The sequence below is a fragment of the Periophthalmus magnuspinnatus genome, chromosome 21 (assembly GCF_009829125.3).
Source record: "Periophthalmus magnuspinnatus isolate fPerMag1 chromosome 21, fPerMag1.2.pri, whole genome shotgun sequence".
Classification (NCBI taxonomy): Eukaryota; Metazoa; Chordata; class Actinopteri; order Gobiiformes; family Gobiidae; genus Periophthalmus; species Periophthalmus magnuspinnatus.
The window spans coordinates 21,293,285-21,576,878 of record NC_047146.1 but is presented as its reverse complement, the minus strand read 5'-3'; the positions used below and the strand labels follow the sequence as shown (position 1 = coordinate 21,576,878).

The window sequence follows — 283,594 nt, the reverse complement described above, 5'->3', positions numbered from 1 at the left end:
AAATACCAAAAAATACCAAACTATAAAATGTATCAATACAAGACCAATACCTCTGCAGTGATATTGGTGTACATACTACAACTTTTTGGAATGATACATTTTGTTAATACAGCACTAAAATAAATGTTCAATAATAATAGGCTTATATAAAAGTTGTTTTCTGTAGTATTTTTTTTTTTACAATATAAGCAACAGCCAAAGCTTTTAACTTCAATGGTGAAAAGCATACAATGTCCACAACTTGCAGCACGGCCCCACCACACTGTTGTTTTTACATAATCAGTGTGGAGAGTGGGAGGTGCTGACAGATAAGTTCCTACCTTTTCCAAAGAGATTTAAAATGTGTTCTGTAAGGCTGCTGTGGGGTCAAAGGTCAGACAGCCAGACATATCAAACACAGCCACACTTTGACGCTTTAATTAATTGTGAATACCTAGGTTAAACTCAAGCTGCTGTCATCGGATAACTTCATGTTTTGTTTTCATTAAATCGGTTTAGTTTTAAGCTCTAATTTGCCTCAGCAGATGCAGCATGGGGTGGTGAAGGAGATGGTTCTTGCTCATTAGGGCAGTAAAAGTTCAAGTTCCTCTCGGTGGCATCACATTTCAGGGGTGGCATGTCAAAACTGTGGTAAAGCAATAAAACAATAAAACCCAAAAATGAACATGTTGTAAGAAGTTGCAGGACCACCCACTTTTTCAGAAAGATAAGACATTTTGTGGTCAGTTTTTTTATTTTGTAAATATTGCACTGATTTAGGGAAAACATTTGTGGGAATTTATGCTAATTGCAAATAGTAAGTGTCTGCCAGTAAACTTTTGGTGCGCTGTGATAAATGTAGCGGGCTGCATCAGGCGTGGAAGCAAAGAGGATAATGATTTTACCAGTGTGTACAAAATGAATTAGAAACAGGGAACAAGTTATTCAGTGGTAAAAGAGGTCAAGTTGTTTAAATAAATGAATAACAGTATCAATAATAAAACACAACTGTGGTATTAGCATTACTCTACCTGCAAACATCTTCTGTTAAAGTTGCCTATAATGAGGTGCTGACTCCTGAATCTTTATATGCTAAAATAATGTTTACTCCTTGACCACATGATCAAATGTGCAGTGCAGAAGTCATCTCCATACACACACATATGGTGAGCACACACTGCGTTCTATACTGCGTAGCACGTTGCTTTAATTACACAGGAAGTCAGCCCTGTGACATTCTTCCTATTATTTATGATGTGTTGTGACCATTTATGTCTAAATGAACCGAGAGGGGGAAGCCCAGAGCAGCAGTTAGTCAGGAATTCAAACCACTTGTGTCGAAGAAAAAGTTCACTTACAGTAAATGAGAACAAAAATAAACAAAGATGAGTGTTAACTAGTAAGAACAGAGATTGTGGTAAAGTAATTTGGAAGAAATGGAACTTGACTTATTTCACTGATATAGGCCTACTATTGTGTAGCTAAAGCCACGCTGAACAGAGACATGAATGACCAAAAACAGATACAGCAGGGCGACGTTGTAAATAAGAATTTGTTGTTAATAATAAAAGAAAAAGTTGTAAGAATGCTTATCCAAGCCACTTCTTCAATTCTGGTCAGATTGCTGGTGGACACTGCCTTATACACTGCCTGGCTGAAAAAAAAACAAAAAAAAACCTCACCACCTGGATGTAACTAAGCAAATAGGTACGCGCCTATAGGTACAAGTCAGGCCTAGGTTCAGCAACAGTCTGTGCTCAAAGAGTGAGGTCAGCTGACACCTGAATATACTGAATGACCAGGTTATTCCATCAATGGATTTTTTCTTCCTTGATGGCACGGGCATATTCCAAGATGACAATGCCAGGATTCATCGGGCTCAAATTGTGAAAGAGTGGTTCAGGAGCATGAGACATCATTTTCAGACCTGGACTGGCCACTACAGAGTCCAGACCTTAACCCCATTGAGAATCTTTGGGATGTGATGGAAAAGGCTTTGTGCAGCGATCAGACTCTACCATCATCAATGCAACATCTTGGTGAAAAATTAATGCAACACTGGATGGAAATAAATCATTGTGACATTGCAGAAGCTTATCGAAACAATGCGTAATCAAAGCTAAAGGCGGTCCAATGAGTGTGTGACATTCTTTTTTGGTGGCGACTTCTTTTTTTTTTTTGGCCAGGCAGTGTATATATTTGAAGGGAGGAGCTACATTGAAACTAAAAATACCTATTGTTTACAGTTTCTGTTTGTTAGGTAGGTCTGTTGAACTACACTAAGTGTGCACTGTGCCTTAGTCATACTTATCATAATCATTCAAGCCCCTAATCAGTGCTTTCACAGCTATTAGCATCCTGGCCAGCCCTGTTGTTTGCTCTGTTTTGATTTGGGTCTGAGGATGGAGTTATAAAGAGGAGATTGATAATGTCTAAGACCCCCATCCCTGTTCAAGGAAGGGGTGTCTTTCATAACATAAAATGCTTCTTTAACTCCCTTCTCAAACTCTTTCTTTTCTTTCTTGCTACATGCATCTAAACATGTAACTTGTAAACTAAAGGTAAAATCGACTTAACAAATGTACATAGAATTATGTAATTGATGTGATATTTGAAATTAATCCATTCTTCCCTGGGACAGATCAGGATCAGTTAGCAACTAAAATCCAGATCTCGTGCCGAACACTGGTCAGTAATATACAAAGCACTAGGCAATTGTCACCTCCATTTGGTTCATACTGCTAAACAGACCAACTAGGACTTCTATTGATTGGGTTTATTAACACTGTCACGTAAAATGCAAATGCATTTCTTTCAGCAAGAAAGACCAAAAAACTAGGATAAAAAAAGATTCCTGACCATTAGCAGAACACAGCCTCCCCGCTGTACCAGGACCAAGGATTAGCCATGTGGTAGCCACAGCTCATATTGACTGTAGTTCGTCCATTGATTCTCTGATGATCAAACATGAAAACAGCTGCATGAGGTTTTAATACAGTAAATAAATTATTTACCAACAGCTGCTCTGTTCAAATCAATGAAGGAGTATGATCTTAGGCTGTACAAAGAGCGAAATAATTCCTAAATGATAGTAAGCACTGTCACTGTTTAGATGCCTATATCATACATGTAGATTAGCATTATCACCTCCCAGTTAAGGATGAAGCCTGGCTAAAGTCTTCTGTGTACTCAGGCCTCATCTCATGAAAGACGTGTCAGTGAACATGGTTATCACTTTGGGTAAGCCCTGCTAAAAGCTGACCATGGCCCACAGCCCATAAGATGCTACCAAACCCCGGATGAGAAAAAAGTGAACGGTTAGATAAATTGAATCACACGTCTCAGATTTTAATTTGCACATTTCCCAGTATCCCTTGTTTTATAGCATGGAGGGTTAATGCAACATTTTAGGATCTAGTCTTGGATACCTGGACATCCCTCTGTAATCGTATATGTCTCTTTTTATCTGCAGTGAGTGAGTTGCCAGCTTTAATAGTCTGGGTTACGGAGACACACTGTGGACTATCCTGTTACCTCTGCTGTGTGAGTGGAGGGGGAGATGAGCCTGGACGTTTGTTGAGTGGAAAATGGCCACTAAAGCCTCTCTACTCACCTTTCGCAGTGACAACATTTAGCAGAGCGCACCCCAGCCCCCTCCTACCCCTTCCCACCTCCTCCCACCTCCTCCCACCTCCTCCCATCTCCTCCCACCGTCACCACTCTCCCTGCACCCACATTTCCTTTTTAAGGCTTCACAACCTGCCTTCAGAGTGATAAAAGGATAAAGTGATTTTGTGAGGGTAAATGCCCTTCAACAGATGGTCAGGCATCACAGGGAATGCTGGGTAACTGTGGCAAGTTGTAATGCCGCTGTGTGCTGCTTTGGGTGGTGGTCCGCCCCCACTGCGGCCCAATGTGACAAAATGCAAAGTGGAATTCGGCTGCCCCTCCGGTCCAGAATAGTCCTGGGGCAGGAGCATGTGAGAGGGGCAGAGGCATGTCCTTCGCGCTCCGCACGGGCTTCTCTGACAGCTGCCATGTTTATAGGCCAGCTTCGATGACAGTCAGGGGGGGACAGCTCGGCTCTTTTCAGAAAGGAATTAGGTTTGTCATCAGATTCTAAAATCCATCTGATTTATGACATTTCCACTGCTGTTTTCTCCTCTACCATGGTGACCCCGCCGACAAACGCACAGCGGGCACTCCGTGACATTCGGCAAAACTGTTTGTTTGTTTACCTCTTACTTTCACTGTAAAGGATCTGTGTCGCTGCCTCACACAGCTGTCAGGAATGTGCCAGTAAATGATAATCAGCCGCTGATTTACTGTACTTTCTGAAGACTTTAACACGTTTTTCAACATTGGTCTACTTTATTTTTCACTTCTTCTTTACACTCAGTCTTTGAATAGGCCCATTCAGATGCAGTCTAAATACTTGTGACATCTTCTCAAGTAGCTTCAACTGCTTCTAGTTGACCATAAAGGACAGATAATCAAAACCAGGGACTGTAAAAGTTTGCAAAATTTAGATGAAAATACATTTTCCATCCAGGTTTGACATGCCTTAAAGGTAAACTGACTTCATGGCAGAATGCAATAATGATCAAAACTGGAAAACCACCAAGTTCTATATTTAATATTTTTATAGTACACAGGATCCTCTGGTCCATCTATACTCTGGCTTTCCTCTGTAGAGATTACACAGAGAACTGTCGTGACATTCAATTAATGAGGAGATTATACATGGAACATCTCTTTTAATAGGCGAGTGTCATCAATACCAGGGCGTTTGTGATAGGCATGCCGAGAGGCACTTTTACAGGAGGCACCCGGGTGTTATTCTGGGACAGAGAGATCAGGAAATAACTGTGACATTTTTGGTTTCACGATACAAAGTCAAGACTGGTAAAAGACGATAGTGCTTCTGCAATAAATTAGCAGTTTGATGATCTTATCTATATGTTTGGACTCAAAGTGTGCCCATGGCAACAGGTCGGGACACAAAGTGCAGCACAGGAAAACCAATACCAATTTGCCCATGCTTGTGCAAAAAAGCACCCAATAGGCAACTCAAAATGGATTAATTAACCTATATAGTAAATCACCTAGAGTATCCAGAGAATAACTTTTGTCCACTTTCTGTGTTTTTCACACAGTGGTTTTATCCATGTGGTGCACAGTGTAGTTGACAGAAATCTGAGTCCTGTCCTTCTGTCATCACAACGTTTTCACTTCAACAGGCAGTCATTACTTCTCCAGCCATGCACTATTTATGGTTTTGACAAGAAAATAAATTTCATTTTCATTTCTTTATTTATACAGGGAGAGCCCAATGAGAGTACCAGACTCTCTTTTTTATGAGCACCCTGTTAAAATACAGTACAACAAAAAAACAAAGAACAAAAATAAATGCATAGTTTCATTTAAAACATTAAAAATAGGTGCAGGTATGATTATAACTGCTGATCACCAGATTATTGAAGTCCATTAGTGGAACCAATGTCACCAGTCCTTGAGCTGTATTCCATTTTTGGGAAGCAGAATAACCGAAAGCCCTTTTTTCCCTCATTTCAGTTCTAGTGCAGCCAATTTTTGTAGACAGTCATAAGATGTAGACAATCATAAGATCTTGTATTATAAGTTCCCATAGTAAAGTTCAACAAACAAGTGAGATATTCAGGCAGTCTATCAAGTAATCCATATAAATACATTTTAGACAGTGTTAGACAGTGTTCTCTTCTGACAGCTAATGGTCAACCTACTTTCATAGAGTGCATAATGATGGGTTTTAAATTCATCACCTGTAATGAAATGAAGGGCTGAGTGAAAGAGTGTATCTAAATGTTCCAAATGATGAAGAAGCTATACTATATATATATATATATATATATATATATATATATATATATATATATATATATAGTATTAGCTATTTATAGGTGTTGATTCAGTCAGTGTACCATTTATTGTATAAAGATTTGCAGCTTGTACATGACTTAAATGCTTTGGGTTTTGTTTTTTGTTTTTTTAGAAAAAAAAATCACATACTTAGTTTTATGTGCATTCAGTAATAGTTTAAGATTTTTGAAGGTATTTTGGATTCCATTAAAATCTTGCTGCAGTTTTAAAATTGCCTGATTAGCAGAGGGAGCACTTGCACACAAAACAGCATCATCTGTATATAAATGTGTGAGGCTTTCTGTTAAATTGCAACCGATGGAATTAATAAATATAGTAAAAAGTAGCGGGCCCCATATTGAGCATTGGGGCACTCCTTTGTCATAAATTTTAAAATTTGATTTAAACCTATCAGCTACTATTGCCTGGGCATTGTCAAAGCCAATATGCTTCAGGTGCTTCAAGAGGATTTTATGAGCCACTGGATCTTTAGTTAAAGTAATAAACAATGGTACACAATCTTGTTTGTCATCAAGGGCTGTGAAAATGTCATTTAAAACTTTTGCTTTGACAAATTAAAAATGTGTAATGGAGGTTGCATTAAATATGGGGCAGCTAATAATTGAAGTTTTGGATCAAGGTCATCAGCTCTCGTGGACATCTTTGGTTTATAGAGCAGAGTGCATTTAAGACCTCCATGTAAGTGAAAGGTCTTAAAGAGAAAATGTGACTGCTATCTGCCAGAGGTTCAGATTCAACATAATCAAGCTCAGAAGGCCATTATTATTCAAAACATGCAGAGATAAAATGCCTATTAAAAGCATCATATATTTCCTCTTTAGAATTTGCAATAGCTGAATCCAATAAAATATCAGCAACATATGAATACAGGTTCTGAGAGGGCTCTTACTGTCCTCCATAACTTTGCTGGATTTCCGTGACTCTCTGTCAGCACAGAGATGAAGTAAGAAGTAAGTCTTGATAACAGTTGATAAACATCTATTTCTTTTTTTATGAAAAAATCTCCAATCCAAATTTGACCTGGTTGTGTGTGCAGTTTTCCAAGCAGCATTTCTCTCTCTAATTAAACTTGCATTTTCTGTGATGAACCAAGTTTTTCATTTAAACTTTAACTTTTGTGTTTCGAATACACCCAGTTGTACAGAAGTTGCTAAAATCCATTGGGAACACACAATATGCCATTCATTATGGAATTTCTTTGTTAAGATTATATCCATGTGTGTGCCATTAGTAAACTAATAATGCAGTGTAAAGTGGGTTGCATATAATCAAACAAGCTATATAAATTCAGTTATTTTATTACAATATTTCAGCAAACTGAAATAAAGCTGAGAAATAACAAAGACTTGATGCATCCCAAAGTGAATAGATGTAATTGATGCATGGGTTTCAGCTTTCTGTTATATGAAAAATGTTGAGTATTTTTTCCGATTAAAAATATATCATATTTTGTTTAAAATGTTTATCACTTTGATAATTGTCCTAAATTCCCAGAATTCTTAAAACCATGGATAAGGTTTCTGGTTTATCTTGTGCTCCGTCACATAAAATGTTTTCTGCCTGACGATGCAGAGCAGTATTTGAAGTATTGCTGTATTTCATGAGGAAATCAAGCGGGCCGGCATTTCCTCACGTCTTAAAAAAATGACACCCAACTATGTGACACTTCCCCTCTCCTTATGATGGGAATTTATATGCTGGCCTCACTGCGCCAGGTGCTCCCAGTGCCCACACACAGACATGAACACGGGTTAGAGCTCATCCTGTTTTATCTGCACTGAACAGACACTGTACAACACAATACAAAACTTTATGTAGAAAATAAATATACAAAACATTTTATATCATTTAATGGATTTTTTTTTTTTTTTTAAACAAATGGCGTGTCACAAATATATATCACTAACAATTAAATCTGTAATGCTGAAATTGCTGCAGCAGTAGAAGGCGTTAGTACTAAAATGTACCCTCAATCAGCTGCCCTGATGCTAATTAACACACATGTGGATGACAGTCTAGGGGTTTTTGAACACCTCCACTCTCTCATACTCCACATTTATACAGTAAGGGTGAGTGAAGTGCCTTGCTTAAGGACCAAACAACAATATCCTGAGTTGGGATCAAACCTCTGGCCATCCTGTTCCAAGACAAATGTGCCAGTGAGTCATTGATACAAAAGTTTTTTCCTCTATATCCTTATGGACACTCCATTCTTCCTATTGCTTTATTCTCCTCATCCCTCTGTTAACAGACAGGATTTGACAAGTTGTAAATTCAGAGTCCATGTATAAATCAAGAGAGCTTTGGAGACACTGCGACCAGTGACAGAACCTGATGCCCTTTGACCCCAGGGCAATGTTGTTATGCCAAACCTATTCAAGCTGTTTAACTACAGACACATGTGGGCCAAGATGGTGAAGCGTTAAGTATGTCCATCGTCCTAGGACAGTTCAAAAAGAATGGACAGTATGCAAGTCTGTTGTAAAATTGGGCTCACTGGGATATACTTCAAAGATGTTTCCCTTTATGCTAAATAGGAAATGCTGCTAACTTGGGCAGCATTAAGTCACTTTGTAGAGCTTTCTTTCACTGATCCAAAAGTTGGTGTCTCAATTTCAGTTATTGCCAGTGCACCTTGGCAATACACAAAACTCACCTCTGCTCCATGTGAATTGATGAATTTTTCCTTGTTTTTTTTGCTTTGAGTACTAAGGTTTCAAAAAAGGAAAATGTGGCTTATCATTTATCAGGTTGAGAAAAGTCTTCTACAGGAACACAGCGAACATTTGAGATTTTTTTTGTTTGTTTGTTTTTTTGTGTACATCAAATGCATATGTAAGTCCGTGTCATGATGACAACAACATTTTAGTTATTTTCTCATATTAGTCATGTAACAAAAAATTGAGCTTGGCCCCAAATAAAAGGTTATTGGGTGAAACAAGCTGCATGACGAAATATGAGGCAGAGGACTTTGATTGTCAGAGCTTTGACACAGCTCAGCACATGGAGGTTTGTTTTCCCCTGCAGGATGCCCCTGCAGACCCCCTCCCCATCCCCCCAGCCCCTGTCCCAGGCCCATCTGATCTGCTCCTCTCGCTGATCCATCATCGGATGACAGCGTGTGTCCGAAGCTGAATTTCTGCTCTGCAAATAGCAGCTCCAGACGGGCCACACTGTTTTGAGCCTGTGCTATCTGGGTCTATCTACAGACCCATGCTTGTGGCTGAACGCTGCAGTCCACTCCAGTGTGGCGACCCCTGCCTGCTGCCCTTGGCGACCCCCCACGCTGGATATTTTAGTCCAACAGCCTGTGTTCTCAGCCCTGTCTATCCACTCCCTCTCCTGTTTCTGTCCGTGCCACCCCTCGGCCTCCTCTCTCATTAATCATCTGAGAGACAAAACAAGCCTCCCACCCACACAACACAAGGGGTACTTTGGACTGGTGGCAACAAGTTTGCGACTTTTCACAAATATTCTTTCCCCAGTGGGAGGTTTGAGGTGCTATGAATCTGCGGCCGACAAAAGTTCACACTCAGTGTCTGTCAGTAACCCCAGCCCCTGTCTGACAGAGAGACATGTACACCAACAATTAGAGCTTAATAAATCAGGCCCTCATTTTAACACCTTGATGCCCAACACCCACGGGTGTCGCCATTGGCTGATATCTTGGTTCGACGTGTCCTGTCTGCTAATTAACTGGTCAAGCTAACGAGATGAGAGTAGTAGATTGTTCTCACAATGCCTGCTACAATAGAGAGTGCCACTGTGGGTTTTGGCTCTTGTGGCTCAATACAAGGTTTACACTGATGGATAAACTGATATTCTCAACAGTTTATAGACAGTTACCAACTTGATGTTTGTAGTGGTGAAAATATTAGCTGTTTGTGTATAAAGAAAAATCTAAACATAATACTAGTGATAGAGTGGCCAATAATCCTGTCCCTGTCCTTGTATCTAAACTTCAGAATATTCTTTACCATGTTAAGACATATTTACATGGTTAAGGATCTACAGTAGTTTGTAGTCACAAGGCACTAAAAGTTTCAGTAGTTTTCAGTTACAATCACTGTGTTACATATTTTGAGTACACCGCCCCAAACACACACACACAAGGACAGCTCCATGTGTGATGCAATGTTTGGGGCTGACATGAGAGGGCCAGGGGCAGACCACCTGTGCATCTTTCAATTTGTCTCTGCCCACAGAGTGACCCACACATGAAGGTGACTGTCTGAGTCAGAGTCTGTCATGTTAGAAAGTATGTGAAGGATGATAAATACAACTGAACATTAGATTTACTGCAGCACAGCGGTCCGTCTGACCTTTAGTGTAAAACCATATGCTACATAAATAGTTTTTTATAGCCTATAGTGTTTTTTAATACAATAGTTGAAAAAATGTGACCCTATATAGCTATCTTCACCTGCACTGCACTCTTTATCTTATTTAATGATCATCTTCCAGTCAAATATGTGTCAAAAGTGCTTTTTCAAACCCATATTTCATAAATCACTCCAAACATTCTGCATATCTAACCTTGTTTTGAGGATTCTGCGACAAGCATCATGTATTGTGTGCTGGAATTCAAAAAACATCTGAATTCAAACATTTATTCATATTTATCCATAATACTTTAAAATGAAGCTGGAGACTTTTAATACTTAAAAGTGTGAGCATATAGATTTCCAGGGGTTAACTCTTTATTAGCTCAGATGTTGGGTTGCCTGCCACATCAGAAGGTCCATGAAACTGGAGGCCCGTTCTCCTTCTCACTTGGTATGCTCTGGATGGTCAAGTGGAACATTCCTGTAGACTGCATTTCACCGGGTTGGCTCAGATCTGCTTTAATCACCTCAGCCATGCTTGAGTTGCACATATAGAGTTACAATACCAGGGAAAGAGAGGCAGCCCGAAGCTCACAGTTCATTTTACTTCAGTGCGCCAAGAGGTTTCACAGGGTCACAGCATGTCCGGAGGACCACAGGTTTAGCACATGCATTTAATATAATACAATAAAAGAGAGGCTGGTTATACATCAAATCAGTGAAGAGTGGATCAGATGTGTTTGTTCGCAAACACAGCCTGAATGACCTTGATGCAAGTACCACAAATATGATGTGTACTTTATAGTGATGAAAATGTTCCTTCTATTTAATCTTGAAGGCAATTAATATTCATTTGCTGTTCCACCCTGAGTTCTTACACATTACTTTATAAATAATCATTTGGGGGTTCTAAAAATATTTCTAGAAACTCATGAGTTGGTGATTATAATTATTATGTTATTGTTTTTTCCTCATTGTTTCCAAAGGGACATGGCTCATTTCTGCAGACATATTTGATCCACTATAATTTTTGTTCTGCAGAAGTATAGAAATCTATAGGTATTGATGTCCAGCATCAGTCACTGCTCTGTGACTTTTTCCCTCTGCCTGATCATTTACACCGCTCATACTGCATGTCACCAGGTCGTTATATTTGTTTTAGATGAGCACCAATTAGCTGCCTTCTAATTAATCAGCACTTTCCCTGATTCTGCATGTCACACAAGCTGCGTCCATCAGCACCATCGCTCTGGGCCAGTGGATTTACACTGGTCATCTGAAGAGGGCAGGGCCGTCTCACCTCCTTTAGACCACAGAGATACTTGGTTTGTCATTACTGGTAAATATGGTACGTTTGAATTGGCTCTACCTTACCATGGGAGTGCCAATTTCATGAGTGGTTTCCATTTTACACTTTTAGTTTGAAACATTCATATGGGACGTAGCCTAGTCCTTGTGTTATGTATTTTAAATTGGAGTGTAATGGAACAGATGTTTACATATCACTGGAATGTTTTCTATGTAACAGTATGACATGCTGTGTACATATGAGCTAGCAGTATCATCATATTTACATTAGTAGAGGTTAGTATTAATGTTTTGTTTTTGTTGTTTTTTTTACATTTCAGATTTTGACAGGAAGCACAGCAAAACATTTTTCATGCAACATTTAATTGTAGACCGTTGTTTATAATTGTTGTAATTTTAATCCATAATAATAATAATAATACTTTGGGTTATATTAGTCTGTACAAGTCCATGTAGTCCTATAATAATTTCAATATGAATGAGTAGGATCACCATACAAGCATAGACAAATGTTTGAACTGAGATGAAAGAGAAGAGGTTTCCAATTTGATCACCCTACCGGTGAAACAGCTTGCTATGCTAATCATTTCTCAAGACATGATATGAGCCCATGCTGACTGACAAATAGTGTTGTCTGTAATTATATCTAAATTGATTTATGGAGAAACATTTTCAAAGTGCTTATGCTGCATGTAAGAGAGCATCTGTTCAGCCAGATGGAGACCAACATAGAATACAAGCATACATACAATACTACAGCCCATGTAAAAATAGATAACCTGCATAGTAATACAGCTTATAATGCTAGACATATTATTGTATTAAAACTAGACCAACAAAATTTGTTATGAAGTTCACAAAGTTCATATTCTTCAAGTTACACCTTTGAATGGCAAGGGCTTGTGTGTTTTCATTAGTAAAAATGACTCTTTATGTCATTAATGAATTCTTTGTAATTATTTTATACAAAATCAACTCACATAATAAATACTTTTGGTATTTTAGCAGCACAATGAGATGTAAGCATGAATTTTGTGAATGCATATTGTGAATGCTCTAGCTTGCAATAAAGATTCCACTTTACTTTGACTGTGCATAGTAAAATGATATTATATCAAAGCTAAACACATATTTTGATCACTTTTCATTCTCAATTCTCCCTGGAGATAGAAATATTTTATGCCATGTTGTGGAAGGTTCTAGCCAAAAGAATGCCTTCAGGCCAAATGAGAGTCAGGTTTGTGGAGATGCAAGCCCACTCACAGTAAAGATGCATGATGCAAGTCTTTCAGTGCGATGAACACAAGCACAAGTTAGTAGTAGTAGAACAAGGTAGCAATTTTAGAATAGAAATATATATTACTAAACATGACCCTGTATGTGCACCTATTCCTATTTGCCTTGGATTTGTTAGCTCATATATTTGATCCCTTACAAACATTTTAATCTCAATGAGGTACAGCATAGGAATGTCAAAGTGAAATAAAATGGAAGAATTGGGCTCTGATTATTTGAGGAGGTAAAAATACCCAACACCAAAGTTCACAGTGTCTTTCCGTCAGATACACAGGGAGATATCCAGCCCTCGAGATTACATCTTTTCAAAGTAAATAACTGGATTATGATGTTTTTCTTGGCTGTGCATATAGTTTATAAAAAGGCGGAGAGAGCAGTCCGTTCACACTTTAGGTGATAACTACAGAGGGTCTTTGTAAAGGCCAAGTGTTGGGCCAGCACTGATAGTTTACATTGGAGGCTGACATTGAGCCCAACTTTGTGTGCAAAGTTGTCAGGATTTGTGGCTGGTTTACTGTGAGCAGTGGACTCATGTGCAGAGTCATTGCTAACTCACTCCAAGGATGGTTTGTATTAAATAAATCATAGGTGGTATTATCTTTCTTCAGGAGGGATTTTATAAAGTTTTTTTTTTTTTTTTACTTTGGCAGTGGTCCCATACCTGAATGATGGATGTCTTTCTTAGGCAGAGCAGAAAGCCCACATTTTTACGATTACAAAATGCTTACGGGGTGTAATTCAGTAGTGATTCCTCTAGTGTCCTGTATTTTACTACATATCAGAGCCAACAGCTAAGACCTATTCTATGTTGGAGGTGTATGGTGCCCTACGTAACTTTTCTGGCAGGAGTACTGCTGCATGCTTATCCACTGGCATGTTATTGCTTTGCCCGGAATGTTCCACAGTATGGCATTTAACTTATCTATCTCCATAGAAACAAGCAAGTGACACCAACAGGCCAAGTTACTGGTCAGACATCTGTAATTGAATAACTGCAAGATAGCTTAGAAGTGTCATGCCTTCTTGTGGAACCTTCCAGACAACACAACATCTCCATGGAGACAAATTGGGAGGACTCCTCGCCGAAAAAGTTGCATAGTGCTACTTTAAGATATGCATATGAAAATGTTATTACTTAATTAATCATAGGATTTATATAGGTACGCAAGTGCATTATTAATTTACTCCACACTCAGTGGTGGTGAGTTACTATTGTAGTCACAGCTGTCCTGGGGCAGACTGACAGCAGCAAGGCTGCCAATCTCTGCCATCATGCTTTGACAAGCCAGTATGGCCAAATAATATATACTGCAGATTATAATTTGATTGTAGGAAGAGGTGACAGGTCAATAACATCCTACATATTATCAGCAGGAGCTGACAAATCCCTCTGTTTCTCAGTGTAACTTTCTTGAAAGGTGTTAATTTAATGACACCATAGCAGCAGATTTGCTTATTCAACACCTTGGCTTGCTTATGGTATATCCCTTGTAAGGCCAATGGGGCACCACAATTAATGCAAATTTGTAAAAGTATAACAGTGAAATTGGCAATAAAACAGTGATACATGCTATTAATTACTATTGGTATTAGATGGTGTACAACTTGGAAAATTACCAGGACCATATGGAAATTATGAATGTATAGATTGTATTTGATTGTTTTACTATCATACCATACTAATTTGGATCTGAACTTTAAATTATATAAAGATTGCATTTGTTTCACTCCACTATGCTAAGAAACAACAAATTAGACATATATGTACATTGCCTGGCCAAAAAAAAGTCACCACCAAAAAAGAAAATGTCACACACTCTAATATATTGTTGGACCACCTTTAGCTTTGATTATTCAGTATATTCAGGTGTCAGCTGACCTCAATCTTTGAGCATATACTGTACCTATTTGCTTAGTTAAATCCAGGTGGTGCCTTTATTTTGGGGCCAGGCAGTGTGTATGTATAAATATTATATATATATATATATATATATATATATATATATATATATATATATATATATATATATATATATATATATAACCAAAGCAGCTAAACTTATGAAAACACCTGCTACATCCCATATATATTTCTGTGTCACAGAATCAGTCTGAGCTGAGGGACGTTTTGTGTCCGAAGTCTTTCATCTTCTATTTGTGATCACACTTGAAAGAGCTCTCTGTCACATTAATCACTGATGCACTGAATACCTAACAGTGTTTTGTGTCAATTCACAGGCCTCTGGCTGCACCAACGACGATTTATTGAGAAAAAAGATGCTATTTTTGTAACTACAACCTTTTCCTGTACCCCACCACCTGATGCCAGTCAATTATTTGTCACTTGGATGTAATGTGTTTCCCTTGTGCCAGGCCTGAAGTCATGGGAATCAACTATAGCCCACAGCTTCACTGGTGTACAAACAGAGAGGTAAGCACATTTTACTTGTACCTCTTGAACAGATAAGACATCCTTTTTTTTTTTTCTTTTTTTTTTGTGCATCTTTCCCAACGACACAATATGCATTAGATCATAAAATAAGAAAAAAGTTGTATACTTCAATACCGCAGGGCCAACCTGTGCAGCACCTGGGGACCTATCTGTATATCTTGATCTGGGTTAGGACTACCCTAGCTGGAGTATTTTTACCTATTGTGTATGATTTGGGTTAAGTATGAGGATTTTCAGTTGTAGCACAAGTAGGCTTTAGCAGTTGTCAAATGGGACTGTTAAGTGATGATGTCACACGCAACAATCCCAGAGCCTCCAGCCTGTTTGCTAGTACCAGCAATATGCTTTTGACAGATTTTTCTTTATTTTTAATTATATTTTTTTGTTTTTGTTTTTTGATATGGCATAGACCTAGTTTGAAGCAGGACTTTAGCCTAACTATATTTAGTGGTAGTACTTCTTACACCTTATACCCTTTTGACGGCGTGGAAGCCCAGACAGTTCATCCATCAGCCCATGTTGTTCATAGCAACCAAACTCTTGTTCCTATGGAGATGCTGAGGACCACATGAACCTGCCAGTCAAAAACATGATGGGTCTTCACTTGTTTGTATTGTTCATATCTTTGTCTTGTTAGCCACTGATAAATTTTATACTTTCTAACTTGAACTTTCTTGTAGTTTTCTCTGCTGTCAGATCAGTGGTGTTTACCTCCCAGTGCTAACTTTAGCCTTTTGGTTGCCTTTGAAATGACTCTACAGCTGTGCCTACAATCGATCAAGTCTTCAGACCAGAAAAAAAAGTGTTCGGTTCATGCATTACTTCGTAGCAGGGTATAAAACAACATCTGTTTAGACAAATGTGTGATTTAGTGTTGTGGCTTAATGGGAAGGAAAGCCGGGCAAACTTGATAAACCTCTCAAATCCTCCGTAACGGGCGAAATCCTCTGTAAACTAGAGAAATGCCGAAATGAAGTGTGAGAAAAAGGAGTGAAAGAATGATTTTGTAATACCTTTAACGCCACGGTTTACTCTAGGATGAGGCTCCGGTTTCTGAGGAAATACTGTCTCGTAGCAAATGTGCGGTGGTATTTGTCTCATTTTGCACGCTGAATTACGCGTCGAGATCACACTGGAAATTGTTACGCTAGGATTTCAAGCTGTTGCGCCGCTGCACTATTGAACTGACCCTCTTTCGCTTCCATTAAAAATACAGTCCTTTGGCATGTGTTTATTGGTGAGGCAGAGTTACAGACCAGCAACAACTATTTATATTCTGAGACATTTCACACCATCGTATTTGGGTTATGGTTGCAAGGGAATGGCTATTTTGTGATGAATCATTTATTAATAACTTAAAATATGGTAGGTAGTAAACAGGGAGAGTTGACTTGAATCCAAAAGTTTGCTTGTATCTTTGACTCCATCCCGCAATTGTTTAAAATCATTCAATAATTCATCTATGGAGAGGTGAGCTTAGCAAGATTCAAGGAACTTTGCAAGCAATTATAGCACATGTCATCAATGCCATACTGTCGAACATTTCGGGCAAAAAACATGACATTTCTATGGTAAACGTAGCAAACCCCCAAAAGTTTCACAGTGCAAATGTTTTAAATTGTATCCCTTGACTTATTACAAACATTTTCATTATTATTCTAGGTATTTTTGCTAAATACTTTTTCTCTGATTTCTAGTTTTGTGTTGAGACAATGAGGCAGTAGCAGGTGTCCCTCCACAATGACACTGACAGAGCTGTGTCCACTTAGGCCTGAATGACACCACCCCGGTGGGTCAATCCCCCTCCCATCACAGCCCGACCTGCCAAACATGACCTTGTCCGACATTATACAAGCGTCCATTATCGTAGAGGCTCAGGTAGACGTAATGGAAAACTCTTGGTCAGTTCCCACAGCCATACCCCCTTTGTAACTTCACAGACCCATGCAGGATCTTTAGCCCAATCTATAAACCTGCTCTTTAAATGCAACGGGAGCAGCAGGTGGGATGTCTGATGCCATGCCTGGAATTCGGAGCAGGGGAAAGACTCCGCGGGGGGCTTACAGATGCCCCTTGGCACTGCCCTGGAGACCTCTGCGGGGTTGGCCTTTAAGATGCACGGTCCACTGCGAAAGACCGTGGGGAGGGGGATTTAAGCCATTAGTTCTGCGTTGACCAGGCACACACTCACATGTGCGCATAGAGTCACTGAGGTCTTTCTGCTAATTATAGGCCGAAATCTGACAGAGAAAAATCAGAGGGAAACAGGACAGCTGCAAGGCCCATTGGACAACCAGGAGACAGCAGAGAAGACGGATTTGATTTCTCACTAAACCCTCCAGGCACTCCGAGAACCAGAAAACTTAATTCAATCACCCATAATATAATATGTCTCCCCTCTGTCCGCAGTCTAACCACCTTTTATGCTCAAAGGGAGTGGTCAAAGGTCACGTTCACTCCGATCACCCAGGTTTCACAGACAGCACCTGAACTAAAGCTGTTTCCTAAAGGGCTCTAGCAACATTAATGGAGGTGACCTGTGGGACCGCCCTGGTGCAGAAATGGGCTTCAGTCTTTTGTATTTGGCAGGATTCAGATGAGAAGCCACTCATTACTAAATCATTTTACCATTTTATATTTTTTATTAAATGTATTTATTTTAATTCCACATAAATTGACTTAAATGAAGAATTTTAATCTGGATTTTAGTAATTATTACCAGGTTTCATTTAATTTCATTCGTTATGTGACAGAATATTTCACTGGTTCCACATATTTGAAATAAGGAAATGAATTAGCAAATTAAAGTTAAATTCTCTCCCACCAATGGCAATTTAGATAATGAGTACCCAATATAAAGATTTTTTTGTTTTATATTTAGGCTTATGATACAAAGAAGTATAGCATTGTCCATTCTAAAAGATGGCCTTTTGGTTCAACAGGAGAGTTTTTTGGCCTAAGCTGCTACTGTAGGAAAGGTTAATATTGATTTTAGTGATGTCCTCCCAGAAAGTAAATCAGATCTAAACTGTTACACTGCTCTGTGGGAAATGAAAAAACAGAAACAGATGTTGATATGGGTGATACACAACTCGGACATAAAGTGCCAGTGTGTGAAAAGTTTATGAATGTGGCTGTAATATTGTAAGATCATTATCTTGTTATAGGGTTTCCGTGAGAATGTCCTGAGCTTGCTGTGTGCTGGCTTAACCGCCTTAGGCCTGGGACACAGTAGCTGAGAGCAGATCCTATAGCTCCCTTCTGTGATTGACAGGTGTCCAGCAATCCCTCCGGCTTTGCTTGGGAGATGCGATGAGGCCCACTCTGACCTCGGCGGGCTCATCAATAGCATTCACTGGTCCCAGGACACGTGTGACAGGTGCTACAACCAGCTCTGTGCCCCTGCCTCGAACCGAAGGCCTGCAGAGTTTTATTGGACCTTTCGCCTTCCCCTCATCCTCATATTCTCTTGGGGCATTAGGCAGTGAGCTCAAATGAAATGCATGTGCTTCATTAGTGAGGTAGGACTTGAGCTAAGACTGGAGCAGAGGCCTGGGAACTTTTAGAGCTGTGGGAGTTTGCTCTCAAAACAGCGCAGTGATAGCAACATCTTACTTTAACACAAAAGAAAGGACACACTTGCACCAATTTCTATTTCCTGAGAAAGAGGCATCACAAGCTGCTACAGGACACACTCACAGCTACCCCCTAGTGGCTGTATATGATATGAACTTTTATAAGACTAATATAATGTATGCGCATACCTCCAACTAAAAACACATTGAACCCAAATACTTAAGCAGTAATGTATAAACAGAAATATTTGACTAAATCATTTCAGGTTGGTGTACTGCACTGGCTACACTTAGACTTTATTCCTTGGTCAACAAAGAACATTTTAGGCAAAAGACACATTTTATTCTTCTGTTCCTGGATTACTCAGTTTATGTGTACCAGACCTGCGTTTTTTGCTGGGAACCAGAAGCTCATGAAAGAAAGTATGATGATTTTGTAGATAAACTGTATAATTGTACTATTCATTTTTTTTTTTTCTCTGCAGCAGGAATGCATTTGTACCCCTCTTAAATCTGGTTCAGGTTAAGCAACGCTTTAAATCGCATTGGAAAATCAACCTTTTCCTTCAGTCTTTCAATAATTAAATCAATAATAAAGAGGTGGCAATTTTTTTTTTGGTGTAAACAAACTACATACATATTTTTAAAAATACTTGGACAGATTTTTCCATCACTATCTTAGTCACAAGGAAATGAACCCTTCCCCTTTATTATCTGAACATAACTAGTGTCCTGATTACATTTATTAGGTGCCACACCACAGAACCAAAACTGTTAATGCCTTGGGCTTATTTCAAACAGAGCAGTGTGTTTTCAGTTCTTTCTCAGTTTCTCTTGTTGTTGTGCGGTGCTGGGGGAGCGTAGGGCACTTCGGTGTGAGAAGTTGTTAACACAGTTATTCCGAACACAGATGAAGGCGTCGGCATCTTGAGACTGGAGCTGAAACCACTGTCACATGAGCAGCGCTTTAAATCGCAGCACCTGTGGAGAACAAAACAGGCCTCACATCACTACAGCCAGATCGGCACTACATTCTTTATGCTGTTTGCTGACCAGTGCTGTTTGTGTGGCATCTTCTTTCCTTGTGCCCTGAAAATAAAAGCTATAGACACTTCTTACAAACCAAAAAATCTCCACATACAATTCAAGTATTTGATGCATTTACATACAGTGTAACTATCCAATAAAATTAAATAAACTCTACAACAGCTCATCTTTTATTGGCCTCGGTTGAAGATAAAATTGTAATACTGTAAAAAAAAACAACAACATTGTAATTGCATTAAATTCAACAATAATACAGTCAGTTCATATACAATGTTATGATAATCCTAAAATTGAAACTGCTTTTAAGAAAATTTACACATTTTGATAGTATTTTTTGCAGGCCATGTTACTTGTAAACAATTCATGAAAGGTTACAAACAAAATAACTTAAAATAATCTTTATGAAGCCAAATATCTACAACATGATAATAAAAAGAAAAACTCAAATATGTCAGCTGCACAAAATGTTGTAGGAGTGACTATGGACTGTGGGCTATGGATCATACCTGGACGACTGAGGGAATTGCACAGACATCTTTACAATATAATTAATATAATAAAAATAATCCAATTAAATAAAATAAATATTAAAATACAACATACAAGAATGATGTCAATTACAGCAAAGTGTATATTAAAGCAGATTTTTATGTTTACTATACATTATATAGTTGCATATAGCTACATTTGTTGATCTTATTGGCTTAAAGTTTCACTAAAGACTTTTCTCAGCTAATACAATGAAAACGTTTTTAAGCCTTGTTGAAGTGCAGGGGTCACAGAGCTGGGCTGTTCTCACTTGGGTCCTCCCTGGAGGCCTGAACTTCCCTCTCTGCCTCACAACTGTGTTACTGTTATAAGAGCCGCCACACACCGGACCCCTCACCACAGATTAGATTATTAGATTAGTCAGAATTACATCAATATATTTCACAAAAAAAAAAAAAAAAAAAAAAAAAAACGGAGTAGGTTTCTTGCCTCCAGCATGTGCCGTCCTGTGAGACAGACATGTGTGTATGTGCAGTCAATTATGAAGTCTCTGCAGGGAAGATAGAGCTAATGAAACCCCATTGTGTTATATTGTGCATGCAAAAATGTCCACTGTCCAAAAACACACTCACTCACCCTGAACTCAATGAGAAGCATATGGCGCTAGTACCCTTTTAGCATGTGAGCACATTTAAAGGTCTTGCCTGCAGCCTGGTTTGTCAAAGTGCAAAACTATGCAACTATTTTTTCACAGAATTTAATGCTAAAATTCTCATCATCAGTGTAAAGTAATGTAAAGAGCAATGGGGATAGTACTATTCCCTGTGGCAATCCAATCTTGTGGTTCATTGCAATATTATTTTATGCTGGTTCAAAGTAAAAGAAAACCTTTACTATTAGATATAAATATGGATACTTTGGTGCCACAAATGCACTTTAATAATCTGGAGACAAATATTTATACTCACACCTGCACATGTTGTTAATGTTTTATTGACTTGTGCACTTATTTGTTTGGTTTGTTTTTCATTTGCATTTTTCTGTATTTGAACAGGGCTCCCATGAAAAGGAGAGTCTGAATGCTCTCATTGGGCTCTCCCTGTATAAATAAAGATACGTGAAATAAAATAAAAATTGCACAAAATTGTCACTTGATGATTATTTTACTTACTTAAAAATAGCATTGCTAATTACAACATGTTGATTAAAAAAAATTAAAGGAAGATGAAGGCATTGTGTATTTTTTGTTGTTGCTTGGTTTAAATAAAATAAAATAAAAATGTAAGTTGAAATGTATGGTATCCCTTTAGTTCAGCACTCTTAGCATAATTCTATCATCTTCTCGTTTACTGAAATACATGTTCACATCCCCTCAGCTGCTGGAGCTGTGAGATGAGATGGATCTTTATCAGCCTGCACAGATTAGTGGGCCCTAGTTACGGCCATAATCACAGCCTCACTCACTCTAACACGTTCTGCAGAGCCACATTTGCTGTACACTTGTTCTGTGCCTTATGGAGGTGACCACATGCTCTCACACACGGGGCAGACTCAGAGCTGGAAGGGCACACAATGTTGGAGGAGATTTGAGAAGGCTTATCAGAGGAGTGATAAAGCAGCAGACTGCAGCTGTGCCGAAATGATTTATATCTGCGTAAACTCTGAAGTGTGTGGGAAAAAGTGTGTTTTCTATGTGCAAATGTAGACTGAGATCTTTTTATCCAATCATCTTCCTTACTTACTAAACATTAAAGGGACAATGTGTACGTTTTTAGGTGGAGGGTTCGAAATCGTCTTTTCTCCATGGTGATGTTGTTGTTTTGCGTGGAATATTGCACAAAACAGCATAAAACTTGGAGATGGACACAAGCTGATCATTCCATCAAATGACTGTAACCGCTCCACCCCTTTTGTGTACCTCTGCGTTGTGTTCTGGGTGTAGTTATGGTACAGATCACAGAAGCTCAGGCCAGGTTTAAGTGATTTACTATGGTAATTCCAGAATTTGGCAAGTAATTTTTGGCAATAAAAATGCTTGGAATTGAATAAAAGAAAGATGGATATGTTTATGTAATACTGTAGAATGTCCAAGCCAAATCAGTGAGACAGGGGATTTACATAGTGCATTTTTAATCCTAAAGTCTGTCACACATCAGCCAATCCTGCCAGCAACGCCAACTGTGACCGTATGGAGATGGTGAAGTTTGGACAAATAAACACAGGGATAAGAAACTACACAAACAACCACTAGAAGGTACTGTGGAGACAAACCCCATGTCGCCACATACTAAGCACATTACAGAAATACAACAGTCTTGATTAAATATTCTAAATGTAGTTAAATACTTAGCTCCTTAGCCACACATATGGTGCTGTGGTGCTGAGCTCCTGGTTTCTCTTGGTGACGTGGGTTTGGCAGCTCGCAGTGATGAACCTGAGTCGATGCTGTCAGCGTGTTGTGATCTGTCTCCTTCACACACTTTAGCAGCACATCCACACGTCCTACAGTCCAGATGTCCCTCTGTCAGCAGCTGCTCAGTGATCTGGAGGCTTTCAGCAAATCAGGGACCACACTCACCAACTTCAGGGGTCTTTAGTGCACTATGATTATTGACAAAATTAACCTATGTATTGATGGAGACAGTCGCTCATTTGGCAGAGTGCTTAGAAGTTGGTGGTTCGAATCCCGCTTGACATGTACATCGTCGGTACAGCGGTCTGATCCACCAACCCACAGGCTGTAGTGCAATTCCAGCTTTGTTAGGTGAATACTGTAGTGTCCTTGAGCAAGACAATTAACCCGCCTCACTCCCAGTGATAGTAAATAAACGTATCCCATATTATACATTGAGAGACTCCTGCTTCTCTTTACAGCTCTATAGGACTACTTTTATTATTTGTACAATACTGAACTGCTTCTAGACTCTTTACTAGTTGACAACTTTGTGTTGGGCACTTTTCTTAGTTTTGATGACCATTTTGGTTCATCAGATAAACCTCTGCAGTAGCATGTATTTAAATTTCACCTTTTCCCTCCTCACTCCTGTGTGCGCTCACATGTCAGGGCAATTGACCAGACTGCTCCTTTTGATCAGAAAATGCACCATATAGTGTTTGATGTCTGAAACTCTACTCCACTTTTTATTTGACCAAAATGGTTCTAATATTTGCAGAAATCCGTTCATAAATCCCAGATGAAAAAGTTTTAGCGCTGCGAACCCAAGTGCATGTAGCACACAGGCTACACAGGAATAGGCTAACCCTCTCGGCAGTATCTTATGCACTGCAACAGAAATCACCGGTTATAAAGCTCAGACATTGGCTTTTTTTTTTTTTTTTGCCCCTGAACCAGGTGTCCTCCTTTTTAATAACCACAGTCTGGTTACCCTAAATATGGGGATTTGCTTCACCTTCATTTGTATGTGAAGGAATGTTCAATTTGATATAACTCCAGATAGCAGCGATTAACTAAGTGATCAAGTTGTAGCAATGGGCAAAGATGGACAATTTCACATCTATTAAAGTCTATGGGCAGAACCAATGCGATATAAATAAGGATAAAATAGAGAGATTGTCGCCATGGAAATCTACAGTAAATAATATCAATTTCCAGCAGATATGTTGTGAGTGTCGAATTGTGAGTTTGAATTATAATTTTCCCTTTAATTCTCTGATAATAACTTTTTTGTATTTATACTTTATTTAATGCTCATGATTTTATAGTAATAAGCATGTAATAAACAGAATCATTATTGTTGCCCATACTGACACCCCAGCCACTTCCTCCAGCTCCACTGGTGTAGCATAGCCCATTATTTTTACTCTGTCACAAATAAGTGTTGAAAAGGTTATTGTTTGCATAAGTTGCTCCATCATGCAGTTTGGGGGTTACACGAGGAGTCGCTTGCGAGACGTTCAGTGTATGATAGCAGTTAAGTGGATCAGAGATGAAGTGTCATTCAAGTTTTTGTCTCTTCGTCTCATAGCGCACTCTCTCTCTCTCTGAGTTTTCAGCCTGATGCCCATAACAGCTGCAGGAGCATTATTGCGGAGAAGGGAATTGGACATTCTCAATATACAGCAGTGTAAATCTCCTGCTGACGTTTACTGTCCTCCGCAGGGTTCAGGTGCTAAAGCGTTTCTCTCCAGCCTTTGTCTTTATTCATTGTTGTTGTCAGTTTGTCACTGTCTCTGAGGTGAACCTGGGCCATGGGAAACAGTGGTGAGACATATAGTAAAGTCACTATGAGTTGAGGTATACATATGTAATACAACCGTGTGGTTAGTTTCTTAGTTTCGCAAAGGTTTTGGGTTCAATCCTGGGGTTCACGTTCACATCAGCATGTCCTTTCACTGTTACTGTTCACATATGTATACGCTGGTGAATACACTGCCAATACATGTGCTGTAGTCTGATGGTTTATATGTTTTATGGCAGAAAAGTGGAAAGTTACGTTGTGATAATAAAATATTTTTAAGAACTGTGAAGATGATGATGACACTATAATGTTAAACTATAATATATTTGAAGTACCAATTTGCACAGTAAGAAAATCAAGGTAATGAACATGCAGCTGTAAATATGACAATGGAATCAATACAACCCAAGAGCAGTTCAAGTAATGTTTAAACTTCCAGTAAGAAGTAGATCTATTTATATGTTGAACGTTTTGTGATTTGTATGTTTGTCATCATGGTATAACTGAAGTAAAAATATGTAATATCTTAATGTTAATATACAGGGTGTCCATAAAGTCCATAAAGTTTACAGTTTTAAAATTTTATTACAAAGGCAATTGATGAGATATTTTTTATTAGATTTGTAGTATTGTACTCAGTGGTTATAAAAGTTCACATCACACTTTTGGCCAATTATTGGTCAATTTTTCTTCCACGAGAGCTCAATTACTGTAAATGTCTACTTTACTTTTCACTGAATATGTGGCACTACAACTGTAGGACCTTCAAACAAACATAATTTTCCAGCAATATAGTGCCCCACCACATTGGGGTTTGCATGTTTGTGAGTTCCTCAATCAAATTTCCAGATCATTGGATTGGAAGGGATTTATCCACTTCCATGGCCACCACGTTCACCAGATATCACACCTCTGGATTTCTTTCTGTTGGGCTATGTTAAAGATATCGTGTATCTAACAAAGATATGGGACATTACTGAACTAAAGCAAAAGAAAACAGATGCGACTGCAAACATTGATGAGGCTTGATGTGCTTTGTCCGACTAATGGTGCCCATATAGAGGTGTATCAAATGAGGTAAAAAAAAAATAATAATAATAAATAAAATAAAAACTTTGGAAACCACTGAGCACAATAGAACAAGTCTGATTAAGACATCTTATCAACTGCCTTTGTAATACATATTTTAAATAATAAAGAGACTTCATGGACACCTTTTAGTTTTATGTAAGAACTCCCACCTCAAAGGTTTTATACTTCTTTCTCATGTGTTGGACGTCTTCTGTCCCAGTATAGCCTCTTGACAAATGTCTTAACCCAGCAGCCGTGTTGTGAGCGTACTCATTTAAAGAAGCTAACCTTACCACTAATCCTCCCTGAAAATGAGATTAGGCCTTCTCCTAACATTTCACTGGGCATGCACATATTCACAATATGCCCTTCTCCAGAAATACCCCCCTTCAGATCAGCACCAATTTAAATGTGACATTTGACTGGCAGTGGACATTTAATACACACTGATCGACACAAGTGAAGGACTCAAAGTGGATTGTGGCTGCTGACAGGGAACTTATTCACTGATGATTTGATCTAATATGACAATATGATGTGATGTTTGTGGTTTTATTCAGCAATGCTGTCTTTGTGTCCTTGTGTAAGTCACTTTTCTACTTTCACAAGCACTCACATGGACCAAACCTCTGCTACAGCATCTCACTTGTGTGGTGGTGATGCCTGAACGTTGAAAATGTCCTTGAACTTTTAAATTTAGGCATAAATGCTTAAGACTTTGATCAAAACATCAACCACATCAACCAATTGTAATATTTCACCAAACCCATCTTGGTACTTTGGTATAAGAAAGGTGAATAGTCTTCCCGGATAAGCAGAAGAAAATGGATGGATGGATGGATGCAATAGTGTGTAGCTGCTTGGATAACGCTCTGGAGAAACCTGTGCGGCAAAACCAAAAACCTGTTTTATGGAGGGCTGTTAAATGGAAGGCCCTTTTCCACCCCTGCCTGTCTGCAGATGGTCCGAATTACCTCACTGTGTCTCAGCAATCCCTCGAGATCCAGGCCCTTGACCAAGACTAGTGTGCAGGTTTTGTGTGGTCCATCCGTTTCTCACTATTACAACTTCTCTCACAGATTTGTCTATATCTTTATTCCATTTGATTTGATCCTCCCATGATCCACATTGGTTATATCTTAGTGGTATTGGATGTGGCATGTTATTCTTAAATTGAATGTTATAGCAGTACTGTCACTATTTAGGGGTTTGCTGTGGTCCAGAAGATGGAAACTCCCTCATAGATGTTATATGTTGAAGAATGTGAGCATCAGGGGCTCTGGGCAGCACATGTGCGCCACCTGTTCACTGTAACAGACCCCACCTCAAATCACCAAGGCCTTTCAGCCCACTGTAACCCTATCACATCCTGCACTGTCCAACACAGACATACCAGCACTCTCCAAACATTTTAAGGTGCTCTATGTAAGTTTTCATGACTGGAATGTTCCACAGTATATCATTAAACATATGAACTATTCAGTTACAGGTGTTTTTATTGCTCAAAAAATAACTTGTCTCTCCACATATCTGACCTGTACCCACCAGAATAGTCACAGTGCCCCAATAACCATTCTATACTATAATGTATCTGATAATATATTTGCTTTGTCAGTGGAATGCTCCCAGTGCTCTTTGAGGTTGAGGCAGACCTATTTTCACATTCAGGCCAGAGAAAAACAGTGTTAACAAGCCACCAGCTGACGTTTTCAGAATGCCCCGTATCCCTGCGCTCTTGTCAAAGGACTTAACAGTCCCACAAAATGGTGTTGGGGTGTGGAGAGTATGCAGTGGTTTAATGGAGGAAGTGCCCCTTACACAGCCCAAGAGGAAATATTCTACATTTCTGAACACAGTTTTGGATTAGAGCATACTGAAAAGGTGATAATAGACACAAGAGATTACAGACACGGCGTTGTCTCTTCACAGATCTGACCTGTAACTTTGCCTCGTGGCACCACATACATGTATAATTCCATAACGTGGAGACAAGCAGGTGGCAGTTCCTCTGCCAGAAAAGTTACACAGAGCAGCTTTAAGTGCGTTTTACAGCTGTGGTGGTCCCGACAGTATGAGGGATGTTTTGCTGGTGAGAAATTGCAGTAGTGTGTGTTGAGCTCAGAGTAAAGCCCGGGTCACTGGGGGGTCGGCTGGTTGTCTCCTCCAGAATGAATCTGCATCTGAAACTTCAAGGTCAAGACTCATGTTTTTCTCTGCGTCCGTGTCCCTGAGGGCAGTACACAGATTAGTTTGTCGTATTTCACCTGTCAGGCTCTAAAAGACGAACAGTGAGAACCAAAACTCACCTGGAAATGCGCAACCCACTGAATACGGTGGAAATAGGCAACACATTAAGGTGAAGAGTGTAACTTTTCTGGTGGAGGGTCGACCACTTGTTTCTATTGAGATGTTAGTGCTTTGGATGGAGTGATCAACACGATGGCAATTTAAACACTTTATCTTCATTTTTATATTTCAACATGGGCTAATGTGTAATCTCAACAATCAGTTGTAGTAATCAGATGAGTAAATATCTTTTTTTTGACAGGGTACTGCATTTTTTATTGGCAATACTGTTGTTAAGTATGGTATCTTTTTGGTATCTTTTGCAAAGCCTTTCAAAGAGTAAATGAAACTTTGTACTGCATATAATAGAGAATTTATCTGCAGGAGCTTGAGTTTCCAATGAGGCGTAGCGGCCTTTGTTCACTGCAGTTTGAAGGAGCTCTGACCAAATAGATGAAATACACATGTCCACAAATGGGAATGACAGATCCAGAGTGAGCTGTGGAGGACACATAAAGAGCGGAAACAAGATGTAACGGGCCGACGGAGCAGGTAATAATTTCAGATGGACCCCAGGGGAACAGCCTCAAACTCTTCCACAGACCAGATTCCTCACATGTCCACGCCCCTCCCTCCTCCCTCATGTACTGTCCTGCTCTGCTCTGACCCCCGGCCCGCTGGTGGTCCCCCGGTGCTCTCTGCAGGGGGCCGGATGATGTCAGATTCACTATTTCACCGACAGGAGTGGGCGATGACATGCACAATTTGGCTTGTGAGTGGTGCACTGCCTTGGACACGGTGTTGCGATTACACACTCCGATGCAGGTCTGACATGCCAGGCTGCGTAGGGGAGCGTTTACATAGCCTTCATATAGACTTTAGCTCTATCCTCCTCTCCTCATAAAACTCCAGAGTGCATCATTGTGAACGTGTACATTTGTGGGGTTCACTTCCTCCCACAGACCTCCCACACGTGAGGAGGAAGACTTCTGCAGGGTTTTAGAGACTGCACTTTATCACTCCGAGCCAGCGTCAAACGGCAGGAAAGGAAAACCAGGCAAAATCATTTTTCTGTCATACTTATCCCACATTTACAGCCAGTTTGGGTTTCATAGTCCCAGCAAAGTGAAAACTCAAGCAGGTTTACAACCACTTAGAAGAATCAGGAATAGGGGAGCAGTAAGGGGTTTACCTTCCGCTTTCCCTCAATGCCAAGGAATCCCCAGGAAACACAGTGTAGATGACTGATACGACATCCGATACAGAAGATGAGAGAGGGAGCGGAAAGGGGTCTTCCTGTATGTGAACAACTCAACACAGGATCTGCTCCATAGAGGGCCTTTAAGGACGCAGTACTATTATGATTATTTTATTCTTTACATAATAAAACATGAGGAGTTGCACTGTTGTGGTCCATATGCAACTTTTTAAACTAAATACAGTAATAATTTATAAATACTGGTTTGTGAAGTGTCTTGCACATGAGCATAACAGCAGGTCAAACTTCGGTGTTACTGGATCTACCATTTGATTGATTTTCATATCAGAAATTGTCTAATGGTCATAAATAACATACTTAAACAGGATGTCGATATAGTAACCCTATATTTAATTTTGTTTGTGGTATTATTTTTGAAACATACTTGAGACCAACTTGATTTGTCTCACGTATATCTCTTGAATTCTAGTAGCCACATGCAATCTAGGTTTATTTTCAGCTCTCGTGCCACCTTACACTCTGCCCAGTGCCCACTACCTCTGATATGAGTGGTATTATTTGTTTGGAGAGTCTGTCCTTGTGTGAATTCTTTTCTCTACTGTGGAGGTGTCACATCCACAGCAAACACAACAGTCCCATATTAGTGAATTATCCAGCCCTCAGGAATTAGGCCCCATAGTTCATTCAGAGGAATCCGGCTCTGACAGGCCTCTCCCCATGGACGAATAAACATGGAGTCCTCACTCAGCACTGCTCTCCACACTCGCGGCTGCATCCACTGCCTCTGCTCTGCCCTGGGTCAGGCTGCACTGAGCTGTCTGTCACAAGCAATACAACTATGACCAAATATAAGTGAACTATATCATTAATAAATATTTACTGTATTTCATTTTCATCCGAGACTGAATTGAATTATGAAAAGTAAGAAAATACATTAAAAATATCATTACTTAAAGGCAAAGCAAGGCAAGTTTATTTGTACGGCACAATTCATACAAAAGTAATTCAATTCATATAAGACAGAATAAAAACCTTTCAGTAATATGCACAGCTAAACAGAATCGTTTGATGTAATTAAATCTCACTTAAAGATATGGACCTGTGCTCATGTGTGTTTTCATGATGCTTTACGTAACATATTCGGTATCTTAACAAATCACCTCTAAAACAGGGAGGACTTGAGACTCAAAACATTTGGACAGAAAACGAGTGTACAGAGACGGCGTGTCCGGTTGTCCATCTTGTGTTTGCGCAGCGGGAGCTCTGTGCTGCTGATGTGAAATATGGCCCTGCCCATGCCTGCTCTATAGGAGGCAGTTTCATCTGTCTCTGCAGGGAACCACAGATTTATGAGGCTGAAACTGAACGCCTGTATATACACTTTCCCCTTCTCACTCTCATCTGCACCCAACCCAAAGATGTTCGAAGATATTTATTTTGTGGAAGTATGTAATTACTCATAATTTTAACAATCTACAAATATCTGTCCCTGAAAATAGAAAAACAAAGACCTAACTATAGGAGCAAGGTCATGAAGTGGTGTAATATGTTTAGAATGAGCCTCATGGCTCAAGTCGGCTCACAGTTAGCACCGCTGTGATATGAAAGTATTGACAGGATACAGGTGCTCCAAAGGCTTCTCATTTCATTACTTTATGATAACCATTTGTTTACTCTTCTTGATATTATTATTTTATATTCCTAATATTGCCTTTAGAAAAGACTGAAAAATAATAATTTCTAAGGATACCACTTATATACAACAAATATTATTTTACTTAAATCTACATTATGTAACTTTCTCTAGGTGGCATGTCACCTGCATGATTCTAAATCTAAAGATTATTAAGCTGTGGAAGATTATTAAAGCTGAAGAAAAATATAAGATAAGATGAGGTAAGATAAGATATGCCTTTATTAGTCCGCTGCACATTTCAAGAACAGCAGGAAAATGGTAACATGCAATAAAACTAGATAATAGATAATAGCTTAAAATAATTTCAAAATAGACTTAGAAAATAAACTAAAAATAGACTCTAATGTAACACACTGTTCGATGGAGCAAAATATAAAATACCAAAAAAAAAACCCTATTATGTACAATAAGAGTAACAATGCAGAATAAATCTCAGTAAAGTGACTTCAGTAGATTTACATGGTATTCCGTATTGCACATAGGTATAATTGAATGACACATGTTCAGTGTTAACAGTGTTCGTTGTACAAAAACAAGCAGCAGTCTTCTTTGTTTTTTTTCTCAGTCCAATTAATATATATATATATATATATATATATATATATATATATATATATATATATATATATATATATATATATATATATATATATATATATATATATATATATATATATATATATATATATATATATATATATATATATATATATATATATATATATATAGTGGTTTGTTAGTTTGTTAGTTTTTTACTATAGCTTTAATTTGTATGTATGTATGTGTTTTTGTGTGGACAACATTTGGGGGGTAGAGATACAGTGTACATACAGCTAAGGTTTTCCATTTGACTCCCTTCCCATGTATATTTATCCCCTTGGACACCTCCCAGATTGGTGGACTCTATAGACAGAATACAGTACATAGGTTATATGAAGATGTAGGGAACAAAAGAGGTTTGTAGCCCTGAGGCCTTAAGGTACTTTTAGTAACTGTGTGCTACTATAATATTACATGGTGCTTTTCACTGATTGAAAACTAATTGAACTGACCCAAATAATGTAATGATGTATCAAATATCTGGGTATAGCTTTCCCTTTTCTCATGGTATATACATCATTAAGCTAAGTATTTATTTTTTGTTCTGTTGCATTTAGTGCCCAGTGCAAAGTGTACATTGTATTATGCATTAAAACTGTGAACAAGAAGATTGAAAGAAGAATTTTATTTTTGGAAGTAGTTCAAACAATAGAAAGAAAAACAAACATATAATGAATGGCAATCCATTCTGTTTGACAAAAACTGTACTTTTTGAGATAACTTTGCTACTTAAAGTCCAGGGAAATTTCTAATGTAATTTTACTGATTTTACTGTGCTTTATGGACAAATTTGTAATTTTTTAAAGCAACAAATTTTGAAAATATACGAATCTTGAGGTCACTTCAATAAGTTATACATAATACTTTAAAAAGTACTTTAACTTCACTTTCACAACACATCCAAGCTTGAACAATCAACGGTGATCATTTCTGAAATCATTGCCATTTTCTTGTTGTCTCCTGCCCCTAAAAGCTTATAAAGTGCAGACATGCAATAACACTTATAGCTTTCTTTATCCATTGATTGAATTTTAGACACTACCACATCTACCTAATCATAAAATGGTGCATACACTATTGCAAGCTTATCACATACAATGCTACATTTAAAAATATAGTAGAACATTCTTTAGCATCTTGGGGTCAATCCACCACCAAAAACTTGAAAAAGCAGTCAGAATTCTCTAGGAAGTGTCCCAAATATAAGAAGCCTTCTCAGTTTCTAAGCTTTTTGTAAAACACAGCACCTACAATAAGACCGATGGCACAAATGCATGCCAGGATGCCAACAGCCACGCCGAGACCCACAGATGATCTTTGACCTTCGTTGGTATCCTCAGTTTGTGCGCTGTAGACAGGGGAGGAGGGCTTGGTGATGATTTCTGGAGAGGTGAGAGTGTAGACACTATTAGGATCTAATTCTTTTATTTCTCTTCTCCTCCTGCCCGAGGTACTGCTGCATTGCTTGAAGCTGTCACAAGTGCTCTGCTCACACAACCGCGTGATACAGTGGAGATAGTAGGTGGACACATTTTGATTTTGTTGTTCAACAAAACGGAATGCCGGGAAGTAGAATCTAGCCGTTTGACTAACACCATTGGCAACTATTGTGGTGGATTTATCTTTGGAGCAGGGCACAAACAGGTTGAAAAAGCTGGAATTTGCTGGCAGCGCTGAGATGGAGGCATAGCAGCGGTCAAGTAGGACAAAGTACTGGGCGGTCAAATTTGTAGCTTTAACTTCAGCAAAGATGTTTTTCCGCAGTTCAATGCCTGAATTTGGGATGTTAAAGAGTGTGGTATAAGAAGAGTCACTGTACAGACTCAAGCTCAAGGTGCTCAAGAAGGTGCCATTTCTGTCTGTGATGGAAACCGAAGACCCTGAAACATCAATCTTAGTGTTGTTGACGAGGTACTCTAAGGGGTAGGCACAGGAGTAGTAATACTTCAGCTCTGCGTTGTAAGTGATGGTGCCTGTGGTGGGGTCCACTCCTCGGATGATGCCACTGATGTTGACATTCTGGATGTTGGAGAAATCGGCAAAGACCCCAGTCCCAGGGGCACTGGTGTACCTGAAGGTACTCCCACAGGCATTGGTGGCGTTGAGGGGGAAGCTGAAGCGGGCCACAGGAGGGAAGACAGTGGTGTCCAGAGTAGCCCTGCAGGCCGAGTTCACAATGTGGTTCATGACCAGCTCGGACTCATTGTAGCCGGTGTAGATGACTGGACACATCTGGATGGCCAGATTTATGGACGCAGTTCCACACTCCACTGCAATGTCATCCAGCTTTGGTCTCCTGGCTTCAGCTCCACACTCGCTTAAGGTTAGAGCGCTGCTCACTAAGGCTGGCCAAAGCAAAAGTAAAAGAAAGAGCTTCATTTTGATTTTGAGCGATGAAAACTCTGCAAAAGGTCTGTGTCTTGACTGCCAGTCCTCAATACACTCAGAGCTGGATTGTGTAAAGGGGTCTTTATAGGTGTGTGGATTCTCTGGGATTGGCCAAAAACAAGGTCAGGGCACCTTGCTTATGTGTGAGCACTATTATTGTATTAAGGAGAAAAGGTAGGACCATCTCCTAAGGGCAATATCTGAAACTAGAAGCCTCTGCTTCTCTGAATACAATGGTATTGTTCTTCTTGGATGTGTTAAAAATATATATTACATATCCTTTATTACTGCTCCTTTATTCCTCACATTCAAGGCAGCGCTCAGCATTAGCCTTTATCTAGTCCACCATCCTCAGTGACCTGTTGGGTCCAACATGTCAAAATGAGTCAGTTCCTTGTATGAGATTTACAGAGATTACTGGACATTTTGACATGAAAGATCCAGTATGTCTCTACAAACATTTGCCTTTTCAAAATAGAGCATGGCTATGTTTTCTTAAAACTATTACATTGTTTAATTTAATACAGGGTGTGGATAATGCAGGATGTGCGTTTCTATGGTGTATTATTAAAGCCACTTGAGCCGAGTAATAAATAAGAAGGCATCACATATTAATAACATAAAACAGTAAATAAGGCTAGAACTGAGTCAAGACTGAGTATAAGACTGAAACTCAACCCAGAACATATATTAAACTTAATCAAATATTGTGTTGTCCTGGATAGGAATATGGTTGTAATGGTCATTTCTTTAAGTTAAAATAGTTCATTGTTTGAGGAAATTATTTATGTTATTGGTATAGTATACAGTGTTTACATTTTGCAAAAAGTAGCGAGAAGTAACTCATCATTTTGAACATGCCATGAGGGGATTCCTTTTTATGGAAGCTGCCAGCCGCCCATAAGAGAATAATGCTAGAGGATATGACCACATACTTCTGAAAACATTGCTATTACACTGGAAATGGACTTGCACATAGACTTTATGATAAATTTTCATTTTTACGTTTACATAAATAATGTGATGTAAATACAATGAGCTGAGTTACCTTTACACAACGAACATGACTCATTCAATCATCAAAGTGCTACCAGATCGTTGTTCAGATAGGTGGGGTCAGGGTGGCAGGAAAACAAAAATATTGATTTTGTTTCACACATTGACAGGGTAAGTATGATGTAAGATGCACTGGTTCACCTGCGTACACCCCTCCGCCCTGAGCAGTTAACTGGCTTGTGTGATTAACGGTCAGCGGCCATGAATGGTCTGGAGGGTCTGGGCTGTTGAGGAGCAGAGGCGGAAACACAACAAAAAAAGAAGAAAAAAAAAAGAAAAATGAGGTGGGAATTTAGTTTGTGGAAAGAAATACAACACTGTGTCAGAGTTTTACAGCCAGGTCAAGACCAACAGGACCTTCACCATTATGAGTTTTTATTTAGTGCACCAATAGCAAGAGAGTGTGGATGTATTTTAAATCAAGAGGAAGAGGTAATATGATGTTCAAACAGCAAACCAATAAAAGTCTCTTTCTACACATAAAGACATACAATTCAGTTTATCAAAGTCAATAATACATACAAAATTCATCTTTCTTTTAATACTATATTCAAAATATAACACACATTTACACATTTTTATAGTGCAATCTTGTTTTATCATCATATTTTTTATTTATGTAGATTTGTTATTATATGTATTTTTTGCTATGTATATGTACTTTTTGTTATTATATGTATTTTTTGCTATTTTGTTAACCTAACCAAAAAATTCTACTGAATTTAAAATCTCCTGTATAGGGACCTGATCAAGTCACTATTCCTCTACTGTATCTATTTACTAATATTTAACATGAATTATCAATCAATTTTTCAATAATATTTTTATTTTAAAAAATGTGTTTGCAGTGCTGTTTTTCCATGAACACTTCTATGACTTTTGGTAATTAAAAGCTTGCCTGTTTCTACCCTTTCCTGACCGTTTCCGTCTCTGCTGGTGGCTGCTGTGGCATTAAGGCAGTTGACCTGGTTCACACCATATACTGTATCATACTGTAAAGAGAGCAGCCTTAAACCTCCTACAGTTTGATTGTTGTGTTAAGGAAATTAAATGTCACGGATGAAATGTGTCAATACTCAGAAGTGCAAACAGGGCTACTTTGTGTACCACAACATGCTGGGAAATACTGGAGGAATAACACTTGTATTAGAGAAGTGTTAAGGTTAAGGTAAAGACGTGACCAGTGCATGGAGTGACTTTATTTAAGTTGTTGAGGGTGTGTCGCTGTGGTCTAGGTCAGCCATTGAGATCACAACCTTCTGAACAGAGAGCAGCCTTAATAGAACAAGGTCAAGGCAGGAGGAACAATATGAACTAAATGTGATATCACAGACCTTATACAAAAACAAGAACATTGTGTATGGAAAAAGAAATCTCTATGTTCTTGATCCATCATGTGGTTTCATCAATTATCGGCTAAGTTTACATCCAAATAAGTGGCACTAAACATGTTCTAAGAGTGGGGCATCTTATCGAGAAGGGCTATAATTGTGACAGTTGACCTTGTAGCAATGCATTGTCCCTTTAATTAAAATTTGATTTAAGTAATTAAACATCTTTAAACACATGTCCATAAGACACAAAAAAACAAAATGGTCACAACTCAAACACAGCTCTGGTGAATGCATTGAATAACAGAGTACATTTTGAAGGCCTGTTTCACACGCGGCTCTGCTAAAGTCATGCGCAGCTCTGATTTACGAGCCTGCGCCTGAAGCAGCCCTACTCTTTCATGTCACACTGCGACTTATGCACTTTCATGTGTGGAGAACGGACAACTGCGACCACCAGCTGTTAGGAAGCCGGGCAGATATGTCCAGTTAGTCGTCATATGACAAAAATGTAGACATACGACTGTATATAAATGTATACTTAGACACACATTTCTGAGACAGTGTCAGCAGATGGGTGGTTGAACCAAATGTTGGAGCCACTACTTGGAACAGTGTCAAAGAACATGTCAGATCATAGCTGTTTTGCTAACACCAAACATTAAAATGTTCTAAACAAGAACAAAGAAAGTTCACAGCGCACATGCTCACTGCACAACTGTCTGCTCTTGATACTGTGCAAAAAAAACTATGTAATGCAATTTAACTTCAAATCAATCATGTAGAATGCCATACCCCATGTTCTTCACTATTGTGTCGTCTCTGATTTCCGTCATTAATGAATATTGTGTCTGTCACCTGCTCTAAAGCCTCTGGTTTTGAGTTTCTCCAGATGTGGATGTCCAACACACAGGCCAGCTGCTGCACCAGCCCTCCTCAGTCAGACTTGCTGTAGCGTATGTAGTTTGAATATATTCACTACTCGTTTTCTAAATATTCAAAACCATTCAGACTGATTCATTGGTTTATGTGTGTTGTTTCTCAATCCTGTGTTATTTTTTATTTTATTTTTTTCTTGTAAGCCACCGTGTTTGTTTTGGCACAAACGGTGTATACCATGCTCATCTCTAATTGGCCTCTCAGTAACTCCCAGTGGAATTCGTGGAGGCAAGCATGTTTCACTCATATTCATGGGTTATATACAGTATTTTAATGACTTTTTCTGATTGAAATTCAATTGTTGCTATGGATAGTAACAGAGTTGTCACACTTGCCTCTGTGCAGAACAGCAGCTGGCTACTTCCGGTCAGAGGAAGGGCTTTGTATTGTAATGTCAAATCTATGAGGTTTTTTCCAAATTGTACAAAAATCTATAAATCCTGATAGATCAGGCAGTGGACAGGGAGCTGCAGCTGGATGTCACTGGCAATGCTTTAAACACTTCAACGGAGGACACTTTTGTGTTTAGAAAGGTACCTCTTTGTGTGTCGGTGCTAATGCTAACTTCTATTCAAACATGAAATCTAACAAAACAACTAAATTTTATTTGCTGTAAAGAGGACCAGATTATTTCTAGGTGTTGATTATTTCAGTCTGCGGCATTATTTAAAAATGTATTAGGCTCCAAAATTTGCATTAGCCCCAACACACAAAGATGTACCATTGTAAACACAGAAGTGTCTTTTTGGTGAAGTTGTCTGCACATTTGTAAAGTGTTTAACATGTCAGTGAAATCCAATCTGCAGCTCACTGTCCACTGCCTTATCTGTCAGGATTTATTGATTTTAGCGCGACTGCAAAAGCTTCAAAGTGGTTACATTACACGGAAATGATCAGGCTGACTGTCCCTCTGACTGGGACTGTTGTGCACAGAGCCATTGTTCAAGAATTGAAGATTGGAAAAGCTTGTCGTGAGTGTCAATCAAAGCACAAGAATTCCAAATTACAGTTTTATTTTACCTTTTTTACCCCTGTTTTGAGCAGCAGCACTAGTTGAGGACAGTGAGGTGACAGAAACACATGGAACATAAGTCTTCATGATGTGGACTGGTCTGGGCCATAACTGTGATCCATGTCTCCCCTGTGTCAGCCTGCGTATACTCTGGGTATTTGAACTTAGGTGTACTGTGTTCTGTACCAAGCTCTCTGTTTATTTGTACTTCACTTCTGAAACACACATGAACTTCTTGTACCCTGCCCCTCACATCGAAGTGTGGTACTGACATAGAACATTGCTCCTAGTGAATAATGTGTGTCTCTATCGCTCAGTAAATCAGGCTCTCTCCACGTCTGTGCAACAACAGAAAAATGTGTTAATGCACATAAGGGAAAGTGCAGGTGTCCCGGACCATTAGCCAGAGTATTTGCACAATGTAAATCTGTCTTCTTTGCTCCAGCAGTTGGACTTAGATTCATCTTCACACTACAATGGATTTCTGCCTCAAATGTATTATTGTTTACACCATTAGGAATAGTTTGGTTAGACTTTTTGAATTGTGTTTTATTGGTTGTTTTACAGAATGTGATGATGCCATACTCCCAGATGGGGGGCAAAAGACAGATTTCACTATAGATTACATTACACTTTGCTATAAAATATCCAAAAGGTAAATGCATAAATGTTGAACCTGTCAATTTCTATTATTGACCAGACTCAAGAACTGTATTCAAAAATCCTCATTTTAACCATATTAATTTTGGCTGCCCCCATCTGTATTAAATATGATTAGGATAGTGTGTTGTGATGTCATCTGAAACCCAGCAATTATTATTAACTTAAAATGATGTATGGTATGGAAAACTTTCCTGTGCGGCAATCATTGGCTTTCACTTTTCATTGGAATACATGGATTTTGTGTCTAAATTTGTGAGTAAATGAGTAACATGATGCTAAAAGATAGTAACGATTAGGCGTAGAAATGAGCAGATTTACTTTGGTGAAGGTATATGGACTATATTTACCACCATGACGATAAGCAGGTGGTGCTACAGAGCCAAGTTACAGATCAGATCTAAGGAGAGGTGACCAGTGTGTTGTGTGCAGTTGTGTTTTGTTATTTGTGATGTGTGTGTGTGTGATGGCCGATTAACCATACACCTGCCACTAGCCCCAAGAACAGCTGTACACGGTGATTTAGCTCCTCGCTCCGTGGACCTCAGGAACCAATCCGGCCACAGCTCATAAATGCAGTCCTTTGAGATGGCTGCTCCATGTGCCCTCCAAAACAACTGACTACATCATGTGTTTTTTTAACAACCAATGGCACACAAAATTAAACCCTGCAAAGGTGTCGATCCTGGACCCTCTGGAGCTACAGCGGCTTAGGGTCTGGCTCTGAAATAATACAGCACATGTAGAGACAGTCAATGCTGAAAGCTGCAATATATTTAGGAACTTATTGAGAAGTAGTCAACATTTTTTATTCAATATGTAATTAATATTAATCACCTTTTTTATAGCTGTGTCGATGACAGATTGAAATATAGCTTCAAATAAGGCCTGATCACACTATGGATAACTTTATATACCACTCATTACCTACATGATCACTATAAATGTGCATACATTCAGAATTGAAATAAATGTCAAAAAAAAATCACTTTCAGTAAGAGAATATATTTTTAAATATCAGTTTTTTTGTTTTGCCCTGCAACCATCTTTTTAAGTATAACTTGTTTGCATCTTACTGGTGTTGCGGGAAATGCTGATCCACCTGTTCCCCCTTCAGTTCAATTAGAAGGAGAAGCTACCACATCTACAGCATGAGAAAGTACATAAACACAATTTAAAAACTTCATATATGCTCATAATACTACTTGGTATGGTACTACTTACCATTTACACCACAGAATGTGTGCTTAAAGATCATTTTAAAAATTAAAAATATCATGACTTTTATTTATCAGATTAACATAAAAGCATTACTTGACCAGACAAGACAAAATAAACTTCTTTCTCCAGTTTTTTGTAGTGATACAATAGACAGGGATCAGGGGGATCAGAACTTTCTGGAAAACTGGAAAACTTTAAGAGCAACCGTGGACTTTACATAGAGCGGTTAGTACTTTAAAACTTGTCTCATGTGGAAATTTGCATTTGGCCTGCAGTTGACAACTGCAGTGCAACATCTCCAGAACATCTTCAGTCATGAGCTGTAGGTTTGATTAAGATTTGTTTGTTGTGCATGTTAAAGACATCCTTCAAAGGAGCATCAGGAGCCTGTTTGCCCAACAATAATGGGTTTGTCCTCACACATCAGATCCAGGATCAGCAGTTACATGTTACATGTCTGTTCAGGTCGGACCCTTATGGTGCTAAACTCTGCAGCTGTGGTTTAGAGGCACAAAGCCTTGTGCAGCTGCCCCATCTACACAGTGACTATTGTACAACACCTGCTTAAGTAATAACCACAGCCCAGTATCCAGTCTCAAGCATGACATTTCATACTTATTCTCAAACTAAACAGCTGCTGTTGCCCTGAATCATATGTACATTTTTAGACCAGCAAAGGCAGCTTTAAATTAATTTGAACATATAGGTGATTGGTTTGATCTAATTCCGGTTCAAAAATTGATAGCGGGTTTCTCAAAAGGCAAAGCACAATTATGATACTGACATATTAGAGGGGCCAGTATAGTCAATTAAAGATAAACATTTGTTTTGTTAGGCTGTTTTAGAGATTTAAGGGCAGCAATGAATCCAGAGACTTTCTTTCTGTTTTAAGTGACTTTTTTAAAGTGAAAATCCTAATCTGCCTGTTGCATTTGCTACATTTTGATTCTGGAGCAGGTTGCAGCAGCTGAAACATAAGGTGTCATACCAGAGACATGGGGACAATGTGAAGCACTGGCAGAGGTGGCACAGTGTGAGGATGACAGTTGTGTTAAACAGCTGAGCGCGATGCTGTGGACGCCGCTGTGGATGTCGCTGTCACATTGTTAAGTGTCCGAAGCTTTACTCAGTGACACTTTATAGTCGGAAAGGAAAACACAACTGAGCTGGTTGTTGATGTAAGGGTATTCTCCACCTGCTATAAATAAATATAAACATACATGCACAGGTTTATGGTTTGTGAGATCACATTGGACAAAACTAACTTAGATAGTGTCCTTTGATAGTGTGGCCTAACTAAATAATAGTTTATAAGATAGTAAAACTTTGTTAGATGCTCCAGAACATGCATATGAAGGGTAAAGGGCTTTTTTACTTTCAAGGCACTCAAAGTGCTTTATATCAAGGAACCACTTAGCCATTCATACACAATGAATGTAATTAAAGTAAATTAAGTTCTGTATCAGTGTAGATCATAGTCCCAGACTGTCCACTGCAGTTGCGATTGTAAAATGCTAACTTATTATCTCAAATTTTTGTGAACTTTTATCCATGTTATAACAGAGTTTCCTCATCATTAGTTTACTAATTTGTTATATTTAGATTGATTCATGCCTGTTTAATCCTGCATTGTTTTGCATTCAAAGCTCAAAAGTGTTCAAAAATGTCAGTTTTCATGTACCCCCTGTCCCCTCCCACATCTCTGTACTGAAATATTTTTTTTTAAATTTCAGACTCTGTGTCATGCATTGGGGCTTCAAAATGTAATGTATTAATTTTACAACAATAAAAAAAAATAAATGAAAATCTGCCACTTGCTACAGTGAAATAACCTTGCACGGCAAGATGGATTCTCGTGATATTTAAGGGGTCCATCTTGAGAGACTTCCACTGTAAGGTTAAGTGGGCAGACCAGTCACAGAGCAACATTGAGGCTTGTGCAGAAGCTAAAGGCAAAGCTCCTGAACAAATCAAAACAAACATCGCAACGCCAACAGACCTACATCAGCATATTTTAGTGAAAATCCTGACTTTTTATTTGTGAAAAAGGTGCAGAAGGTAAGTACTTTTGTGGACAGGGACGATGTCTGAGCTTTTCTCTCAACTGGATGTAAGAAAACTTAGATTTTTCCTTTTGTTCCGCTGTTGTGACGCTTCAACCAGACAGATTCAAATAATCGTCATAAAATTCAGCATTTTCGAGTCGCTTTCAGCAAAAGCCATCCTAGATTAATAATGTGTAGAACTCAATTCAGAGTGATAAATCTGACGTGAGCCAGGTTAACAGTGAAATGCCATTGTGAAGAGTGGTGGTTTCTATTATTTAACTGTTTTAGATTAATATTACTGTTATTACTGTACAATTACCTCAGTACCCTATTTTCAGATCTTGCTAACTACAAAAGAAACTCATTCAATATGTAGATTAAAAATAAGCTTAATGACTGCCTTTGACCTTGTAGTCTAGCCAACGTCTGTGTTCTGTGATATCTATTTCAGGAATCCGTTCGCTCAAGCCAACACTGTAAAACTCAAAGCCAGATTTCACATGTTAAAGTGATCAGCCTTTTACCATGGCGACTGTGTTCCAGCATTATCAGAGCCTCCTCCCTGTCCACAGACCATCATGTCCACTGAGCCGTGTGATTCAGTCCCTCGTGCGGCACAGAGGAGTACGAGATGGAAAAGACCAACCTGTCTGTGTTTGTTGTGGTTTCTCTGTAAAACACTTCATAAAGAGCTGGGCTTCAGAATGATGAAAAATTAGGACCATTGCCACAGCAATGAACTATTAAAAATATTTATATTTGTATAATTCGTTTTTTATTTTAGCTATTTGTTTGATGAGTCATATTTATATGTTTTAAAGGGGAAAGACATCCTCAAAGTGTTGCTTATAACAAAAAGCTGAAACCCATTTATTTGTAAAAACGAATTAGTAAATGTTTCTATGAGGTAATTATAATGTTTTGTTTATAGCACTACCCTTTTTTAGCATGTAGTGATACAGTTCTATTATGATGTAAACTTGCTAACATTTTGCAGTAATTAGAATTCACACTTAAAATTAGCATAAAAAGTAAATGGTAGTGATATAGAAAGTGATTTATGTGTAGAATTTTCATTTAAATTTGCTATATTATTACTAGTAGAATGTCCAATGAAAAAAACATACTTCAAATTCCTCACCACAAGTGCTTTAAAATAAACACTGCAATTCAGCGTATTTCAAATTATTTCAAGAGGTTCAAATGTGTTGTTTAGATAGCTGTGTGAAGAATGCTTGTAAATGCATAACTAATGTCTCTGTAAGCTACAGTTGTACCATGATAAAAGTGTCCAGGTCAGGCTGTTCTTCAAAATAAAGCCCAGGGTCAGCCTCATACATGGCATCTCTGATGTCACAGGTTTTACAGCACAGCCCTTGACCTCAGGGTTCAAAGGTCACATAGACCACACACTTTCTGCAGCAGGTGAATAAGTACACCGGAATCTTATAAAGTTTACAGTCTGAGTGGCAGGTGGCGCTACAGAGGATTTGTACCTGCCCGGAAAGATCTGAGACGTGATCAAAACGCCACCTTTTTCTTATTATTAAGTGATCAAATTTTAAGTGGATGGTTCTCTATTCAATCCCAGTGCATGCTGTAATGGAGCCCTTGAGCAAGATGATTCACCATCTGTGGGAGTGATGTATGAGTGCTTATGGTGGTTTAATTGGTCATGGTTAATGGTAAATGGTCACATTTTTATATAGTGCTTTTCCACCTTCAAGGCACTCAAAGCGCTTTACAACAAGGAACCACTCACCCATTCACACACACATTCATACACCAGACACTGAGAGCGAGGTGAGTTAAATGTCTTGCCCAAGGACACAACGACAGCATCGCACCGCCAACCTGTGGATCTGACCGCCAGTCATTGGCGATGAGTGGCACTGGCAGCCACTAAATGGGGGTACTAAATAAATAGGATTTATAATTACAGTGCTGTATTATTTCAAGCTCAGCCTCTGTGTATAATTGTACATTTACTTTAATGGCAGATTTGCTTTTCATGTAGCCCAATGAAGTAAAAGTGCAGACATGTTGTCAGTACACTGTGCCCTGTCTACATCTAATTATAAAGCCTAAAGTAAGTTACAGTTGGACAGTTAACATTGGTGCACTGTTAGCATGGTACTTGTTGTAAGCAGTGATATAGTGCCCATTCTGCCTTGGCCCCTGAAAGTTGTGAAACACACTTATAAACCCTTAGAAATTGAAGAATGAGAATGCTATGAGGAATGAGTTTGGATCACTTTTAACAGTTCTGTTTTTGATGTTGTTAAGACAGTTATCAGGTCACTTTTATAGGCAGTTCATATTTAGTACAGCATACATTTTGGTTGGATTGGATCTTTTATTGTATAGCTTAAGTTATTTTTGTAGAAGAAATGCACATATAGGTTATGAATTAGCACATCCAATACATTTGACATATATTTTAATAGCATTCAGGTGTGAACTGTGTAAGTGTTGAAGGATCAGTATACTCATTCAGAAGTTTTTTACTTACATATATATTTTCCATTCTTTCTGAGCCAGGTGGAAATGGCTTTTATTGAGCTTCCCGTTAACAGTGTTTCCTTGAGGACTAGCCACTTCTGGAGGTGATATTCACACACAGTGAGAGGTCTGATTCACTCACAGTACCCTCTGCCCCTGAGGAACACGCTCTAAATTATGTGAGGGGGAAAGGGCTGCCAGACTGGAAATAAAGCAGGAAAAAACTTTTCAATGTGAATTATACACTGGACATGAGTAAGGGGCCTTAGACGTCCCTTTATGGCCGACTCTCTCAGTGTCGTCTGGGTCAAACGTTGAAAAATCCTCTTGCAACTTTTATTAGCAACGCACAGAACTACTATTATGCTTTTACTTCATATTTTTAAATGTTCCCAAAAGTTACGCAATTCTTAAAGATCCTATATTACACAAAAAGGACTCTTGTGAGCTTTAAGGTTAGAATGTTGTTACCTCCTCAGAAACACACAGTTGTGTTTTATTTCATTCACTTTGAGTAACCCATTATTATTAGTCCGTCTACATCTCCAAAGCTCAAAATGCTGTGTTCCACCTTGTGATGTCACGAAGCGGTAGTTTTCAAGTTAACAGGTAGTAGAGATAAGCAATTCCAGGGTTGAAATTATGCAAATGATTCTAGTGAAGGTGCATTTAAAAACACAGTGGAACACTTCCTGTATCACCACATGACATCACAAAATGAAAGTGTGAGTGTGAGAGTGTTTTCTGGTTGAGAAAAGAACTCAGCCTAAACATACAGGATTTGTGTGTTAAAAATGTGTGAATGAAACACAACTCCAGGTGCCACAGTCTCCGTTGCCCCCCTCCAAAACTATCTTGTTCTGACTTTCTCATAATAACCAAAAAGACCCCATTTGGCAAAGACATCAAGTTTAGCCTGGCCTTGTCGTGTCCGTGTGCACTAAATAAAGGCCGGTTTGAGGATGGGACAGTTCCACAGGGAGCAGGCATCAGAGCCAGCCTCCTCATGACTTACACAGCGGGCAGCGGCAGAGACCATCGGCAGTGAACATACAGGAGTTTTTCCCACATTAAATAACACCGAGTCAAATATTTATTGTTACAACATGGGAAAAGCACTGTTTGCCTGTGCTAAATAATCATACATGTAATAAATTTGATCTCAGTATGTTTTGGTTGTGCAATAAAAACAGACAAAATATAGAATGTTTTATTGTTGTTTAGGATAGGCATGTAGAGTGCATTGTAGAGTATAAGTGCTTCTCTGGTCTAGTCAACGTATTTTTATTTTTATTATTATTAGACCTACAAAAATACTGATTATGCCATGAGTCAACATGTTAAAAAACTTCTCTCTAGCTTAACATCTGTAGCAAAGTGTTTAGGCCAATGAGAGTAAATATATAGTTTTAGTTTTCATTCCAATGGGGCTCTGATTGTTCTATTTAACATCATTTTTGTCAAGATCAACGTATCAATAATCTGATATTTTGTGTTTAGTCCAGAGTTGACACTTTTTGTTGTAACTCGTGTAACTGTTTATGTGTTGTTGTTGTTGTTGTTGTTGTTGTTGTTGTTGTTGTTGTTGTTGTTGTTGTTGTTGTTGTTGTTGTAACACCTTTTGTATGTGACACGTGGTTGCTATGCCGACAAGTTAATATGAAGTTTCTATTCATCAGGTTGCATTACTGGTGTGTTTTGGAGACTGGCTCTAGTGAGTTGTGACTACTGTTGTTTTGCTCCTGTTTGGCATTGGTTACAGCCTGCAGTTGCCTTTGTGTTCAGAAAATAAATAACCAGAAGAAATTGAGTTTCCTTACACCAGAACGATGCAATAGTTTTATTTTTGTTGTTCATCTACAAATATACAATATGAGAAACAGATGGTGTATTACCTTGATGTATTTCAGCGGTTCCGTCTGTGGTAAATGGTCATATTTTTATACAGCACTCTTCCACCACCTTCAAGGCACCCAAAGCACTTTACATCAAAGAACTCACCCATTCACACTTTGCCCAAGGACACAATGACAGTATTCATCTGTGGGAGCTGGAATCGCACCACCAACCTGTGGGTCAGTGGATCTGATTTATGTCAAAAATCGGCATTTGAAAGGCCAACATACGGATAAATGGATGAACACTTTATCGACTGAGCTACTGCGACCGATTAACATTTTTTTTATTGCTATTATCTCCATATTATATTATGTCTTAAGAAACTTTTATGATGAGAATGAATAGTTTAAGATGGTGTGAAGTATGACTATAACAACCATTTGATCAGTTGCATAAACACTGTAATCCTGTAATAATAATCAGATAAAAAGTTGCAACATAATCTTGCATGTTTCTGAGAGCTCCTTTCGTCTGTGTCTGCGTCATCTTTCACGTCTCTGTTACTTTAGCTCTTAAACAGCGGGCGATCACCATTGCCCTCAATGGGACCTTACATTATATTCCAGCTTTGGTAACCTTAACTTTTTGTAGCCTTTGTTGTGGTGTGTTTAGGTCATTCAGTGAGGAGCTTCAGTTTCATATGAAAAAATATAAGGCAAGGTGTCCCAAGAGTGCTATAAAGTCATACTGGGAAATGTACAAGGTTCTAGGTTAAAGGTAAGATCATTTTCCATCTAGACTTGGATATTATATTCTGTTTTGTTTTTGTTTATTCTACTCAGCGGTGGAACATTTTGTTTCTCAGGTAAAAGTGCAGATACAGAGGTAAAAAGGTTACTCAAGTAAAAGTAAAAGTATCACATGAAAAAATGTACTTAAGTAAAAGTATTTAAGTGCTAATTAAAAAAGTACTTTAAGAGTAAAGAGTAAAAGTACTTCACACAAGTGTTGTTAATTAACAAATTAACAAGTTAATTAAGTGTTAAATGTAGTGACTGATTAAATTATTATACAGATTTTGTGCAACAGCAATACAAATTGATTTCTTTCTTAAAGATTTTGTGTATTTATTTTTGTTCTTCTCAAGGCCAAATTCAAAAACTTTCTGCCATGTTACCACCAACATGGTAAAAAAAACAAATCATATGAAAACTACTTTTAACTTTTCAGTCCAGTAAAAACATGTAGTGGAGTAGAAAGTAGATACCTGCTCTCAAATGTAGTTAAGTAAAAGTAAAAATGATCCTGTAAACAGTACAGATACCTAAGTGTACATACACCTAAAAATTCTACTAACGTACATTACTTTACTACTTGTACTTCGTTACTTTCCACCACTGATTCTACATCATTACTGCTGTTGTGATGTATTCTAATAGCAGGACATTTCACGAAAATAGTATTTTAATTGGCTAACATTTTTTGAACAACAAGTACTTGTAATGACTAGCATGGTCTGTCCTGATGTGCTTGTTCTTCATGTGTCTGTATAATACAAAGATGTCAAATCAAAACAGAGTAATTGCAGTACTAAGACAGTGGAGCTAATCTCACCCAACTTTCGGTAAACCTGTAGCCTGTGTTGTAGTGGGTCTACCTGCATAGTTGAGAAATGTGTTCATTAATACTGTGTGTGTTTGTCTGGTTCAGTGTATGGATGTCATTGTTGTGAGGAAAATTGCCTTTGGCGCCTCCTAGTGGTCAAACGCAAAATGTTAACACATAAGCCTATTATAAGTTTAACGCTACTAGTCTTTTTCTAAACCTGTTGCCCTGAAACAGTACATAATTATACTTCACATTAGGGCATAATCTGTATCACGCTAAACTTAGAAGCATATTTGATTTAAAACTGTATTAACTGCAAATGTATTAAAGATTTTTTTTTTTTCCAAGAACATAGTCTCTTGTTATCCTAAGTGAGCCTTTTGAGCCTCTGAAGCGGAAAACCTTTTGGCTTTGGCTGTGATCCGAATAAGATTTTAACTTTGTTCCTTCTGCCAGCCGAGATTGAACCTTGTGAATTAAAGCTTAGTGCTTTCACACACAAACCCCCTCTGACCCCTCCACCACAGCCTTTGTCCCCTGCACAAGGTGTCCCCCTAAAAATAGTCGGGTATTTGGGACAGGCCCTGCCCATCCCTCCACATCCATGGTATTTAACTCCATCAGTCTCTGTCAGGATGTCCAGGCGCAGACATCTCATGGTGAGAACTAAATGTTCTGATAAGCTGTGAACAATGTTGTTACACGTTAATGATCCAGGCCTCAAACACACAGCACAAACCAGCAAATGTGGCCAACACTCATTTTCCTCCAAACAAACGCTCACACCACCCACACACCCCACACATGTAAAAATAGAAACAATTTGGTTTGAGCTGCGCCTAGGGAAATTCACCAGAGTCAACTGTCATTCACAAATATATACACATTTAGGAAGAGCAAACACTAGACTCTTAATGTCTATACTTGCAACAATATTGAGTTGAAGTTAGGACTTTATCAGACCTATTTAGAGAAGCTTCTTTTTAGAGATTCTGGCAGAAAAGCAGTTGCCATTAGAAGCCAAGTTGCTCTTATAGTACGAATGCATGTTTATTAGTAGTAAAAGTTGAAGCAGAAGCAGAAGTAAACAAAATTATATACCTATGAGGGTGTATCCCACCACAGACCCTACAGCGGCAGGAGATGTCATCAGTAGAAATTACATACAAAATACATGTTGTTGCTTTTTTGTTTGGGCGAGAAGGGGTTGGAGAAGAACCCATTTATGATCTCTCCGCTCAGCCCCATACACCCTTCAAGTCCAGTGTCTGGCCCAGTGTGTTTGTCCAGCTGTTTCCCATGTGACCTGGTGTTTCTGCAGCTGCCATTGGATCAGAACACAGACCCACAGGACGCTCCCGGCCTGTTTATCTGAGATGCTCCCCTTATGGATTGGGTAACAGTAGAAGCAGGACAGGGGCGAAGAATTAACCCCTTTGTACAAAACATCTGGGCACAAGCACTCATGAGGTGTTGACAAACTGCGGTGAAAGGCGCATCATGTAACAATAGCGACTTTTCTGGTAGAGGGTTCGCCATACCTGGAATGTTACACGGTGAGGCATTAAAACAACTGGGTTGCGTTAGATTTGGTCTATGTGTGCAGGGAGACAAGCAAGTGATACAACCACACTAAGTTACAGGTTAGATGTGTAGAGAAGACAAAAAAGGGGAAAGTGAATGGAATGGAAATCATTTTATTTATATTTGTTTTAACAGTTACTCTAAATCAATTGATTAGATTGTAAACACACCAAAAATCTGATTATTCTACTTGAGTCTGATTTGTTGCTGTCCATATAGTACCAGTGTTTCTACCAAAAGAGCTTTATATTTGCCACTTCAAAACCATTAGGCCTGGAATCATACTTGTGAACATTTATAGCTGAATAAGTTAATACTGTGCTAAACTTCTTAAACGATTATTTACCGTAATCTTCAAGCCGACACGGTTACGGGAACCAGAGAAGAAGAGTGGAGCGTTTGGTCTGGAGAGGAGGAGGCGCTGAAACCTGACGGATTCACACTCGCACCACTATCACACAAATACATCAGCACTAGGAGGATGGCACTGTGTCCTCATCTGCTCCAGGATAACGCAAACATGTGGTCAGATCAGGCCAAGCTCACAAACCCTGTTATAATAAGGATATTATCAAAGTGGCCTTCATAGTTCAAGACACTGGAGCACTTAAAATGGCATTAGGCGTCTCACTGACCACATGCGGGATATGAGTGCTGCAGATTTAATGCAGATTTATTGGAAACAGTTTACTAGTAGCCATGCAGTTTTCATTTTTTACATCAATATCCAAAATTATACTGCAAAAACATACTCCAGAATGTAACTGTTTTACATAGTACATGTATATTCAAATGCTATTCAATATTTTTTTCTTTCTAAATTGCATTAATTAGTACCTGAACATTGCCCTGTATAAGTGATGTTAATATAATAATGGCAAAGCTGTTAAATTAGATGCAGATTTGATAAAAATAGATTCATAACAGTGAAAGTCCTGGCCTTACATAACTGAACCACTGAATGAGACAATATCAGGTTCACACTGATCCAAACTTTTATTACTTGTCTACATGTCTTACTGGGCATAAAATTAGCACTCATAAACAAGCTATAGACATCACCATTATGTTTACACGAAAGCTAAATGAGTAAACCATGCTAACCTTGTGCTCAGACAATAGAAGTATTAAACTGAAATCTGTCCCAAAGCTAATCACAGCTCAGGCCTTATTGTCCCTGCTGACCAGCTCATTTATCAGACACATGCACATTTGCTATAATCCTCTGTCTGTTCTGGATCTTGTTTACAGATGTCTTTCTTTGTGCAGCTTTGACTTCACTGATGTTTAAAAGTGTCTGGACCTTTCGGGCGTTCGGCCTGCTCCATGCGGGCGCTCAGCTGGTGGCTCATGTCTGTCAGTGGAGCTATTACCATCCGCTGTGCGTGTGTGCGTGTGTGCGTCTCCGTAGCTCTGACCTTCAGACTAATGCTGAACACTACACTCAACACCTCCCCAGGCACCGCACACACAACGGCCTCTATTCTGAGACACTGCCAGCATGGTGGCTTATGTGGCGCACAATCACTACAATATGATTATAAGGTATCTATGGCTTTCAAAATGATGAGATAAGATTAGGACCGTTGCCATAACAGCTTAAAACTAAATATTAAGTCTTTTTAAATGGGAAAAAGCCGTCAAAATGTCACATACAGGAAGCTTGTGTTTCTTGAAGCATTATTTAAGACATGTTAGTGCCATATGAACCATATCACACTTTGAAGACTTCAGGGACTGGCCTCCTGCTGGTGTCCCGAGTCAGGACTAAACATGGAAATCAACGTTTCAGTTTTTAGATGTGTATATGACTGAAAGGTTTTTATTCTGCACTCTTCTCTTTTAATGTTAATTTTATGATGATTATTTGTGATTATTTATGTTTTGATTCATTGTGTTGTGATTTTAATGTATTTCTTATTCTGTAAATCACTCAGAATTACGTTCTGTTTGAATTGTGCTATACAAATAAACTTGCCTTGCCTTGCCAATTTTCAGAAGAAGTAAAACAACCAATACAACCGAGTCTGCTCTACATCATACTTTATGATCTAAGCTGAACAAGTCAATGACATTTAGGACATAAGAACTTTAACCTGCCCCCACAATGGAAAAGTGAATGAACGTACAAAACCAGTAGAGGAAGAGATTAAAATACTATATAAAATTAAGAGAAGATAAACCAGGAAATAATCTCCCACCAATCGAAACATGCATAATATCAGAAAGGTAAGGTCTGGATGAAGAATGCAGCTGAGCTCTCCAGATCTGAACTGGCTCTGTGCTCCATGACAATGTGATAATGCCACAATGGGCCTGAAACAAATGAGAGCCAGAGCTAATGTGCCTGCTCCACAAAAGGCTCTGATCCAAGGCCTTAGCGCTTCACTGTGGGCTATTCTAACAGGTGTGCGGGGGAGAGGGGCCTGTTTATCATGTGTTCAACTTCACTGCTCACTATCAATCTGACCTATCTGCTCTGGCTGTTTCAGTATTGCACAGTGTTTGAAGTTTGTTAGGTCAATACATTTCTTATAAAGTATTGCACAAGCACTGTCATACCACTCACAAACTTCTGAAAAGCCCTAATTGCGCAATACATATCGATTCATTTAGCATACAAGTTACTTCTTCTTCTTTTTTCTTTTTTTTTTTTTTTTTTTTTTTACAAAAATCCAATAAACATGCTGCTTTAAAACCACAAGAAGATTGTGCCTTCCATTGCAATATAAAGCAATAATGAAAACTTCATAAAACATTTCTTTTCATTACTTGTGAAAGATGAGTAACTTTGAGCCCTCTGGTCTGTTCCTACTGAAAGCTAAAAATGCAGGAGCAGTGGTTTGGCAGAGCTTTTGGGATAAAGGTACACTCCACATACCGTTGGTCCGGACACAGAGCTAGCAGAGAAGACGTGAGGAGATGGGGTGATGAATGAGCGCAGCAGTGGAAGCAGAGACACAGAAAGGCCAGAGGGATGGTGACAAGTTGGACAGCGCCAGGCTTCATCTGCTCCTTCAGCCTGTTTGGTAAATTTAAATCTGAGGAGTGGTCAGTACTACAGCTTACATTCCTCTGTGTGTTTGTGCAGACATGAGAAGATGAGAGCTCATTGCATCCTGACCTTTTCAGAAAATCTGTCAAGCATGACTGCAGTTATGGGATCAAGTCTCTGTTTTATCAAATGAAAAAGAACTATTGAGATGCAATCCAATTATCTTCAAATTATGTTAAAAGCACATTTAATTTCAAATATTAGACCACCTTGCCATAGAAAATATACAATTCAAAACAATGTGTAAAATTATCAATCTGTAAACAGATGGTGGTGGTGTTTTTTTCACTATTCTCTACACTACTTAATGCACATTACTCCTATTATTTTGTAAATAAATAGAGAATTCATAATTAATTAACCTTTTAAACACATATCTAAGCATACATGTGGTACATGCTGCTTGGATTAATGGTAAATGGTCACATTTTTATATAGCACTATTCCACCTTCAAGGCACTCAAAGAGCTTTATATCAAGGAACCACTCACGCATTCACACACATTCATATATCAGTGTATGCAGAAACTGGGGGCGAGGTGGGTTAAGTGTCTTGCCCAGGGACACAACAACAGCATTCATCTGTGGGAGCTAGAATCACATTGCCAACCTGTGGGTCTGTGGATCTGATGGCTCAACCAATGATGTTAATATCAAACTGCCAAACTTCAGATCAGTGGACAAACACTCCAACTGATTAAATGTTTCCAGCTTCAGTAATCAAGGCAGTGTTCACTCTATTGTAATTTGCATCGATGGAAAGTTTCAACATTTTTGACAAGTTTATAGTAAACTAATACAAACTGGTGTATTTTTGTTAAAAATAAATGTTATTAAGTCAACCATAACTTTAAGTCAAGTGCCTGACACATTTTCCATCAATTAGTCTCTTGCATTCTCTCAATATTCCAGAAGTGTTACTTTACAGGCTGTATCCTTTGTGCATTCATAACAAGGTGTGCGTTCTCTCATTAGATGTGTTAAGTATTAAATTTGTAGCCTAGATCAGAGTTGATATTTGGTGTCCAGTTAACGTCCCTCTGTTATTACACTGCATAACACAAACTCACCTCCACCTTCCTGTTCTCTCTTAGCTCAAGTGGCACATTCTGCACATTACTGGACACAGACAAAATGCCCTGGTGCAGGGCAGGGGTCACAGTTTGTCGAACCTGCCTCTATAGCGTCATCTGTCTTATATTTAGTTGCGTGAATAGGGCTGTTTTGAGCAATGCACAAACTATGCACTGGGCACCTTCAGTCACCAGAGGACCTCAGACACCCCCCTGGCCCCCCTAAGTGAGTGTCTGAGTGTCTTGTGAATCTGCATGAGTGCTGGTTATCTCATGATGATTTGTCAGACCAAAATAATAACTTTCATAACAAAGGCATTAGAACATTTGGTTCTCCACATTTTTTAACATGTGCCCAGCCATTTGTTCCTGTACATTACTCTGATACTACATTTGCTCCAGGCGTAAAGAAGCCATAACATATGAGATGATAGGGGCTAGGTTCAAATCCCTCTGAGCTTACAGTATCATAAATACGCTGGATTTACTTTTGCTTCCTCTTCTTTCTCAAATTAGTATGGCCATTTGCTGTGGAAGTCATATCTTTAAATACACAGTACATCTCACCCAAGCCAGAACATCTCACCCAAGCCAGTGTTAGGACCATGTGGTCAGTTTGCAGTTTGGAAAACTGTTTTTAGAAAAGACAGAGCTTAAGATACTGAGTTTAAGTTGTTCTGATATAAAATCTACTACATTCTTGCACAATACTTTTTATGTAGTTGGCTGCGTTATCACGCTTATCAATCATGAAGCATAAGTATAGCATGAGTGTACAGAAATATGGTGCCGGAGGCAACAGCCATCTTGGAATCACTGTTTTCTATTGAATACGAGTAATTTTATTTCTGGTTTTCAGATGATACACAACATATAGGCCAAAAATATTTAACACAGACTGGGGGCAACTACCAAAGTGAATTTTGTTAAAATGTAAATTTTTGTCAGGTCCAACGTTTGTGAATTTAGCATTTGAATATTTCATAAAATATAATGTAATACAATGTAACCAATAGTTGTCTCTTTCCCCCATCTGGGACTATGTCATCATTGCATTTTCCAATTGTGATTATGACCACCAATAACAACAACCACCAACTGTTATTCAAACTCCATCCTGTCCCAAATAAACTTGCGCCGTATTCAAAGTACTATATTGACCAAAGCATCACAGAGAATCTTGCTAAAGGCAAACAACATCTACTCCATGAAATGCCCTTTCACAGATTTGGTTTTACGTAAAATCACACATTAAAGTTGTAATGGTGCACCACAACATCCAGCAAAATCAATTTGTATGTTTCTTAATAGTCTTATTTTCACACCACTATCAGATGGCGGGCTGTGATCTGACCACTACAACTGCTGCAGACCAGAGATTAGTCCCCAGCTGTCCCGCAGAAACTCAGCGTGCCTGGGTGTTTCTTGCTCAACAGCTAACCTTTCTCTGGCGTGGCTGGCAGGTTTTAGAAATCCCCAAATGTCTGACAGCGTATCATCCTCCCACTCCCTCTTCTTCTGTCACTGTGCCCTCAAAGTGGACATGTCATCTCCAAATTGTGTTTATTTGTTGGCACTCTGTAGTTAAAACCTTCCCATCAACTGCAAGTTAATCTTGTCAGTACTAGACTGTAATAAACCACTCCTCTGGATTTCACCCCTAAACATAGTGTATTTTTCTTGCAGTTTTAAATGTCTAGCTCTTTTTATTTCTTGCTGTTTCTATGTTAACCTTACACCGTACCCCCTGGTGGGCTCAAATACACATACATAAACACGTAGCAGTGCTTGGGTTTGGTGACATGAGCTGGTGGCACTAAAAAGGCTCAAGTGATAAAAAAAAAAGATCTGCCGTCCGTCCAGAGAAGACATCTTCGGTTTCACACAAGACCAAATTTACGAGCAGGACTCTCAGCGTGAGACCAACGGCAGAGGCATGAGGAGACGGCTAAACGGTGAGTGAAAAACCAAAGTGTAAGAGGAGTGAGCAGGTGATTCTGTGTAATGAAAACTGAAAACAGTTTTATGAAGAGATGAAAAGAAATTCTGTGACCTATAGAGACATTTGTTTCAGAGAGCAATATATACTCAAGCATACAGATCTCTTCCATTTCAACATGTTATAATTTCTTTAAATGACGAATATTCAACAAAATTGACATTTTGGATGTTTTAATCATGTTCCCTCATCAAAAACACACCTGGAGTTGTATTTTGCTTTCACACCTGCTTTATTAATCTTGTTTACAAGGTTGTCTTTCTCTGAGCCTTGAAAATCACTCTATTTAAAATTTCCCCAGATTGTTATATCACAGGTAAATATCCAGAGCTTCCCTGCACAGTTTTTTTTTTTTATTATAAACACACATCACAAAACTCACTGTTGTTAACTCAAATTGTCATCATTGCATAACACCAAATGTGTGTTTTGTTTTCTAAACAAACCTATTATTAGTAAGTTCTAAAATGTAAAATGTCTAAGCAAAGGTACTCAAGCACATTTTGAAGGCTAGTATAAATCATTCATTAGCATATATTTCATTTCGTATTGGAAAAATATACCCTCACCAAAATTGGCCCAATAGTAAAGATAATGGGTCTGGTGCTGCTAGACCGACCTAGCTTCTTCACAGTTACTTGAATATCACATTATTATTTTGAAGAAGAGCATGTGTAATATTTGAACCTTTGGTTACTACACTGAGCCATGTGGCTAACAGCTCACGGAAAAGTGTCCATGCAGCCCATGGGCTATATACAGTCTATGGTGCAGCCTGAATCTCCACTGCAGATGGATGGGTTCTGGGAGAAAAGTGCTGCATAGGCAACACATGAGCTCGTAATTAGTCAAAATGAACATCTCCTTCCAAGGAAACCCACTTGTCAGCATAAGGGGTCAGAAGTCCAAGTGTCACGCTTATGCTAATTCACATCCCAAATGGCAGCTACAACATAGCCTCTCTGGCTGGAGAGTAAGAAGAAATATATAGTTTGTAACCAAGCAGAGATAGTGTTATCAGTGTAGCTATACAGTCTCTATACAGACTCCAAATAAACTGCAAAGTACCTCACATTAGTAAACAATCACAACTATGGCCATGGTGTCTTTTGTCATGGTGTTTTGGTTTTTTTTTTGTTTTTTTTTTTGTTTTTTTGTTTTTTGTTTTATAACTATCTTACTTTTTATCTTCATTATCTTTGTTTTTAATTTTATACAAATTACCAGTTTGATAATCAACATCGCTGTTGTTTTATATATCTACATCTATGCTCACTGGTTAGCTCAACTGGTAAACCATCTGACTTTCACATGAGGGAATGGTTTGAATCCCCCCGAGGGTGCAATGAGCAATTGCCAACAGCCAGTGTGGGTCCTTAGGCAAGACCCTTCACGCTACTCTGCCTACCTCATACAATGATGACTGTAAATGAAACTTATAAGATACCGGTTCAGATGCTATCTGGCTAAATATATATATATATATGTGTGTATATATATATATATATATATATATATATATATATATATATATATATATATATATATATATATATATATATATATATATATATATATATATATATATATATATATATATATATATATATATATATATATATATATATATATATATATATACATATATATATATATACATATATATATATACATATATATATATATATATATATATATATATATATATATATATATATATATATACACATATATATACACACACACAATGAGAAAGAAGAAATCACATTGTCTGATTTTTAAAGAATTTATTAGCAAATTATGGTGGAAGATAAGTATTTGGTCAATAACAAAGTTACAAAAGTTCATCTCCATACTTTGTTATATACCCTTTGTTGGCAATGACAAAGGTCATACATTTTCTGTAAATCTCCAAAAGGTTTTCACACACTGTTGCTGGTAGTTTGGCCCATTCCTCCATGCAGATCTCCTCTAGAGCAGTGATATTTTGGGACTGTCGCTGGGCAACACAGACTTTAAACTCCCTCCAAAGATTCAGATCCTTGAAATGCTTCTTGTCTCCAGTAGGTTAGACTACTGTAACGGCCTGCTCACTGGCCTCTCCAAACGAGCCTTAACACAGCTGCAGTACATCCAGAACGCTGCTGCTCCTGACTAGAACCAGGAAGTATGAGCACATAAGTCCTGTGCTCAGGTCTCTGCACTGGCTTCCTGTAGCTCAAAGAATAGACTTTAAAGCGGCTCTGCTTGTGTATAAGTCTCTCCATGGCCTAAGTCCAAAGTATATCTCCGACATGTTAGTGCCATATGAACCATCTCGCAATTTGAGGACTTCAGGGATCGGCCTCCTGCTGGTGCCCAGAGTCAGGACTAAACATGGGGAATCAACGTTTAAATTTTATGCAGCTAAAACTTGGAACAGTCTTCCTGAAGATGTGAGACAGGCCTCTACTTTGACAATGTTTAAATCCAGACTCAAAACAGTTCTGTTTAGCTGTGCATATGACTGACAGGTTTTTATTCTGCACTCTTCTCTTTTAATGTTGATTTTATGATGATTATTTGTGATTATTTATGTTTGATTTGTGTGATTTTAATGTCTTTCTTATTCTGTAAAGCACTTTGAATTATCTTGTGTACGAATTGTGCTATACAAATAAACTTGCCTTGCCTTGCCTTGCCTTCTTATGAAGGCACTCATTCGTTGCCTGGACGGTGTGTTTGGGCTCATTGTCATGCTGAAAGACCCAGCCACGTTTCATCTTTTGCCCTTGTTGATGGAAGAATGAATGGGGCCACGATACATTGCCTCATTCATTCTTTCCTTTACATGGATCAGTTGCCCTTCTCTCTTTGCAGAAAAACAGCCCCAAAGCATGATGTTTCCACCCCCATGCTTCACAGAAGGTATAGTGTAATGCAACTCAGCATTGTTTCTCCTCCAAACACAACAAGTTGAGTTTTTACCAAAAAGTTCTATTTTGGTTTCATCTGACCATATAACATTCTCCCAATCCTCTTCTGGATCATCCAAATGCTCTCTACTAAACTTCAGACGGACCATGTACTGGCTTAAGCAGGGGGACACATCTGGCACTGCAGGATTTGAGTCCCTGGCGGTGTAGTGTGTTACTGATGGTAGCCTTTGTTACTTTGGTCCCAGTTCCCTGCAGGTCATTCACTATGTCCCCCCGTGTGGTTCTGGGATTTTTGCTCACTGTTCTTGTGATCATTTTGACCCCACGGGGAAATATCTTGCGTAGAGCCCCAGATCGAGGGAATTTATCAGTGGTCTTGTGTGTCTTCCATTTTCTAATAATTGCTCCCACAGTTGATTTCTCCACACCAAGCTGCTTACCTATTGCAGATTCAGTCTTCACAACCTGGTGCAGGTCTACAATTTTGTTTCTGGTGTCCTTTGACAGCTCTTTAGTCTTTGCCATAGTGGAGTTTTGAGTGACTGTTTCAGGTTGTGGACAGGTGTCTTTTATATAAGGAGTTCAAACAGGTGTGTGTGTGTGTTTATATAGTAACTTTACTCAAAAAGTACAGTCGGGAGTTGTAACCAGAGGGAAGAACCAACATGGACAATGATCTCGGCTGTAAATTATGCTGTGTCTTCATACTTCATGTCTTCGTTCTCCTCAGGTCAAAGGTCGTCCGGTTTGGGAATGAAAACACTTAACACCAAAAAGACTTCCAAGTTGTAATTTACAACTTTTTAAGCGTGACATGAGTTACTGCCTCTCAGTGGGACTCAGCATCTTGTTTCTCGCCTTTCACCATTTTTGTCCAGTCTAGGCTATAAAGATCCATTGACACTAGCCTGCCCTTTGTGGATAGAGCTGGTATGATTGCGTCAACTGGGATTTAAACCCAAGATCATCAGGAAAGGAGATGTTTAAGGTCACTAAATATTAAATTAGAAGGTATAGAATGTTTCGGACAAATTACATTAAAAAGCAATATTACAGAATATACAGAATTATATTTAAATCATTCAAAAAACTGTAGATGTTGTTTTCTGACCATTTTAACGATGAAAAAAAGTTCTTGGCTTTTCCTTCTTCAAATAATCTTGAATATAAAAAATAGAATAGATGATGTATGAAAGAATATTTTATGATTTAAACACATGTTGTTCATATGAGCCTTTTGCGTAATCTGTGTAAGTGTAGCTTTACACTGAATCTAAACAGTGCCTGGTCGGTCTTGACTTTGAAACTGGGACCGCCTACAGTCTAAGGCTGCTACTACCACCAGATCACTGCTCCAGTGATTTATCTCTACACAAGGCTACCTCAAACATTTGCCTGGTGAGCCAAGAGTACATGCTGCTCCTGTAATTTACGAAGATGTGCCTGTATCCATTAGTTATAATATAGGTGTGATTGATAGGCAGATTAACCTATAAACTATGGAGACAAAAAAATACACAAAAAATGCAAAGACGATTAACTGAAAATCTATTAAATAAAATGTATTGTTCAATAAGTATCCTACCGTCTATGTCTGTAACTGTCTCTTCACAGTTCTTTCTGTCTCATATTTGAACCCCAGGACGGCCCTCTGGAGATGTTGGATAGGTTTTTTACTCTGCAGTAAATGGAATATCAGTGAGTACAGAGCTGCCAGTGTGTCTTTAAGAACAACAAAAGCTCACCCATATGTCCAATGTTTGAATCATCAAATTTCACAAATCTCAATTCAAAATATTAGATTAAATGCTGGGTGGTCTCACAGTTGTTAAGATATATACAGAGCAGTCAATGCCAATATATTGACGGGTCTAAGGGTAAAACAGTGGTGGAAGTACTCGGTTGTAATTGAAGTACAGATACTGGAGCAAAAAAGTACTCAAGTAAAAGTAAAAGTATCACTTGAAAAATCTACTTAAATTTAAATCTAATAAAGCATCAAATGTAGTGATTTTGATAAAGATTTGTGCTGAATTTTGCTCAACAAACATTTTTTTTCCCTACCTGTTTTTATTTGCATATTTTGGTCTGCTTGAACTATGACCTTGATAAAAAATAAACGCTCAGCCTTTTCAGTAGGTCTCAAACAATAATGAAAAATACTTTTACTTTTCAGACCTGCTCAAAAAATATAGTGGAGTAGAAAGTACAGATACCTGCCCTCAAATGTAGTGAAGTAAAAAGCATACTTTCGAAATGTACTTACAATACTTTACTACTTTTATTTACACCACTGGGCTGAAACCTATGCCACACGGGAACAATGAGTCCAACTGTCAGAGGAAAGCAAAACAAAAACACAAGCCGTCTCTCTGTGTGAATAGTATCTCTGCAATAGTTTTATTAAGTTAATCAGTGGTCTCTCACATCGGTCATGGCCAGGGGCAGTGCAGAGCTGTTAAACTTGTGAACTATGAACCATACACTTCAGGAAAGACAAGACGACTTCAATGGCCACATTAGACCGTGGCGTAAGGAGAGTTAAACTTAATTAAACCCTAATAGGAAGCAGTGATTTGGGGCTAACACAGAGGTTGTTGTTGAGGAGCAGCAGACCCCCCTGAAGTCCTGGGGAGGGGTGATGAGATGAGAGCACGAATTACTAAAGGTGTATGAGCGGCATGTGTCGTGGTGCTGTTGTTTTTACTCAGCTCTGATTGGATTAGTTGAGGTGACAGGGCAGCGCTGTTTATGTCTGATTCTTCCTGTCTGTGTACTGAGGATTTCAAAGGTGAATATAATAACAAGACGTATTTTATTGGATTTTTCAAAAGGAAGGAAGGAGCAGCATGTAAAAATGGTTTCAAACATTAAATTTGTATTTTCGCTGATATTAATATAATTGAAATCATCTCACTGTTTATCCAGGCATAGCACTACCACAAAAACTACGCTACCATGTATGAGCTGTTCCTCACATCATACTTATGGTAGTGCTTTGCCAACACACAATTAACACAAGATCCAGAGTATGGCATTAAACTAAAAGCCTGTTTCCATGGGCTTATGCAAGTTTTTCAATAGCGTACCATACTTTTCCATACTGCAAATAACTTGAGACAGGCAGGTAATGGGTCTACCAGAAAAGATACATAGTGGACCTCTGTTTTGTGTTTTGTTCTATGTTAACACATTTCTCATCATTTTGTTCGTTATTACATGCCAAAGCAGTAACAGATCCACCAGACACAGTATCCATGTGCTGAGATATGTACTTCTATGTAATGTGTTGGATTGATTCACCATTGTGAGAGTGTTTGGATATCACAGACAGGAGATATACTCATTGACGGAGGGATTATGTCGGAGCCCACAGTTCAGGCCTCAGTGCTGACAGACGTCCCGCCCCAGAGAGCAAAGACCAACTCGGGGACACACTTTGCCGTTGACCTTATGTGACCCCAGCACCTCTCTGTTTATCACCATGGTGATGACTGGGACGCACCCCTGGGAGTCTCCCAAAGATTAACCAACTTCCTGTTCAACGGAAATGTATTGAACACTAAGGATTGTCTATAAATGGGGCATGCAAAAAAGAGAAAAAGTGGATAGTGACTGTTGACTTATAAATATGTTGTTAATTATCTTTAGCACCACAATTGAATGCATCACACACAAAAACACCATGGAAGAGGAAGAAAGAAAGTCACACAAAACAGCTCTACACACTGCATACAGTCATGTAGAGTTTACAGGTGTATTTTAACCAGTGGTGGAAGGTAACAAAATAAAAGTAGTATTTTTAGGCATCTGTACTTCACAAATTTTAAAGTAGATACGTTGTACCTTTGCTTCACTACATTTGAGAGTAGGTATCTGTACTTTCTACTCCATTACATTTTTTTTTACAAGACTGAAAAGTAAAAAGTACATTTCATATAATTTGAGGGATTATTTTTACCATGGTAACTAAAGTTCAAACTTCGGCTTTGAGCAAACAAAAATAAATACACAAAATTCATATGAAAAATTAAGAAATTGATTCATATTGCTTCTGTTAACCAAAATATGTATCATTTTTTGTCAAAATCTCTACATTTAATACTTTAACAAATTAATAACTGTTGTGTGAAATACTGTTACTTTTTACTCTTGAAATATATTTTAAGGGGGTACTTAAATACTTTTACTTAAGTAGATTTTTTTCAAGTGATACTCTTTGAACCATTTATCTCTTTGAATGCACATGATTAAGTCTGCAACTTTCACCACAAAAATTCAAAATGAAAATGAAATGGTAATGTTAAATAAAAGAATACCAAGCTATTGATATCTGGATTGCATGAGGTGGGTAGGATGCTGCTTAAGTGAGTGAAAAATGATATAAATATTGTACCAAACCACACTAAAAACTCCATCTCTCTATGTTTATACCCAGACTGAGATGATTGACACGTGGGGGTTCTTGGGTGGTCCGGGGCTGGAGGTAAGGCTAACGTGCTCCAGAGACTATCGCGGCTACTTTTCATCCATCCATATAGTTTTCACCAGTAAAATCTTTATTGGAGTTAGCATAGCCTAGCATTACCCCAGTAAAAGAGCATTTGCTAATTCCCAAAGGTTAAGTTATAAAAGTGTAATGAGACTTTGGTTTTCACTTGGGAGATTCACATTTTGACATGTTTATTATTATTAATATTAGTACTAATAGTAGTAGTAGTAGTGTGATTATTATAAATACAGACCGTTATAGGCTTTGCTCTGTATTTTAATGGCAAGTATGCGCAAATGTTCAATGGTGTGGTGGTGAAGTACTCAATTTTGTTACTTACATAAAAGTACAGATACTGGAGCAAAAAAATATCACATGAAAAAAATAAAAATATTAAAATACCGGTTTAAATATGTACTTAACGAGTAAAAAGTTTAAGTACTTCTTGCAGATTTTGAGATCTAATAAAGCTTCAAATGTAGTGATTTTAACATAGATTTGTGCTGAATTTTGATCAACAAAAACAATTGAATTGATTGTTTTTTTTCCTAGCTGTTTTTATTTGTTTATTTTTGTTTACTCAATTCATGAACATTAAATTTAATTAAAAATAAACCGTTAGTCTTTTGAGCATGTCTCAAAAAATAATAAAAAATACATTTACTTTTCAGTCCAGTTAAAAAAAAAAATGTAGTGGAGTAGAAAGTACAGATACCTGCTCTCAAAAGTAGTGAAGTAAAAGTAAAAAATTCCACTGTAAAATGTACTTAAGCAAAGCACAGATACTTCACTATTTTTACTTTGTCACGTTCCACCACTGCAAAAGTTACATAATATAATCCCATCCCAGTACTAACTAAGACCAACCCTTCCTAGTGTTTTTAATTAACTTTGAGGTCCTTATACTTTTTTTAGCAGAGAGGACAGAGTTAATGTTTTCTGCTTGCATATTTAACCACACTTTTTCCGTACCGCAGGCTAAATCAGCACAGCCACGTTCATCGACCTTTGACCTTCATGTGTTGTACCTTCTGCAGATCCAGCTCTTTAGCACTAGCCACACTTCACACACATGTCTCACATCAGCCTCATTCTGGTAATTTACTCCTTGTTTCCTCACTGGGCTTTGGACACATTGATCCAATGAGAGACCAAACACAACATGGACGTTTCTTAAAGATGAATCGCTCACTTTATGAACAGCCTGTGCAGATTATAGTCAACAGAAGATGGATAGGATCAGGAGTGAGAGGGGGAATAGTGTTGCCTCAGATCCAGAATACACATTTCTTCAATACTTTACGGAAATGTGAGTCTGGTTACTGGTGAATCTCCCCATTTTCAAGTGGGCGTGATTGACAGGTGGATTAGCCAATTGTAGACGGGCATGGTCTGTATGTATCGGAAAAAATAAAGGAAAAAAAGTCACAGGGAGCTCGTGCAGATCGTGGATTTCTGCAGATTCAGTCGGCGAAGCACTAAACTCTAAACTAATCGGAGGTGAGATAAATTTGATTTTATTTGTAAATCATAGGTGATCCATAAACTCCTTCTTTTCACATGTCACTTTAAATAAACAAATCTGATTGACTGGGCTTGAGACGCAACAGAGGGTGTGGGGACCAGACTGATATCAATGTGTATAAAAAATACAGAGAGATATTATTCTGGATTTGCCAGGTAAAGAATATTGTGGTGGAGAGAACAGAGTGAGTTTTGGATGTAAGGGCTAAAGATCAAAGAGAATTATGTAAATGTAAATGTAAATTTATCTTACAAACTGCTACATCATAGGGTTGTTCAAAAAATAAATAAAAAATCAGTACACAGAATTTGATAACTGATTCTACAAATAGTATTGATACAGATTTCAACTGGACAAAAAAACATAAAATATGACAAAATCACACCTTTCCAATAGATTAATAATAATAATATTAAAAAACCTGCTGTTATTCTGTGTTCATACTTTATTTTCTTCTATAATCATTGTGGTACTGACTGAGCCACTCAAGGCTTTTTGTTTGTATCGTCACTCCTACACATACAGAATACACTAATACATGCAACACACACTTCAACAGTAACTGCTCCTACATTAACCTTTTGTTCCATGAATGCTACTGGGTCTACACAGTCAAGCACAGCTCATAAATATTATTTCATACAAGACCTTTATTATCATTTCTGATTTATGAAAACTGCTGATGTAATGATTTCATATTGACAACGTGCCTGACCATTTGTGGGATTACATAAACGAGTGAACACAGCCGTTAGTGTTTATGGAGAGCCACAGAAAAGGTGTAAAAGTCAATAGGAGCAGCTTTTCATTGGAAAATCTGAAGCCGGCCTCACGGTTCACCGGTCGTCACAAATACAGTTTAGTTCTGTGCTCGGAGTATGGATGAAGTTAGCCTGTTCTCACACAGGAAATTGCATGTCTGTCAGGAGGATTGTGGGTCGCTGTTCAGCTCATAAATCATGGAGCTAACTGTGACCAACTTATTACTGAATGAAACTGCTTTTTAAATTTTATTTTCGCTGTGCAATATTTAACTTTACTCTTACACTTTCACCTAATCTACTGAGTCTGAAAAAGTCTTGTTTTTCACAATAGGATGTAAGTAATTAAACCTTTACATACATTGTTCCTTTAGTTTCACTTACACTATAGTAATATTTCGCAATTGTACATACTTGAATGGATTAGCAGTTAGCAGCAAAGTTCAGACTCATTTTAAAGCTTTTCTGAACAAAAATGAAGTTCTAGGAAAAGTCTCCATTTAGTTTTTTTTGCTGTGTGTGTGTGTTTAATTGGAAAAATTAGCAGTAACATTCCTGCTCGGGAGCATAGTAGTATGATTGTCCCGTGAGTATAAACACAGAAAGACTCTAAGTGGACTGTAAAACTGCAGTACAGAGCTCTGAATTACTTTCTTGTCCATTTAATGCAAAGTACATAACTCTATAATCACAAGTACATCATCAGTAGGGATCTAGAGGATATAGATCTAGAGTATTTAAAAATATGCGTGATTATACTAATATGGCTAAACATTGTTATCACTTATCATCACTTTATTGGGTGTGTGTGTATGTGTGTGTGTGGGTGTGTGTGTGTGTGTGTGTGTGGCTTCCTAGCAGCCTACGGAGACCTGACCTTGGTGCAGGGAAAGCAGGAAAAATGGTATCCTCAGCGTTGTCATGTGAGCAGCTCTGGTTATTAAAACGTGCTTTTCTTTTGGCTCGATGAGAGGCGGCTGTTGACTCCCCAACATGTGCAGCCACAACTTCAACAGAATTTAACCCTGAAACAACAAAACATACAAAGACATTTTAATTTTAGTAGGAAACAAAGAATTCGGTATTAAAACTACTAACTGATACACACAAAATAATAATTCATAATCACTTCAGTTTGTGGGAAAGTCTTATAAATCTTTGAGCAGGACTCCATCTTTTCTGTACGTGTAAAATTGGCTACAAGCAATTACCCCATGCTATCCAGCAACACATTGGCAAAATAAAGCTATATCTTTTATATTTATCCAAGACTTACAAAGGGGGTGCTTGTTTGAAAAATATTGCTCTTTAAAAATACAAAAATAATTGCATTAAATCTTTCATTACTTTCAATAAATACATGTTTGTAATCTTTTGTAACTAAATTAAATAGATTTACGAGGTGAGCGAGGGTAGCAAACTCACAGGTGTAATTTAGCTGCTGTTGCTCAGGTTAGCAGTCAGTGTGGTGTTTTGGCCTCCTCCACCTGCTCCTTCACCTCATCAGTCACAGGTTTGACTGGACGTCCCGCTACAGGCTGCTGCTGCTGGGACTATGGGACAAAACTGTTCCCATTCAGACCAATCTGTCAGGTCATATTTCAGCTCCTGGTACAGTCATGTCAGGAGAATGGGGCACAGTTTGGAATAGACGACTTGTCACCTGCATGTTTTTACTGTAATAATGATGGGAAAACATGTAAGATGAGTGTAGTGATATAGGCATATATTAGTTAATATTTAAAGGTTTTACTCATTTCTTTGACTTGTGCTGCTTTAATAAATAAATCGACACCTCTTTATTTGCTACACTTGTCAAACTGCTTGTTTTTCCTTTCACACTTGTCTCATTTCGGATCTAAATAACATTAGAACAAGTTTAGAACCACCCTCTTCTCAGCTAGAGGGATATTTGACTTCAAATTTCAGTAGAATTTGTCAAACTGGTCATTGTCAACATTGTCCTAAACCCAGTTGTTACTCCAGTAAGCTTTAGCCATTCAACTTCTAATGGCCAAATCATCTGTAAAGTAAATACTTATAGACTTGAAAAGAAACATGCAGCTCAAACATAATTAATCTTCGACTCTATAATGATTACAGAGACCTTGTAGTGATTTATGGATATATTTAATGTAAACTATTGGCTTGTATATTACCTCACTCACGGAGCAGTGAGGCTGCAGCTGTAACAGAAGCCTGTCACTGCGGCGATGTCTATCTCAAGCATGGGTCATACTCATTTATAGCCCGGATCACATTCAGGGGCCATAGACACCTCCAACTCAAGTCAACAGCTCCGAGCGGAACTACCCGCCGTATTTAATGTCATGCAGCCCATATGATGACAAACTATAGCAGTGCTGACCACATACAGCAACACTATCTGCTGTCCATCAAAACCTAATGCAAATACTGGCTGTGAAATAACACACTGTGAGAGGCACAGCATCTGTTCAGGGAAAGATCCCTGCAGCCCGACCTCATGAGGGACGAGGAGGTGCTGGGTCAAAAATGACCAGAGTACTGTAAGTCAATACACTGTGACTGTACAAGCATAGAACAATGCAGAAAGTGTTTGGTGCTTTATTTTTCAAATATTTAAATCTAAACATGATGTTGACTCATGCAAAGTTCAGTCACTATGAGCACACGTTTATAATAAAATGAGCATTAAGTAATTTGTACACAGTGGGCCCCCGTTTGTGTGTTTGAGTATTAGAGATTTCTTGAGCAGGACTAGAGCAACTCTACTGCAGCTGTAGGAAAATGTGTCCTCTGGCTCTGAGCCCATCAGCGCTGAAAGTGCCGCTGATGCCGTGTGTGGATATTAGTGTGAGATTACTGTTCGCTCTCAGTATGCCAGTCCTCTGGAGCAGAGCCACCACTGCACCAGTCTCTGCCATTATCAGTAGAACTGCAGCAGGTGGCAGCAGCACACTTTAATACTGAGAATATTACAACACTGCTCTATGGGGACAGAGCTGAAGGGCAGTGTGAAAACACAACGCTGCCATCTACAGGCATTATTATTCACTAGAAAAATCCACAAGTCAGTTGTTTATAAGAGTTATTAGCTATGCTTCAACACAGAATGTTGTATTAAAGAAATGATTAAACTACAAAAATATCTTCTCTAAGATTGACTAAACGAATACATACATTACAAAATAATAAATGACTAAATATTTTAATAAGGGGCTGTCTAAAAATTATTTTACACTCGTTCTTTTCCAGCAGTCCAACTGCAGCGTGTTGAAAACACTCACAGCCTGTACTCGGAGTGCGGGCTGGGTCTGCCCATAAGAATTTTTAATTTCGGTAGGTGTGACATTTACAGCCCTGCGAAGGAATCTGGTCTTGTAAAGTGCTGCTGGCTGTTATTTTTTACAGCCTTGTAAATATACAGTTAATTTGTTTTTTGCTCACGAGATTAAAACAGGAACAGAGGGCTTGAGGTGTTTTAAAGGGTTCACTTCATTCTTGCACAGTGCCCCACAGTCAGGAAATAAACAGCATGGAAAGTACAGGGTCTGAGTGTGAATGTATGTCACAGGTCCTAAGATTAAACCAACGGTCACATACATACTATAATACAGGAGTGAATACTACGATTGTGGTATTGTAAAATACTTCTGCTCATGTTTTACTTTGTCCACATCTAGAACTGTATATAATGACCAAGTTACAGGCAAAGCTATAAAGTCAAATCACATCACCTTCACATGAGCAGTGGTTTTGTCAGGTGGCTTGAAGCTCAGGTGGTCCCTATTTAACTTTTGCTGGCTTCAGGTTGGATCGGCTCCCTTTAGGCCTATAGCAGAAAAGCCATTTTAAATCACACTTGTCCTCCCTGTGAAATGATCATAGTGGGGGAACGTGCAGTGACTTTTACGGGATATGTAACTATATTTAACAAATGTGTGGATGCATTTTATGAGAGATTTAGTTTTAGGCTGGGGGCTGCTTTGGAGAGCAAGGCAGTGGAGATTTATTTGTTTTTAGAGGTTCAAATAAAAGCTGAGGTACTGTGTGAAAAGTCTGACGCAGTTTATTTGAGAAATGAAGCATGAATTACAGTGATGTCAAAGCTTATAAAAACCACCAAGACTTGGCCTCCTGGAATTAAGTTGAAAAGTCCAGTTTTTATTCAAGCGATTGTGAGTATGGCTCTTTCCCTCTTTCGCCTCCTCTTCTTCTTCCCCTCAAGTCGACCGGTGGCATCAGCAAAAAACATCACGTCCTCTTTACTCTCAATTTCTCTCTGAAGAAACAGAAGCGCTGCATGGTTGAAGCCCATCACGTCCTGTGACAGATTTAACCAAGAAAGTATAAGAAAAAAAACAGAAACCTTAAATCAAAGTCAGCGTTTGAAATTAAAAATAAAGGGGGAAAAAAATAGAAAGTAAAACAAAACCATTCACGGGTTTCAGCTTTTTGTTGCAATGTTTTGAAAACTTTTTTCCAATCAAAGGATTTTTTTTTTTGTTAATGACCATAGCAACAGTCCTATTTTCCTCATCATTCTGCAACACAAGCCTCATAAAGTCTTTAAAAAATAGTTTTGAGCTAATCACAATGTATCGGACAATCCATATTCAATTCAACAGAGATATAACGTGCTTACTCTTATTTCCTGAACTTTAGAAAGCGTATTGGTCCGTAACTCGTCAATGACAGACAACAACATCTGGTTACTGGAGATCCGTCCAAAATGTATTCTAGAGAAGTACAAAAACATTAATCAATTGTTTTAATCAACCACAATTCAAATTCATAAGTGTATTTTTAGCAAACACACTAACTTTAGGAGGAAGAAAAGGCAGCGGCAGACAAGCTCCACCTCCAGGCCCTGCTGGATGTAACCGTTAAACAGCTTCAGCAGATCTGGGACATACGGGAATGGAAGTACGAGCAGAGAGATCTCCAGTTCACTGAAACAAATGCAAAAAATAAAATATAAAACCAGTGCAATAAATTAGCACACAGGAAAATTTATATTCTATTACCTTGATCTAACTTTCTTAATGACTTCCAACACATACTGAGCAGGCTGCAAGTGAGCGCAAAATACACATTACAGATTTTGTAAATGGCTTTGTCTATAGTTATCACATTAATGGGCAATTAAACTTACTGAAATGTTTCCAAATGCCACAAGAATCATGTTGGGATTAGGTGGAGGGAGCTGAAATAACACCACATTAAATAATAAACATTAAAACTCATTGCTGCATGTATTTTAGTCTCTTAAGTCTCACTTTATACCTCTTTGCCAGCATGTTCACAGGCAAACTTATGGTCTTCCATCTTCCTCATTTCTTCTCTGTAAAGCTCTAAAGCCTCCATAATTCTTTCGGCCTGCGCACAAAAAACACATTGTTGAGATCTCCACAGTTGTATATTTTGATTACATAATGTTTTTTAATTAATTAATACTTACAGCTTTCACAGTCTCTACAGTCTTCTTTCCAGCTGGTGCTGCTTCTCCTGGTGTCTCTCCTGGTACCTATTTACCAATATATTATGATTTATTTATTACATGCATAACACCTTAATAACAACATGCTACATTGATACTTTGCAGTGAGAACACGCTGGGGGTGTTCTACATGTATCTCTATGGTGGACTGTTCAGCAGTTACCGTGGAGACACAATACACACATTAGCAAACACCATCACCGTCTTGTTTAGGTGGTTTTCAACAAAAAAGGTGAGAAAAACTGTTGGCTAATGCTTGTGACTGTGTGAGCGACTTGTTTAACAGTAAACGTTTCAGCTAAATCACTTGTTTATGGTCACATTAAAGTGAAACAGTGCTTCAGACAGAGCAGTGTCTACAGTTTGCTTCACACCCCCAAGGAATGTTGTAAAGTATAAGATAAATATTTGTGGGACAAATTTAAATTATAAGAAGTAGAACTTACCACAGGAGCATCTTCTTTGCCCATGCTCTCCTCTATCTCTGCCTCTCGTTCCTTCACAAGAAACAGCAATGACATTAGATACCGACATTCTTATTATGTTAACAAAAGTGTTGCTCAAATTAGTTCACCATTTCTCTCTCCTCCTCCAGAATGATCGGCTCCCTCGTCCTCTCCCAGAGTCGCAGGGATTTGTCATGAGAGGACGATACAATATGGTCACCGTTTGGGCTGATGGCTAGACACCACGCCTCTCTATGGTGCCCCTATAACAAGTAAAAGCATACAATTACAGGCACATTTGCGATAACGGGATCAAAAAATATAGTATCTAAAATATGGATTACTGTCATCACCTCTAATGTCTGAATGTGCTCAAACTTGTCTGCATCCCATTGTTTGATTTTCTTATCTTTTCCTGCTGTGAAGAAAAGATGAGTCTTTGGGACAAACTGGAGGAACATGACACTGTAAAAACAAAAATATTACATTAAGAAATTTTTTTAAATAGTGAAAATAATGACAATCTTCAAATTGTATTATTTTGTTATTCAGTACCTGTCGTCATGAGCAAACATGGAGCGATGACAGTCTCCAAAATCTAAACCCCAAATCTTGACATTTCTATCAGCAGAACCTGTGGCGATGAGTGTACTGTCCTGCAAAAAAAAAAAAAACACAAGAAAATAGTTTAAAACACATGTACATAACAAATATGTTAGTTTTTCATCTTTCTGTATTGATTTATATTGGTCATTACTCACATGGGAAATGTCCAGACACAAAACAGGAAGCTTGTGACCATAAAGAGAGAGGAAGAACTAAACAGACAAAACAGACAACGGGTCAGCTTCAAGGTCGGCATGGTAGAGGTAGGATATATATATCAAAAACTGGATCATATTGGAATTGTTGTTGTAGATATATGCAAATAACTGTCTTTAATTAAAACTATTAAACATTACCTCCAAAAGAGACATAATATTGTAATCACCAAAACAAGAGTATAAAGTAGTATTTCCCTTCTCATTCTGTGCTAGACTTGAACCTCATCCAATACATTTACAAGCACATTTTAGCAGTCTTGATGGATTAAAAAATCACCTGAATATTGAAATCGAGATAATACCAAAAAATATTGCGATCTTCGTTTTTGCCAGTATGACCCACCCCTAAGGCATGGTTTAATAAAATACTTCCCACATTCATTAAATATTTTTGGGCACCTTGAGAGTGTCTGTGTAGAAGACCTTGACGGTACAGTCCAACAGAGAAACAGCCAAAAGTCTGTGATCTGGAGAAAACTTAACACACAGGACGTCCTCCTCCAGCTGCAGAGTGCGAGAGTGTTTCAATGTCAGCCTTCTGCAAAAACAGTTACGATATTTTAATGCTACAAATCACATACAAGCAGAAATACCAATAATACTTTCCAACATTGTTACTAATTGTTTGAAATTAGCATTTAAACAGGCAAACTTACTTCTGCATTGTCCCCTCGTCCTTGATCAGTTCAAAATCCCAAAACTTTACCGTCTTGTCAGCGCCTCCTGTTACAATACCTCTCTAAAAATGACAAAACCATTGATGTTTTGTTTTGTTTTTTTTAAATATTACTTCACAATTTCAAACATGTTGCAAATAGATTTACCTGATCAGGGGCTAAACAAATAGACCACAAGGCTCCTTCATGAGCATCTACAGTTTCTAGAAGACTTCCCGAAGCTAACTCAAAGATCTGTAATTTTCCACTCTGGCAACACAAACAACAGTCAATACCTTATTATTTAGATATCTAATTATACAGTGTAGTAAATAAATCTTGTATAAGAATACCTTTGTTCCCAATATAATCTGTCTGTCTCCAGGTACAAACAGCGAGCACAGTGCGTATTCACAGGCCATAGTCCGTATGACCTGTAGAGTCGACCTGACAAAAGCATAGTTCATAGCAGAGTCACACAGATATCGTTAAATATATTGTTAATTTAGTCTTTTAGCTAGAATTATTTTTAGTCAAGATTTAGTCCACTAATCCTAATAACCAGATACAAAATACATTTTTATATTAACAACTGCTTCATGAGACATCATTTTAGTTGACACAAATCTATGTAATTTTATTTATAGTTTTAGTCATTCAGATGATTTTTTTTAAAATTTCATTTTAGTCAGCAAAAATATAACACTGCAGAAAACTAAATAATTGAGTGTACAAAATTAACCCTGATTGAGAGATAAACTATGCAGCTTTCACCCGGGAGTTTTACCTGTTCCACACTTTCACAGTGTCCCCGGATGCAGAAAGGAAGGCCAGGTTGTCAGAGCTGAAGGCCAGTGTGCGGACATCAGTGCGGTGGCCCCCCAGAGTGAGCCGGGCCGTCTTATTGGCTGTGGGGATTTTGTCTGTCGTCTTCAGGCTGTATGTCTCAATGGTGTTGTTTTGTAGCAGCAGCGCCACCTTCAGCTCACCACCAGCACAAGACAGGCAATCCACCCACCTACAACCATTAATTATGAACAAATTATTTTAACTTTCGTATTGTCGGTTTCATTATTAATCATATATTTACCCAATTATATACTAAACACTGAAAAACATGTTGTAACCTGATCTTGGATGAGGCCTTGAGGTTGGTGAGTCTTATAATTTCATCCTTCAGTAACTGCTCCACCACTGGCTCTGCGACCTCCTCAGCTACATCTTCCTGAGCCCTACAGCAGAGGGCGCCACAAAACAACATTAGGTCAAAATATGGGACTGGTGAAGGAGAGTTCTTATTTTACATACTTGGCTGCTTTCTTTTTGGCCTTTTTGAACTTCTTTGACATTTTTTTTTGTATTTCCTCTTGTGAGAGCACAGTGAAGAGCTCCAGGACCGCATCATTGCCCTTGAAATAAAAGGAAAAAAGTATAAAATTAAAAATAAAAAGTTTGGAGTTTAAAATTCAAAGCAATAAATTAAATATAGAAGAACTGTATAAAACAATAAGATGGAGGACCGCCCCCCCTTTGTCCGTACAATGCACTCATAGTCTGGTAGATCACTGTCTGCACCAACTTGTTACTATAATAAACACTCAAACACAAACTGGAGCCCTTACAAATACTAATGTGGAAGATTTTAAACAGATTCTCATTTGGTTTCCACAGATTGTTCATATCCTTCATTTGTCTTTTACACTGTAACTCAACATCACTCTGGGCTCTAAATACAATAAACTTCTAGTTTTCATCAAGTTTAGGTTTTACACAAGTGCAGTGAAATCTTAATTTGATCCAGAGGTGCACTACTTATTTGGTTCCTCATTGTTTGCCTTTAAACAGATTTCATAGTACTACTGTAAAACATGTTTACTGAAAGCAGAGTGCGTTATTTCTGTGTAGCCTCTTTCACACTCACATGGCAGGCGATGACTCTGGCCCTGTTGTCTGTTGTCATGGACACAACACGGTCTCTGGCTTCTCTCAGGATGGAGCCCGCCTTCTTGCAACTCAAAATGCGCTGTATAAGAAAGTTTAGAACTAGTTTAAAGTAGTAGACAATGTATTAAAAACATACAATATAGATTTTATGTATAAAGAAATCAAATCTCATAGTAATATCAATCTCTACTTGACCTCTATCGCGTAAAGTATTATTATGTTACCTCTTCAGGATTCTCATCCAGTTCTTCATCTCTCTCTTCATGCTCCTCCACCTTTACCAGAGTTTTTCCCCTCTTCAATTCAGGCTCCCCCTCTGCTCTTTCCTAAAATACACAATAGATCAAATATAACCATTGTGTATGTTTGATAACGTTAGATTTATCTAAATGAAAAATTAAAGTTTCAACATTTCTGAATAATAATAATGATAACTGATTTTTCAAAATGAGTCTGGATATGACTAAAAAAAAAAAGGAAATTTAAAATATCTATTACTAGTAGCTATTTTCCTGATAATTTTACAGGGCATGTTATTAAATTAAAATTATTTGATGATTTGGGGTTATTCAATGCTTGATGTACAGAAATGATTACATTTTAGACATTGTACTTTAGCCCTTAGTCTCTCACCTCCTGCAGGTAGCTGATGTCCCAGGCTCGCAGTTCACTGTCAGCTGAACCCGTCAGCAGTCGGCTCTGGTGATTGAGCAGCACCATGCTCCACACCTAAGAAGAAACTCACGTTAGATTTATTCTTTGGAGGCGACAAATATTTTGATGTCTAATTTAAACCACAAATTGTGTTGTATTTATAAGTCAGTTCTTCAAATACATTGACAATAACTAGCTGCTGTAATTTCCTGCATTGGTCTAACAGTCTTAATTGTGCTGATGAATGTATTGTGTGGAACTACACAAAAATGATGTAAATGTAGCTGTAGAAACGAGGGAATGATTCTATCTAGGACATGCAATAGCCACATCGCAGACACATTAGTTTGACTGACAAATTAAATTACATAACACATTAAAAATATATCAAATGATTTTATTTATTATGTCCAATCCCTAGCAGTCCCAGCTAGGGAGTTACTTTGAAGCTTAAGTGATTTAATCAAACCTAATGAAGTTAGATCAATGCAGTCTTGATGGAAAATGGGACAGGGGGCAATCCAATTACTTAACCTACACAAATCATATTATTGTTGCTTATAAAGAAAGAATACAGTTGGAACGGGTCAAGAGGGAAAATGCAAGCTTTATAGGTCAAGAGGGAAAATGCAAGTTTTATACCTTCACATTCTGACTTAAATAATTTAGCTGTCTACCTCACTGCGATGTCCAACCATGGTTTTGAAGCAATGTTGCGTATCCAAGTCCCACCATTTAACAAAGCTGTCCTTAGAGCTGTAAATGGATTTAAAAAAACAGATATTCTTTAGTAGTTATATATTGTCTTATATCAATTTATATTTTTCTTATAAAACACACTGAATAATGTTCATCATAATATTACCTGGTGACAAGGAGATTCTTCTTAAGTAACAAAGCCTGAGTGATGACATCTTTGTGTCCTTTCAGTCTGTATAAGCCACACTCATTAATGATGTCCCAAACAATCACATCTGTGTCCTGTACAAAGAACCAAAACACTACTAAACATAATAATGTTGACAGACAAATAATATGTCAAATCTCCGTATTTTTTCTATTGTTAGAATAAACTACTTAGAGCATATCAATTGTGTGCAGATCTAATGTTACATACTGACCTTGGAGCCAGTGACTAGCCGTGCTCCCAGTGTGTCATAATGTATGACTGTGACAGCCGACTTGTGTCCATTGAAAGAGACATTACTCTCTCCATTCAACAAACTGAAAATCCTCACAGCCCCGTCTTCGTACCCCACGGCGATATGGACACCATCAGGAGACGGGCAAAGGAAAGTTACCTCATGCTTTTGTCCTTGTAAAATCAGAACCTATGCAAACAGACAAAAAACAACTTACTGTAGATCAAGCTAGGTGTTTAGACAAAAACACTTCAAAATCAGTCTCACTTTTTCTCCTTTTCGGACATCCCAAATGAAAACATGTTCACATGCGCCTACAGCAACATACCGCCCCTTCTCTCCTCCACGTTGAGTCACATAGGCTATGTTGGCCTTCTGACTACCAATCACTCCAAACACAGCACTGGGTACATAACGCAGGTACTGCTTGGTCAAACCCATGATCAGCAGCCTCAAGATCACAGTTCCTGTTCAAAGCAAAATGAGTGAAGTACAAATACATCATGCCATTATACAAACAAACAAAACAAAACAAAAAGACAAACAAATTGAAAACAATATGTAGCTTACATGAAAATGCTACATGATCATAATTTTGACTCCACCACCAATTCACTTTCAAAAAGTGTAATTCACCAGTCAGTAGTAGTTTGTATTATAACGTTTTAGAATAGTGGAAATAGTTATAACAATAGCATGGCACCAATCTGAGAAATAACATTACAGGTAGCACCACAAATGATAATTGCGACACAGAGTGGTGATAGTGGTGGTGGTAGTAGTGGTGGTAGTAGTGGTGGTAGTAGTGGTAGTAGTAGTGGTAGCAGTAGTGGTAGCAGTAGTGGTAGTAGTAGTAGTAGTAGTAGTAGTAGTAGTATCAACCAAATCAATCAACTACTGCGGGATGTGGATCTATGTGTTTCTATGATTCAGAGCAACCATGTTTGGTAACGTTCTCCAACTTAATATTTAGTAAAAAACTATGAGCATGTTCACGATTAGCAGAAAGCCATCAGCATTTGCCTGTTTTTACACAATGGGCAGTCCGTAGTTACGGAGTTAAGTAACTACTCGGGGACTTTAGTTATAAGGCGCTAACACCGCCCCTCTAGCTTACGCCTGTACGTATTGAGCAAACACAGCGGCTACTTCTGAATCCACGTGTTGAGAATCTGAGACGATTTTACAGTCTAAAAATGAATCTGTCACAAGGCAAAGTATGAAATGGTTTTATCAATAACTTAAAGCTCCGATCACGTGGTCAATAATACATTCTATACATGTTTCTATAATGTTTTACCCCTTTGATGGAGCAGCTAGCCTCTCGTGTTGTGATTCCAGATGAAGCTCCCAGACATGCCCAATCGATTACCGATCAGCTGATTAATGTCAACCAACACATAGGTCATCATCGAAACACATATAGTAGCTCCTTTGTTCACCTATACATTATTTGATAAAACTTATGCTTTTTATTAAGATGACCACAGTGCCCTGTTTTGGCCCTGGAATTTTAAAAACAACAAGACACCTTTTCAATTGCTTTGGCCTTGCAGGCTCAAAAACGTGACCAGATGCGAGACTGACCCGGACATCCCCTGTCAAAAAGTTATAAAATCAACAGCTTATTTCAACTATTTATTGATGCCAGTCAACGACAATAGTGTGCAACAGTGCATGTGACTTGTTTAAAATTGAATTGCATGATTTATAGCGGAAGTGTCCAGTGGTCAGCTGACTGGATGTCTGAGAGGTGTGTCAAAGTCATGTCAATGCAAACGTAGCGGAAATTAAGAAAGGTGTCAAAGCAAAATAAAAAAAAAAAAAAAAAAATCTATCTATCTATATATCTATATATCTATCTATATATCTATCTATCTATCTATCTATCTATCTATCTATATATATATATATATATATATATATATATATATATATATATATATATATATATATATATATATATATATATATATATATATATATATATATATATATATATATAGATATATAATCTAAAAAAGAATAGGGAATAAACAAACCGGCGATATATAAGCAATATTGCAATCGGCACTTGTATTGCATTTATATTTTAGTTTTCATAAAATAACTTGACTGATTCTGATTCTGATAAAATAACTTCAGTCTTTGGTGCTTTGATTAGAGCAATTAGCTAAAAATGTGTATTATGCATTTATTTTAAGCCATAATGGCTGCCTAATTATACTAATTATAGTGTATATTTTGATATAGAACCACGAAAACAGTCGCGTTACAGAGGTTTTATTTTGAAAATTCTTATTCTTTAATCACAGGTTGTTGTTGTAACTTGACCGCCACAGCAGCACTCAGCTAGCATGACGGCTAATTTGTCTCCCTTGTTAATGTAGCAGCTTTAGACTTATGTTTAGATTTTTTGGTGATGGATTGACAATTTATAATTAGAGCAAAGTGACCTAGCACACACTCCCTGATCTGAAAACTGTCGTGACAAAAATTTCTTTTTTATTTCCTATTTTTTACTAGAGCATCACCTCTGGCTGGTAGGTACTGTAACTGCAGATCCTGTGCTTATGTACCTGATTTGCTAAGTTATGTTTTACTTGGCATCTAACTAACTCAGGCTTATAAACTATTGTCATGATCTTATCTCATAATATTTCTATTTTTGGCTGGATTGAGTATTAAATAATCGTCCTGAATTTCCACTTCACAAACACAAGGCTTCATTTATTGACTTTGACTTATTACTTTTACAATACTCTTACGTAAAAAGGTTTACACGTACAAAGCCGTGTTTCAGAACTATTCTGTGGGAGTTTATGAACCCCCTGGAGTTGCACTGGGCTAAAAAAACAAACAATTAATAAAAAACTTTTTCATTTTCTTTCTATTTTATTAAGTAAATGCACTTGAAATTTCTTGTTTCAGAAGTATTAGTTGGTTAATGTTTTGTCTTATTTGCCAAATCATTATCAGTCAATATCCTCTGCATTTATAACTTTATTTGATATTTGATCACTGCTGTAACAGTAATCTTCTCTTGTTACATTTCAGGGCATTTTTATTGATTGCTATATAATATGATTTGTGCATCATACATCATACTCAGACTGTTTCAAATTGACTAATTTCTTACTTTGCATGCCTGTACATTATATAATTAGAGCAATAGAGATGAATTATGATCTTACATTTGTTTCTAGTTGTATAGAGTTGGTGTGAGAGTCAGAGATGGACCCCTTAGGAGCTCGGTCCCAGTTTGTGGATGTTCAGACCCTCCCCACGTGGCAGCAGCAGATCGATGAGAACGACCCGCAGTTTGTACAAGATCACAGCGACAGCCTGGACAATCAACAAGCCTTCCCCTCACCATTCCCCTTCTCATCCGAAATCAACCACAAGATTATCCTCCAGTAAGTCAAATTAAATTAGATTCACTGCTGATAATACATACTGTTGTATTGATTGTCCCATCTTAATGCACAGCTGTACAGAACAAATTACATAGGGTCATAGCAAGGCAAGTAACTAAAATAGTCTTTTTTAAATTTACTGGATAAAGATTTGTTTTGTTTTTGTTTTGTTTTTTTCTCCAGTTGTAATTCATTCCTATTATCACGACTTTGGACTGGCACAAAATCCATTGGCTTTTTATTCCTTTTAGATTTTAATGTTGATATAAGTATCTATAAGTTATAAAGTTAAATTTCAGCAATTTCCTTACTTTTTTTATTATCTCAAAACCATATTTATTTATTTTTGATATAGTAGAGTGGGTAACAAATAGACTCATAGCATATTGCACAGTGATGCTAGTTGCAGCCCTAAGATTCACATGTGTATGTAAGCAGCACTGGCCTGCGCTGTGTTTGACTTCAAGTTGAGATGGAGCAGAGTCCAGATCTCTTCTTAAATCCTCTTTGTGGCTGAGCACATGACCAACTGCTGCAGTTCTTTGCAAAAGTCCTGTTGTTTCTGCAGCTCGTTCATAGTGAGAGCTCACATTCTATTGCTCCAGGGCCCTCAAACTCTCGAACAGTGACAGATACTGTATTCAGCTCTGACGATTAAACTGTTCTTGACTTCACGATGGACAATCAAACAGAAATCATTGTATAATATGTAGCATTTACTCATGATTTTTATAATTAAAATTAAAATAATTAAAAGTGTAGACTGAAGTATACCGAAATACCAATGTTGCATAATAGTTTTTGTTTTGCTGTATGACTGCACATAGAATAGAAGCTAATTAAATGGATTTCTCACTATCATCTTTGAAGTTAGCGGCCCTCCTGTGAGCTGTGAGGAATGCTTTTATTACTGTTGTATCAAAGTATTTATTTGTTTATGTACTTCGCCCAATACATTGAATTCAATTAAACCTCTCCCAAATTAATCAACTATGCCAGGCAAACCTTGTGGTCAAAAAATCAAACACTATATTACTGAAGAAATTATTTGGTTTATTGTTCACTGGTGTAAAATTTACAGCAGATTTTTCCAAATTACAGCAAGTATTAGGGTATCTCTCCATCGCACTCAATGCCAAACCATGCTTCACAGAATGTTATTTTGTGTTAGCTCTGTTAGCTTTGGCCTGTGTTCTTTTTAAGGGTGAAGCAAAACATGTTCAGATTCTGAAGGCAGGATCAGTCTTGTGACCAAATGCTTTCAACACATGCTCAAGCAGTTCCTCATTGTTCTTTCCAAATATGCAGAAAAGGCTGGGAGCGATAAAACAACTTCACTCAATCAATAAAGTACGGCTACGGTATTTGGGCTAATGCTAGCCCTCCAGGCACGCTTTGATTTACTGTAAATATGTGTGTGGTCCACTAATGCAACTGCTAAGGTCCAAGAGGGCACGTAAGGTCACACATGTAAGGCCTGGTTTCAGTATGAGAAAATATTAGGACCGTTACCATAACATTTGCTGGATCGGATATCTGTTAGGCATATAAATTGAAGTAATAAAGATGATTTACTGGCTGAAGTTGGCCCAGAAAAATGCATAGTGTTTGAATTTTTAATCCCTAACCCTATAAAATTGTAGTTCCTTGAGGAATAAATAACATCTACATAACACACTTGAATCAGTTTTGTCTTATTTTATTTTTGTTGTAAGGAAATAAATATCAGCAGATAATTAAATCCATAGTATCAGAACTGATAAAGCTGGATTGTTGCAACTCTATTAACAATGAAAAACAAAATATTCTTTCTTTTGAATGGTCAAAAGTCCTCAAAATGGTGCAAGTAACAGGAAGCTGCATATTGAGGAAGTGCAGTTAGAATTTCCACTGTATGGTCCTATAGTAACACAGAGTAAATGCCAACATGAGACAATAGAGCAAATTTGTGATTACGGTAATACTTTCCCTGGGGCCAATTAAGTCTTCTGCTGTTCTCTTGCAGTGATTCACGGAACATTTTGGCTTTTTGACAATGATTTTCTGTTTAGACAAGATAGATACTTTACAAGGCTGACTCATTGAACCTCCAGTCCAGCTACTTTGGCTGCAATGTTTTACTCTAAAATAAATCACAAATTACATGAGATATTTATTCAGTGGTAAAAATAAAACTGTAGTTCACTATCCATGTGTCATAATTCCAATCATCTTCAGTGGCCTTGTACTGGCATTTAGTGGAAATGTCATCTGTCTGACTCAGTTATGTTCAGCTAGTGTATTTTCTAAAAAGCTTAAAGGATTTTTTTTTTTAATTGTTTTGGTAACCTTGTATTTTTCCTCATCAGTGTTGGAGATGTGGCCTTGTTAAACTGCACAGCCATCGTGAACACGAGCAATGAATCTCTAAGTGAAAAGAACCCAGTGTCCGACATGATCCACCACTTGGCAGGACCAGAGCTTAGAGAGGAACTGTTCAAACTCAAAGGTAAAGAAAGATAGAATAACGTTTTTTTTCTTCAAAACATATGTCCATAGATGTGTCTTTATAGTGAATTAAAATACAACTATATTTTAGTAAACGGTAAAACCATTTTGGTAATTTTTAGTATCCCCTCTCATGACACAGTCGGCCTCCTCCTACTGTAATTTTTCTAAAGCGATTTCTTACTGCTTTGCAGGGTGAGGTAAAACACCTCACTCAGTTATCAAAGAAGTGGAGTTACGTTAAATATCCTTGGGTTCTTTTTATAACATCATTTGGTGTTTTACTATGGGAGATATGGCCGACTCCTGCAAATAAAGCTCCTGAAGCAGTGGGACACTGTGGTGCCAGACACCCTTGGTTCTAGGACCACCGGTGCCAAAGAAGGGCCAGAGACATCCAGTCTGTAGAACCGTACAAAGGTATGCGGCGATGCCCAACTGGCCGCATATATCCTAGAGGGATACACCTCTGAACAGGGCCTATAAAGTAGCTACACCCCTGATGGAGTGTACCCGTATTCCCTGTGGAGATTCCATACTCCTGCAGGTGTCAGCTAAGGAGACTGCTTCAACAATCCATTGAGAAAGCCTCTGACTGGACATTGGCTTGCCCAAATGGGAAGAAACCAATGACACGAACTGCTGGCCTTTTTCAAGTTTTAAAGTAGAACAGCTATAGGCTGTATCCACCTTTGGCACAAAGGCTAGGGGTTCAACTAACCCCAGCTATTTCATCCCATGTATCTCCAGTGTAACATAGTCCTGAACTGGGAGGTGGTCTTGAGTGAGATAGCCCAGAAGCGCCTCATTTCCTTCATGCATGGAACATTTAAGGCAAAGCTGTAACCTCTCCATGTGGTAAACTGTCCACCAGAAAAGTTAGATAGTTTAGAATTTTAAATCCATCCACAAAATATTGATGCTATATACATTTCTGAGCTTTGGAAAATGTTATATTTAGATATAGTATTTTATGTGTTTGCAGGATGCCGGACAGGAGAAGCCAAACTGACCAAAGGCTTTAACCTGGCAGCACGGTTCATCATTCACACAGTGGGGCCCAAGTACAAGGCCAAATACAGGACAGCAGCTGAGAGTTCTCTCTACAGCTGCTATAGGAACGTCATGCAACTGGCTGCGTAAGAGCACGTCTTCGTTGGTCCCTTTCTTCACCAAACAGCATATTTTAGGATATAAATTATCAGAACATGTTGTATCTTTCTGCATGTGTTTCTCACATAAAATTTACTTTGATCAACAGTGTTCCCCTGACAGGTAAAAAATAACCAAATCACAGTAGGCTTTCTCAGTGGAATTATATTTCTGGGTCACACATGAGTTTTGTTAACATTAAAACCAGCTTCAGTGTAACAAAGATATTAAAAAAATATTAAACATGTCTTTGATAGGCAAAATAATCTGATTGAAGGTAAACTAAACTCTAATCTACTGATCACAATGTGTTTTATGTGCAAGAAGCCCATATTTTTAAATATAAAACTAGTTAAAATGTATGTATTTTGAGTGAGTGCATTGTTCTGTGCAGCGAGCATTCTATGGCATCTGTCGGCTTTTGTGTGGTCAGTACAACCAAAAGAGGTTACCCACTGGAGGATGCAACACACATAGCTCTGAGTAAGTGCTCCATTTAAACACACATTTATGCCTAATCTCCGCTTCATATAAAATGATTGAACTGTAATGCATGCTATATACCAACAGATATTTGGATTTTATTTCACCCATAGTGTATCAGCAGAATAGTAACAGGCTAGTAAGTTCAGTTAAATATAAGATAACAGCTGACGCCTCGCTCAGACTGCACAGCTTTTGTTGTGGTGTGACACTCACACTTGGAGCGGTGCTCTACTGTGCTGTTGCGGTCACCACCTTTGAAGCTGCTTGAACGGGACAACGTGTTCTCCCGACAACAATTTAAAGGCTGCGATGGGCTCTAGCGTCTGGCAAAAATGAACTCCCCAACAGCGCCTCCGCCAGCAGCACTGGACTGCATGGTGTGCGGTCTGAGCTCCACTCACTACTTTTAATTATACAAAATATTTGCGCCCATTGGACTCAAGCTGCACTGTGTGCAGCCTAAGCTCAGGGTGAGGACAAACTGGGGTTGACATATAGGCACACAGTCATGGGGGCAGCTTTGAACAAATATCAGCCAAGTAACATATCCCATTAATGTAGACTGTCCATCCCAAAATCTTGATTAGTTTTGTATTTATTTGACTGGGACAAGTTTCATGAGCTCATTCTCCACATTGAATCCTTCATAGTGAAGCTCCAGTGTCTGTCCCTACTTTGGTACTTGATTACTAAATCATATGACAATTGACAAATGTCTTTGTCATCTAATTAAATAAACTTATTATTTGACAGAGACACTGTGTTCCTGATTTCTAGTTCAAGTCAAAATAAATTGCCTGTTTATATTATGTTAACGTAAGATAATCATATTTTAGTACATCTGGGTTTTTTGTTAACATCCTCTTATGTCATGTTTGAACTTGAAATCACCTTTTGTAACTAGAACAATATTTTCATTACATTCATTTGAAAAGCATTTTTGATCAAATCGGTTGCCTCAAGCCCAGGGAAAAGAGTAAATTGTTACAAAAATAAGCAATACTGCTTTCAAAACTAAATGCCACAATAATACTGTATTATGCAATGTGTGTTACTTGTATATTGCTGTGCTGTTTATCATTGCGTTTTATTATGTTGTAGGGACAGTACGGAGGTTTCTGGAGAATCACGGGAACAATATTGAGACTGTGGTATTGGCAGTTTCAGAGTCTGAGGAGGTTAGCACAACTTTAGTTTGTTATTCTTCAAGTCTCTGCAATTTTACTGCCAGATGAGATTCATATAGTCTCTCTATAAACATTACAGTTGAACATTCCCAATTCAAACTGACATTGTTTTAATCACAACTTAGCACTGGTTGAATAAATACTCAAGAATACATTTTGGAAGAACAGATGTAATTCATTGTTTTTCTTGTGTTGGACGTGAAGCAAAACTTGCATATTTTGAGCACATTGTGGTCTCTGTTATTAAGGTGGTGTATAGAAAGCTGCTGCCCTTGTACTACCCTCGCTCTGAAGACGAGGAGAGGGTCTTTCTGCCCCTGATTCCCGCTGACATCGGCAACTCAGAGGGTGAACCTGTCGTACCCGAGAGGCAGATCCGAATCACAGAGAAACCAGGCACTTTAGAAGGTACACACTCTAGTCATTCCAGTGGAGAACAAGCTTGAATATTATATAAAGTAGGGTTATTTGTGTAAAATGTTCAATATTCATGTTCTCCCACAAGTTAACAATGCACACTTTCTCTGGGTGGCTTGAAAACAGCTTTGGAGTCTATATAGAACATTTACACTGTTGAGATTGACAGCCCTATGCAAAATCATACTGGAAGTGGAATTAGAATAGTGGCACCAATGGAAACTTCTGGAATGAAAATGGGGACAGTCAACTAGTTCCACCTTGTTTCTTTCATAATTTTTCATGTCGGTAACACTCAAATTTATCCAAGTTGTATATTTAGAGATAAATATTGACAGAACTGCTGTTTTTTTCTCTTACCATTTCACAATTCACTCTAACTGTTGAATCCATTAAGGGCATAACATTCTTCTAAGAAATAAGTACTTTTCTATTCCATGTTTAACCTAGTTGTGTAACTTGACGTAAAATTGTCCGTCATCTCTGCAAACTACATAAGACATGTAGGAATGAAATATGCACATTTGGATCTTTTGTGTAACAGTGAACAGACTGGTCAAACTGCTTTTCCTAACCTTTCTTTATCTTTGTCACATTTCAACCAACCATAACATTACCCCAAAGCTGGCAAACGAGGCAGGCTGGCTTTGTCATGAGAAAAATGTTGTTAAAAAAACTTTATTCTTTCTAATCAAAGATGTACTATAATTTCAAGGTATTTCTTAGCAACACAAACACCTGTAAATGCAAGCTAGACAGTTTAATATCATACAGTGGAACTTTCCAGGCAACATAATAACATCTTTTTGGAGACGAGCAAGTCGCAAATCCCTACCAGAAAAGTTTCAAAGTGCGCCTTTAATTAATCAAGTATATTTGTTGCATTTATTATATTGTAAAAATAGTTGGTTTTGAAGTCACACCAAGCAGAGCCTGAGTATTTTATTTGCAGTTTATGCGTGGAGTGTGTTGCCCTTGGGGACCTCTGGCTGGCTGTTTTCTGGCCTGAGGCTTCAAAGGCGTGAAATGTGGCTTCACAGACTGGTCCAAACCAAACAAACTTTAAGAAAAAAGAATGTATTGGTCCACACACATGCTGTTTGAATGCAGATTAAAACAATGCACACGCCTCACTGATGCATGTGGAGATAGACAAACACACTGGCGTAACATCCACATTTGTTGCCACATTTTTGAGTAAACATTCTTTAACACTAAAATATTGTTGCCTCAAGATTGTGTTGTTTCTTTAAATTAAATACACATTTTATGTTGTGTTATTCATGTGTCATAATGGATGTCTTAGTTCTGCATTATAGTCCTGTCATGTCTGATTCAGTGTGACTGTTTTCTTTCTTGCCTGGGCACTGTGCAGAGGACTCAGAGGATGACGAGGAGAGCCTGGAGGTGGACTTGGGGCAGGTGGGGACTCATGCGTTCGCTCGAATGGAGGGGGATGTTGACAAACAGAGAAAACTCATCCTTCAGGGCCAGATGTCTGAAGCAGCTGCACAGAAACAACACCAGAGGAAGTAGGGGGCATATCATTACACTATATTCATTCAATTTTTTTATTAAACATTTAAACATTTTATATTTTTCTTTCAGCTACAATCGTTGGTTGTGTCGAGCACGAGCAGAAGATCTGTCAGACATTGCTGCCCTAAAAGCCTTATATCAGACAGGTATGAAGTTTATATAGTAGGAGTTTGCAAACACTTAAGTTTAGTTTTAATATATTTTTGAAGTAAAAAAAAGAGTTTATTTTTCATTTATGTAGTTCACTCTTTTAGCCGCTAAGTGGCAGCGTTGCCAAGTGAATTCTGCCTGTGTGAGTCACAGAAGAGTTGAGAGCATGTTTGTGTTGCCATGACCTTAGAAAACCTTTCACATCTCAAATGCTGTAGTTTTCAATTGTACATTTATGTAACACTTTTGCAAAGCTGTCTTTTAAGTGATGGTTAAAGTTGATATTTTAGCACCTTATACAAATTTAGCATTTACTTTATGACTTCACTAAGCTTTTCACGACTTGTAAAACAATGCTCACATACAAAACACTATTGTATAAAGAGTGATGTAAGTGATGGTCTGTTATCTCAGCCTGTTTCTGTTCATAGTTCTGCTACAGAACTGACAGACTTGACTTTTTGAGCAAGGACAAAAGTAGAATCCAAAACCACGACTTGGACTCAGAGGATAGCATTAAAACAAAGCACAGGCCTCAGAAGAGTCTCACATGTCCCACAGAAAACAAACAGAAAATACAGATCAGCACACACACTGGAGATGTGGCTCCAAGTCTCATCATGGGACATTATTCTTACAACTGCAGCATTATGTTCAAAAGAGGGTGCATACTCTTAAGGCTGTGCAGTTAATCCTCCGAAATCTGCCTGACAGTCTCTGGAGAAATTATGAGCACTGTTTTAAATATTTGATTATGTTTATGAAATATATATTGAGTTTTTAATAAGAATAATAAAAGTGAATATTGTGATCAGTCAATACAAGAAAAAAAGTTGTGTATCTTTGACACTCAGCTGGTCATACATTAATTAACCTATTGAGCAGAAGAAGACACTACAGTACCTCAGCTTACTATCAATATAATCCAACAGATCAGTGTATGGATGTAAAACAACTTTCTCCAGCTAAACACAGACAAGTGAGGTCATTGTCTTTGGCCCACAGAAACAAAGAGAAAGTGTCAGCACTAACCTCAAGTCTTTCTCTCTCTCTTAAACCTTGAAATCTATGGGTAATAATGGACTCAGACTGAACTTTAACAGTCACATTAAATCAATAGCGTCTGCAGCTTGTTACCATCTAAAAACATTGCAAAAATCAAAGTTACTACTGTCAAAATCAGGCTTGGAGAGACTTATCCATGCAGTCTCCAGTAGGTTAGACTACTGTAACGGCCTGCTCACTGGCCTCTCCAAACGAGCGTTAAGACAGCTGCAGTACATTCAGAACGCTGCTGCTCGGGTCCTGATTAGAACCATTAAGTGCAAGCACATAAGTCTTGTGGTCAGATCTCTGCACTGGCCTCCTGTGGCTCAGAGAATAGACTTTAAAGCAGTTCTGCTCGTGTACAAGTTTCTCCATGGCCTAGAACCAAAGTACATCTCCCACATGTTAGTGCCATATGAACCATCTTGCGCTCTGAGGACCTCAGGGACCGGCCTCCTGCTGGTGCCCAGAGTCTAGGACTAAACAAGCAGCTTTTTATGCAGCTAAACCTGAAACAGTCTTCCTGAAGATGTGACACAGGCCTCTGCTCTGACAATGTTAAAATCCAGGCTCAAAACAGTTTAACTGTGCATATGACTGAAAGGTTTTTACTCTGCACTTCTCTCTTTTAAAGTACATTTTATGATAATTAGATATGTTTTGTACTGTGTTTTGTACTGTGATTTTAATGTCTTTCTTATTCTGTAAAGCATTTTAATTTCTTTATGTACAAATTGTGCTATACAAATAAACTTGCCTTGCCAATTCATGTTCAGAAACCATTTACATTTTAAAATATGATGATAAATATCTTCTTTTCACCATTCCACATTTACTGTACAAGTGTTTTTTGCCTTAGAAGAACTTCTTCTAGACTGTTATTTTTTCTTACTAATATTGTTTGATTGTCACATTTCTGTTTCTTTGTGACTTGAGTCTTCTGTGTGTCCCAGGTGTGGATATAAACGGTAGGACAGTCATGGTCTTGGTTGGACGAAACATCCCTGTGAATCTCATAGACATTGAAAAGGTAAATCAAATCTCTATTAAAACAAGCAGGCGAATGACCTCCCACCAAAAAAGGTACAGTGTATGTATTGATATCTAGACTGTTTATATATTGTATGTTTGTGTGTACATAGGCCTTATTGTACTTCATTCATGTCATGGACCACATCACAGCCAAGGAGTATGTGATGGTATACTTCCACACACTGACCGCCGAGCACAACCACCTGGACTCTGACTTTCTTAAGAACCTCTACGACATAGTAGACGCCAAGTGAGTCACATTTTAACTCAACTTTAACTATGGAAAATCCCTGCTATCTGATGTGATTTCATTTATTGAAATGATATACAGCCAAAACTAATTTATCTTTTAACCATCTTATAGTTATCTCCCCTTCTCATTTACCGTCTCTGGGTTGTTTTTGGAGTGATTCGTGCATGTTTGAGCAGTCTTTAATTGCTTATTTTTAAGACTATGTTGACGATCAATCCCCGTTTTCATTCCCACCAGCATACAGCCACTTTGTTCTTCAATTTTATTTTCTCAATTAATGATACACGGAGGATTCGGCAGCGCCACATAGTCATTTTGGTACAAATGAGGAAAAAAAATATACACTACTCGCTAATGTGATCTGCAGCTATCCATAGGAGGAACCGACAGCTCCATGACTCTTTGTTGTGTTGACAGTTACGGTGAAGTGAGCTCCAGTTGGACACTACAGTTTTCTAATGCAGGACTCGGCAGACTTATTTTTTTTATTTTAGATGAATATTATGATTTAAAATGCAAATGATAACATAATGATCCACGAGTGTAATAGATTATAGCTATATAGCAGACACAAGCACAAACTGTCTTGTTTAAAAAGCGATGCACTAGAGCACTTAAGGGAATTTCTGTACACTTTTTAGTTATGCTCTTGGTTTTACACTACTGTTTATGGTTGCATATTTGTTTTAAAATGTATTTGGTTTGCATGTTTTGTATGTTGTTGTATGTAAGTTTTTCAGTTTGGTATAGTGGGATCGTGAACCTGCCTATTATGAAAAACTATGTAGTCAATTGTCAAATGACATCAAATCAGTCTATAGTATTATAACACTGTAGTCTAGTCAATGGAGCTTGTGGGGAGCATGTAAATTACTATAATGAACATGCAGAATTTTGCTGTAACGTAGCAAGTTCAAAAGCCTTGTCGCCAATAGAAAGAATTCGGTTGAACAGTTGCGGATTTTCCTTCCGTAGCTTTCAAAATACCACACAATCAATAGCAAAAACATCCCCCCCATCTGAGGCTGACATCACCACACAATAGAATCACATCAGTTTTACTCAAATAAACAAGTACAAAGGTTGGACTTGTTCGTGACCTGTTTGAACAAGAGATCGACAGAACTCTGCTTCCCACCTGCCATTTGGTACAATCACTCAGTTGCCAAAAGTTAGTGCTGTGAACGTCTTGAGACACAAACCAGAAAACCAGCAAAGCTCTTTATCATGTTACATCAAAGCCTTTTAAATGAGATTCAAACAGGACCATATGAGTTTTGGCTTTTTCCTATTGGCCTCAGTTTGGCAAACAGACTATGACTATGACAGTTGTATTTCACTGTAGGGCATCGTCTGTAACCCTCTACGTGACCAAAGTTTGCTAAAGTATTAATGTGATTTGGCTAACTCGGTTGGCTTGGATGCATGTCCGGTTTGTAGCATCCAGATCTGCAAATCAAATGTACAAGATGGTGGTGGGTCTGTTTTGTTTTAACAGAAAAATACTCGCATACACAGAAATACCAGATGTGTTATAGTCCTTGGCAGTTTCCTGGCCTTCTCCTGTGAGAACTTATTGATACCCAATTCCTCATACTTGATTAGCTTTGAACCCACGTCAGCTGAATTCCCTTGACGTGGCCCATAGTTGACCTTTGTATGACCTTTGTATGACCAGTGTTGCGAAGTAACTGAATATGTACCAAGAATACATTCTGAATACTAAATTTGAGTAAGTGTATTCTGGTACTTTTTCATTTGGTGGTATTCAGAATGCAGTTATTTTTAAAAAACGAAGGAATACATGACGGGACTTGATCACACGATTTAGGCTTCAAACTGCACACATGTAATGAGAAAAATATAAAACACTGCTCTTTTTGTCTATGCAAGTGTGATTTTTCCTTCTCTGATCAGCGATAAACAAACAGGAAAACAAATCCTATGTTGCGTGTTAACAATATAATTTAACTGCAACCATAAGTGAAAGTATTCAGAATCCAGTACTCTAATTGGACCATGACTTGGATTATGCTTTAATGCAACTAAATACATTTTCAAAGTATTATTCCTATCACCTTTGTTGCACTTCTAATTTTGACTTAAGCAAAAGTAAAAAAGTCCCAAAGCTGTGACTGGGCTCCTTCAGTGAAACTTTTATGAATACCACATTTAGTGTTTTAAAAGCCAAATTTTGACTCCAAAGTTACACAGCATTCTTTATTCTTATGCGGATATAGACTCATGGATTTGTCAAAAAGATGTCAACAACACAAACATGAAACGCCTCTTGAACAAAGACAGAACAATAAATACTGTGGATTTTTCACAGACCTGTTTAAAATAGATTTCAGCTAAAGATTCTCACAGAACAAAGGGCATTTATTTTAAGTTGAGTAGCAAAATGTGTAATTTATTTAGGACGTCACTGGAGCTTCCTGTGTGAATTGGAAACCCCTGAGTCATTACCCCACTTTCCTAACGTGGGTTAGTTTAATCTTTTTGAATAACGTATGCACAAAAACTGTATGTGGCATATCTTTTTATCGGATCTATATACCAAAAAAATCTATAACTTTTTGATGGGCCAAAAAAATAGAATAATCTTGTGATTGTACGGACAAAAACTGCACAGTGAAGTTACAAATGCTGAGTGTAAAATCATCATTATGTCAAGATAGTTTGGTTAATTGATACAGGTCACAATTAGAGGGGCTCCGATCGATCAGTTATTCGCAAAATGGGCCGATCAGACATACTAATCAGCCATATAGGTAACTGATGGGCAGCTAAAACTCATATTATTGGCAAATCAAGGCAAGTTTATTTGTATAGTACAATTCATACACAAAGTGCTTTACAGAATAAGAAAAACATTAAAATCACAATACAACAAATCAAAACATAAATAATCACAAATAATTATCATAAAATGAACATTACAAGAGGAGTTCAGAATAAAAACCTTTCAGTCATGCACAGTTAAACAGAACCGTTTTGAGCCTGGATTTAAACATTGTCAAAGTAGAGCGCCATGTTTAGTCCTGACCCCTGAAATCCTCAGAGTTCATATGGTTGATATGGCACTAACATGTGAGAGATGTACTTTGGTGCTAGGTCATAGAGACTTGTTCACAAGCAGAGCTGCTTTAAAGTCTATTCTCTGAGCCACAGGAGCCAGTGCAGAGACCTGAGCACAGGACGCATGTACTTGTACTTCCTGGTTCTAGTCAGGACCTGAGCAGCAGCGTTCTGGATGTACACTTTTTTGGTAAGGCCATTGAGCAGGCCGTTACAGTAGTCTAACCTACTGGAGACAACTGCATGGACAAGCCGCTCCAAGGTTTAGACCAGAGGTGCCCAAACTTTTTTTATTTTTTTATCGAGGGCCACATCTCAAAACATATTCGAAGCGGATTGCCACAGACCGGTGATCAATGCAGGTCTGTATCACAATGCAATGTGACATTTTGAGGTTATAGTGGTAGAAATAGTTTAATGTGCTGTTAAAGGTACTACTTATGATCAACTGGGCCGGTTCAGCAGGAGGCCTGAGGGCCACATTTGGTCCCCGGGCCATAGTTTGGACATCACTCATTTAGACAGTATATCATCAGTTTGATGATAAAATGCTGCAGATGTATATTCCAGTTTCTATGGGGGGCCTTTTTTACTTTGGAGGGGCACCATTATCACTTCTATTAATGGGAAACACTGGTACATAGTGGTTGTCAAATAATACCAAACCCAAAAAGTTGTCGATACTAAAACTACTATCAAAACTAGATCATCATTTGTGGTATCAAAAGTGGTTTAGCGTTTTTTCCTTACTATTCTAATTGACGTGTCGTGGCAACACTACTTCAAAAACTTTAACTAGACGTGAAATATTTAGTAATAAATGTTATCTAACGATTCATAAAATGTTTAATTTTAGTTCCTCATGGTCACAGTGGCTTTGTACTGGTTGAGGTCATTGCTTGGATATGTGAGATGGTGCCACAGCTTGAAAGACTTGTTCAGCATGTTTGCCAGATCAACATCTTGTTTTACCACAGATGAAGTTTGGCTCCAAGTGTCTTACCAGAGCAACCAATACCAGAAATCACACACAGAGTTTCCGAAGCGCTCCGGTTTAAGAGCAGAGTTTGTCATGACTTGAGACAGAGCCTACAACCAAGACTGAAAGAAACATGAATGAAAATCTATTTGTAATCAGTGGTAAAAAGTTACTCAAGTAAAAGTATCACATGATCTATTTAAGTACTCAGTTAAAAATGTACTTTAACAAATTAACAACACTTGTGTGAAATACTTTTACTTTATACTCTTAAAGTGTTACATGTCACGATATTGATTAAAATTATACATATTTTGGTCAACAGTAGCAATATGAATAAATTTCTTAAGTTTTCTTATGAATTTTGTGTATTTGCTGTTTGTTCGCTCAAAGCTGAAGCTTGAGCTCAAACTTTAGTCTGGATGTAAAAATAACCGCTTAGATCATATGAAAAGTACTTTTTAATTTTGAGTAAAAAGTAAAAGTTTCCACTGTAAAATGTACTTAAGTAAAGAAAGGAAGTCAGTAAGAGGCAGGTACTTCGATACCTGCCACCACTGATTGCAATTATTTATAAATAAACACTGTCCATTTGCAAATCCCTTGAGCATTATATTACACTACATATTAAAAATAAATCTGACTATAAAAAGTAAAGTAAATGAATGTCTGTGTTGTGTAGACCAAATACACCATACAGAAATGAATGCTTTGAACTTATATGAATGCAGTATATTTAACACTTTAAATGCCAACATTATCGTCAAACAGAATTCAGGTCTAAATTATTTATCTGTATCACTCATTCAGTATCTAGAATATTTATATTAAAGCCCCACCGTGTAACTTTTTTAGTGCAATAAAAACACTCAAAAGGATAAAGACGGTACATACATTCTTACTGTGAGCGGGCTTCTCCACAAACCTGACTCTTATTTAGCCTGGAGGATGGAGTCTTGCTTCTTTCCATGGAAATGTTGTTCCTTTGGTTATAATATTCTATAGTAAAGTGTAAAACTTTGTAATGTTCTATTACGGAATCATGCAGGTGACATGGCACCAACAAAAATGCAGTGTTGCTTTTAACAGAACATGACAGTAGAAAAAAGTTGATGTTTGTTGCTGGTTTCTAAAGGATTTTCTTGATAATTAAATTTCAAATGATGTAATTTGTCGGCTAAGTCATCCTTTAGTCACATTCTGTGAGCCGTCTCGTCTGTCGTCTCGTCACAGTCTCTGTACGCTCTGATGGACACAGGAGGTGTGTTGTGTACTCGGCAAAGCCAAGGTTCTCAGATAAACTGGTCTTGTCTCTTTGACCCGTGTGAAATGAACTGTCAAATGAATTTAGCTTGTCGTACAAACGCAATACAATATTTACTCTGCAGCTCAGCTCACATCCCGCAAGACAAAGTAACTCTCTGTGGTAGGAACTGACAGTTCTGCTCCTCTACCTCATTTATTGTCACAGACTATTTAATAAAGTTTTCAATATACAGTATGAGCAAAAATCTAAGGTCCTGACCAGAAAGTCTGTGTTTGTGTAACTTTTTGTAAATAAACGAGGGATACACTGTTCTACATGTGCAGTCATTTTATTCCTGGTGAAAATATCACTCATCAAATGTAACTGACCATAGCATTTTATTCTAATCTTAAATCAGTTTTGTAACATCTTGTGTTGATTTAGAATCACTCCAAAACCAACCAACTTATTTCAAGTCAATCCAAATAAAACAGTTTTTGTAAATGTATGTTTTGAATGAACCCGAAAACCTTCTGATGTTGAGCTTTTTTTACTAGTGGAATAAGAATATCACACATTAGGAATCTTCCACTATAAACAATTAATAGATTTTACCCACAATGCACATTTTGACCTAGTTTCCAGGTCGGGATACCCCTCGTATCTTTTTACTCTAGGCTCAACCTAAATGACCTCTGCTCTTTGTCAGTTGTTTTTGGCTTTGGTTTTGTTGGCATGCATTGCACAAACTGAGTTGTTCTGAATATCTTGTGCGTTCACACTTCTCTTTTTGTTTTACAGGTATAAAAAAAATCTAAAGGCCTTTTATTTTGTGCATCCATCGTTTCGCTCCAAGGTGAGGTCCTGTGTATTTTGACTGACTAAAGCAGTCATAATGGAACCTGCAGCCGTATGTTCAGGCCTAGAACACTCGATCAATATTTACTCTAAGAAGAGAATCAATATTAGACTAACCAAAGCAACATAGTACAAATGTCTAGAAGCATCAGTGTCTGGAAGGTTCAGTATCTACGATTTAAAAGAAGCTTGAAAAAAGTATTGGAAACAAATCAGCTCAACAGAGTCAAGCACACAAAAAAGATTATTCACCATAGAGTCATTTATTTTCTTCTGACAGTCCAAAAAGTAAACTCAAAACAGTTACGTTCAAACATTTGTATTTTTCTTGTGTAATCCTATAAGGTTTTTGCAGTTCCAATCCTTTTACTTGAGTACATTTTTGGCTACTCTACCACATTTTTTTATAGTTGTCATTAATATTAGATGATACCTAAATGAGAGTTACGTTACATGTGTTTGTGTACGCAGGTTTCCACTTGGTTTTTCACCACATTCAGTGTTTCGGGGATCAAAGAGAAGGTGCGTTACCTTGACAACCTGCAGCAGCTCTTCCACTGCATCAGACCTGAGCAGATCGACATCCCTCCTTTTGTCTTGGAGTACGATGAGCGGGTAAGCACTTACAAAAACGTGTTAAACTATGATACGTGAAATAGTAGTTGCTGACTGACAGCTGTGGTTGTAACTGTAACACAACCTTTAGCGAGTGTCTGGTGACTGTTGATTCAAACACAATTCAGACCAAAATTATTTATTCAGTATCTAGAAAGATTATATATTATATAGACGACGTGGCATCTCCAAAAATGACAGTGTTGCTTTAAACAGAACATGACAGTAGAGAAAAATTGTTGTTTGTTGCTGAAAGGCTTCTGGAAATGTCTTGTGGACTTTTCCGATTAGCTGTTATATAAAGTATTTGTTTTAGTCAAAATGTGTTTTTGTGAAGAAAGTCTATCATCTGTAAGGCTTGTTTAAACCCCTGACAAATTCAAAACTTAGATCACATCAATTACAAATACGGGGCAATAACCGAAAATAACTGATAATAACTGAAAATTATACTGTATTGTAAATAATAGGCAGACTGATGATTTTGACAAGAATGCATAACTGTTTTGTTCTGGAGTTTTTTTGTATCTAAGTAACAATAATGAGATTAGATTTTTGCGGTATATTGCAAATTTTTAACTGTAAATGTATAAAATATTGAGATTCAGAAGTGCTTTGAACCGCAATAGCCACTAGGTAACTTTTCTGCTTTTTCCTGTTTGTCTGCATGGAGATTATATTCCTCTGCCTGGAATGTTGCACTGTATGGAATGAATTGTGTCTACCTACATGGAGACAAGCAGGTGATACTATCAGTACTATCAGGTCACGTTACAGTCAAGAACTGCTTACTGTAAGAATGCATGCCTTTCCAAGTTACTTTAGATAAATTTACTGAAATACTGTTGAGAATTCCAGGAAGATGAGTAACATCTCCACTGAGATGAAGACGTGGTCGACAACTAAAAAGTTACATAGTTCAGTTTAAGATTCTACACATGTCATTGGTGGAAGATGAGTTACATGGACAAGATTTCCCTAGATGCTACTACAAAGCCTTTGTGCTGCTGTTGGGAGTAGAGTAAATCCGATACGCAGCTATCACAGAGTTTACTGGAAGCACACACATTCACAGCCAACAAAACCCATTGTGTCTTAATGAAAACCTTACTCTCCTCTACTTCCAGTAAACACAAACAAGAAGTAACAAGTAGTGTGCACACATTTGATTGCTGTAGACATGTCAACGCTCCGGGTCATTCTTGCCTCCATTGCATATCTAAGGAGATGGTCCAGTTGAATCTACCTGTTAAAGGGCATTGAGTTCACTCTTGCTGTCTGTGGACCTGCTGTGCTTTAATTGGCTGGCCTTGGACCTCTTTGGCTGGTGTTCTGGTGATTTGTAGCTGAGTAAGTGTGCGGCCGATTGTTTAAAAATGTGTTTTTGGATCTGCATCTGGTTCCTCTCACCTTTGGTTACTTTACTTTTGTGTCCTGAGGTTTTACTGGATTTTATATAGGTTTGATTTCATGGGGAGATGCATTTGGGTGCACTTTGGTTAGGTTTCAGAACATGGTTGATTTAATGCATCTGAGTCCATTGCTTTTTATAAATGAAACAGAAAGATCACTGTCACTTGATACTATTAGACTTTTACAATTAAAACAAGATTTTACACAGAACAAAAATAGCATTGTTTTTAAACTCATAAACTCATCTAGATTCATTTTACTGCATGGTTTCAGATGACATCACAACATACTATTTAATGCAGATAAATACATTAAATATTGTTCAAATGTATTTTTGGTTGTAATACAAGAGGTTAATGGATCTATTCACTGACAGAAATCATCAGGTCAAACATTTGTGAATTCATCTTTTGGATACTTCCATCTGGCAGAATGACATCATTACAGAATAGAATCTGACCAACACTAACTAACAACACTTAAAGGATTTGCCATTGCCTTGTGAACCTGAATCTCTTGTTCTTTCCCTTTATGAGATGTCTCTGTTCCTCAGGTGAATGGGCGTTACAGCAGACCACAGTCCTCTGGCCTGTGACACAGTGGGACGTCCCACTGCAGTGGACCTGGGGACTCTGTGAGGGATTCTCTTTGTGCTGATGGGACAGAGGTAACACACAGCCTGTATTTAGCAGTGTGTGGCTTCTCCACTGCAGAAGATTTAAGGACCACATGGTTTCTGCCTTACACCGAAAGCTCTTATTCTCAGACATGCCTAAACATGAAAATACAATGTAGTGTTGCTCAATACACTTTCTATGGGACTCTCAGAGAGGATTAATATGCTGGACATAGATGTGGGAACATTACAGCTGTCTGAAACAATCTGCATCATCCAAACAGGAAGAAGAGGACACACGGTGTTTTGAAAACTAAAGCGATTCCTCTCTCTTGGTCACATACAGCAGATGATAAACTTGTGCTGCTGTGGAGGGCCCATGTTCTTCACCTGTAACTCTGAAACAGGACCTTGCAAAGAACAAACTGTGTACCAGACACAATAGTACCACATATCAGAGGTTTTTGTATTTGATAACTGCAGTTTAAAAACACCAAAGTTACACTGTCAGCAATACAACTCCAAAAAACACCGTGGAAACCAACCATGTTTGAAGCAAGTGTGCAAAATGTCCATAGAGATGCATTTGAAAAGAATAATGGATTAACCCAATAAGATGCTGTGTGTCACTACTGATAAATACAATGATGAGTTTATATTGTCAGAACACTTTTGAATAAAGTTTAAATTTAGTATTTAGGGGGTCTACATGTATGTGTATGGCAGAATGTTCATCACTTACCATGGTGGCACAATGCATATATTAGTAAACTCAACCAAAAAGAAAACATACAAAATAGATTCAAACAACACATTTTCTGTAGCCTGTGATCAATACGAGCATCCATGGTCCTGTTCAGGTGTTTGATTTTCAGCCAGAAGTTGAGAGTGACTAACTGAAAAACTATTAGCTAAAACTGTGCTAGCTAGCTTGTGACTGTAATGCTATTTGATAGGGACTTCAAATAGCATTATAGCAAATCAGCTCACCTGTTGTAGTTCCAACAAAGTCAGTTCTTTTTGGTCAGATTATGTTAAAATAAAGATCAGATTAAAATCTAACCTTTAGTTAGCATTACAGGGAATCATCAGGGAATATTGATTACAACAGCTGCAAAATATCAATAGTTAAAAGGGGGCATGTAGTGTCCCTTCCATGTTTCTATGGTCCATCCTCACTGAAAAATTCTGGAAAAGGTTTTGCTCAGAAGTGGAGGTTTCTGGATGTTTCACACCTGAGTCTGGTTGAGATCAAGCAAGGACGTCAGAGAGAGCAGAGCTCCGACAGGGTGTGGACTAAAACCTTTCACATGGGAAATCCTAAATGAGATGTGTCATTTATTTATAACCTGTTTCATTTGGTTCATGTGGACAACATTTAATTTGACTCAGATGCAGATTTGGAAAAAGTAAAACATTCCACCACAGGGACACTAATCCAAGAGGTCTTCTTTCTTTGAAGTCAACTAAATATAAATATATAAATATATGTATGTGAAAATTGGCTCCACACTTTACAGCCTCTGTGTCATAGGCAAAACGTGAGTCCTTGATGTCAAAATTGAAATTTACATGCTCCAAATTGTGTCACCAGTATTGTATCTATGAGTTAGTTTTGAAATATAATGTGAAATGTTCAAGGATTGTTGTTCTTTTAAAGAAGAAAATCACAGAATATATTTATAAGAAATGCAGTTTTTTCAGTCCTTTCAATACTGATCTCTATATGCAATCACTTTAAGTTTGTGCATGAATTTGGTCATTCCAGTATATAGCTGTGGTTGGAATAATTACTGAACTGTGTTACTGTAGTTTCTCTTTGCTGGGGAGTAACATGGAGGACTATCAAAGCAATCATTGTTCAAAAGTGAAATACATTCCGATTCACCACTGAAGGCATCTCTGAAGATCTGTTATTTGACTTAAAACTATCTCAACTCACTACCAAAAAAGGATTTCTACTCATTTATTCCACAGATTAAATGAATCCTCTTAGTTCATTTTACACCGGTACTCACCTTGGTACTCACTAAAAACCATTGAATCCTAGTTGTGTTGTCTGATTGTGAATATTTCTGAATGTAAATATGAACTATAATGAGCCAAATCTTGTTTATTTGTAATATTATTATATTGTTTATATTAAGTGCTGGAGAAAAGGATAGACACAATAAATTGTTTTTAACACGACTGCTCTTAAATGGAGTTTTTTATATATATTTTATACATCTGTACTGTGTAAACAGCATTACCAGTCTGTGACACTGAAAGAAACATCTTCAAATGAGTTGATAAAAAACTATTTCACATTTTTAAATAAAGGTTTTTAATGTTTACATTTCATATTTTGGTTCTCTGGCCAATTATCCAATCAGAAAACCAAATAAGCCCCTCACTTTTGGTAAACTCGCTATAAGTACATCTGTACTGCCTATGGAAAGTATAAATCATGGTGAAACTATGCAAAATGACAAATTATATAGGTCATTGATAACAAGATGAGTCCACATGTCAATACAACAAGTCAGCATGTGATGGCATTTTAATCATAACACTGAAACAGAACTGAAACAATTGAAACAGAACTGAGGACTGGCACCAGGTCAAGTCAGGTGACCATCATAAAGACAACTAACCAATCACACACATAGAGAGGGAGAAAGAGACATAGCAGCCGGACATCTGCACCACAGAACAGGCTTGTGTAATTAATAGAGAAAATGACCTAATATTCAAATCGCACATGTGTTATCTCTTGAAAGCACATATTTATAGTGTTAACTGCAAACCTCTCAGCTACGATCTTTGTGATGGTTCATATCTCTATTACTTTTCCTGTGTTTGTAATTGAGAGATGGAGCCACCAAGAACATGAATACTGTGTGAAATTAAGAAAACAAATAAAGACTACTGTAACAGTATTGTTACTTCAAAATAATATTACAAATAAAAGTTCAAAATAAGAAGCCCAAGAGTTAAAAGTATTTGGGAAAACTAGTTCTGAAGTAAGAGTAACTCTCAGGATGTAAAATTGGATGTCATTGGAAGAACAGAATATTAATACACAAAGTCAGATATTTTCAAAAGGAAAGATTTTCAAAAGGCGTTCAACTTAAACTTAAAAATAACATTAATTGGTTCAAATGAAAAGTGAATTGCTTGCTTGAGTCCAATTAAATGAGAAGATAACCCCTAACTTATTTTTTCCATGGAGATAGATTTATGCCATACTGTGGAAAATCATGGCCAAAGGAACAGCATTGCCATGGAAACTGGTCAGTTGTTTACCTTTAGATAAGACACTTACATGCAGCTCACTACTGTGTTTTAACCCCACTTGTACCTATTTATTCTGCTCCAAACACAGACTACAGCAGCAGGTGTTAGTGTGTGCATTTTCTCATCATTCTCCCTGCTCCTACCCAGAAAACCAACACCTGTTCCAGGAAGTGAAGTGTCCCGGCGATGATTAAAAAGTGCCGTCCTTTCTTTCCCCTGTCGCATCCGGATACTGACCACCATGACCCCAGTGCTAATCCCTGTGCCCCGTCCTGGTGGATTATAAGGGAGGAGGAGGGGGAGGGGGGTTGGAGGATGCTAAGTGTCTAGGGCAAATGAAAAGGAGAGGACAGTGGAGAAACAAATCCATCTTCTCCAGACCGTGTGCTGTGACATTTAGAGATCAGCTGCTCAAACACAGAGCGCAGTGGTTACTCTTGGGTGGTACTGTCTAGTGCGTTGTTTTTCAAAATGGGTTGGATGTTTTTCATTGCACTGAAAATTATAGAAAAACTTGTGTTCGATTCCTGAGTGAACGGGGCTGTATCTCCACAAAGAACATGGTTATTGGCCAGGAGGTGGGCCCCTTTCTGCTTGTTTCTGTCTTTGGCTTTTAACTCATCTGAAGTATGGTTTTCAATCATGCAGGTAATGTACCACCTCCAGAAAGTTCCACTGTGTTGCTTTAAGGTGATGTCACGAGACCATTTAATCCCATATACCTGTAGATCTGAGTAGGCGTCTGTTGCTTTAGAGGTTGCACTCCAACCCAAACTTACAGAAAAACTAGTCAGCGTTAATTAATTAATTTATTTGTTTATTTGATTGGGACAGTGCATGTTAATGAACATACATGACAAAAGCACGAATGTAAACACGCCGGATTGTAGCCATACGGCTAATTTCCATCCGTAGTCCCACGGGTCAGGGTCACAGGGAACAATATTGGTCTTATATTACAATTTACTGTCATATATATTGTTAACTTACAGGTGGCAGGCATGAGCACCTGGAAATGAACAACAACAACCAACTGGAGGAAAAACATTTATTCAAATCCTACTTTCAGTTGTGTAACAGAAATACATGATTTCCCGTTACAGAGTCAGAGCTTTTTTGGAACACAGACACTGAACATGGTGAAGACTTCACATGACGCTATTTGACACTGTCCCGTTTTGTGAGAACCCGACCTTGAGGGGGCCTCTTTCTAAGGATGGACTCTGGAGCAAGACACTTGAGCTGTCTATGAGTCAGTACTACAACCACCTTTACTATTATTACTACAAAATGATGTTATTCTTCTGTACACAATGAACTACGACAAGTGGAAGAAATATAAGCCACATAGATATAAATAAATGTTATAAATGTTACTTTTTTTTAGATTTAGACCAAGGCCTGACCACTCACACAATTAGCATCAACATTAGCAATCACAGATAAGTTCAATTTATTTATTTTAACAGACATTTCCAATGGATTTGATTGATCTTTATTAAAGTATCAAAGCTATCATGTGTAATTAGTCTGACCCATCCCTGTGTTGCTGCAGTTAGAGCTGTTTGATTCAGCATGGCTTCTGTACGGGGGGACTTTCATCCTGTATTGATCCTGACTTGGGATTGCTACAAGAGATGACACCTTTGACAAACTGCTTAGATAAACATGACTTTAAACATAAATGGTCAAATGAGGTGATACCATGGTCTTCTTTGATCGACACACCAAAGCTTCAGCAGGTATAAAAGATCGTTTACGTTTAACAATTTCATATTCTTTTAGGTAAGAAACCAACAAAATTCTCACTTTATGTGCTCCATATTTAGTCATCATATCAGCACAGGTTCAAGGCCGTTTCCACTAGTTTCCGGAGGCTAACACTAATGTTATCAAAGGTCAAAGGTTGTCTATTTGCTATACGTAACTACAGCACTACCTCCTCCTCTTCCTGTAACACAGTGAACCCGGAGCAGCCTGCATAATTACACTGTCCTTTGAATTATGAAATAGAAGAGGAGCAAATATTGATTTTCACTCGTGTCAACAACTTAGGTAGGCCTATAAAAACTGCCTCACCTTATATATGTTTGTAGAAGATAGTGGTAGTCGTACTAGGAAGTAAATATGTGGTTATGGTAAATAAACATATATTTGTATTTGTATAGCACAATTTGTACAAAGTAATTCAAAGTACTCTACATAAAATAAATAAATAATAATAATCACCATCATCATCATAATCATAAAATAAACATTAAAAGAGAAGAGTGCAGAATAAAAACCTTTCAGTCGTATGCACAGCTAAACAGAACTGTTTTGAGCCTGGATTTAAACATTGTTAAAGTAGAGGCCTGTCTCACATCTTCTGAAACGCTGATTCTCCATGTTCAGTCCTGACTCTGGGCACCAGCAGGAGACCGGTCCCCGACGTCCTCAGAGTGTGAAATGGTTCATACTGTGTGACACTATAAAAATGTTTAAATATCTCATTAGATATCATGGGGTGGACTATTTTCTAATGAATCTGATCGTCTTAGCAATTATTTTAACACCAAATATTTGTACAATATGTTTAAAAATAATGTCTATGGGAAAACCAGAGACTTCACATCTGTTCCAAACTGCTATAATTAACAGGAAGAAAATGAGCCATTTGACTTCAAAATCCATTTTATTTTTTCCCCCACAACGTTTCATCATCAACGTAAACCATCATACAATCAATATACAACAAACAAAACATGCAGTTCTTTGATTTTTTTTGTTTGCTATGAATCATACCTGGATGACTGAGGCATTACACAGACATCAATCAATATACTATGCCCACTGTGTTTTTACAGGACAAATACACATATTGAACACAGAACAGTACATTTTGTCATTTCTGGTAAGTGTCCCATGGCTGTATGTAAATTAATGTCCTCTCAGTTGAGTTTCTCTGTTTCAGCCACAGTCCACACACCTGTTTGAGCTCCATCGATGTGTTTGGACAAGCTGCTCCACTTCACACTGTGTTACTGAAGGTTTTCTGTCAGCCAAAGTCCAGTATAGAGACACGTAAAACTGCAAACGTGAGCCAACAACTGAACTATAGATACGGTCAAGTTGAAGCACTGAGAAGCAGAGGCAGAAGATGGACAGTTGATCACATTTTAAACAATCCAACTACAAACGACTGACTCTCAATGATCATTTTGGGTCTTTTCAAAAATACAATATGGAACTTTCCGGAGCTGGCACGTCACCTGCGTGATTCCAGGGAAACAAAGATAAAACCCACAGAGATAGACAAGTTGCATACTGTGGAATATTACAGCCAAAGGAACTGATCCAATGGAAATAAGCAGGAGGTAACCCCCCTACAAGGCAAATCAGGTTTGTGGAGATGCAAGCTCGCTCACAGGAGAATGCATGTTTTTCTGTTTTTTAGAGCAATTAAAAACAAAAAACAGAAAAAAAACCCCACATGCCTTTATTTTAGCTTACTTTTTGGCTAAATAGGCTAAAAACTGTGGCTTTAATCAAGAGGTCTACAGCCAAGCATGTGGTTTGGAGCAAAGTTTAGACTATAGAGGAAGAAAAATTTGACTTTTTGTGTTGAGGATAAAAAAAAAAAACACAACACTAAAAATGTACAAAATGTTTTTTTTAAATATCGCCCAGCCCTACAGCGGACTATGGGTGTGACCAGTAACTGCTATCAAGTAACTCAAATATGCTTCGCAAGGCATAGTCTGACTCGAGGTAATAAGGTTCGGAAATTTTGGAAAGTCAAATTTAGGAATTTCTTGTGACACAACAAGGTCAGGTCGATTTAACTTTAAAGGTGCACTACAGTATGTAATTTTCCTGTTGGAGGGTGTGGTGTTACCTACAAGTCTCACCAAAAAAGTTCCATAGTATTAAAATGTATGCATCTCCATGGAAACAAGCTGGTGGTATCACAAAGCCAATTTATGGATCAGGCCAACCCACTATAAAAATGCATTTTAAGCAATAAAAACATGTATGCGAGCAAATACATGCATATTCAATTCCAGGTAAAGCAATAATATTAAAGCAGACGGCAGCTTCACCCAAACAAAACAATACACTAATCCCTTGTACTACTTTACGTGTCACAGATGACTTGAACTTTGGGTCGCACAATTTCCACGAAAAAGAAAAAGGAAATAAATGTACTTCCCTAATATCATTTTGTCCATTCAAAAACTGAAAATAAAATGGAGCTCTCCAATAGAAGCCACAAATTTTTTACAAAACAAAGTTAGATTTTATGAGAACAGATTTCCAGTCAAACATTTTTGACTTAGATGAACTACATTTAACAACAACTTTATGAGGCGACACATCAGCTGAACCGCAAACTTTGGATTTCCAGCACACATAACACAGCAGGATTTATCAGAAAACGAAAAGATTTCAGTGGGTATTATTTCATATAGTAGGTCACTTCGACTGTATTATCCTGAAAAAAGCATTCTTTTATTTATTTTTGGCGAGGGATCAGTCCACTTCATATGTCTTTTAAGAACACGGGTGTCTAATGAAAGCAGTGTGTTAAAATAAAAATGTCCAAAATCACATTTCAGAGCTGTATAAATCCAGCACATGCAGCTCTGTGTCCTCACGCTTAGGTCACTCACAAGATATATGGACTCAAACATACACTGCATCTGGACCTATGGATTTTTTATAGTTTTATTTTTTTATATTGATTGACATTTTGAAGTGTTATTCCATGAGAAGCAGTAAAACAGTCCATAAGAATGTACTTAAGGGAATACAAGGCCATCCATTTTGAACTCACAGATTTAAGTTTTGTGTGCATATACTGTAGTTTTCTATTGTAGTTGCATTTAGCTTCATTTTGAAATACTGTGGAAATAAGAGAAGTAGACTTTACCAACTATACTACCATTGCATTTTTTATCTGGTTAATAATTGTTCCGTCTAAATGATATGTACGACATCACTGGAGACTATCACCTACTCCTTGCCCCAAGTGGAGGAGTTCAAGTGTCTCAGGGTCTTGTTCATGAGCGAAGGAAGGATGGAGCGTGAGAATGACAGGTGGATCGGTGAGACGTCTGCTTTGATGCTGTCACTGTATCTGACTGTTGTGGTGAAGAAAGAGCTGAGTCCATGTCGAGAGGAGCCAGCATCTGTTCCGGATACTTCTGAAAACCTCAAGATGAAATGAAAGACACAGTAGAACAAATTTGCACTCTAACCTCAAAATGTGGTTTTGTTTTGTGTACTTATTAATAATCCATGTTCTGGGGTTAGAAATCACAAATGTTTTCTAATAATCTTTACTAACACTACAGGAAAAATACAACAAAGGATAGTAAGAGTCAAATAATCAACAATCAGTAATGTTGGCCTGTATAAAATGGTAAAGAGAAGAAACTAGTCCTTCTGTTATGTTCACATTTTAACCAATAAGACACTGGTCAGATTCTTGATTGATTTATCTTCATTGTGGATTTATTCATTTGAACTTCCCAGAGGCCAATTACCTTTATGATCCAATTATTTGTATAGGGCGTCCCATGTTGATCTGTTTATGGGTGGAGCAGACAAAACTAATGCAACTTAACCAAATAATTACTCAAACACAAAAAACAATACAGACTGTTGCAAATCGTTAAAGGTGCACTGTGCAACTTTTCTGGCGAGGTTCCGACACCTGTATCTATGCGTATGGCTTATTTAAATAATTAATCATCATCAATTAATAAATTTTTATTTTCCTAAAATTGCCTGTTAATTTGCCTGGGCACGTCACCTGCTTCTCACCATAGACATACATGTGTTTAATGCCATACTGGGGAACTTTCCAGGTAAAGCAATACAATCTCCATGGAGACAGCCAGGTGGACTCTACACCAGAAAAATTACATACATTTAAGTACGTACAATTGTTTTTTTCTTCCTCCCTATACAAAGGTCACCTCAGAAAGGTATAAATATTCCCAACTAACTCCAGCCCTGCATTCAAGAACCTGGACAGCTTTGCCTCCTCTGCAACACTGCACGCCTCCTCACAATGTTACACACTGAAACTTAGACACATTTCCCAGGGGACCTTGCAGCATGTGGACACTTACAGCTGGTTTGTTTGGACAGAAAACATATCCGGTTCCAATTTGCAAGCTGTATATGATAAACAAAAAAGTCTGCTCTCTGGGCAGTTTCAAACTATATGTGAGACGATGTTGTGTGTCCATGAGCTACAAGACCCCACAAAACTGGAGCAGAAATATACCAGCATAAGGAGTTTATGTCTGTATCTGTAATTTAAACAGTTTTATTTAATGATGCATTATACATTTCCAAAATCTGCAGCTTGTTTGCCCTGGTAAATTGAACAGAAGACAGTTTTTCTCCTTGGGACGGCTGTGTGGAATTTGAAAATGCATTTCTTCAATTGACACTAAAAATGACCTACTTAAGCTGAAAATGGATTATGAATTTAGCACAATATTATAGGAAGTGAGAGAGAGAGAGAGAGAGAGAGAGAGAGAGAGAGAGAGAACGAGAACAGGGTGTCACAAAAAGCTCCAGGTGACCACAGGCAAAAAAAAAGGCCCCCAACATTGTATTTGCATGGTCTTCAGAGTGATGAAAACTATGACAGCAATAACTAGATATTAGGCTCCATCTTTTGAATGGTCAAAACTACTCAAAATGGTACAAAAAGGAAATTGGAATGGCATAAATAGGGCCCCCAAAAGCTAGAAGCAAGGTACCATTTTAACCTGAAAACATGGACAAATAAGAACACGTTTAATGCCATGGACTTACCCAGGAGCAGAGTTTAGCTTAGAGTAATGTGGATGAACATGGTCACTGATGGGGCATGGTTCTGTCGCCACAGCCACAGTGACTCAGGCCTAAAGATAAGACTGTGTGCTGCTGTTAGTGCTGTAAATGGCAGGAGCGTGACAGGAGCAGACACCTGCCAGATAAAGAGGAGAAGGAGAGGGTTATGTACAAGACGACATTACACACACAGGGATTTACGCACGTAGCTTAATCAAGTCTTCCACAGTGCAAAACAAATAGTGCTGCCACCATATTGTTTGTTCAGTGTCTCAGGAGTGACGTTTAGCAAGTGCACTCAAGCTCAAAGTTAGCAAATACCAAGGAACTATGTAGCAGATTCAAGTAATAAAACTTGTTTGAAAATTTCCTATGTAATCAGGGTTAAAAGATCGGACGCCAAAAATGACTAAACTGTCAATTTCATGTTATAAAGAGACTGACCTAAAGCCACAGTAAGTAACTTTTTAGCCAAAAAATTGACCAAAATAATAGACCAAAAATATAAGCATGTTTTTCTTTTCTTCATTATAGTTGTTTTTATTGCAATGAAAACACTTGTGTCCTTATGTGAGAGGGCTTGCATCTCCACAAACATGACTCTTTATTTGACCTGAAGGAGACCTCTTCCTTCTTGATTACATGGAAATATTGCTCCTTTGGCAAAAATATTCCAAAGTAAGCCATAAAACTTGTCTCACTGGAGAATGTTCCATGGAGTCACGAAGTTAATGTACCTTTAAAGACAAAAAAAATACAGTTGGATGTCATTAAACGATTAGAAAGAAAACATTGCATAATACATTCACGGAAAGTAATATCTAGGCCTGTAGTCGACTAAAGACATGCTCTGCTGATGGGTTAGTTGACTAAAAAGGGGGCGTGGCAAAAGATCTCAAAACTATTATGCATCTCTGTATCTATAGTACTATATCAAAGTAGCAGTACTCTTACTTTTTAGCTTCTCTCCCGCCTCTGTCATTTCATTACACGGATATTAAAAGGTACCGTGTAACTTATTATAACACATCTCTGGAGACAAGCCAGTGCCCGACCCTGGACAGAAAAAGTTACAGTGCATCTTTAAAAACAGTTACATATTTAAAGCTTTCAAATGTGTTACATAACAGAACTCAAACATACTTTTTAATAACTTGAATCCTGTCGCGTGCCTGGAGGTCAGATGAGTTGAATAGTTTGAAGTCCTGCAGCTCCGTGTTCACAGCAACAGCCCTGTCAGACGTTATGACCCAATAAAAGAACACTGGAACGGAAGACATTTTTCCACTCACAGCTAGCTTAACATCACTAACCACAGCCTCAGACAAGGAAAACTCCTCTGTAGGAATAATGCACGGCTTTGGGTATGTTGAAAAGGCGCTATATAAATCCAATTCAAAACTAAATGTTCTTACTATTGCACTGGTCACTCGGAAACCTTGTAAAGCATGATTAAAACTCTCCATTGCCATTTTGGTACAAAGGAAAAGGCAAATAGTGTTTGAAATGTTAATGCGTCAGTTTTTGGCACGACAAAGGTACAGGAGTTCAATACTCTAAGGTTGTGCTCTCGTCTATCAGTGAGAAGTGTTCTATTCTTTGCCATTGTAGAAGAATTTACCAAGTACAATGCACCACAGTATCACAGTACAAGTAGGGATGGGACAATAAACAATATTGTTTATTGTGAGAAAAAGGGTCAACAATAACCATTCCTGGGACATTTTATATAACGCTGATAATCACCATGAAGGATAATGGTTATTGTATCACCAGAATGTGCAAAACAAACAGCTTTCTGCCCGATGATCTTTTCTAGTTCATTCTCATTTTCACAGCTGATTAAATATGGAACTTACTCAAAATATTCAAATTATAATTAATAATGTTTAATGTAATGACAGTTTTAAAATGTTAAAGATATTAATAATTTTCATGATATAATTGTTAATCGCAATTATTTTGGTCGGGATAATCGTCGAATTTCAATATTGTCCCATGCCTAAGTACAAGTTTGAAGTGGCGTCTGAGCTTAAGTATCAATATGCAGTACCAAATGTACCTTGCTTTACAACGCTAAAGTAAAACCTAATAAGTGTTAACATGGCAATTTTCAGCCCTGTGAAGAGTGGAAACTGTTCATTAAAGACAAAACCATGTTCTACTTTGCATTAAACATCTTTTTATTTATTATTCTTGTCTTCAAACACATTTTCCTGATGTACATGTACATTTCCATCCAAAAGGAAAAACTCAAGTGAGGTAAAAGTGCTGAAAATGAAATGGTATAAATGGCTGTACCATCAATCACAATCACAAAGCTGACAAAATAAGCTCTTCTTGCATTTCAAAAAATATATATAGTGCGACAAAGTTCATATTAATCCCCACTTTCTTAATAAACTTATCCACAGGCATGCCCCTCATACACACATGCAAATGAAGCACACACATTTCCACGCATCAACGTAAACACCATCTGCTGCACAAGGAGGAAAACTTAACATTTTATACAAAACCACCTCCAATACATCCTCTTGGCTTAAGACTTGTACTCCGGACAAGCATAGACCACTAAAAATGTCCCCAATGCTTCCCCCATCGCTCCAAAAAAACCAAAACACCAGAACAGGCATCCCAAAATGAGACACGCTGCACTGAAGACCCCTAAAGCGGGACGTCCAAAAAACTGGGAGGTGGGAAAAGCTACTGGGTCCAAATAACACTGACAAATGAACAGCAGAACAAACAAGTGGGGGCAGAAAATGAAAACAAAATTCCAAAAACACACTTTATCCTCATGGTTTTCCACATTGTTCTTCTCTATACATACACATATATAGTCCTGACTGAATACGCCCCCCGGGTTCAAAAGGTAGGGGGCGATAATGCTCAGGTTAAGCCAGGAGATAAACCGTAAACAACTTTTTGAGGAGGGGTAACCTTACACTGTGCCAGAGCATCTAGAAAACACAAGAATGCATTTCCTTTGACGTGGTAGACTTCTAAAAATGTACCACGCCAACTAGAGGTGAGACAGAGGAACTTCAACTGGCAGTGTCCGAGCTTATTTGTAACAATTTGGCACAATCGCTTTGATAATCTAGACTTTTATACATTTTTTTTTAAACAAATTGGGGAAAAGTCTTGGCAGCAAAGACACAAACCAGAATGAAGTGACCCCAGTCTAAACCATAACCAGGTCCGGTCAATCAGACAAGAATCAACTCCTCAAATTAAAAGAAAAGGGACAACAGCTCTCCCTTCATGATGTCCCTGAGACGCAACGCCTCTCCTCCTCCTCCTCCTCCACCGCCTCCTCTCCTTTCCCTCTCTGTCCCCAGGTTTATAGCTTATATGTCCCTTCCTCCTGGTGCACAAAGTCGTCCCGGGACCTGTCAGTGCACTTCAGATATTGCTTTGTTTTACATTAGGCCGAGGCAGGGGAGAGTTTTATGAAGTGTACATACAAGATCACAACAGGGATGAGAAAGGTGGGAATGACTAGACACAGAAACTAAAAGACAAAAATAAAACAAACACCCCCCATAACTATTTCATCTTGTTTTTTTTTTCAGTTTACACTTGTTTAAATCCCTTTTATTTAAAACAATCCCATAAAAACTAAGTCACTTTTGAAAGGCACTTGAGTTGCTGGATGGGAGCACAGCAGCCTGCCCTGACCCTCGGGTGTGACCTGCAGGCGAGCTGACCGCCCCAGGACAGTGCATAGAGGCCTGATAACCCAGGCCCGAGGGCGCCCTTATCAGCTGTAAACACAACACCAGCTAATACATGTGGAGCGTGTCTGAGGGACAGTGTGGAAATGTGGGGCCAGCGCCACTTTAGATCTCTTTAGATCTACAAACACTTCAGGTGAAATGGAGCCAAGTACATGCTTTGTAAACACAGTGGATTATTTGAGCAGGACTGTAAACATTAAGGCATTTCTCCACTGACCACTCACATGACCACACAGTCCTAAGGCACTCTATAGGCAGAGCCCAGAGCATGTGTGACCAGGGCCATGCTGAAGTGTTCAAATGTGACATCTAATAATAGAAGCAGTTGAAATAGAAGTGCATCCTCGTCACAAACTCTGCTGTTGGGGTCTGCAGCTCCAGAATGCTTTGGCATCCACAATAAATCAGATACAAGTCCCTAAGAGGGCCTCGAGGTACACAGCCCCGCTCCCTGCAGCTCTGTCCAGTCATGACCACAAAAGGGGAGAGGATCTTCAGGAAGGGAACCCCCCCCCCCCCCCAGTGCCAGGAGCCTCCCCCGAGGCAGAGCCGGGATAATTATAGACTCTGTCAGAGGCTCTGGAGTGGGCCAGAGGCAGAGGGCAGCCCTACGCCTCACCATGTGCTGCTCCTTTTAAGGGAAGACAGTCGGCCGCCACAGGCAGACGCTGTCCAGCAGAGCTCCTCGCTAAAGGCCATTCACGCAGCGCTACATTCACAGCAGTAAAGGAGCACTGCTGAATATTTACATCTCATATTTTTCTCATTGTTTTAGAAACGTCTCCCAGTGAACTCAACACAACTTCAGATCAGCTTTTACACCAGTGCACAGATATTTTTGCTTCCACTTCTCCAACGCCACTTTTTCACACTTTTCAAATTTTTTTGTATTTGCCACAGGAGAAACCAAATTTAAGGCATTTCATTCACTTTTCTTCCTCACAAAACAATTCCCAAAACAAAATATATTGGGGGTAAACTTGGAAGTTAAGGCACAACACAGGTCTTTTAAGAGTAGGGAAAACACAAACAAATGAGTTGAAAAATGGGAGGGGAAAAAGGGTAAATAACACTTAAAAATATTAAATTTGTCCAAAGGCCGAGACCGCTCTGTGTAAAGGAATGAGAAAGGAGCCCAAAAACAAAGCAAACACGTGTCCACTTAAATAGATTTGAGCCTTGAGAAACAAAGCATTTATTGCCTACATTTTTGGGAGATTTTTTTCTTAAACTTCTTCCCTTGAATGTGAAGTGGGAGTAGCGTCCGTTCTCGTCTGGCGTGCTCAGTTACATGGCAGCCACGTGGGAATGTTCTGGTTGGCCACGTAGTAGTTGCTGAAGTTGTGGTCTCGCACATATGGAGCAGGCTGGTAGTAGCAGGTGACACAGGAGGCGTCAGGGATGGCGTTCTGCTCAGCCAGCACCCTGAAGGCCATGAGGGAGATGAGGTGCAGAGTCTGCCTCCTCTCATGGCCCATCAGACACACTGTGCTCTCGTTCACCACATGCCGCAGCAGCATCAGGTACTCATACTTGCTTTTCTCCTCACCCACAAAGTGGCTCTGCAAGTATGCCTCCACTTTGCGCTGCTGCTCGCTGATGTCCGGGAAGTCGATGAAGAAGCGGGAGCACATGTAGCGCTCCAGGGCTTTGAACTCCTCCTCATCGGCCGGCCGAAAGTCCCGAACCAGCAGGTTGCAGTATTTGAGGAGGCCCCCACCCCGGATCTCCTCAGGGCGCTTGGTGGCGATCAGTTTGTTTTTGAGGTGGCTCAGAGCAACGTCAAAGTCCCCATACACACTCTCGCCCTGGACACATGGGTGGACCTCCGGGGACATGGGCTCTGTCGACAGGTCATAAAAGGACAACATTGAGTCCAGGATGATCTGAAATGAGTCAACGCTAAACTCAAACTGCCGGCGAATGGAGTCCACAAACTTGAGCTCCACGTTGCGTCCGTTGTTGTTGGAAAGCGAAATGAGGCTCCAGCGGTCCTGCTCTGTGTGGACCTTGACCAGCTTTTGCACATAGGCCTCCTTCAGTGTCATGGGCGTGATTTTGTCCTTGTTCACACCTTCAGGCAGGAAGTTCAGCAGTGTGCCCAGCACCACCTCCTTTATGAGCTGGAACTCAGCCTCGTGGGGCAGGTCCACTCTGAAGATCACGTCGAGGTCTTTGTAGCTCCAGCCCATGTCCTGAACCAGTACGTGGCTGGCGGTGGAGCCGTTGAGGCGCATGTCTTTGACCCTGATTCCGCTGCGCTCCAGACGGGTGCGCACACGCGACACGATGTCCTTCAGACGCACCTCTAACGTGGGAAAGTTCCCCCGACCGTGTACTGGTACCACTTCCGACAGCACATGGTCCAGGCGGCTCACCTGTTCCCAGGACAGAACACTGACACTGCAGGACTTGGCCTCCACACTGTTCTCCATCATAGCACTGATCACAGGGATACCTGCAGCACAGACAGACAGGTCATGGTTAACACACAGCAACTACCCACAGCTCTCATCACTCCACTGAATTTGGAGAGCTTTAAACAAGTGCATAAAATGTAATAAAATGTAATGTAGGCTACATAAAATAAACACGGCCTCCCTGTTTAACAGTAAGGTAACGTTAGGCAACATCAGAAAGAGTGCTTTGATGTCACCAGGTGCAATAGGCCTACTCAGAGGGACAGTTTAGCTGCTCTCATCTCTATACATGGACATATCATACACGAGCAGAACAGTCATTTCCAAAAGCCCAAATTAAGTAATAGTAACGAACTCAACCGGTAGAGCTTTGGTGAACCATCCCCAGGGCTATGCTAGGTTTTATGGTACTTTGGACCAGAACTTCGACGTACTTATTTTAGTTCCGTTTTATTGTTTTTGACCGTTATCTTAAAGGGCAAGAGCACGCTAGCCAGTGTATCAGAATTTCAGCACTGATCAGAATTTTCTACAGCGACTCACGATCTGCTTCTGCACCACTGTAGATAGCGGAATGGCGTTCACTTCACGCTAGATACCGCAGGTTGAAACACACACAGCCGTGAGCGAGTGGGCACTGTGTGAAACTGTGACCCCATTGAAACGGTGCACGAGGGAAGCTGCTCGCGCTGCGTTTCAAAGAAAAGCACAGAGCGCGTGAGGCTTCTAGAAAAGTCAGCTCGAGCCTGCCTTTTATTCCAGCCAACCCAGAGACAAACGCTGGGTCTGTTTACTTCAATCGGTGAACATATCTCTCAAACTTTTAGTGTCACGAAAGAGACCTACAAAAATTTGCGACCAATACATATCGGTTACGACTAAATTCAGTATTTAATTTTACAGAGATGGTTTCAAAGGAAAGATAGTCCCGATGTTTCAGGATAACACTTCTGAGTACGTTAACTTAAAAAAAAAAAAAAAACTGAAAAAAAAACAATCGCACGAATTTTAAGTGCGTACAACAAACGTACAACAAATAATAAGATCGATATCAAAGTTATACATACGTTTCCAAAAATCGTCTCTGAAAGCATGCAGCGTTATAGTCCGAAAAAGAGAGGTTAACTTGGCAGACGCCTCCACATAATCCACCGCTGTTTAACACACATGGGACGCCGAATAAAACAAGTACCACTAGCCCAGCAGCCGACACGCCTGTTTTATAAAGCCGAAGTACAGCCCACTGACAGCTAGGCACACAGCCGGGGGAGAAATACCACCCCTGTAGCAACCGCCTTTCAGCTGACAGTCAAAACTGAATTGACAATTGACACATTAAGTAAATGATAAAACGTAGGCACACACTTGACGTATTTACCAGACTGTCGTACAGGGATCGTAAAAAAAAACAAATAATCTCCAATGAGTTACAGTCGTGTGTATCAATGCGCCAACTCAGCCCTCTGATTGGTCGAGCAAGTTTTTGGCGTTGCTAGGTAACCAGGAGCGTATCAATCAGCTGGTTTAAAAAAACGTGTTTAAAATTTAAATAATTATAACATTAATGTTAGTGCAACACGCAAATAATATATTCATTACTCTAAATGATTGAAAATAAAATATATAGATATATTTTAATGTATTTCAATGTATTTCAATGTAATATTATACTGAAGATGGACATAGCCAGTCTTAAGATAAAATGATGATAAATAATAATTAAAAAAAAGAAAATCACAATTTTTTTCTTTCATGATTTAGCCAAACAAATTTGACAATCACCCCTTTTTTCAATTTCTCAAGAACATCATTTAAAAAAAAAAAAAAAAAAAAACCAAACGTTAGGTACTCACTTGGATAGAATAAATGTTTAGCCTAGATTTTAAATTAGTTTTCAAGGTGTCCTGCCCTCATAAAACAAAGTCTTACATATTTTCTAACCTAGTGAGGGTCTGATGTTTGTGTTTCTCTAGGCTAAATGATTTCTTTGCTTTTGTGCACAAAAGGAAATATACATTTATAGACTTAAAGAAAGATATTATTAGTCTAAATCAGCCTATTTGAACTTGAATGCCTGGAAGCACAGATGATAAAATAAAGGCTTAGGCAATTTCTGCTGATAGATTACATTTGACAGTCAAATGTTTGTATATTTGTAACTGTAATTCCATACATTACAGAGAACTGTCTGTCTGTCTGTCTATCTGTACGCAGGATGTAGTAGTAGTAGTGGTACACACATCAGGACATCCCCACGCACAGAGATCTAAACCTGACTCACACAGTGAAAGGAAACTGCTGAGTTGAGGGGATCCCCTTTTCACACATTTATCACAGCCAACTTTACATGAAAAGGAATTATCAGCCCAAAAAACTGAACTTCAAGCCTGAAATCAACTTTACATAGCCTAAATACAAGCAATAAAAATATATGGTATGCAGTAGTTTCTTACACGCTGTACTTCAGGTGATGAGGATCCTATTGTCAGTTGGCCTCTGCTCTGCTTTAAGGAACGTTTTTTGAGTGACTCAAGTTTCAGTTTTATTCAGTAAAGATGCTAAGTGACAAAAAATATTTAAAAGGGCCCAGATTACATTATTTTCAGATTTTTTCTAATGTTGTTTCCTCATCAGAAACAAACCTGGAGTTGTATTTTGTTTCATTTGCACATGTTTAACACAAAAAACCCTGCATATTTAGATTGAGTTCCACCCTGTTATATCATGTGGTAATACAGGAAATTCTACATTGTGTTTTCAAACTCCATATAACTTCATTAAAATCATTCGGATCATTTCAGCTTGGGAATTGTCAATCTCTACTGAACAACATGTAAAAGTTGGCTGTTAACTTGAAAACTACCGCTTCATGACATCACAAGGTGGAACAGAGCATTTTGAGTTTAGGAGATGTAGATAGATCACATATAGAAGTAACAAGTTCGGTAAAGCAACTATAGTATTATCAAAGCCAAAACAACTCCCAGGTCAGAATACAATGAAGCTGACTATTTATGAGTTTCCTGTTTTCCTGTTTTGCTTTTCACCATTCAAAAGATAATTGCTATGGTAACAGTGCAACTATTTAAACCTCCCTGAAACACATGGTACATTAAAAATCCTGAGGTGGGGTGAAAGTAGTGAAGTATTCAACAGCTGTAGTTGCAGAATAGAACAAAGCTGTGTGTCTATAGCAACAAAAATACTTAAAAGTGCAGTTTTCTGGTTGACGGTCTGCCAGCTGTCTCAACTGCATTGTTAGTGTTTTGCATGGAATATTCCACAGTACAGCATTCAATTAATCAATCTTTGTGGAGACAAGCAGGTAATGCAGATTGTTTTTTACTGTGGTGTTGATAAATAAAACACCACAGGCTAATAACATAAGTGCAAGAGATCAGTTTGATGCTATATCAGTTTGACTATACAATACGATACGATACGATACGATACGATACGATACTACACTCTACTCTACTCTATTCTACTCTACTATACTATACTATACTATACTATACTATATGATACGATACTATACTATACTATACTCTACTCTACTATACTATACTATACGATACGATACTCTACTCTACTCTACTATACTATACTATACTTTACTTTACTATACTATACTATACTATACTATACTATACTATACTATACTATACTATACTATACTATACTATACTATACTACTGCTACTACTACTACTACTACTATAATAATAATAATAATAATAATAATAATAATAATAATAATAATAATAATAATAATAATTGAGTTGGGAGATCAAAGCTCTAACCACTGAGCCACTGTCGCCAACTATACTATACTATACTATACTATACTATACTATACTATACTATACTATACTATACTATACTATACTATACTATACTACTGCTACTACTACTACTACTACTATAATAATAATAATAATAATAATAATAATAATAATAATTGAGTTGGGAGATCAAAGCTCTAACCACTGAGCCACTGTCGCCAACTATACTATACTATACTATACTATACTATACTATACTATACTATACTATATGGTAAATGGTCACATTTTTCTATAGCGCTTTTCTACCTTCAAGGCACTCAAAGCACTTTACAACAAGGAACCACTCACCCATTCACACACACATTCACACCCCAGTGTACGCAGACACTGAGGGCAAGGTGGGTTAAGTGCCTTGCCCAAGGACACAACGACAGCATTCATCTGTGTGAGTTAGAATTGCACCGCCAACCGATGGATCAGTGGATCTGACCGCTCAACCAATGATGTTTATGTCGAGAGTGGGATTTGAACCGCCAACCTTCTGATCAGTGGACAAACACTCAACTGAGCTACTGTCGCCTATACTATACTATACTACACTATACTGTACTGTACTGTACTGTACTGTACTATACTGTACTTTACTATACTATACTATACTATACTATACTATACTATACTATACTATACTATACTATACTATACTGTACTGTACTGTACTGTACTGTACTGCACTATACTGTACTTTACTATACTATACTATACTATACTATACTAGTCAGAAAACACAAAAAAGTGTAGGTCTACTCAATTTGATATTATTGCTATTCATGGGGACTTGCAGATTCCATCAGAAAATGTTACATACTGTTCTTTTTAAACCTGGGGCAGGTAGGAGGTATTTAAATGTAACTGGTACTTAGCCCTCACAAAGCCTCACTATTATTAACAGAAAGTACATATTTGCAATACACTTTAGAACAGCTTCATCACATGGAGAAGTGAAGCAGGGTGAACTACTTTCACAAGCATCATATTCTGACTCTCATGGCTGTTACTTAGAGATTTGTCACACAATTCTACTTTTACATTACAGGAAGTAAAAACAAAATTCACTCATTTAGTAGAAAAAAGTTGGGTAGTGTAGAGAGTCTAATTTGTGTGGAAGTGATTCTCTCCAGTTGGTGCCTGCTCACTGAAGTCTGTAAGTGCATGTGCACGTGTGGCCATGTATAGTGTGTGTATAGTGTGTGTATAGTGTGTGTGTGTGTGTGTGTGTGTGTAGTGTGTGTGTATGGGGTGTGTGTGTGTAATGTGTGAGTATAGTGTGTGTGTGTGTATGTATAGTGTGTGTGTATAGTGTGTGAGTATAGTGTGTGTGTATAGTGTGTGTGTATAGTGTGTGTGTGTATAGTGTGTGAGTATAGTGTGTGAGTATAGTGTGTGTGTATAGTGTGTGTGTGTAGTGTGTGAGTATAGTGTGTGTGTATAGTGTGTGAGTATAGTGTGTGTGTATAGTGTGTGTGTATAGTGTGTGAGAGTGCCAACACCTGTCCTTTCCACCAGCGCCTACCGAAAGGTGACTCAGACTGACTGAGCGCCGCTGTCCATTTACACACTGAAACACTAGTGACTTTATAATAAGGGCCCTACTCTACAAAAACCACAACCAGGAGCATTAAGGCAGCAGTATGTTCTCTGATGAGACACTGAACTAATCTCCTCCACATAACTCACGGGGACACTGCGTTCCCTTTGACGTGTTGTTATCAAAGGAAACAGGCGTATGCACTTGTCACAGCCCAGCAAAACAAAAACAAAACCACAAAACTTAATCCAGTGGTTAACTTTGCATTTTCCTCCTCTTCGTGGTGATTTAAATGGAATATTAATTAAATGCCAAGGTTGCGTCATTGGCTATAAAAATGTAAAAGTAATGTTACACAGTGTTCTTCTGGAGTTGTGTTTTGTTTCATTCACACATGTTTAATGCACAAACCCTGTATATTTACGCTGAGTTCTGCTCTCAAACAGAAAACACTCTGTTCCACCTTGTGATGTCATCATGTGGTAATACAGGAAGTGCTCCATTGTGTTTTTAAACTCCATACACCTTCACTAGAATCATTTGGATGATTTCTCTACTCTCTCTCTACTAAATAAAATAAAACTATTAACTTGAAAACTACCACTTCATGACATCACAAGGTGGAACAGCGCATTTGGAGCTTTGGGAGATGTAGACAGACTAATAATAAACAACAACAGTCTATTAGCAAGGCGTACTGTTTTGACATTTGGAGATTTTGAAATAACACTGAAAAACATTTTCAATTTTGCAAACATATAAACGTAACCTTTGACCTCTGGAGCATTGATCATCATTCTGAGTACAGGGTTCCTTCCACAGCTTCAATATTAGCTGGGTGTATCTCAATTGCTCAATTAATTTTCATTACAGCAACAGGGACGCACAGCGGGGGTGCGCTCGTCTCCGTGGATGTTACCGCTTTGTCTGAAATATCCCACAGTATGGCATTAAATGTATCTTTTCAGTTACAGGTGTCTTTATTGCTCGAAAATACATTGAAAAACATCCATTCTTGCTGTGAACGGAGCCTCCTCTCCACAGATCACGCTTATACCTTGGACTATTAGTGTGTCACCTGCTCGTATCCATGGTGACGGACAGAAAATAACACCTCCAAGTTACTGAGTGAGCCTTAAAAATGCCAGTTGATTGATTTGAAGTAGGAGTAGAGAGCGTAGTGACACAGGGACGTCAGACTACTATAGAATGGATGTATTGAATGTATGTATGTAGTCAGCCTGAGAATGTAATCCACTCTGTCCACTGGGGCCTATAACACGGGGATCAGCAGAGACCTTTGAAGGGCTCATGACTCATCTCTACATCACTGGCACTTTATGTTGCTGCTTTTTCTGTTGTCTGACTCTTGTCTAAACACATATCTAATCCTGGACTATAGTCTCCCTTCCTTTGAGTCTGTATTTGGACAGAAACTTACACCAATGACTGCGGCTCCATTTGAAACTATTTTAATAATGAAACGTATAGGGATTACTGCAGTGATGTATGAAAACAGATGAAAACACTGCTTTTGAGGAAGAAGGTGCAACGAGAGAAACCAAAACTTCCTGTAACTTTGGTCTGTGGTTATCAAGCCCATGCAAAGTGTATTCAAACGGGGCAAATGCGTTGGAGTTTTTTTTTTTTGCTGTCAATGGAATTAACCACGAAACCAGTGCGGTTACTTTTCATTTATGACCAAATTTTACCTGAGTAACGGGGGTTTTCGTGTAGGTTTTGGCTGAAATGAAATCATAGGTGAATCTAATAAGTCACTCACATAATACATGATTGTTTCCTCATACAATTGAAATTCTTGAAAGTTCAAATTAAAGTTACTATTTACTTAACATTTGTTGTTACCTCATCAAAGAGTTGTGTTTTGTTTTGTGTTTCATTCTAGCGGTGAACTGAAGTAACATTTTGTTGTTACCTCATCAAAGAGTTGTGTTTTGTTTTGTGTTTCATTCTAGCGGTGAACTGATCCATATGATTCTAGTGAAGATGTGTGGAGATTAAAAAGAGTGGAGCTTCCTGTATTTCAAGGTGGTGTAGTGTGTTTTCTGTTTCAGATAAGAACTCAGCCTAAATCTGCAGGTTTGTGTGTTAAATATGTGTGAATGAAACAAAACACAACTCCAGGTCTGTTTGTGATGAGGAAACAACATTATGACACAGATCAAAATGAGAGCAGCATAGACCCTTTAAGCGATGAGAATGAGTCAGTTGACCTCTGCTTTCTTTTAAGGAAAGATTTTAGGACATGACTCAAGTTTCAGTTTTATTCAGTAAAGATGCCCATAGTGGCAAAAAATATCTAAAGCCAGGAAGAGGCTAATATACATTTTTTTCCCCACACAATTGAAATACTTTTAATTAATTTTGAACACCTCAAACCTTTTCTGGTGAAGCGTCATCCACCTGTCTGTCATTCTTTCATTGCATAGCCTAAAATGTTCCACAGTATTACATTAAACATATATATCTCCATGGAGACAATTAAGTGATGACACCAATCACATCTGTGGAGAGGAATATGTGTTTTTCAAGGTATTTTTGAGCAGTAAAAACACTTGTTATTGAATAAATGCAATATAGATGAATTAATGGCATACTTTGGAACATTTTGAGCAAAGTAATAACATCTCCATGGGAACAAGCAGATGGAGGACACCTGTAACAAAAGTTGCAGAGTGCACCTTTAACCAAATTGTAACTGTATTTCTTTGAATGGTGGGAGAAAACCATACAGAAACATAAGTAACAGGGAGGAGTCGCTGAATTAAACCTAGATCCTTGTGGCTGAGAGGTAGGAACACTCTAATAAAGTAACTGCACATAATTTCATGTTGCAAATGACTAAACATGTGACTAAACTGCTTGGATATGTAACAAACACAGCGTACTGCAAATGATTCAGATGGAAAGTCAGTCTCATTATGGGCAATTTTGTCCCTGGCTGGTATCCTCATGTCTGAAACACTCACCTCTGGACTGTTTCCTTGATGAACCTGTGTAACAGTTTTTGAGTCTAAAGAGAACACTTTTTCCTTGTAATGTGAGAAAATGATGACATATGATCCTTATTTGGCACGCTGACAGAGCTGTGACAATGTGTGACTTTAAATGTCTTTTCCGAGAATGGGGTGGATGCATCTGCGCCGATAAGACCAAAAGTCATTGTAAAAGCGGAAAGTGTGGAAATTAACATTTTAACAACATTTTAATCTAAATCAAAATTCAAATTGAATATTGTTGTAAGAGTGATGTTAATATAAATATTGTAATGTTACGTAATCATTTTAACACCTATTCAAAATACACGAGAAGTTACAAGATTTTTCTTCTTAATATGGTCCACTATGAATTTTTTATAGTGTAAGCAGGGAGCGCAAGTCACAGTATATTGTAAATAATATGTTCTTTTTGAAACAAGAAAAAGAAAAAAAGGGGATACTCTTGGCATTCAAGAAGGCCTTCATACATGAACATTGTAATACATCCAGTATGGAGTCGTGTACATAATGAACCTAAACCTGTGATGGCTACTGGGGGAAATACTAAGCAAAAGCAGACACCACATATACATAGACTCTAACAGTTAAACATTTTACAGGTCCTACATTGCAACATTTTATGCATTACAAATTCAGACCGAGTGCACTGTAGCCTAGGGACTTTTCTGTAGTACAAGTGTGTGTAACTTATATGTAACACATCCTTCATGTTGACATGAATATGAGGGCACACCAAACATGTAAAACCAGCCTGGAAGAGGACAGTCTTAAACCTGTGTTTACTGCCATATAAATGTAAGCTTAACTGTTGTATTACTGCTCAATCCAATTCTTACAATTGTGTCCTTGGGCAAGACACTGATGTGCTCAGACATACAGTATATGCCGTATCTCTCTGAATGTCACAGAATGAAGGCAACACATTGTGAAGCAAAAGAATATTATTTAATTTAAGCATTCATCTTATGTTCTAATGGAAGATAAAAGTGGGATTTAATAAGTTTTCTTCTTCTTCCCACTCCTTTTCAAGCTTAAATAAGAAAAAATATGTGAAATGTGCATTAAGTGTACTGGATACATGTGCACACTAATCCACTCAACATAAATAAATAAATGAAATTAATAAAATTTGAATTTTTTTTTAGGTCAGACCTAAAACATGTGCAATACTTAATTAGCGGTTCTTACATACTGTACATTTTATTTCTTTTCTGAGGGCACACGCCCAAAAGCAACATACTATGAAACCACAGGTGACCTAATTTCCAACAGTCACAGCAGGGATAATGGTTGAAGTTTGAACAAAAAATATGCTGTACTGGTTAAAATGAATAGCTAATATGTCTTTATTCGATGTTAAGGTGAAAGCAGTGTAAAAACTATTGACAAACTGAACTAAAGGAGATGACAACAGTATTAAACATTAAATTGAGCAAAAACTACAAGAAGCTGATCAGATTTGACTTGTGTGGACAGGTTTGGGAGATGTCACATTGCTGCAAGCATTCAAGTCCATGAATCCGACTTTACTATATGGAGCAAATAAAACAGGTTCAGATTATTAGACGAACTGTGATCATTAGAAAACGGGGCCAGCAGCTGTTTTCCCAAGTCTCCACTGAGTCTATACTAAAAGTCAACTAATAAGGAAACAAATTAAACTTGTTATAAAAAAAGGAATAGAAAAAAAGACACAGAATGAGTCATTGGTCTTTCATGAGGTGTGATGCATTGTTACAGAAAACATCACAACATACAATTATGCTTGAACTTTGCTTTGTCACGAACAATATTTATAAAAATTAAGACAATACTGTAGGAAACAAGATCTGCAATAAATGAATAGCCGGTTTTACAGTACAATATTAAAAGTAGACATCATGGAGACGAGCTGATGACAGGTGTGGAGAGTCAACCTGCTCTCGGCATGTTTCTCAAGACTTTTTTTCCCAGCAATAAAAAAGCAGCTGTAATTGAATAAATGCAAGATAGACAAGTTTGAAGCCATCAGGCGTATCAGTAAATCGTCACGGAGATAAGCAGGTGACTACAGATCCCACCATCAAAAAAAGGTACACGGTGCATGTAGTTATCTTCAGTAGGCGTAATCCCCGGTGGTGTGTTTTTGTCTCCGTTAAAGGACTTTGAATGACGGGGCAAAATGAATCAAATCATAGTCACTTTTCATAACATCTTTAATGTGTTTAAGTTTTAAACATATTTACAGATACTTTCATTTATTTTTTTCACTTCAGTAAAAATACAAATACAGAACATTTTTCATTTTTCAAAATCCTCCGCGCTCAGAGACTCGGTGAAGCCCAGGGTCGACCGGGGATGATGTCATTGTGATGTCAGAGAAAAGGGGCGGGGAGTCACGGTGCCTGTGAGGGACACTGGTGCATGATGGGATGCCGGGAGTGCGAGAGTTTAAATATGTTTAGTTTACTTAAATTGGCTCTATAATTGATGTTATAAAAGGGTAAATGTTGATCAAAATCATGTAAGTTGTAACATTAAAAAGCCGAATTTATTTAAAATATGTATTGCTTTTAGTGTGATCATTTTAAAAAACAAAGCAAATTTATGAATAAAGTGTATTTGTTGTCTTAGACCTAACCCTTAATAAAATGTTGCAATATTTTGATTTGATTGTGTATAAATTAATCTTAATATTTTGCAATACACAAAGTTTGGCCACAAAGATATGTCTGGAGTTTTAATAATCAAAAATTATAAGGCATTTGTGAAGATATTTGAGTTATTAAATAACCAAAAAAAAAAAAAAAAAAAAAAAAAAATGAAATGAAATGAACATAAAAACAACAAAACACATGAAACACAATCAATAATGCAGTTGTAAAGAACATAAATGAACACAGTATTGGCTTCACATTAAACAATAAGGCTTGAAATAAACAAAACTCCTTCAGCTTTAGTGCAATTCCTGCTCTTCAACTTTAGTAGTCAAACGGCAGAACCAGAGACACATCACAGATTCTAACGTGCTGTCAGTTCGCACTCATGCACGCACGCGCACACACACGCACATTCACACACAGGTTCTTACTACAGAGATCTTCTTGGAGAAAAGTAAGGGTGCATTTATGTGGTCCTTGGGTGCTCGCGTTTTCAACAGATTCATGTGTTTTTATCTCATCTTCAAATATATAATCACTGACCGGCTATTGACAGCTAACTCGCTAACTAGCTAACTTATGATATGGATGACTTAAAGTAATGCCATAAAAACATAATGTCAAAGTCCTCATATAATAAAATCAGCTGATATTTGCCGTCTTCACACAGCAGGTGATTGTGCGAGTGTTCATGTGCAGTTTTCAACCTAAAAAAAAAAATAATCCAGTTCCCAAGGACCCCATGAATGCCCCAAAACTGCTGCTGAATTTTAGGTTTTATTTAAATGGAAATAAAAGAAAGAGCAGTATAATAATAATAATAATTAAAAAAAAAAGATTCACAAAAATATTTTACCTCTGTGTGACCACATCGATCGTAAGGTTTGGTTGACTGTTTAACTTTTTGCCACAATAAGATGTTTTACACTTCTTCGCTATTCCAGATATTTTACTTGAATGTGTATGAGGTATGGTTTAGAGTTTGAAAGTACAGTATCAGGAGGCAGTATAAAACATGACAGTTATAATTTAACACAACACTGGGGTTGCATCTGGTAAACTGTAATTGCAGGGACAATCCTCTCAATTTGTCTGAGAAACAAAAGTTGGGTAACTATTTTAAGTGCTTCCCCTAAACTCTGACACACAGTAAAAAGTGCACCTTTGCAGCTGAGTCAATAACTCTCACTCTCACATTCGCTCACACAGATAAAGATGATAGGTCTAAATGTACAAAATGGACGGGAGATAAGAAAAGGTGTGCACAAAGAAAGCTGTGGTCAGAGAGCTTTGAAGAGCAGAGTCCAGCAGCAGCAGAAGGTCAAAGGTCATGGAGATGTTTGCTCCTCTGATGATTTGCTCAGTTCAGGTGGAGTTTAACAGGAGGTGGAGTGGGACAGGGCCGAGGGGGAGGAGGACGTCGAGTCTCACCCTGTGTCCTGGTAATGATTTGTCCTTCAGTGAAATGAAAAACCCACACCTAAAACAGACCCTGTCAAGTCCGCACCTGTCGGTCCATCTGTCTGCGAGACAGTGTCAAAGTGTCATGATCCTTCATAGAAGTGCCTCCAGGCAGCACCCATCAAAGTTTGGTCAAATCAACTCAAAATAAGAAAAAAATCTAATTCAAGCCTGCGCGATTGGAGCCCGGTCCTTCAGATGAAAGTTTGATTCCAGTCGGTTATGGCCACCGTCCGTGTAATTAAAACAGAGTCACAGAAAGTTCCAGTCTGTCCTGGGACAGTCTGAGGGGGCGTGTCCAGTGTGGGCTCTACCGCTGGGACGGCTCACTGCCCGGGAGAGTGATGTTGCCCAAGTGCAGCACGGGCAGCGGGTGGGCTTCAGTGTTGAACACCCAGGTCTCCAATGGCAACAGGTCGTCATTGGAGAACAACAGGTACAGGTACCTGCGACAGGGAGAGGGGGAGAAGGCAACGCTTTTGTTACTTATTTTTAGACATTAAAAACAAAATAGCACAACACAACTGCTAAGTTATAAAACAAGTGAAACGAGAGGGAGAGATGGTAAAATAAACTTAAATCAAGCTGTCAGACTTTTTAAAACATTTAGAATAATAATTTTCTCATAGTAAAAACAGCAAAAACATATTTCTAATGGTTCTGTTCGATTTGGCTGGTTCAGTTTGGTGTATATGGAAAATCTCAAGAACAACTTAAATTAATATTGGCAAACGGCATCGTACATTATACATGTGCTTGTTCAGAGCAGCTGCTGTTGTGGTCCTTTATGACGTGCCTGAGAGCAGAGATACCAGAGTCTGCGTAACAACCGACATTCAAATGTCACGTCTCACAAAGTCTGTGGTAGCTGACCTTTACCGGCTCACACCAAAGACAAATTTCACTGGCTATTGGAGCTTTGGGGTGCCAATTTCACTGAATTTCAAGTTATGCTGGGCAGTGTGCTTTAAAACGTGTCCTTATATCAATAGATTAGGTAGTTGGTAGTTTGGCATAAAGCAAATTACAAGCATGTTAATTCATTGGCCAGCAGGGGGAGGCAGAGAGCTGCATACTTCATTTCTCCCTCCAGGCAAAACCAAGAGGCTCAAAGTGACTTCACACTGATGCTGAATGCAAATGTCTTAATGCATTCATCTATATTTAACACCCCCAGACAACAGCTCAACATAGAATCCAAGACGCAGAAGGCATTTGGAGCAAAGCACACATTTGAATTTGTAATTGCAAAGACTAAACTTTTGGATTTTTTTTTTTTTTTTTTTTTTTGGGGGGGGGGGGGGGGGGGGGGGGGGATCCACTGTCTGTCACTACTAATTTATTTTATTTATGTTATTTGTGGTGCTTGAGGGGATGCTATTGTGCGATAGAGGATGCAAAGCACAAAGAGTAAACAAAGACTGCAGCTCCACTCGAACCCTCTTGAAGTGAGGGGTGATGGTTACTGTTAAATAAAGGCTAAATTGGTTGTTGGTGTATTAGTATCATTAAACATCAACTTCAGTCAGTCAAAAAGGGTTTTAGGGTTTAATATCTGCCATATTACTGAAACTCATGCTTGTATGAAACCCCAAAAGTTCACTGGAGTGACATTCCTGCTCATTTGAACATCATCCAAATAATTACTACAATTACTTTTAAGTGACACCAACCCAGCAATTTATCAAATTAATCGAAAGAGAGGCCAGAATTAATCAATTGACAAATGAAGTGATGGCTTCTGCATGGTGTGCATTAATCATGATTAGGAGCGAGTCTTACTTGAGAGTCTCGGCGAAGAAGAAGCTCTGCTGCACATCGTCATACGTGGGATTGGAGGAGTAGACGTCCTTCACACCAGAGAAGCCTCCACTCACACGACAGTATTTATCTATGGCCTGAAACACACAGAGATTAAACCTAAGACAAAGGACAAAAAATACACTGGAAAAATGCAAAGCAACACAAATATTAAACTGATCAAGATACAGTTATTTGACGAACAGTTTTACCCTGTCTAAAATCAGATCAGAATCAGAGTTACTTTTATTCTTATTTATTCATTTTAGAAAATATGAATTTACACTGAGAGTAAAGTGCTCTGGAACACCCAGACCCTCTGAGTCAAATAATAATTAGATTTTTGCAATTTTTGATTAGAATTTTTTTTACATTGCATAAATTACATAAGATTCCCAACTGAGTCTAACTAGGAACACATATCCAACTAGTATAAAGCACTATTGGGTTTATAGCACAGAAATGTCTTGAGGGGGAGGGGAGGTCCTTTTTAATACGCTTACAAAAGCGTGCTATAATTAATTTCTTTGCTAGTGACAGATTAGAGCAGGTCCTGGGGAGACGCAAACCACAAACACAGGCTGTAGAAAAAGCAGATTAGCGCTAGTGCCTTCACTGTTTCACCAACATTTACATTTATTTTGTCCTTTCTCAACACAAAACATCTTCATAACAAACACTACAGACTCATTTGTGTTATGCTGGCTGATACTGCAGGGGCCGCCTCTGTAACGGTTTAATTAAGATGCTTACAATGGCTTCAAGTTAATGGAGGTAAACAGAACTGAGCTGAGCTGTGTTAGAATAGGTGTTCATGGTTAACTGGTTAACCTATTAACTGACACTAAACACATTTATTTTAGAATAAATGAGTCAAGAAAAAATATTTTCAGTTGCTCCATGAAACTGTTAAATGTGTTGGGAATCGCATACTACGGAAACACACATCGAAGTAGTAAAGCAGAAACACAAGTCTCCTAACAATATCCCACCTGGTTCCTTTGCCTGAATGTTTTGTAAGGCTGGTACAAAGCAAGCAACAAAAATGAAATAAATGTTATTAATTAGCAACTGTGTCACTCGATAGTGTATTTAAAACAGATTTGTATTCGAGTTAAGGTTGGGCCCTTAACAATGTTCTAGTCTCTACAGTGGATCTAGTTCATTCATAAAACAAGAATTTAACATGGTGCCATTTGTTCTTTCCGCTGTTTTTCAATTGTACGGGTTTGTTAAAACATACAAGAATCGTGTTTATTTGAAGATACAAGTCAAAATGTCAGAACACCACATTTGTTGGATCACTGTTTTCTGTACAAATCTCAACCTCATCCCAAATGGAGTCGGTTTAAACCTCACATCTTTTCATTTCAGTTGTTTTTTGAGAGCTTTGATCGTCCCAAAGTCACAGATGTGTTGTGGATTAAGGCATTTTTCAAAACGAAGTGATCTGATGAAAACAAAAAGGAGAAGTCTGAAATGTACCTATTGTAGAAACTCAGCACTAAACGCTGAAAACATGTGGAGGTGTGTTACTATGACAACAGATGACATAACCTTTTTTCTAGGTATAACTCCTGACAAAGAAAAATCTAATTAGCCTACTAGAAATATATTTCCACGTACACTTGAAATAAATACATAGATGGAGGTACAGAAACAGTTTAGACGTTTTTGATGACACCTGATTTGGTGCAGGTAGCTCTGTACTTCACTGAAAAATTGAATAGTTTAATTATCTGAGCATCCTGATTATTCCATGATGAGTTTATAATGGCTTTTTACAACTTTCAGAGACCACAGCAATGAAAACAACCACTAGCATGTTAACAGATGCAAACAATACACAGCAGTCTCATTTTGACCCTAAATGCAGCTTGGGCAAAACAAATTTCACTTAATTATATGAAACTAATTGGGTAATGCCCCTTTAAGTACTTTTTATGTAAGCTCTCATAAGAACTACTTCAGTCATGATATAGTCCCATATAAGATCTGGGTTAGTTGTGCTATTGTCTGCTGTCAGGAATTGCAGGGTGTTGGCTCTAGAGCAGTTGTAATGAGGGCAAATAGCCATAACAGAACCCCGGAGGCTAAAGTTTCCCCACACATCTGATGGAAGCGGGAGCTCATTAAATATGCAGGTGTGATACTGCTGCAGCCTTGTACAGTAGCCGTGTGCACTATTGATTCACACTGAGGCCTATGACAAGGAATCAGAATTTGTATAAAAAACTTTGCTTATTGACTTTCACTATAAATGCATGCACCGGTAACTAAAAGCATTACATGGATCCTACATACTGTAACGCTATAACGGAGAAAATATATGAGACTCTGTGGAATGTTTGGCCACAATCTATGCTTTGTAAAGTCAAGAATTCAACTGCTGTTTCACATGTTTTGATTCTTCCAGATGTGAAAATTATTTGCCAAGTTCACAAACAAGAACCACTCTGAAAAAAAAAACATGGGTGGGCGATATTGATATAAATGTATACCTCGATATTCTGACAATCCAATAGATCGTCAAAAATTCATTAATTAAGATTTAAATCAGACAAATGTGAAACAGGTCATTTTACAGTTTATACAATTTTTTGGACACGACCATTTTTTTTCCACTTTAATTTTTGATCAGCTCTTTTTGCAGCTTTTAAATTTTTTTTATAAACAATCAAGTCGAGTGGTCACATGATGGCTCGAATGGGTGTTAGACATAATGACCTTTACCATTTGTATGTAGACCTATTACACTGACAGCTTGTTCACATACTAACATCTGTGCCCATCCATGCTCTGTTAAGTATCTAAGAAAAACAAACTCCACTTGTATTATGGAGCAGAGATGGGCAGCCACACCTCACACAGGAGCAGCTGGCGTCACCTTCACACTTTACACAATGATAAGGCGTCCATGACATGCATAATACATAACACAGGCGGTGACAGTGGCCTTGATACGAACTGACAGTGAATGCATGCTGAAGGAGCGGACCACAAGTGTGACCTGAAACTGCCTGATTGACACATGTGATGGGATTTTTATAGTGTCAATACTTTCCTGACCTGCTCTGATATACGTTTGATCTCAGCGACTGTAAAGAAGAGTGCAGCTGGCACAGACGCTGCTTTAGATCTAAACAGGCTAGTTGGCATCTACGCAGCGGCAAGAGAGTAACTAGAATGTATTGGGTTCAGTGAAAATGTAGCGATTATAAAAGTACTTTAAGTATAATTAAGTAGCTATTTCAAAAAAGGTTGTTAATACAGCAAGGTCAGAATATCAAAGCTGGTTCCTGGGGGTAGATGCACATTAACACAGGGAAAAAACAAACAAACAAATAAACCAAAAAAAGGCAGACAAACAGTGCAGAGTGGAGGGAATTGGATAGATTGTGCTCACGTTTTACAATTTGCCATTGCCAATATAGTTACAACCCCAGAAGAGGCCAACTTCAGCCACCTCCACAAGGCACTACACAGACACTCAGACTCACCAATGATTCCAAAGCTGCTCAGTTTTAATATTTAGATTCACCCCTTATCACTATCAATCTGTTCTATCACCAAAACCTCACAAAATTTATGCATCCAATTTTCTATCAAATCACAGTTTGATTTGTGACGTTAATCATCATAATTTTCTTTGCAACTATAAAGGCAAGATCGGCAATTTTGCACTGACTTTTGGTTGGAAATTGAGATCTGCAACCTAATAAGCAGGTAACTGGACTTAACTAAAGTAAAGTTATTCTTACATACGCCAAAAACAATTAGAGTTTCCAAGTGCTACTTCCTCTGCAGTGAAAACATGAGGCATGACTTTAGTGATCCACAAAAAGAAAATAAGTTGTACCTTACAAACCAGAGCTGAAGGCAGGTGTTTGAAAGTGTGAGCAAGGGGATAATTATAGACAGGCTCAGGTGCTACACACAGCAGTTGAATTAGGAAATGAGAAAAACAACATTAAAACGGAGGCAAGGTAATGGTCCATGTCTAGCTCTACAAGACAGAAAAGTGCACTAAAGGGTGCTATAAGGGAGAGGTGAGTCTGTCAGGGGGAGAGTCAAAAATAGATTTACATTTAACAAAGAGATAAGTGTAGAGCGCGGAAGAAACAGAAATGGATGAGTTTTGAGTACCTGCCTAAATGAAACATTAAACTTGGTACTGAGGAATAGACACGATGCTTTATGCAGATTTCGATACCACAATGATCATACAGAGTTTCAAATGGCATTTCTGATAAAGCTCAAGATCATTCTAAAACTGTTCAGGAAAGGTCAAATTTTGTCCTAAGATTCTTTTCATATCGATATTGGTTTATGAAACTTAGTCACTAGTAAGGAGGATTTAGTTAAAACAAAGTGAACATAAACTGATCCACATATGCAATTAAGTAGGTTTTCATAAGTAACTGCATCAGTGTTGTATAAACTAGAGCACTTTAATTTTTAGATGTATACGTAATCCCTCAGTCGTCCAGATCTGATCCATCGCAAAAGACGAAATTTAAATCTGTCAACTGGGCAAATCGTTGTAGGAGTGAAGACGTTTCGCTGCTCATCCGCTTCTTCAGTTCTGGTCAGACTGCTGGTGGACACTGTCTTATATATATCTGAAAGGAGGGACTAACTACACTGAAACTGTAAACAGCTATTGTCGCCTTAACGACCCTATTCAACCTTTAATGGTCCCCTATTGTTCTCTTTTGTTTGTTTGTTTGTTTTGAGTCTGTGGATGGAATCATAGATCTGTGAGAGATTATGTCTCAGGCCCCCATTCCCGTTTAAGGAAGGATTCTCTTTCCTAACAAAAATAGCTTCTTGTAACTCCCGTCTCAAACCATTTCTTTTCTCTGGCTGTACGGCAGACTGGGGTCCTGAGGAGCTCTCAGGCCGGTGTTGGTATATTCTCTTATGGAGTGGCTGTTTAGTTTCTCCAATGCACTCCACTCCACTCCAATCTGACCAATGAAGAAGCGGCTTGGATGAGCAGCGAAGCATCTTCACTTCTACAACGATTGGTTCAGTTGACAGATTTAAATGTCATCTTTTGCTATGGATTTTGAGATATAATATGCTAATTGATTGTCTACTCCTTAATTACTACCCGCAATACCAATATCAATATTGGTGAATTCTTTAGAAAGAGCCTAGAAGCATATATTCAGTCAATCAAAGGGATTCTGTTAACTTGCAAAAAGATACCTCCCACCAGCCAAGAAGACCGACACGAGATATGAATAGAGAAATTAGGTTTTAGTGAATAGAGCATTGATCCTGGAGCTGATGCACTGATGCCTCCATTATAGTATAGTAATCATTTCATAGAAGTGTGCAGAGAGATGGCTTCAGCATACTGTATTTATCACTCCATTCAGAAGAGTAACAATAGTGTGCTTATGTAGTGGTGATAATCTCTGAAATACAAGTCACTAGTTTTAATTTATCAGATGGAACTTTTACGTAGTCTCAGCATAGACTTAACAAGCCGTGACAGTACTAATAAGAATATCCATTTATGAAAACACACTTCAGAAATTATATTGTATTTAATCATTGACTTGGCTTCAAAACATCCACTTGACATTTGGCCTCTATCGTAATTACACAGTTAGCAGGTTCACTGGGTATAGGAGTTAGGGAACTTGCACTGCAATATAAAAATTAACGTCAGCTATAGATCAAAACACAATCTTGTTCATATTCAAATAGGTGCATATCTGACTTCAGTCCTACATAATGCATGAAGCAGAGATGAGCTCCTCCTCAGAACATCTCTATAGTGCCACTCATGTTGTGTACAATCACACCATATAAACAGACTTGTCAAATGCATTCATCGCTTTTAGCCTGTGAGCACAGACGCGAACACTCCCACTCGTAAGCACAAAACCATGAGAGCGTCAGCATGGAGACGCACACAGAAAGGTGACATGAAGATTGGCAGCACAAAGAAAAAATAAAAATGAGAAGAAGGGGAGAGGGTGAAGATACAAGACGAAAAAACTGATTGAGGTTTAATCCACTGTCAGATGAAAGGGATGGTCCTGTGGATTGGACTTCCTGAACAAATCGCTTATACACAGGGCACTGTAGCATTTACTGCTGGCATCCTGAATACATTTTACTTTAAACCAAAACTAAACAGAGCTTGTGATTGTGTCGTCACACATCAGAGAATATTCAGCTGGCCTGATGTTAAACCAATGGACATTTTAAGATCCTAAATATGAATTATAGCAGTCAATCAAAAGTACTCTGACACTATAGTCAAAAATGTACATATTTACCATAGACTGTATATATAAATGGAAATAGCTAGCCGCCGTGTTCCAAATTGGAAGTGATCATGGGCGGGCGTCCAGCTCAATCGACTATGACTCCGATTGACAGAGTTGCTCAGTACCTGCTAAAACAACGGTCGGGGCAGAAAGGGGCATTACCTTAATCAGCCTCACTCTGGAATGGCTCTGATACTCGTGGTCGGAATTCCAAATATGGAACTCTGCTCCAAATTCGCCCCTATAACTACTAGCCAAGATGAGCTTCCTTTGGCTTCGGCCATAGCGTTCACACTCCCTTAGTCCACTTTGTTATACAGTCTATTGCATTTACCAGGAGTAACTCAGCAGCTTACAAGGTTTTGTTAACTTTTTACATTGTTTTTGCTAATGTACATCTATAGACTCTTAGCACGTCTGTGTAGTAATGTCAAGTTTTGATAATCAATCCCAAGCTCTGAAGTTGTATTGTTTTACACTAATAAATAATTATCACGTCACCAATGTCATGTGAGTGCCAGGTGAAACATTTAGGCTTGAAAGAGATGATGTGGGAGCAACTACAGGAAAATATATTGATATAAGAAACATTTATAGCACTCTTCGAATGAAAAAAATAGACAAAGAAAGAATATGTTTAGTTTATAAAGCCTCATACAGATTATTCATTCAGCCCTTACTTTTTTTAGTTATTACTGCTAATACACAGACTACTGCTTTGATAAATGCACCCTTGGTTCTTTTCATCTCTCACAGAAAAAGATTCAAGAACAGTTCAAGATAAACACACTGAAAAAAGGTTAAGTTACATTGTTACAAGGAGAACACGGTACCTTAATCTTAAAATGAATTGATTGTATTCTCCAAGAAGCATGAAACCAGATCTGAACTTTAACTAAACTCTTCACTGACTCTATATTAAATCAGGTCCATTCACATAAATACAATACTCGGCTTGCGTACAATAATATAATAGATTTTTAAAGTGCTTTTAATGTGTCATCTAATGCCATGCTGAATTTTCTGCTGTCCAAATCTCGCTCTCCAAAATGTGCTTCCACTCACACTGTATGAAAAGGTAATGGTCCTTCAAACAAGGTCTACATTGTTGCAGAAGCATTCACTCAATTGAATAAAACAAATGTTCCCAAAGTAGTAAGTATAACGGTCCACAGCAAATTCAAAACTTTTCAGAAATACTTTTTAAGAGCCTTTTGTGAGATTATAGACAATGTAGCTAACAGAAAAAAAGCAAAAGCATCATCTCATACTAATTAAAATGAAAATGAACAGGTTCAACTCCATCATACGCAACCTTGACTACAACTATGAATATTCTGAAATGTCCTAAATGCAGATAATATCTAGTGTGGCCAATAAATAATCCTCGAGTCAAAAACATTAATTTCAAGATAAAATGAACCATATTTAGGACAATGAACGGATCAAAGGGCATCTCTTCTGATCCCCAAATCCGCATGTCTCACCTGAGCAGCCTCCCAGCCCCACTGCCGGTACTTGGGGTCATGGGTGAACCTCCACATGTACCAGTAGGTCTCGATCACCTCAGGGCGCAGGATGTAGTATTTCTCATTCTGACGCACCGCCACCGCCTCCAGACCGCTGTCAAATTTAAAGGCCTCTGGACCCAGCTTCAATACTGTGTGAGGATAGAAATGTCATTGGGACATATAAAGAAAAGATGGTAACATGTTTCATTGGTAGTCAAACATAATGTAATTTTACCTGTGAAGAACTAGAGTTGTCATAAAAAAAAATCATTAAAAACAATAAGTACTGCAGAAATTGTTAGTTAGCCACATCCATTGAATGTCTTTACCCTCTCTCTACCCATTTTATATAACATGTAATAAGACTTTGGGTCAGAAAATCTTAAAAAAGAAAAATTAAAAATCTAATTAAAAATAGAGCCACAACACCAAACTGTTAATAAATGTATATAGGAAATGATACAAAAGCTGACATGGTTTTATTCTGAAAGATGTTTTTCCATGCAATTAAAAGTGACTGACATTAACTGTGAAACAATGGCAAAGTGAAGACAGTTTAATGCATTGTTGAATATTAGCTCATTAATGCTCAAACCGGTCAGCTTTAGACTGGTATCCAGCGGTGATCAGACTCCCTGTTGCTATAACGAGAAACTCTATTCATCTTCATTTGTTGCCATAGCAGCCGGTTGTCTTTATCCTGAGAAAGCCCGTATTTTGAAACCTGCACAATCATGATGCAGGGCCACAACCAGCCAGTCTTAGTATTGATCCCCAAGAAGAAAATTTCCAGGTAAATGTTTTTCAAAGGTCTTCTTCAATACTGATGATTGCTTTGCCTTTCAACCACAGGCAGGGTGCCAATTTATAAGTGAGACAACAATGATTAGTCTGAAAAATATTGTAGGCTTAGTAGTTTGGTGCTTTTATAGAAGTATACTATCAGTTTCTGTTGACACTGATGGCAACAAACTTTAAAATAAGCCAATTCCTGAGTCAATACTTCACTTTGCCAAGAGTTTATTTTACTTTTACATTTCCCTTATGTCTATTTACTTGGATTATGTTAATTAAAAGTAATGAGAGGGTGAAACCTCTCCCAGGTGAGGTACACCGTAACTCTGCAGTTCTAGGAGGAGGAAAGTTATATATTAATACAAGACAACCACTCCCTATCACTTACCGGTATTCAATATGGGAAATTTACAGGTACCAGGTCACTGAAAACATGATAGTCAACTATTAAAATAATCATACTCCTATTTCAATAATGGTTAATGCTATCAGGACCGTTCAGAAAGGACATGCCAATAGACCTTTTATAACCAAGAGTGCAGCATCATTAAATCAAAGAGTCAAAAAAGAAAATTTCTGGTTTTCATCAATAATACACTTTAATTCTGTTCTATTTCTGGAAGCCTTCAGTCACAATATTTCAACCTTCATTTGGCTAAAAATGTATTTTATAAATGTCAATGTACAATGGAAATAACTGTCAAATAAAAAATTGTTGCAACTCTATCCTCAATTGTATTAAAGTCACTGATAATTCTCACCAAATTATAATTTGTAATGTTGACTTCTTTAACTTTCATGACTCATCTTTCTCTAAAACATGTGCCAGGAAGATAAATGATAATATCGAAACACAATAATGTTAAACCAGTATTATCCCACCTAAAACTATTTTAAATATACAAAACATGAGCTGTAATAAATAAACAGCAGAATGAAATAATTTAGAGGTTAGTTTGTATCTATAATGAGTCATAGAAGTTATTTATTCAATCCTCTAGAGCTCAGATCTTATCACTGCATGTAAAAGTTGCCCACTAGAACAAAGAAAACGTACCCACGATAAATATTGCACCTGAATGATTATTGTTCCATCTATTAAACATACACTGATCTCAAATGGCTCTGTGCCCGTGTTGCTGCTTACCCGTCCTGTCGTAAGACTCGTGACAGGTGTGTGCGATCTCGGCCCCCAGCTGCAGGTAGTGTCCGGCCTTGTCATCAGGAGAGCCGTCAGCACCCAGAGCGAGCATCCCACCAGCGAAGCACGCCAGGTGGCCCATCTTCCGCTCCAGATGCCCGTTCTTCCACTCCCCGATGAACGTCAGGCCTCCGTTGGATTTGCGTATGAGGTGCCGCTCAATGGCCTGAGGAAAACATTTAGTTGATCTGTCTACAAATGGTAATGGAAGATTTACACGAGGTTGCTGGCAGGTAATTAAGTTGTTCATGGAGTTAATATTGAGCTTAGTACGTGTCAAATGCATTAAGGTAGTTTTGGGGAATGAGAAATAATGACTTGGCTGAACTGCTACATCTATCACAGTTTTGCCCGGTAACATCTGGTCATACTTCTATCCAAACAAACCAACAGCTTTAGACCATAAACATCTGCTCTCCTCTGGGGCTCACAGACAAAAGGCCACTGGAGTGTGACAACGTATAAGTGAATATGAATCCATAATACAGAATTCAAATGATAGAGAACATCAAGACTGAGGAGACATTTTATTATAACATGCTAAATGTTCTAATTTCGGACTTATGTGCTCTAAATGACATGGCAGCAACTGTCACAGATGACATGCAGTTTTCACACTTGTAGTCGTGTATCTGATTATTATCCTGTATAAAAATGCTGTGAGCATGCATCTTTTATGTCATGTTTGGCATGAAAATGATAGAAGAACTGCCAAACTCGTCAAAATGACATGTTGAACTAGTAGTGTCAAACCCCTACTGCCATGTGCTGTATTTTTACATGTCAAGGTGATATAAATGACATGGTGAGGTGTCCATAAGGAAAGCATGTGTCATACCTCTATAGCATCATCGTACGTCTTGCGAGCTTCTGTATCAGTCTTGTCTGACATGAGCCATGCCTTTAGCAGGTACTCATAAAAACTGTCTCCCAGTCCTCCAACTGAGGTGTGATCTGAAAGAAGAAAGTGCTGTTAAACTAGGATGTACATCACAAAGAGGAGGAACAGAAGACAAAATGACAGGTTTGAGCCCACAGCTGGTACTACTTTTATTTTCTTGTTCACCTATGCTGCAGTGGCACTAATGTGCATGTTTATACTTCTCCAGAGCACGCATTTTAATGTCCCCAATTCATCCTCATAGAAGTTTACACAGCTTTCAAAGCTGTCCTCTTTTGCCGAACATCACACAGAGAGGATGGAGCACTGCCAACTCTCTCTGATCCTGATAAGAAAATATTCATTTTATCCTCCAGAGGACACTTTCAGCCCACTTTGAAAGCCACTTCAGTCTATTTTAGGAACAAGTTGAAATGATATTATGAATCCTTGAGGCTAAACCTTTTAATCAATATACAGACATAAGTTATAGGCAACATCTGTGCACTGTGTATATTTTGATACACATTTTGAGCTGCTGCCCTCTAAGGGCTGATACGGCTGTCCCTCTGCAGCCTGCATAACCACATCCTCTGCTCCATTTAATCACATTGAGAGTCTGGGCATACGCTTTGTGTCTGATCTGAGGAGATCCCTTTCTGGATCTGATTAACATGCCTGTAGGTAAATGAAGGGACACGGGCAGAGGAAGGAGGGACGAGGAAGTCATGCATTATTCATCTTTTGTCGCAGGGAACAGAAACCTTGCAAACAACCTTGGAGATATTATTAAGGGCAAAGTGTGGGCCTGAAATATACATTTACTAAAATAAGATGTGACCAGAGACTTAAATGTGCACATGAGGTAAACAACATCAAGTCTAGGAAAAATATCCATCTACTTTTTGAGCAATTTTTAAATTTAAATAGGTACATGTTTGATACATTGCTAATTTGAAAAAATTTATAAAAATATAAAAAACTATGAAAAACTGAACCTTTTCAGATGGTGACAATATAAAGTGTCCATGTAAAAAGCTAATACCTGTGTTGTTCAGGATTTTTCATATTTCTTTCACATTCCCATGGTCAATTTGTATTATCCCCTCTTTGAACCACCAACTTTACGTGTTGAAGGGTTTTTGACCGCCTGAATAATCCTAGGAACTATGTTGTTGGGGGAACTATGTTATCAGGGGGCTTTAAGCTCGTGTGGGAGGTTGAGCGTTACAGACTCGATATAGTCGGCTTCCCCTCCAGGGCTGCCCTTTGTCGCTGCGTTCCAAATTATTATGCAAATTGTGTTTAAGTGTCGTAAAGGTAAAATGTTTTGTTTTCCCGTGAAACTCATGGATGGTATTGTGTATCAGGGCTCTTGCGGTCAGTGAAATCAATCTCAAACACCTGTGCCAGTTAGTTTGGCAGGTAAGTCAAATTAAAGGAAAAACTACTTAAGAAGGACATTCCACATTATTAAGCAGAACACCATTTTCACGCAATATGGGAAAGAAAAAGGATCTCTCTAATGCTGAAAAGTGTGAAATAGTTGAATACCTTGGACAAGGTATGAAAACCTTAGATATTTCACAAAAACTTAAGTGTGATAATTGTACTATTAAGAGATTTGTAGCTGATTCAGAGCACACACGGATTCATGCAGATAAAGGTAAAATGACGAAGGTTTCTGCCAGATAAATACATTGGATTAAAAGAGCAGCTGCTAAAATGCCATTACAAAGCAGCAAACAGGAAACTTGAAGCTGCTGGTGCCTCTGGAGTCCAGCGAACATCAAGGTGAAGGATCCTCCAGAGGCTTTCAGTTATGCATAAACCTTCGATTCGGTCACCCTTAACCAATGCTCACAAGCAGAAACGGCGCCATCCAACCCTGTATAGTCCAGATAGATGGAATCGTGGATGGTTGGTGGACGGCCACCATGTCCCAACAAGGCTCCAACGTCAGCAAGGAGGTGGCGGAGTCATGTTTTGGGCCAGAATCATCGGGAGGGAGCTGGTTGGCCCCTTTAGGGTCAAAGAAGGTGTGAAAATGACCTCTGACTGACCATGCATGACAATGCACCATCTCATGCTGTACGGAATACCTCTGCATCACTGGCTGCTATGGGTATAAAAGAAGAGAAACTCATGGTGTGGCCCCCATCCTCCCCTGACCCAACCCTATTGAGAACCTTTAGAGCATCCTCAAGTGAAAGATTTATGAGGGCGGGAGGCAGTTCACATCCAAACAGTAGCTCTGGGAGGCTATTCTGACATCGTGCAAAGAAATTCAAGCAGAAACTCTCCACAAACTCACAAGTTCAATGGATGCAAGAATTGTTAAGCTCCTATCAGATAAGGGGTCCTATGTTAAAATGTAACTTCAAAACATCTTAACTTTAACGTTAAGATGTTTTGATTAAAATAGCTTTTGATTTCAGGAATATGCTTATGCTTCTAATTGAAAAAATAAACAAATGACCATTTTTAGTTCGTTACAACAATAACATGGTTCGAAACTCTGTTGTGCATAATAATTTGGAACCGTGCATTTAAAGTTTTTATATTTGAAAAAATACTGTTATCATTGGGAAGTTTGTTCAATAACATTCAAATTGTACTCTAAAGGTTGAGGTCTGGAAAATTATGAGGACTGATTTTGCCAAATATAAATGACTGTGAAATATATCAGTTGCATATTAATTTGGAACGCAGTGTATGCATTTCATATGTATTTTAAGGTGCAGTGAGGGGCCAGAGGGGGTGATGATGAGCTTTGAGTAATGACCGAAAGGACAAGATTGGGATACAAGTGGCCGAAATGAGTCTGGGAAGCTTCCTTAGAGATAGCGTGAGTAGCTCGGAGTAGAGCCGCTGCTCTGGCATCTGAGGTGTCTCGGGCATCTGAGCAAGATGCGTCCCGGACGCCTCCCTGGGGAGGTGTTCCGGACATGTTCCCGCAGAAGACCCAGGACATGCTGGAGGGACCCTGTCTCTTGGCTAGCCTGGGAAGGCCTTGGGGCCCCACCAGAGGAGCTGGAAGTGGGGGAAATCTGAGAGTCCCTGCTTAGACTGCTGCCCCTGCGACACGGCTCCAAATAGACAGAAGAAAATGGATAGATAGACTTATTAGCAGCATTAGTGCTTTGAACCTTATCTCAGAGGATCTCTATTTTTATTATCAGTCTCCAATGCAAATGGAAAATGTCTTTACTATGTTTTTAACCGGGGGAAATAACCTTCTAGTGCATTTTGCTCAAAGCCACTTTCTCTACACTCTTAAACCTCAACAAGCTGCTATTTACGTTTCAGGTGTCATTAAAGTGACATCTGAAAATCACATAGACCAATTACATGTACTGCATTAATATTACAGCACACATGAAATGGTTGGCAGGAAGTTATGTAATAGTAAAGCTTAGTGCAGCACTCAATTTACGCTGCTTTTGCACCTTTGCCAAGTTAAACAAGGCATGAAAGAACTGTGGTATTCTATTTCCATTTTAGGTGATCTTCAACAAGAACAAAACATACAATTTGCAGCATAGGTTTAGGGGGTTAGAAACATTAAGAATGAACAAAGCAAAAGTGACATTGCAAGTAGTCCTAGAGCTACAGAGCTAAAATCTAACACAATAAAAAACATTTTTGATGAACAGCCATTTCCAAAATTTTAAGCCGTGCTGTATATTTCAATCTGCCACTTGATTCTCATCACCCTCTTATAATTGTGAAAATCACACAAAAAAAGCATCCATGATTTCTGTACATTGGCTTGTTTCTGAGTATTACAAATTCTTCCATTACACCTCTCTCATACACAATTTTTTTTATTCCCACCCACCTGCATCCCTCATCTGTCTGCCAATCAAAGCACAGGGTCGAACCAGGAACGCCTGTCAATCAAAAGCAGGGTTGGACTTCAAACAATCTCTGCAATAAAACGGGCTCAGAAACATGGGCGTACACAGGAAGGCATCCTCACCAAACTTCAAACGCCTCAGAATCAAACGGAGGTCAAGGTCACACGCAGCCCAGATCACAACAAACAATCTCTGTCTGTGTTGGTTATTGGGTTTCATGGCGCAACTTACTTAGACAGCAGACAAAAGAGTTCTGGTTTGTAACTAGCCATTTGGATTTTAGGTCTCACAATAGTTTGATTTTAGGGCAGTAACACTGATTTGTACTGAAATGCCGGCTAAGATGAAAGCATGCCAATCTTTTCACTTAGGCTACTTTATATGTTTTAACATTGTCATATAGACTTAACATATCCTGTCATAGACAGAACGTTTCAATGACTGTCACACGAAAAGCAAACAGGAAGAAACAACAAAAGAAAAGCACTTTCAACAGAGCTAAAAACACATGTATAATTAATATGAGTAGTACAAGATACAGTTTAATACCATACTGTGGAAACTTCCTGGCAAAGCGATCATATCTCTATGGAGACAGGCAGGTGACAGAGGCCCACCAAAGAGTAGTGCAACTTTAACAATACATTTATACCAATGAGTCTCCATGGACACCAAAATGGTAATTTGGCAGTAGTTTGAGTATTTTCCATTGTATCTAGCACAAAAACTATGAAATAACCATTTTTTAAAACTCAACTGCTTAGCTCCAAATGTTGGTCTCAGCAAATATAGTATGCAGGTTTGTGAGGAGGCCGTGTGCAGGTTAAATCAGGAGTGGGTGGTGCTTTCTGGGAGCGGTTGTAGTGAAAGAGGTTTTGCAGTAACAAGGCTGTCACTCACAGGAGGATGCCATTAGGACTGAGGAGCAGAGCCGCACTGCTCATTAGTTTGGCTTAACTACTGTCTGCACTCCTACACACATTTATTCACTGTTTAGTTTATTCTATTTGTACAGTACTGCTTTTTATGGTAGCACAACTTCAGTAAGCTTACAGATCATCATTAATGTCTAACACTATTAATGTAATTATTCAGGAAAAGGCTTTAAAGCATTACTTTGATTTTGGCTTGTGGCTTGATGTTAATTTTGTGCTCAAACAGTTGTCTGTGGAGCGCATTAAGTGCTTGTCTTTGGTCCAAATAAATGGAAGTGACTGTGGCATGTCCCCGTTTGACTCTGGAGGAGTTACAGATGTTCACTAATGTGCAAACTAAAAGCCAGCACAACCTAATTTGTCACAGAAGCTTAAACTCTAAATGTTGAGCTACAGCTAAGAGATTGTGGAGTGAAACACCTATCAAAGTGTTTCAGAATGATGACAAAGGAGAAATTTGGATTGTGATTAACAATTTTAAACAAATATATCTTTTGAAAGGGAAAAGTCCACAAAATGTTACAAATAGCCGCTACGACAATAAGTTACAATAACTGACAGAAAAATTCCAACAAAAGCAGTAAATGCCATTTTTGCTTTATACTGTAGGCTTCTTTTATTTTTCCATCAAAACTGGTCTAAACTGAAGAGCTATTTGCCTGGTTGATTTCTTCATTCCTCATTTCCTCTCCTTCCTAGACTCCTGTGGCCTGTTGTCTACTCTTCCCCTCCGATTAAGAAGCCTAAGTTTATTTGAGATTATCTTGGTGCCAATTAATCGTGCACCGGTTTAATGCATTCAATAGTGTGGTTAAGAGGGAATGACGGTTAATTATTGTGTTCGTCTTTGGGTGCACACATGGACAGCAGACAGGGATCAATACGAGTTTATGTACGCAGTCTCCACGCCTGGGAAGTTTAATTACTTTCTAATTATAGAATATATGAAAACACAATTATTTTGAGTAATTAAAACACAATTAATTTGAGTAAACAGTTTCAGTATTGTGACAACTAATCTAAACCTATGTTTTCTCAGTCATGTTATATTTGCAATATTTGTATTAAAGACTATATTGTGAAAAGAAAGCAATAGCCATAAAAGCACAGGCTAATCATAATTTGTGTCAACTAACAAGAGTTCATGAGCAACTACTTTGATCAAGGACGTGGGGCTTAAAATTGCAAAAAAACAGATGAAGTTTGGCATTGTAGTTTTTTAAGAGCTGTTGGGTAATGACAAAGGAGCTTCTTTAAATATGTTAAGGCAGACATGAAAAATCAACGTCTGATTTTAACCAAATGAGATTTTAAAAAGTGTTCCCTTATCATTAGTTTACTCATAATTGTATTAAGATTTGTTCATGTATGTGTGAGTAATCCTGTATTGTCATGCATCTGGGACTTGAGTGCTCAGAAAATGTCTGTTTTCACTTAACCCCCTATAAACCCTCACTTCCCGATACTAACTTGTATTTCCTTCAAAATATAATCGTTGGGCTTGGGCCTAAACTGTCGCTTAGCCATTTTTCTCAAATAATAACATGTCAATGAAAACCACTGCTCTCTAGGTTGAAATGCCACTATGAATTCTATATTTTAACAAGAAATCATGATCCCGTTTATATTACTAAGTCATTTGGGATCAATATTGGGGTTTATAGTGAAAAACAAGTAAAATGTATCATCTACATATGTTATAGTCTGTTATGAAAAAAGCACAATATGTCTTCTTTAATTGCAGCATGAAACAAGACAGGTGCTGCTGACCAGGGAAGAGGACAATGAAAAAGCCATTGTAAACAGTAAGGACAGGTCCAGTGTGGCTCCTGTTTAGTCAAAGTCCTGGTGTTTGGAGAAAAATGGCCTCTAGCTATCCTCTCACTCCGCTGGTTTGAGAGAAATGAGGACTTAACTGCGCTCAGAGGAGAGTATTTTGTCTCTTAATTGAAGGTGGAGTGCTGAGTTTGGTCCACAGGGCTTGGCTGTTTGTTCAGAGGTGTAAGCCTCTGCAACCAAAGTTTAGTTTTTGTGCACTTCCCGGAACCCTGCTGTGCCAAAATACAAGAACACTTTAGAAACACTTTGCTTTGTATATTTTCAAGTTTTTTCTTTTTTCTTTCTGTCATTTTAGTGTGAAACCAAGTTGATAGTTACTTGGACAATGTGATAAAATCACAAATGCAATGATCCAGGTCTTTTGGTCAATCACAAAACCACAAATTAAAGGGCAAATGCACTGTTGACAGGTTGCCATAGAGAGAAAACAAATCATCTCACTGAAACAACTCAAAGAGAATTTAGTCTGACTACTAAACAAAAAAAACAACCCAAAAAACGTAGCTTTAGTTCAATTTTACCTGAAACTCTTGCATAAAATTCATTACTTTCTAGTCTTCAACAGAATGACACAAAACAAATTGGACAAAACACTCTTTTTAGCAGAGGTGAAAAAAATTGACAATAGATTGCTTAGTTCCCTTTGCATATTAAACAGAGCATCAGTCATCACCCTGTCAGCCAAGCACTCACTGTTAAAACCATCTATCAATCACTCTCCTTCAGTCCATCTTCCTCATTTGTTACTCCTTGTCATGCTGTCCACAAACGTGTGGACCTACAACAGCCCCCCCTGCCTGCAGCCCTGAGTCATCCTTTAATGAGACTGTCCATTAATCCCGTCTCCACCCACCAACGCGCGCCATTTGTTTTAGTGACAGCTAAAACAAACAACTCTTTATTCATTTGTTTGTACAATGGATTTAATTTAAACTTTGCCTATCCTGATGCACTATAGAGAAATAAAAACAGCATTTTTCACAGCTTTGCAATAGGCAGCTTTTCAGATCCAATCTTTTCATTTCCTTTGTCTGAGCTGCTCGACTCCAGAGATTTTTGAATTTGACAAATGAAAGCTTAAAAAATTCTCCAAGGCTGTCACTAGTAAAGAGTGAATATTTTATTATTGTAATGTTTTAAAAAATCTCTTGAATTCTAAAATAACAAACCTAACAAGTCTTCACTCTGTCTGTATTTAACTAATCTAATACATGCCTTTGCAGGTTCACATCTCTCCCAACTGAAACAACCAAAAAAGAATATTTTAACACTCAAGTGAATTATGGAGTAACAGTCAGATTGCACTTCAGGGGGAAATATTAAATATTCTAAATGTTTGAACATGAGTTGGTGATAGACTCGAAGCTCTGTAGCTACTTTAAAAGTGTGAGTGGAAAAAAATGCAGAAAATACTAAAATGTAATTTGAAGACAATCTACCAAGATACAGGTAAATATAAAAGTGAACTGGCATTAAAAATTAAGCTGAAGCTCTGCTGAATTAGAACAATAGTAGACTGATTATTGGAAGCTGTAGAAAGATGTCTAATGTCTTATGTATGTGTAATCTGGGAATCTATGGCCATCTCACAATTCAATTCAATTCAATTATGATTCTGAGCAGGAACAATTGTTGATGTATCTTTATGTTTTACTCTGCCTTTCAACATTCATATCAAATTAGTGGGCACTTTTTATGTGCAGAGCTGCAGGATGAAGTAATGACTTTTATTTAACACAATTGCTTCATTTAAATGGATAATTGCATATTTTTTTCTGTGACAGGGATTAGTTTAGCAGGTGGGACATATAGTCGTTAAAACAGAACGTCTACTACAAAGTAGCTGTTAGCAGAGCTTTATGCTATCTCATTAGCTTCTCTGCAGACTTCTATTAGAGAAACTACTACATTAAAGCTGCTTTTCAAGTTTGTAACAAGAAGCCGTCTCCATCTCGGACAGGGAAAAGTTCATTCTAAAGCCTCAGCCAAATCCTGAGCAGAGAACTATTCCTATAGGTCACTGTGTGACAGTGGAGAGGTTGGAGCAGAGCAGCACCAACAGCAGTGGTCGTCTGTGCAGCTGCTGCTCTGAGTGACAGGAGGCGGGACAGAGAGAGAGAGACACAGGGAAAATAAATGAGCAGAGCAGTGGCTTCAATTAAACTTAAAATTCCGATTACTGGTGTGTCTGCATCGATTCAGAATTGTTTTATTAGAACTGACGATGCATCTAAAAATTACTTTTTTCCCACCCCCGGTAATTTGTGGCTTAATTTTAATGTTACTCGACTGCTGTGATCCCTTCTGCAAACATTTACCTACAGGTACTAATAAAGAAACCTTGAAATTTGTGAGTTTTATTTTATGGAAATACTTAATGTTATACAATATGGATCTGAGGTTGTAAAGAGCCTTATATCTTGTAAAAAATAATTAAGATATACTTTGAATGAAAGTATTTATTTCAGCATATGCCTCCATTAAGTATTCTATTATACGATTACTATTATAGTAATATTCATTATAATTAAGATATTTTAATACATGGATGATAATCAAATGTGCAAATAATACCACCTATTACATAAATGTACTGTTTGGCTCATTAAGACAATGGGGGATGTGACTCTGGGAACAGCCATCATCTTTTATGTCTAGGCATTATAATTTTACCATTGTGACATAAAGCCAGTGCTGTAGAGGAGATACATTTCACCAGTGCTACTTTTATTCTATTAGGAGACATTTTCTCTACAGCTCTGGTCACATTTCTATGTCCTCAGTGGAACGAGCTGCCATCCATCTTCATGTGACACACTAAGAAACTAAGACCTCAATTAATGAAGTCACCGTTCGGCTGCCCCTTTGTCTCCGCAGCTTTAATGACACATTTTTCTACATTTCCTTTGTGCAGAAATGACAAGTTTCAGAGTCAGAACAGTGTGTCACTCCAAGTCATACTTCACTTGAGGAACTGTTAATTTTCTTGGGCTTGTCGCCAAAATTAAATCAATACAATGGAAATTCTTTGATCCCCTTTTCCTGTCTTGCACTCAAGCCAATTTGCTCTCATTAAACAAAATTGTTCTAGTTTTTCCCTCCAATTAGTTTGCATCAATTGTCCTCACTTTGTAAACAGATTGTAACAACTGCCACAATTCTCAAAGATACATTTGTATAGCTGTAATTCTTTAAAGATAAAGCCTTTTGTATTTTATTATTCAATGTAGACCTGTTGGGAACTGACTGGACTCCATCCAAGCAATTAAGGACCTCTATGGGGAACACACTGGACATTGGCCAACCAAAGACCGAAAAACAGTGCCTTTTTTGTATCATAAAGAACACTGTAAAACAACAGCACGACTTTAAAGCAGTCACAACAGTTTGACATCAGCCCAAAAGGGTTCGCACTGAGCATATCATGTTTACTTACGTTGCCCCCAGCGACCAGTCCGAGGGTTCAAGTAGTTTGGGTAAAGACCATTGGGGCGGTCCATTTTGGCGAGCAGCTTACGAATGTGCATCACCTGTAATTGAAAAATACAAAGATGGATTGGTCATTTGATCTGGAAACATTAACATTAGGAGACATATGAAAACATGTTAAGGGTTTTTTGTTAGCGTTGCATGTAACCTGTATTTGAGGTCCACGGCTGCAATTTTATGAAAACAATAAACCTCCAAGTCATACACAAGGGTTTGAAGAAAATATGCTGCTTGTCATTAAGTCAACAAACATTTTTCTATTATTAAGTAGTAGCTGTAGAGTAGTAGATTAATATTGCGGTTTACTGTGCGTAGAACGTAAACTATTATGTAAGTATGTGAGAGTTTAAAAAAATCATATCTTATCTAATCACAGATGAGTACCTTCTGGTAGTACACAGGGTTGCCCGTCAGGTAGGTGAGATGGACAAACTCCATGTGCAAAGTTCCAAACTCCGCCAGGATACTGCTGCCAGCCGAGGCCCAGCCCCAGTTACGGCCAACACCACTGGACACAGACACCAGTCGACCCACAGCAAAGAGCAGAGAAAAACACAGGAAATTATGAACACAAGTCACAGGCAGACATTACATGACACGAGTGACGCAATTACTCAAAAACCTTTTATTAATACTAAAAACATCAAAACGTTGGTCAGAATGACACACAGTTCAATGGCTCTTTGAAGTTTCAAGTAGGTCACACTGATTAGATAATGATGTGCAAATGTTAAATCATAAAATTATAAGAAAATGGGACCAAGCACAAAAGTGAAGGGCAAATATTGAAATCAAGTGGGAGTTAAGAGCAAAGTTGAAGCATTTGTGAACTTAAAAGTCTTGCAATTCTGTATCAATAAATGTATGTAAATCATTAGTGTTGTATAATAGTCTGAACATACCTAAATCTAAATGTGTTTTAATACATTATTGTAGATACTAAAGTCACAGTAGCTTGATGTCATTAAGTGATATTAGGTGCTTGCCCTATTGAGTTTTTGCCATAACATGAGGTATGTGTTTCTGTGGAAATGTGGTACTGACGTCTTGAGGTTGACCATAGCCCAGGGGATTCCAGTGGGAGTGTTAAAGGCAGGGATGAGCTTCTCTGCCAGCTGCACTGCTTTCATCTTGAAAACCTGAAATACAAAAACAAAGAAAACAGATTCAATTTAGCCGCTAGTGTTGTCCACAAGTTCACACTACAAAAATGTAGTTTGGATTTATTTGTAGGTCGATTTGTGGACACGTTTCAAAGTATTTCAAATTGGTTTCAGAATTATGTGTTTATAAAAAAATATCAGACATAACATATAAGAGTATGTGCCCAAACTACTCAAAGCAAAACGTAAAGGTTAGGGTTCAGACTTCAAGTTATTTGAAGTTGATATTGTGCTTTTGCAGTGAAAGTTACAGATATAAACGTAACAAGAACACGAAGTAGCAAGAGAGAAAAGCTAGCAACAAGCAGGGCCTGACACCGCTGAAGTGATTTATGAAGACAGCTGGCAATTTCACTTTGAACAGAATGCTTGAGAATAAAAGTAAAACACTCGGAGGAGAGGGAGACAGAGATTACACGAGTAGATACAAACATGCAGAGTGATGGTGGAAAAATAGATGCGTGTCCGATCTCAGATTACATGCCAGCGGAAAGATGAAGAATGCAGCAGACAGTGATGTTTTGCCTTGAGATGCCAATCAAAAACATGAAAGAACACCAGCTATGGTGGTTTTTGCTGCTGACTAACAAGCAAACAATACAAGCCAAATATGTAAATGAAGATCTGCTTTGAAAACAAACATCTGAAGACAGACGCATTCAAAATAGATATGCAACAAAGGAAAGACAAATTTTGGAAATGCAAATAGTAGAATATGAATAGATTTAAAATGAAAGAGAGAGCACAAAATATCCTCTAAGACTTGTCCCAGGCCAGTTTCTGAACATTCTGTTACAAAGCAAAGATCAACAAACTGAATTTCACAGTTTGCAGCAAAAGTTTAAAAATCTTTTTAATAATAATAAACTGCATAAGGAATGAGTTGTGGGGTGAATTCAGATGAGCAACAGTGGCTTTAACAGAGAGCCAGATGGAGGCTGATTCATCAACAGTCTGTCAGAGAGGTCACTTTTATAGAGACACTGGATCTATGGAAAATTCTGAGTAAAAGGAGTAGGAGCTAGAACACATGCTGCTGTTTGCTGAATGCTTAAGCAGCCGTCAGGCCACTTGCAGAGACCTCCGGGGTCAAACTGAGCTGAAACTGGCCAAGTCTAAAACAAACAATGGGATGGAAATATTCAAAATAGGGCTGGGCTGCGTGAGAATTGTTTTCGTTTTGTCTTTTTATCATTTTATTCCTCCTATTGATCAATCACAATTTCTAAGTCAATTTGTATTTATTTCCAATATGAGTTCCTTAAATATACAGATGTTCATGAAAATTACGAGGTCCTAATAATGGGCAATATAAATATTAACTGGCTGGGGAAAGAGCCCAAAACTTTGAAAGACTTATGCAATGGCCTGAATCTCACACAAGTAATTTCTATTCCAAGCTGACCTAGAAATATAAATAAAGGCACACTCATGGTTATAATCTTAATTAAAAAAAACATAATTATAAGGCAAATGGTGTTTTCCCACTGGATTTTAGCGACCTTTGTCCAATTGGGTGCATTCAAAATACAAAAGTTAAAGACACATTGGTGTGTCAAGGTGAGAAGATCATATAAACATTTCAATGAGCAAGTCTTAATCTGACCTGTATTACAGTGATATCGAGCTAACATCAGCATTCCCTGAACCTGATATGGCCTTTTTTAAAATTAATACATTTAATGAAACTGCAGACTGACATGCACCTAAAAGAAAAAAAAAATAATGAAAAAGTGTAACAAAGCTTGGTTCAACAAAGAAATTGGCAGTTTAATTAGAGAAGGAAATGCTGCATGGAAAACTGCACACACAACTAGGTCAGATTTGAATTGGGCATTTATTTGAAATGTAAAAAAAAAAGAGAAAGAAATAGAAGTTTATCAACTGTTAGAAAGCCAAAAATTTCTTATTTCATGCCTGCACTGATAGAGAGTCATGGACATGTTCTGGAGGACAGTAAGATCCCTATCAGAACCTAGTATTGTATGAACTTTACTAACCGATATTTTAATGGATTCAGCTATTGTAAATTCTAAAGAGGAAATATGTGATGCTTTTAATAGGAACTTATAAAGGATAGGATCATATAATGGTCACCCCTCCTGATCTTTATTATGTTGAATCTGAAACTCTGGCGGATAGCAGTTTTTTTAGTAGCACATTTCTCTTTAAGACCTTTCACTTACATGGAGGCCTTAAATGCACTCTGCTCTATACACCCAAAGAAGTCCACGGGAGCTGATGACCTTGATCCAGAATTTCGATGACTAGCTTCCCCATATTTTATTCAACATCTATTACATATTTTTAATTTGTCAAAACACATGGCAGTTATACCAGAAAAATAAAACTAAGTATATGATCGTTTCTAAAAATATTTAAGTGATGTGCAAGCTACAAGTCTTTATACACTAAATGGTACACTGATTGAAAGAGTCACCACCTATAAAGAGCTTGGGTTTTGGCTTGGAGAAAACTTATCCTTTAAAATCAAAATCCTCATTTTATTATAGAAAGAAATTTGATATCCCATTGAATTACAGAAAAATTGTTCATGCAACTTTTCTTTCTGTATTATATTATGGTGATATAATATACACAAGCAGACTTCAGCCTCTACTTTGAAGCCTTTAGATGCACTCTTTCACTCAGGCCTTCGTTTCATAACAGGCGATGAATTTAAAACCCATCACTGTACATTATGAAAAAGTGGGTTGGCCATTGCTATCTGTCAGAAGAGAACAACACTGTATAAAATAAGGGACTACTTGATAAACTGCAGAATATCTCGCGCACTAGAACTGAAATGGGGAAAAAAGCTTTTGGCCATTTTGCTTCCCAAAAATGGAATACAATTCAAAGACATGCAAAACTGGATATATTGGTGCCACTTTAATAATCTGGTGTTAAGCATTATTCACACGTGTTTTTAATGTTTTAAAGGGACTCGTTTTGTTTTTGTTTGTTGTTGTTTCATAGAGTGCTCTCCCTGTATAAAGATAAATGGAAAAAAAGATAAATTTGACCCAGGAAAGGGTTTTTCCTCCAAAGACAGCAAAAATTCTGCCCATGTGTTTATAGACAAAGGATTGACTCTCCTGACTAAAAAGAAACTGCTCATTGACAATTAGAAATGACATTTGCTTAATTGCACAATTTGAATTCACTGCATTGGAAACAAGAATGAGAAAAGGTTAAATAATTATTACAATGTTGTGTAATAGTTAATATTTAAGAATCCAAGACAAAACACATATCAAAAAACCTATTGCTTATTGGAAATTAAACTGAACGTCCTATTGGAAGAATGAGAAGCAAGGATTAAGTTTGAGTCGAATATATCTACAAACAAGAGCTTGCCTTCAACACAACTTTATGCTAATTGATATGCTAATTATAGTTTAGGGCAGAAACACTAAAATGTTTTGATGGAATAATATCATTGTTTGGACAGGAAATGATAAATAAAAGTGGATCCATCTACAATTTGCACATCTCTGTAGCTACACCTGGAACCTACTCCAGTGACATTTGCAAAGCAAATATCCTGTTCCTTGAAATAACAGTTTCCTTGTATCCTCGTATGCCCTGTTTGACTGTGTGGATCCCCTCGAGTTTGGCTGTCTCGTCAACATAAACCTCTCCGCTGGTTCGTAGCCGGTCTGCTGGCAGCACACAGCAGCCCTTTACAAACTCCATTGCGTTTTATTATCAGAGGTGCTGCTGCTGAAGTCACGGAGAAGAGACGCGATCCAAGCGGCTCATCAGGGCAGCCGAAGATAAAACTTTGGCTTTATGATAATCATCAGTCTCCCTGCTCCCATCTGCACGCGGGCATGTGCTACAAAGACCCTCAAGAGATAGGGGCCAGCCTTCTAAAGCATCAAGGGCAGAGTTAGTGGTTGTGAAGCGATGTAAGCTGCTGAGACAGGTAAAGAGGAGAGATAATTAGCGCCTTTGCATTTCCCTTATCTCATTCAGTCATGGACCTTTAGTATGGGGCCAAAGGGCAGCCTGTTTCCCTTTATGAGATGGAGGAATGTAAAACTTCTCCATAAATGTAAACTTTAAACTAACAATTTCTGAAATGTCGAGGTCATTACAGAGAAAGCATCCACACTATTCAGCACTCTACTAAGGCAATAATGTAATCTGGCTATTTCATATATTGTATTTTACCAAAATGTGTTTCAAGTGAGTGCAAGTTTTGTACTTGTTTTGTTAGCTGCATATAGGGACTGCGCATGCAACATTACTTTGTAGCTATAATTAGACACATTTACATTTGTTCAATGCAGATGTTCATTAAAGTGCAAGTGTTGCTCCATTAAAACGCACATTGTACCCTATGGATTACTTCTTATGTTTTGCAGGGGCTTCAAATAATAAAGATCAAAGTCTAGCTACATTTTGAGTGGGCAACACGATGTACCACAGAATGACTGCAGGAATAAAACTAAACTACCGCCAACTTATATTGCGTTTTGTTCTTTCAGTGCTCATATTTTGCATATTATTGAAAAGGAAACGGCACAGAGCAGCAACCCACACAGCAAGTTGAGAAATACTGCATAATCCCTACAGTGAACTTGCTTGACTTTGTAAAGTTCAATATTAACCAAAATGTCAACCTTTGCTTGTCTTATACACTCTCTGTTCCATCTGTGTCCTTGACAGATTCTCAACTCACTGCAGCATAACACCCCCCGGGCCATGTGCATCTATCCTGTGGACATCATATTCACTGTAGCAGCACAACCAGATTAGGATATTGAGAGCTTCGAGGGAAAATCCTTGGAGAGGACAGACCAAGACAGTTTGTCGTCTGGTTGGGCCGGGCTCCTAACTTCTCCCTGCTGCCCTGACAGCTTTAGCGTTGAGCAGCCTTTTAAAATGCATTACAGCACTTTTCAGAATCGATCATTGAAGGATATACTCTCTCAGTGAACACAAATAGCGCACACACAAGCATAATGATACAATACACACACAGAACAGCTGCATCTGGTGTAACCTGACAAAAGGGCAAGGTCATATGGTTGGTTAGGCTTAGACTGGGACTAGGTGATGCGCAAAAACACACCTTAGTCTGAAACATAAACACATATATAAGGCACTATAAGGATTCAGAGAGTGCAACTCATAATCCCCATCTCAAAATAACAAGATTTAGAACTGAATTTTATGTATTAGTCAAAAGTAGCAATATTTTTTTTCTTTGCAATTTAAAAGAATGAAAAATAACACTTCAACTTTGTTCATTTAGCAGTCTTTTTATTGTTATTTTTTACAATAGGCAATATAGTTGATGTTCTAATTTAGTATATCTCCAAAACAATTGCAACATTATTGGTTTAATCCAATTTATCCCTCAAAACAATGTTTTTTGTTTCCTGCTATCCAAGTCTCGTTTCTCAGATGGCTAATCGTAGCAATTATGAGTTAGAAACTTTTTAGTAGAACATTTCAAAAGTACTGACATAACAGAGTAACACATAGTTACTTGAGGAATCAGTTTGTACTTTGTCTACTTCTCCATCTTGGCTGATCAGTTTACTTTGCCTTTCGTCTGTCTGTTTCAGGCTATACAGTGACCCACAGATGTGAGGAGTTTTGTTTGTGTGGAACAAATTCAAAGCTGTGGACAGCAGATTTAGAATGGCTGTGAACTTGAAAATGCAGCAACACATTGTGACCCTGTGAAGCAAATGACACCTCTGCTGCTTGAGTTGAGGGTTTGATTTCTACAGAGACCAGTCCTTGAGCAGACTATGGGCAGCATCCAGTAAGGAGCTTTGGATGTAAGCCTCTGCCAAATGGTGCATCACTGTTGGGTACCGCGGACAGAGAGAGGGAGAGATGTAATCCTGCATTCAAACATGTCCTAAACTCAGCCAATCATCCTCTTATTACATGAGGACAATGTCTGGATCACTACACACACAGTCTGATACACGGGGACGGTATTACGAAGGACAAGTAACACAAATACTGCAATACTGAGTTTAAATCAGGGGTAATCTCTTTAGTGATGATATGCTCGGCAGGAACCCACGGCACAGCTGGCTACTGTCCAGAATCAGGAAGATCCAAATTCTACAGTTTAATCAAAGTATAAGCTCATATTTTGGCTCATTTGACTAGACTGAATGGGGTCCTCTTGATCATGTCCATCAGAAATCTGTCGCTTCTATATCAGTTTCTATATTACATTTCTATATTAAATCAAATCAAAAAGACTTTATGTAAGACTTAAATGTATTCTCCTTTTGCATCTCTAAAATGATTACTATATCATCTTTTTTTTATATGTGTTCTACCTCTACAGTTAAAGTCTAAATTTTTGCATGTTATTGGCAAAACACAGGTAGGTATAATGGTAAGATTTAGATTGAAATTTATGATCAGTAATATAACTTATTATATTACTGATCATAAACTGATTATTAGGTGGAAATTCTGCAAGCTATTGGGACAAAATTACTAATTACTAATTTAATTTTACTGTAAGCTACACAGTTCAAATTAGTATTTTTCCTATTCTTACCACACAACATCTTTGCTCTTTCACAATCTCGGCCTAGGCGTGCTAAGTACACCCCACCATCTTGATCCCCCTCACTTTCAATTTAGGCCTCCCAAGAGTCCAAGATCCTCCACAAATGTCCTGCTTAAGACCATAGACAGTGCAGGTAATGCTGGCAATAAGTACTGACCCAACCAGCTTAATAAGATCAGCAGTTTTCACAAGGCAATAAATGAAAGCACCAACGTAGTCCCTGATGGAAGCAGCGGGCCACTGTTGACATGTAATAGAACCTCCTAACGAGATTAAGGAGTCAACTGTGAAATGTGCTGAATGAGGCGCCGCGGTAAGGCCCCCCGAGGACCACCAGTAAAGACAGGATTAAGTCAACTGTTGTCTTCCTGCTTTTACTGTATGCCATTCTCTTCACTGTCAAATTACCTATATGTTGTGTTTTCACTCCACAAACTTGCCATATTAATCTTGAGTCTTACTATCAACTATCAACTTTTTGGCTTGAATAAAGGCATCACTTTCTGAGGCTTTTTGTGGGGAAAACAACAAAACCCAAAAAACAAAACACTTAGTTTGTACTGGCGGAGAAGATGTTAAACCTTGTGCCCATGTTGGTCTCACTTGAATAGGCCTAGTAATTCCAGTGATATTAACCAAGACAAATCTGCAAGGTGAAAGTTGAAAAGTAAATTCTACCACAGAATTCTGACCTACCCCCCAGTTCAATTTTAAGCTATACGAATGTAAGAACGTTGCGATAGCACATGAACACAACCTATTGGAGAAGTGTGATTCGCAGGGACGTCCATCAAACACACCTCTAATAAACGTACACAGAAATACATCATGGAATGGCTTCAATCATTGTGCCAGAAAAGCACCTTTAAAATATATCGTCTATTGAGTGTTGCCAAAGAGGTTCACACTTCATTGAGCCTAAGAGCTGGGCGGTGCTGGCTGTTGCTAAGCCATGGTCCAACAGGAGAGCTCAAAATAGAACAAAGCTTCCTTTTTATACTCCAAAACAAAAAGTGGGACATCTTTAAAGAGAAAAGCAGTTATAGTGGTCACATACAAGGTAAAAGATGTTATAATTAGCACCAGCGGGGCAAGACATAGAAGAATATGTTTGGTGGTTCAAGGACTCAAGTGACTTAACTAGTCTCCTTTTACTAAGCCACTTTTCATTAATTAAACCACAAAAATAATCTACAAAGCAATAGCAATATCAGTAATAATCCTACTAAAATTACAAAGGGAATGCAGAGATTAACCTTTAAAGGTGCACTGTGGAACTTTTCTGGTGGAGACTCCGGCATATCCATAAAGCTGTTATAGCTTTACCAAGAATGTTTGTCAGTGTGTTCTTTATAGACAAAAATAAAATAAACATTAGATATAAATGTAGATATAGATAGATATAGATAGATAAATAGCAGCTCAAAATATAGCTTGAAGATGCATTCAGGCTCATCTCTCCAGACATCTAATAGTGATGGGACTTTTGGCCTTACGGGATCCAAATCTTTTGGATCTGTTCATTTCAAAGAGCATTTCAAAAGACTGGCTCTTTTACCATTTTTTGTTTATAAGATAGAAACCGATGTGAGAATGCATTTTAATAAAAATTTAATCAGTGAGAATTATCAAGTCTTAAATATGTTTAAAATGGTTCAACCTGAGAGTGGGACCATGTTTACCCTTTGGAATTATGCATAATCTAAATAAAATTTTGCATTACAATAATAATCATTTTACTGTTATTAAGATACCAAATGTTTTTTTCTAAACAAATCTCTCACTCATGTTGCCTGCTCTGCTTCTGTGCTGATTTGAGTGTTGGTTCAATTTTAAGTATAAAAATGCATACAAATTATCTTTTAAAAAATGAGATGCTGATCCAACCCTTCATGTTAAGGAACTGTTCAAAAAAGCCGAATCGCTCACGAATGTCACATCATGAACATATAGCTAGATAGATACTTTGTTCATCTGGAAGGAAATTCAAGTTTAGCTGCAGTGGCGTACTGCGCTTCTAAGTCGCCTTTATGTCTCAGTCAAAGGTCTCAGTGCAGGACAGTTTGAGGGGAAGAACAGCCAAAAGTGTCCTTCCTGTGTGTCCTGCAACCCAGGCATGACAGTTAAGTCCAGGGGGAGTTTGAACTTTGGAAAAGCCTCTTCTAAGCCTCACTCACACTCCACTTTGGTGGTGTCACCTGCTTGTCTCCATGGAGAAAGATACATGTTTAACAGTGCACCTTTAAGCTCATAGTAGTAGTATTTTAAACCCAAGGTCCAAGACTTATAGAAGCATAGACCAGTTTTACACTATTGATTGAATACGGAAAGTAGGATAGCCTATGGGAAAATATATAATTCTTTGCTAGAAACTTTTCCAAACAAGTGCAATATTGAATTAAGTTTCATGACAAAGAGCCAGATTTTTAATGCAGCTGCAGTGGTTCTCAACTCTGAACTGAATATTTCACTGCACTGCTCCACACCTGTGAGTGGTCACTACTAATTCATGACATCTTTCTCTGGGTTTCTCCTGCTGCCCACTTCCTTCTCTGGCCTCATTATATTAACTCTTAGCTACAGTTCATTATTTTTGCTCCCTATTAGGTGCACGCTCTGCTTCCTCACATCTCACGCCTTGTCATATTCGTTACTAAAACCACTCATTCTTCCTCTGGACCCACTTCCCACTCGATTTCAATTCATCAATACTCGTACAACTTTAATTACAGCTCTGGAGCAGTTTCTCACACTTTGAAAATTCTATCTGAATTTGGCAGACAGACTGACAACGAAAGCCTTGATTCAATTTTTTTTTGAAGTTTGTTTGCGAGTCTTTTATATGAGTGAAAATCAGATGCTGTTGAAGTTTTGAAAGCTTTCTGAGGCTGAGCAGCATTTGGTAATCGAGCATGTCACCAGAGGAAGGCTGCAAAGAAAACGTCATAGATTCTGCCACTGTCGCTAAAGGATAACCAGGATTTTCACTGCAGAGTAACATTTAATTCTAGACTGGAGGATACAGGCTTGATGATCTCTCATCAAGGCTTTCATATTGTTTTTTGTGTGGAACAGCACCAAAACACCCAAAACTGACAATATATACTCATCTCTCCCACCTACATACAGTTACACTCAAGATATTTCAACAATATATTCACCACACACAACCTTTCACACTTCTCTCCCATGGCACAGCAGGAGGTCGAGAATATCATCCGCAAATCTAAACCATCCACGTGCTCCCTGACCCCCTCCATACTCCTATGCTCAAAGCACACAACCATTCCCTCACCCCTCTCATACCAAAAATTATTAATCTCTGCCTTCAATACAACCCATGTTCCCCCCTCCCTCAAAACAGCTCAAAACAAACCAAATGCACATCCCTCCTCATTCTTCTTGACTTCCTCCTCCACCGTCTCCAGCAACACATTGGCCTCTCTGACACTGCCCTTCACTAGTTCCACTCCTAATTCACTAAAAGGACTGAGTACGTCCTGAGGTCCTGGGGGGTGCTAAATCCCAACCCCACACAGTCTCCCGTGGTGTCTCCCATGGCTCTGTACTACTCCGTCCAACACTCTCCTCCCTCTACATGCTTCCCCTTGGGCGTGTTGTCAGCAGGCATGGAATAAATTTCCACTGCTATGCTGACGACACACAACTCTACCTCAAAGTCACCCCCTCTGGATCCCCTTCTGCCACTGTCACTCGCCTCAGCTCCTGCCTGGATGAGATAGGGGTGTGGATGAGGCAGAATGTCCTACAGCTAAATGGCTCAAAAAAAAAGAAGTAATTCAAACCGGAACCTCTAAACAACTTCACTCTTCCCTCATTACCTCCATTTCATTTTTTGGCCACAACATTCCTCTCTGTCCTCCTGTTACCAACCTTGGGGGTCAAGCTTGACCCCTACCTCTCCTTTGACAATCATGTCACCCATAGCTGCAAATCCTCCTTTCACAACCGTAATATTTCAACGCTCCGGCCCTCTTTCCCTCTTGGCTGCAGAGAAGCTCGTCCATGCCTGTGTCTGCTCCAGGTTGGACTACTGTAATGCTTCATCGGGATCCCTGACAGGAGCATCCAAAAGCTCCAGTATGTTCAGAACAGCACTGCCAGGGTCCTGATGATGGTGGGGAAACACAAACACATCATCCCCATCCTCCACACCCTGCACTGGCTTCCTGTTCACCTCCGCATCGAATACAAGGTCCTCCTACACACACATCACTGTCTCCACGGTGACGCCCCCACCTATCTCAAAGACCTGCTCACACCACACAGCATAACCAGGATCTGGTCAGGCCAACAGCACCATCTGCTCCTGCCCAGGCCCCGGCTCAAAACCGTGGCAAACATGGCCTTCGAGAGTCCTGCTTCCCATCTATGAAATGCCATACCAAACCACCTCAGGGCTCCACAGATGATGGATATGTTTAAGAAAATTCTGCAAACCTTCCTTTTTCAAAAAAAGTCATATCCCTGCCAGTTTGAATTTGTCTATTGATGTTTTTATTGCTGTTGTTTTTTTTTTTTTTACTGTAGCACTATATATTATAAACAATATTCATTATTATAATTATTATTTATACATTTTTCCATTACAGATTTGGTAAACCAACTACAAGGGATAGTATCATATAATACAAAAATACTAGGTTATAATATGTGTGGGAGCATGGATGATGTAGGCTTTGACAAATTTTACAGTTAATCTAAGGAGAGTTCAAATAGTGCCCAGGAGAGATTGCTAAATTACTCAAACATGGATGGATGACATCTAAAACCACTCCAAGTATATTTCTGATGAGGGAAAACAGCAACTCAGCTATTTTGCATAATACCTCCCCTTAACATTATTTGTGATATGATAGACTTGTATATGATGATCGCCCATCCAAGCAGTATTGATACTGTGACATTTCTAGTTTGTATTTAGTTTTCCTCACACACTATAACCTCGTTTCACGTGGCTTGCTGTCGGCCTGTGCTTTGATTTGAAGCTGCCCAGAAGTGGAGTGTTTCTCTGGGCTGTTTGTTTGATCTCAGTAGGGAACGTTTGACTTGATCGTCAAATGTATCAAGGGTAACAAGTGCAGAGCGGACATCATTAAACCCACTGACACGTGTACCTAGTCCCTAAAAGCACTTAGAGCTCATTAAATCAGAGAAAGAGGAGAGTTTGACAGTTTGAAAGTACTGATATAAGAAATCAATCCTCAAGAGTGTTAAAAGTGCACTAAGTAACTTTTTTGGTGGAGGGCAAACAGCACTTGCCTGGCCTCATGGCACACATCTCTGCCTTTGACATGAGACTTGAGGCCAGCATTTCTACATGTCTCAGTTGATAGGACCTGATGCATCTGGTCTCTTTCAAACTGTCTGCAATTACGACCGAATCCTACTTTTAAATCCTACTCTGTGTTCCAGGCGCTGGGTTGGGTCGTTTCATTTCCGCCATCTCCATTAGCCTCATTATCTCAGTCTCACTGTGGTACACCGCTCTGTCATTGGCCGTCTTTCTCTCTGTACCGTGTGGTTAGAGCGTAGCGTGATATGGGCACAGTAGGCAGCAGGGGCTTGTCTTTCGGAAGCCCTCCTCTCATTATGCCACATCACAGGCCGGTGCTCGTGCAGTGACCTTCTACCACCACGGCCATCTGCTGTTCTTCTTCCCAAACTGCCCCATCATTTCCAGTGGATTTCAATCGAACAAGGGGTGAGATGGCTATCTTTAGATTAAGATGTCCAGCTTTTTAGTAGTTTGCATTATAATCATGATTTTTCCATAATAAAACAGCTCTATTATAAATTGTGTTTAAATTTTTGGGTCAAGTTGTCGGCTTACATGAGAATAATGTGCAAAATATGACAACTGAAATTTAGAGTGTGGGCACAAATGGCTGTATTGGAAACCATGCATTATTCTATTCTAGTCTATTCTATACAATTCTATTCAGACAAGTGTTAGTGTTGGGCTCCAAAAAAATTTACATTTAGTGCAAATCACTAAATGTTATTTCAGAGACAGACCTGCAAATCCATATAAAAATCACAAACCATTGAACAACATGTTCACTTTAACACTTGTACAGTTAAGCTGCCGAGCGGGGAGATCGACTGCAGGATTTAGGAACAAGAGCCAATAAATGCTGGGAAGAAATGAGGCGTGAAGTTAGAAAGGAAAAAGAGAGAAATAAGCCAGGAGAATAATCAAACTAAAGCCACTGGAAACATCGGAAAACATTTAAATTCACAGACAGAAAATACACAGTCAAAGTGTATGTGGCAACGTTTACGCCCTGGTGTAATCGATCTTTGACATTATATAAACACATACGTTATAGATTATTATTGTTGTAGAGATTATGAATAAAATAAAATAGCAAGTGAACTCATTTTATGGTTAAACTTTATTTTGGTAAAATACAGGTAAAGCCATTGCGTAAGTTAAACAAACACGATGTCTAGTTAATGATTTGTTGTTTTAGTGTTAGGTTGCTTTAAGGAATGAAAAGGCTCCAGTATCCAAGCCAGGCAAGCATTAGTTAATTAGGCAAGTGTAAGTAAGTGGTTTGCTGGCTGTGGAAAACTTAAGTGGTAAAATTATACTTGACTGCCAAGAAAAAGGCATTATAACTAAATTTGCCCATTAAGTAGAGTTAGGGTATTAATGGTTTTGAATGAGGATAGAATTTGCCAATGAAAACTTTCATGTAGTTAGTACTCAAGGCAACTGCAGATGAAAATACTAGTTTAACAGGACTTTTACTATAGTTATATAGCTTTGTCGTCCGCAGTGTTAAGGTCAGTTAAATTGGTCTTTATTATTGACCATAAAATTAATTCCTTGGGCCAGAGATAAAATGGTAGCAGTAAAACAGGGTAAATCTGATGAAAAAGCAGAGGATGCCAAAAGAGCAGATGATCCAATTAGATCCAAAAGACAGGTGGCATGAGGCATACAAAAGACTCGCAATACAACAGAACAGAAAACAGCAGTGAGGGCATTAAAAAGACAGAGGAGGGAATCTGAGTATACATTTGGGGACAGACATGCGATAAACTATAATCCATCTTCAGGAAGTAGGAAATGTTTTGGGTCATTAAAATGTCCTAAATTTCAAAACATTTTGCAGTAACAAGAGCTTGTCACATTCACTTTATTTTATAACTCTTATTTTGCAGTAATTTACTCCATAAGCAGCTTCCAATCTTTCAGAGCGCACACTCATCATGGGGATGTTATGCTCTGATCTGACTGCTGAAGCTGACTAATAATAAATTGCCTCTACTGCCTAAACTCAAGGGAGAGCTCAGTGCATTTCTGGCTCTGGGATGGAAAGTTAAGTGATTCAAAAAGACATCGGTTTCAGGTACAACAAGGAAAATAAGAGGAATTTAGACCCTGTATTTTAAAAAGAAGAATGAGACAAGGACAATAATCACAATTATATGTTTTAAGAGTCAGACACAGTTCAGCATAAGGTCAAAAGTGTATGTTTGGGTGACTTCCAAATCAACAATTTTGTGTTTTCATTTGATGCATGGGATGTTTTCTGTAGTTCATGCTTCAGTTATCAAGTTATAATTTTATGTTGTAGGGGTTTACATTCAGATATTATAAAAAGTACTGAACAGCAATGCTTCACAGGTTGACAGCTTTGACTTGTTTTACCCTTTTTCGTCATTTTATGTGGGGACATATTAGAATAATCACAAAACCAAAACCAAATTGTTTTATGAAGCTTCTCAAAGGGCTCTCCAAAGCAATCAATACCCAGATACTAATCAATACTAAAACTAGTATTGGAATTAAATATGAGTTTTTAAAATAGAACCTTTCCTGGATAGTATTCGAATGATATCAGAGCAAATATAAGACCATTTAATATTAACTGTTGTATTATTTGTGTTGAAAATCAAATTATGCTGTAGCCTTTTCCCTAGTATCTAAATTTACTTTGAAATGTTAATATTGTGACAGCATTGATGCAACAAGCCCGAGTCATAAACCTTAGAGAGTCCTTCTAGGCCCCTGCTTGTCCATATTCAGAAGCTTCAGCTCGGTCCATCATGCCACCTTCATCTGTTCCTGCCCTGCTTCTCATTTCCTCCCCACTCCAGGCGTCATCCTTGGCACTTTTTAAACCACTCGGCTTGCTGCTTTATATTCATTCAGTTGCGAACAGTTTCCCCCAGGGATCTGCCCAGAATCAACCATTTATTCTGCTTTGGGTTGACTGGAGCGGTTGGAGGGTTAAGTGCCTTGCTCAAGGACATGTCCACAGTGAGGATGAAGAATGGGTCTTTCTGGCTGACTTTCTCTCATTTATCAGGCTGATTTTCCATGTCCTTCTGCTTTTCAACAACATCAAGACTCACATTCACTTGGCTACACTGTCCCTCCACTGCCCACTCAGGACACTTCACTTAAAGGTGCCTAAGAAATGTTATTCTTTGCCAAGAATGTACAACAGTATGGCATTAAACATATCCATCCTGCATTTATTCAATTACAGATGTTTTTTTGTTTTTTTTATTGATTGAAAAGCATGTACTTTTACTCTGTGATGGTCAACTCTCCATATATCTGACGTGTGACTTCTCCATGAAGATAGGTTTAATGCTATACTGTAAAAAAAAAAAATCCAGAAAAAGGTAATAACATCTCCATGGAGACGAGCTGGATGAGGACCCTCTACCCGAAAACTTACAAAGTGCACCTTTACCACTTTATCTTGGCTCCATCGCCGATTTTTCTCCTGCAGTATTATAACAAGGGCTGGGGGTTATGGCAGAATGAAATACAACAGTGATTTTAGATTATATCATGATTAAGTGGTTTTCTGTTTACAGCAACTCTATGTAATATCCACTTTTCCTCACCTCTGATCTCCTGCCCTGAGTGATTGACAGGTGGACTTAACCAATCTTTAAGTGTCAACACATTTCTATTTCCATTTCTATTACAGCCTGTAAACATATAAGAATTTTGATACAAGAAAACAGACTAAGAAATTACTGTTGCTATGTCACCCAACCCTAATAACCTGATAAATGGTATATTTCAACTTATACTTCAACAAAAATATCAATTTTCAAAAGACAACATTTTCAAACACTACAGCTACGTGTAAATTCACTTTTGAACTGACAAGGCCAACAGCAATCAATCACAATTCAAAATGTGCATGTTTGTCGACAGAAAGTGTGTTGATCTTATTTTATCTTCCCAATGGATATATACAAGGCTGCCAGGAATTGAGATTTCAAGACCTGCCCCAAGTCAAAACTATCCTTCTTAGAGAACTCAAATCAACAAACAATTGAATTGGGTGCTCACCTCCTGTCCTGAGAGGTAGTATGCAGCCAGTAGACCTCCGATGAAGCGGATGTTGACCTCAAACACTGATACCTCGGCATTCTGGAAAAACAAAACAGTAGAATACATTAAAAATAAATAAAGTTACAAAAATCTGCACATTGGTTCTGATTACTGAAATAACTTGCTTTTCCATCGTAATTAAACAAAAACAGAACAAACTGCATTCTCCTAAATTTGTGGTTAAGCTTATTTTGGTAGGAAACTATAGACCAATTTGCAAAGACAACCCATTCAAATACTTCCGAACACAATTTAACTTTTGTTTGGAATAGTAATGCAAATGCGGTTTATATCCCAGAAAAGAAATCTGCACAACACGGCTGTTCAATTTAGCACGGAGATTACATTGCCCTGGAGTGCTAAAAAGTCCACAGAAGAAAAATAAGAATAACCCCAGATCTGTTTTGTGCATGTGCCATTTGAAAATGTGCTTCAGTAGGCCAGTCCCAGAAGAGGTTGTCCCATAAACAAGACCTGGTTAAAAGAGCGCCCGCAGTGGAAACAGATAGGACGCAAAGGAACCATGCTGACGCATAAGAGCACCACACAAGCAGTTGGTATTAATTCATGTTTCCCATGACACATCAACACAGGAGGCCCACCGGTCTCTAGTGAAACACAATAATGTAATGGTGGAAAATTCAACATCTGTTCAAGGAGTGTTTTCAGAGAGTTTATTGGCAGCGTACCGAGAGGGTCACTAGTGTCAGGCTAATGCATAAACCATCTGTAATTAAAATCTGTAACTGTAAGATTTAGCACAAAAATTACAAAAAAGAAAAAACTAGCATGTTTCCTAGAGTGCACTCAAGGACATGAAAACATGTCAAATGCATCACAGAAATATTAGACTGCTCACAGTGCAATTTCAATGAAATGATTGTCAACAGCACTTTTCATATGCATAATCCTTATCACATATCCTGAAGTAACAGTCTGATTGTATAAAAAAAATAACAGAGAGAGTCAAAAAGTAAACATATCTTAATTGGTGATTCAGCATTGGTTGTTATATATTGACTCGTGAGGTTTAAACCATGTTATAATGTGATGTCAGGAAGTGGTAGTTTTCAAGTTAACAGATCCTTTTACCTTAAGTTCAGTAGAGACTGGCAATTCCAGGGCTGAAATTATCCAAATGATTCTAGTGTAGTCTATGTGTATAGAGTTTAAAAAACACAGTGGATTTTTAAATCCACTGTATTACCACATGACACCACAAGGTGGAACAGAGTGTTTTCCATTTGAGAGAAAACCTCAGCCTAAATATGTGTGTGTTAAACATGTGTGAATGAAACAAAACACAACTCCAGGGATGTTTTTGATGAGGAAACAACACCATAAAACAGATCAGAAAATAGCATAATATGGACCTTTAATGTGATTTTTTTTATATAGAGGTAGAGCTTTGCGTTCCACAGTATGGCATTAAACTTACCTATCTTGCCTGTATTCACTTTCAGTTATTAATGCTCAAAAAGACCTTGAAAAACATTGCATTTTTAGTGTAGGCGGGATCACCTCTCCATAGATCTGACCTGTAACTTGGCTTGGTGATGTTATTTGCTTGTCTTACTGGAAATAAGAAGTTACATAGTGAGCCTTAAATAATAAAGAGGCAGAGAGGTTATCAGAGTTCATGGGCTGACAGTAAAAAAACTTCTTGGCACTTTGCAGGATGTATAATATAATTAACTGCTTTTAATTCATCTACTGTGAAGTCTGCCTCAAGATTTAATTCTCAGAAACAATGTCATTTAGCAGCAGCAGGCTTTTAATCAATGTGTGTCTCTAACTCTGAGTATCTTTCCAAACCGCTGTTTCAATTAAAGTTGGGCCGTTTTAAACTTCACTTTAAAGACTAGGACAGAAGTGTGATTGTGTGCATGCATTACCGCTTCTGGGCTCCTCACGACACAGTGTGAGACATAATAAGGATATTCAGTCCAATATTAAAAAACAACGCCGATGCGAAATGAGAAGGCGCTCTCAGCACAAACAGCATATTATTATTCTTGTATGTGAAGTGAGAGGAGCTTTTGGGCAACAGCCACACAAGCAATGCATTATTTTATCTTTGATTGGACTGAACAGTTTAATTGCAATTTGTCTATTGTATTTGGCTTATATTCTAAGATTTGTTGTTTCACAATAAGGAGAGGGGACCATATGGATTAAAACAAGTCCTTACCTTTTATTTTTAATTATTGGAAGAATGATTAAAAATAACACAAGAATTTCCCAACCCATATACAGTTAGAGGTTGGATATGTATGGAAAAAAAAAAGATTATTTTGTTTTAGAGATATGAAAAATTTGAATATTGAGTATATCATTTAAATTTAAATTATAAAAAAAATACCTCATGTAGAGCCAAAATTGTTGAGTGTAATTTCCCAAACAAGTGTATAAAGTCAGATTTCTGCCTTTTTTGACTTGTGTACAAGTCTCTCCATGGCCTAGCACCAAAGTACATCTCTGACATGTTAGTGCCACATGAACCATCTCACACTCTGAGGACTTCAGGGACCGGCCTCCTCCTGGTGCCCAGAGTCAGGACTAAACATGGAGAATCAGCGTTTCAGTTTTCTGCAGCTAAAACCTGGAACAGTCTTCCTGAAGATGTGAGACATACCTCTACTTTGACAATGTTTAAATCCAGGCTCAAAACAGTTCTGTTTAGCTGTGCATATGACTGAAAGGTTTTTAATCTGCACTCTTCTCTTTTAATGTTAAGATTACAATGATTATTTATATTTTAATTTGCTTTCTTTCTTATTCTGTAAAGTACTTTTAATTACTTTGTGTACAAATTGTGCTATACAAATAAACTTGCCTGAGGTTGATTTTATGGTCCGTTCACGTTTAAGCAACACCTGTGACTCATTTAATACATCCTGACGCACTGTTAAAAGATAACTTTTGTCCACAATCATCCATCCCTGTACAGTATACATTTTCAAACTGTTTACAATATAAATAAAAAAAAAAAAACTTGAATTACTATTTTTATACTTGCATGTACAAAGCTGCTTATGGATTCAGAATGCTAAACCTCAACCCTAGCATTTTCCCAAAGACGACCTTGGTCTGTGTTAGCTCCTAAAGCTTGTTAAATAAATAAAGCAGTGCACATACATATAACATGATTTCTTTATACTCAGTGTGTGGCTTGTTCCAACAGTGCAGCCTCATGCACAGACCTCCTCCCATCTTGGACCAGAGCAGGAGAAAATGTGGTGATAGCCCTTCACGTTTGATGAAAATGGTTGAAAAACATGTCATGCGGGAGGCTACACTAAAATATTAAATTGTGCAACAACTTGTCATTCAAGCTGACAAGAGGGAAACAGGCGAAGCTGAGGGAGTCACTGTCACGCATCTTTCACTCTGTGCAAAAGAGCTACAGGCGCTGACAGCTGGGCACAAATGTGTAAACAGTATTTTAATGGGATCTTGGGATTTCTTCTAAACAACAGAACATATAAATGGAGGGAATTGTGGCTTTTCAGTCAATAGAAAGTGATATCTATAGTTTTATATCACACTGCTGATTAGTCTATTGTGACTAAAGACACTCCCAAGCCCGGATAAATGAATTGTGTAGTTAATCGATTTTTTAAAAGTCTATTTATAACCAACTGGAGAGAGAGGATTCAATGTGATCACGCTAAGAAAAAACATTAGATTTTTGTTGTCAGGTAATAAACATATTAATTAGATGTGGTTCAGATTACTCTATAAAATGTCGGCATAGTGTATGTAAGCTATGGCACTGTTATAAAGGGCAAAATGAAATGTTTTGTGTGTATCATGACTTATCTCTCAGGGTTTGATTTGAATGATGAATGTGACTAATAGAAGTCCATTAATTTGGTGGATCTTTGAGGCCAGCCGCATGCACAGACTGTATTCTGACCCATCCATCATGTAAGAGCAGGCAGCAGAGCGGGGGCTAGTCCAGGACACGAGAGTCCAATAGTGACTCACCACTGCCTCGACCCAGTACAACTGCTTTTTAATCATTCATTAGTGCCACGGCAGTGCAGGTGCTTGTGCGTGGCAGGTGGGTGGCACAACACCTCGCTTGTGTGGTAAACAATAAGAGTATGAAAGCGGATGGGAGGCAGAAACAGAATGAACAGTTATGTAGGTGCTTTTGTTCTGTTTTTCTTTTTAGTTTATCAAGTAGATTCATTCAGCAAGGGAAACATTTACATAACCTGTAATCTCAACATGAATCTACCAAATACATTCCCATACACCAAAAGTATATTTACCAGTTGTAATTACTGTGTCAAAAAAAAACTAAAACAAAACACACACTTCAGATGGTTTGCTTAAATTACTGTTTTAACAATAAAAAAACAGCTTTCATCCCACAGCTCAGGCACATAGGTTCACTGCCACCTGTACATACTGCTGTTGTGTTCTTGGGCAAGACACGCAACTTAAATTTAGTTAAGATGTAAGAAGATTTGAGGTGCCCAAATGCCTTATATAACTTTGATAACCTTCTATGCTCAACACCTGATTCCAAGTAATGTACATTCTTATAATGTGAGAGTTTAGTCAGTCACATGGACTGGTAAGACACAAAAGGCTACTCTTTGCAACAGGCAATTATTACAAATTATTATAAACTGAGGTTGGCAGAAGTTCAAGCCAATTATAAAAATCACTTTAAACCTTAAAGTACATTTGACAAAGCTGAGGACAGACATAGAGCAAAGGCCAAAATGCTGATCTTAAATGGACATACAGAAACGGCCAGGGTTGTTCACCCAGGAAATGTCAGGCATAATTACCCTTCCGTGTAAGTTTAAGTGACAACTCCTCACCGATGCTGCTGATGTCTTTAATCTGCTCTAAAGTCTCCTTTTCCCACCACAGAGGCCCAGCACAACATCAGACACAGAACTTGTTTAAAACCTCATGAAAGCACAAATGAACCCATATACTTAATATACCACCACCTCTACTATTCCAGTGACAAGGCCAGGTAAATAATTCATCCTGCACAAATAACAGACAGAAAAAATGCACAGGACTTTAAATGGCCAACCTTACATTAAAAATTTAAAGCTAGCACTATAATTGTCTCCCTATACAGCCAGCAAGTAGTCAGTACCAACTGTGGTGCAAGTGGCAGCTACTGGAGGGTGGTCAAAGTATATGCATTTGTATATATGTTTTTGGTAAGAGGGACAATAGATTTGTTTAGCTTGTGACTAAGGTGTTTTGACTAAGGTAATTTTAAATACAGCAAATCAATGACTATCTTAATTAATGTGAATCTGAGTGACCGAGTAAGTTTGTGTTAGCGTTATTTATGACAGGGAATAAGAAAATGTTACATGAAAAATATAGGTTAAAACCTCTACAGATTACTGGTACAAAAAGTGATAACTCACTTAATCTGATGGGAAATGGAGAACTATTAAATGGCCTATATTATACAATTTTTTGATCTATGTGGTAATGTTGTTTACTCATCACAAACATACCCGGAGAAACACTCTGTTACACCTTGTGATGTCATGTGGTAATACAGCAAGTGTCTATACTATCATCATCATTTGGATAATTTCAGCCCTGCAATTGCCATTATCTACTAAACAAAAGGTAAAAGGTAGCTGTTAACTTGAAAACTACCATTTCCTGACATCACAAGGTGGAGCAAAGCATTTTGAGCTTTAGAGATGTAGACAAGACTAATAACGCAGTATTACTCAAATGTGTGAGTGCAACAAAACACAACTCCAGGTATGTTTTTGGCAGGTAACAACATTCTAACATGGCTTAAAGCTCACAGGAATCAATTCTGCACAATAAAGAAACACTAATAAAAGAGTAATAATCATTTGATTGAGAAAAAGAAAAATTATATAAAGCCTCCTTTAAACATTCTAGGAAATGAATAACTCTGTTTGAAGTAAATATGCCTTTTGAAAAGCTATAATGCATTTATAATCAATAATGTGTCCTTGAGGTAGAGTTTTTGCTTGGTTTGTGCAAACCCTTGAGTGTGAAACTTACTATACTGAAGTCCAGATTCTGCTCGATCCACTCCTGTCCGTCCTTGAACTCTTCTTGAAGCCCCATGATGAAAAGAGTGTCCAAGGCATCCACTATGGAGGCTCCTAACTGGGAATTACCTGCAAAACACAGAGATAGACAAGAATCAGATTAGGATGAGAAGGCTGTGTGCTGTCCATTGGAAATCTCTGTATAATCATGTAGGAAAGATCAATTAAACTGGCGCTACTATTTCCATGGGTATTGTCTGGTAAATCTTCCCTCATTCGGTATCAGCTCCACAGCGCGGCACCCTGCTGTTGTTATCTGCAAGTCCATTCAAAAAGAGAACGGCACTCGGCTCCAAGCAGCAGCCGCAGTCTTATTATCATTATAGACAGGAACCCCTAAATCACTCTAAAAATACACTGCAGGCAGAAAGGCAGGCAGGAGATGGTGCGATGCCCTGGCCCCCTGCCTGATCCTGACAGATTGGTCCGAGTGTTGGAGTACAGTGGCCCTTCTCCTTCTGTCATTTTCAGCACCTAAAGGCTCGCTCCAGGTCGTCATGGCAGCGTGTCACAACTGAGGAGGCGAAATGGGTCTGCTGCTACCAAAAATACTCCACTGACTTTTAATCTCTTCAGAATAAGATGCTTCCTCTGTTTGTAATACGGTACACATCAGTTGGATTATCTGGGATTTCACTTTATCATATTTTAGTGTTTTTAAAACTGTTTTTATTCAGTGGTTTATGTTGCATCTTATCACCAAAGCAAATTCGAGGTTTGTGATTTTTTTTGTTCGCCAAAAAACGGTATATGGCTTATCTAATTCTGAGTAATTATAGCACTTCTTGTTGTTGAAGTCTCAAATTAAGAAAGAATAACTCCGGAAGAACAAATTAAATATTTAGTTTGTATTCTCAGAAAATACAAGTGTGATTAATCTAAAACAAGATTAAGAACACAGTGCACATTTTAAACAGCTCCAGAGCATCAATATTTGAAAGAAACCTGATATAAGAGCTGCTAAACAGTCAAGAGTCTCATGGATTCATGATAGATAACAGTTTGCAGGTAATAATAATCATAATAGTCATAATAGTCCTCATAATCCCCATAATCCTCATAATCCTAACCATTATTATAATCGTCATCATAATCATTAAGTGACTTTGAAAACACCCAAGGACACTGTACAGAACAAGTTAAAAATACAAAAATAGGTGAAAAAAACAAACAAACCAAAAACACACACACACACACACACACACACACACACAATACAAAACTGGATGACAGTGAAATTGGTTATGTAGTGCAGGATTGTCTCAAGAGGTGAGTTTTGAGCCAATAGCTTTTAATCCTCGCCTGGCCAAGTTTCTGTAATAAAATAATGTATGTGGGTTTGGAAATACCTCAAAGTTGGAATGAAACTTGTCCATGCAAACCACTAGCAGAGAGCACTAGGGCTGTATCTGCTGGAGGATTGAAACATTCAGTACGGTAGTTTGTTGTGATTTGAAGAAAGGAAGGGATTCGTGAATGTTGGGTGGGAGTGACTTGCCCCCCATTGGAGACGAGATGGGCCGAGGGGACAGAGAGCTAAAGATGAGGAGGAGGAATGGTGAGACCCAGATGGAGAGGTAATGGGGAGGAGATTGGAGAGGTATTGTGGAGCGAGGTTATGAGTAGCTTTGAATGGGGTGAGGAGAATTTTGGAGAGGAGATTATACTACCCCAAAAAAACTGTAGCTTTGGCGATTTGGTGAAAGGAGCCATTCAAATTGTGAATAATCTTGCAACGCTATTGTAGGTGTAGTCAAGACAATAGAGCTTCTCTTGATAAAAAATATTGGGTTTGCTGTTTTTACCATTTCTCAATTTTGCATGAGTGAAAGGATGAGTGAAAGTTGCATTTTTAGGATGACTTCTTCAATAAAAACGACATATAATCTTCCTAAATCTCTATAGCACAGAGAAATGGAGTGATATTATATTTGTTGTGGTGACTGGTCCTCTTCCAAATCCTGTCTATAATGTCAAGTCTTGTCAAAAGTGAACTGTATTGATGATGCAAGTCTAAGATGGAAACAAAATCACTTCACAGTGCCACAGTAAAACAAAACAAATTAGATCTCTCGCCATTGTAATTTCTTTATGTACTGCACAATGGAGTACTGAGCCAGACAGATGCTGAAATTGTGCATTTTGGCCAAGACCATTAAGTTTCTATTGAAAGCACCACCAAATAGCACCAAATCGAAATTGCATTTTGAATGGTTAATTAGCAAATCGCAATTTTTGAAGTGCCATAATTTCCACCACAAACAAAATTTAATCTCTTAGTTTCAGTCTTTTGTCAATATTAAAATGTTTACAATGTGACGAACAAATTGTACTTTTAAAATATAAATTGCAAATCTAATTGTAATCACAAAGCTTGCCAGAAAAAAATTAATCAAAATTCCCGAATCACTCAGCCCTTTTAAATCCTCAACTACATTTAGCATTTGGGGATTGGATATTGCACGTTTGCTTTCTATATTGAGTTGTAAATGAGTCTAAAGCCTCTCATTTTGTGTGTAAACTTGGGCTCTCCACACACTCCAGTCAAGTCCTCTCCTGTTTGCATCACCGCCTCCTCTCTCCTGCACCTAACCATCTGTTTTCCCTCATTTATCACTGTCTCCCTGTGTTTTTCCTCATCTTTTCTTGATCACTCCATTTGTTGCTGATGTGCCGATCCTCCCGCTCCCCGTCCCACACCCCCTTCCTCCTGAAAAAAACACTCACAGCGATGCCAAATCAAGCCTACTTTTGCTTGTCCTCTGTCATATCTGTGTTTTACTGTGTTTGGCTTTCGTTTCGTGTCCGTCATAACTCTTTTCATTTGAGCCCCTCAAACCTCTTTAAATCAAGCCAAGTGCCTCAAATGGAGCTGAATTGGCACTTTCACTCTGTAGCTTCACGGGAGCCAGATACTGCTTATCAGAAACACACCGGGCATGACGGGTTTGTTTTTACATGGAAAAATTGCATGGGTCCAACATAGAAAGATATGGGTGGTCAGGCTCTGTCTTCCTATTTCTATTCATTTGAACATAAATCAGATAAAGGATGGACATTTTGGCATGACCACAAATTAATTAAGGTTTGTACCAGCTGCACCATTCCTGTTTGAATTGCTAATTGAACATTTGTTTTCTTTGGCTTGACACCATTGGGGATCACAGGTTGTTGGGACCAATCCTGCCAATCCCAGTTAATTACAAAACTGAAATGGGTAAAACTTGGAAGATGGCCTGTCACTTTGACCCTGTCCTGCATTTGAAAACATAGTGTTTGATATGTAGCATCTAGGTAAGAGATGAATGATTTATTGAATTAACCACATTTCCATACAAATTGTGTTTAAATAAAACGTTACACCATACAGACACAATATAACAAAAAATAAATCAATGTTTGTTCTTATCTGGTTAAACTGTGATTTTTGACTCAATTGTTTATCTTAAAAATAAATAAATAAATAAATAAAAATGGCTTTTATTATTGATTTCCTGAACATAAACAAGACAGAGTTTGAATCAGTGCCATTTACACAAAAAGTTGTCATATTTCTTCATGGTTGAAGTTAATATCCTTGTACCACAATGGTAAATGCTACTATTCGGGCTGTGCCAAAAATCGAAAGATCAATAGCTCACGATCTAAACTTATCAGTCTCGATAAGGCAAGCACATTTTAAATCGACACATCTAGCCAGTCATGTGGCAGTAAGAGTGCAAGTGTCCACTCTCTTATTTAGCTGAAAGCTCTGAGTCAGGCCCATAGCACGTCTCTTTATGTCTCCTCAGGTCTCCTCGCGTTTCACAAGTTTTGACTCAAATCTGCACAATTTGACTAAAAATCCAGTGTCTCTTTCCCTCTGCCTGTGTGTGTGTGTGGTGCCATCTTCCCCTGCTCCCCCTCGTGTTTTGATCCAGCCACAGCTCCTCGCCTTTTCTCCTGCTTCTTATCATTATAATCCAAATCATGGAAAGTAAATGACTATTTTCTCACGGTATAATTTACGACACTGCTATCACATGTGTTTCTGCTGAGAGCGATGGTGTGCATGTGCATGTGTTTCTGTTGATTGGTACCAACTGTGTACATTTAGGCTTAATATATTTTATAAACTCATTCCAGATTAGAAATGTGAATCTCTCTGGAATTATTGGTCCTATCAGCACAAAATAAAAATTTTAATGACCCTGACACCCTGGTTTATGTTTTCAATAAGATGGAAGAAGATCGAATCAAAACTCAAGATCGATCAATATGGGGTTCTTTTTTTTCCCATATCACCCAGCCATAACTACTAGTCATCCAAACCTGTCCATTTCTTTTTGATCTCTTGACAAGGACAAAAATACAGTTATATTTTTAGAAATGCCACCAAAACACCGCCTTGTACTCACCTTCTTGTCACTACCTCAACTGAACTCTGACTACGTGTTCATTTATCATAATCTCCCAGATGCCTCTCCTATGCACCTCCATTATCAGGCTCTCTCAAACACTCACGGACCCTTTCTCCGTCTGCTCGCCAGTTTCATTAGACGTCAGGTCTTCAGAGGTTGTCGCCCTGAATTCACATGAGGAAGGCGAACGTGATGTCATTATGCAGTGTGCCTTGTAGAGCAAAAGCTTATTCCACTTCAGATAAAGCAAAGGATGGATGGTGTTTAGTGGCGGTGATCAGGATATCGAAATATCAATACTGTGAATGCTGTTTTGAATTCATGCAAAAAAAAAAAAAAGGATCGAGTGCATTGTTTAGAGTAAAAAAAAGAAAGAAAAGAAAGTGGCAAAAAGAGTTGATTAAAAGGGAAATGAAAAAAGGGTCAAATTTCCGCAATAGTAGTAGTTTTTTTAAAAATGTAACATGTTTCTGATACTTAAACATGAACAAATACATACATACACAAATACACAAAGTGTGCTAAAACATGTCCTGTTTTAGCACACTTCTGTTGGATTGACATATTGTTCTTAGGGATGTGCAAAAATATCGAAATGTCATATCATTTCATTTAATGGTACAGTATCAATATCGTAGGCTGCTGTATCGATATATTGTCAAGAGGATTTTTTTTGTATATTTTACCAAATTATTCTGTCACAGTACTACAATTGTGTGGCTTAGAGGAAAGAAAGTCGTTAATGCAGAACATTAGATTCTCTGTTTTGATGATTAAAATGGGTTTATTCCATATTAACTGTGCTTAAACAGAGACTTTCAGTATCACAGTTGTTTTAGTTGATATGTTATATCCTTTAGAGCCGTTAAACTGCAAGTCTCTGTAAATGTGGAGATCATATAGGCTGTGGATGAGTAATACTGGCCAATGTAACAATGTAACAGTGTTTTTCTAGTTGGTAAAATGCACAAAACAAAATGCACTTTATGTTCATTCCTCTTCAACACATGGAAGATAAATAAAAATATATATATTTTTGTGAAAATCAGATTGATCATCAAGTGTCCTAAAAGCCTTTATTTTTCGCTGAATAGTATTGATTGAAATATATCATATCATATTGTCTTGAATGGACAGTGCACTGTATTGAGAAACGTGTTGTATCGTGGCCTACGTGTTGAGGTATGCATCGTATCGGCAACTTCTTAATGATACCCAGCCCGAATTGTTATGAGGAATAAACATTGAGATATTCATTTCCTGTAATATAAGTGATAAGGTTATACAGTAATTTTGTCATTTGTTTTTGCAGTAGTATCTTACTTCGTGTACTCTGCTTTGTGCTGGAGAGTTGTGGCTGTGTTTTGTTTTATGCTGGTACCTTGTTTTCCCCATAGACCGCACTGAGAAGCCTGACTAATAAGATACTCCACAAAAACAGATCCAGGCTGGGCTCTGGTGTTCCATTTTCTAGGACTCTTTCCTTCAACCTCTCCCAGTCTCTACCTCTCTTCCAGTCTTTTCTTTGTCTTTCTCACTTTCCTTCTCTTTCCCTCCCTCTCTGTCTCTCTTTCCCCCTCTTCTCTCCCTCTGTCCTTCTTTCCATCCCTCCCCTTCCCCCTATCTTTCTCTCTCTTTATCACTCTCCCTGTCCACTCGATCCCCGTCTCTGTCTTACCTCCCTCCTTCTCTGTCCCTGTCGAAGCAGCTCTCAGTGTGTTGTGCTGTTTAGCGTCTACTGTTCCCTGTTCATCTGATTTCACCAGCCGTAAGCCCGAGCCGAAGTCCCAGTACAATTCGTTATACTTAGTTCTTATGAGAAAATCTACAGCCGGTCGAACCAATTATTCATTTGTCTGTCAGACTTTTGGAAATTCGAGACTTTTGGAAAGTGTTGAAAGTGAAGCAGTCTGTTATGTGCACAGAATAGTGAAATGCTATGTAATTAGAGCCAATACGGTTAAAATAAATCATAATCCCAGCAGTAAGTAGAGTAGACTGATTAAGGAAAGAGAGGAGCAAATAATTGGAACATTTTCGCATGTCTTGTTCCTCAATAAGAGTGGTTTAAAGGAAGAAAATGATCAGCTGGTTACATATTCAAGGATTTCAGGCAAAATTATTCCTTACTGATTTCTAGAACTCTGAGGACTTTTTCCCCACGCAAAGGATATGATATTTTGATTTGAATTGGATAATTGCTATAACAACAGAGGACTGCTGCCATAGCGTTAAACCCATGAATAAAACCAGGTCCACAAAAATGCTTCAAAGCCACTTAAAGGAAATCTTTATTTGGTACTTAAAACAAAGAGGAAAAGACCAAGATATTAACACCTTAAATATTATGTGTTAGCATTCTGGAAGGCGCTAAGCTGTTCATCTTTTGAGCAATGCAGATGACGCTCAATTATGATTGTGCCTGGAAGCAGCCAGAGGTAAATGAGGGAAAATGATGCTTTGTAAATCAATTAAATGAATTACACAGAAACAGGGAACAAACTTCTGAGTTATAATGTTCTATCTTTACACAGCCTCTTCTACACACTGTGGTGACGGCTATTCTCAGACAGGCACTGTACTTGCTTTAGCAAATCTCTCCATAGCTGCCTCCTTTTAACACCTCTGCTGTCAGCCATGACATTTTCACAGCCCTTCTTCCTCAAGAAAGCTTTCACAATTTATTTTCTCTCTTCATAACTGTAGAGGTCCTGTTCTTAACTAATGATTTTAAGAAGAACCATTTTATGGTCTAACACTAAAACAAAGTTGAGAAATTGAGAATATTCAACAAAATGTGATTTCAAATCTTATAAACAGCCCTGGTCGCAAAACTCTGAGAAAAGGAAAATTCACTGTCATTTAGACTGTTTTTTGTTTGTTTGTTTTTTTTTGCAATGCATTAACTTGTTAACTCGTTGTCAAGTGCTAAATATGTACCGGTATAACAATTCCATGTGTGTAATTCTGTGCTTTACTGACAGTCACTGCCAGCTCAGAACAGCACAGAAATTTAATAATGAGCAATGATCAGCAATTTTATGTACAATACCCAGCTTTTTTTAATTCTTTAATGGGCACAAAAAAATGAAAAAATAAATAAATAAATAAATAAATCAGATATTAAGGTATATTTAGCTTTGAGGCATGTTGCCTTTACTAACACTATAGGCAAATACATGAAATAAAAAATAACAATAGCTTAACATGTGGCATTGTTGTAGAAATATGTTTTGAAATTGACACCATTTTGTCTTTTACATTTTCCACAATGACTAGTGCTTGTGATGTTTTCCAAGTCCCCATTTCAACTCCTCAGATTCAAAGCCACTTACACAAGTTCTGACTGTAGCCCTGCTGTTGATCTGCTGCTTCTGGTCCAGTGAGTATTTTGAGTCTGTTCAAAAAGGGCCCAGCAGCCACAAAACAAAGGCCAGCTCCGGCCAGTGCCGTCTGCAGCCTGATGCCATTGGGACCACTGGTTACCAACTTCTCTGGCACCAGACCCAGACATCTGCTATGTTATGTTCACTGCCTCAGAGAGTTAGAGAAGACTGTCCTGCGCTAACACCAAACCACTGTCTGGCTGAACGGCTCCAGGATAAATGCCAGCAGACTCCAGGGGGGTAGTTTCTGTAAAGTTATCTGATATGATAACATACAAATATGGAGAACAAAGCTCATAATGATCGTATTTATTATTACAAAAAATGTATTATTAATTCATTAGTTGTGTAGTTCAAGGCTTGAATTCATGATTTCATTTATTTCGACTGGGTTTGAACTCTTATTTTTAGGGCTAGATGTTTTTACTTAATGAACTTATATTACTACTTGAACTGTGTGAAAATGGCAATATCACAAATCTGCAGTGTTCAGTATATCACCAACATGACTGGACGTGTATTTTTTATTTTTTTTTCAATAGACGGTCATATTTAATAACGTTAATAAAACAGTAGTAGAAAAAGTTAATTACTCCATTAACAAATCTCAATTCCGTTCAACAGATTTTTTGTATATTTTGATGGTGGTAGGCTTGAACAAAGTTAGACTGGCAAATTCATGTGTGAATTGATGTGTCTCTGTATTTTTTATAAAGATGGCTATCATCTAGTCTTCGTAAGCAGCTATATTTGTTTTGAAAGGGAGATGCATGGTCAGTCTGTGATTGGCTAATGCATCTGCCAATCACAACCATCTGAAAACAGGGGATTCACCGGTGACCAGACACACTCTTCCTATTGAAGTATTGAAAAAGTGTGTATTCTGGATTCCAGTCAAGTACAAAGTACGTAAACATTTAAACAAAGGTGTTCGCCCTTTGTATCAGGGTGGGACATCAAGGCCATCATCAAAAGCTAATAATTGTTAAGACGACGTTAAAGCCATTTCAGATTCAACAGAAAGCAATTACACAAATGCCACACAGATTATTCAGATGCTGCGTGTGCGGAAAAAGCGGGCGCCATTTCATGAAATTACCATGGACTTAATTTCATGTGTTACTGATAATCTAAAGGGCAACTCTAATTTGTTTCAATATCTCCATGCAATGTTACAACTCTGACAAGCATGCAGGCCACTTTTATCTCCAGGTGTGGTCCAAATAAATTACAAAGGTTAAAGTTATTCAGAGACATCAACTTTCAACTTTCAACCAGCATCTTGTGTCAAGGGAGAATACAGAGGTCTGTTTCAAGTTTAACCCGAGACAAATTGTGTCCCTAAAATTCTACAGCTATTGTGTAGTCTCTCAAAGTTGTTAAGATAGACAGTGCCCAGACTGTTTCAAATTGAACAATTCATCAAGATCATTACATCTTAATGTGGCCATCAACAGTTGACATCCTCTTGAATGGATATGCTTTACCCAAACTGCTTGTCATCAGGCCTTATTAAGTCCGGTGCTGCTGTTTGTTTCTTTATTATACATCAATCATATCCTTCCGTTTCTGTCTCACCCACAGAAAAGTTAAGACTGCCACAACCCTGCAGGGCTCATAAAGGGACCACCAGCCTCCCCCGTCCTGTCCAAACTTACATCACAGTCATCAGTGCATCTGAGTCAACACTCAAAAATGCATAGTTCAAACAGCAGGGAACGCTGTCGCTCACCCACTGGGAGTAATAATACATTTATTAGCTCAAATGTTGAAATTAGTTATGAAAACATTTATTAATCTGTCATTTTAATCCAAGCCATGGGGAGCAGAAGTGATTTGCTTTTAGAAACATTAAGATGATGCCAGAAAGATAAGCTGTCAAGTGGGTTTGAAAGTGAACAATAACGGAACAAGAACTGCTATGAAACAAAGGACATACTAATGGTATTGTATAAGTCCTAAATCCATATTAAAGGCATATATCTATTTTTATTTGATTTTTAATAGTACAGATCATTGAAACATTAAACCATTAGTTGTTCTTTACCGTGACGACACTTTGGAAAGCGTTTGGAAAAATATTGCGAAATTACAGCTTCACAGAACATATTAGTACAGGTTTGCAAAACAGAGTTAGCAGGTTTTTACATGATAAGACAGAATATATTAAACAACTGCAGTCCCATAAATCCACCAATTGCAACCATTCAATTTGCAATTCCAATTCAATCCCAGTGTATTCTGCAAGTTACAGCTCTACTTCATAGGCTTCATTTTATGCAGACAAACTTTGCCTCAACCAGGACCATGGGATCTTTGGCAAAGAAAAACATATTTTTGCTGGTTTGAATCCATATGTAATGTTGTTCCATCCTGTAATTAGCATCTTGTGTCATCTAGCCCATACATGCCGCATAGTTATTAGTGAAATATCCTGTAGTGAAGCTTTAGCCGCTGTCAAACAAAAACTTTGTCAGGAAGCAATTATGATCCAAAGACCATAAAACAGCAGAGGTCTGATGAGGCAGAAGTTGTGTACATCACATTAAGATGCTGACAGCTTAAAGCAGATCAGTGCAGGCTTACACAGATCCCCTGTTGAATAAACCAACAACACTGCAGCATACGCTTAACTGCCAAACATTACAGGCATATTAAATTTACCTATGTTTAGCTGGCATATAGAAAGGAAAACAAAACAGTGTATATACACATTTAAGGTTGAATTTATAACAACCTACACATTAGACAAAACTGTGTAGTCATTTTCATAAACAGTGGCTTTGACTCAGTCCTTACACATGACTGCATTTAAAGTTGTCTCAATACAATGCTTTCCCAGAACGCACCATTCTGCCCTTGGCGCTGGAAGCAAATCACATGAAGACATGACCTCAATGCTGTATCAAGTCATAGCTGTGAGCAAGAGGAGACCCCAGAGTTTATGGATCTGATAAGATGTAAAGATGTATAGATATATGTGCTGTGTTCAAACGTATTATAAATGCAGAATCACTACTACAAACACCAAAAAAAAAAAAAAAAAAAACCAAAAGTAAAACATGCAACTAAACATGTGTGAATTAGACCCAGCGTATAAGGAAATTCTGTAATGGTCTGTTTGTTTTGATATTTAATATCAAATTTTGACACAATAAGTTCAAACAAACATAAAAAATGGTAATTTACTTGTAGGAAAAAAAAAAAAGATACTTAACCAAGATCAAGGTGAATGTAGTAGTAAAAGTCTAAATATACAATACTGTTAAAAAACCATGAGCTGCAATACATAAATGGCAGAATGAAACACTTAAGTACTTAGTTTGCATCTGTAATAAGTCATAGAGGTTATTCATTTAACCTTCTAAGACGCAAATCTTCCCATCTAGCCAAAAAATAACCAAAAATTTCCCAGTAGTGCAAAGAAAAAGTGCACCATAAATATTGACCCCCCCCAAAAAAATATTGTTCAATATAGTAATTATGGTGACAGGCCTAGACAAGAAAGAAACTTCTTCATTTTATTTATTGCAACTAAAAATCTCAACTCAACAAGAACTGAAATTCTTCAAATCCAAACAAGACAAATTCAGGAGCGTTTTAAGACGATCAGAATCTTTGAGGCTGCTTTCACATCTGGTCTAACTGCTGTCTGATGGCACTTACAGCGCTGTTGTTGTGAATACTAAATGACTTGACACCTTTGTGCTTTGTTTGAGGGTTAACTGCACTATTCCAAAAAGGTTAGAAAAGAAAGACCAATTTGCTTGTATTAAAGGTGCACTATGTAACCTTACTGATAGAGGGTCTGTTACCTCCTTGTCTCATAAAAATGTTTAGAATGTTCCACAGTATGGTATGGTATAAACAAATTACAGGTGGTTTTATTGGCAAAAAATGTCTTCACTTTCTTATTGTCATGAGATTGCTGAATTTTCTATCATTTTGTGGAGCATTCCAGGCAAAACAACCATATCAAAACAACCATATCCCGCTCTCGACGTAAACATCAGTGACACAGCGGTCAGATCCACTGACCCACAAGTTGGCAGTGCGATTCCAGCCCCCACATAAATGCTGTCGTTGTGCACTTGGGCAAGACACTTAACCCACCTCGCCCCCAGTGTCTGCGTGTGACCATTGACCACCATCTCCATGTGAAATAGAAGGTTTTGGACCCTCCGCCTGAAAGCTTAAAATGAAATTATTCCTAAAAATATATAATCTTTAGCCCAATTTAAAAACTGTTGGCTAAACAAGTCAGCCTTCACCTTCCATCAAAAGGTGTGTGTGTTACATCGAGGCCATCTTCTATCTGATACTCATGTAAGTAATCTCATAATGGACAAAGCGGGTGTCATTAATAATGCAGCCAGATGTCCACACTTTTACATGATCTCTTCTAAACCAGCTCTGGCCTTCAGCTGCTCGTCTCCGACAGTTACTGCCAATATGTCGAGGTGCTGGTGGGAAAAGGCAACGCAGTAACACAAGTGACAGATCCTACAGCTTAGATTAAACTGATCATAGAATGAGCCTGCAGAGGAGTGATGAAGTACAAGTGTGACCGGCTGAGGGCATTCCCATTATGCCACTGAAATTATAGCGCTGGGCAATATGACAAAAACTGTATCAAGACTTTATATCTTCAAGGATGGATTGGATTGGATTTGATCTGATCTTATTAAAACAAATAAAAATGGCCTTGAATATTTATTTTCCTGAACACAAACAATACAATGTTTAATCAGAGCAATTTAATGCAAACCAGTTAAAAATGACTGAAGCATGTTTCATGAATTCTACTACTAGGCCCGTCACAATAACAAATTTTGAAGTTCAATATATTGCTGAAGTACTTATAGACAATAAACGATAATACTGTAACAAATTTATGCCACTGACACAATAACCCAAGAGCAGATTTATACTAAAAAATGTTCTAAATCTAAATACCAGAATGAAACACTTTAGTTAATTTGCATCTGTAATGAGTCATAGAAGTTATTAATTCAGTTATTAATTAAGTTCTATGACTCAAATCTTATAATATAGCCACAAAATAACCAAAAACTTCCCAGTAGAGCAAAGAAAAAGTACACACGATAATTACTGACCCAAAGATAGTGACTAACAGTACAATACATTGCCACGTCAATAAAAATGTGATTAATTACACAGCCATAAATGGGATCCACACTGGACTACCGGTATATTAAATCCAATGAAACCACTGCAGTAAAACATCACCCCTGCTCCTGCACAACCAGTTTTCATAAATGTAGAAGAGCAGGATAGAAAACAAAAACACGATCATGTTAGTACTTGCGTCGTGAGTGACTTAGCACAGGGAGTGGGGACATAAAGCGTGAAAAAGGAAACTGAGAATAATTTTCACTTCTATATTCATTTTCGAAAACACAAAAATAGCATTTTCAAAACAATAAAAGGTAAGCTAAATGCAAGCATGGCAAGCTAAATATGTTATGTGTTAACGATTAATACCACATAGAAGTGTAATATCCCCTTTAATGTACCTGAGGAAGGTCAGAGGGAAAACAATCGAAACACCAAGAGTGAGACAGTCTGCGGGTGTGTTCTTAAAACCTTTCAGTCAAGTGCCTCTCCTCCAATGCACCTGTCGCCCAGTCAGGTGTGCAGAGTCTACACAGAAACCCCCTTTAAAGTAAAATAATTAAATCTAAAAAGAACATGACTGATGAGACTTATTTTACATTTATTTTTTTGAGTACACTTAAGTTTACATCTGCAATAGAACACCATTCCTCTAATACATCACCAGTATAATTACAACAATTGGCCTAATCCTCCTGTCACTACAAAAACAGAAAAAAAAACAAAAAACACATCAACTAGGAGATTCGGATTTAGATTAGAGTCTTCCTGCAGTTTTTGTAGACATCTAGACCACAACAAAAATGGCGGGTAGCGGTATGGCTTTACAAACACAAGTCCAGATCAATGTAAAACGAGCCCTTTCTCCTGGGTGCAGTTTTGAACAAGCCCAGAGCCAACTGTTTAAAGATGAGACGGTGCTGTCCATTTTTCCACAAAGCAGGCCCCAACAGCAGCTACAGCCCCTCGTTTTAACTGACCCCTGCCCAAAGAGGTCAAATCCTTTCAGCCCTGGTCAATAGTATGATGTCCTGTAATTACCCGTGGGTGACTGTGATAAATAGTATTGAACATGATGGTGTATTCATAGCACAGTTGCACAAAGCCAAAACAATAGTGATTTGAGACTTTAATCACAGGATCTGCACTGAAACTCATTAAAGCAGACTGTGCTGGTCACAACGTCACGGCCCCACCATCCACTTGAACTTTGACCCAGGAAAACAGAAACAAATGTCCAGAGGCGGAGAGGGGCTAAAGCACCAAGGTGTCTGGATAATAAACAATGAAGACTGACCTACATGTTTCGTTCTGTAGCTGATGAATAATTGCTCGAGCTGTTGTTTTCAAAAGGCTGTGAGGACCAAAACTTCTATCTGAATCTTTTATTTAATTGCATAGAATGGTCAAACCGCGTAGCCATACAAGAAAAAAATGGGACCATTAAAAGATGAAAAGCACCGACTTGGCAATCTTTAATTGCAGTTGTAACTTTTCTCATCTCCATAGACATGTTCTGTCAGGCATGTTCTGAAATACAGTGACCGTACAGGTTGACACTGCTCAATCTCGTCAGATCTCAAAAGCTAAGGACAGGCCTGGTTAGTAACTGCATCAGAGTCCACTGGCAATACTAGGTGATGCAGAGGGGCAGCCTTGAGCCACTCTCAAGTTAAAACTGTTGTTGTGTCCTTAGGCAAAACACTTCACTCATGAATGTGGTATGAATGTGGTGTGTGCGTGACTGTCAGAGGGGCTTATGGGGCAGATCAACAGCCAGCTTATTATTTCTACTAATCTTCATATAATCTGGCTGAAAAAATTTTAATAATTAAAATGTTTAACTAGTGGGATGACAAGACAGGGATAAATTTGAGTAAGAAAACCAGACTGAACCATGAGAGATAAACGTTCTGTTGTGTGACACTTATATTGCGTGCATAAAGATCCAGAACAGCTTTTATGCTCTGCTGAACGCCTCCTTCCACTCTGTGCTCTCAGTGTGAAGCCTCAGCCATTACTGCCATGTACAATGAGCCTGTATCTAAGTGAGCGTGAATGTACCAGGGCTGCTGTGTCAGACATCTACCATGCTTTCTTTACAAGACCCTATCCTTGGCTGAACCACATCAACACAAGACAATGACTGCATCCATTTCTAGGCTTAGAATCAGCTCTGTTCATTTCTGCAGGCGACAAACCAGGACCAACAGTGAACTCAAGGTTATCAGAGTGAGGAGTGCAGAGAGAGGCAGAGAGCTCCTATTACCACGGCAGCCTCTGTGTCAGCCACAGACTGTATAAAGAAGAGGACAATGTGAGTGTGACGGCACCCATAGCGTTCGGCTCTAGCCAAATAAAACTCATCGAGGCTGGGCGTTATAAGGGTGAATTTGGAGCCAAGTTCCATATTTGGAATTCCGACCGTAAGTACCATAGCGACCAAACCTGTTGCGAACGCTAGCGGGAGCAACCTTGGGGAAAGAAGGCACCTGATTTGTCTGTTATTAATGTTCATGTCTTAATGTATGGACAAAATAGTAAAATGAAAAGAATAATGTACAGTGGGTTTCCGAACATTTTAAGACCAAAATGACGAGTCTGACAGCTGCAGTTACAGAGAGAGGGCCAACAGTTTTACAAAAGAAAGTAAATTGGATCCAGAGTCAGTTGAGCCGAAAGCGTGCCCATGCTCACTTCCTATTTGGAAAGTGGCGGCTAGCAGGTTAGCTATTTCCATTTATATATACAGTCTATGGTGTCAGCTGGAAGACCTGCTTTTACTTTGTATTTGTATAAGTTTTTATTAAGTGAAGTGTAGCTTATACCATGCCTTGTATTTTCACACTGTATGTGTTAGGTCTGGATCTTGGTACATTTTGTACAAACCAACCTATATTCTCAATTCTTGTGCCAATAAAACCCACTTGTTCTCGCCATAGTCCCCGTCTCCCACACACAGCTCCCGCATGCCGGTTGTGCAAGGCGACAGGAAGTGCCTCATCAATAATGGACGTGTGGTTGTGTGTGTGGCTCTAGACACCTTGTAACTAATAACCTGCAGATAAAAACTCAGGTAGTACACCTAGACAGGAGAATACAACGGCCAGCAGCAGAAATAAACATCTATCTACCGTTTAGCAGCAACACAGAAAATAAAATTGTCAGCTCGAGAATTTGCCAATGGAAAATTTCAATTTACCATAAAACCTTCATAAGATGACATAAAATCAAATCACCACTAATACATTGTTTACCAGTGTACCATGTCTATGTAATCCTATCAAGTGTATACAGTGTCAAATACCCATGTCATTTATTCTTAGTAAAATAAGGTCCTTTGAGACTGAGGACAGAGGTGGGAAACAATGTTTTAGAGATGCTACATTACTAGAAGTATGAAGTTTTCAATAATAATAGATAGAAACTAGTTCACCTTCACTTCAAATATTAAGAGTCTAACTTATTGCCAGAGATAAAGTAACGGATCATATAATAAAACTGGAAGGGATACATGCAAAAAAGGATGGATGGATCTTGTATAAACTGAATTAGGTACAAAATCTCTCACAAATTACCTAGATTGCAATTTATAAAGTAAGCCGAAATGAGGTAAATCAAACTTACCAAATATATTTGTGGAATGTCCTTTCTTGGCAATAGGTTTGAGCTCGTTGTGACCCCAGCCGTACTGTCTGTAACTGTCCCAAGCATGTTTCATCATCTGCAAAACAAAACAAGGCAATCCTCAGATTCTGCATAGGTCAATGCTAAATCTATTCAGTGCATTTAAAGGTAGAACAATATTTTTCCCTCAGGAGTTTTACTAGCACACTTGTCTAAATAATACAGCTAAGAGTGCCCCTAATTTGACCTTTAGAGAAAAGATGTGAGAAAGACTTAGCTACGAGGCAGAGGAGCAGGAGATAGGTCCTGACACAGAGACTGAAGGGAGCAGCTGTGCTACAGGGCAAACTCTACAGATGACACCGTACAGCACAGGCAGAGGAGTCTTCACACAGGCCCAGCTGACATTTTGATCTCAAATATGTATTCTTTTTCTCAGCTCCAAATCAAGTACCATCGTCGGATTCACAGATGGTATGTGTGCGAACTTTAGTGGACATCAAATGTGTTTTCTGTTCCGATTGTAAACATAATAGAACTCTTTAAACAAATACCAAACTAGAACCACAACTATTTTACTGTTGTTAAATAAATACCTGATAAAAGCTTGTCAGAAACTACTTAGAAACATCTCTTAAAAACATGCAACCTTGTGATGCTGTGTTAAATTGTAGAATTTTAAAATGTGATAGCAAATGCATCTAGATGTATCTGTAAATAATTAGATGCAGTTGTACAAAAAACTACGTAAGGGTGATAGTGTTTATCTACTGTATAATAAAAACAACGAGTCCGGAGCAGCCGCAGCCTTGGTGACAACGTTTCAACACTATCCTCAGAGGACGTTTCCTCAGCTTCTGTGGGAATCCTTGAAGCCAGCAGGGACCCCGGTTAATAAAAACAAGGTGTGTTCTTGGCGTTGCTTGTTTCCATGATGCTGCACAGGCACGTGGAGGGGATTATAAATCAGATTAATATACACTGACGGACACTTAGAAGCTGGCACACTCCCTCTGATCTGTGTTGATTGGATGCTTCATCAAGCTTTGATTGGTCCATATGGCAAGGACAAGCGAGGCAACGCAAGCTTGTTGACAATGTTGACACATGACTTGTTCCAGAAGGACCTTGGGAAAGTAATTGGTTATTAAGCGGCCAAATTCTGGATTGATTTTGACAGCAGTTACACCTCACCAACAGGGCACCTTGAAAACAGGAGTGGGAAATTAGATTTTACAAGCCATAATACCAGATAATGTCCTAATTTGTCCATCAAAGTCCTATGGGTCCTATGGGTCCTTATATTCTGTTGAAAAGTATCACAACTGCAAAGACTGCTTGTGTTCACAATTTATGTCTTACTAACCTCTACTGAACCTCCTTTAGATTGCAAAATATTATATTAAAACCCCAAAGTAATGGATGTCAGCTGAATGAGACAATAAACAATGATTTGCCTCTGTGCTGAGCCTGGGGAGATATTTAAGGCTGTGGCTGTATACGTCTATTATCGTCTTGGGGAGTGATCTGCTTATTTCTATGTGGGCCAGTCACCAAAGTGCCACAGTGAATATATTAATCACAGCACATTATACTCTGGAGCACAGTTTGGAACGGCCCAGCGCTCCAGGACTGGCCCTGTGTTATTAAGGTCAGAGTCGGAGGGAGATTAAAACCACTCCCCCTCCTCCACTCCACCCTCAACTGATGAGTGAGAGGAACAGTGAAGCGTCAACTCCACTGGTGGCTTTGATAAAGATGGGATTTGAATATGTACTTCGCTATGTCATTTTAAGGTTGAATTATCTGAGCAATATGTTTGAAGAATGTATTCTTTGCCAATTGCCTTGACAGTTTTGTCAGTAAAAAAGGACTAATGATGAAATGTTACATTAAACTTTATGTGCTATAATCTTTACATTTGCAAAGGTATGTTACTGGTATGTACTTTTAAGATCAGCATATCCAGGGACAGTAGATTTAAACTGGAGATTTTGTTATAACCAGGCACTTAAGGGGTAATGTGTTTTACAGACATTATAAAAAAAACACACACACACATTTCACAAGAAGCTAAAAATTTATGCAAGAGCAGATTTAAAAATATATTTTGTTCTCCATTTTATTGTTTGTGAATATTAGCCACTTTTTAACTTTCAGCTGTTGCAGTCAGGTTTGGCTGTGATGTTAATGACCAGGAGACTGTAGACTGAATGAGGTGCTTTGACCTTCACAGTGGAAGCCAAACACCAGCCCACTAGTCGGGGTCTGGTGGTCTGGACTAAAAAGCAGCATAATCAGACCCCAGCCATCTCTTTCCCAGAGGACAGACTAGTGTGACTCATGTAACCATAGCCCTAATACACTCAAGTCCCACACGCGCTCACACAGGCCGACCCAGGAGCAGTAAAATATTCATAAATCCCTTACAGCCGGAGGTACAGGGCACAGCCATTACCGGTGCATTGTTCAGTTTTTTAATCTGCACAGCCTGGGAGCACAGTGACAGAGTCTGAGGTTTGGGAGTTGAGGGGGTGACCTCTCGAGTCATTCTGACTGATTTAAGGCACACGTCCCACATGCCCTCGTCTTTCACATCTCCCTCCAACTCACCCCACAGAGGCTTCCTATCTGCCCTCAACCCACTCAAAAGATACATGAGGATGGGGACATCAGTATGGCTTCTTACAGTGGAAGGTAACTCGAACTAAGACAGAGAGAAGCAATAAATCAAGTGCTATCTGTGTGGTTAAAGAGTCTTTGCACAACTCGTTTTAGAGCCTGTAACTATTTTATGTACATAGAGAGGAGTATATCATGTCATGTCACCTCAATCTTTTAACTGAGCTCTAGGTATGTAACGATTCAGATATCTCATGATTTGGTTCAATCCATGAAGTAGGATCTACGATTTGATTCATTACAATTCACCATGATACATAAAAGAAAAATAGTTTATGTAATTATTTCAACTTTGGTTACAAAAACTGGAAAAAAAGAGCTAGGAGATATAGGAAAAACAATCATGATTTTTTTCCCCCTCCCACTGATCTATTTCGATTTTCCGTTCTATCTTCAATTTTACTGAAAACCAGGACATGTGGACTTCAGATATAGAGAGCAGAGTATCAGGACAAGTACAGTTTTTATTTTGTGTTGTCCACTAATGCATGCGTGCTCTACCTTTATCGGCAGAAACACGTGCCATGTCCATGTGATAATTAGGTCTTAAGTTTCACTCATAAATGATGAGAATGTAGACGCTTACTTTCCATAACTTGGATTACAATAAGAAGTACCAGAGGAGAGGAGAGAAGGCAAGGAACTGCAGCTGGATCAGAGAGAGAGGAAGGGAGAGCAGGGGCAGACGGCACCACACACGCAACGGAGAAACTGGTTTGACAATAAAGTTGCCTTTTCTAGTAGTTATTTCTTTGTATTTGATGACAACAGCGATGGCAAAAGGAAAGTGTAACTCGTACGAGATGCATATCGTCACAGCCCTACTGAGCACTCTATCCTAGATTAAATTTCAGATTTGTGTAAGGTAGGACTTCAAAGTCAAGAAGTGAGCTGAAATGTGACTATATCTTGTGATGTGAATAAACAACCCAACATCAATCATACAAACGTTTTTCATTTATTAAGAAAAAAGTCTACATTGATTTCAGGTTATACTGAACCAGCAATTAAACAAATTATATGTATATGTATATGTATATAATACCATAGTATAGGTCAAAATAACAGTGAGGCCTGTAGGAAGACTCATGCAGCACATGGCTTATTATGTGTAGTGAACAAAGCCTGTGTTGGCACAGATGTCAGGCAGCTTGACAAAAGTTCAGCTTTCAATCCAAAGGCTAAATGAGGGCATCAAAGAGGTAACGCACAATTGTTTTCTGTCAATGTTAGTGTTTTTGTGCGTGCAGGGACTCTACAATCTGTATTTCCGTGGCTCTGGGTGTTAGTGGTATTAGCCACAAGCACGAAATGGATGCAGCTCTCGTCTACACAAAAACACAGTGCAGTATTAGATTGGTGAAATGGTTGCAGATACTGATACCTGAAAAAAGTGAGGTATCTGAGCTTTTGCCGAAAGCAGTATCTTACCGGGAAAAACCCTAAAAAATATTAATCAAAATGTATCAGGAACAGTCTGCTTAACACATTGTGATGCGCAGATAGGAAATGTAACAAATGACCAGTTGAGATGAACAAAAATGCACCCATTATGAAACTGGATGCCGATGTCAGTCTTATCACAACAGCACTTATTCTCAAACATGCAATCTCTATAAACTCACGGTATGAGCAAATATGAACATTTTTTGTAAAAAATTATGTTTTTGGTCTGAAGATAAAGCTAAAAAGGCTCAGGGCTGCTGGATACATTCAGCTAAACTAAATAAAGAAAACGCAGTGATTGTGCTTTAAACGACATGGGGGACATTTTATCTGGCATTCACTTTACATCACCTCAGCTCTAATTAGAAAGGCTCATTAAAACTGTCACACACCAAAATTATGTCTCAGGATGCTTTCTGTGTAACTCACAAACAAACAGACAGTGCACAAAACATAACCAGACAGACAAAGCAAAAGCTGTAAAATCAAAATAGAAATGTTATCTTCTAACAGTAACAGAAAACTTACATATTTCTTGGCTAAATTTCCTTCCTTTACAATGGGTCTTCAAATATTTGGAACCATTTGCAATGCTCCTCAGGGCTCTGACATTTGTTTCCTGGTGCACAATAGCTCCTGACTGAAATCATTTAAGAGCACAACCAGAAAACTTGGGGGAGCATTATTCTCCTAGAACCCGAACTCTTGCATGGCATGCTTTATTAACAGCTTTATTCATTTCTGTTTGTTATTGGGGCTGATTGGGACCTGATAAGAGTAAAAACAAAGAATTATCTTTTTACATTATGAGAAAAATGATCTCCACATATAAGGACATTCGTTCTACATTTTAATCATTTTTGAAAGAACACAATAAAGTCACATTTGAATAATAATTTGCAAAAACAAAATGAGAAACAACAATGGTGCCTTTTGGAACAATGTGGCTCATTTGAAGTGCTGCTGAGAGGTGCAGGAAGACATATGCCTTTAACAAAGTCCATCTTGAATCTAAACTATGATGGTTTTATCTTCTGTCACCCCTAAGTGGCAGTATAATGACCTCACATGTGGACAGCAGGACCTGGTAGAGAAAAAAAATTGTATTGCAGCCTAGACAACCCAAAATGTATTGTCCACATATGTGAATGCCAGGTCCTAGAGGGCTACATAAATTGATGATTTTTTTGTTTTTCTCGTTAATACTATAGACCTAATTTATTGCTTTATTGAGCTTAATGCTAATAGATGTTTAATGCAGATAGATTTATATATGAGGAAGCAAAACACAGGTCATCTGTAAAACAGATATGGCTTGAAAATAAATCACATACTGAGTAAATGTAAGTCTACAATAGAACTGAATAACAATGGTCTAAATTTCTCTCAATGCCCCCCTCCTCATTATTCATACCTAGTTTCACTTATATATAGTCTGAGTAACATATCTCTACTGCTCTTCATTATGTGAATCATCTTAAAGCACAGAGGCTGTAGTGAATAGCAGTACAGATGTCTACATGAAGTCAGTACCTAATGCTAAACACACTTAGCTCCTTAGCTTCACTTTTATCACTGAAACTAGAGTCCCTGCCCCTGTCCTCTGCAGGGACACAGCATGGAGTGAGTTTACAGAGGTTACTGTGCATGTTTGTTTTACTAAAGATACTCTTTGGGTCCGCTATAAAACTTCAGGGATTAAGAAGCGAGCAGAATGGCGCAATGTCGAGGTGTCACATGTGAGCCAAGAATAGGGGAGAGGGGACCGACTTATTTAAATTACTCAAATTAATACATTTATTATAAATACTACGCAGTTCTGAGTGAGAAAATTATTTAACTTCTGTCAATTTATATGAACTTCACGTGGAAAAAAATACTTGCAGAGGTGCCAAAAATAGGGGCAAAATGTGAGCATTTGGTCACAGTGTGGAGCGCAGTATGGAGAAATGAGACTTTGAACATCAAAAAATGCTTTTCCATTCTGTGAAAACTGTACACCAACACACATTGTACTGACGTTTTAGCACTTAGCACATGAAAAAAACACTCCTGAGAACAGAGAATTGTGTGGAGTGCTATATGGAAAAGGTCACGCCATTATTCAGGAAAAGCAAAACAGTTGGAGCCCTGTTGACATATATAATCATACATAATAAATGCAACATAATGTGCTCTGCTGGTTAAAGGCTGTCAAAAGAGCGTTTCTACTTGCATGCTACCACTTGGGCAGTACCAGATGCAAGACAATTCAATGCATAAGATAAGAGCAGTTAATGCACACTAAAGCAGATTTATTGTACTGCCGAACATGCTTTTCTTTTTCTTTTATTTTTGACTTCAATTGATATAAAAATTCACGATTCCAGACATTTCAGATTCCAAAGCCATGTAGAAGAGAGGTACAGTTACAGACTGAATTGAGAGCTGGGTATAAACCTGTCTTTATAAAATGAGGTTATTTTACTGGCCAAGTGAAAAATGCAGCAGAGTGGTCGAAATTGACATAAGACAAAAGGGTAGAGGGAGTTTGCAAGGCAGATAAAAGCCAGTAAAAAGTTTCCAGCTTTTTATCACTCAACATATAAAACCCTGTGTCGTCGTTTGTTCATGAACATAAATTGCTGTACATTAAAGTAATATGTTGAAATGAATGAGAGTGGGGAAAAATCTATTTACATCCTGAGCAATATAAATCAACACTAAAAGCATATAAAACAAGGCAATACAAACAGATGGTAAAAGCAAACAAAACATGGCAATATATTGTGCATTATTATAGAATTCCACACAGACAATAATAATAGATTTGTGTGTCCTTCCCCAGAGCCACTGAGCCAAACACAGATGTCCACACACCACCATCTGTCCACATTACCAAGGTGTCACTGCTCAATAAGACTCAAGGGTAAGAATGCACACTTTTGTATTGTGTGCTGCCAATCCAATTTGACACAATATCTGTTAGTAGTAATAGTAAGCCATTTTAAAAGATTGGTTTAATGTGTGAATATTAAAAATGAATTATAGGCAAATAACCATCACATTATGCAACAAACCTTGAGATGAGAGCCCCATTTACAGGACATTTTATATTTCATTTGGATAGCTTTTGGTGTATGAACTGTTACAGCTTGTTTAATTGAGGCAGTGGTACGGCCCCGGGCCTTGAGTTTTTCCCTTTGTGTTATCAGTGTGCGGCTGAATCGGTCCATTTTCTCCATGTATTCCTGGCTATGTGAAGCCGAGCTTGTTTTTCCGCCTGACCCTGGTTGACTGCTGCTTATTGGTCCCGGTCAGTCACTTTGTTTTAAATGTGTCTGTTTTGAGACACTAGTTTGTCAGTTTAATTGTGCTTTATGTGTCTCTCGTTTTGTTGCCTATGTAATTGAAACACTCGTAGTTTTTGTGGTTTTGTAGTTTAGTTGGTTTGTCGCATTGGTGGTCACATTTTTATATAGCGCTTTTCTACCTTCAAGGCACTCGAACATCAAGGAACCACTCACTCATTCACACACACATTCATACAACATTGTACGCAGACACTGGGACAACGTGGGTAAAGTGTCTTGTCCAAGGACATAATGACAGTATTCATCTGTTAGAGCTGGATTCACAGTGGATCTGACTGCTTAATCAATGATATTTATGTTGAGATGTTCACATGTTAGCTCATTTTTTTTAACTTTTACATCCCTGTTATTCCCTGTAACGTTTACATCCCTGTTATTTAAATTACAATTTTATTTTACCATTTTACATCTTGTTCTTAGTTACTTCCCCTATCCCTGGCAGAGCTGGGTTGTAATATTCAGCCGGTCATGAAATCAGGGTCATACAAGCTATTCTGCTAGTACTTACCTAGAGTGCAGTGATACCTTGGTCTGCTGTCAGCATCAGCAAAACGTCTTATCTTCTGACTAAAGGATTCATACCGACTAACTATAACACCTATGATTGCTGCCCTACTTATCATTTATCTGGCATAGGCTGGCCACTATCACCAGTAGTCAGACTCAGAAGCAATCTTTTTTTTTCTACTGCATGTCTACTACAAAACCAAGCTACCAACTCCAGCTAAAGTTTTAATATTCATCGTCATATCGTACGATTACCAACGTACCATATGACGGTTTTGTTCATTAAATATAACTTGGCTTTTAGTTGAAGTATGTGGTCTTGAAAATGTATAATTTATTCAAGTCTCAGTGATACAGTGGTTATTGGCAGATCCAAAGGTGTGGGTGGAGTGTGACAGAGGACCATTCTGACTCTGGGTCTGTAAGGAGGTTAGCGTGCTGCTGGAGCCCAGGCAGCTGCTTCTGGCTCATTTGGAAGAGTGTAGCCTTCTGTATGAATGGTGATTATGAAGCAAACAAAAGGGATATTTAGAGACAAAGGAAGGTTTGGAGTGAATGGGTCTGCCCCGTTTACAGCTTGACTCTGCCTGAATCTAAGAAGCACTTCGAGACCCGATATGAGGTTATTATTCAGGAAAACTAGGGCACAGGAAGGAGAGGAGCACAGAGAGGCAGATAGGATTGGTTTGGCTGTGAGTGTATAGAGAGAGCAGCAGCCGATAGCACCATCTGAATTCTGAACAGGCGCTGCACGTCTGGCTTACTGTTGCCTTCAATAAGAGCTGGTGCACAGAGAAAAGCGGAGAAGAGAAGAGATTCAGCTGTACAGGACAGAGAACAGTGGACCTATACATGCACTGCAAGGTTCACTGTTTAGTGTTACTACAGGCTGCAGCAATAAAAGGATCACATGGTGGCAGAGGTTACTTTATATAAGCTAGACATCTAGGAATCTGGCACCAAAAACTGTACTTTCCATAACATAAAGTGGGGGTGACATTGGTTAAGTTTGCTTTCGAAGTGGTCCTTTAAGAAGAAATGTTTTAAGAGCATTAAAAGAGCCAAACACATGAACGCAATACCCTTCAACATCAGTCAGTGCCATTTTACAACACATGGTACGTTTTAATATATGTTAATATATGTAATATATGTATAGGATCTAAAAAATGTTATATTAAACATTACCGTCTTACCTCTCGGATCTTGTCTCGTTTCTCCTTGACATCGGGCTCTGGTGGCTCTCCATCGTTCACTCCTACCACTTGGGGCATGGGCACTGGAGGTAAAGGTCTTGGCCCTGGGTCCTTTTTCTTCAAGTCCTCCACCACCTTAGTCTTCTCAGTTTGTATCTCGGCCCGGAGCTCCTCACGTGATTTTCGCAGCTTCTCCTTAGCCTCCTGCAGCGCTCGCTCATGGTCCGCTCGGATCTTATCCCGCAGGCTCTCCTCCTCCGCCCTGCAGGGGGCAACCACACATATCAAATGGGTTTCTTAGTATTCAGCATGTTGGCTTCCACAAGTCAGCTAATAGGAATAAAAGCGCTATAATAAAGATAAAAACTGAAAAATCATACAATTGGACCAATTTCGTGCAGCAACATCAACCCAAACAACTTTATTAATTCATTGGCAATTTTCACTTTACCAAACAAGCCTCAAGCATTAAGTAGTGAATACAAAACATTGTTAAAAATACATAAAAAAATGTAATTATCTGTTTTTATGCTAGGCAGTGAGTAGTGATCCTGATTCCTGATCATGTAAACAATATCTTACTCCATTCATTTGTTAATTATTGTTTTTGTAATGCAACCAACAGCTATACCACACTAGCAAGCAACCAAAATGCGATTAAAACAAAAAATATATATATGTATATCATAAAAAAAATTACAGTGCTACAATTATTTAAAGTTATTTACACATCTAAAACCTGAATGGATACTTAACTAGATGTCAAACACAATATTGCATCAACAATGGCTAAAAAATATCATCTATTTTAGCAGGAAAACGAGAAGCCTGACCCATATGTAAATCAGACACACTCCCATCACTCTGCTCTGTTACATCAGCACCAGGAAGTAGGACAGGTGTGCGGCGAAACAATGAAAAGACGAAAAGAACATCATCCGCCCTGTCCTGTCCTCAGGGGGTGACAGCACATGTTCGCCTCGTCACGCTGTGGGACGGGGGGCAATAAAAACAAACACAGCCAGGGGGCGGCGGAGGCGACGGAACAAGTACCAACAATCAATGGGGACGCCGGACACAAGGATGGGGGAAGTTACAAAACAAAGGTAAAAATATGTGCGACTAAATCACAAGCTGTACATTACAATTCTGTGTGCGTGGCTTGCTCAAGGGTGGAAGGCTGCTACATTTGAATAAAATGGTCCTTGACTGAAAGACAATAGCAATTTCATTTGTAATCATTTGGTTTCAGGGAAGCGGTGCAATACGAAATGAATTCTAATGACAAGCGTAGGACAGACTAAGCATTTTGAATTCAGGTGCCAGGCCGAGTGTGTGGGATGGCTCATTGTAATAACTTTTAAAAGATCAATCAAAGTGGCTTTGATTGTTCTAGCGAGAATGAAAAGGTAGCACATGAATAACCACTGTTATTCTGACTGCTCTGGTGCATTACTGAAGCTGTCAATTTCAACAACATCCTCAGCCAAAACGCCAGGTCCATTTTAGTTAGTGTGAACAGGTTGATGATAACACAGTGTATTGAAATTGGCTTGTTTGATGCGAATGTGATATTATTTTGTTGTTTTTCTGCTGGTGAATGTCATTGTGTGGGATGAGCCTGACATGCCAGAGACCTGCTGTTCCCATGTGGACACAGCTGTACGCCTCTGCAAAAGTAACACTGAGAATATTACATTATTTTTCTTTAAACACAACTAGGATAAATATGAGGAGGGGTGGCTGTAAAATGCAGCATATGTACATTATGCCAAGGCTTCTGTTGGCAAGCACAGTCACAGGGTCACAAAGAGCACACAGTAATTGTCACTAGTCAACTTTTAAAATAATCAATAATTTTGTGATTTGTGGTTCTGGACAAAATAGACTCAAAAATGCATGCTGAAAGACAATGACAACCATGTGTTTTTCATTAGAGATTGCCCAATATGAGGTTTTGCACGGCTGAGGACGATATGATAGAGTCCAGTGCAACCGATGGCCGATAAGTTCTGCCGATATTTTTTGGGCCAATATGTAGGGCCGATTTTGATCATTTTCCTTGTAAATATACTATCTGAAATGAATACTAACATAAATATTGTCTATCCTTAGTACTGGCTCTGCATAATTTAACTATAATAAGGAAAAACAATCTCAATAGGCATCATTATTTTTAAACATCCATTTTTACTACTAGCCCATAATGGAGCTGCATAATCAAATTTTGTGAATGCCATCATTGCACTTAAGTGTTAAAATAAAGCTTTATGCAGCAACTGGTGAGCCCAAACCAAATAACCGGCCTAGGCAGGAGATTTAAGGCTGATAACCAATACGCAAAAAGGTGCAAATATCGGCCGGTCTGTTTTTTATCAGTAATACACTTGCAATACACACTGTCAAGTCAACTACAAAAATAATACTTGGTTGTAGGCTTTTTCAAGAAATATAATTACCTACAATATAAAAGTAAAACACACTGTGGCAAATCTATAGTGTCATTATTGGGCAGCTCAAATAATTTTCAGAAAAATGTCGCTTGGGTTTCAATCAAAATGCATTGGATTAATATTCCTCCAAATGTATATAGACTCAGCTAATAAAAGGAAATTACTTAAGAGCATTAGAAACTCTTTCCGTGGGAATACACTGTTAGTTTGGCAACCCTCTCTGGCATGTTTAGAGGAAAATACTGAACTCTCTCCATTCTCTCCCATCTTTGGCAATGACGACTTCATTCCTGGTAGAGCCGACTCTCGGTTTAAAATCTGGGCAACTCAGGGCATAGGTGAAATAACAGCCTTGTCTTAAAAAAAAAAAAAAAAAAAAAGGCCGTGTCCACCAGTAATCTGACCAGAACTAAAGATGTGGCTTGGATGAGCAGCGAAATGTCTTTTTCTTTTACTATTATTATCAGTATTTAAATTACTTGTACTACTATTGTTTTGTTTTGTTTAATACTAACTCTTTTTTACTTTTATTATAATTATTATGTTAATGTACCTCGTTTGTACTGTTCATGTTGTTAAATGAAAAATCTCAAACAAAAAAAACATTGTGGCATGTTTAGGGGGAACAAATCCACTAAACACAGTGAATGTAGGAATATTGATAAAAGAAAAGGGGCCACCACAACAGTTCAAATCAATACCATCATCTCCACTAGACCCTGTTAAAAGTAATGCTCCACTCCATTAAGAGCATTGACGTCTCGCTCCCTCTATCTTTAGGGGAAAATTATGTTACAGTAAAAAAAAAGTCATTGCCTCTGTCTTTATGTGAGCCCAAACAGTCTCATAATAGTAAGCAGTTATACAAAACAAATGAAAAAGCCAGATTTTCATTTTTACATGTTTGAATATTTATGGTGTGACTTTGAATGTGGGGCCAATGGAGCTTCTGAGTTATGCAACATTGCCCTGAAAACACCATATAAATATTCATATCTTGCAACGCGGCATGTCTGACTTAACTGAATTGATAGAAAACATATTTTTGCTACACCAGGGCTGCAATTACTGCATGTACACCTCCTCGAAATGTCAAAGACTGAGTTTGTAAAATTGTCTTGTTGACAGTGAGTGAACACCGGGGTTTCCTTTCTGTAGTGCCTTCAGCAATACGCACCTGCATAATTTATTTATTTGTATTTATTTACTTTTATTCATACAGGGAGAGCCCAGTACTAGTATGCGGACTCTCTTTTTCATGAGTGCCCTGTTCAAAAACAGAATACAAAAAAAAAAAAAACTCTAACAAGACATAAGTAAGTCCATTTAAAACATTACAAACAGGTGCAGGGGTGATTATAAATGTTTATCACCAGATTATTAAAGTGTATTTGTGGCACCAAAGTATCCAGTTTTGCATGTCTTTGAAATGTCTTCCATTTTCAGGAAGCAAAATAAACCAAAAGCTTTTTCACATTTCAGTTTTGGTGCAGCCCGTTTTAGATTCAGACAATCATGACATTTTGTATTAAAAGTTCCGGTACCAAGCTCAACAAGCAAATGAGATATTCATTAGATACAATACTTGCCCCATCTGGACAGAATATGCCAACAAAAATAATAATTGATGCCAAGTTAGCAACATTCAAACTGTGAACAATCAGTCTTTTCCAGTCTCATGACAAAAACATCCAAAATATGCCAAACCCCAACGAGAAAAAACATTACTATGTCACTATGACAACTTCCCCGATCATTACTGTCAACTGTGGTTTTGGACTTTCTACCACAACAAATTATATGTCACTGCATTTGTGGCTACTAATGACTAATTAGGGCCGTGCAATTAACCACATTTTAATTTATTCTGAATACAGCCAATTGTGAGCAGTATAAGTATATGGTTTGGAGCAGAGTTTAGACTGGAGGATTTCTTTTGTGTGTGTTAAATGGCACAGATTAAAAGCCTGCATCAAATTCAGGAAATCAATACTGTTATTTGTTTTGTTCTAAGAGAAAAAAAAACAACTTGAATGAATATGAAGAAAAAAATGTATTAATCTTCTTTGTCAAATTGTCCACCTTTAGCCAAGTACCACTTCTTTGTCATCAAAACCATTACACTCACTTCCTCTCACTGTCCCTTTTCATTCTGGTCTTTTTTTGGAGCCATTATCAAAATAAAGCCATTCCTGCATCACTGGTATCACATCCCATATAATACCAGACACACGATCAGGAGCAGATCCCTGCAGCCTGCCTCCATTACCTCCACAAAGGCAGGCGTGGGCTGAGGCTAAAGTGTACCCAGACGCCTTCTGTGTGCGCTGTCTACCCTTTTTAACGTCTGAACAAATCTGGCGGAGACAATCTCTGGAAAAAAAAGCCTGGCAAATCTTTTAGCTTTATTTTACCAAGTTCTCCAATCCAACTAATGACTACAGCCTGGAACACACTGAAAAAAAAGATTTATGCCAAGTTCAAGGAGTGTGTGTAGAGATGTGCTATCCTTTCATCAGTATTCAACAATACTTTCTCCAGGGGATAGTACTAATAAAACATTTCATTTGTCAATAACTTTCATTTGTCAATAACTTTAATAGTGACAAAAGCTCTACTATGGAATATTTACTATGCAATTATGACAGAAGAGAGTTGGTACACCCACTACTCTGAAGGTTGGTTGTTCAATGTTTACCTTGAAAAGTACAAATTGAATGTGTGACCTTTGGCAAGACACTTCACTCAACATCTCACACTGATGTATAAAAAGGTGAGTGGAAACTATGAATGATTCCTTGATGTAAAGCATTTCAATTGTCCAAATAAAGGGAGAAAAGAGAATTAAAGTGGTTTCTTGTTATTCGTTTTTGAAATCATATGTAAGTTTATCTAGCCTTGCAATCTAAGGCCAAAATACTCACTGTTACCATTACGTTACCATTAGGATGGCCTCCATCCTGCTGTCATGGTGATGGAAAAACTTGTGTCTCGGCAGGTGGAGTGGAGCAACAGTGCTCTGCTTGCCTGGGAGGATATCGAATACACTTTTTGGGGGACTGTGGGCTTAGGAAACCCTGGGCCTTGGATTAAACCAGTGGAGGAAGACTGCCAGGTAACCATAGCAACAAACTGAGACACACTCACACAGGCAGAGGTCACCGCGAGCAAGTTGAGGCTTAATTACTTAATTTACCCATTTATGCAAAGGAGTGGGACTGCTGGGCTATTTGGCACAACAGATAAGCTTCAAGTTGGCAGACAATAAGGAAGAACATTTTATTTTACACCTCTACACTGGTATTCAAACAAGCCATACCTTGCACCATTGCTTTCTTGTTGTCAATTCTAATTATTCCATTCCTCACCTACAGTTAATTTCCAGGATTGCACCTTGGGGACATCGCCATAAATGTCATCACAACAGAGCGTTGATCGATAACATGAAGTCTTGAAAATAAGATGATGTAAACAGGCATGAATCACTCCAAATACAACTGTGGGTGAACAAATGGTGAGGGGAAACAACTATAATGTGGTTAAAATCTCTAAAAAGTTGATTTTGCATAATAGCTCTGCTTTAAAAGGTAATTACTGTCTACCGTTCATATTGGGATATTAGTGTTTACTGTCCCATCAATACTGACTATATACCTTCTCTAAATGCACTTCAAAAACCTGAACTATCTCTTTAAGAAGCCCTTCTTTTTGGTTTAAACTCAAGAGCTCTCAGGGGAGCAGGGCCCTTGAGTTCTGAGTGCGTGAGATGAGCTGCCTCCAGCCAGACCAGACGTCCAAAGATAAGTGTTGTGAAGCAGGGATGAGGTGCTCGAGCGGTACAACCTTTGCTTCTTGTCAACCGAGGCTTCAATAGATACTCAAAGTTTCAAGTGTGAGGAAACATTTGGTTGGATTTTTCTCCTAAACTTGAGCTCATGACACATGACAGTCAGTAGAAAGCCAGAAGCATACCCTTTGGCAAAAATATAGCATTTCCCACTTGCTGACACAACAGGTTTAGGCAAAACAAAAGGAATCCCAAAGCGAATTCATCTCAGTATCATCTTTACTTATTTATTTGTAAACTAATGTCACAATACTTGATTTTGATACTAATCAAAAACTTCAAGGCCAAATCATGCAAAGCAACTTTAAACCCACAATATTTATAGCTTTGTTCAAATTTGTCACATGGTCATAAAGCATTCAAGAAAAAGTCAATTTTTTACAGTATTGTTATTAGTCATCTACTTTTAATACTATGGATTAGAATCCGAGTATCCATTCTTTTGACAGCTGCATTGCAGACACATACAGTACATTCAGGACACAATTGCCACACATTTTCTAAGAGCACCTGAGTCCCACTGCTTCAACATGCATGTTTGCGTCATTCTGGCCTACTTATGCTTCCATCCCGCTCATGGTATATCCAACATGTATGCCTTGTAAAAAAGCACTACACATTATTACTTATACTTGTTTCTATAGCAACACTAACATAAAAGGTCTGGATCTTGGGATACGGTTTTATATGAAAGCAACAAAAGACGTATTGCTTAAAAGCACCCTTTTTTCTATAGTTCTTTGACAAAATGTATTAAAGGTCAACAATGGACAACATATTCAGACTTTGGGATTTCAGTCCCAAGCAAAAATATTGGCAGATTTAATGAAGCTTTCAGAATATATTGCAGAGAGAAATAAATATGCTTTGGGGCTTAAATAATCTACAATGTATTGAAAGAGGTCTAATATAGGGGACACGATGACTCTGGCTGAGTGCACTATCGAGGCTGCTAAAAGCGTGGGCAGTTGTGAATGTGGGGTTATGGGCTCGGGACAGAGTGATTCAGACACTCGGCTCACTACTTTCTCCTCGCTGCGTTCACCTGATGATGGTGCCAGGGTGAAAAAATGTCTTGTATTTCTGTAATAATTCTATATCAAATCCGACTGACAGTCAAGTATTTATGGGCCAATATTAAGCATACAAGTTTTAATTAAGATAGGTCTCACTTTAAATGTCAAATGAAGTGGACTATTCCATCATTTGTCAGAGATGGTCATTTAAGAGCATAAGCAAAGATGGAAACTTTACAACGCTTATTTAAGAGCAGTTTATTCATATTCATGGTTTAATGGTGCGTTAAAGCAGCTTTTATGTTGTATGCCTATCTCGGTCCACTATTGTTTTTCAGACTGTCACAATGCATTGTGGTCTATATTGACCAGTCTCGTGAACATCACTCTATGCTACTTTTCAAGGTGCATTGTGGGAAATTTTGAGCGAACTACTTTTGCACCCACTGGTCAATGGTACACCACTAAAAATGACCACCATTTAGTGTCCTATGTAGGGATTATGTGGACATTCAGGTGCAGCCTCTGCTTTTGCATAGTGGAACCTTTTTTCCATGCCCTATAACCTAGCAACAACTCAATCACAGCACAGAGTCTGCAAGCAGTACAACTATTAGCATAAAAACATTCACCAAAGTTCATCCTGGCATGTTTCCTGTGGTTCCCACTGTTCCCAGTTTGATACTGGCCCTGTCCAACACACGCCACTAACAGAGGGAGTGACGTTTGAGCGAGCTCCCTGTGAAGTCTCAGATCCATTTTCAGATTCTTGGGCCAACTCTTACTGCTTTCATTAGGAACACCTATGGCTTTGACACAGCTGGGGTGTGGTGCAGGGACACAAACAGGATTATTTGAAATTCAAAACTCAAACTGCAGGAGTAATTGCTCATTTGGCTCTGAATGAACAGACTTTGATCATGTTTCTCTACCTGACAAGAGGACACTGCTTCAAAACATGAGCAGAGGTGATATTTTGTTAGGTGGTGCTTGAACCAATTATTTATTTTCATTCTTTCGTTCTCTTATCACAAAAAAACTGTCGCACTCATGTAGACCAATTCAAATACAAGTGTCTATTTTCTGTGCCTCTGCTGGTGAAGCTGTCTTGATAAAGCTGATACTGAGACACAGGAAAGAAAACTTTGAATGATCACTTACCTGAAATGGCACTATCAGTACCCGCTTTCACATCATCCTTCAAAAACTGTTCTCTGAAGGAGAGCCATAAGCAGCACGAGGCCTTCTCAGTCTGAACTTGGTCATTCCTAAATTATCTTGTGATTAATATATTTTCTGAAGAATATATGAGCTGTCTTTTTTAAAGGGTTCTGTACCAGGTAAGTATTAAAAGATGTTATAGCCAGCTGCATATGCTATGTATTTTAGCAAGTTGTTGCAATCAAGCCAAAAGTCCAAGCAACTTTTCCCACTGTGTTTGGTGAATATAGCACTAAAATGTGACCACTGAAGCTGAGAAACAATGACAATACTCTTCAAGTCCAATATTCACAATATTAATATGACCTGTACTTATTTCTGATGTGCAATTTTACTAATGCCAATTAGAGAGGAGTGCAATATTAACTGTACTTTTACTCCATGTGGGAGAGTCCAATATTAACTGTATTTAAAGCCATCGAGGGAATGTGTAATAGTTTGTGTACAATATGGATGTGATGTGTAGTGCCTTTTCTGTGGTTTGTGTAGCTCTCAGTCACTGGAATGTTTTGAGTACTGTACCGTATGAAATTTGTTGTCCATTTTCATTGCGCCCTTAATGTTCAAGACAAATTTCTCCATTTGGAAACAATAAAGGCTTATCTCATATTATCAGAGACCAGCCTTACACAAAATATTGTACAGTCAAGAGGGAGGCACTAATTGTGTAATTGTGGCACTGGGAAAAAAAAACAAAACACAAAGCTCCTAAACGAATCAATTTATTGGCTGCAATGCTTTATAAGAACCATGACCATCCCATGAAAATTGAAAAGCTAAATGTCATAAAGAGGAAAAGGAAATGAGACGTGTGAGAGGCAGGACTGATAATGGCTGCTGTGTTTGAGCAGATTATGTTTGATGAAGGTCCACCGCTGCCCCTGTCTCTAAACACCAACTGTGCGTGATAAAATCTAACAACACAGTAATTAAATAGAAATGACAGCAATAAGGAAGAGGCTTGATGTGGTCTTTCACTCATGTTTCTTATGAATCTGTTACATTTGTGGATAAGGGGAGTGACTAATTAGATAAAGCATTTGGCTGAATGTTTTCTATTCTAGGATATTGTCTGGGAACGATAAAAAAGTTAATCTGTCATAATGAGGAAAGTAGTAAACAAGTGATGTTGTCAATTTCAATATGCAAATATATAATCTGTTTCTCTGTTCTCAGCAAACAAAATTGTATGCTGTATTACAAAGAACTGCTCTGTATTTTCAAAAACAAACTTAACATACCAAAAACATTCAAACATCCAACATGTCAACAACACACTTTTCAATATAGATCATTTTAAAGAGAAGGATGAAACCACTAGACTTGTCACGATAACCATTTTGAAGTGCGATATACTAACGAGTTAAACAATAAACGATAATACTGAAACTAATGTATGTCATAAATAACCTTGAAGTGGAACATTATGAAAAAAAAGTATTCTAAAAAAAACATGACCTGCAATAAATAAATACTAGAATGAAACAATTTAGTAGGAAGTATGCATCTATAAATATTCTACTTTCTAAAGCTCAAATCTTGACGTAGAACAGAAAATAACAAAATGTTCTACACTAGTAAAAAGAAAAAAATTATTGTTCCATCGTCATATATTGAACGATAAGTCCATATAGTAATTATCATGACAGGCCTAGAAACAAATGCTCTGCTTACACTCCTACCCGAGTGCCTGACAGCTAATATTATATCAGTTAATAAAAGACAACGACAGACAACAGACAATGACAAATAGTAAAGGATGTAGAATATTTACCAAATGAGAGCCAGAAGAATCACATCAGTCCTAATACACCCAATTATGAATTCTGTCTGAACCCTATTCCAGCAAATAAACGCTATAGGTACACAGTTACCAGTAGGGGTTGGTGATAAGAGAAAAAAGTTCATTATCAAAATATTTTTCCTCATGATTGATTGGTCAGAATCTTCAAAGTCCATTTTTTCTTTTGTCGTCTTATTCACCTTATTCCAAACGTTGCCGTGGGGGCCGCCATCGTTATTTGGGTTGTTTCATTTTGCATGTGGCTGGCGATTTTGACAGCAAATAAGTTCTATTGGGACTACAGAGCCTTTTAAAGCCTCCCATAGAATTGGTGAGGTGTTGACTTGTTGGCACACATGAACATTGAACATTTTACACAAATCAACACTACTTTGGATCATATTTTTGAGGCAAAACTTTTCCCAAATTCACCATTGAAAATTATGGGATTCCCTCTTAACTGGAAGAGCCACCAAAGAAAGCAGTTTGGAGCGTTTAGAGGTAAGAGTGGGCGAGGCCAAATAAAGTCAATAGAAAAAAATTATAATTTCTTCTTCCAAAGTCTGAACTCTGCTCCAAATCATGTTATAACTGACAGTGGATTGGCTGTACTAGACCTAGACCTAGAATTTAAAAGCCCAAAGCGTATCACTGACGATTAGAGATGACTGAATCTCCAGCAATTAAAATTTAATTAACTGCAACTACATTACAAGGATACATTTTACTACCTTTGCTATGACAGAAATATTTACATAATTCTCTGTTAATCTATTCTGAATATTGAAAGGAAAAACAATTAAAAAAGAATTATGACAAAAGAGCATTATGAAGTGCAAAACCAACCACTTAATTAACTGGATTTACTTGCTGACAGCTGGACAAAGACAGAAATGGTATCCAATATCCAGTAACCATGATAAATAACTTTACTTTGAAGCTGGCCATGGCCTTTAATATGATCTGCGGGGCATAGATTTATGGCCACGTCCGAGCACCAAAGCACAGTTATCAGCCTGCACCACTAACAATAACTGGCAGTGCAATAAGAGGCAAAAGCAGGTTAGTGCCGGTCAAGGTACTAACTCCTTTGTGTGACAGATGTGATGTGAAAACAGGCACGTGCTTTCATGAGCCTTCAGTGGTGTATCAATGCTGCAGTCCAGTACAAAATGGCCTTGAAAGGTGAGTAAAAAGGATACATTTATTTATTTTGGGAAACTGAAATGTGCCATAACAGCTTAAAGAAAGAAAACCTATACATTTCTCTGAATTCCCTAATTATCAATGTCAAGAAAAGCTGTTACTTAACTAACTCCAATGTCATAACTGCAGTGGTCAAACCTGCCACTGAAATGTGTACAAACACCAGCCGCTATGGCTGACATGCTTCAAATGGCTATCGTGTCTAATTACCATGCTTTACACTGGGCCGTGGGTCCATGAGTTGTACATAACTTTATTTACATAAGAAACATTGGCCCCCAGTGGGTCACACACCTCATTACGTCATCTGACGACGCACCTTTACACCTGGCCTGACACACACAGGTATAATTCAAGGGCACCGCTCACAGGCCGACCAGACGTCATACAATTGCATCCAAGTTGTATAGGTTTTTTGGGCACTCAAATACTCTTCACGTTGTATTATTAATTTAATCCATTTGCGGCGTCACAGGCCCATCCCATCACCAATCCACACATCACATTTGTACAGTGGGTGAAGTGTCTTGCCCAAAAACACAATGGCAGTATGCACTGGTCTAGTCCTGGCCACTGTGCCACGGCCGCTCCATGTTAAAAGATGATGGTGTTCAATACCTCAAAAAATACTTTTAAAATGAAAAAAGATAATAGTATGAGGGTATATTCTCATTGGCACAGAATGCACTGGGCTTGGTCAGATTCAAGTAATATGATCTCGGTGTAGGTCACACATGATGCTGTAGCCTTCAGTGCAAAGCAGATAACCACAACAACATATTACAAAAACTGATATTATGTGAATGACTTACCTCACTCTAAAACTCAACTCTTGTGTTTGCAATGTGGTGGTGACCTAAGATTCCTTACAGTGCACTCTAACGCAGATAAATTAAAGGTATTGGTTCGGGTCTGGTTGTGCTTAAAAATCACAGTGAGAGTGTGTTTACAGCACTGACTCACCGCTTGCACAGTGGATGACAACAGCATACTGCTCACCTTACATCAGCTGGGCTCACAACCAGCTCTAGACTGTTGCATACTGATCTGATTCAAAGTTTCCTACATAGTGGATACACAGTAGCAGTATTACGTTACACTTTCAATAACTCACAAAAATTGACAAAATGTGGCTGTAGGTTTTTAGTAATTTATTTGATCAATTAGTCAGCTATTTTGTTGAGATACTTTGGATTTAGATACACAGCTGAAAGAAGGAGGCATGGAATGTGTTTAATCTGACTATTTACATATGAAGTCACTGTTTACCGGTACTTTTCTAGACAACTGTTGGGGGCAAAGTGTAGTTAGGGTCAGATCAAAGCGATAATACATTTTTGGAAACTAATGTCCCACTACTTCAGTGAACTAATCAATGCACAGGTATTTAGTCAACCAAAAATTCAGTAGACGAACAACAGCCTTATAAAATCATTTGGGAGTGTCAACATTGGACCTCACACTAATATGAATCTGTCCAACTGATGTAGCAATAAACAACATATTTATCTTGAACCAACACTGCACAACATTGTGTCTAAATCTGGCAAATATAGTCTAAACATGCAACCACTGAATCACTTGTATAATAATTTTGTATAATTATGAATAATTTAAAAGCTATCTCACTAGACTCCTGTGTAATCCTGGGCTTGATTAAAAACAGCCAAGTTAATATGTGAATCCAACCTACCAAATCCAGACCATGGAAACAGTATAGAACTAAAGCTGCAACACAGAAGCTGTGTCTTTGTGAAAAGTTGGATAGTACTTTTCAAATGTTGCCGTGTTACAAATCCCTGAAAAAGGCTAAAAGGCCAGAATGACCTTTGTTCACTCAAAAGCTTTTATAAGACTATTAACGGTGTGAACTTGTGAGCGCAGGCTTGGCTCACTGTGGGGCAGTGGTAAAGGTGAAATTATTACCAGTCGCGCTGCTTTTCCTCGGGACAATTTCGGTGCCATTTTGCTTCATTTTCCAGAGGCAGTTTGAACTCTGGTCCTTAGCAGTACAAAGTGATAATTTTAAGAACACCTGCAGTTACACAAAGTAGGATATAGGAGATTTAAATAAGCTGCAATGCAAGGAAAATACCTCACCTCGACAAACAAGAGACATGTACCTTATATCGGCAATGGTCACATTTTTAATATTGCACTTTTCCACCTTGTAGGCCCTTTTACATCAAGGAATCATTTACCCATTCACAAACACATTCACACACATAACAAACTTTGAAGTACAATATATTGCTCAAGTAAATATAGGTGAAAGCTGATAATATTGAAACCAAAGCATAAAGCAGAACTATCCCCCAAAAAGTATTCTAAATGTACAATATTGTGAAGAAATATGAGCTGCAATAAAGAAATAACAGAATGCAACACTTAAAGTAGTTATTTTGTTTATATAATGAGTCATAAAAGTTCATAATTCAACTCTCAAAAGCTCTAATCTCATTATAGTACAGAAAAATTATATATATATATATATATATATATATATATATATATATATATATATATATATATATATTCCTATGGGTACATAGAAAAAGTACCCATGATAAATACTGACACTTATATAACTTTTCTAATGGGTTTTCTCTTTTTGTTTACCTGGAATGTTTCAGAGTATTGCATGAATCTTCTGTGTGTTTATTCATTTGCATGTATTTTAGGGCTCAAAAATACCTTGAAAACTACATTCTTACCAATAGGGGGTGTGGGCCTGGAAAAGTCTCTGTGACGGAGCAAAGAGCTGCAAAACGTTTGCGAGCGTTCTGTTGATTTTCCCAAAAAAGCTTATTGCCACAGGAGTGAGGTCACAATTTGATTTTTATCACCACATCTAGACCTGTCACGATAAATACTATAATGAATTATGGTTGAATATATGAAAGTTGGAACAATATTTTTGGGGTCAGTATTTATGGCGTGTACATTTTATTTGCATTACTGTAAAATTTTGGTTATTTTTTGGTTATATGAAAAGATTTAAGCCATAGAAGGTTGAATTAATAACTTTCAGTAGTAGTTTGTATGTTTAATGAGTCATACATGTTTCATTCTATTGTTTATTTATTGCAACTCATGATTTTTTAACAATATTGTAGATTTAGAATATTTTTGTGGTTTAAATCTGCTCTTGGGTTATTGTGTCAGTGGCATGAATTAGTTTAAATATCATCATTTACAGTCTATATTTACATCAGCGATATATCGTACTTCAAAATATTTATCCTAACAGGTCTGACCACATCGCGTAGGCCTAATGTAGAACGTACCAGGAAAAGCAAACCATCTCCATGAAGACAAGTTGCTGGCCTAAAAGTTTAATAGTGCAATTTAAAAACAAATAAAGGATCTAGACTAGACTCAAGTGAAAAATCTTCCCTGCCTCGAAGTGGGAATAAATGGACAGAGAGAATACATGCCACAACAGTGAACCTCCAAAAAACAGTTGAAAATTGTATTGCTCAATTCCAAAGCCCTTAGGAAAACAAACCTTCTTCAAACATCCGAGTCTCACTTCATCCTTGCATCTGCTGGACAACAGTAATTACATTATTCCAAGCAGGACGCAGCTCTGGACAGCTTTCAGAGCAGACAAATGATAAGGCTCCATGGGGAACGGGGAGGTAACACTGAGGAGAGCGCCTGAGAAATTGCTTTTACACCTTCTTGCTGGAAGAGCTCAAAACTCACACATCCTTCCACACCAGCAATGAGACCGTTTATATTAGATTATTCTTAGCACCAACTATTCGGCTTTGGGAGCATTTTATTTTCCTATATGTCACTGGAACCATATGCCGGAGATTAAGGGACACGAAAAACACGAATTACGAGATTCCTGATCGGCATAATAGATCTGCATGAATCTGTGTGACCCAGTTTGGCCTCAAAAACAGGAACTGGAAAAAACAGCTGGACTAAAGAGGCAGGACATAAAAAAAATAAATAAATTATTAATTAATTAAAAAAAATCTAAAAATCTGTAGTTCACCCATAAATTAATCTGAGGCAAGGTAATCAAATGTAAGAGTTGGATAATACGGAGCTTTGTACTGGTTTATTAAAAAGCCACATATTCTTTCTTCCATTAATGAGGGTGTATTTTACTTCTATGGGGAATTAACTGCTAACACGTAACACATTTATATGTAACACCATGTAACAACACATTAACATGTTTTATAAATTTCACATGCATTCGGAGTCCCCCCTCCTTTTGCTCCTGGGGTTAAGTCAGTCCCCTTTCAGAGCACTATCACAGCATAATCAGTGCACATCCCACTAATAAAACAGCTGCACCTTCTATCAGGTTTGTCAAGTTGCTGCGTACAGTTTTGTATCATGTTTTTGTATATTTATGGAGAACTGTCATGTGAGAGAAAGGGTGACATAGGCTTATGGACAGAGCATTGCACAGAATCTTACAGCTAACCATAAGGAGGGTTTGAACAGAGCCCATGATGCCATCTAAAATTTCTTCAGGCATGTTTTTGATTAGGAAACAACACAACATTGTAGAAAGCTCAAAATATATTTGCAAAATAAATAAATAGACGTGTATTTTTAAGCAACTTTTGAAGCTTTTCCCAATAAAAGACAGTTGAGATAGCGCCACACAAAACTAACTCAAAAAGTGGTTGAGGTTAAAATTGTTGATTGCCCATATCGATTTCAGAGATTTAGCTTTGCAAATATATATAGTTTTCTGAGGTTAACTATGACAGCAAGTCCAGAAAGAAAGTCTACAAATTGTGACAGCACTAAACAGCAGAATAGTACTTTAAACATTACGCAGAAATAGAACAATAGAGTTTGACAAGAAAAACACTTAAACACATTACCTCTGCACAGTTGCAAGTGCAGCTGCTGACCAAGATTGTGACAAGGCATAACCAGACTTTTAAGACCAAGAACAGTCTGAACGCTTTCATAACTTGTGGAAGTTTGGTTTGGACTTCTGAAAAGCTAAACTCCTTGAAGTGGAAGGTTATAATACTCATTATTTGAAGCTAACTTTGCAGATCTAATTGTACTCGGGTAATAAACGTAAGATAAGATGAGATCGTTCTCTAAAATAGTACAGTTGGATTATCTAAAATCTAAAAATGACACATAATTCTTGTTTAATCTTGACTTTGCATGCTGGCAATTTCTAAAATTTAAATAACTACAAATAAGCTGTATTATTTATAACTCAGGTGTGTCAAAAATATAAAAAATTGTGTCATTCTACTCTAAACTGTCCTATTCTACCAGACTATTAAAATCTAGAGCATTCTTCCCACAGCTAACACAGCAGGTTGTCTTACCTGTGTCGGTGCTCATCATGTCCTCCCTGTCCATGTATGACCACCTGTCCCGAGGCGTGCTTGCCCTCTTTGGGAGAGTCGAAGTGTGGGATGAGCACATCCTCCAGGCCCAGGTCAAAGCGCTTGTGCTTAGAGTTGTCCGGGAGGAAGAAAAAGGCCCCGAAACATAACGTGATGAAGGCACTGAGAATAAGCAGCAGGATGAACTTCTCCGAGAGCCTGAGTGTAGCCCTGTGGTGGGGGAACGAGGAGGTGCCCGTCGAGAGGGTGGGTATCCTGCGGCCAGACAGCGGCAGGAGGGCGGGAGTGGTCATGTTTTACACTCTGGATGTGAACTTGGCTCAGGGAGGGGTTAGGGGTCACAGGGGGTGGGTCTAACACTGCCACAGGTGTTGTAGTAGCAGCATTCACGGTCTGAGCCACGTTATTATCTCATGCCAGCAATGATAAATCCAGAAACCAGGAAGAAGAAGGGCTGTAGTCCCTCAGTGATGGAGGTCAGCAGGACAACTGTCATGGTGAATCTGAAAACAACAGGAAAATATTCTTAGATTATTTTCCAAGTCGAATGAGAATTTTGTTCTTCTAGTATCAACTGCTCAGTTTTAATCAGCAGAATAAAGCCATATGCAAATATGAAGGATACCTGTTACATTTCGAGAAAAACAAGAACAAGAAAGCATAAGAAAGGGCACAAAAGCTGACGAGCCATAACACGACGAAAGGTAAACATCTCTCTAAACAAGCGCCACGAGTAATTAATTACATAATCGAGTCATTATTTCTAACACGGGCTCAATAATATTGTGCTGAAATGAGGGAGGCTTCGTCCAAACGCAGCATGCCTGGTAGTCACAGCCAAAACGATGCATTTTCAGCTTTAACATATTGACAAATCTACTGTATCGTGTTTAATTTCCATTACAGGGTAAAAGGCTTACTGGAAAATCGGCGCTGATTCGCCTTGTTACCTTAGGACACGAAATAAAAGATGTGCTTCTGCTCAGCATCTGCTCAGACGGAGATGGCTTTAAAGAGCTCCCTTTAACATAACGGGACGTGTAAATTACCTTTGGCTCAATTTATCAGTGGCAATTCTGCAGAAAACCGTATTTCAGCCCGGGATTGTTTTGCAGTAGTTTTCCGCCGAGGCTGTGTTGCTATGATGTGTCCACACTGAATACCAAGTTCATTCCCTGACAGTGGCAGTCTGTGAGATGATGATTAGCCCATACATAATGCTAGCTAACAGCGAGTGGCTAACTTAACAAGCCCGTGTGTAAATGTAACAAACCACAGAGCTGCGAAAATATAAAAACACAAAAAGGCACACAACAAAGCCGGGCTAATAAGTCAGCTTAGACACATTTAGCATCCAGCATCGGAGCTCCTGGTGTTAGCTATTAGCATATGTGGCTACGGCTAGCTAGCTGGTTATCAATTGACAGAGGCGGTCTCTTGCGCTGCATCACCTCCTTTCTCATTTGCTCGGTGAAATGGGAGAAATGCGGTGCTTGTCAGGGATCTGGATCCGCCGTCTGGAAGAAGAGGCTGTAGCAGGTGTCCTCATATCCGTAAATGTTATAATGTCCGCGGGGAGAGCCTTCAGATCATAGCCACACAACCGTGGAGCTCCGCGGACGTCGAGAGCACGAGTGGCCGCACTGTCGGACTGCTGCGGCGGACTGACTGACTGGATCTGCCGCTATTCCGAGATCTGGATCAACTACTCTGCCTGCGTCTGCGAGGGAGCGTCTCACAATTACCATGCGACAACTTCATGTTTTCACTGGTTGCTTTGAGTCCAAAATGCCATACCTACAACATAATGATAAATTATGTGTAAATTTATGCTAAGATGACATATAGGCCTAGTACGGTTGATGCTTAGTTTAGTAACTGACTCATTTAAATGAGCCAAATGTGAGGCTAGACATGACTCGAGTTTCTATAAAATTTAACTATTAAGTAAGACTTAATAAAAAGAGACAGACAAGCTCATTTGGTTGGTTACTGACTTGACCTTGTCATGGACACCAATTTAAAGCTGCATAAAACCTACGCCCTTCTCGGTCTTTTGATCTAAAATATGGGGCATTTGTGAGCCTCATAAATAAACGAAGTGCACACAAATGGATCTAAATGTACATTTTCCAACACCAGATATCAGCCTGCTGGTAAAATTAAATTAAAATCTTCACCATCAAGAATTGGATAGGGACCATCTGACAATGTTTATTCTTATGTGGCATGGACAAACTGTATCTGTGTGCAAAATATTATGATATATAATTTATATTATGCACATATCATATTGTGATTTATATTTTCAGATGCTGTAATTTAGACTACATGTAATATAAGATAAAACATTATCTGGGCTACCCAAATTACCTGATAAACCAAGCATTATTGTGCATTTATTTAGCCCAAACCCAGGTAAGACAGTAAGAAGTAGTGGCATGATGCAGCTGTGCATCATAAACAGGCACTCAGTGAGATAACAGGTGTACTCTACTTTATTGAAAAGCAGGTTTCAGGGGAAACACACTTCACCACAGTGCTCCTCTTTGGCCTTGACAATGTTCCATCTTTTCTCACAGCACAAAAACACTGTCCCCACCATTAGACAGGTGTCACTTCTGCAGTTCCTTTTGGCCACACTCCCAGCCCCAGCCCTGCCGCGGCCTTTCTCAAACTGAAAGGTGTAATTTATTAGAAACCTCAACGATGACACTTCCCCAGCTGCTTGGTTTTTCAGTGGTTGGGTCCACAGTAGCAGGTTACCATGATTTGTTGCACAGAGTAAAACCTAACACAACTTTGAAGGCTATACCAGTTCAAGTTATATGACTGAGAGAAGCCAAACACTCTCTGAAGAACCATGGTGTTGAATGACACATATTACAATGTAAAACCCAGAAAAAATGTAATGTACAAGTAAGTAGAGTACGGGAGAGATGTCCATGATCAGCAGTCATGACAACAGTTAAAAGGCAATTATTTATGTGTCCATAATAAACATGGGAAGTCCCCAAACACTGTGCTGAAAAGATGAGCACCTGGATTCATTGGGTGACTATATGATTAAATATAAAATCAGATCTGTAATCGTAAATTATAGCCAGTCACTGGTAATATTGAAGTGTTAAATCTATCATTCGTAAGTTTATTTGATTTCTCTTTTTTTAATAGTAGATGGCATATGTGAAAACGGAAATTTGCTTTGTTTGTCTTATATTCATTGAGACAAACGAAGAGACTTATTTACACTTTATTATTATGTTATTATAATTATTTCAGATTATGAGGACAAACAAGTGAAGTGAACAAAAAGTTTACAGTCTCATTTTATGTTTTGTTGCTGCCGTGGAAACACTTCATAAACCAAAGCTCTGGAGGCTGTTTGTCTGCACTCCACACACCTCAGTGAGCTTTTTCCCGACAGGTGATCTATCACGGGATAACATCCAGCCATAAACACATCCATGGCATTTTGCTGAGTACAGACACAGACTGCAGTGTCCATCATGAGCCAGTCCTTGAGTCGCCCCCAGGCCCGGCCTTCACCACAGTGGCAACAACAGGGCCAGAGGGGCACTTTGATTTACAGTGTGCCCCCTCAGTCTGTGAATTAGTGCTGAAGTCCTATGGGCCTCACCGTGCAGCTCCGCGAGAGGGACCGCACAAGAACCAAAAAGAGCTGAGCAGACACAAAAACACTGACAGTTCCAGAAAATAGGAGGGAGGCTGTCGGCTGCTTCAGTGCTTTTCTGATGATCATTGTCACGGGGATGGTTGAAAAATTTATCATACATTTGGCACAAAGAAGGAACACTCAAGTTTATGGGGTGGAAAATCAAAACGGTACAAAAAAACAACGTGGCAGTTACGGAAATGGCTTTTTCTTGGCCTTGTTCCTCTTATATTTACGCATGTTCCAAATTACATTACAGGTGGTGACCATTTTATGAAAGTGAAAAGTTGGTGTATAATTCAAAATTTCATATATAATTCAGTTTTTGGTTCATTTGTGAGACTTTAATTTCATCGTATTGTATTTTAGTTGAAAATGTATTTTAAATATTCATGATTTTTAATGAATTGTTTATGACTTTGCTCTTCAAATCAAACTGAATGCGTGTACACTACATTTTTGTGTTATCCAGAGTTGTCCTATTTCCCTTTTGCTGCGTCAATGCACTTAATTACAAAAACAATAACCATAGCAGCCATGTTTGGTCCTGGTCCTGCTGTCAAAATCACAAAACGTATACAAAAAGTGAGTAAAAGTGTAAATTAAAGTCATAAAAGTCCAGTCTGTCGGGGCAGCATAAGGACAGCCCTCACCTCTGGCTCTCTGTAGTGAGGGTGCTTAAAGAAACCTGTGTCTCAAGTGTCAATCCCACGGTCTGCTGCCCCTAACTGCATATAGTCCCCACAAGTGTGCTACTATTGGCTCAGTGATGTGACATTGTGCTTAATGGTGCAGCAGAGCGTATCTCCTTTACTTCACCACCACCATCATCATCATCAGTGAGCATTCTGAGAAGAGTGAGGCATCATGGGAAAATAAACTGCGAACTGTCCACATGGATGCATCTTGTTCCAACATTAAGCAGTTTGAATGTTTTCCAAAAGTTAATCAAAGGGCATAGCAGGTTTGTGTGATTTTCTAATTATTACTGGTGGAATAGCGCCTGAGATAAAGATAATATTATGGTTGAGGTAAGTCATATCTATCGCTGCGTCCAGCCAGGAAGTAAAATTAGAAAGTTGACCAAAACTACAAAATTTGAGGAAAAAATATATACGAATTTTTGTTGAATAGCACAATTTTGGTATTACAAATTGCTTTATGTGGCATTTACAGACATCTGGATTGATTTGTTTGCTATCATTATTGAAGAAAGATAACTCCAAAAGGGCAGCTGAGGTTGTTTTTAAATGTGCTGTATAAATAAAACTGAATTGAACTGAAAAGTATCAATCTGACATATCACATATATAATGTTTGTTGTTTATTTTCTGTGCAGAGATATACACAGTCTCGAGTGTTGGCACAGCAGTAGCCGTTACAGAAAATGAATTGTACTGTTGTTGACAGTGATATGCGAATATGATCTCCCAAACACCACCAGTCTGTCTCCGTCTCCAGGTCTGGGTGACACAGCTTCTCATTTTTATAAAGCTACGGACACTCTGCTGCTGCTACCACTTTATTAAGATACCATGGCATGAAAACAAGTGCACTTTTCACTCTGTGGAGTGGACTGGCTCTCCTGGCACCAATGAAACTGGCTTTAAAGCATTTTCCCAAGTGCACTAATTTGAGTTGTGAGCTAGTTAGGCCCCACTCAGACCTGGGTAAATGTATTACAGTGGTGACATTGGCTTTACCTCTTTGTCTCTAATGGAGTTACACAGTGTTCAGTCTGAGTGACCTGCCCTCTCTAAACGGAGGGTCACAGCTGCTCATGAATACCAAGGCAAGTGCTGACTCCTGGCAGGTAAGTGAATGTAGAATTAAGTGAATTGAACAAGTTTCTCAATACAAAAGCTATCGGTTGGTAAAGGAATAGGAACATTTCTGTTATTGTTATTGATCTGTCAGATCTCCATCTTCTCTATGTTACATTTATTCAATTTATTGCCAAAAACCTTGAACAGCATGCATTTTTACTGTGACTGCTTATACACAGATTTAATCAGATTGTTTCCACGGAGATAGACAAGTTTAATAGCATACTGTGTGGACACAAACAAATAGCGAGACCTCAACCAGTAAAGTTACACAATGAATCTTTAATACGGTTATGATTGCACTGATTATTGGTTGTTTAACTGTTCTGCAGTCGCAGTAACAAAAAGGTTTAGTAGTTTTTTTATTTTGTTTTAGTAAAGTGCATATTAAATCTTTCATTGCCTTTTGAAATAAAAATTACAAATGTAAACAAAAGGTAAAAAGACCTTATTGCCAATGTGTGTAGTGAAGATAACCCTGTGTGTTTAGGTATTGGCACAGTGCATTGGAGAGGTTGGTATTTTTGGGTGAGGGATGTCAGAAGCTGTCAGAACACTGTATACCTCCATCTCATCATCTGCAGATGCTGTTCTGTTTTGTGTCCTTGCTCTAACTATAGATTCATTAAAAGAGGTGCACGAAAAACAGTAAATATTGCTGGGTTTCAGATGATATCACAACAATAAATAGGCTTATTATTTGATACAGATGGGGCCAGCTTAACTGAATATTGTTAAAATGCAGATTTTTGTTATATTAATGAGTTCTAGGGTCTAGTCACAAACAAGAAATGTTTTGAGTCTGCCTAAGATTTTTATGAGCTGAAAATAAAAAGCCTATCACAAAATGAAAAAGATTTGCAGAGCCAGCACATGTTTGGTATTGGTTTGCACTTGCTGCTTTGTGCCCACTATCTGTGGTAAACTTAATTGTATTTAATGTGTTCAGTGTGTAATATGTATTCAGTGCTTTTTTGTTTTTCTTCTGGAGGGCTGTATTTTTGCACTTCTCAGCACTTTGTAACTGTTGTTTGGAAAAGTGTTCCACAAATAGAGATCTAAGGGCTTGATATAAAAAACAAAGTTCAAACCAAAGTAAAAATGTACAAAGACCTCTGTTGACTGAGGGACAGTGTTGGACCATTATGGCGAGTGTTCTCAATTACAAGGTACATTACTTGAGAGCTCAATGCCACATGAAGGAGGTTTATGAGATTTGGCAGAAGTCCTTCTCCCCTGGGTTCATGGGGATGGCAGCAGCTCTCTCGTTAACTACATACTGTCATTGTTCAATTTGGCGTGTGCAGGGGATGGCTCAGGTCCCAAACACTGGCTTATGTCTACTTGAGGTAAAGAGGAAGTGATGTAATGACAAATCCATATCAATTGCAGGATATGGAAGTCATTTTTGGTTAGGTGTATGCAGATGTCTACATGAGAAAAAATACACACGTAGCTGAGTTATTCAATTAATCTTACTTGTGGTACTGCTTCTGTGACACTGTTACAACTGGTATGTTAACTGTACACTACAACCACTGTGACAACTTTGGGGTTTATAGGTATAAATATATAATATCTATTTGTTTCATTTATGAGTACAGTATGCTCTACTGGCTGTTACTTCCTAAAGCCAGCCAGTTTGACCCAGGGGACCCATCTCCAGATCTTGAGCTAGCCTTGGTCTGGACTACCTTAGCTACAGGGTTTTTACCTGCTGTGCTTGTTTTTGGGTTAACTCCAATAAATTGTTACTGCACATTGCTCAAACCTATTTAGTAAATGCATCACTTTGCATTCTTCAAATAATCTGTCTACAATGATTAACACACATTTAACCTGTTATGTTTAAGTTGCTCAAGTAATTTAAGATTTAGACTAATGTAATACTCTCAATGCTATTAAACCATCTAACCATCTGTTTAATCTTGCCGCTGTTAGCAGGGTCCCTCTATCACTAATGCAAATGACTTTCAGAAGAGCAGAGTCATCAAACATTCATGTTAACAGTCAATCTAAAAGCACTTACAATATGATTCCTGATTATGCAGTATTTATCAGCTGTCTCTCAGCTCAGTAAAGCCACCAATTGTAGTGATAGAGAAAAGCCTAATAACAGATAGGGTATGTTATTAGGCTGAAGGAGGAAAGTAGTTATGCATTGCCACCTGCTGGTTTGAAAAGGAATTATGTGAGCCAGATGTCTTGAAATTGCAGTACTGTATATAGTCAGTGATTTTAACGTTTGCTAAAATATGCTGTTTTGTGCATTGTAGATATCAACTTAGAAACTAGATGTTATGTTATTGATTCTGAAAGCTGAAATCAATAAAGTCCAAACTATGTTACCTCTGGATTCTATTATATTTACAATTCAAAATATTACAGAATATAGTAGTATGCAAAGGAATTTTAATGTGCTATGTTTCATAATTTGGGTGTGGAATACAGTCAGAAGTGGACAGTAAGACATTTTTTATCACAGTGTTGTGGAGTAGCACAATATAACATGTTCTATATAACAGGTATAAGAACACAGAAAAGAAAAATTAGAACAGTTTCAAGTTTGATGTAAACTTAGTACTACATATTGCTTATGCTAGTTTAAAATAAGTTACATCATTCAAAGGATGCCAAATATAAAATGATTTGGTCTTATAGTTTATATTTAAGTTGTAATTAGCAGAATTTTGTACAATGTACTATATGAAGCTGACAATATAAGTCAACTTTATATAGTATATTTTGATGGTAAAACATTGTAGTAGTTTTTAACATATTGTACATTCACTTTTCAGGTGGAGGATCTGCCACCTGCTTGACCTGAAATATTCCACAGTATGATATTACAGGTGTTTTTATTATTAAGAAATACAGAGGAAAAGCATACACAGATCTGACCTGTACCTTGGCCAGGTGTCTTCATACACTTGTCTTAATGAAGGTAAATAAGTTTAATACCATACTGCGGAACATTCTAACGGAAAGCAATCTCTATGGAAATTAGGGTAAACTGTGAAACTTTACATGTTTCCTTAATATATGTGTTGAGCACCATAAGAATTTTAATATATTACTGTACTTAGCTTCATCTAGTTGATAAAAAAAACTTCAGGCACTTAATTTGAAACAGTTAACAATATAGTAGGTCATGGTTGTTTTGCTCCTTTAGTGGTTTTGTTTCATCACCTTGACATTTACTGCCTGTTTTTCACTCAGAGCTCCACAGTTTTCAGGTGCCCACGGGCACAAACAGCAGTTAACACGCTCTCAGGTAAACACTCGGACTTCTGCACTGTACTGCCACAACATGACCAGTGTGGCTTCCCTGGGTGGCCCTTATGTCCATGTCCGCAACCTTTAAATCCCCCTGAAACACAAAAGACAATAGACATAATATTAAGTCATGACCATGTTATTAATTGCTAATAGTGTAAATGGCTGAATGATTAAAACCTACTGCATGGAATTGTCAAGATAACTGAAAATGTGTCTGCAGTATTAAATTACCATACCATTTTCCAGGCTATAAATTGCACTTTTTTGTCATAGTTTCTCCATAATTTCACATCTTCGTTATTGTCACACTGACAACCGCGCAAGGGCACTCTAGGCTTGTGTACCATTATGACAGCCATGTAGAAGACCGGTGCTGCATCTGCTTCCAGAGTTGGTGGAGTTGTTCAGAAGCGACACCGAGGAAGAAAAATTCTATAGATTTACTGATTTGGAGTGAGATCGAGTTTGGTAAACTTCTTACCTGTTTTTTTATGCTTTAGTTATATGATTAACTGTTAATATCTTATGTTAACATACCAGACACGTATTCAGTTTGTTGTCTTTGCTTCATGTAGCTGAATAAATACAAATGTGTTACGTTAGTGTGCTGTTCTGCTATTTAGCCTGTTGTTCTCTACTTTATTGTTGTTATTATGACTTGCCTTTAAAGATAAAATGTCTGTTCTTGGTCTTGGATTTTGTAAAATAAATTTCCCCAAAAAATGTGACTTATAGTCCAGTGTGACTTATATATGTTTTTTCTTCATTATTATGCATTTTGTCACCGGTGCGACTTAGTGTCCGGAAAATACAGTAATACAGTAAAATAAAGTAAATACAGTACAGTAATAAGTATTAAATACACACCATCCACTGTACATTCACACTTGCACATCCACCACATCAGAAATGCTAATAAACTAGGTCTAAACCTGAAACAAAATGTGAACTAAACTGGGACTAATGAAGAACCAGAACGGGACCAAACCAAGTTCATATCAGGACTAAAAAGGGCTCAGTGTAGTACCAAATAGCAACCACAGTAAACGCACCTTTAGTCTCATCGTTTCATTTCGAATGAAGCTGTTTGTTCTTCTGTTGTAATGCATCTTGCCTTCACAGTCTAACAGTGTGTTGTTGCTGATATTGCCTCACAGAGACTAGCAGCAGGTTCAGGTGTTGCGTGACAAACCTGGCATAGTTCCCGGGCAGCCACAGTGAGCCTCTTTGGACCCTCCGCTGGAGCAGAACGAACAGCAATGAAACGTCCCGCTGTGTCGCCGCAGCTTCCTCTTTATGTTCAGTGTGAATGGGGAGCCCTGTAAACATAGACAAGGGCCTGAATAGTGTTTAAATCAGCACATAAACAAGGATTTGAAGTTGGTCAAAAACTTGTAATTTGAAAATGTGCCAAAAAAGCTGTTAAAGCATATTAATTAAAGGGCGGATATGGAATCTGTAGCATTATTATAATTTTAAATTGTATTTGCAAAATCATAGTAACTACTAAAGATATAACAATAATAGTAAAATGTACACAGTTCATTCTGGGCCCAAGAACCCCATGACAGAGATATTTCTAATCTTAGTGAAATGTTCCTGATTAAAATAAATGTAAACATTTCATTATGAAAAGGTGTCTTGTTTTTTCTCAGACAATAAAATAATTGCATCTCATCTGCCCACTGAAATCCTGTGGTTAAAGTGATGCCTTTAGGTTGTACATCGCTGCAGGAAAGGTTAACATCATTTTGTTTGACATTACATGATGAAATGTCAAGCTATACAAATATTGGTACATGGAACATAATACAGTACCTTGACATGTTGTGTTTTTACACAGACCCACACAGAGTAAGGCCCAAACTCTTCAGGGGTGTACGAGATGCTGTAGGTCCCATCACTGTTGTCCACTACTGATGTCACAATTGTACTGGAAAAACAACCCCAATACACAATAGTAAGGGCACATTTTTACAAAACATTTAATTTAGTGTTTAATGCAGCAATGATACAGTGAAATAAATTCACAAACTAGGAATGTGCTTTGGTGAAATGGTGAGAAAAACAATCAATAATAACAGTAAAATATTTATTTATTTTACAACCCCAATTCAAATGAAATTAGGACACTGTGTAAAGTGAAAATACAGAATACAATGATTTTCAAATCCTTTTCAACTTATATTTAACTGAATAAACTACAAAAACATAATATTTCATGTTCAAACTGATAAACTTCTTTGTTTTAATGCAAATATTCACTCATTTTCAATTTGATGTCTGCAACACATAAAGCTGGGGCAGGGGCATGTCTACCACATGTTACATCACCTTTCCTTTTAACAACAATCAATAAGCGTTTGGGAATTGAGGACACAAAATGTTGAAGCTTTGCAGGAGGAGTCCTTTCCCATTCTTGCTGAATGTACAACTTCAGTTGCTCAGCAGTCCGGGGTCTACATTGTCGTATTTTGCTCTTCTTAATGCTCCACACATTTTCAATGGGAGACAGGTCTGGACTGCCCGGCAGGTCAGACTAGTACCCGCACTCTTTTACTAGGAAGCCACGCTGTTATAACACGTGTAGAATGTGGCTTGGCATTGTCTTGCTGAAATAAGCAGGAGTGTCCCTGCTTGGATGGCAGAATATGTTGCTCCAAAACCTGTATGTACCTTTCAGCATTAATGCTGCCTTCACAGATGTGCAAGTTACTCATGCCGTGGGCACTAACACACCCCCAGACCATCACAGATGCTTTTGAACTTTACGCTGATAACAATCCAAATGGAACTTTTCCTCTTTGGCCCGCACGACATCCATGATTTTCAAAAACTATTTGAAATGTGGACTCGTCCACAGCACACTTTTCAACTTTGCGTCAGTCCATCTCAGGTGAGCTCGGGCCCAGAAAATCCGTCAGCCTTTCTGGATGTTGTTGATATATGGCTTTGGCTTTGCAAGGTACAGTTTTAACTTGCATTTGGAGATGTAGCGATGAACTGTGTTAACTGACAAGTGTTTCCTGAAGTAATATTCTTTACACATTCATGTCTGTTTTTAATACAGTACCGCCTGAGGGATTGAAGGTCAAGGGCATTCAATGTTGCTTTTCGGCTTTGCCGCTTACGTGCAGACATTTCTCTAGATTCTCTGAATCTTTTGATGATATTATGGACCATAGATGATGAAATCCCTAAATTCCTTGCAATTGTACATTGAGAAACGTTGTTTTTAGATTGTTGGACTATTTGCTCACACAGTTCTTCACAAAGTGGATCTCGCCCCATTCTTGCTTGTGAATGACAGAGCCCTTTGGGGATGCTCCTTTTGTATCGAATCATGACACTCACCTGTTTCCAATTAACCTGTTCACCTGTGGAATGTTACAAACAGGTGTATTTTAAGCATTCCTCAACTTTCCCATTCTTTTGTTGCCCCTGTCCCAGCTTTACTGGAATGTGTTGCAGATGTGATTATACATTTTTTTTTACTAGATTATTAAATTGCACTTGTGGCACCAAAGTATCCAAACTATTATAAAGTTAAAAAACAAAAAAAAACTTTGAATATAAACACAAACCACACAGGGCTTTTCATAAATACTGTAATGCAATGCCAATGCAGTGAATATGTCGAAAAGACCCAGTATAGCTCAGAAATATAGATGCATTCCTCTCCGTCTCTCCTCCTTCTCTCTCACTCACACTTAAACACAAGGATGGAATTCTAATATTAAATATTTGACTCACCAGTTTCTCTTTTCTTTATGAGCAATGCTGACCACAACATGCTCTCCTCCTCGGGTCAGCTGGTCCCCTCCCGGGTCCCTGCAGACAAGTGTGAAGTGTCCAGACTGTCCCACACTACACTGCTGCAGTCCTGTCATAACATATTGAATAGATGTGCATGAGACAAGGAGGGATATGACCGTTTCTATACGATATTTTGGCTTAAAAGCAAATGGTAAAGGTGAATGGTCACAATTTTCCACTTTCTAGGCACTCATCAAGGAACCACTCATCCATTCACACACACATTCATACACCCATGTACGCAGACACTGGAGGAGAGGCTGAATCAGAGAACAAACACTCCAGAAACTGAGCTACTGTCGCCCAAAAGCAGCAGACTTTATTCGCAGTGTTATTCCTCTCAAACTCCCCACCTAGCATCTATAATAGACCAGGGGTTGTTAACCTTCTTGACCTTGGGGCTCAACATTTTTCTGTAAAAGTAACCTGGGGCCCAATCTCATGTTAAATGTATTATAGTCCTCTGATTTTGCAGCCCTCAAGAGGGTGCTGGCAGCCATCCTTTGGGCCTTGGCTGTACAGTTAAGAATCACTGAGTTAGAGCATTACATACATGCTGTACTTTTGATCTTTCTCTAGGCATATACACATTTCAACTCTAGATATTAATCAGCTTCAAGTATGTTCTAAAGCTAACACATCATTTCTGTTTTCATCCATGATTGATACTGTTTTGTATTTGTTTTTCGGCGTCTAATAGGTTTGAAAATAAATGATGCTGTTATGTTCAGCCTGTACCTCCCAGCAGCTGCGGGGTGGCCTGATTAGACACAGCAAGACTAATTACTTCCACTTGTTCAGAGGATTGTTTTTACTATTTCGATTAGCCTTGAGAAAATAAATCTGCTAATACTGAAACATTAATACAACTTCTTTGCTCCCAGACATCAGATTTCCGTCACTATTATGCAGTAATTATATGTGAATTTACAGTGTATTTTCTCAGCCTAGAAAGCAGCAGCTGCCTCCATTACTGACACAGCTGTTCCTCTTGTCACCTGTGCAATGGGCGAATAGTCTCCTTAACCCTTTCATAGCTCGCATACAGCGAAAAATAACAAAATATATGAAATATGAAAATGCTCAACTAAAAAATATGTGTGAAATTATGTTAAAAGGTAGAAATTAATTACAAATACGTTGTAAAGGAAAATATTTGGATGTCAGTGCCTCTTGTAAACATCTAATTTCTCAAATATATTCATAGAGTTTATTTGTAAAAACAGATAGGTGTCATTTGAAAAAAGTCACCAGAGGCTTGCAGTTTACTCTTTGTTTGTATGTGTGTGTGTGTAATGTATGTATATGTGTGTAGTCAAAATATTGTTCCATCCCTCCTTGATAAAATCCATTTGACATCCATGGATGGATAATACCTGTAGAAGATGATAACAAGTAATTTTTTTGGAAAATGGAGATTTTTTTTTTGCTGCTAAACTCTTTCCTTTGTCTTTACATAAGACAATACAAATATATGTATTCGAAGACACGGTTAAGTTCTGAAATAAATAAGGTCTGTGTATATGTGGTTTCAAAATATTCATTTGCACATTCTCACATTGTCTATCAGATCATAAATGCAAAGTCCAAACAGCTCAGTACTTGTATTAACACTTACTCCTGAATGTTGTTTTCTTAGGCAAACACTGTCTTTGTTCTTGAGAAAAGAATAAGAGCAAATACAGTATCTGTGAAAGCTTTTACAATATAAGACTTGTAAATAATCACCAGAACCATTGCCAACTAAAACACCAACATTATACATAAGAAACACCTTCAGATTTACTTTGTTCATATTAATTAAACATGCTTCTAGAAGAACTGAAGCTGATGTCTTTTCTGCCACATTCAAATTGAATATGTTCTTAATAACATTCTTAATCTACTGAGAAAACCGGATGAATATTCCTAACCTGACTATAGTCTTGTCCCTCTGTTGTGACTCTGGGATTTAAAATGTCCTGCTGCGACTTGTCACAGCCTCTTTGTGTGTGTTTAGGTGTAAACCGACAGGCCCCTGGGGCATTCCTTTTGCTCTAAAGGAATTTCTACATAACAATAGTCTTTAGCTCTTCATCTTTCAGCACTGTTCCTCCCCCTTCACAGTCTCACCAGCTGCACTGACTGAGTTCAGGCAGTGTGAGTACATGTACACAAGAGTCAACCCAGGATAACAGAGAAATTACAGTAAGGCCATTAACCAGGCCATTTCAGTGCTTCAATGTTTTGTCTCCTCTTTTATAGTCAGTCATCCAAACAGAGGGAGAGACTAAAGTGCTTCCACAGAAGACAAACATATGCTAAAGACACAGTTAAGACAAACACCATTCGAAGTAACTATCCTAAGCCTCAGTAACAAATAAGAAGAAAGAAAAAATGTTTGAAGAGGACTATAAAGATGCATTTTTGACATCTGGAACCTGCAAATTCTTTTATTGATTCCTAACCCCTTGTATCTTATGTGAGTAAGTGTGGTGCCATCGAGTAGAATCTCTTACTTACTTTGCTCCTCTTGTAATAGAAACAAACCAATACCTGCAATTCACATTAAAGGTCTTATATTATGCAAAATGAACTGTGAGCTTTTAGCCATGTTATAGTGTTGTTGGCTCATCAAAAACATATCTGGCATCCAGGGCTGAAATCATCCAAATGGTTCTAGTGAATGTGTATAAAGTTTAAAAACACAGTGGAGCACTTCCTGTATTACCACATGACATCACAAAGTGGAACTCAGCCTAAAGTTGCAGGATTTGTGACATGTGTGTGTGATTGAAACATAACAAAATTGTGGGTAAGTTTTTATTGAAAACATACCCACAGAAACATGAAATAATATGGGCCCTTTAATGTTTCCACTGTAAACTGTTGCCTTCCTGATAGAGTCATGACATAACCATAACTAACAATCTACAGAAAATTACTTTATTTACCTTCGCCCTCCACAATACACTTGCTGGGGTCGGCTGTCTTCCCATGGATTATTCCAACAACTGGATAACCGTTCACATCCCCTGCTGACTCGGAGGGCGAAAAGCAGATGTTGGCACCATCGTCCAGTCCTGGCGCAGACTGTGGATCGTAGCTGCTCTTAGACAGGCTGCTCAGTCTCTGCAGGGTCACTCCTTTAGCGCTGAGGATCTCTGCGTCTGAACCACAACTTAAAAGTCTCTCAGCAAACTCCACTCCACCTCGGACGTCCAGCAGAGCCTGGCGCAGCTGAGCCTTCTGTAACTGGAGCTGGTTTCTGGAAGAAGAGACAATGGGTGTTTTAGGAGCCCTTACCATGACTTATACGTGACTACTTATGATAAATTAACAGTTGTAATTCATCAAAAGGTTTTTAAGGAATTCAACAGGTGTTTTTCAGATTCTAAAACATGATTATGTCCTAATGCCAGAAGGGCAGCAAGTGTTTTCCCTATTAATTACATGATACTTTCATAAGTTCAGAACTCAAGAAGCCTTTTGCCCAGTTGACAGAATATTATTTTCTTTTGAAATTTCCATAAGCAATTAGTAATATAGTCATAAGATCACCTGTTATTCCATGCTATTGTATATGTAGGTTTTCTCTCACTGCTGTGTACCTGCGTTGTTTGTGTAGCTCCTCTAGGCGGCGCAGCAGAGACAGACAGTGAGCTTCTACAGCACTGGCATATCCCCGAGCAAACCCCCTCACCTCCTTTGCCACCTCCTCCACATGGGAAGTCAGGAGCTCCTGGGACTCATCCACCTTTACCAGGACACCATGAGAGAGAATATAGTAATGCTGAAGGTCAGGAGGATACCTATTTAGAATTTACAGCCAATTTCTTAATAGAAGGTGAGGGACATTGAAATACAGAAAGACGTAATGTTATATTTATCTAACATATAGCAAGAAAATTCAATATCAAACAGAGGATTAGCCACTGCAGCTATCCACAAAAACAGATAATGTGCAAAAGATTAACAACAAAATGTTTCAAAAAGTAAACCTAGTCAGTTAGTACCACACCTTGACTTGTTATATTTGTCAAAATTGGCTCAATTCTCACAAAACATCACCACTTACTAATACTGCAAGCTTCAAACCATCTTCATATTCTGAACTACCTTTTGAAGTGACTCCTCCAGGCGCTCCAGACGAGGACGCAGGTGCACCGAGACCAGTTCCCGGATGTGGTCTCCATGACGATCGATGACGTCACGTGTGGGACAGCAATGGTGGTCTCGGTGCAGAGTGGCAGCACACTCCAGACACACAGGCAGATCACAGGGCTCACAGAACAGGCGCAGCTCCTGTCCCGGGTGGAGGGAGCAGAGGACGGGACGACAGAGGCGACCACGGGACTTCAATTCATGGAGAGCCTGGACTGAGTGAGAGGCGGTCCGCTTCTGACGCCTGTGCAACGGAGAGGAGATTGGTTTAGATCAGTCTGGACCATGCTGTACCATGTATGTTCAAGTAAAATTTGCCCTAAAACCAAAAACATGGCATGGTATGGTCTGCTTTTATTTGGACAGGGACAGTGCACGACATTACACTGACCTTAAAAAACAGGAAAGATGTATGGTGCCACGTTAATGCAAAAATACAAATTTCCACCTGTAGTCCCTGGACAGGCTGATGTTAAGTAAGAGTAACAGTTTGGTGTAGGTGGGTGAAAGGCTTGTAAACATACATCTAATACAACACATCTCGCCCCTCAAGTATGCCATTTCTAAAAACATCCATTCACACACGCACATACACAACCATACCAGTTTATTCACACACACACAATCACTCAATTTCAGATATACAAATCCTCTTTCTTTCATACACATTCACTAATGGGTCCAAACTTGGTTTGATATTAGCCATTTCTCTGTCACATGTGCTAACTTTTGAAAACTTGTGCATATTATATTGGCTTCATCTAATCCACTGACTCATAGCAACATTTCATAATAATGTACTGAATTAGTACTTCCTGACTGAAATATGTTTATTCTGCACTCTTCTTCTCTTTTAATGTAAATGTTTTGATGACTATTTGTGATTATTTATGTTTTGACATGTTGTATTGTAAGGGAGGAGCTCAGAGTAGAGCCGCTGCTCCTACACGTCAAGAGGAGCAAGCTGAGGTTACTCGGGCATCTGCTCAGGATGCCTCCTGGACGACTGCCTAGGGAGGTGTTCCGTGCATGTCCCACCAGGACGAGCGCGTTGGAGGGACTATGTCTCTAGCTGGCCTGGGAATGCCTTGGGGTCCCACCGGAGGAGCTGGAGGACGTGTCTGCGGTGAGGGAAGTCTGGGAATCCCTGCTTAGGCTGCTGCCAACGCGACCCAGCTCCGGATAAGCGGGAGAAAATGGATGGATGGATGTTGTATTGTGATTGTAATGTCTTTGTTATTCTGTAAAGTACTTTGAATTACCTTGTGTGGATTCTGCTATGCAAATAAACTTGCCTTGCCCACCAATTGAGTTGTTTCATAGAGATCTAAACTATATGCTATATAGAAAAAACAGAAACCAAATTTGGCTATGAGTTATGGCAAGTTAAGTTTATAAAAAGGCCACAAACCTTTATTACACTTTTATTAGAAAGCAAACAGACATAACTTTGTCCAGAACAGATATTCACTCAAGTAAATGTCTGTGCGTGAATGTTACCTGTGCATTAATAGTGAAAACCGTGCATTTACCTATGAGCCTGGCAGCAGAACTCGCACAGGTTGATGGCGCAAATCTCGCAGCGGCTCTCGGCTGCGCCCTCCCCGCAGAGGTCACAGGGCAGCGGGCCGTCTGTCACCAGCATCTCCAAAAACACCTCATCCAGAGCCAGGTGGTCTGTGCTCAGCCCGCTCGGTCCCGCAGTCGGCAGATCCACTTCGGAGTCACAGTCCGGACAGAGAACAGTGACAGAGGAGGAGGGGGAGCGCGAGAACGGCTCCAGCTGAGAGATACAGTCCGAGCAGAAGGTATGGAGACATGGTAAGAGTTTGGGCTCTCGAAACAGGCGCTTGCACACATTACACACCGCCCTCGCGTTTACACTTGCCCCGTTTTGTGCGTTTTCTGAGTTTATAGCGATTTGACCCACGTTTTCTTCTTCTTCTTTAGACATTGCACTGCTCTTTTCAAGTAAGTTCCACGCGACCAAAAATCCAGGCGAAACCAAGAATGCTCCACTTCACAAAACTCCACGAAATAAAGACAGGATTAAAAGTTTATTATCGTTGCACTGTTTTTTTTACTTGTGCGTAAAAACTAACTCAATGTTTAAATTCCTGTGGTCACTCACGAGCTCTTTCACGCAGAAGTAGGTAGAGTTGATGGGACATTTGACACCCCTCTCAGTGTGTAACCAATGGGAGCTTCTGGAGGCCCGCGTGGGGTGGTCTTACTATCACTACGCCCTCTAGTGGCAGCGTTATAGACTGCAGCAATATCACAGAATTAAAAACAAAGGCTTTTTCACAACATCAAATTTATAATCAAATACAAACTGAGAATTAGAGAACACATGTTTTTATTACATTGAACAAAAGTGTTTATGGTGGCAACACTTATTTTATTTTTCCTTCACAACCGAAAAGAAATAACTAAGGTCGCAAGATAACTTAATTGGTAATTGTCATAAAATAAATATATAAATAACTTAAATACAATTATAAAAATATCATCATTGGCATAACTAAATGTTCTCAAATTCATTGAACAAAGATGTTATTGGGTTATCTATATTAAAAAATAAAATAAAATAACTGTTATCTGTCACTCCTTAGTAGCATTGATCAGATGGATCAAACAGAACTTTCTTAAAGGAGACAAAGTCATTAAAGCTCTTATGAGAGGCAGGCCAGGCCAATGTATAAAACAGTGATGATGGAGGTGAATTGTGTAGATGAGATCAGTGATGAGGACGCCTTGTTGGTGTTGTACAGGTAAGTTTGCTGCGTAACCCCAGAGCCTGAAAATATAAAAATGCAATTAAAACAATGAGCGGAGAAAATCAACAACAACATCTACGAGGCCGTATTAAGTACCTGTTACAGTTGCTTGTGAAACTGAGATCTTCAAGTCATTCTCAATCCTCAAAATGTAAGTATTGCTCATGTTTATGGGTGATAGTACTGTATCCACAGTGTATACACCAGCACTGTTTGAGTTCAGGCTGGTGTTCCCATGTAGAACAGTTCCATTCAGGTTGGTCCAGGTCACACTGGGTTTAGGAAACCAGCGCTCTGCCACAGCTGTCAAAGTGCTGTTCGATAATGTGAAAGATGGTGCTGAAAAGGCTGGAAGAAACACAAATCCATATCTGTTTGGATTAGAACAGGAAAAGGGGAAAAAAGTTTATGGAAGGACAAAATTGATCATTGGAACTTTGGAATTGATCATGTTTTAGGGTAAATATGGCAAAATATCCATGTGTATTTATCTCTAACCAACCAGAAGGTTAAAATGTCCCGAAGTAAGTAATACAATAAGATACGAACCAATGTCCCTTCTCTTTTTTGCCACCTACTGTTTTCAAATCACTATTCTATTTGCTTTACAATTGGTGAATTATTCATTCAACCCTCATTCTTAGTATCAATATTGGAATGTATAATATATAAATAAAGGATTGGTGTTTTTAACATTAAAGGCGCAGTATGCAATTTTTCTGGAGGAGAGTACATCATCTGCTTGTCTCCATGGAGATGATATTGCTTTGCTTAGAATGTTCCACAGCATGGCCCCAAACAGATTTATTGTATTTATTAAAAACATGCATTCTGACTATGAACAGAAGAGGGTCAGCTATATTTATCATACATTTATATATCAGAAAAGTTACACAGTGCACCTTTAAAGACTAATCCTTCATACCTCCAGCTCGTAGGTCTACAGTGACTGCCCCTCCTCCGGCGCTGCTGCTAACTGTGCAGGTGTACTTCCCCTGGTCCTGGCTCCTCACCGTGGACAGTAGCAGCGAGGTGTTCCCTGTCAGCAGGTCGACTGAGGAAACCGTGGCCCTGCCTTTGAACTGTGGGCTCTGGTTCTCGAGATCCACAGCTCCATTCTTAAACTGATAGACCACCCCAGGCACCTCACTCTTCGTCCAGGTCACAGACATCTGGGACAGTGGCATGGTTTTGATTATCTGTTGGTAGCAGCTAAGGAGTTGGTTTTTGCCCAAATTGGCAACAGGAGCTTTGTCGAGGCTGAGCACAGATGAATGTTTCCCTATAGAGCAGTGGAATAAATATTATAATACTTTTATACTGAAAGGAATATGATACAAAAGATTCAGTACCTACTTAAGAAGTTCAAGAGATTAACCCCAGCTACAAGGTTCAGTTCAGATTTTTAAGTGATTGTGACTATACAGTGTATTGTCGGCGACCTTGAGAGCCTTGAAAGGCGCCTAACAAATAAAATGTATTATTATTATTATTATTATTATTATTATTATTATTATTATTATTATTATTGTGTATTAATTTTTGTCTACTCCTGAGCTAAATATCTCAGTCTTGAGACTTTACCATTGCAAGATATGGCAAACTATTTACATAGTTCAATCACCAGGGCTTATAGAAAACCAAATTTTAAGTTGGGCCCTGCATGGATGAGACACTGGGACAAAGCCTAATAGATGTTTCTGCTCTACTAACATAGGTTGAGAGAGTACTGTTATACTGAGCTTATTCTGTCCCACCCACTTTTGTCTTTAAATGCAACTAAACTGCGCTTTCTTGTCGTGGCACCTCCGGTTAAGCAGGAATTGCATTAATTTCAATGGAGAATTTGAGAAAAAAAAAATTCAGCTAAAATCTGATATAAAGTTTGTTGATTTGTGTAAAACATTCCATGTTCATGTGCACTTACAAGTCAACACTGCACCGATTCTCTGGGAGGTTTTAAAACGGCTCTGTAGTCCCTATAGAACTTATTTTATGTTGCACTTTATCACCAAAATAAGTTCCTAGTTTGTGAACTGTGTTCACAAACAATGGCAATAAAAGGATTCTAATTCCGATTCTGATTTCCTGCCAAGATCGGCAGCCACATGCAAAATGATACAACCTGAATGCCCATGGCAAGTGCTGGAATAAGGTGAATACCATAAAGACAAGGGGAATATTTTGATGTTCTGAATTTATATATAATGCAAAACAAATAACAAGAACAACTTACAAAACAACACAGCTGTTTACAATGTGTCATTTTCATAATCCATTGGAAAATTAATTCATAAAAAGTATAAAAACTTTGTGACTAAATGTTTATGGAATTCATTTTCAGCTCTTTAAAAACATTAGATAATGAGATTGGACAACAAATATTAGACATCAAAGTTCAAACTGTAAAACCAAAACATGCAAAACAGGAGAGATAACACCCTGTCTGACTAAACAACACTTAAAACAATGATGACATTAGACAACTTAATAATATGTAATAAATCCTGCTTGAATGAAAAGGTTTAACAAAGTACAAGTTCAATATTAGGATAGGATGATAATTACATTTTACTTTCATAAAGTCAGGTGATAAATTTGTTCGTATATGCCTGACGTTTAAGCCAGTAAGTATCGTCTTTGAGTAAATGGTCTCAATGTCAAAACAGACAAATCAGAAAGTCTTTTTTATTATCCTGCAAAAAATTGTAACTTTAAACCTTAAAAGGACCTTACCAGCGAAAGCAGAAGCCAAAATAATGATGATAATCGCAGATAATACGATGATCAGGATCACCATGCTGCACAGAGGACAAGACAAACACCTGAACATGTGACTGTCATGGGTGGAAATAGAACAGAATTATCTTCAGCAGTGCAAACCTGACCATTTTAAATGTAATGGAATTTGGTCTAATACTAAGTAAAAGGCTCGTGAACTACCCTGGTATAATACGACATGTATTATGTCAAGAACCAAACATAATAACAATAATTTAAACTTACCTATTTTAGAACAAATATCATCTTATTAACATGTGCAAACTATCAGATCGTATGTGTTCCCTCAAAATATTAAGAAACCCAAAGTTGTTTTTTTTACTTATGCAAGCTGAACCATTTAATTCAACAAAAAACCTTGGAAATATGTTTCAAAAGTCAGAACTTATAGATGATGTCTTCTCAGTGCACCTACCTGTAGCCGATGATCGTCTTTAAAGACGCCATCTCTCCAGCCCAAAAGATGAGGATGCACCAAGTATCTGTTTGGCTATAACAACATTGTATTCCCTTGAATGATTACACTAATGCTATGATATTTCCCCCACACGCGCTCTGTCTCAGCCATGTTCAAACTAACTTCACTAACTATGCCTCCTTTTCAACACAACCCCAAGAGTAAACATTGCCATAAGGTGTGTGTGTTTCACTGTTCTTTGAAAGGTGTGTCTTTTGAGCTTTTAAATGATTCTCTGACATTTAAAAGGGCAAGGTGCTGAAAGTCATTATGTGGAACTTGATGCTGATAAGATCACATACTGGTTACGTACGTTTGTCATCCTTTGAAGTGTAGTTACACAGCAAATACACGCTATTATATTACTATTTTGTTATATGGCAGTGGTCCTGAAAATGTAGCACCATTGGAGTTACAATTGCAAGGTCTTCTGTAAGTCTAACTTTGTTTAAATGTATTCAAAATGGATTTTAATGTTTAAATGTTTCTGAATGTTCCTGACCTCATCTCTCTCCTGGGCCCTATGTCCTGGTGGGTGGAGGTTTGATGTCCTCTCCTCTGGGCCATGTTGTGGTGGAGGTTTTATGTCTCTGCCTCTTGTCTGTGTAATTCCTCAGTTGTTCAGGTCTGATCCATAATAAAAACCAATAGTAAAATCTGTTGAGCTACACCGAAAGTGGGACTCAGAGGACTGGGCCCTTCAGATCTGCACAGCCCTGACAACTAGTGTAATTTGGAAGATCTGGCTCTACCCCCCTTAGAGTGAAATGTGGAGACATTCAACTCCTGGCAGATAGTGATGGAAATTTAGATATGAGAATTAAGTTGAATGATTGTTTCCAAGTTCAAAGGTAGTATAATGCCGCAATAATTCACAGTGGGACCCAGTTTGGTCCTGGTTTGTCCTAAATTTGAATGATTGGGCTCGGTCCCATTCTAATCTTGGTTTAGTCCTGGTCTAGTCCAGGTTTAGCTCTGGACTATATACTCTGAATTTTGATCTGGTGATTGTGCAAGTGTGAACACGCGTAATGACCTGGACTTGGACAACATGATTGTGACTCTGACTCAAAAGATCTTGACCCTTATCCTTTGTTCTTATTTGGTCTGTTTATTCAGCACCAGTCAGAACTGTGTAAAATTAGCATGAGAGAAATGTGCAAAAAACACAATATGAACAAACCAGTTTATTTCAACTCCAATGTTACAGGTCTATAATAATAAAATGAAATCTGTCCATACATACATTGTTTTAGGTTATAAAATGAACTCCAAATTTAGATTTTTTTATGAATAGGGTTGGCTATAAAGTTATGGTATTTTTAGATTACTATCCATATGTCCATTGCAATAAACCAATTCAAAGTAAAAAATTTGAATTGGTGAACCCAATATGGGCAAATTTACAGCTATATTTCTGTGTCCACACTCATTCATTTTAGTACAATGCAATTCTGATAATGTATTTTTGTGTACAGCCAAACATACTAAAGAAGGGTACATCAGTGCAAAGGAAAATACTATTACTGTTTTTTTAATAAACTTTTTTGAAATAGATTGGACCCACACACATGTAAATATTAAACGGAAAATGAAAAAAAATAATTATAAGTAACATAATAAAAATATTGTTCCCCCATAAAACAAAAAACAAGTTGTCAAATAAAAAGTACTTTTGAAATAGAAGTGACACATTAATTCTGGTTTATCAACAAACAAAAAAAATATAAAAAAAAAATAAAAATTAAAAAAAGAGGGAAAAAAAACTTAAAGTAAGTCTGCATGGAGTAGAAATCATAATTTTAAATACAGTAGATATTTGTCAGCACAATCCCACTTTGGAAAAGTAGACAGAAGGTAGGATAGTCCTGTACTGCTTCTTTAGTTCTGTTAAATGATGTTTTTTGACCTGGTTTAAACCTGATTTAATCTTCAGTCATATATTTGCTATCAAAGGATAACTGAGAAGAGTTGCCGTGGTCCTGGTCCTGGCTTAGTCCTGCTTTGGATCTGATCAAGTCTTGGTTTATAACTGGTTTTGGAGGTTTATTGTTAGGTTGTTTGAGAGGAAAGAAGTTGATTCTTGTTCCTTTTTTTTGTCTACAACTCCATGCAGACAATTTTGCACATTATATTTTGGCACTGGGAGTGTTGGTAGAAATAAATCTGTTAATATACAGTTTTGAGATTCGCAGAAACTAGCTTGGCACTGCTAATAATATTTGCTCTAATAAACATTTTGTATATTGCTATATGTCATGATTAACAAAAATATTTTCTACATTTAAATTGGCTCTAGATAACATTACAAACTTAAGAATAAAATAATAAAAAAGATCAGTACACCTCAAGCCCACCCCCTAATCTCATGTAGTTATAACTATTATTAACAGCAGTTTAGGACTTTCAGAGCAACAATTTGTAGTTTGCGAATTGTGCAAAAATTACCTTAAATCTTGTATTTACAATAAATATTAATTGGCAAAACACTCTTGGCTGTACAAAATCTACTTTTCTCATGATCTAAAATTTTCTAAAAGTTAAATGTGCTTTAGTGAATGTAATTTCAAATAAACCTGTATTTTAAGAGCTGCAACAAATGCCAATTTAGCAATCAACTAAAACGTTACGGAACATTTTCTTTTTAGAATAAAATGTAAACCAGAGGCAAAAAATAAAAAGGCGTCATGGAAGAAAATATTTCAAAATCTCAAACATTCAAATTTGTATATTTTTTCCTGATTTAATTACATTACAGACTGTGGGTTTTCTCGCTCATGGCATGCATGTTTTTTATGTAAGCTATTTACCAATAACTATTAAGTTGTTGCAGCCTTGATTGAAGACATAATTTAAAAATTCTCTCTTTTTCATAAGGCAACAGAACAGTATATGGTATGTAGAATGGGTATGGCATTGGCAAGTAAAATACTGAGGTGCGGATATCAGGTTATTTCACTATTCAGTTACCAAATGGTTTAAGTGGTTAATACTTAGCAGGGAAAATTTGAAAAAATAAAAAGTTGTGCAGACACGTCAGTGGCATTGAAAACCTTTTAAGAATCTGTCCATACCATACCCATGCCATACCGTGCCATATAGGGCTGAAACATGCCAAAACCGTACCACTCCGCTCAGTGCAAACCTAAAGTCCATTAACCATCCATGTTCCCATTCTCCTCTGGCTGCAGCTGCTCCTTCTCTGCACAGTCGTCCTGAGGGGGGCGCACTCGCTTAAAGAATCCCAACTACAAGAGGAAAAACAATAGTTATAACTAATTTTGTTATTGAATAGAGTTTTATGTCATAATCTCAGAAGGAGGGCAGAGGCCTATGTAATTCTATGAAAGATTTACTGTTTTTGAAAGAAAGATTTCAAACTTATGATCCACAAATGTTGAGCCCTGTCATTATTTGGGATTGGCTCCACAAAATTAAACATATTAATCTTAAGTCCTTCTACAATCTTGCCTGATTAAATATTGTTACCGCTTATTTTACTTTATTTCATCTATGCTGACAGAAAAGACATTGAGCTTTGTGCCAGTTTTTTGTTTCATAGTAAACTCCATCATAGAGTTCGGACCTGTCCTCCTGCTCAGTTTTAAACCATGTGCTGTTTACTATAGCACCAAAATACAAACAATTAAGATAACTCTGTTTTAATTATATTCTAATAATGAACTTATTCTAGCCTATGTATTCTGTAATTTAATTTAATTTTTCAGTTTGCTGAAAAAAAAATGTCCTAAACGACATATGTTGTTTTATGTACAAATAAAACATTAAAAGCCCTGTATCAGATTTTTTTCCATGTATTTGAGCATAATTTGTCTTTCCCCTGTACAGACAGGATATAACCACGTCCTGAGGTCAAAATAAGTCAGCGGTGTACTGCCTGGATCTAATTATAAAGCATTTTATTGTCTCAGTAACATGAAGTATATGGTAAGCATGCTACTTGTTAGCATTACTGTCACTGCAAAACTCTGCACTCACATCTGAAAGTTGAAAGCGCTTAGAAATGAATTGTGGTGAATCATTAAGATGTTCTAAATACATAAGGTAAGTGAAGAATAACCTCAGACTACTGCAAATGTTTAAAATGGACAAGTTCTGTGTTTCATGTTTTAAGACAGTAAAAATCTGGTACGGCGCCTTTAAATTCTTCAAATCCTTTTTAAATTTTAAAGCCCTAAAGTGTGTGAGTCTATTTTGATTCTCAATCTATGTATTCTTTAATGATTTTGTTTTTCAGTTTGCTGTAAAAATATCTTCATATTACGTGTTTTGTTGTTTTATGTCGGGTTAAATTAATTCAAATTCACCTTGTACATGATGAAGATGAGCAGAGCCAGGAGCAGGAGCCCGGCAAGCACAGCCAGGGCCACCACCCACCCAGGCACAGGCTGAGGTGAGTCTGCCACCCACAGCACCGAGACACTCACCTGGAGACACAGGGACAGGGTTAGGGGGCACGTGAGAAGGCTTCAGAACCACAACAGTACATCAAGTTCCTATCAGTTTCCATAGCGATTCAAAATATAAGACATATGATCTTAAAAGGACTACAGTTAAGAACAGAGATAATGCTCATAGGACTCTTTGCTTTTTAAAATAAAGCAAAAAATCCTTAAAGAAACCAGTTCTCAAAGCTTCAGTACAGATTTAAAGGGTATTCCCTCAGTCAGGCTGCACTCGGGGGACAGAAACAGAAAATATCACATGAGCGCAGGGCATAGAGGCCTTCAGCTCTCTGCAACAGGGACCACAGATGGGTAGGTGCACAACCACATAGTCTTCTAAATTAGAGACAACCAATGAGTAAACCTCCGAGCAATAAAAGAGGGAAACTACAGTTAACCATGTTGACCACTGCCTGTCACTAAGTTTGAAGGTATTTAGTTGTTGCATTAACATAAAGAACATCTCCATAATCAAACAAAGCAAAAAGGAAGCAGATACCAATGGGAATATAACATGCCAGGAAGCTGAAAACCATGACTACACTACACTAAATTTGTCTGATTAAAGATGAACTATGCAACTTCTGGTTGAGGTTCTGCCATGGAGATCTTTCAGATTTGCTTATAATGTTCCACAGTACAGCATTAGACACATCCATCTTGCATTTATTCAGTTACTGGTGTTTTCTTTGCCTGGTGCCATCACCTACTTGTCTTCATAGAGATGGATAAGTTTAATGGCATACTGTAGAACATTCTAGGCAAACCTCTCCAAGGGGACAAGCAGATAACAGACCCTCCATCAGTCTTTAATTGTTCCATAAATGAGGCTGCTCTTGGTCTATCACAGAAGAGCTAAAACAAAAGTTGAGCCTGGTCAGGAAAAGCCCTGAATAAGTTTTAAAGGGAGGGTATTTAAAATGTGTATTTCACATTTCATAAACATAACCTACTGCTCTACATACAAGCTCCTCTTGTGGCTACATGGCTGACACACTGCAGTTTTTGAAAAATCTACAATCAACAAAAAACATGTATGTGCCCTTTATCTGCAGGTTAACGTACTAGCAACACAGGTTCAGTCCAGGTGCACAGGCTACATACCCTACATAATATATTCACCTTGTCTTGCTTGTAAAATAATTCATAATAATAAAGGGTTATATTGTCTGCTTTAAAAGAGTAAACTGAAATTGTCAACAGCAAAACAAATATTTTCTATATTAAACTAATACAGCTTAAACTGCCTTGTGCACACACATGTTGAGGACTTACTGTGGTGCTGTTTGAAGGCAGGTCAAACTCCAGCTTCTTGTATGGGATCTCTATGACACTGAAGGATGCTTTGGACTGGATCACATAAGACCGGTTCTGATTTTCAACCTAGAAATTCACCCAAAAATTATGCATAAATCATAAATAAATAATACGATAGAATCTTCAGTCTTTATTCATAGTATTTGGACACTTACCTGGAGGAAGTTGTTTACATCCAGTCTTGAGTAAACAAACAAAATAGCGTTCTTTCCCCTCTCTAGACGCCCAACTTGACACTTGAGCCACAAGCAATCAGCTGTAGTGCAGTCCTGGAGGAAAATCAAATATATAACAACAATGTCTACAGTGAATCCTGCATCTGCATCCACTCCTCTGCATCCTCTGCTCTGTCTGACCCTCTCCACTGTTAAACTCTAGTTCAGCTCTACTCCCATTAGATCCCTTTTTCAACATTCATTATCACAAATGTTTTTATAATATTGTTTAATTACCAGAGTTTGTATGTCTCCTGGTGCATCTCTGGACTCTAGATCTCGTTTCCGGACGTGGTTTTGGTTTCGTCCCTCCTCTCTGGGAGGAATTCCACTGGTCACATTTTTCTCTGTTGACAATGGATTCTAAAAAGGACACATCAGTATTTGATTTAAGTATTTGTTACCAAAAACACCAAAGAACTACAAGATTTTCAATAAACTACTACACCTTGATGATAACCATGATTTTAGCAGAACAGATGAATTCATAATAATTTTAATAATGTTTATTCAAATCTGCTTTCAGAACTTGAGAAGTCATCTGACAATGCTACATTAAAACAAAATTGCACAGCCCTACATGAGATAATCTATGGATGAAATAGTCCTCACCGATACATTGAGTGGGTTGATCTCTGTATCCGTGGTGCAGTGGATGGGTCCCTCTGTGTCAAAGCTGGTGACATAAAGCACAGAGCCATTTCTGAAGCGATACGGAACCTCCACCTCCAGAGACGCTTTGGAGAAGGTGCTGGGACCACTGTTTAGTAACTGCACACAACAGGGGGGTAAGAATCAGATAAGGCTGAGTGATCTACCAAAAATATGTAATAACCAATATTGAAGTCCAGGTATGATCTATAGCAAACAGAATATTCAACTTTCGCCGCTCAACCAACGGGCTTCTTCGGTTCTGGTCAGATCACTATTGTTTTTCTTGTTTTGATTTAGGTCTGAGGATGACCTAAATCAACAAGTACAGGACAAGTCCTCTTTATAAATAACTGTATCTGCTGTCAATTGCATCTATTCCCTGTTTCTTGCGTGTGGTGTTTTTATGTGGGTGTTTTTAAACTGCTGGCTGCAAATTTATCCATCTATCCAACAATCTATCCATGCATTTATAAATAAATAATTGAACAGTCTAAAGATAACATCATTATTACCTCATAGACCAGGACTATCTGAGGCCCGATGTCATCCCCAAAAAAAGGACGTTCTTTGGGTTTCCAGTTTGCAATTGGCAGCAAAACCTGGCCTGGGTTTGAAGACCTGGAAATAACATACAGTTGATACAACTGTTAATACAATATGAATTATTGCAGTAAGGAGTCCTTAATCAAGGTTTTGTCATTCTTTAGGTCATAATACAACCGTATTATGGGCTCGACACACGGGGAGCGACGTTTATTTTCTCCATTTATTTTCAATGGTACCTGTGCGACACTGCGAAAATCGCTCGTCTCTCTCACCTCCGTGACAAGCGAAAGTCGTGCAGGTGAAAACCTCGCGCTCGTGCATGTCGACGTGCACACGCGGGCCTGCGACGCGACTAATGAAAGTTGAAAAATGTTCTACTTTTATGGCTGTCGCCTGCACAACAGCCAATCAGCGAGAGTTTGATTGACGAGCCAATGCACTGTCCACTTCAGAAACATCATGGAGGAGAAAATTATACTCACGGTGTCGGATTTCCCAATTCTTTTTGACATCTCAAAGAGACTACCCAAATATATCAAAAAAAGCAGCTGCCTGGGAACTCGTTGGTGCCAGGGTGAATATGAGGGGTAAGTTAACATGAGCAAATTTGTTAATTCAGATAAATTTATGGAGGCTAATAACCAAATGTATTAAAGACTGATTCAACATTAAAAACATATATTTATTTAAGGATTTTACATTAAACAGAATTAGCTGCAGAATAGGGTGGACCAAGGATCGCTTTTTTTTAGTTTTGTAGAGTGCAACCAATTGTAATATTTTAGTCAAATGAAGCAAAACTTTACGAGATTTCATTTTAGCGTCTTTTTCCCATCTACTGCTATTAACCTCAAAATTCCCTCCAAATAAACAGCCAATCAGACGTGTAAGAGGCTCGATCTGCTCTGGAACAGAGCGCGACGTGACAAGCTGCCGCTAGTCGCTGCAGTTAGTCACTCCCCGTGTGTCGAGCCCATTAGTCTTGGATTAGTTCTGATATGGTCATAATTAATTTATAGTTTAGACCCGACTTTCCACTGCTTTGGTAAGAGAGTTATCCATGATTTGTCTCCAGTAAGTTAGACTACTGTAACAGCCTGCTCACTGGCCTCTCCAAACGAGCGTTAAGACAGCTGCAGTACATCCAGAACGCTGCGGATTGGATCCTGACTAGAACCAGGAAGTACAAGCACATAAGTCCTGTGCTCAGGTCTCTGCACTGGCTTCCTGTGGCTCAGAGAATAGAATAGAATGGATTTTAAAGCAGCTGTGCTTGTGTACTAAAGTCTCTATATGGCGTAGCATCAAAGTACATCTCTGACATGTTAGTGCCATATGAACCATCTCACACTCTGGGCACCAGCACAAGGCCAGTCTTTGAAGTCCTCAGAGTCAAGACTAAACATGGGGAATCAGCATTTCAGTTTTATGCAGCTAAAACCTGTAAGTCTTCCTGAAGATGTCAAACAGCAATCTACTTTGACAATGTTTAAATCCAGGTTCAAAACGGTTGTTTAACTGTGCGTATGACTGAAAGGTTCGTATAAGGGTTTTTATTCTGCACTTTTCTCCTTTAATTTAATATTTATGTTTCGTTATATTGTGATTTTAATGTTTTTCTTGCACTTTAAAACACTTTGAATTACTTTGTGTACAAATTGTGCTATACAAATAAACTTATCTTGCCTTGGTTAAGTACTGGTTTAGTCCTAGTCCAGTCCGAGGTTAGTCCTGGTCTAGTCCTCAACATTTCCTGGTTCAGACCTTTTATGACTGTTCTGTCCTTTTAAATAATCCTGTTGGTTTTATCCATTTGTTTGTCACTTACCCTCTGATGGCCACTTTAGCGAGCACAGCCAGTTTGGTGGAAGTGGACACTCGAGGGCTGGTGTTGTTAAACTGGTTTGAGCTATAAATAAATAAATAAATAAAAATTAAATGTAAATGATTAACAACATTAGCATATACATATTTCATTTATTATTTCATTCAATCAATATGTATTTAAAAAGGAAAATCCCATTAAGCTCAAGAATTGATTTTGTAGAGTCCCAGAGTCCTGATCTCAGAAAGAACTCAACTGTACATCTGTGATCAGAGAAACTCAAAATGACTGGAAGAACATGCAAAATTACTTAATACTATGTCACTGTAACTTGAAGGCATAGTGTTTGTTTTACTCAAAACCACACGAGGGAACCTCTAGTTGTAGACAAACTGTATAAAGAAGTGGACTATGTGAGTATGATGTCACCCCACCTAAGAAATTATTGAACTTTACAAGTAACAACTGAAGAATATGTGGTGGTTTGCGACCAATCACAGGGCAGCAATGAGGTTTGTGTGGAAGACAAAGGTGAATCGCGCAAGCAAACCAAAACAAATACGTCGACGCCAACAGACGTACTTCTGCACATTTTCACAAACTCAAATTGACATTAAAGTAGGCTGAAGGTAAGCACTTTTGTGGACAGGGAAGAAGTCTGTGCGTTTCTATTAACTGGATGTTACAAAGGTCAGATTTTTGTTTTGTTACGCTGTTGTGATGCTTCGACCAATCAGATTCAAATAATCATTATGGCGTTTTGTCGTTTTCTAAATGCTTTCAGTGAGAGCCATCCCAGATTGATAATGTGTAGAACTCGATTCAGAGTGATGCACATATTATTTTGGCATGAGCCAGGTTACAAGGCAATATTTTAAAACAAATCTAAAAATACATTAGTAAAGGTTTTAAATTATATTGTCGGCCCCTTCAATCATCGCCAATCACTCACCAGATTCATACATTGGCAAAGTGGTCAAGAACACAACAGTAGACCTAAGATGATGGATGATGGATTTAGGGCAAAAACGCAAACCACAGAACCACTGCTGAACAACTATTTCAATTAAAAAGGTTCTGTTCTAGTTCTGTTAGATTATTGTGGTGTTAAACTCTGCTCTGGTCTCTGAAAGTTGTGACAAGTGCTTATAAACCCATTGCTGTGAATAATTAAGATGCCATTGCAAACAGTTTAAAATGAACTGATCGGTTTCCCACGTTTTTAAGAGAGTACAAATCTGTTACTGTGCCTTTAAGATAACTATTGGTCAATAAGTATCAGTTTTATACTCTACTTGTATTTGAAACACATTTTAGTGGTGTAACATTGTGGTTAGGGAAAGGCTGAGTTGTCAGATTTTAACCAAAGGCAATTCAAATCTGTAATTTACATACCTCACTCTCTCTCCTCTGTCTCTGTGTCTCTCGCCCACAAAAACACACCTTATATAAAGCTCTAGAGCAGAAGTCTCAAACTCGCGGCCCGGGGGCCAATTGCAGCCCATGAGAGGATATTTTGTGGCCCGCAGGACAATATGAAAGTTTAATCTTAGTGTGGCATTACCATGGTGCGTGTAGAAGATCGGTGAACCCCAAACACACGTGTGACTTGTGCTGTGTACCCTCAAAAGCTAACGATGTATATCCATGAAATCCACAAGAATTGGCAAATTTCCTCAAGTATGTTGAAAACAGCGATGACGTTTGAGAAGATTTTAGTAAAGCTTTTTTGTGGAATACCTGATAAGCCCAGCCTCACTCAGACTCACCCAGACTTGAATCTTACACTTACATTTTTAGGTGTGTGTAAACATACCTGACAACCTGTAATTCAAATTTGACCGATGTGTCCTCCTCTGAGAGCTGGTGAACACTGAAGCGCAACTCGGCCAAAACCTAGAGCAGAAAAAAAAAATCATGATAAATACAGAAAGTGAAGATGTATAACTGAAAAAACATAAAATGATTTGAAATGCAGGCTTCTTAGAGAACAGGGATGGGTGATACTGGCAAAAAATAATATCTTGATTTATTTTGGAGTGTCCTGATAACAGTGTGCTAAAATGTGCCAAGAAATGTCTATGTTGAGTTTCAACTATGACAAAAAGTGCATGAACTGTAGAATTATGTGCAAACATGAAACATCACCTTATTCCTTGTTTGAAAAATTTAACCATTTAGTTACTATTTAGGCATTAGTCATTTTTATCAACTATTTTTTAACAGTTATTATAATACTTCACGCCTTCAAAAACTTTGTAGATATTTTCTTGTAGGCTCTACATCATCCACCTCTACGTGACAGTGTTTCGTGGCCACACAATCCCACCAAAGACACATTAGTCATAAACATACAACCTTGGTTCCTCCTTTCATGGGGTTTCCCAGGTCACACACCACCATCTTGGTGTTGTTCTCTTTCTTATAGGCGCAGGACAGTCTGGTCAGGGCCTGGCAGAGCAAAGTACCAGTGTTAAAGTTATCATCTACTTATAAGTAGGCTTTTTGGGAGGATATGCTGTGTGTGTTCACAGTTAAACGCTATGAATAAAAGAAAACACAAACCAAAAAAACAAAACAAAAAAAACAAAAAACAGAATGTGAGGTCTACCCCTTGGCTACTGCCACCCTGAGGAAGTACCACCCTCTCCCATAACATAAACTGAGAGAGGCATCAGTGCATTGTACTGTCTGTAATGTAGAGAGGTGCACCTGGCTGCGGACGACCCCAGTGAAGTCTGCCTGCTGTGGGGGAAACACGTGCAGCTCAGCCTCGTATGCTCCCTCTCCCTGGTTCTCTGCGCTCACTTCTAATGTCAGGGCATTGTCATCACCAATGTAGATCTGCTGAGGTTCACTGAAGGAAGATATAGAAAACAATTACCATAAAATTCGGACTATAAGGAGTTACTTTTTTACCCACACTTTGAACGCTGTGGTCTATACAACAGTGCGCCTAATTTATAGATATTTACCGGCTAATGGCCACCGGGGGGCACTCTCTACCAGTAAACACGGATGCTGGATGCTGTTCCTGATCGGGAAGCGTGGTTTATTCTGCTATTGACTTAATTGTGGGTCAAATGTGTATTTGTACACCACTTGGGCGAATTGTCTTGCCTAAGGACACAATGACAGACCCAAGGACACAATGACAGACCTAAGGACACAATGACAGAAGTTGGTCCGAGTGGGACTCGATCCACCAACCTCTGTCACGGAATGACTGTCACATGTACAGTGTATTTTTAGTTTACAGTGTGTGTTTGTTTACATTTTGAAGTGTGTGTTTGTTCACTGTTTGCAGTGTGTGGTTTGTAAATATATTTATTTGGACCCATACCACTTGTTTTGAATATATTTTATATACAAATATACATTTTAGATTGTGTTTTGATATGATATATAAATGTACAGTAATAGAGCAGCTGGGTGTGCAGATACAGATTCCTCTCAGTGTGTATTGGTCATTGACTGTCACTAGTTTATGAGTTGTAAAAATCAAGCAAAAGCTTCACACAATGGCTCATAATACAAGTCAGAGCTTTATAATAAAAATGTTAAGTGTGTTTTCAGTATTGGAGTTTATAGTTGGCTTGGTTTGGTTAGAAGCTCATGTTCTGCATTAGTTAAAATTAAATATTTATACTTCCAATAGCATTAACATACTACACAGTTCATGAGCAAGATTTTTGACATTTTCATTGTATAAGTGGCTAAAGCACTTAATTAAAAGTCTTATAACAGAAATGTAAATGCGGTAATTTGATGCTTTTAATAAAACATTTAACTTGGATGGATGCGATGCAGCATGACCACAGTGCGCACGTCTGATGTCGCTCACAGTCGTCCATGGGACCGCTCAGGGAGTTTGTGTGTTTGCTCAGACTCGTGAAAAATTAGGAACATGGCACACAACTGAACATGTGCAAAAGATCCAAAGAAATAATAGCAGGAATATCAAAAACTGTGTTTCTCAAACTGTAGAACATGTGGTAGGTAGGACGCTCTGTAGTTTGAGTATTAGTTTTATTTAGAGACAAATCTATGAATATTTGGGTTAATCATTATTAAGAATACCTTAATCATGGTTTAGTATTGTTTTAGAGCAGAGTTAGCTCCAATTTGCATGTGAAAATTTTGGCAACCACTGATCAAGTGCGTAACCAAGTAGCAAGAATGAAACTAAACCCCTTCACCATTCTGTTCTGTACCTCTTCACGGAGAGTTTGAGGTCCGGTTTGCAGATGTTGTCCGCTCCACAGTCCAGCAGGATATGAGCCTGAGGGCACAGGAAGAAGAAAGCTTTAAAATGAGACCAAAAACTCTCCAGGAATCTACAAACCAACTTCACTACATCTATAAATCTACTCTTTGGTCTTTCTCTAAGCCTCAGCATCCTCTGCACCATATATTTCCTTTCTTTACCATTTAATTAAATTAAATTTATTTGTCACAATTTATTTACTCTCCCTCCTCTGCATCATATCTTTTTTTTTTATAGTTTTAAATTGAATTTTTGCATCAAATATTTTATTAAATAATTGAATGTAAATGTACAACTTGTAATACTGCAGAATTTAGACCTGTTGGTTGAATTATCAGAGTAATAATGTTCTAAAATTGCTGAATTTCTGTGTATGATCCTGCGCATGAATGTGTCATGAATGAGACCCGATATTCTTCTAACTGCATGTAAAGGTGTAACTTTCCTGCTCCATAAATATGTAATTGCTTCACCTGGAATGTTCTATTTTGCATTTTACTCAATTACACATATTTTTACGGATAAAAAAATAAAAAAGGGGGGCCTTTACCAAATGTTATTACATTTACTCCCCCGGGCTGCAGTACCTGTTTAGTGATGTTAGAGGGCGCTGACATGTCTACAATAGGCAGGAGTCCAGTCGAGTCTGCGGCGCTCAGATAGTCCAGAGAATATTCCAACATCACAGAGATCGGCGTGATCTTATCCCGGAACTCTCGGTCATCCTGAGGGCAGAGAAGGGTTCCAATCAGGATTAGATCAAGACTACATCAAAACTGGTCCAGACTAGAACTAGACTAGAACTAGATCAGGACTAGGACAGGATAAAGGTAAAACTGCCATGTACAAAAACTACATATTTATATAAAATCTGTTGAATCAAGAAGACAAGGACTAAAATTTGCATTCAGATAATATAGAACAGGACTGACGTTGGAAATTTGACAAAATAGGCATGATTAAACCAGGATCATAACTGAATTAAATCTAGATCAGGTTAAATTCAGGAAGATAAGACTAAAACTTGACCAAACTCCCAAGACCGTAATGCAGTACATTATAAATTTACTGACTGTGGATAACAGGATGCCCACATCCACACTCCACTCAGAGAGATCTGGAGTCTAACCCACAACCTCCTTACAAACAGGAGGAGACCGGGTACCCACTCTGCCACAGTACTTATATAAATACAATCACTACATTACATTGTACTTACTCTGAGGAATATGTCCAGTTCTTCACAGCTTAGTGGTAGTTTTTCGTTATTTGTAACACCAATATTTCTTGAATACTGATATGCTTTGTTGTGTAGGAACTGAACACGTTTTGTAGCCTCTTTCTGTTTCAAACGGTCCAATGTAATGTCCACCTTAAATGCTGTGGTGAAGTAAAAGGAAGCAACAATCAGTACAATAAAATTATGTTTAAAAGACACTGTACCTGATTTTTACCATCTTAAAAACTTGAAAAACAGAACTAGCTCAATTTAAATGGTTTGCAGTGATCCAAAGTTATTTCTCACTTACCTTATGCATTCTAATTATTCAGCACAATGAGTTTATAAGAGCTTTTCACAACATTTAGAGACCAGAGACTAACTACTAACAAGAACTAGCATGCAAACAGCTCACCGCCATTACTTCTCGGTTTGGGACTGATTAAAATGCTATATAATTCCATGCAGACAGTACACAGCAGTCTCATTTTGACCCTAAGAGCTGCTTTTACAATATATCTCTACTGGGGCAAATTTAGTTTTATGACATAAGGAAAAAAATCAGGTACAGTCCTTATAAAATTGTAAATAATAGCAAAGAAAAGACATACTTAAAGATGGGGGCGCTCCAATACCCCTGGCCTTAAGACAGTACTTCACTTTAAAACTGGAAAAATAAAGACACAATTATATACACTTCTCTCTCTCTCAACATGAGGGGAGAAGGCACATGAAAGAAAGTGTGTCACTGATGAAGAGGCTTAAAGCAGACGAGAAAATGAGAAAGAGCCACTGAAATAAAGGTCCTATATTTGGCAAAATTGATGTATGAGGTTTAAGCCCTGTTATAATGTTGTTACCTCCTCAAAAACATACCTTGCATTGTGTTCTGTTTCATTCACCCATGTTTGAGGAACTCTTTATTATTAGTCTGTCTACATCAAAGCTCAAAATGCCCTGTTCCAGCTTGTGATGGCACAAGTGTGAATGAAACAAAACACAACTCCAGATATGTTTTTGATGAGGAAACATTACAACAAAGATCAAAAAATAGAATAATATGGGCCCTGGATTTTCTGCGCCAATCTAAAGTCTAGTCTCCAATGTTCAGGATTGATGGAGTTGCACATGTGCAAAGGGAACATTCTCTCATCCACATTCACAGCCCTCACCAGGACACAGAGGTGCTAGTTCCTGGGAGGAAGCAGGACTTCTCGTCTGGGTTTATGATCTGCGGAGTCAGGTCCAAGGTGGCATTTACACTGATCACTGGACGAGCTCTGCAACAGAAAAAAAATGAAATATAAACTCTACTAAAAGTAATAGACAATACCAGTGATTTTCAGTTTTGATCTTATACCAAGTAACACTATGGAAAGGATTATTATCAATCAAAACCAAATAGGAGTTCAAATGTATTTTATCTAATTTTAACTTGCAGTAGGTAGATAATATTTCTTTTTTTCTCCACCCAGGCATCAACTGATCCAACAACTTAATATATATGTACAGGGAAATTCGAATAGCGCATTTAAATTTTAAGTATTCTTTGTGCGTGAGAAATAATACTTTTTGAAACCTACTATCATAGATCAGGCATAACATTGTGAACAGATTATTTTCTTCATTATTGTGCTGTGAGATGTATTAGAAATAGGACAAGCTTTAAATAATACAAACAATGATATCTAAACGACTGGGTCAGGAATTTATTTATAGTAAAACATTTGTTTGCATTTGACCCATCCTTCGACCCTTCTTGCAGTGGACCCGATCTTACTCAAAATCTTGGTCAGAAGTACCTAGCTGGAGGATTAACCAATTACATTTTAGGCTGATGGAGGAAATCCACCCAGACACAGGAGAACAGGGCAAACTCTACAAATGAAGGCCCCATAGGATTTGAGAATTTAACCCACAACCCTCTGGCAATGAGATGGTAGAGTTTTCTGATAATTTATTACAGCACTGAATGGGTTGTGAAAGTGTGTTGTGAAAAGCGTCTATATAAAATCAGTGTGATAAAAACATATTAAACGTACAGGCCTTTGAAACCAGGGTGGCATTGTCATTAAACTGCTGCTTATTTAGCCAACTTCAGCAGCACACAGGCATGCACAGTAGGGAGCGCTCCACACACACATTTGATTACCTGTATAAAACTGCTTTGTCTGCTCCAAAAACCCCAACAATTAAATCTGAAATGAAAAAAGTCAAAGTTAGCTACCCGTTGAGCTAGCTTTTAATGTTTCAATCTAGCGCCATATAGAAACCCTTAACCCCACATTTTGAGAGCGAAGATGGGTAGTGGATTTTGTAATGGATTTTTTGTAATTACATTTTTTCTTTCTAATTTACCCACTCAAAGTTGTATTTAAAGTAATTCATGCATGTTTGAGAAATCTTTATTCTCCTGTCTTCAAGAAGCAATTGTTCAGAAAATTCCCATTTTCCCCAATCCCTCATACACACACTTCTTTTTCTTAAGTTTAAACTTTCCTTTACCATTAGTAACAACCATGTTATTTATTTATTTATTTATTTATTTTAATTAGGACAGTGCATATTAATCAACATGTCAACAAACAGCATCAATGTAAATATGCCGGAATTAGCACAATAGCTACTTTACACCCGTTGTCCTAAGGCAGGTCAAGAACAGGAAATTTAAAGAAACACAGACAAACCAAAAGTGCACATAGACATGACAACAAGTGAACCACAATAGACCATATTCCGAGTTTAAGATGTCCCAGGAAAACAAAACAAAAAAAAAATAATAATAATAATAAAATCTACATGTGTGAGCATGTTTGATTATTTTTCAACCAGTGTTTCAGAGTGTTCTTGAAGGTTGAAAAGGAGCCACAGTTCCTGACATGGGCAGGTAATGTGTTCCATGACTGTGATCCTCTGACAGATGTCACCATTTGGCCAAACCTGGTCCTGCGTCTCTGTACGGTACAGTCTCCTCTGGTCAATGCTCTGGTATTAACTCGGTCAGTCGTTTTTTTTACTTATAAAATCCATTAATGGTGGAGGAGCAAGTCCATTTAAAACTTTAAAAATAAGGCAAGCATCCATAAATACCTGATAACTTTCAAGATCCAGAATGTTATACTTACTTAAGATATTACAATAGTGATACTGTAGAGGCTTTTTATCCAGTGTTTTCAATGTTCATTCTATGTTATATATATATATATATATATATATATATATATTTTTTTTTTTTGGTTAGCATAAAGAGCTTAAATATTCTTTGTACCTGGGTATCCGTTCTGGTCGATGTCTGTGTTTCCGGACATGGAGTATCCGAAACTTGCAGGCATGTAACTGGACGCCCATTTTCCCTGAAGGGTCTGAGAGCACAATCACAAATATATCATAATATTCACTCTTTTATGAACTCTGAGTTGTGTATTTCTCCTAGTCTTAAAGGTTTCTAGGCAGTGTGTTCAGTTTATTCAGTGTAATTACATGTAGCTGTGGTTTTACCTGTGAGGGAGTGGGGTCAGGCCCTCGTGAGCGCCCGTTGTGAATGTAGACCAGTCCAGTGTGGTCTGGGCCACCGTATGGAGCAGAGATTGCCACATCTACAGAGAAATTAGATTTTATTTATTTATTTAATTTAAATATCTCTGTGTGTGTGTGTGTGTGTGCGTGTGTGTATGTATGACCGTTGAAGCCGTCTTTATCCAGATCTCCCAGAGCAGCGATGGCAGAGCCGTACCGAGCGTAGACCTCAGAGCCGGTGAGCTGCAGTGGATCTTGAAACGAAAACCCTCCATGGCCCAAATACACAGACACCTGAGGGACAGGTGAGAAAATACAGTTTGTGACAAAAAGTCTTCAAAGCGCTGTATCTGATTTTTGTGGTCTTCAAAACGCAAAAAATTAGAAACACACTTGTGCAGGTATTGACACTAAAAAAGTCACATTCACAGGACAGACATTAACCTCTCCTGAATAGCTTTAGAATTATCTTGACTTGTATAAGATTAAAAAGACAAATGCTATATTAAAAAAATGTGACCATAAGTCCACACAGACTAGTATATGCCCATGGACCACTATGGAACCTACCTGGACGACTGAGGAATTACAGATATAAGGCCACATGGTAATGAAAAAGAAAGTACTATAATTTAATGTTGAATATTACATTCTATTTTATAAATTTATTATCATCGTGGTATCAAAATTTGTATTGAGTATTCAGTCTACAGCACTGCTCCCTCCAAGCTGCGCACGTGCGCAATTGCGCACTGCTGACACGGTGTCCGTGCACAGAAAATCTGTGCTGCACACAAAAAAAATCGAACCAGAGTTGAAAATAAAACACAACAATTCATTCTGCGCTATTTTTCAATGTGAGTCAGTGAGTGTGACCGGTGACTAGCTGCTCCAGCCAATTATGTGATTCACATACGTATTTGCGCATCTTATCAATGTCACTGACAGGCGTCCTCATGTGCCGCTACCAGTGTTTTAGCTGACGTGGCCGATGTGGGCCGTGTCTCAATTCGCCAAATGCACCTTTTGAAGGGTCCCTTCGAAGTACTCTTCAAAGTGTAGTTTGAAGGTTCCGGACAAGAATGTGCCCTCCTAAGTGTAGTCGCCATATTGCTGAAGTGGGACAGGCCCACACCACGGACCGCACTTCCACCGCTGTCTTTGATTTTACGATACGTACATTACGTACGTTATTTTTAATTACTTAATAGAAGAAAAGTCAAGATGTCGTTGTCACAGCCATTTCTTTTTTTTTTTTTTTTTTTAGATTGAATATCAATAGGCAAATATAACGTTAAAGGTGATTTTTTTTTTCCCCCAATTGTAGCTACTTCATAACTTTAACAAAATATACCTTCTGAAAACGTAATAACAAAGACAGAGGTAACAATATCATTTTCACATTCATAGTCTATAAACCAGAGAACAATGATTAGTTGTACATATAGTGGGATATTGCAGTTTAACAATTCGGTATTTTGGCCAGTGGCTACACCACTTTAATAACAGTAGAGGGCACTGTTTCCCTTCTATGCCGTGCCAGTTCTTTCCATCTTATTATTGTCAGGTATTTTCTAGCAGCACAGCGCTACATCAAACTAGGATCTTGATTTACTAACACGAAGGTAAATGACATGTGCCACCAGATGGGCGCAGAACTATGGAATGTACCAGAACACATGAAGATTTTGTGCACGTCTCAGGACTCTCTTCTGTCCTTTCCTGAGAGTCCGTTGCTTCATTGTTCACATTACCTGTGTGAAACTCATTAAACTCTTCTGACTTTGTTTCTCTTGGTCTTTGACATTTACAATAGAAACGAACATTCTTACATTATTCTTATTGCAGTAATAATTTCTCATAATAATGTCTTCTTATTGTCTAGCAGTAACTGCACATTCCTTTATTCCATGTAACTCCCCTCCTTTTTAATCATCAAACACACTGTACAGATCTTTATTCAGATTTAACAGTTTCATGTCGCTCTGTTGTAGATGAGGTAAACCAGTACGAACATTTGAACGTATATTGTGCAGCGGACTCCATTTTCTTCTGTTTCTGGCGTAGTCGTGGTGCATGATGGGATATAGAAGTGCGTGAAGTGTGCACGGATGCACGCTTCGGTTACGTCCGATCTCCATGGAAACGGTGGAAAGGGAAGGGCAGGTTTGTCGGGCGCATTCAGTAGGGTGCGTTGAAATGGGACAGCCCTTGTCGCGCCGGAAATTACGTAACTGCCCTTCAATGCACACTTCCAATGGTGATTCTAAGGCCAGTTTGGCGAATTGGGACATAGCCGTGGAGTGAAGACTCGCTAATGATGCTAAGTGCCGTTTAACCCCTTAACGTTCCGATGGCCCACCCTCGCGTAAAATCACGTGCGCGTAATTGTGTAATTTTACGCACTGTTTTGCAGCAGTTTTGCGTTTTAAACATGATGAAACGGACAAAACAATGGAAGTACGCGACCGAGGACACTGTGGATGTTTGTACAAGTTAAACTAGAGGCATCTCGGACTCAGAGCGGTTCGTGGAACCGAATGACGATCTCATGGTGGACTCAGGAGTAGAGGGACCTTATGATTTGATGGACTGGATGCTGTTCCTGATCGGTAAGCGTGGTTTATTCTGCTATTGACTTAATTGTGGGTCAAATGTGTATTATGTGTAATCATTAGCATTAGCTAATGCCAATCTGATCGTGTCAAATGATCGTGTCTTATATTGAAAAAGAGTTACCGGACTGTCTCCCAGACCACAGTAGGATAATCTCACTCGGTGCACAGCAAAAGCTTCACACAATGGCTTATACTCATAATACAAGTCAGAGCTTTATAATGAAAATGTTAAGTGTGATTTCAACATTGGTGTTTACAGTTGTCTTGGTTTGTTTGGAAGTTCATGTTTTGCCATAGTTAAAATTAAATATTTATGCTTCCAATAGCATTAACATACTACACAGATCATGAGCAAGATTTTTGTCATTTTCATTGTATAAGTGGCTAAAGCACTTAATTAAAAGTCTTATAACAGAAATGTAAATGCGGTAATTTGATGCTTTTAATAAACCATTTAACTTGGATGGATGCGATGCAGCATGACCACAGTGTGCACGTCTGATGTCACTCACAGTCGTCCATGGGACCGCTCAGGGAGTTTGTGTGTTTGCTCAGACTCGTGAAAAATTAGAGGGAACATTGGTCTACAGTATTCCTTAGAATTGAAATAGAGTTTGAAATGTTAGTATCCTGACAACACTAGGTTCTACATACAGCCTGATGGTCATCAGTTAGAACTGAAACCAGAAGTTTACACACACTCTATAAAAAGACACACATGCTTTTTTCCCCTCACTGTCTGACATGAAATCAGGCTAAACTTTTCTTGTTTTAGGTCAGTAAGGATTACCAAAATAATTTCAATTTGCTAAATGCCAGAATAATGAGACAAGATTTTTTTTTTTTTTTTTTTTTTACCAATTTTCATTACTTTCTTCATAGTCAGAAGTTTACATACATTTCATTAGTATTTGGTAACATTGCCTTTTAAACTGTATGACTTGAGTCAAACATTTGGGATATCCTTTCACAAGCTTCTCACAATAGTTGGCAAGAATTTTGGCCCATTCCACCTGACAGAACTGGTGTAACTGAGCCAAGTTTGTAGGCCACCTTGCTTGAACATACCTTTTTAGGTCTACCCATACATTACAATAGAATTGAGGTCAGGGCTTTGTGATGGCCACTCCAAAACATTGACTTTGTTATCCTTAAGCCACTTTGTAACCAGGTCATTGTCCATTTGGAAGACCCATTTTTGCCCAAGCTTTAATTTCCTGGCTGATGTCTTGAGATGTTGCTTCAGTATTTCCACATGTTCTTTCGTAATGATGCCATCTTTTTTATGAAGTGCACCAGTCCCCCCCTACAGGAAAAGTACATCACAACATGATGCTACCACCCCTGTATTTCACAGTTGGCATGGTGTTCTCAGGCTTGCAAACTTCCCGCTTTTACTCCAAACCTATCAATGCTTATTATGGAGAAACAGTTAAATTTTTGTTTTGTCAGACCACAGGCCATGTCTCCAAAATTATGGTCTTTGTCCCTGTGTGCATTTACAAACTGTAATCTGGCTTGTTTATGTTTCTTTTAGAGTAATGGCTTCTTCCTGGCAGAGTGGCCATTCAGCCCATGTCGGTGCAGTCCTCATTTCACTGTGGATGATGACACACTCTTAACAGCTTCAACCAGCATCTTCACAAGGTCTTTTGCTTTTGTTCTTAGGTTGATATGCACATTTTGGACCGCCTGAGCAGTATGATGGCTTCTGTGCTGGACATTCTCATGTTGTTTTTACTTGTGTACAATTGTTAGCACAAATGACTGTGGCACCTTCAGGCATCTGGGAATTCCAACCAAGGATGAACCAGACTTGTGTAAGTCCACAATTCTCTTCCTGATATTGTGGCTGATTTCTTTTGACTTTCCCATGATTTTACACAAAAAAGCAGTGTGTTTTACATCTGCCTTCAAATACATCTACAAGTGTGTCTCTAATTAACTCAAATGCTGTCAATAAACCAATCAGAAGCTTGCAAAGACATAACATCATCATCTGGGTGTTTCCCAAATCATTTAAATGCATTGAAATTTTACTGTATGTAAAATTCTGACTTTCTGAATTTTTTTTGACAATTTTTAATGACTTTCTTCAGTCATTATTCAGGTATTTAGCAAATAGAAATAATTTAGGTAATCCTAATTTACCTAAACCAGGACAAGTTTAGTCTGATTTCATGTCAGACAGTGAGAAGAAAAAAAGCGTGTGTGTCTTTTATATAGTATGTGTAAACTTCGGGTTTCAACTGCATATACTGATCAAACTGCTCAGTCATCCTAATGTTTAAGTTAAGTCTTAAGTTTTTTACCTGCCCGACCTCCCTCAGTTTCCCGTCTGAGCCTCGGTCCATGAAAAGAGGAGCTCCTATGAAAAGATCCATCAACCTGTAAATGAGTACACAAGGACATCAGGGTTACCCTGAACACATCTGCCCCAACAATGTTAATTTTATTTCAATGTATTTGAAAGGACACGACCTAGGGAAATGCATACTATTAATTATGTCTTACAGGTTGTATTCATGTTTTACAATTGGATGATAATAATTCGAGCTGGAGGACAGGGGCCTATATAACTTTAGGAGAGATTTATTGTTTTTTAAATAAATATCCAAACTTACGATCCACAAATTTTGAACAGTATCATTGTTAGGGATTCTGGGATGTGCCCAAAAACTTGCCAAAAGTAATCCTATGGCTTAAAGTCCTTTCAACTGACAACACTTTATTACTACAATTGTATTGATACTGACAGAGAAGATGTCATTTTATTTTGTTTCATGTGGATAGGCCCAGTAATTACAGAGATATTAACCATGATCCGGGTCAACAAATCTGCAATCTGACAGCTGAACGGCAAATTCCACCACAGAATTCTGATCTGTCCTCTAACTCAGTGTTAAAGAAGATCTACTGTGCTTGTGTCTGCTATGTAGTTATAATCTATGACACCCATGAATCATCATCATTAATTATGGTATAATCGGAACATTTTAAATCACATACTCATCTAAAACATCATGACAACGAGACATGCAGCAGTCGGCTCCTCCAATGGACAGTTGCAGATAACGCTAGCAAGGAGTTTTTATTTTTTTCCATTTGTACCAAAATGACTGAATAAGAAAATAAAACTGGAGAACAAAGTAAGTGCAGAGCTGTGGGCGTATGCTGGCAGCAGTGAAAACAGGGGTTGATCAGCAAAATGCCGTTTTGAAGATAAGCAATTAAAGATTGTTCAAATATGCATGAATCACTCCACAACTTTGGGTGAGTAAATGGTGAGGGGAAACAACTATAACATGGTTGCATTCATAATAGGTGCATACTAGGTGCTTGTTAAAGTACAGTAGAGTCTTACCCATCTCCGTTAATATCAGTAGCTGCAACGGAGTGTCCGAAATAGGCCGCCATCTTTAAAAAAAAATAAAAGGTGATACCAAAACATAACAGAAAATTATCTACATAAAATCTGTGTCAAAAAACATTGCTCTCGCTCACCTGTGTCCCTGTAAAGTTCACCACTGACTCCATGTTCCGGCCATTGAAGATATTCACCTGAAATCAACCAACGCTAATTATTATTATTACTGTAAATTGAATCTTGATTTTTGTATTTTTTTTCTATACTTATACTTACATAACCCAGTGCTTTGTCTCCTCTTGGCACACCAGTGACGTAATCTGTTCAAAAGAGAAAGGACGGTTAGATTTGGATAAACTTTATTTTACATTTTTTTATAATTTAAATATTTAACATTTTTATTCATTTAACAAAATGTCTGTGTAATCTCTCAGTTGTCCAACTCTGATCCATAGCAAAAGACGAAATTAAATCTGTCAACTGGACGAAGGGTTGTAGAAGTGAAAAAGTTTCGCTGCTCGTCCAAGCTGCTTCTTCAGTCCAGAAATGAAGAAGCGGCTTAGATGTTAAATACAAAACGCAATAAAAACACATAATATAAAATCACAAGGAAACAAAACACCGAGGGCTAAGATAAGATACTTCAAAGCAAAGTTGGAGACAAATAGCCCGTCTCATTGCACACTCCATACACAGTCTTACTATATCAAATTATAGAATGCTAATGCTAACACTACACAGGCTACTGACCATCATATCCGTCATTATTGAAGTCTCCCACAGTCACAGAGTAACCTAGGAACAAACAAAGAGTAAGCAAAACGGAACAAATATAACAGATATAATGCAATGTCATCATGCCATAGAATAGATGGATGGGACTTTTGCCAAGACACTAGTGCTATCTGCAACTTTAGGATTTAAATCTTATAGAACCTCAGATTGATGAAGATGGCAAATTAAAATGTTGCTTTTTAAAAGAGTTTTACTGTTTTTCATTTTACAATTTGTTTTTCTCTTTTCTTTTTTATGAAATGTTTTTATTGATTGAGACCTTTTTAGGGTCTCAACCAGTATTAAAGCCTGGACTAAAGCCTGGACTAAAGCCTGGACTAAAGCCTGGACTAAAGCCTGGACTAAAGCCTGGACTAAAGCCTGGACTAAAGCCTGGACTAAAGCCTGGACTAAGGCCTGGACTAAAGCCTGGACTAAGGCCTGGACTAAGGCCTGGACTAAGGCCTGGACTAAGGCCTGGACTAAGGCCTGGACTAAGGCCTGGACTAAGGCCTGGACTAAAGCCTGGACTAAAGCCTGGACTAAAGCCTGGACTAAAACCTGAAATAAAACCTGAAATAAAACCTGAAATAAAACAGGACAAAACCAGGACAAAAAGAGGACTAAAACAGGACTACACTGATCCAGGACTACATGAGATTATACCTGGACTACACCTGGACAAAACCAGGATTTAACCAGAACTAGATCAGAACAAACCCTGAAATAAACCAGGATTAAAAACCAGGACCAAACATCTCAGAGAGTCTTATGTAAGCGTACAGATCCGTACCCAGGTAGCTGTCATCGTACTGGGCTCCTGCAGACCGCGTGGCCATTGTGTTGCTGTACTGAATGATGTAGTCTTTGTTGTAACGAGCGAAAATCTCAGAAATGTCATCAGAAATCAGCTGACCTGCAGAGGAAAAATAGAATTAAGCATTTAAAATATCATTTATAAACATCACAATAGTATAATTTAAGTAGTATTTGCACATTTAATTATTTTATGTTAATGCAGAGGATGTAAGAACAATAAAATCATAAAGTTGTAAAGTAAAGTTGCTGTAAAGTTTTTAGTGCAATAAACAAAATCAAAATGAAAAAATAAATAAATAAATAAAAAGGTACATACTGTGGGTTTAGCAGATGATAATTAAACTGTTGGCTGGCAGTGTGTTGTATTGAAAACATTAATAAAATAAAAGCAGTAATGTAGCTAGGGATGCACTGATACCGATACTAGTATTGAATATCGGCACCGATCTAGGAAATTTAGCTGGATCGGGTATCAGCTGCAACATATCGGTTCAGCCAGTATCCTATTTAGGCCTTTAATTTGATGTAATGAGACTATTTACTGGCTAATGTACACCTAGAACCTCTCATAATGTTTAAACTTTAATTCATACAAAGCAGGTCAGTTGTTAGTTGCAGCAAAGATACCAAATACATACAACAACTGGATCGATTTTGTAATAAGTTCACTGTTTTTTGTGGAAAAAAAGGCCATTCTCCATCCTTACACTGGTATCGGTTAATATTGGGTATCAAATACGTAAAGCCAGAGTACCGATATCGATATCAGAGCTGAAAAGGCTGGATCAGTGCTTCTCTAAATGTACCAGTGAATAGTAAGTGGTTAAATAATAAAGTGGTTAAATAAAGTAAACTTGTAGAGTTTACATTTTAGGAAGGAGAGAGTCCAAAAACAACATGGCAGTTTGTTTACAAGACGATTGGTTGAAAAACAGCCCACGTAAGGTCTCATTAAAGCAGCCACAGGCAGCAGCGTTAACGAGGAGATAATGGTGAACAGGCAAAGAGAAAAGGGAGAGGAGAGAAAGAAGGAGCTAGGGGAGGAGGAGAGAGGGAGGAGGAGAAAGAGGGAAGGAGAAAGAGGGAGAGGGAGGAAAAGAGAAACAAGAGAGGGACAAAGAGGGAAGGGGGTGAGAAAGATAGAGGTGTGCAGAGAACAGAGAAAGATGAAATAGGATTGAAGGAGTTTAGAAAGAGAGAGACAGAGAAAGAAAGAAAGAAAGAAAGAAAGAAAGAAAGAAAGAAAGGAAGGAAGGGATGGAGGAAGAGAAGACAGATGAAATGGTGTGGTAGAGAGATAAAAAGAGAAAAGGGGGGAAAGAGGAAGACAGAGAGAGAAAGATGGGGTGAGAAAAAAAGAAGAGGGGGAAGAGAGAAAGAGCAGGCAGAACAGAGGGGAAGTGGGAGGGGTTTGGGAGAGAGGTTTGGTTCGGTAAAGGAGGTGAGAGAGATGAATGGAGAAGAGAGAGAAGAAATGGGGGAGGGACAGAAAGAGGAGAGTGTTAAATTTAGAGACAAGAGAGCAAAAGCTTAGGGAAAGAGGGAAGGAGAGGAGAGGTGACAGAGCGTGAAAGAGTGAAAAGGGAGGAGGAGGAGGAGGAGGAAGAGGAGAGAGAGACTGAGTCAGCATGAAAGCTTTTGGTCAGTGAAGTCCCTCCCTCGCCCTCAGACAAACAGGATTACCAAATAACAGCTGGGCCCAAACCGATGATTAGAGAAACACGCTTTAGTCATGTGTGGCTCACCAAGACAGGCACCTTATCTGAACCAGTGGTAGAAATAGAAGTACCTACTACTTTAAAGTAATTGTAACAGTAGTATTCTTAGTAAAATAAGTAGTAGCAGTAGTAGTAGTTGTGGGCATAATAGTAATAGTAATAGTAGTAGTAGTAAATGAGTAGTACTTGTGGTGGTAGAGTAATAATAGTAGCAGTAGTAGTTGTAAAATAACTTACCCTGCCAGTAGAAGCTGCCTGGTCCTCCCACCACCACTTTGTCGTTCTGCACCAAAAATAACTTGTTTTAGTTACGCCAAGACATTAGTGGAACAATGGATTTGTTCATCAATATTTATGGATTCCAGAAGCTTTAAGGAATTGTTTAAAAATATCTCGTGTTATTGTACTCACCTTCACAAAGTCTGCACTGAACCCGGCCTGACAGAAGCCCTGCCCTTCAGGAGTGTTGGCGCCTGGACACAAGTGAGGAAAAAAAAAGTTAAAATGTACTATATTGTTACTAGCCCTGCAAGATTAATCATAACTGAATTGAAAACGCAATTTGAATAGACACAATAAGTAAATAACAAAGGATGACATTTTTTCACACTGAGCTCCTTCTGTGTTACTTTAAAATATATTACTCAGATATAAGTAAATGGCTTAAATAATTATGCATTATTATTTGAAAATATTTGTTGGATTCAAACTGTTTCAAGTTATTAGTTCGACTTTGTTTAGAGCTGTATTTAGTAATATAACAGTAATTAAATCTAATCTGTATGCATCCATCTATTCTAAAACTCTAAGCAAGCCGTTGATGTCACCAAGCCAATTTACAGGTCAGATCTGTGGAGAGGTGACCCCACTCACAGTGAGAATGCATTTTCAAGTTTTGTTTTGTTTTTTTTCTTGCAAACACCAGCAATTACAGGAATCCAATATTGACCTCATTCCGCCCCACCCATTTTTGCCTCTAAACTTCATCGATTAAGAAGGAATCCAATTTATTTCAATTTGAGAAGTTTTACAGCTAAAATATGATATAAAATAAGTTGATTTGTGTAAAATGTTCAAAGTACATGTGCTCCAATAAATCAATAATGCTCTGATTCTCTGGGAAGCTTTAAAATGGCTTTGTAGTCACTGTAGAACTTCATACAAATAACGATGTCGAGGTTGATCTCTCACAGGGAAAGTTACACAGTGGACAATGTTTGTACTCACTGGATCTGCAGGGAGAATATTCCACCACTGAATCTTTATTTTTCAGGAAACACGTCCCGACTGGCTCGCGCTCCGAAAAGCCATATGTCGACCACTGGTACAGGGGAGCACAGGCCTGGAAGAGAGACAAGGGACAGGCTAACCACTCTGCCACAGTAACACAGGGAGGACATGCAGACTTCACTCAGATCAGGAGTCTAACCCACAACCTCCATACTGGGTGAAGGAGCCAGGATAAGCACTGCACAGTAACACAGATGTAAAGGTTTATTTAAGTTCGTGAGTTACCAGGATGTGCTCTCCAAATGACCGCACCGATGCTCCAAACCACTGTTTAGACTTGAACTCCATCTGAGCTCCAGCTGCGTTCTTTCGGTCATCTGTGAAAGAGAGAAAGAAAGAGAAGGAGAGGGAAGATGAGAGGAAGAGAGAGAAAAGGGGGAGAGAGGGGGTAAGAGAAAAAGAGAGGAGAGAGTGAGAAAGAGAGAAAAAGAGGGGGGGGGAGAGATTAGCATTGATATAAACATTTGGGTCAACAAAGTGAACAACATACTGCAAAACATTACAGGTACTACAATACGCACCACTTGCAAACAATTCAAAGTTGCTTATAATTGAGTGTCCTGGTGTTTGGGACTAGACTTATTTTAGACTTTTATCTTCTACACTAGTTTCAGACAATTCAAAGTTACTTATGAGTGTACTGGTCCCAGTTTGATCCTGGTTTTGGTCCTTTTATTCTCATTTTATGTATTGCTGAGGAATATTATTTACTTCAAACTGTTTAGGAGAGCAATTTTATTAGAGTTACTTAAATGTTAAAAAATGTGTATAGTACCAGCTGCTGCCTGTGTTAGACTCAAACATGAGACCGCTCCATGAGCTCAGAGTTACAGAGGCGTGGGCGGATCTGAACAGGACCATAAAGTGTGGGTGAGGAATGGTGAGGAAATACAAGGTTGAGGGTTACACAGGCGAGAGCATTCACAACTGACTCAATGAAGTCTTTTTGTATATAAAAAGTAATAATCTATTAGTAAAGGCCTCTACAAACATGTTCTGAAATTAGGAACATGCATTTATTTTAATTATACTGAGATAAAATACTCTGTAGATGGCAATGATCAACTTGTGTCTGTTTAATAGGAGAAAGGCATTTAAATCTATCAGACTTGTTTCTATCTCTTACAAATTTTTAAGCACATTGCTTGTATTCACATGCACATGCTTTAGAACAGACACGTGACAGAAGCAGAATGGGCCTGTGCAGCCCATAAAGTTTGGGTGAGCCCAAAGAAAGCATCACTGTGACATGGCTTTTGTTTAAAAAAAAAAAAATGACAAAAGGATGTATGTAAACTTTTAGCCTTATCACCCTAACCTTGTGATACTGGTTGACAAACTCCTGCATCTTGACATGCTCCCACGGGTACGGACCAAAAGAAATATCTGCTTTCTTCAGTAGAAAATTTTACTTTTTTGTTTTTGAAAAACGTGCAGAGGAAAGTGTTTTATGCATTTGTGGACGGGTAAGATGTCTGTACTTTTCCCTCAACTGGATTTAACAACATTTTTCGGCTTGTACTACTCTTGTGATGTTTCAGCCAGTCAGCTTGGAGTATTCATTTGAACTTCCCCATAGGTCCTGATCACAATCAGTGACTTATCACACACCACTAATGTGAAGCACTTAATTTGGAGTGATACACTTATCAATCTGGAATCACCCAGGGTATCATCTTGTGCTATCTGAAATGTGTTTCTTGAACTAGTTCATATTTGCGTGTTCACTGTGAACTGTTAAAAAATAAAAATCACAAATCTGACCAGTACCACAATTTAAGAAGCACTGCTCTGGGCAGTTAGAGGCTAACGGTTTTAGCAGCTAAAGCTGTTAGTGGTTAATGACAACGTGCCCCAGTTTCTGTTCGTTACAATAGAACCTTTGTCACAGTCTGACCTCTGTATAGAGCTGGCCTCCGGTTTATTGGACGAGAGTAAATTGAATATTTGTGAATAAATTTAATGCTTACAGTTATAAAATGCAATGACTTTTTACCAACATTATATTATTATTTTATGATAGGTAATTTGTCAAAAGTACTCTTTGTATAGCAGTGTATTCAGTATTCTTCTTGAACAAATTCACTCAACTTTATTTTCACTTGTTTTGTTTGGGAAAAAAAAAACATCAGTTGTTAGTTTTCTGCCAAACTTCATGCACTTGTTATACTGTACATTTATTTTAAAAACTTTTCAGACGACCTGGTTGAGTCATGGTTTAAGTCTATTTCATCGTTGTTTATTAAGGTCCTCTTCTAGTCTTAAACCTATTTAAGTTTGGATTTAGGCCATGTTTAGCCCCACTTTAGTCCTGTTCTGTCCATATATTCACAGTAAGCAAACTAGAAAGCACAGCAATAGCCCAGCTTAAACATGAAACCTATAATAATGACCACATTCCTACATTTATTTATTTATTTATCTTTATTTATACAGGGGGACCCAATGAGAGCACTTGGGCTCTCTTTTTCATGGGTGCCCTGTTTAAAATACAACACAAACCGAAAAAACAAATCAATAATTAACAAGCAGGTGAGGTATTCTGGCAGTTTTTGAAGTAATCCCTTATAGATAAACTTAATGCAGTGCTGTTCTCTTCTAACAGACAGTAATGGCCAACCCACTTTTTCATAGAGCGTACAGTGATGAGTTACAAATCCATCACCTGTAATAAAGCGAAGGGCGGAGTGAAATAGTGGATCCAATGGTTTCAAAGCAGAGGCTGAAGTCTGCATATACACCACATCCCCATAATCCAATACGGATAGGAAGGTTGCTTGCACCATTTCTTTTCTGTAACTCATTGGGATACAATATTTGTTTCTGTAATAAAATGATAATTTAGATTTTAAACTATTACATAATTCTGAGATATGTTTTTTAAAGGACAAGTTTTCATCAAGCCAAAATCCAACATATTTATAAGTGTCGACTCTTTCAATGGATGTACCATTTAGTGTGTAAAGGTTTGTAGCTTGCATGTTACTGAAATGTTTTTTAGAAAAAAAAATCATATACTTAGTTTTACTTGCATTCAAAAACAGCTTAAGATTTATGAGGGAGTTTTGGATTTCATTAAAATCTTGCTGCAGTTTTAAAAGTGCCTGATCAGCAGAAGGAGCACTTGCATACAAAACAGCATCATCTGCATATAAATGTATGTGGCTTTCTTTTAAATTGTGACCAATAGAATTAATAAAAATAGTAAAAAGTAGGGGGCCCAAAACTGAGCCTTGAGGCACTCCTTTACTTAAAGTTAAAAAATCAGATTTAAAACCATCGGCTACTACTACTACTACTGCCTGGGTTCTGTTTGAAAGATAATTTTGGAACCAGTTACATGTAGCATTGTCAAGTCCAATCTGCTTCAGACGGTTCAGGAGGACTCCATGATCCACTGAATCGAACGCTTTAGTTAAATCAATAAACAGAGCTACACAATCTTGTTTATCATCAAGGGCTGAGAAAATGTCATTTAAAACTTTTGTGGTTGCAGTGACAGTACTATGCCCTTTTCTGAAACCCGACTGATAAGACTTCAAAATGGAGAAATTATTTAAATAACCTTTAACTTGATTTGAAACCAACTTTTCGAAAACTTTTGCAAGACAAGGTAATTTAGATATTGGCCGGAAATTATTTACATTTTTAGTTGTCCCACCTTTATGTAAAGGCAAAACATGTGCCATTTTCCATAATTCCGGTATAATTGCCATTTGAATTGACAAATTAAAAATATGTAAAAGAGGTTGAATTAAATATGAATTAAATTAGGTTTGTTATTATTAGTAATATTGACAATTGTCAACCAAGTTACACGACCTCCGATAATTTCTTTCATTTCTACGAGATATTCTACGTGAAATATGCACATTAATGTGTTTTAATGCGGAATCTAAACCGGGGGGCGCTGGTTTTGTCAAAGAGTCACCTGAGACGCTCTTTACTCTATGCATAAGTAGTCATTCAGTAGGTCTAATAGGTGCAGACTCCAGCGTTAGTTTGATATTGTCACATAGGTCTATAAGATTAAAACCCCACCTAACAATATATCAGCTTTGCTCAAGTTCAAATTAGTCCACAAACTTCCAGTAAGTAATAAACTTTTCTCCTTTATAATCTCCCTGTTCATTTCAGAGAATAGTTTGGTTTGCTAAAGCACTGGTGCCTTAGGTCTGTGATTACTTCATCACCTGCAAATGAATCACAACTTACTTCACCTAAACGTCCCTTGAGGAAATAAAATGGGCAGATTCCCACAAGCTAGATTTATTCCAATGTCCCAATACTGATGTTTGCAATAAGCCCTGATCTGGGTTAGGTACACGTTATCATCCTGTAGAAATTTACCCTCTGCATTTGACCCGACCCATACTCAGTCACAGAGGAATTCGGACAAAAAATGTTTGCAAAATTTAATTGTGAGATATCAATAAAATCCAACTGACATTGATCTTCTGAGAGACGGTATTATGCAATAACAATGTTCCCTCATCAAAAACATGTCTAAAGAGGTTTAAGATGTTATCCGTGCATGTTTGAGTCATTTTGTGATCTCTCCGAACTGACTGTAACGTCATACAATCAGCATGCAATCAGCTCGAGGTAAGGTATGCATGAGTTGAAAGTTTTAGGGCTGGATTACTAGAAACTATCTTTTTTTTTGAGAACATAGCATACCATTTACACAACTGTACCCTCTGTCCTGAAACTCTCTTATCAGAATGTTCCAGTCTGTTATTTTTCTGCACATCTGACCACACATCTCCCCTTACTGACTAATGCGTGTTGTCTGACAGGAAGCAGCCTGCAAGTGACAGAAATATCAGAACATTTTCCTCCCAAAAAAAATATAGAGTAAGAGACAACCCACTACGAAGTACCCACAATCAGATATTAAAATTGTACTTCGGAAAACGACATTTTTGAGGTTTTGGTCACGTTATAGTATTGTTTCAGCATCAAAAGAATGCTGGAATTGTGTTTTCTGTTTAAGTTGTTTTAAGGTCCTATATTACACAAAATTTACTCTTGAGAGCTTTAAGCCATGTTAGAATCTTGTTACCTCTTCAAAAAACATACCTGAGTTCTGTTGTGTTTCATTCACACATGTTAAAGTAACCCTTTATCTGTCAATATCCTCAAAACTCAAAATGCTCTGTTCAAGCTACTTTTTACCTTTAGTTCAGCAGAGATACCATTAAAACTCCCCCTTCACATTACACCTAACAATGTTTATAAATTATATCTATTGGAATCCTTATTTTCATTTTAAACTCCGATGGTTTGAGATGTGTCTGCACTTGTCCCTTTAAAGCTCACATTCTTAGATCTGTCCAAACACGAGGCAGAGAGACGCCTTAACTATTACCCCATCAGTAAACCATACTGCAGGACACACATTTAAGACACTGAATTATCATTATCAACACAGACCTTATAACTAGATGCTGACAGCAATCACAACCCGAGACCTCAACATAAAGACCATATCGTAGTAATCTAAACCAGGCCTAACCCAGAAATAAACCAGGACTGAACCAGGTCTAATCCAGAACTACCAAGGACTAAACCAGGATTAAACCATGACTGGACCAGGACTAAACCAAGATGGAACAAAGACAGGTCTATGGGTCGTGACTTAACCATAACATGGAGTAGGATTAAACCAGGACTGAATCAGGACTAAAAAGAACTAGATCAAAATTAGACTATGACTAAACCAAGACTGATCCAAGGTCTAAATCTTTCTTTGCACCACTTTGAGATATTGATCACTGCAGCCATTGAAAACCCAGTATTAACATGCACCATATATAAATTCACAAGATAATTAAACAGCAATAGTAAACTGTTATCTTAGATATTGTGATATTGCCAAATGTTAAGACCAAAACAAGCAAAAGATGCAATAGTAAAACTCCTCAGTATACTGTCAGAAATGTGCCAAAGGAGCAGAGTTTGAGAGGCCCAGGGAACACTCAGAGTTTATGAGTTTACACAGAACCAGACCTTTGAGGCTATAAAAGGCTAACAGGGATGTAGCCAGCACAGTACATGACAACAAACAGTAAAGGATAATCATCTTAAACAACTTAAGTAGGTGCCATATTATTTTTGCATAAGTAATTCCCATTTTAGAACTCACAATGTGCATTTAAGTGCAATGGAATCAGTTATATTATGATTATATTATGTTATGTTTTTGTAAAATGAATATTCAGTTACAATGCATGTTTTAAACAAATATAGCATTCATCTTAGACAGAAGCATGAAAGGTGTTATTACATTTACACCACTTTGGCATTTGTCAAATGTGACCATTCTAAACACATTCACCATTTGATCAGCACTTTGGGCCATGCTTGAGCTAAACTAGGCCTAAAACTGGACAGAATCTGACTAAAACCAGGACATAACAGGTCTAAACCAGGTCTATGCCCGAAACAGACCACAACTAAAGCATCACTTAACCAAGACTAAACCAGGACTAAACCAGGACTAAACCAGGACTAAACCAGGACTAAACCAGGACTAAACCAGGACTAAACCAGGACTAAACCAGGACTAAACCAGGACTAAACCAGGACTAAACCAGGACTAAACCAGGACTAAACCAGGACTAAACCAGGACTAAACCAGACATTTGTGCAGTCTTGGCTCATACCTGAGCTGTCGAACTGCAGCTGCTGACAGTTGGAGGCAGCGGACCAGGGGCAGCTATAGACGGCTCCTCTCTCCACCACAGAGCTGGAGCCAGTTGTGTTCGCCCTGGGAGCTCCAATCAATACGGACCTGGAGACGAGAAGAACAAAGTGAGGGCAGAACCAGGAATAGAACCGAGATAGACCAGAGATAGACCAGGACTGAATGAGGGTTACACAAGGACTAGAGCGGGGCTAGAGCGGGGCTAGAGCGGGGCTAGAGCGGGGCTAGAGCGGGGCTAGAGCGGGGCTAGAGCGGGGCTAGAGCGGGGCTAGAGCGGGGCTAGAGCGGGGCTAGAGCGGGGCTAGAGCGGGGCTAGAGCGGGGCTAGAGCGGGGCTAGAGCGGGGCTAGAGCGGGGCTAGAGCGGGGCTAGAGCGGGGCTAGAGCGGGGCTAGAGCGGGGCTAGAACGGGGCTAGAACGGGGCTAGAGCGAGGGCTGAGCGAGGGCTGAACGAGGGCTGAACCAAGATTAAGCCAGGACTAAACCAGAACTTAACTAGGAGTAAAGATTAAGTAGTGTAGGACTATGGTCTAATGTGTACTTTATTAATCTCTCGTGAGGAAAATAAATTCTCTGCATTTGACCCATCCTTCAATGCCACTGGGGCAAGTTGTCAGGAGTAGTGGGTAGTGAGTAGTATTGGGCGCCACAGTGCAGTACATGGGGATCCATCTCCACATATTGAGTTTGGCTTGCTAAATGTGGACTGAACCTGGTCTAAACCAAGACTAAACCAGGACTAACTGAACAGGACTAACCTCAGACTAAAGCAGGACTCTGACTGACTGCATTATGGATTTCATTAACATAAAAAGATACTTCAGTACAAAAAAAGTAAAACCTTTTTCAAAATCTGAATTCTGCTCCAAAACACGTGCTTTTACTGACAGAGGATTGGCTGTAGACCTCTCCATTAAAAAGACACAATCACTGACAACTACAATCTCAATCTCTATTCAAATTTGCCTAACTGCACTTCCCTAAATGTTCAAAATATAATTATGAAGTATATAGTTTAGATTTTTTTTTAAACATCCAAAAACTAAAACAGTTTTAGCTTTCAACACGGGACTATTTCATCATTTTTGAGGTTGAGGACAACAGAAAACCTTGCCATTCTTCCTCTTTTCTGATAATAAAAAGAACAAATGTGTTTTTCTAAATATCACTCATTCCAAGCTGTGTAGAGGAAAAGCTGGAATCTCAAATTACATTGTTGAACAAAAGTGGCACTCTTATTGCAGCAAACTTGAAAGTAACAGTTTGGTTTGGGGCTGAAGTGAAAATACCCTTTAGGGAAACAATAAGAGCACTGTTTGCAATCTTGTTTTCATTTTAATATCACATTTGCCAACTCCAGAAAACCTAAAACAATCTAAACCAGGCTAATGCTGTGTGCACAAACGAGTTTAACCCAAGTGGTATTGAATAATGGGTCAAGTGCAGAGGACATATTTCCCAACAAGGACCTTAAAGTCTATCTGTGTCATACCTACTGAGGAAGGCAACTGGTAACATTATACAATTTTCAGGATTAATTTTAAATCTGGACTATGATGACGTGATGTAGGTTAGGCTACTTTAGAGACTTTCTCAAATAACTCGACTAAACAAGGACTAAACCAGGATTTCCACTGAATAATGGAGATTTTTGGGCCACTGGAACCATTTCCCGAACAAGTAACTTAAAAAAACACATTTGAAAAACACAAATATTTCTGTAAATCATCCCTTAAAGGTGCACGGTCTGCCACCTGCTTATTTCTATGGAGATGTTATTGCTTTGCCTGGAATGCTTCACAGTGTGGCAAATAAAGTCACAAAAAATCAACATGGGGACAAGCAGGTGACGCCACTGGGCCAAGGTAAGATCTGCGAAGAGGCGACACTGCACACAGAAAGAACGCAGGTTTCCCAAGACAATAAACAACTGTACTTGAGTAAATGAAAGATGTTCAGTGCCACAACATAAAACATTTTAGACAGAGCAATAACATCTCCATGGAGACAAGTATGCCTAGCAGCCTCTCTACCAGAAAAGTTACATAGTGCATCTTTAAAATTGTGATTAAACTAAACCTGGTGTTTAAATGCACTGCTGGACTTAAGTGTAGTCTATACCAAAAAATAAACACATAACTGGTGGCTTCATGAAAACAATAGTCCATTTTACACCATCTAATTACATATCCCTGATTCTCCACAGCCCACGTGGTCTTAAATACTTTGAGTTGGTGATTAGAACTCTCTCCATCAATCATCAGGCCATTTCCTTTTATGGAAATAAGCACACAATTGGCCAAACAAGCTGTATTGGCTTGATAAGGTACATGTGGGTAGTTATTGTGAGTTTGAGAGTTGTAGATGTTACAGATTTCTAGAGAGGTGTGGCAGTGTTTTATGTTGTTTGATTGCTATTGTCACAGTCACTGCAAGCTAACTGATGGTCAACACTTACTTTGAGGTGGAGGGAGTGAAAAAGTCCACGGAAAAGCCAAAGTAGCTGCCTTGGGGTCCGGAGAACACGGAAGGCTTGTCCACATCCAGGTTGAATGAGCTACAGTGTTGAAAATAGTGCAAATATAGCAATACCAAAGCGCGCAACAAAATCCACAGTGCCATAATGTTTTGGGTTTTTTTTGGTTAGCTACAATGGATCAAAACACGCAATGGAGTGGCAAATGTCGTGTTATACGTGTTTAAACCTCAGTCCTGAACAGATTCGCCCTCCGAGCTCTCTCCGCTGTCATGTACGCGTCTAATTATCCGTCATGTTCGCCGTTTTCTGTTAAATCCACGCGTTTGAGAAGGGACCTCCGTGCGTCTCGATCCCCTTACGGTCGGATGTAGTTACATGAGCCGGGGAAGAAGCGGCGGTGGCGGGGACCCGAGCCAGGGAGAGGCCGTGGACGTGTTTGTATACGAGTGAGTGGAGAAGTGTGTCATCGCAGGCTTGTTCCAAAGAGTGGGTTTGGCCACAAGGGAAACACATTACGCACGACTTCCGGGTGGCGCTTTCAAAATAAAAGTTAAAAAAAAATTACGAACGATTACACTGTATTAGACTAACAATTTTGGTCTGTTGTCGGCTCCATCCCTGCTCTACTTTTGTCTTATACACTTACTTAGATTTGCTACTCAGTTCTAGAGCACGTGACTTTAGTTTGGGAGGAAGTGAGCATTGGCCTGATATAATAATAAATAATAAACTTAATGAAACGCACTGAAATGATTGGAATTTTTCATGGTGGGTAGGACTTTAAAAACATTGAGGAGCATTGTCTTACTGATTACTACTTGATAGTGTTACAAGTTGGGTATCATATGCAATATAAAGCTGAACATGGACAAATAAAACAAAACATGTCTGGGTATGTTTTTGATGGGGAAAAGATTATGATATGATTAACAGTATAGAAAATTGTATGCAGACAGTGAATACGACATTAATCAATGCATTGAATGTATTTAAAGAAAAGACAGGCAGATGAGATGCCTATAGAGCTTTAGTAATTCAATGCTTCTTTGTTTTTTTTGTTTTTTTTTTTGAAGGGTTACTCACTTTAATTTCTGTTTCCTGTCTAGATTCGGTCAAACTTGACAAAGCAGTCACTGCATTGGCCTTCACAAAACCAGTAATACTCACACAGGAAGTTCATTCCAGTCATCAGAAACAAGCATTGGAGTTATGAAAGACACAGGCTGTGCCTTTCAGGAGCGAGAAAGGATTTATACAGGGCTTAGAGAGGACTGATGCTATCTAAAGTGGCCCATTTTGAAATACATTTGCACTCATCCTGGTGGAGCTGTCTCTGGAGTGCAGACATTATCTGGGCCTGAGGCAAGGCAGTGTCAGGGGGCCCTTTATCGGGATTTTTTTTTTTTTAATTGTTGATGATTTTAAAATGCCTATTTTGTACTTCCATAACACAGTCAGGTCAGTTTTGACCCACAGTAGCTTGGGGTCGATTGCCTGGTTTGTCGGCCCATTGGGGTAATATTTCTAGTATGACAGTGTTATTGTAATAGTGCTGTCTAGGTTTAGTTCTGAGTTTTCTCCCAGTTTAGTCCCAGTTGTTAGATGTGTGTGAGTGTGAGCTCAACCTAAGTTACTTTATGCCCTGTGCTGGAGTGGGCCTTTAAAATGAAATGTGTTTTGTGCATCCTGTTATCAACAGTCACTCCTGCACACCACATGCATAGATTGGTTGGCTTGAGATGTTTCACGCACGGGCACAACAGCACTAGGCACTACTACCTGGTTTAATATTATTTGTAGTGCTTTCTGCATTGCAAAAGTTGTTGTCTTTCTTGCGTAGTGTCTGACTCTCCCAGTCTATGTTTGCACACAATCTGAAAACCACCACTGGCTTTGTCACTGTCTAAAGTCTGACTGCACGCCCTTATTTGGTAATCCCTGGATACCCATATATGGTCAATGTGTCCAACAAATATCAGGATAGGAACTTAGGTAGACTAGCAACCACACAGGACGAAGAAAGTCCCTCACTGCTGCCACCAAAGTAGCAGACCAAATGATAAATGGTCACATTTTTTTTATACAGTGCTTTTCCACCTTCAAAGCACTCAAAGCTCTTTTTTTGGGGAGCCTGGTCAAGTCCGTGTCTGTGCTTATTGGAAGGTGGAAACAGCCACATTTATCGACAGATAGATGCTGGATCATGACGCAATCTCACACAAAAAGTTCCTCAGCCTACGTTATTATATGTGCAGATAATTTGAATCTTTGTGACATGTTGTAAACTGTGAATAACTCTACACAAGCAGAGCAAGCAGAGACAACACAACGCTGGATTTCACTTCAGTCATTTTTGTAGTGATAAAATGTAGCCTATAATTTTTTACGCCCTTCGCTCTAATAAAGTAAGCTTTTGAAATGAGCTTTACAACCTTAAATAACCTTTAGCCTTTAGACCAGGGGTGTCCAAACTATGGCCCGGGGGCCAAATGCGGCCCTCAGACCAATTTTTATTGGCCCTCAGGCCTTCAGTTGAACTGGCCCAATTGATCATAATCAGTACTTTTTGTGACAAATTTGAATAATCCTACCAATATAACCTAAATCACATCATATTGCATTGTCATACAGACCTAATATTAATATTTCAATCCTTATTTAAAGTATGAAGTCAAAACTATGTTAAATGCACCATCTGAATTATTGACTGTATTCACCACTGGTCTGTGACCCTCCGTGTGGCACTCCTGCTTTATAAGATCTCAAAATCTTAAAACAGCTAAACACTTTCACTTTTTACTCTTTAAATACAGTTTTAAACAGGTACTTTAATACTTTTACTTGTGTATTTTTTGTATTTTTACTTCAGGTTTCACCAATATTAGATTCATAATAGTGACCAATTGTACCGCTGCATGTAAGTCAGGTTTAGACAGTAAAATAAAACACAAATAATATATATATATATATATATATATATATATATATATACATACACACACACACACACACACACACACACCCCAACACACACACACAAACACAGGGGGGACTATGGAAACTGTGGAATTACTATTAACTAGTCACCTGGCAAATCCAAAGTAAATACCTTTGTATTTTTAAACAGGACTCTACTCCTACTGTGCAATCAGATTTGTTTATTTTAGTGATGCTTGAAACAAACTTGCTCATTGGTCACAAGGAAAATTCTCTCACCTCAAAGTTTAGTGTGCTGCTCATTGAAACCCACTGAGACACAGGCAGAAACATGCAAACTCCACACATAAAAGCAGTGCAGTGTACACAAATGCTACAATAGTGACCTCTTAATCATGAAAACCAGGTACTGGAAGTTAATGTGTTATTAGTTTGTAACTGTTATATATATTTCACAAGAACTATTCCACTGAACAAAGTGCATTGAACACAAAGGACAAAAACACTCAATTGGCATTTCACAAGAATCACAAAAACAACATGTATGCTTTAAGAATATTATATTATTTGAAAGATTTGAAAGGGGGGTGGGGGGTGGGGGGTGGTTCATGTTTTAGTTGATGGGGGAAACCGGAGTACCCGGAGGAAACCCATCCAGACACGGGGAGAAACATGAAAACTCCATACAGGCCTTGCTGTGAGGCATGAGTGTTGCCACCGTGCTGCCCAAACACAAAAACAGAGAAGAGGGGTTGGTCTGGTCTGCTGCAGGAGGAGCCCTCCTCACCACCAGCTCTGTGGGAACAAACAAGACACAGGAAGAGGGGGAGCAGAAAACACAATATCTGATCCCTAACATTTTATATATGTTTTTTTGTTTGATTGCTTCACACTAAAACACAAGAACCACACTATTTACATGCTATTTACAACAGAAATCACAGAATGATCACTAATACACACAGCACTATACTTAACATCAGGCATATTTTGGCAGATTTCTTAATTTTTTTTGTTTTTGTTTTTTTGTTTTTTTATTTCACACTAAAACACAAGAATCACACTATTTACAACAAAACACTTATGTATATTATGATACAGTGTCATAGTTAGTCAGTCATATGTCATAGTTAGTTGGCATCTGTGGAGTCAGAAATGACAGAAAACGGGACATGGATGATCTGAGGGCCCCTGCAATAGCAGCCGCAAGCGTAGCAAAGGGAGCAAGGAGAGCCTTAGCAGGAGGAGCGGGGAGGGGCATGGCACGAGCACCAGGAAGGGACATAGCGGGAGGTGCAAGGAGGACTTTAGCAGGAGGAGCAACACGGGGTTTAGCATAAGGAACAGGGCGGGCCTTACAAAGACGAATACGGAGGGGCTTAGAGGGAGGAGCAGGGAGGGGAATGGAGGGGGCAGCAGGGAAGGGCATGGCAGGGGCAATGGGGGTGGGCATGGCGGGAGCGGACGGGGTGGGCATGGCGGGAGCAGCGGGGAGGGGCGTGGCACAATGAGCAGAGAGGACCATATCACGATGAGCAGAGAGGACCTTAGCACAATGAGCAGAGAAGATCTTAGCATGATGAGCAAGGAGGACCTTAGCAGGAGGAGCAACGGGGGCCTTAGCAAGACGAATACGGAGCAGCTTAGCAAGATGAGCAGGGAGGGGCATCGCAGAAGGAGCAGGGTGTATCTTAGCATGTGGAGCAACGCGGGCCTCAGCAAGACGTATACGGCGCAGCTTAGCACGAGTAGAGAGGCACATAGCACGAGCAGCACGGAGGGGCGTAGCCGTAGCGGTGGGAAGGGGCATGGCGGGGGCAGCAGAGGTGGGCATGGCGGGAGCGGCGGGGAGGAGCATAGCAGGACTAACAGGGAAGACCTCAGGAGGGGGAGCAACACGGGGTTTAGCAACATGAATACGGATCACCTGAGCAGCAGGGAGGGGCATAGTACAATGAGCAGAGAGGACCATATCACGATGAGCAGAGAGGACCTTAGCACAATGAGCAGAGAAGATCTTAGCATGATGAGCAGGGAGGACCTTAGCAGGAGGAGCAACGGGGGCCTTAGCAAGACGAATACGGAGCAGCTTAGCAAGATGAGCAGGGAGGGGCATCGCAAAAGGAGCAGGGTGGATCTTAGCATGTGGAGCAACGCGGGCCTCAGCAAGACGTATACGGCGCAGCTTAGCACGAGTAGAGAGGCGCATAGCACGAGCAGCACGGAGGGGCGTAGACGTAGCGGTGGGAAGGGGCATGGCGGGGGCAGCAGAGGTGGGCATGGCGGGGGTAGCGGGGAGGGTCATAGCGGAAGTGGCGGGTAGGGGCATAGCGAGGGTAGCAAGGAGAGACACGGCGGGGGTAGGCAAGGCGGAGGCGTGTGTGTGTGTATTTGTGTAAATGTGTATGTCTGTATGTGCAAGAGTGTGTGAGGACTTAGCTCCTGATGTGAGGACGTGTGCAGGAGGTCTGGACGTCCGGAGCAGAGCTGGGCTTTGTCTCACACAGATCTGTGGAGAGAAACATTTGTGTCAGATACTGATGCTACAAACAGGGCTCACATACAAGAATACAGCAAACCCAACAGAAGGAACCAAAATGACAAAACTGTAGAGACCAAAACGCTTCTCATGTTGGTTTCTAAAATTTCAGTTTATGCCAAAAGCTGAACGCACATGGCAAAACAGCAATTGTTGAGCTCTTTGCATACATGTTAAATTTGAAGATACTGTTTTGTTATGTTTTAATAAACCCAAATGCATGTGAATGTTTTGAAATAATACATTGGTAGTTGGCTTAACCCAGTTATTCTGGCCTCTCAGTGTCTAACATGTCTGCAGTACTAGATCAACAGTGATTTTGATCAACAGTATTTTGATTATTTATCTAACTCTAATGTATTACCCTGAACTAATATAGTGAATTTGTCATGTTTTAGGTCAACTATATTTGCAGAGTGAAGACATGTTACAGTGCTTTTATGCACAGAGGTACCCAGTACCTGCAAAGAAACTGCATTCAGCGCATCCTCACAGCGCTCGCGAGCGGAGCACTGGTTTTCTCACGCGCACAATACTGACCTTTGAAGTGAGTAGGTCAAAGTTCACCTTAACTTATCTAAACTTCACGTATAATGAACATATGTTTAAGATATTGTCATTTTGAAATCTATATAAACGCAAGGGTGATTAAAAAAAATAGCAACAGAATAAAATTAAATTTTAGATGCAGCTCATTAGTGAGTTGTGCTATTGCGTCATCTATAACAGCCTGTAAAATATGATCTATAACGATTTAGCAGTTTTTGTTTTTTTAAGCAAACTAAGATTACATTTAGTTATCACAGGATTACTGTCACTACTAACTGCTTTTAGTCCACTTTCATCCAGACTACTGCTCTTTGCTCCAGTAGGCCCAGGTGAAAGTGGCGCAGATACATGCCCCAGAATGGAATAAATATGATCAGGATAATAAATAAACATAAATCAGGAATAATAGTACCATACAGTGAATAGATAAGAGGATTAGAGCTGTGACTCACGGGGTCAGGCCCTCTCCCAAAATTAGCCAAGTGCGTTCATCTGCTGATAGCTAACAGTGTATGTACCAAGCTAACAGTGTATGTACCAAGCTAACAGTGTATGTAGCCATGGTAACAGTACATGTGCATTATAGCCACTGCACTGAGAATGGATTAGCCCAAAAGTGAATTCAACTTATGAGTAGGCCAAGTACGTTTTACATTAAAACTAAATTACTCAAGTTGTTGTAAAGATACATAAATAATTACTCAAGTAAATACAGTATTATTATCTGCTGTATTTGACTACTGAGCACTACAGCCTCTGCCTGTGGCCTGTACACAGACTAATCGTTTTCATTTTGTATGAAAAGGAAATCAAACACAGAAGGGCACACATTTCTTTGAATAAACTCACTGTAAGCTTGATCTGGGTTTTGTTAAAATGCCATTTTGATATATTAGTTGTATTCTGTGTAAAACCCCATAACGTGAACATGAAAAGTGACAAACCTCACCTGTTTTCCTCACAAACGTCTCTATTCCGAGTCAGGAGGCGGTCAGTAGACGTCTGGGTGAAGTCTGATACAAAGTTAGGTCTCCTTTCCGAAGAAATCGTCAAATGAAGTCAACAAATGCAGATTTCTGTCGCAGCCGAGGTTTGCAAAATTTGCAGGGATACGGGAGTGTTTGAAACATGCACTTGGCAACAAGAGGACGCAGGTGCGCGCTGACGTCACCACGTGCGCGTCTTTGCGTCATCTATAACCAGGAGAGGATGAAACGCTCAGTTTTGTTAACCCTT

The 283,594-nt window shown here is 38.4% G+C and overlaps 8 protein-coding genes across 9 annotated transcripts; 1 reads left to right on the top strand and 7 right to left on the bottom strand.

Moving 5' to 3' along the window:
- Nucleotides 1–32,303: 32,303 nt before the first annotated feature.
- LOC117388924 (zona pellucida-like domain-containing protein 1) lies at nucleotides 32,304–33,892 on the bottom strand. Its single transcript, XM_033986480.2, has one exon. The coding sequence runs from the start codon at nucleotides 33,838–33,840 to the stop codon at nucleotides 32,677–32,679; it is 1,164 nt and encodes a 387-aa protein (XP_033842371.1). The 5' UTR covers nucleotides 33,841–33,892; the 3' UTR covers nucleotides 32,304–32,676.
- A 35,607-nt stretch (nucleotides 33,893–69,499) lies between these two features.
- wdr3 (WD repeat domain 3) lies at nucleotides 69,500–77,982 on the bottom strand. The gene is made up of 27 exons (XM_033987190.2): nucleotides 77,921–77,982; nucleotides 76,888–77,087; nucleotides 76,600–76,809; nucleotides 76,344–76,459; nucleotides 76,156–76,234; nucleotides 75,458–75,553; nucleotides 75,049–75,150; nucleotides 74,802–74,903; nucleotides 74,189–74,289; nucleotides 74,008–74,112; nucleotides 73,668–73,898; nucleotides 73,234–73,327; nucleotides 73,049–73,150; nucleotides 72,881–72,963; nucleotides 72,624–72,762; nucleotides 72,162–72,218; nucleotides 71,956–72,056; nucleotides 71,754–71,865; nucleotides 71,529–71,663; nucleotides 71,401–71,451; nucleotides 70,916–70,981; nucleotides 70,741–70,833; nucleotides 70,610–70,660; nucleotides 70,482–70,525; nucleotides 70,278–70,406; nucleotides 70,100–70,193; nucleotides 69,500–69,778 (listed from the first exon to the last, which is right to left on the bottom strand). The coding sequence occupies exons 2-27, from the start codon at nucleotides 77,059–77,061 to the stop codon at nucleotides 69,623–69,625; spliced, it is 2,823 nt and encodes a 940-aa protein (XP_033843081.1). The 5' UTR covers nucleotides 77,062–77,087; nucleotides 77,921–77,982; the 3' UTR covers nucleotides 69,500–69,622.
- A 951-nt stretch (nucleotides 77,983–78,933) lies between these two features.
- On the top strand, nucleotides 78,934–100,783 carry gdap2 (ganglioside induced differentiation associated protein 2). Its single transcript, XM_033987425.2, has 14 exons — nucleotides 78,934–79,163; nucleotides 79,827–80,036; nucleotides 82,385–82,524; nucleotides 83,509–83,662; nucleotides 84,070–84,158; nucleotides 85,263–85,339; nucleotides 85,597–85,756; nucleotides 87,141–87,297; nucleotides 87,374–87,450; nucleotides 89,455–89,531; nucleotides 89,644–89,783; nucleotides 95,894–95,948; nucleotides 96,422–96,565; nucleotides 98,532–100,783. The coding sequence occupies exons 2-14, from the start codon at nucleotides 79,855–79,857 to the stop codon at nucleotides 98,571–98,573; spliced, it is 1,494 nt and encodes a 497-aa protein (XP_033843316.1). The 5' UTR covers nucleotides 78,934–79,163; nucleotides 79,827–79,854; the 3' UTR covers nucleotides 98,574–100,783.
- Nucleotides 100,784–113,344: 12,561 nt separating this feature from the next.
- tent5c (terminal nucleotidyltransferase 5C) lies at nucleotides 113,345–114,902 on the bottom strand. Its single transcript, XM_033987475.2, has one exon. It carries the CDS (start codon nucleotides 114,886–114,888, stop codon nucleotides 113,734–113,736), a length of 1,155 nt encoding a protein of 384 aa, XP_033843366.1. The 5' UTR covers nucleotides 114,889–114,902; the 3' UTR covers nucleotides 113,345–113,733.
- A 10,540-nt stretch (nucleotides 114,903–125,442) lies between these two features.
- Nucleotides 125,443–217,462, bottom strand: man1a2 (mannosidase, alpha, class 1A, member 2). 2 transcript variants are annotated; one of them, XM_033987474.2, is made up of 14 exons: nucleotides 217,229–217,462; nucleotides 215,757–216,280; nucleotides 198,904–199,165; nucleotides 189,720–189,816; nucleotides 173,121–173,239; nucleotides 167,040–167,120; nucleotides 151,010–151,104; nucleotides 150,350–150,473; nucleotides 149,913–150,006; nucleotides 139,801–139,916; nucleotides 138,909–139,128; nucleotides 136,943–137,115; nucleotides 129,148–129,263; nucleotides 125,443–127,811 (listed from the first exon to the last, which is right to left on the bottom strand). In XM_033987474.2, exons 2-14 carry the CDS (start codon nucleotides 216,068–216,070, stop codon nucleotides 127,676–127,678), a joined length of 1,947 nt encoding a protein of 648 aa, XP_033843365.1. In that variant the 5' UTR covers nucleotides 216,071–216,280; nucleotides 217,229–217,462; the 3' UTR covers nucleotides 125,443–127,675. The 2 variants fall into 2 exon arrangements, with proteins under 2 accessions (XP_033843365.1, XP_055086638.1); XM_055230663.1 differs by lacking the exon at nucleotides 217,229–217,462 and adding an exon at nucleotides 216,827–217,118 and having other exon boundaries at nucleotides 126,074–127,811.
- Nucleotides 217,463–224,398: 6,936 nt separating this feature from the next.
- On the bottom strand, nucleotides 224,399–234,638 carry trim45 (tripartite motif containing 45). Its single transcript, XM_033987476.2, has 8 exons — nucleotides 234,050–234,638; nucleotides 232,473–232,761; nucleotides 231,965–232,110; nucleotides 231,308–231,621; nucleotides 228,312–228,441; nucleotides 226,377–226,491; nucleotides 225,751–225,877; nucleotides 224,399–224,649 (listed from the first exon to the last, which is right to left on the bottom strand). The coding sequence occupies exons 1-8, from the start codon at nucleotides 234,469–234,471 to the stop codon at nucleotides 224,495–224,497; spliced, it is 1,698 nt and encodes a 565-aa protein (XP_033843367.1). The 5' UTR covers nucleotides 234,472–234,638; the 3' UTR covers nucleotides 224,399–224,494.
- A 554-nt stretch (nucleotides 234,639–235,192) lies between these two features.
- Nucleotides 235,193–238,618, bottom strand: vtcn1 (V-set domain containing T cell activation inhibitor 1). The gene is made up of 5 exons (XM_033986478.2): nucleotides 238,494–238,618; nucleotides 238,034–238,098; nucleotides 236,223–236,579; nucleotides 235,394–235,645; nucleotides 235,193–235,317 (listed from the first exon to the last, which is right to left on the bottom strand). Exons 1-5 carry the CDS (start codon nucleotides 238,523–238,525, stop codon nucleotides 235,193–235,195), a joined length of 831 nt encoding a protein of 276 aa, XP_033842369.1. The 5' UTR covers nucleotides 238,526–238,618.
- Nucleotides 238,619–239,702: 1,084 nt separating this feature from the next.
- itgav (integrin, alpha V) lies at nucleotides 239,703–276,833 on the bottom strand. The gene is made up of 32 exons (XM_033986914.2): nucleotides 276,313–276,833; nucleotides 273,815–273,942; nucleotides 267,372–267,463; nucleotides 267,084–267,198; nucleotides 266,268–266,329; nucleotides 266,094–266,139; nucleotides 264,113–264,235; nucleotides 263,296–263,340; nucleotides 262,822–262,865; nucleotides 262,683–262,739; nucleotides 262,543–262,595; nucleotides 261,491–261,566; nucleotides 256,725–256,854; nucleotides 256,543–256,640; nucleotides 256,313–256,406; nucleotides 255,197–255,242; nucleotides 254,217–254,324; nucleotides 253,656–253,711; nucleotides 253,045–253,205; nucleotides 252,413–252,550; nucleotides 251,773–251,840; nucleotides 250,271–250,415; nucleotides 249,917–250,009; nucleotides 249,375–249,454; nucleotides 247,562–247,642; nucleotides 245,700–245,805; nucleotides 245,146–245,304; nucleotides 244,771–244,896; nucleotides 244,474–244,587; nucleotides 244,277–244,384; nucleotides 242,864–242,983; nucleotides 239,703–241,783 (listed from the first exon to the last, which is right to left on the bottom strand). Exons 1-32 carry the CDS (start codon nucleotides 276,474–276,476, stop codon nucleotides 241,691–241,693), a joined length of 3,129 nt encoding a protein of 1,042 aa, XP_033842805.1. The 5' UTR covers nucleotides 276,477–276,833; the 3' UTR covers nucleotides 239,703–241,690.
- Between the last annotated feature and the right edge of the window lie 6,761 nt (nucleotides 276,834–283,594).

Bases quoted from the DNA above. Each gene is read 5' to 3' on its own strand.
- LOC117388924 (XM_033986480.2), bottom strand. From the start codon at position 33,840: ATGAAGCTCTTTCTTTTACTTTTGCTTTGGCCAGCCTTAGTGAGCAGC.
- wdr3 (XM_033987190.2), bottom strand. From the start codon at position 77,061: ATGGGTTTGACCAAGCAGTACCTGCGTTATGTACCCAGTGCTGTGTTT. The intron at 72,219-72,623 runs GTGCCCAAAAAT...TTGTCTGTTTAG, and splicing joins TCTACACAGACACTCTCAAG to TTCTTCCTCTCTCTTTATGG. The intron at 72,057-72,161 runs GTGAGTAATGAC...TTTTTTTTGCAG, and splicing joins TGTGTCTGGACATTTCCCAT to GACAGTACACTCATCGCCAC.
- gdap2 (XM_033987425.2), top strand. From the start codon at position 79,855: ATGGACCCCTTAGGAGCTCGGTCCCAGTTTGTGGATGTTCAGACCCTC. The intron at 82,525-83,508 runs GTAAAGAAAGAT...ATGTGTTTGCAG, and splicing joins GGAACTGTTCAAACTCAAAG to GATGCCGGACAGGAGAAGCC. The intron at 85,757-87,140 runs GTACACACTCTA...GGCACTGTGCAG, and splicing joins GAAACCAGGCACTTTAGAAG to AGGACTCAGAGGATGACGAG.
- tent5c (XM_033987475.2), bottom strand. From the start codon at position 114,888: ATGATGGAGAACAGTGTGGAGGCCAAGTCCTGCAGTGTCAGTGTTCTG.
- man1a2 (XM_033987474.2), bottom strand. From the start codon at position 216,070: ATGACCACTCCCGCCCTCCTGCCGCTGTCTGGCCGCAGGATACCCACC. The intron at 129,264-136,942 runs GTGAGACATGCG...TGTGTGTTTCAG, and splicing joins GGGGCTGGGAGGCTGCTCAG to GCCATAGATAAATACTGTCG. The intron at 127,812-129,147 runs GTAAGACTCGCT...TCCCTGTCGCAG, and splicing joins TTCTTCGCCGAGACTCTCAA to GTACCTGTACCTGTTGTTCT.
- trim45 (XM_033987476.2), bottom strand. From the start codon at position 234,471: ATGTCTAAAGAAGAAGAAGAAAACGTGGGTCAAATCGCTATAAACTCA. The intron at 226,492-228,311 runs GTGAGTCAAATA...TTGTTTTTCCAG, and splicing joins CATAAAGAAAAGAGAAACTG to TACAATTGTGACATCAGTAG. The intron at 224,650-225,750 runs GTTTGTCACGCA...TTTGTGTTTCAG, and splicing joins CTGCCCGGGAACTATGCCAG to GGGGATTTAAAGGTTGCGGA.
- vtcn1 (XM_033986478.2), bottom strand. From the start codon at position 238,525: ATGGCGTCTTTAAAGACGATCATCGGCTACAG. The intron at 236,580-238,033 runs GTAAGGTCCTTT...ACTGCTCTATAG, and splicing joins TTTGGCTTCTGCTTTCGCTG to GGAAACATTCATCTGTGCTC. The intron at 235,318-235,393 runs GTACTTAATACG...TTATATTTTCAG, and splicing joins TTCACAAGCAACTGTAACAG to GCTCTGGGGTTACGCAGCAA.
- itgav (XM_033986914.2), bottom strand. From the start codon at position 276,476: ATGGCACTGTGGATTTTGTTGCGCGCTTTGGTATTGCTATATTTGCAC. The intron at 251,841-252,412 runs GTACTGCAGCCC...CTGTGCCCTCAG, and splicing joins CCTCTAACATCACTAAACAG to GCTCATATCCTGCTGGACTG. The intron at 244,897-245,145 runs GTGAGGACTATT...TGTCCTTTTTAG, and splicing joins TCAACCCACTCAATGTATCG to AATCCATTGTCAACAGAGAA.